The sequence below is a fragment of the Pezoporus flaviventris genome, unplaced genomic scaffold (genome assembly GCF_033815535.1).
Source record: "Pezoporus flaviventris isolate CSIRO_AGI_PZ_B2104156 unplaced genomic scaffold, CSIRO_AGI_Pfla_v1 ptg000002l, whole genome shotgun sequence".
Classification (NCBI taxonomy): domain Eukaryota; kingdom Metazoa; phylum Chordata; class Aves; order Psittaciformes; family Psittacidae; genus Pezoporus; species Pezoporus flaviventris.
Window position 1 is genome coordinate 79,564,885 of NW_026892550.1, and position 248,791 is coordinate 79,813,675.

The 248,791-nt window shown below is 38.4% G+C and overlaps 1 protein-coding gene and 1 long non-coding RNA gene across 2 annotated transcripts; one reads left to right on the forward strand and one right to left on the reverse strand.

Moving 5' to 3' along the window:
* Window positions 1-1,349: 1,349 nt before the first annotated feature.
* PIK3C2G (phosphatidylinositol-4-phosphate 3-kinase catalytic subunit type 2 gamma) lies at window positions 1,350-209,241 on the reverse strand. Its single transcript, XM_061444643.1, has 33 exons — window positions 208,551-209,241; window positions 203,750-203,832; window positions 199,768-199,925; window positions 196,457-196,568; window positions 189,760-189,862; window positions 182,298-182,368; window positions 174,755-174,818; window positions 171,712-171,765; window positions 169,704-169,826; window positions 162,904-162,937; window positions 154,940-155,135; window positions 152,009-152,131; window positions 148,670-148,801; window positions 141,136-141,250; window positions 139,227-139,357; window positions 134,590-134,778; window positions 121,130-121,223; window positions 119,863-119,957; window positions 90,991-91,171; window positions 89,542-89,649; window positions 87,196-87,288; window positions 84,987-85,116; window positions 82,891-83,027; window positions 80,943-81,112; window positions 66,074-66,230; window positions 61,450-61,559; window positions 52,754-52,946; window positions 52,063-52,184; window positions 46,226-46,334; window positions 37,907-37,982; window positions 24,691-24,785; window positions 7,784-7,909; window positions 1,350-2,243 (listed from the first exon to the last, which is right to left on the reverse strand). The coding sequence occupies exons 1-33, from the start codon at window positions 209,208-209,210 to the stop codon at window positions 2,091-2,093; spliced, it is 4,497 nt and encodes a 1,498-aa protein (XP_061300627.1). The 5' UTR covers window positions 209,211-209,241; the 3' UTR covers window positions 1,350-2,090.
* On the forward strand, window positions 176,565-181,499 carry LOC133275853 (uncharacterized). Its single transcript, XR_009745700.1, has 2 exons — window positions 176,565-176,680; window positions 180,882-181,499. It is a non-coding gene; the product is annotated as an uncharacterized LOC133275853 (long non-coding RNA).
* Window positions 209,242-248,791: the final 39,550 nt, after the last annotated feature.

Here is a 248,791-nt window from a genome sequence, read left to right on the forward strand (position 1 = left end):
GTGTAGATCTTACCCATAAGACACAATGTTCCCATCTTCCTTACAAAACTGAAGCCCTGTTGAGCTTCCACAGGAAAGTATCATCTATCCAGTTAACCACAGCTTTGTTACTCAAACATGTGGTGTTTTCTTTTAAAGGATGCTATTTTGATAGGTTTATTTCTTTAATACTGAAAAGTATTGCTGATGTTTGCAGACAGTTCTGATAAAATTACATTTTAATGCTCTTTTTATTTAATGCCATTTTAATGTTATTTTATGTAATGTTGCTCTAAGATGGAAAATCAGGTCACACAGTAAACAATGATTAGAAAATGTCACAGGAAATAAGACTATTAGAAAATTACATTATAGTTATAATAAGGAAACCAAGACAGTAGACTAAGAAGATACTAAAATCAATATTGAACTTTAAGGTCAGGTAATTTGATAACGTTTAATCTGGCCTCAATGTGTTTTCTGTGCTTGAGTGACAAGACACTTGATTCTTTACCCAAGAAAGCCTATAATCTAAAATGTTAGAATTACTGATCTTTGTAGTGATCATATTTGTATGCTAGCCAATATCCCTTTCATGTAGTAAATATTTTATATCTTTTTTTCAGCTCTGAAGAATATTAATAATATTAATATTCAAGAAAAGTTCCCCACAGCTCTCTTTATTGAGGAGTTTAATACAGCAGATTGCCTGGGGAAATTATTCTCAGATAAAAACTGACCAAGTGGCATAGTCAATTGGTTTGATGCTGAGAAAAACTCCAGCCTATTTAGCTTCCTAAATAACATTCTGAGTGCCATTTCAGGAGCTTTATACAACACTGCCTTCTGAAGACTGATTTGTGAGTATCTTTTGAGAGAAGAAGGCAAATATGTTCAGCTTCTGCCATTACTATCCCTCTTTGGTAGAAAAAATGTCAGACCTAGTCAGTATATGGAAACTTAAAATTTTACAGCAGATCAGATCTCAGATAAACATGTCTCCTGTGCCTTAAAAATGTGCCCTTGGTCCTGGAAAGGTATATATACATGGTCAGCTATGTATGTCTAAGAGGCTGGCAGTAATGGATAGTTCAATCTGGCTGCTCACATGCTAAATGTTTAAAGATGTGCTTAAGTGCTTCCTCAATTTAGGTAAAAATGCTTTGAAGAACAGAGTCCATAATTACCTCAGTGAGCTCAAAGGAACCACTCACATTCATTGTTTAATATGTATATGTACATTTTATAGCCCTGAGGTCAATGCATGTATTGACTTGATTCCCTTACGCAGCAGTAAGAATGCAATGCAGTAAGACTGGTGAACAAAGATTCCTTATAGTGTAATCTTTAACAAATACCACACTGAAAGCTCACATTCACTATGTTTTATTTGTGGTATTAGCTCCTGCCTTCTCCTTTATTCCCACAAATAGCCAGTTATATCTGCTTCTTGAATGACAGAATAAAATAAATAATGATATATCTTATTGACAAATTAATATCCTGAATTGAGTGGTACATTACATCAAAAGTTAAAAGTGCACCAACATATATTGCCCAAAATGTGTAAAGTGCAAAGTTTTTAAGTTCTTTCTTTTTTTCTTAAGTGTTGATTGTATAAGATGTAATGTAAAATTTGCCAGACATCTGAAATGTAGTGGCACCCAGGGAACCATCCCATGGTTCTCTGGTGAAATCATTATATGCAGTGGGGTCATAGAGGATGCTGACAAACTACACCATCATCAGCATTGTTTCAATAGTCAAATTAATGGGCAAAGAATTAGGCCCCACACTTCAATGTGTACAGATTTTAACATTCTTACCGTACTACTTAATACAAACAAAACAAAAACCTTTACTGCTGTCATAAGAACTTCCTGCATTCTGCTACAGGTTCCTAGCATGTGATTTCTTAAACTCACACTGACAGGAATCTGTTGCAGGAAGATGGTAGCGATTTTAAGATAATAGCCTTATGATTAGAAATGTTAAGGTATGTGATCAGCAGACGACTGCATATTCTCAAGGGCAACTGAGACAAAATGTGCCGTGGGAAATGGGATAAAGAAACATTAGTGGATAAATAATTGAATTATCTCAGACAACACTTAAATTACACTGTTTCCCAGTGGATACCACTTTTCTTCATTTAACTGGACACTGCTCAGTTGAATGTTAACAGCTCCCACAAATGTTCCTTTGCTTTTCACAACAAGCTTCAGTATACGGCCTTGGAGCTCTGTGACTTTGTCATACACAACCTGAAATAACATACAGTAAAATAAAAAAAACCCAAACAACAGTTATATGAATTTGTAAATCTATTTGTCAGGCAAAACAATTACTTTAGTACAGCATTCAGGATAACCAATACAACTTTGTGAGAATTGCTTTGAATTGCCGGCCATAATTATAAACTACTAACCATCAGCCAAGTTCCCTTAACTTAGTGAATTTACCTCAGAAATATATTTGACCATACGTAGTTTATATAAAAGAGATTCTGACAGTTTAGGCTTGTGAAATCTGATTACCAAGCATTTGTGAATAAATCTGAAACCTGTGTTGCACAACACTTGAAAAAAATAGGTGTGTATAATTTTCCCCATGAAAACTGAAACTCTAACTTAAGCAGAGTTTTGAATTCAAATGTGAATATCAGTTCCTTCATGAAGTTCACCAGAAAATGATAATATAGTTCATTTTCTGGAGAAGAGATTCAGATGGAAGGTTCTCATCATGGGCAGCTGCATGAAAACAAAAGATAGCTAATTCTGCAGAAGTGTAGATTACCTTTTCATAACAGATGCTTTGAGAAATGTTATTGCTCTTCTGCAAAAATCAGAAAAAAAACTGAGGAAAATAGTGCTGATGTCAATTTTTTTAACCTATGTATGTTGCATTAGTAGTACCTTAAATCAACTTTCTGTTGCATTGATAGTTCTTATAAAGGTGTATCACATCAATGCACAGTACCTCAGAATTTTTCCTCAGTACTGTGCTTGCGGTTAAACCTTGTGCTACATGCCAGAACTAAAAAAGATCAATCCAAAGCGAAACCATACTTCTTCTAAGCAAAACTTCCATAAAATTTCATAACTGTTCTAGATCAAAAAACCTCTATAAATTTTACTATTTCAATACAAATCACTTTATGCATGATTCTGGTTGCTAAACTGCATCCAAATGTGCCCATTATAAAAATGCTTGCGGTTTTTAATGGGGTTGTCAAATATTAAACATGACAGAAAGCTCATCCCACTCAGTTGAAGTTGTAGAATTCGAACACCTCTGGGTTTGCACCCAATTTAGCAAGTGGAATTTACTAAATTTAGATGTTTCGGTTACTCGACTAGTGCTGTTAATACTTCTCAAATTAAATGAGACAGCTTGCTTAGCATTTCTTTAGAAGATTACTAAATCCTATAGTTTTTAAAATATCCTTGAAATTACCTTAATACTATGAGAAGACACTGAGGTTAATTATGAAAGGTTAATGGTGTATTTCCTGAATTTAAAAAAACCAGTCTGGAGTGGTAGGCTAACAAGAACAAGCTGCATTCAGAACAGATTCCTACATTTCAGTCTCTGCATTAACCAAAAACTGCTGAGTGAACTGCATGTGGGTTGCTAAAATGTGAAAGAATGCTCTCAGCTAGTTTCAGGCCTGAAAGGTAAGCTTTGTTAAGGGAAGTACATTTAATCTAAAGTTTGTATGGCTGGAAATGATTTTCTATTTTAGTTGCAATGTAAAATGCTTTAAATTTTAATCTCCCTGTGCAGTTTAGAAAGCAAACACAGTGACATACTGTCACTTCAGGAGAATGGGAAAGTGAAACTGCCTAAAGGGTGTTTGCCAGTCAACCTGTTTGGATTTACTCTGCAGTTCGAATGCAGCTTGGGTTTCTACATTGGACTGCTGAGACCTCTGTGTACCTCCAATTATAGGAAGCAGAAATGGCCAAGGGAGATGTTCTGCAGACAGGCATAGAGTTGATAGAGGCTTCACATCAGCAATGCTCCTCTCACTGCCCGGCAACACAAAGGTGGCTTCTGAACTCAACAAGTGAACCATTATGGCCTTGGCTGCGCTCGTGGGACTACAGACCGATTCTGTCTGCACTGCAAGCTGCAGAGATGTTGCAGCGAGTGCCAGACTGAACAGGACATCAAGCTATTCTGGCAGCAAGCACAACGGACAGGATACTAAGCTACATGATGTAGGGGGATCATCAGTGCTGTGCAGATGAATACTGCCACAGGATGTGGGGGAGAAAAAAAACAGTCACACTCACTCTTTTTAACTGGCTTTTACTAGAGAGGTCTTACATTCCCTTTTCTATTTAGAAACCTTTGTAAAACATGATTTGGAATAGCTTCCATGAAAGTCACTCCCAGTGCTTTTTGGTTCTGATGGTTACCACATACCAAATTGTATGTGAATGAAAAATTCCAGTGGCACTGGATTCCCATATCTGTTCCCAGTGGCATCTCCCCATCAAAACCAAAGTGAAATGATGAACAAAAATTCAAAAAGCAAGGACAGGTATAAGATGCAATAATACAATTTAGAATAAATCTATGATTTGATTACTGAAGTGATACTAAGGTTACTGTAGAAAGATGCCTTAATATCTTTGCCAATAGAATAAAGATGTCATCTTCAGCTGTTGCTTGAAATCACAAAAAATGTACATGTAAGCTGTAAGAGTAAAGAAATCTTCAGTATAGTAAATTATAACAGGTGTGAACTGAGGAAATTAACAAATTTCAATGTTTGGACAAAAGGAAGCTTTAAACCTTGAGCCGTGACATACCTTACAGTGCAGGGCATGTAGTTTTCAAATGATCCCTAAAAACTTTCTAAAATGGTTTGCAAATTCAGCTGGAGTAAGGCATAAATCGTCAGGATGTAGGGACAGAAGAAAGGTCTCAAGATAGCTGAATTAGTATGTGGATAAAACAGGCACCAGCATTTCATAGTCAGAACAGTTAAGTACTGAAATGATTGTGTAGTAAGAATATTTGCATCCTATTTATATAGCCAAATCAAATGGAGGTGAGTTATATGTGGCCATGCAGCAAATCAGTGGGACAGTTAAGGCTGGAATTCAAGAATACCTGGCTCCAAAAAGAGAAGTACTATTGACCTACAGGAGTCTAATGACATTTTAATTGTAAATGCGGGACAGTTGCTTCTCCTTAGGTAGCCATGGCACAGTTCCTAGATTTGCTTTTAATTGCCCAAATTATCTCTGACACATGGTGCTGAGGGAGCAGCTGTGGCTCCTGGTGCAGTTCTCTCCTCCTCTTCCATCAAGCTTGCTGGGGCTATTCCGGGTGTTGCAGGCCAGCATCCCCCCTGCTCTGAGGGCAACTGCAATAGCACCAACACGCTGATGTGGCCCAGGTATATTTGCTCACATTTGGCCACAGCCCAAGGGCAGGACTGAGAGAGGTCTTTCTTGTTCTGACTTCTTTCTGACTTCATTCTGTCAATACACACTCTGCTTTGTCTTGGAGGTTTGCTTATTTTGTGGGTGTGTGTACAAACTGGGGATAACTGAGACCTTGAATCATGTCTCTGGGCAAATGCTACATATATGAGCAAGACCCACTGCTATTGGTTCTGGTCATTGCAGCCTTTCTTGGCAAGAGTTTAAGCTTAAATCTTTCAGATTTATCTTCAGGTTTTTTTTACTTTCTTTTACTACTCTGGAACCTCTTGAGTAACTCTTATTGATTCCTAATGTTGCTCTATAAACAAGTATATACTTTTTTTTCTCTTCACATTGCATTCCATTTTCCTCTTCTTCTCAACCATCATTTTTTAATGCAATGTTATACCAATGTGAATGCAACAAACTCCCAAATCCAAATAAAGGAACAAGAGAAATAAAGGAGTGCTTGTTCAAAGCAACACCAAAGCATTTGGCATAGTTCATCCTATTGTCATCCCTCCCGGACTTTCACATCTTTACTCTTACACACATGAGTAAAAATCAAAAATAAAATGTACTTTTGCAAGGCTCATAATTTGCTGTAGGCAGTCATGAGCAATAGAAGTACAAAACTGAAACCAAAAATACCCAAGAGAAGCACATTTCAGATTTTTTTTTCAGTCTCAAACACAGAAAGAAATTAATATACAGCTTCCTTCCAGCGATTTGGCTTTAATAAAAACTTATGAACTCATAAAAAAGGCTAGTACATTTCTGTACACAGCGTTTGGACAGTAACTAACTTAAAAGACAGCTGACTCATATTTTTAGTAGTTTTTCTTCCCTGGAGTGGCTTTTGCCTCAGTCTACCAGCCTTGGACAGAAAATGCATACAGAATTACATCACATATGGAAGAACAGAGCTGCTAACAGCACAAGCATCGGGTTTGAAATGTCCAAGTTCAACGGAACCATATGTCCCCACTGCGATTAGCAGTTCCTGGTGAAAAAGACTGAGCATCTGTGAAGAAGGCTGTGAATTTTGAGCAAAGGATATTAAAGTTTTCATGGAATTTCTCTTAACAGCATTGGAATGCCCCTCAACCACAATTAAATCTCCTCCCAGTGACTACTGTATTTTGGGATTTTCTTGCATTCAACTTGATCTGAAAATGATTAGCACAATAATTGACTTCCACCATTGCTGGCTGGTTCTTGTCTGTAGTACACTTGGGATACTTTACAATGAATGTTATATAATCATATTTCTTTGCTTTAAATACCCTTCAAATGTAAAGGAATTTCTTCAGACAGGTCAATTGGACTCATTCCACCATCTCTTTGATTGTAAAAAGAGGAAAGAACATAAGAAAAAAAAAAAAATCCTAGTTCTCTGTTATTCTACTGCAGTACCATAGAGGGGTACACCCTCTGATACCATCTGTCTTGGCTGTTAGCAGCAATATTACTCTTACAGAAGCACTGAAAGTCATTAGTAAGTAGTTAACTTTTGTAATCAAATAGATGTGGGAAAAGAAAAATATTAAAACCGCAGGACTGGGAAACGAGGAGATAAGGACTCAGTCTCAGCTAACTTACATCATACCTTATCTATGAAAAAGGGTGGAGTGGTAGTATTTTCCATGCCTTGCACTTTAAAACCTGTTCAAAGATGTCTGTAAATTTTTTTGAGGTCTTTAGGAGATTCGTTATATGCAACAATTATAATCTCCAATTTCACCTACTGTTTGAATCAAACCTGCCCTTACAAAAGAATATAGTTTATGCCACTTCCCATTCTGTTGTAAATGCTTCCCTATACAACTGTTTCTTTTCACCCCAGAGGCATGAGCATTTCAGTGGTGTGTGAAGTAATTATATACGGCTGTCAACTGCTAGCTTTTTTACATAAAAAGAACTTGGCTATTTATTATTGTATTATCATTTAGGACAGTGCCAACCAATTTGATTGTTGATTTTCAAATGTGAATATGAATAATAGCATCCATTCAATTAGTACTTTTTTATGTTATTGTAAAAATCTGCATTGAAAACAGCATAGGTTTTGCTGCAACAACTCTCGGTCTCATTTGGCTAGCATGTAACTGTGGTTATGGGGTAAGGTAAAGCAGTGAAATAATCCAACTGCTTTCCTGAAGAGAGACGCATAAGAGACTGTTTCATTTCTGAGCAAGATGGAAAGCAGAAGACTGTCCCTATTTGTGGTTCAGCTTATGATATGTTCCTCCTTTTTGATCTTACTCATTGCAACATCTCTAAATCCTGTATTGTTATTTTACTTCAAGAGTGGGCAAAGAAAATCAAGTGAGAAATGGTGCAAAAAAGTGACTGGTACTCACGATTTCGTTATAAGTAGGGTCAGAGCTTTTTGGAGCTGTTCTTGTTTTCCTTTGACTGACCTCATAGGGATCCGGCAGAAGATAAAATTCTGCATGTGCACTTGGGGCAGAACCATCTGGGAGGCGCTGAAAAACAAAGTGGTCATAAATATGAATGCCCATGTTCTAGCAAAGAAAACAAATAAAAAGTACCAAATTAAATGTGTACTTTAAGCAGACACAGAAACATGTTAGATTCTCAGTATTCTCTTGGCTAAACTGGAGTGCTAGTGGAGTAAACAACAGGTATTCTTAGAATTCAGCTTAACATTGAATCAGGAAAATAGAAATGAAATAATACAAGAACAAGATAAAATGGCCTATCTTTAATATTTTATGTTCTGATGGAAAACCGTTTAAGCCTCAGTCTACTTTAACTGTGCTTAATCTGATACAAAGTCTAGCCCTTCTATTTTCCAGAGCAATGCACAGAAACTGGATTCTAGCGAGCAAGCTCCTATTGATTTTAACCCTTACGTAACAGTGCTGATGCTGAGGAGAACTGATTATTAACTAAGGATATTTCATAAAGCATATTACTACAGAAAAGCCAGGAGTTTTTCCTGCAGCAATATGGGCAGAATAGAATTCTTACAATAACAGTCTTTCAGATCTCTTCCCCCACTCAGCTGTAATTTTCGAGTTCAGGATACTGAATGATATGCCATCTCCCTGGAAGTGTTCAAGGCCAGGCTGGATGGGGCTTTGAGCAACCTGGTCTAGTGGGAAGTGTCCCTGCCCGTGGCAGAGGGGTTGAAACTAGATGATCTTTAAGGTCCCTTCCAATTCTGTGATTCTATTATTCTATTCCAGATATTCCATTTTATGGCAGCTACTTGAAGGCAGAGCCAATCTATTAACCAGGCTCAGCTACAAGCTAATGCTGGTGTATGGGGAGTTTTTTCGATAACTTCTGAACAGCTGTAAGGTCATTCCTAAAGCAACATTACAATGACTCAGAAACCACACTGGTGGTAGGAGAGGCTTTAAAAGAACCCAGAAGAAACATAATAATGAAAAACTATGGAACATGTATTTTGCCAGCATATGTCACTTAGTGCTTAGCTTATAATTAACCAGAAACCTTTGTGTTGGTAACATAGTATACAATCAGAAAGCATAAAATAGGGCATATTAAATATCAGCAATTGGTATTGTATTATCAGCATTTTAGGCAACAAGTTTACCTGAGAAGTCACAGGCAATCCAGTGACAGGATGCAAATGCAAATACAGGCAAAAAGAAGTGATCTTAAAATGTTTGGAATTGATGAACTGTCCTGGGTTCAGCAGGCAGCATTACACAGCATTACACAGGCAGTTGCATTTATATTTCCCATTGTAATTTTACCTGGCTCAGAATAATTTCTTGGAGTTTGATTATTCACAGTATGTGTCTAGAAATATGTGGTTGTCTCCAGGCATTATCAACAACATACCCTTGTGACAGGAGAAACTGCTGGTGTCCTAGCAATAAATAACTTTTCTATGGGAAGAAAAACAGTGCTTGTGTGTGTGAACAATCAGTTCTTGCACAACAAATCTCTGGGTTTTGTTATCTGAAATGATCCTTCAAGGCAGATGATGTGGTCAACTGCTAAAGCTTATTACTTCTATTGTTAACACTATACAGCATCAAAGGATGCACTACTCAAATCATTACATACTGTCAGCGCCATGTGAACTATTGATGTTATCCATATTAAGCTCCCCAAAGTCCATCTGATTTAAAATGTACATGGGATTTAGATAGATGGCATTCAATGGTGAAAGTAAGAATGCCGTTAAATTGCAGTGAAACTAACAAATATTTTCCTAGGACAGAGTACGACACTGTTAACGCAAGATTTTTAATTTACATTGTCCATTTGAAAGTTCATCTCTGTTGATTGAGGAAAATACTAAAACTTCAACCAAGGATTATAAATAACAGTAAATTGCACACCCTTTTAAAAATCAGGAAGGAGAAATAAATGTAGCCTTAAATACCAGCCCAAGCATCCTCACTGTAATCAAGCTCTTCCCTGCTCAATGAATAGGTAAGTATCACCATAACTTGAAGGTCAACAGATTTTAGTTGTTTAAGACAAAAAAAAAGGAATGTGGTAAAAAAAAAAGGGGGGGGTGTGTGGATGTCATTGTTGAAGAAGACCTTATCAGCTCAACTGCTGTGGCCTAGTACAAGCATGGGAACAGAGTATAGGGAGAGTCTTGCAATATATCAGGCTTTATAAATCATCCCAGCAGTGCATTTCCCAACCAGACACTTTGTCAGAGCTAATTTTGAAAGCTGAGGTCAGCTGTAGCTGCAAAGGGCACAGGGATGAGGAGCCCATCTGATAAGTAATGGGCTTCAGAGGTAACAGGATGTCTGCATCCGTCTGGTTCTGCTCCCCTTTGAGCTGCCAGATAGGACAGGGCAAATCACAAGTGCTGTGCCCCACTGTGCACCTCAAGACAACAAAGGCAAAGATCAAGGCATCATTGTTTGCATCTGAAACAGGCTCAATCTGGCATTCACTTTCCAGGGAAAGAATTCAAGCTGATTGCCTTGTGATTGTTTAACAGGATGGGGTATCCAGAAGCACATGCGATGAATAGGAAAAAAACCCCAGATAAAATTGTCAGTATGAGTTGCGCCTTCTTCCCTGCTCGCAATGGTGGCATATTATCTAGCCTTCAGCTTACTAACCTTTCTCCATGAGCTGACTCCTCCCAAAACCTAAGAAGGCACTTTGCAGTGGTGCTGTGGCCATATGAAACACAGAGAGAAAACTACTTCTTCCTATCCCTTTGAATGTAGCTAAATACACAGAATCATAGAATCATAGAATAGTTATGGTTGGAAAGGACCTTAAGATCATCTATTTCCCACTCCCCTGCCATGGGCAGGGACACCTCACACTAGATCATGTCGCCTAAGGCTCTGTCCAACCTGGCCTTGAACACCACCAGGGATGGAGCATTCACAACTTCCCTGGGCAACCCAGTCCAGTGCCTCACCACCCTTACAGGAAAGAACTTCTTCCTTATATCCAAACTAAACTTCCCCTGTTTAAGTTTGAACCCGTTACCCCTTGTCCTGTCACTACAGTCCCTAATGAAGAGTCCCTCCGCAGCATCCCTATAGGCCCCCTTCAGATACTGGAAGGCTGCTATGAGGTCTCCACGCAGCCTTCTCTTCTCCAGGCTGAACAGCCCCAACTTTCTCAGCCTGTCTTCATATGGGAGGTGCTCCAGTCCCCTGATCATCCTTGTGGCCCTTCTCTGGACTTGTTCCAACAGTTCCATGTCCTTTTTATGTTGAGGACACCAGAACTGCACACAATACTCCAGGTGAGGTCTCACAAGAGCAGAGTAGAGGGGCAGGATCACCTCCTTCGACCTGCTGGTCACGCTCCTTTTGATGCAGCCCAGGATACGGTTGTTTTCTGGGCTGCAAGCGCACACTGAAGCCGGCTCATGTTCCATTTCTCATTGACCAACACCCGCAAGTCCTTTTCCACAGGGCTGCTCTGAATCTCTTCTCTGCCCAACCTGTAGCTGTGCCTGGGATTGCCCCAACCTGGGTGTAGGACCTTGCACTTGGCGTGGTTAAACTTCATGAGGTTGGCACCAGCCCACCTCACAAGAGTGTCAAGGTCCCTCTGGATGGCATTCCTTCCCTCCAGGGTATCAACCGAACCACACAGCTTGGTGTCATCGGCAAACTTGCTGAGGGCGCACTCAATCCCACTGTCCATGTCAGCAACAAAGATTTTGAAAGAGGTGAGTGGGAGGAGAGGGTCAAGACAGAAAATAAATAGATTATTTTAGTAAGTCAGAGAGAGAACTCAAAGCAGAGCAGTTGCTCTGGGATATTGCAGCACTAAAACAAAGAAACTTTTCACGAATAGTAGCAATCAGCAGCCAGACTGTTAGAGCCAATTTAAACTGCAGCCACCTGAATTCCAACTAGAGATCTTAGTTCTGGTTGCTGGGTTGTTTGGCCTTTATTCTCCCTTGCTTTACAGATAACATTTTTCCACTTCATCTTCCCTTGACAAGGAAAGGGAAACAGGCCACTCTAAATTCCACAACTGCCCCAAATCTCCATCTGCAGTCCCAGTGTTATGCCATCAAGCGATAAAAAGCTTCAGCTAAACACTCTTCAGGATAGATTGCATCTTCCACTTCTCAACTGCCCTTCCCTGATTCTTCGTATGACACAATATATCTAACGACAGTGTCTGTTAAAAAGGTTCTGTCCCACTACACACCATTCAGAACTATGAGAGCAGGTATAAATCAGCCATGGCTTTGCAAGAGCAGAGTGTGGATAGCTTGTATGATGAGTGTGCATGCCTTCTCTTCCGATTGGTACAATAAGTTTATCTTTTCTTGTGAAAAGCCTGCTTCACTGAAGGATCTCCTGAGATAAGACTTGCAATGGCTGTGAAAGGAGCTGTACTTTGCTAGACCCTACCTAGGAGGGACAAGGAGGGATCTTAGCAGTTTGACAATCATAGTGCAAAAACAAGGCTGGGATTAACATGGCAGAAGTTATCTTTTTAAATCTAAAGAAGGTGAAATTTGAAGTAAACTGTTTCATTAAGGCAGCTAAAAAGGCAGGCAAAAAATCCCAAGCTTCTGAACAAACTAGACCTTTCTCAGGCTTTCATATATGAGTTGAGCATTGAAATAAAGGAGAATGGAGGATAAAGGAGAATGGAGAAAACATAATTTCTTTTTGTTCTAAAGATTATGTCTTCTGTCATATTAGTGACACATTTAGTGAACAAAACCCTTGGATTATCTTTTGCTTCTAACCCAGTCTGCATTAGCACATTTGACGTGAAGAATACCTGACCTAAATGGCAGTCTCATTTGCACCAAAGAATATCTGTTCTGGTGCATCCATTATAAACATGGACTAAAGATTTTTAGTGGGCTTATGAGTAACTCTGAAATCCAGTAAAAACCTCCCTTGCTGTTATTAATGGCTCAGAAATTACTGATTTCTGTTCACAGTCCAGGCCAGAAGAAAATCAAAGGGTACCTTGGGAATGCCATTTTGCATTTTAACTGCTCTGCAAAACCTTTATAGCTTGAATGGACTTGTGATCAAGAAAACAGAAAAAACACAAAGTTTTAGATTGTATTTATTTATGTTTAATTCTGTAGTCATTTCATTAACACAAAAAATAAAGAATTTACTCCCAATTTAAATTACTGTCTTAAATCTTCAATTGCATATTCTTGTGAGTAAATTCAAGCTATAAAAATCTGTAAGGCTGAAAAGTTATAAAACCAAGTTCTCAACAGACATGCCATAGCTCTTCCTGTTTTGCCTATGGGGAAAAGAACCCATGCGATTTTGATCTGCCAATAAAAGACTTTGAGTTGAATTGAGAAGCTGACTCCTTGTGCTACTTCAAATACAAATAAGTCACAACTAAACAATTTCCTCATAGAATGACCTGCCTACTTGACCTTGATAATAACTAATGTTTTTAAGGAATTCGGTTGCTACTGCTTGTATAGATGTTTAAAAAAGCAGTTTATTTTTGAAATGTTTTTTTCCTCTAAAGTCAGGCAGAAGGTGATGAAAATATTTACGAATGAGGGGAAGTGAAGGAGAGGAAGTAATATTCTGGATTTACTTCTCTCCACATCTGTGATTCAGTACTGAAAAACTAATAGATACATACATCTGTTATGGCTGTGTTCCATTTTTCATTCCAAGTTTACTTTCCAAAACAAAAAAATATTGATATTTACTTACAGAAACCCACACAGATAGGTTGTGTCCTGTCTAATTTAATTTCAAATATACTAGCTGTAGCTGGGAATTAATGGCTGAAATTCAATTAATTTTTCCACAAGACTTATGTTATCCTAATGACTTTTCTCCCTTGATCATTATTAACCATCAACAACTCTCCTTAAGCATGGATTCTTTGTCAGCATTATGAAAGGCCTAACTATTTCAAAATTTGCCATATATTAAACATTGCAATTTAGCAGTTAATATGAATATTGGCCCTTAAATGAATTTTAAGAAAAGGTTTATGTTTTTTAAAAATGCACTTTAGGTATAATTTATCATAAAGCTTTTTAAAGCTCTCCTCTTCCTAAAAGACATCAAATATTTTTGGTGACTAATGCCTCAAATTTAAATCATGTCACCAGTTTCTCTCACTGTTAGACATGCAGATCACCTTTTGTCCTAGAGTGAAACAGATTGATGGCTCTTGAACATTTGACAGTTGCAGCTGCTGTTCTCTTTTTCCCATTTTTCTGTTTCAACCATCTTGACAAAAAGAAAAGATCAAAGGTAATTTTGGTAACTAATGTTACCTTTCCTGCTCTATAAACAACTTCCTTTCTTCCCCCCAGATTAATTTCCTGGACATTTTCAAATCCCAGTTGCTTTCTTCATCTTCTTCAATGAAAAAAAAAAAAAAAAAACACCAGGCTTTAGAAAGGCTCCATTTCCTCTAACTCTCATTTTTCCTTCCCTTTCCATGCACAACCATGAGAATTTATCTTCTACATAGTGAAAGGACTACAAAATATTCCTTAATGTTTAATACTGAGATATGCTTACATCTTTAAAAATCTTATCACTATAGCAAATGGTTAGATGAAACCTTCCTTTGCTTTTAACAAAGCAAAATGTTAATATAAAGTGTAGACATGAGGCAGATTTGATTATTATCCAATAAGAGAGGATTAGAAAAAAATCCACAGATGAAATCAGCCTCGCACCCTAGCAACCTGTGTAAATTACTAGCTGCCTCCTGACTAAATTAAAACTAGTATGAAACGTGGAAAAACCATCACAGCTGCTACATAGCCGTTCACTTTCTCTGAGTCCCTGTGTAACTTAGCAGAGAAAGGCTAAACCCTGTCTTTGTAGGCTGCAGCTTAATTAACAAATATAGCCTCTGCCTTAGAAAAAGATAACGTCCTCTGGGCTAATTCTAAATTTAAAGAGCTGAGAAAATAATCAGCAGTAAGACAATATTTCAGTAAGTATATTATAGCAGTAAGAAGATATTACAAAGCAAGAGGTTCCTTCAAAAACAGATTAATAAGATATATAAACCTTCAGGACAAACAGGATTGTTTTGTGAATGGGCGGTTGTGTTGTTATTTCCTAAATCCTACCATGGGACTGAAGACCTTTCCTTGTTTTCCCTTTGAGCTCTGCATATCCCAAAGCACTGAACACCTCCATTCTACTTTGCTACCAAGCCCTTAGCTCTCCTATCACAAAATATTTTCAAATTACTTAAAAAAAAAACAAAACAAAAAAACTCACATCTGCAGTAATTAAATAATAATTACAAAAGAAGATTATCCACTGTATCACTATGGTGCATTCTGCACTGTCTGCTACTGGTAAAACAAAACAGAAAAGCAACCAGCCAAAAGTGAGTGCACTAATAAGGTATTTTATGCCAAGAACTGCTTTTTTTTTCACCTAAAATTTGAAAACATTTAACTGCTTCTCTGCAAGATAAGTTTTATTTTATTGTATCTTCTGATCCTGATTTCCCTCCCTTCTTCTTTGTGAGCAAGTTGATTCCTATTCCTAACTTCTTTACTTCTGTATGCACTTGAGTGTATACATAAATATAGAAGACACACTGTGACAAAGGTCACTGACATGGAGGTCAATGGCAAAGCAACAAAAAAAGCAATGAAGGTTCTCTCAAGTTAATTCAGGGAAATAAAAAGATATAGCATTTTAGGGCAACACAGATTTTGTTTCAGGTAAGTTCAGGAAAGCATTTTTTGAGCAGGCATTTTATGCCTTTCAGAAATCCAGTAGGGTCAGTGGAGCAAGCCTCCAGATGACTGTGTCATTTACTATGACAAAAATACAAAGGTACTCTATCTATGTTATTGATTTGAATCTCCAAATATAGCGTATGCACTTTGTGCAGCCCAATACCTTCAATGCCCACATCAAACTGCCTGTTCTGCATGCAGCTTGTCAGTGCACCAAATGGGTCAACAGTGCCTAATGTGAGTACTGCTAATTCAAAGGAAACCAGTGTTTTTGTCACTGTAGTTCATTCCAGCCCTTTCTCTCCCAAGTGAAATAAGGCTTTTAGGCCAACACAAAGTGCAGGTTTACTGGTTTGGCTTTGTAGCAGAGTAGCAAGGACTTGTGCAGCCTAGCCGTTAATAAAAGATGGTATGCTGCATTCCTAGCATAGTACTACTAGATGATAAATAGCATCCCTAGCAGGGGGAACTATGCTGGCAAAAATAGGGTCTAGAGCTTTCCTGAATCCCAAAATCTCTCAAGAACTAACCAGCACTCTCCAAGGTCTCCTGGCTGTGAAATGGGTAAAACTAATAGTCACTGAGATGTAAGGGAAGCATCACAGCTAATGCCCTGCAATGGACACACCAGCTCTGGACAAAATCTCAAGGTGCTGACCTATCCTGGGGCATACATGAGGTAGGCATGTAAGTTCCCAGAAAAGTCTAAGCAGATCTTTATAATCCTGTCAAGTAGGGAGGCTAGAAAGAGATTTGGCTTATCCTACTGTGGATGTCTCCTGGCATGGCTTGGTTAAACTGCCCATACTTAGTGTCTGGCACCATTTGAGACATATAATATGCTTAAGATACCTGTATAAACTGTCAGACATGATACAGGCCTCTCCTGAGGCTTTCCTCTTCTGCAGTGGCAGTTGAAGGCCAGATGGGACGTGTTAAGTCATGTCTTACATGTTTAGGAAAATGAACCAGGACTTAAGTCTCCCGCAATCAAAATGAGAGTTTAGGCACCTAGACTAGAACCCAGTTTCTAAAATACTGCTGCTTCATGTCACTTCAGATGACAAAGGTGCTTGTGGAGTTGGAAATGCAACATAGGCTTTATAGAAAACTGGCACCATTCTAGAGTGGTCATCAGAAGTCAAGCAAGATACTTCATGGTATTCGAAATAGCCATGATTAGGTAACTGAATTCCATCACATCATATATGTATGTATCTTAGTTTCAAACTGAATCCCACTCCCATTAGGCCAAGGCACATAGACTGTGAGATTTTTGAAAAGAACATGTTAAATATTTAACAAAAACTGTTTTTTTTTTTCTTATAAAGACAAAGACAGTCGGGGAAGCATGCTGGATCCCAAAAGATTCAGAGCTTCCTAAGAACTGTGCAAAATGCTTCTGATCTGCTTCAGTCACTTCAGAGGAAAGGCCATCTAACTCTGTTTAAATGAAGGAAATAAAGTGAAAACTGGCCTGTGACACCCAAAAGGTCATAAAGGTTTCTCTGCTAAGCCTTTATTTCTATAGGGCTCTGAATCCGGAATTGAATGCTTTCAGAAAGGTGAAGAAAGGAAGTGAGATGTAGCTCTGATGCCCAGTTCAAGAGAATGATTTATTGTCTTGATGATCCAGAAAGAAATGGGGCAGTCTGTACAACCACATGGCTATAACTGTCAGGTAAAACAGCCTCTTGCTTTTTACTGGCCACTGGCAGTAGCAGACAAGGAAGGCTAGAGTTTAGCTCCAGCAAGTAATGATACAGATTTGTGTGCATTTACTACTGTTCCTGAATTAACAACGAAGATATCTTAGAACGGCTTGTGTCCCTACCCATCTCACTTAAAGCTTAAGTCTAGTTCATGAGCTCTTGTTACCCCTCTGATATTTCACTAAGACTAGACTACTGGGTGCTCCACATTGCACCATGTGGTACAAAAGTTATGAAGGCTGCAAAAATAATGTAAAAGAAGGAGACTGCAAAAATAATGTAAAAGAAGGAGACTGTATAACCAGAAGTATGAATGTATTGTATGTATAATTCCCAGTAAAAGATCTGAACAACACTGAAGACTTTTTCCAAAAGAGAAGGATGTGTTCTAGAATCCTGAACCACATGCTGTATTACTATCTTCAAGCCATTTAAACTCTCCTTTTTTGCATAGATGAAAGAAGTCAAGGTTCAGTCATGCTTTAAAATTGTATTATTTTACAGGTAAGTGATTTTTGTGCAGAGCATAGAATGCAGAGAGCAGATTTCATGAACAAGTCTCCGAAACTTTTATTCCAGAATTGACACCAAGCGTGTAAAAGGAGGTGAATTCCATTGCTCTCAACCCTGCTTTATCGTTGTGCTTGGAACACTTAATTTTCAGATAAATATTTAATCGCAGATTCTATGACACTGGCTGAGATAAGACTGATCTAGTTTGGGCCTTAAGAAACATAGATCCCAGAATTTCTTGTCTCTTGAACAAAGCACAGGGGAGAACAAAAACTTAAGACAAATCCCCATTTCGCTTTTCCTTTGAAATCACTCCAGATTAACACCATTGCTTGCTGGAGGGCATGAGAAAAAAATTAGCCTTTGTGAAAAGAAACATAAGCAAATGCTGTTGTTCTGTTTCTATCTTTCTGTCACATACATACACTTTTCTCTTCTTGCCTAGGCACAGATAGTAAGGGAATATAAAAACGCATAAAGAAATCGTGACACTATTATCAGTGTCTTCACCCTATTTTCCTTTTAAGTTTCTTAATTATTTAAGGAAATATATATATATGTCAGGTCCAGACTGTTTTAAATTTCTCAAACTGTACAGAGATTCCCTCCGCTTTCCTTTAGATTATTCTACAGCTTGCCATTTCCCTTTGTAAGAAAGAACTTCATTATACAATGCATGCAATTTCTGTTCCTTGATTACCTGCCATGATTTCTACTGACCCCATTGCTCGATGTTCTAAATAATTCCTCTTGAACCTTGCTGTCTTTTCCCTTAAATATCTGCACAATTGACTTGTGTTCTTGTTAGTCTGTTCTTAACTAAGTTTAGTAACAATAAATAACTCCTTAAGAATCAATCACTCCCAAGTCACCCTACTAAGAACTGTTCTTTGATTTTGTATTCTAGTTTAAAATAAAAATGTCCTGAGAGAAATATTTTACTGTCAAAGCCTTATAAAGATGAACTACTTTCTGCACCATGAAACCAGGATCTGGCCTGGCATCTCATTGGCATCTCTCATAGCAACCTCATGTCTCACCATTTGCTTGTTTTATCTTCACATTACCGTGAGATATAGATGTATATTTCCCTGAGGAAATACTTCTCATTTATCCAAGCTGGTTGAAGGCTTTTGGAAGTTACTTTTATTCTCTTGATCTTGCTCTGTCTACCCTATTTTTAATGTTTTCTTCATTTGCAACCAGTGGCAAATTTAATTTATGTTCACCTTCATCTACCAGATCACTCACATTATTAAACAGAACTCACTCTTGAGTTTTGTTTTTTTCCCCTTATTCAACATCTATCAGCTATGCAGGGAATTACTTATTTAAAAATTAGCAGTTAGAATTTAGGGCTGAGGCAGTATTATGACTGTGACAGATTAAAGGGTTTAACAAGAAATAATAACAACTTTTTGTACAACAGAAATTTGTCAAACACCTTTCATAACAAATATATTGGAATCCAACAGTAATCCCTCTGCCACAAGAAACAAACCTCATCCCTTTCTAATTTAAACTACTACTGAGTAGTAGTACACTTTGTTTACAGGTATATTTCAGTCCAAAAGAGGACATAGTCTATCTAAGCTAATTTCCATTAAATTTTAATGCAAAAGCATTTTCTATGAATATAAAATTAAATCCAGAGTCTATGATAAACTACTTAGCACAAGAGCTTTCTTTCCATAGTGTTTTACTCTATTTTTCTCTGCCAGTCTACAGAGAACTCCATCTGAATGTGTCATATCCCTCCATCAGCCAAGCTACTGATTTCATTCTGTCATTAATACTTTCTGAATAACTTTTGTTCAGCTCAGAGAGAATTTTTCCACTTGTTTTCCAACCCTGGATGACTGACCAGGTTTGGCTTACCTATGTAACTTCCTCCCAGTACTTGTTGGGTGATCCATGGGCCACAGTAAAGCAAAGCAGGATACACTCATAATATTCTGAAAGGATAATGTAGCTTTTATTTAATTGGCAGGCACTGCGTTGCTGGCAGGTAATATATTTTCCATTTTAACCTATATAATGATATTCATAAAGCATAAAAGATAGTGGACCAATGAAAGGAATAATGGGAACCAACTGAGACTGAACAAAAATCCCCATCCCTGACTGACCTCAAGCTAGAGACAAAACCCAGCAAAGGCAGTGAAGCATCAACCTGTACTGTACATGGGAACTTCCCTACAGCCCTTCACCTGCAGGCTTAGAAACAGATTTCATCTCCGTGGTTTAGGAAGAGCTTGGCTCTCACCTTTCTTCCCAACACATTTAAGCCATCATGTCTCACAACATTTTTGGAAGCCATTTGTACTCAGATGGTGTAGGACACAAAACGGAAAGAGGCTGGATGTCTGTGTAAGCCCAAAGCTGATTGCTAATCTGTCACCCACACATCAGCTAACCCAAAATCATTATTCACTGAGAGTACTACATGACAGCTTCGGAGCTTTTCTAAAAGGAAAGCTGGAAGTAGTTTTGGAAAGTACTGTAGGAGTCTATTTTTCTTGCAGAAAATTTTCCCCCTATAAAATTAGTTGCAAGTTCATCACCCACACATGCTTTCCTGAATTCTTGTAACATTTTACATTTATTGGCATGAAGTTCAGGATTAGTTGGCTTTATTTCTCCTCCCCACTACCCTGAGGAGTTATTCCATCCACAAGAAGTAATGGGCAAAGATGTTTAGCAGCGAGGATTGGAAGTTTAGCTGCTTATCTAGAAAAACAGGGCATGCCTGAAGTCATGGCAATGAAGTCAGCAGACAAAGGAGACTTCCTCCTGAGCCAGTACTGAACACTGTTCCCTTCTGGCTCTCTGTGAAGCAGAAAAAGAAATATATCAGCCAACCTTTTCTGAACTTGAGAAAGGGCTATTTCTTTTTCCTCTGGTGTCTTCTTGAGAAGATGAACAAGCCTAGCAGTGCAGCAGTAGATAGCCTGGCTGCTTCTGGCTGTGCAGTACTAAGCTAGTACATAGTCTGTTCTGTGTATGATTTGGCATGGTATTGATATCCCTCATTCTCTGTGCTGGTTAATACAGATGAATGGAACTAGTCTTGAGGATTGAGTTCAAAACCTATGTGTCTTTCGTTTTCATAAATCCACCTCCACAGATTTACACAGGTCCAGGAGTCTACATTTTTAAGGTAGACTCTCAGGCTTTCTTCCTAGCAATACCCCTGTGCTCTTACTCCTGCCTTTCTGGGTATTGTGCTGCCACAAACAGACTGTTTTTGTTCTTAGCTAACAAGTCCTTTTACACGCCAAAACAAACCTCCCCTGGTTCTCCTGTATCTTCCTCCTAAGACCACTTAGTGCACTTTGCCTGGTACTGTGATATTGTGTTTGTAGAAGCCTACTGTGTCTCATCCTCTCCAGCTGCCGCATCTTCTGTGACCTCAAACTCTCCTGGTCTCACCATATAACCCCTATGGCTTTCATCCCTACACAAAGGTTTTCTTCTAGCCCCCCTTCACTTTATCAAGGTAATATTGGCTGTACTGCCTATGCATGAAGTGCCCAGTGCTGTATTGTCTGCATTTGAGTGGAGCAAATAATGCCCGAAGAAGCTGATTTGAAATTATATAATATATATGTTTGGAAAATTGCATTTTATTAGCACTGTGGCTTTTGTATGTTCAAAAATTGGATTTAAAGGTGTTTTTTTCCTTAGCAATCTTGGTGATGCCATTCAAATCATAAGTGAAAGCAGTCTGATGTGAGTCACTTGACTTGCAGAATCACAGGATTCAAATAAAACTATGAATTGCTGAGGAAACTCTTGAGACTGAAGCATCGTTAGTATCTTATAAATGTCTATTAATAGAACCCGTCTTCATTGCGCACCCAATCTTAAACCGTAGACAAACATTCACAAGCAGTCTTAACACCTCTCTGCTCAAACAGTCTCTTTGGTGGCATTGCTGGTCTAGATGCAAGGATTTTCTCAGTGAAAAAATATAGCTTGTGCTTTACAGGAGGTTAGATTAGATTAATGGTCCTTTCCAGTCACAAAATCTATCAGGCTGTTCTTCTCTACTGTTGGTCTTTGAAGAATTTTTGATAGAGTTTTCTTCAAGTAGGACTGTCTTTTGTAACACCTGACTGGAATGTTGCAGTGGCAAGGGAGAGGATATTCTGAAGCAGATATAGGGATGAATGACCTGTTGATCTGCAAGAAAACTGGCTCATGTGGATGCATTAGATCAAAAGTGCTTGCACTGTGGAGTCCATCCATGCACTCACATCAGACAGACCTCTGGCTTGTCTGCACCAGACTAATACTCTCTCAACTGCTATAGCATTTTTTGTCTCTGACATCCCACATGAATGGGGTTACCTTTATGAAAACGTCCTGCAAAGTAATAGCATTGTACTCTTCTGATTTCCTCCTTTAAAAAACTTATGTGACACCTGACAATGGCAATGAACATCACTAATATAGGATTTGCACAGCAGGATGTAGATCTCCTATTAAACCCCTTAGAAGTAAATATACAAATACTAAATAAAATTTATTTTCATGAATCGAAAGTCTCTATCACAATTCTTGTCAGTTCTGTGAAGCTACATTTGGGATTAATTTGTTCCACTACAATTATTTTCACATCTGAACATATAAAATCCCTAAAAGAGATAAATTAAATGGGGAAGAGCAGCACAAAAATTATTTACTATAAATTATGAAATAAAACAAGATAGCAAAGTAATCTCCATGCAGATGAACCACTAAAATGTAATTAGTGAGACATTGCAGAAGACTGACTATACCTGAAATAGCTTTAACATATCTTGAATAAGATATGATCTTGGCATATTTATAAAATCCCTGTTCAGCTCAACCAAAAAAAGCAAAAAAAGGAAAGGGAAAGGGGAAAGAGGAAAAGGGGAAAGGGGAAAAGGGGAAAGGGAGGGAAAGGAAGAAAGGAAAGGGAAAAGGAAAGGAAGAAAGGAAAGGGAAAAGGAAAGGGAAAAGGAAAAGGAAGAAAAGGAAAAGGAAAGAAAAGGAAAAGGAAAAAGCACGCCAGAGAGATTGCTCTATGTGACTAGAAAAATGAGAAGATTACTAATGGGATAAAAAACCTTTTAAGTTACTAGTCTGAAGGCAGTCCAGTATCACAGCACCCCAAAGCACTACTATTTCATATTTCAGATCAGATGACAATATATGGATAGCCAGATGGAAAAAGGAATTGAAAGCCCAGGATTTAAAAACACGATTGCCTAAGTTAGGGTTCTAAAACAATGACCTTATTTTTGAGTCATGAATCATTGTTTGTCTTTCTGAATTGGACCTTACCACTTCTCTGAAAGTAAGATTTAAGTCACCTACTTTCAAGAGTGACACCATAACTTAAGGTTGTATTCTCCCTTTCCATAATGATTGCCTGGATTTTATGTTTGCTAAACATAGATACTATGCTGTAATTTATTTTCATTTAATTAAATGGATGGAACTTTCTAAGTTAAAGAACACAGTTAGGAACCTATAGGTTTTAAATGACAGAAAGAAGGGGAAAGACTATTTCTGACATCTGCGTCTCTGTTTGTATGCATCTCTACAGCACCTGCCTGGACTCACAGTGACATCATCAGCACGGCAATCATTTAAATATACCCCTCCCACCAACTAGAACTTTAACATATGTTTATCAAAGTCACTTACCTGTAAAATGCATAACAGGAAAAAAAAAAAAAGTGGGGTTTTATACTATATGCAGGAGATAAAGTTTGTATAAATTGGACCTGTCAGTAGAGGCTGATCTTACCTGTCAAGGTGGCACACATAACAAAAGACAGGTATCTCAGGACAGAGATGTATTGGATGTTATAGACCAAAACGAACACGCTTGAATTGCAAATCAGAAGCTGAAGCAGCCAATAGAGAACAGCTGGAGCTGTGTAAGCCTCATGTGTCTCATACAACTAATTAAACATTCAGCCTCATTTCATTACTGGCTGGTGCTCACATAAGCTCTTCAGTTTGGCCCCATTTTGGGAAAGCAATTGTAATCCAGTTTGGGATGGAGGTGGCATCAGTGTATGCAATGAGAACCCGCAACAGTTAATAAATGCTTTTAGCTCCTAGCTAGACAAAGGTAGAGAAGGATCTCTCCTCCACAGCCATTACTTGAGACCTGAGCCACTGGGAATTCAAGAGCACAACTAGGCGGCCAAACTCATTATGAAACAGCAGACGTGCTGCTTCAGCCGAGAGCTCACACACGGCACCAGCTACATCTCTCAAGACATCCTCATGAGCCAGTTTCACCTGTCTTGTGCTGCAGGACTGCTGCCAGCTTCCCCCTCTCATAGTCTGGCTTCAGGAACATGCAGCATTTACCACTTAGCCTCGTGACAGAGAGCATCTTACAAAGCTGAGCATCACCCCACCAAACTACATTGCTTCTTAAAGTACACCACCCTGGTGAGCTCTTCCCTGTTCATTGATGTCATGCTGGACTTGAGAGAAATGTATGGATATACAATCCATAATGCCAGACTGATAGCCTACAAAAAGTCATGCTACTGCACGATGCCTTTTTTCTGTCTGTTATCAAAATGCATCAGCTGAAAGGGCCAAAATAGTGATACAAAAAGGTTTTCTGTGTAGCCTGGAAAAGGCCATTACCAACCATTCAGGAAACCCAGTTTCTGTTATCTGTGCCATCCCTGTACTGAGCGAGCTCAAAGGAAGAAAACAAGTGTTAAATGATGACAGAACAGCACTGTCATTATTTTGAGTTAAAATTAAGTTACCCTACAAAGGATGTTTGAGGATTAATGTTTTCACAGTACTCTGCAAATGCACGGATTTATTATAAGTTACAGACTGTGATAAAAATACTCACAATATTCCTCATGTGTTTCAACATTATTGTCAGACGGGTGCTCTCATAGGATATGACTAATTGTACTCCAGGTTTATGATCAGTTGACTGAGGACCTAAAAAAGGCCATAGTTTCATTTTAGAGTTAACAGCTTAGCAGAAGTACATCTGTAAAATATTGCACTACACAGGAACTAATACATAAAAAGAACCTACTGTGTGCTTAAAGCAGGATTGAAATTAGAAAACATGGATAAAGAGTGTGGTGGAAGAAAGTGGTCTGACAGGAAGTGCTCAATTTTTATACAATGACAGTGAGGTTTTTTTTGTTTTCTAATTGCCATCAATCTGATTTTCAGTGGGAAATTTATGCTTGAGTAACAAATAATTGAAGGGGGAGGGTTGGCAATCATTCATGGCAGGAGGCAGTATTGTTGCAAGTCTTCTGTCTGGTTAAAAACATTGTCTTTTTTCTTTTATTCTTCTCCAACAGAAATTTAAAAAAAAAGGCAAAAGAGCAAAAAAGCAGGCTTCCAGACAAATTCCAAAACAACTGTTAATAGAAACAACTTTTATATCTGTCATATATAAATTCTCCCTTCTTCATTCTGTATTTTTTCTGTTCCAGGCTGCTTTTCATGCAACCCATTGCTTTCATACATTTTTCTACTAAGATGCATTTACAGAGTTTGATTATGTTCCCACTGAAAAAAAAAACCAACATTTTTCAGTTTCCAAGCCAGAAAGACCAGTCTCAGAATGTGGAAGAAATGACTAAGCATATCCTGTTCCTTCTTTCTGCTGGAGGCACTGAGCCAGCAGTCTTCACTGCCAAAAAGGTGTGTCCTTGAAGTTGGGCAAGTAATGTGAATTACCTGCCCCACAGAGACAGCAGTGGAAATACAGAAGGCTTTCACCACAGTATGCCAGGTAATGCAGAACTCAACAACCTCTCCTCAATATCTATCTGACCTTCTTACTTTGCAGTGTTAAGCAAGGAGGAGGGTGGACATAAGCCACTTTGTGCCAGTTTTGTGCCTGTCGTGGTTTAAACCCTAGCCAGACAGCTTGTTCACTCACTCCCAGTGAGTGGTCCCAGGCTGACAGCAATCGAGGGCCCCCCCCTCCCCCGCCCCCGGGGCTCTCCCCTTCCCCGCTCCTGGAGGAACGGGGAGGAAGATTGAAAGAGTGCAACTCCCACGGGTTGAGACAAGAACAGTCCAGCAACCAATGTACAACACAAATCACCACCGCTACTACCAATGACAACAATGATAAGGGAAAATAACAAGGGAAGAGAATACGATACCACCAGCCAAGAGACGAGTCCCACCCAGAAGCCTGTGTCCTTCCAGGTAACTCCCAGTTACTCCCCACCCCGGGCATGACGTGCTGTGGTATGGAATACCTCCCTGGCTAGCCTGGGTCAGGCGCCCCGTCTCTGCTTCCTCCCGGCTTCCCCTCCTCCCTGGCAGAGCATGAGCCTCACAAAGTCCTTGGTCAGGGTAAACATCACTTAGCAACAACCAAAAACATCGGTATCACCAGCACTGCTCCCAGGCTGGAAGTCAAAACACAGCACTGCACCAGCTACCACGAAGGAGACACATGACTGCTACTGCTGAACCCAGGACAGTGTCTCTCTCAGTTTGAGACCTAGGGTTATCCACATGTGAACCCAGGACATTATCCACCCCTTATTCCATACCATTCACATCATGCTCAGATCCCACATTTTCAATACACCATCGCTCTCCCACATATATACATCCATATACACACAGACCAAGAGAAAAAAAATCATTTTCTTAGCACATGGACCAATCCCTATAATGCTGCCGAGACCATTCGGTCCATGATGTCAGGTTCCATCTCTTGTAACAATCTTTCAGGGCAGGAAAAGCTGTGTGCAGTATTTGATCGTTGCCTGCTGATGCTGGTCGTTCCTTTACTGCGGAACTCATCCAGTTCTATCAAAGTTCATTCTCTGTTGGCATGATGGTTGGGGCTAGTCTCTGGTCACCTGGAGACATCTAGTTGATGGGCTATAAAAGTATTACAGCAGGCAACAGCATACAATTAAGTTCATTGGCTGTTTTCTCCTAAAATCAAATCCCCTTGAGGTATACATCGGACTTCCCCATCTTCCCGTATTACCCACCAAGTATATCCAGGTCCCTGAGCAAAAGCAATCCCACGAGTGGGTTTGCCTTTACCTGAAGCAGGAATAACCCAGACTGTCTTCCCCAGCAAATTCTTCATATGCACCACGGGAACTTTGTCCCCCTCTACAATATGTAAAAGTTATGACTGGGCTGGGCCAGCCCTGTTGGCAGATCCTCTGGTGTTGACCAACCAGGTGGCCTTTGGTAAGTGTGTATCCCAATGCTTGAAAGTTCCCCCACCCATTGCTCTCAGTGTAGTTTTTAACAGCCCATTGTACCGTTCGATTTTCCCAGAGGCTGGTGCATGGTAGGGGATGTGATACACCCACTCAATGCCATGCTCTTTGGCCCAAGTGTCTATAAGGTTATACCGGAAATGAGTCCCATTGTCTGACTCAATTCTCTCTGGGGTGCCGTGTTGCCACAAAATCTGTTTCTCAAGGCCTAGGATGGTGTTCCGGGCAGTGGTATGGGGCACAGTGTATGTTTCCAGCCACCCGGTGGTTGCTTCCACCATGGTAAGCACATGATGCTTGCCTTGGCGGGTTGGGGGCAGTGTGATACAGTCAATCTGCCAGGCCTCCCCATATTTATACTTCAACCATCGTCCTCCATACCAAAGAGGCTTTAACCGCTTGGCTTGTTTAATTGCAGCACATGTTTCACACTCATGAATAACCTGGGCAATAGTGTCCATTGTTAAGTCCACCCCACAATCACAGGCCCATCTGTATGTTGCATCTCTGCCCTGATGGCCTGAAGTGTCATGGGCCCACCGGGCCAAAAATAATTCACCTTTATGTTGCCATTCTAAGTCCATCTGAGCCACTTCAATCTTAGCCGCTTTATCCACTTGTTGGTTGTTCTGGTGTTCCTCAGTGGCCCGACTCTTGGGTACATGGGCATCTACATGACGTACCTTCACCACCAGGTTCTGCACCCTGGCAGCAATATCTTTCCACAGTGCAGCAGCCCAGATGGGTTTACCTCTGCCTTGCCAGTTGCTCTGCTTCCACTGCTTCAACCACCACCACAGGGCATTTGCCACCATCCATGAGTCAGTATAGAGGTAAAGTACTGGCCACTTTTCTCATTCAGCAATGTCCAGGGCCAGCTGGATGGCTTTCACCTCGGCAAACTGACTCGATTCACCCTCTCCGTCAGCAGTTTCTGCAACTTGTCGTCCAGGACTCCATACAGCTGCCTTCCATCTCTGATGCTTTCCCACAATACGGCAAGAGCCATCAGTAAACAAGGCATACTGCTTTTCACTTTCTGATAGTTTATTATATGGTGGGGCCTCTTCAGCGCGCACCACCTCCTCCTCTGGTGACATTCCGAAATCTTTGCCCTCTCTTGAGGTAGTCTATGCCGAGGATGCATGGAGCCTCTGGACCAGTCACAATAGGGTGCTTTTGCCAGTCCCTCCCAGTCAGGCTGATCTCAGCCTCCAGCACAGTCAACTCTTGGGATCCTCCTGTCACTCCAGAAATATAGATGGGTTCCGCCCCTTGACAGCTTGATGGCATCAGGGTACACTGTGCACCGCTATCTACTAGAGCCTTATACTTCTGTGGGACTGATGTGCCAGGCCATCTGATCCACACGGTCCAGTAAATCCGATTGTCCCCTACCTCCACCTGGCTGGAGGCAGGGCCCCTCTAATGGTCATCACAGCGTTGGACACTTAAGTAGTGGTAAAAGGGATTATTCTTCATTATCACAGGAGCTGGAGTAAAATCAGCTCTTCCACTCCATCTGGGAAACTGCTCACCAGAGACTGAAGCCGTAGCTCTCATGGGACTATCAGTCTTGGCCCTTGCTCCCCTCTTCAGTTCACTCACCCGTTCCTCCAAAGCTGAAGTAGGTTTTCCATCCCACTTTGTCATGTCTTCTCCATGATCCCGCAGGCAAAACCATAGGGTAGCCCATGGCGTATACCTCCTGTATCTCCTCTGTCGAACAATAGGACGCCTTTTGTTAATAGCTGAGACGTGTGTTGGTACACGTGAGGAGCTGGATAAATCAGATAGATCGTCCCTCAATTGTTTGAGGTCCTGGGACAGTTTTTTCCACAGCTGAGATGATGGAAGGGGTAAGATTGTCTTTGAACTCTCAGAGTTTATGAACCATTTCATCCACTATGTGGTACTATGTCATTCCAGGTTACTGTTGCCAATGAATGAGCATACGATGACTGCATTCCGTGTGAGTTTTCGCCACATGGGTCGTGTACATTCAACTTCATCTGGATCTATGGGTGTATCCCCGTTATTCGGCTTGATGTGATAGATCATCTCTACAATGGCTGATTCCCTCAGAGACTGGATGCCTTTGTCTATAGTAGTCCACTTGGCCGAACGACTCATAACATCGTCCTTGTACAGAAACCTTTCTTTCACAGCTGCCAAGACCTGCCTCCAAAGACTGAGGGACTTTTTCTCTCTTGCAATTGCTTTGTCAATTCCCCCTTCTCTAGCAAGTGATCCCAGCTGCTTGGCTTCTGTACTTTCTAGTTCGTGACCATCGGCCTCCTTGTCCCAGCATCAGAGTAACCAGGTGATGATGTGCTCCCCTGGTTGACGGGTAAAATCTTTTCGCATATTCCGCAGCTCAGTTGAGGTCCGAGGTCGAGAAGTTACGTCTTCTTCTTCTTCTTTGTCATGTGATGATGACTCCTGATCAGATGCTGGACCGGGTGGTGAATTCATTGTTTCTTCATCTTGCTTCACCCTTTTTTGCCTCTTTTTTGCTTGTTTTCTTGCGTACAGGGGCAACTGATATTGGTACGAATTGGTCCTCTGGTTTGGCTGCAGTGATTATCACTGTGGTTTTGAGTAGCGACTGTACTTGCTGCTGGGGGTGGTGTAGCTGCTGTGCTTGGAGCTGGGGTAACCACGCTGCCTGTTGCAGTCGAAGTCTGAGCAGCTGCTGTACTTGCCACTGGGGTAGCTGCGCAGTTCATTGCAGCCAAAGTTTGAGTAGCGACTGTACTTGTCGCTGGGGGTGGTGAAGCTGCTGTGCCTGGAGCTGGAGTAGCTGCGCTGAATGTTGCTTTGCCCTCAGATCTGCCGACATTCTTTTCCTTTTGAAGGTGCTGGATAGTGTTGAACAAGGCCCTGTAAGCATAGGCCAAGCCCCAGCACGTTGCCATGATTTGTCCATCTCTGGTATGGCCAGAATGACCACACACCTCAATTAAGAGTTTTACTAATTCTTCTGGATTTTGCAGTTGCTCGGTAGTGAAATTCCAAAGTACTGGAGGAGCCCACTGACCTAGATACTTGCCCATACTATCCCACACACCCTGCCACTCATGGCTGTCCAGCCTCAGGGAAAATCTCTTGGTCCTCCTACATCGTCGTTTGACCCCAGACAAGACCTAGTCCTGACTCTGCTTAACTCTTGAAATCAGTTGTGGGCAAAACACACTCTGTATGCGTGCTAGCATGGTGATTCCCATCACGATCAGCAAACAAGTCTCAACAGCATTAAAAGACCATTCAAAAACTTCAAAACTCTCAAATGTAAATGGTCTCGGGGGGAGGACTGGGAGGGTAAAAGGATGTCTCCTTCACAGGTTGAGCACCTGAGAAGGAGAAAAAAGATGTGTAATTGCTAAGCACTTCTATTATATACCTCCCAAAGTATAAAGGTGGTGACCAAACTGGGAACATAAGCCAGATCAGTTTCGTGATCAATGATTCTATTGTATTACAAGTCATTACCATAAAGTACAATGAGACAAAAACCTTAGCCCAAGCCCCACACTTGAAAAACACTAATACAGCAAATACTGGATGGAAGTAAGATATGATATACTGAAACTGTGAGATCAAGAGGAACAACCTTGAGAGCCAATAAATCAGCATTGTGACGAGTGACTATTAATCCGGTCAGATCTGTCATTATCTCAACCCCTCGTGCCCCACGTTGGGCGCCAAAAGAACTGTCGTGGTTTAAACCCTAGCCAGACAGCTTGTTCACTCACTCCCAGTGAGTGGTCCCGGGCTGACAGCAATCGAACCTCCCCCCCCCCCGGGGCTCTCCCCTTCCCCGCTCCCGGAGGAACGGGGAGGAAGATTGAAAGAGTGCAACTCCCACGGGTTGAGACAAGAACAGTCCAGCAACCAATGTACAACACAAATCACCACCACTACCACCAACGACAACAATGATAAGGGAAAATAACAAGGGAAGAGAATACGATACCACTGGCCAAGAAACGAGTCCCACCCGGAAACCTGCGTCCTTCCAGGTAACTCCCAGTTACCCCCCACCCCGGGCATGACGTGCTGTGGTATGGAATACCTCCCTGGCTAGCCTGGGTCAGGCGCCCCGTCTCTGCTTCCTCACGGCTTCCCCTCCTCCCTGGCAGAGCATGAGCCTCACAAAGTCCTTGGTCAGGGTAAACATCACTTAGCAACAACCGAAAACATCGGTATCACCAGCACTGTTCCCAGGCTGGAAGTCAAAACACAGCACTGCACCAGCTACCACAAAGGAAAAAACATGACTGCTACTGCTGAACCCAGGACAGTGTCTCTCTCAGTTTGAGACCTAGGGTTATCCACATGTGGTCATCATCAAAAACAGTCCATACACTGCTGTTTGAACTATACTGGTTTTACTTATGCAAACAGGGCTTCATTCAATTAGACCAAAGACGTGTTACAACTGTTATTATATATTCACCGTACTGAGAAATAAGAACTCCGTCCTGCTAACCTTATAATACAATAGTGATCTCATGAGCAGGGCTCTGTTCTGCCTGCTTCCCTGTTAAAGAAGTAGCTAACCTTGAGACCTCAGACAGAAAAGTCCTGCTCCTCTGCATGCACACTGGGATCTGCCACTGACACACCAGTCTTAAACCCTCTGCAGGGTGAAGTAATGACATGAGACAGAACAATATAGTCATTATTAATTCTTTAAATAGAAACATATCTTTTAAGGAGAGGAATGAATGAGAAAGGATGATAATGAAAGAGCTACCATCACAAGCAAGGGTTATGAACTAGCAAGAAGAGGCTTTTTAGAGAGTATCACTACTGTTCATCCTCAATAGCAAACAGGATTCCCATGTCTTCCTTTCAGCCTTAGCAGACACCTGTGAACTCTCTGTCGTGCTCTTGCTCTCTTTTCCACATGTACATTGCAGCTCTTACAGTCAGGGTTGTAAGAGCAAAAAATCACACTCCCTCTCCTCTGCCTTTACTCTGTTGTTCAGCAGAGGGGAAGTTATAATAAATAAGACATGTTGTCTGTATTTTTATGAAGTAACCAAATATCTAACTTCTGGCCTGAACAGAGGCTAAAATAACTTCTAAGCTGATAGAATTACAGTGGTGTCATGCACTATTGACAACCAGAGAGCTAGTGCAATTGTCATTTATCCTAAGGAAAGGAACTAAAATGAATTAAAAATAATGTAGTGTGTACATACAACTGCCATAATATAATTTTTCCAGGCAGCCTGGATATCAACACTTCCAAGTTTCTGATGTTTGAAGTGGATTTTTAGAATACAAATCCACCTCCAATTTCTTCCCTTTAGGGACTACAAAAATACATGTTTAATAACATCCTAATTAGAAAAGGGCCTGAAACAGACTCCTAAAGAATTGAAATCTTACGAAGAAATCACTAAGCTGGGACTTGGCAGACTGAGGTGCAGTTCTTCATTTGTCATTCTCCTCTAGGAACTTTGAAATATCACTTAGCCAGACTATACTTGAGTTCATTTCTTATTGTACACAAAGGAAGGGAGAGAAAAGGCATGAAAACTCCATGAACAAGACAATGCTGAGTAACAAAAAGCCCACAAAAATTGGTCATTCCTGCCATCATGCAAAGACATTTTACCATATGTGGGTTTTCTTTTTTTTTAAAGTTGTGAGTTTTTTTTTGCTTTAATTTGCAACAGAAAATGTAGGCTCCTAGGTCATCAAACACAGCGTAACACAGGGAAGTTGTGTTTTAACATATGGGCACAAAACATGTGCAGGGCTCTGTTAATTTTGTGAATTGCAGTGGGTCACCCTGAGTACTTTAGCAAGAGCAGTGGATTTCAGAGCTAAATTACATCATTAGAATTCAGCTGAACACTGTGCCTTTCCTCTCCCACCAGTAATACCAGTGTCTTTTTCTGCATTACTTAAGTTTTATAGTGCAAGTGCTCATATTCAGTCAAGGAATTTGGCATTTCTTTAGGAAAAAAAACAAATGTAAATAAGTTTCTGACCAGGCTGAAAATAATGAAAAACATGGGAGGGGAAAATGCATTTCTAATAGGGTGTGTAAAATGAAGTCTAAACCACACACTATGGGCATGACTATTATGAAAACATTTGCTCTTGCTATGTAATAAATTGAGTACTAATGGAAAAAATAAAACCAAAAATAAAAGGAAAGGAAAGAAAAAAAATAACAGAGTGCAGAGAATCTGAGAAATGGAAGAAACTTCTATTGCTTGTATTTATAATAAAAGACAGTTACTGGTAGCTATATCCAACTGTTACATTTTAGGTTTTCCCACATTCAGTGCTAAATCATTGCCTTTTTGAAGTCTAGATGATTTTAGCTTCAAATCATAACAAAGTACACATACAATAATTACTTCCCAGCTTGGGCAGATGGACTTCAGCTCAGACCCTGCGTTTTTAGGAACTGTCATGCTCTACTTGTACTCCATTATAGGCAAAGACCAAATGTTAGTCTGTTGTAGATAGAGGACAAAACTCTACTGACTTCAGCTGAAGCAAGATTTCCCTCACAGGGATTGATTCTTCGCTCATTGGTGTCAATGTAAAAGCTGTCAAATGCCAAATGAGGACCCTGGAGCACTCATAGCATTTTTCTATATGAATTGTGCCTGTGTGTCCCAGCACTCTGCAGTGGAAGTCAGCCAGAAAACTGCAGAAAAACTCAAACACTGTGCCAGTTTATAATCTCTTTTATCAAGGAACATAAACACTAGAAAACTGTGGGTTCTTTCTTCTTTTTGAATGGCAAAATTAAGACAACTATTGCTCAGATTTCTACTGTGGATCTTCAGAGTAGTCTAGGATCACAGAATCATATAACGGTTTGGAAGGGACCTTAAAGATCACCTAGTTCCAACCCCTCTGCTGTAGGCAGGTACACCTTCCACTAAACCAGGTTGTTCAATGCCTGCATCAAAGGATGAAGTTCTTCTCTTTATCTAGGTGGTCTTTTCTTACATGATGGAGAACTACGAGCTCTATAATCTATCTTTTGTGCAATGTTTTCATTAGTAGTGTTTTAAAATTAGATCTGCACTACACTTTGTGCAAAGCATAAGATGCGAAAAGTGAAGATGTTACACAGAAGACTGACAAAATCAACAGGAAAACTATTACTTAATAACACATTGCTCTTCACATGTGGACTGCAAAACAATGTTAAAATGCTAATTAAATACGCATAACAGCACTACCATTATGGGGTTAAGCTTTTCAATTTATTGTGGGCCCTCAGATTTTTCTTAGACCTTTCTTCTTAGTGGCAGCCTGTTTTGATGTCTGGCATCAAAGGGTACTGGACCTTTTTTTTGGTTTCCCAGGGCCAGGGTTGAATGCCCCAGGCTAACCATCTGCCCGCTTTAGATAGATACAGCTTGGGTTTATAAGCCTCCAAGGTACCTGACTTCAGTGGTAAATACATTAACTAACCATCTCAACAGTTTCATCCTCCAATCCAGCAAGAGGTGTTTATGGCCAGCAAAACAGCATAAATGGCACTTAAGTAGGATTGCAACTTGTGGCAAAAAACTTTACATCAAGAATAAGCAACTGCAACACTACGTAACACAAATAAAATAGCCAGTTCTGCTCAGGGACAGTCCATGAGGACCACCATTCTGCATGGAGAGGCACACCATATCTGTTTTCCTTTAAAAGGGCACAAAGCCAGTTTCTCTACTGCACTAAATGGACAGAAGCCATCTGAAATACATGGGGCCCTAATCAAACATGCCAGAACTGGACCTAGGTTGTGCACTGTTAAAACCAAGGGCAAAGACTTCATGATTTCATAACTTTGGCTAAACAGTCTGAATTACTAATATTTTCAGGAGATAGAATCTCAAGAGAAGAAAAATAAACAAGATTGATATAAAAATGGTTTTAATACATTTTCTTTCTTCCTTTTTCTAAAGGGCCTTTATAGAAGGCTATCTGTGAAATCATTCCTGATATCTGCTCTCACTCCCCTGTAGTGAGCTTGGTATAATGAAATGCTGATAATATTCAGTATAATTCAGAATTCACCCCACTGGGCGTACTGAATCAGTATTCTTGTCAAAGTAAATTTAGCACTGATTTTTAATCTCTTCATTGCTAGGAGCACAGTACAAATTCATAAATTTTAATTTTTATTTTACTTTAGTAAGTGTAATTACCTACAACATTTACAAATTTAACCAGTGTAAGAGAAAGATGCTGCCTGATCAAAATTCATAACCTGCTTCTAGTGGGCATTCATTTTATTTTATATTGATCTCCACTGAGAGTAAGACGATTTGCTTGCATAAAGGCTGAGAGACCAAAGAGACTCAGCCACAGTAACTCAACCCATCACTCGTGTTCTCTGTTTCTAGAGTCTAACTCATTAGTTCCTGGTTTGGACATTGTGTGCTACTGGTATTCTATCAATAATTGATAGAGATGAGTTTTCTAGGCCAAAGGGAGCATTTTAGGTTTTTATTTTTTGTTTGGTTGGTTGCTTTTTTCCTCTGTGTTAAACAAAGGTTTTGCCTCAGTCTAGAACTGAAGTGTCCAAATTTTAAGAGGCAGAGTTCCTGTGCAGGGAAAAAAAGACATCCCTCTGTAACCATATGTCTTGAGGACAGAGACACATTAATCTCCCTGACCAGGTTGTGACCTTGTCCTGGGTTCAGCAGTAGCAGTCATTTTTTTCCTTCGTAGTAGCTGGTGCAGCGCTGTGTTTTTGACTTTCGGCCTGGGAACAGTACTGATAACACCGATGTTTTTAGTTGCTGCTCAGTAATGTTTACTCTGACCAAGGACTTTCTGAGTCTCATGCTCTGTCAGGGAGGAGGGGAAGCCGGGAGGAAGCAGAGACAGGACACCTGACATGAACTAACCAAAAAGGTATTCCATACTACATCACATCATGCCCACTATATAAACTGGGGGCAGTTACCCGGAAGGGCTAGGTCACTGCTCGGGTTGGGATGGTTGTTGGTTGGTGGGTGGTGAGCAGCTGTATTCTCTTCCCTTGTTATTTCCCTTATCATTATTATTGATGGTAGCAGTAGTGGTTTTGTTACTAAACTGTTCTTATCTAAACCCATGGGAGTTACATTCTTTCAATTCTCCTCCCCATCCCTCAGGGAGCAGCGGAGGAAGAGGGGGGAGTGAGCTAATGGCTGCGTGGTATTGAAATTACTGACTGGACTTAAACCATGACAGACCTTCACCTCCACAAACTGTATAGTGAACAAGCAGATTGGGTTACCCGTCACACAGCTTTCATCAAATACCCACTAAACACATTCTTACCTCTATTTCTTTATCCTCTTCTCTGATTTTTATGTCATTGACAACAAAAAAGGTGTACCTTTCAGACTATATTGGCTCAGGACACCACAGTAGGAATTTAGGAGGCTGCAGTTCTCAACTTTATTAAAAATTCAGTTCATGCTTTTGCATAAGACTGTTACACACAGATTCTCTGTAATAATTAGGCACCTTAATATTAGTGAAATGTCAAAATCCTTCTGAAGATCTGGGACTTTAACTCCCTTATGCCTTGGCTCACTGTCACATGTCTGCATCTTTGGTTAAAGAATCTACAGAGAGAGGCAGTCTACAGACCCAGACTACATGTTACATTTGAACTCTGGTTTGGATTCTCTTTTACAAGATTTAGCCTTGTATATTCCTAACACCTAGGACATTTTTGCATTATCTCCTTGTTCCCTTGTAAAAGTTAGAGCAACCATTAGCAATTTCCAATAGTCATAATGGATTTAATATGATAATGGCATGCCCTAATCAAATAAACTCTACACAGGGGAATCATCCAAAGGCTTAGAAGCCAGAATGGGATTTATTTTGTTTTGAAGGATCAAAAAAATGGTCCCAGCAAAAGAGATAATGAAGCCCCTGTCTGCAGAGAGATTAAATTAACTTAATGGACATGCAAACTATATATGCACAAATACTTGCACTCCTTTCTGAAGTGTGGATCTTGGAAACTATCCTATCACTTGGAGCACATAACAACCAGCTGAGTTGCTGTGGTTCAGAGTGCAGCTGCAGGCTTCTTTATGAGATTTATTTTGCTTAAAAACTGACTACACAAGATTATTTTCAGTCCAGAACTACTGCAGTGAAAGACAATAAACATTCACAGTTTACATTTTATGGTTTACACTTTGGTTCTTAATGCTATAATGCCAAAGATTAGATTAAATTAGGTGCTGGACAGAAGAGGGAAATGGGTTAAGTATTTAGACAGTGTAAGGGAACAGTACAGAATCTCATTTAGTAAGAACTGAATTACCACTATCATTAATAATGTACACCTTGGCATTAACATAATGTTCTGCTATTTACCTGGTCCACTTATTGTAAAAATTACTTTAGAAGTCATCCCTTATTTTCTTCACTTGTCCAAGCATCCACTGGGCCTTATCATGACTCAGACACTTTCTTCCAGATTCTTCTCTGAAGATTTTGTTTTGTAAAACAAGAAACTTGCTGCAGTTTGTGTAAATAAATGTTCACTATGCTTATAGATATGTTTATTCTAAAAGAAATGAAGCAAGGCTGAGAAGAATATTGCGAAGTGAAGGAAAGCTACAGGTCATATTAGGAACACATTTTCAGAAACCCTGAGAAATCAGGAATTATTTTTGGTATCTTTAAAAAAAAAAAGGTCACCCGAACACTTTAGACTCACCTTGCGTTACTAAGTTTAGTATTTATTATTCGAATAATTTAGAAGTTTATATTTATGTTCTAATAATTTAGTATTATTCTAAGAAGTCCTTAGAAAACAGGTATGATTGGTAAGCCACATACCTAAGGTCACAGATGATGAATCTTCTGCCAAGGTGTTTTTGGACCAATTCAGGAAGAAGCCAAGTACAAGCTCATTCTGAAGGAAAATAAGAATACTTTAGGGAATATCGTATGTTGTGCTTTGTTCCTTAACGTATTTATCTCTGAGTAGATTTCTGGTAGGTTTCTAATGTATATATTAGCAATAAAGGGCAGCCTTTCCTCTCTGATCATGGGCAAGGATACCAGAGAATGATTTCTACTCATGCACTGGGAAGATATTAATGCCCCTTAGCACTGGCTCAGGGATGCAGCATTGGTGTCTATCTGGCCCCTTTTTTGTCAGCACACTTGCAAACAGCAGTGTGCCACATAGGCACATTTGTATTCCTGCTTTATCTCCAGTGTCTTGAGATATGCATTAGCAGCTACAACTACTTTTACAGAGCACCCCATCTGAAAGAAATGCAGGGGAATATCTTTACTGTGTAATGTGCAGTCAGCATGCAATTTGCCCTTGGCACAGAACCAACCCCAAGCATCTGACCTGACGTGTGCCTCCCTGAGGCTTAGATACTGTGAGTGCCTCCTTCACATGGAGGCTTAATGGACACTCAAACTGAAAAGCTCCACGGAGTGTTAACTCCTACCAGAAACCAACAGGGAATGAAAGGAATGATCATATTTCGCCATCCTCTTTAAAAGAGTAATCCACCTTATGTACTGCACTATAACTTTTCTTTTTATGTACTGACCTGTGCTTCTCTAGTGAACATATATAACAGGTAGTTACATTCAGCTGCAGAGAATTAAAACAATAAACCAAATCCCCAGATTTGAGTACTGTGCAAGGCAATAAAATTGTGAATTCTGAAATGGACTCTTATGATTCTGAATCAAAGGTGGACAGTAATTTTATTTTGTTAGCTTTCTTCATAAAGCCGTATTTCAGAATGGCCATTCTTTAAGACTGATAGAATTGCTATAGTCATACTGATGTTACTTGGACTGACACTGTAATGAATGGGTGGAACAAGAGACTTTTCAGATTCTAGCATTAAGACATCACATTGTGTTTTTTTTTCCAGGCCATGGAAAATAATGTGTCTCTTATCGGCAATCTGTACTTCATGTAGCATTTGTCTTGTTTCAGTTTGACAGGATGCGCCGTGATTTTGTGCAGGGAAAAAAGAAAAGGAAGAGTTTAGCGACAAATGCAGCTAGTGAGGAGTTAACATGGGGTTACAGCAGACAGAGGAACAAGATGTGTGTGTTAACCATAGAGATAAGGTTTACCAATCTGGATTTATTTTAGCAGTTACCTTTTATTTTTCATTCTGCTGTTTGGAGTTTTTCCTCCCACCCGATACTTTCTTTAAGAGAAAAAACGGGGAAAAAAAACCACCCCAAAATAAAAAGGGATAAACCAACAGAATTGTTTTCCTTGAACTGAATGACAAATCCTGAAGCTATTAGCAGTGGTCTGCCAATATACCTGTCTGTTCTGAGTATGACTAATTATTCTCTCATCTCATGCAGACAGCTTACAGGAGAACGCACATACACCTGCTTCAGCTTCCAGTAGCTTTAAACAGCTGAGTTATTCCCTGTGGGACCTGCATTTGCTCTTTCAGCACAAGTCCCAAGTGTAGGAATGCTCGAGGGTTGAAAGAGTGTATTTTGGCAGCTCAGTCTTTCTTTGACAGCACAAAAATAATCAGAGAAACTTTAGTAGCCCTTTGAGTTCAAACACCTTGAGAGAAGTGGGCAGGAGGTGGAAGGAAGGATACACTAACTGACTTGAAAGAGAAATAAAGTATTCCACACTGAGCAGCCTGGTGTTCTGCTTCCTCTCCACTTACTCTTTCAGCAATAAATGGAAATATATGAGCACAGATGTTTGTAAACAGGAGGTGCAAAGACTGTTTCAGGTGATAGTTCCGATTTCTAAAGGAGACAACCCTGGGAAAAAATGACACTTTTTTAAGTACGCAAGTGGAATTAATGAAGATCTTACATCAGGCATGAACACAACAGTGCTGCTGCCACAGTAATGATTTCAAAGCTTTCCCTGACTGTGTGTCCATTGTACTCAACAGGTAGTGAAGCATGTGGGGAAGCAGTAAGGCTAATGCTGACAAATGGAACACAAAAACATAACTGAACAGGTCATGCTACTGGGGCATGAGTAGCATCTATCCAAGGCAAAGTGCTTCAAAAACAATTGGGAAGATCTCCTACATGTTTGTGGCAATCAGCGTTTTGCACACTTTTATTCAAAACAGAGTAAATTCTTCCTGAACTGTGTTAATCTGCCTGCTGCAGGAGCCCACCTTTTAGGTTTCCACCATCAAAGTGTGCAAGTACCTTCTTAAGTTCACCCTTCGTGAACAGACCACCAAAGCACATGCTGAACTGTCAGGTGATTCCTAAATCAATGGGACTTCAATCAATTGGACCCCAGTCAATGGGACTGAAGCATGTGCTTAGAGTTAAGCGTGCATCTAATTACACTGCTAAATAGAAACAGGCACATCAGGGCTCTGAACAGACGAATGAGAAAAAGCATGCTGTATTCAGGTAGGTAAGAGTCCACTTCTAAACAAGCACTTGTTACAAAGATATGACCATAGGTGGAATCTTAGAGACCCCGTGACAGTCTTGGCAGATAGGCAGGCACTGAGGATGACCACAAGCACTCACCTGCCCTTTGAACCTCTGGAATTCTTACCTTTAAATCGGTAAATGGAAATTACCTAATATACTGCCCATTTAGGGATTTTTAGGAAAGTCTTCTTTCCATTCTTACCTAATAACATAACAGTCTTTAATATGCAATCTTGACATTTTTCCAGGTCACTCCATAACATCAGCCTGCTGGGGAGCAGCCAGGTATGTATGGGTGCATCAGTGCTGGTCTGGCTAGAGCTCATGCATGACCTGTTTTCAGCCATTAAACTTAAAAGGGATAAATTCCACCCTCACACTAGGATAGAATTGAAATAAGCAATTTCACTGGCATTGAGGGAGCTGGCACAGCCCTGCACCACTGTAGCCTGGTAAAATTTGTCTGCTGCTCTCCATCAGAGACTAACTAGAAAAGCGTTCTGCTGTTTGTGACACAGTGAGATTTCAAGCCAGATTTAATTTCATTAGAAAAAAAAAGCAGCTTCTTCTGTGCTTTCAGCTTTCTTTTCAGCTATGTTAGAGTAGATTTGGGGTCAAAGAACACCCATGCACCTGTTATACTTTAACAGGATGGAGAATCAGCAGGAAAGAAAGAAACCAGAAAAAGCTGACCTTGCTGGAGCTATTATAACTTCAGGAAAGGACAGTGGAAAAGACATGACTTTGAACCTTCCCCATTTTGGCTCTGCAGGATGCCTTACTGCAGGTGTACAGGAGCTGTGGGAGTTTAAGGGACCCGCATACCTCGGGTGCACTTTGTACCACTGTATTATGTGCCTCCATACAGGCACTGCAGGAGTTATTTTCTCATCTCTGCAAATCCCAAGTACTGCCAGTGAACGAAATACAAATGAAACATGGGAAGCTCTTATGAAACTTGATTACTTTTAGACTGCAAAACATTAGTCACTCTAGAACAATGCTGTGGTTCTGGTTTTCACTGTATGCTTGAAAATGAGTGAACATAATTTACAATCATTTCCATTTATATCCCCTCTTTAAAGCCCTTTTACACAGCCTATAAGTCACCATGAAGCAGTTTATAGAACCCATGCATAGCTGATACACTGTCACTGCTTACCTGCTCGCACTCTGGCCCCAAGTGCTTAGTTAATTTGGATACTTAGACAATTTTTGTATAGTCAAACCCCAATATGCCCAATTTCTTTTTTTACTGATTAGCCTACTGTGCACTATTGTGTTTGCCAGCTGCTCCTACCGTGATAAACAAACCTCCTCAAACATCCAAGCCCACTGAACTTGCACACAAAACCAATCTACGTGGAAGATGTGGGACTAACATCATGTATTTATTTAAGGCTATGAATTTTTGCAAGATCAGTATGAACATCTAGTCTCTGAGCTGTGTTATCAATAACAATATCCACAAATTCAATGCCACCTCTTTTAAATTATGAGAGATGAGAATTTGCTATAGAATGATATTAGCTGTCTGACAGTACTGAATGTGCACGTTTGCTATATAAAACATTGCTTTAGATTCAGTTTTAGATTTTTCTCTTGTAATGCCCAAGCCAGGTGCAAGCTGTCTTTTCAAGATAAACATGAAGATATTTAGCTTTGTGAGTGCTGCTGTTTGACACAAGGGCCAAGCGGAGGCTAAATTAATGGAGCTTTACCTTGCTTTTGTGTCCCAAGGGAGTGTGCAACCCTCCTAGAGTACAGCAGTAAAGTGACAAACCACCAGGGCAGCCCTAATTAATTTACATGATATGTTATGAGATTTGGGTTGCAATCTCCATTCAGCTCATCACTCAGCTAGAGTTAAGAGTGAAACAGAGAAAAATGTAAAAGTGGCCAGCAGCAGCTGCCTTTCCTCACAAATGTGATTTACACTTCGATAATGTGGTTTTTGTTCTCCTACATGTTACCAACCTTTAATTTATTTTTAGTTGATGTTTCACCTTTTATTGGTGGCATCACTTGGTTGTTCTGCCATTTATTTAATGAAGCAAAACTCCAGATGTCTAAGCACTGTTGAGCATATTGTCTTGCTGATCTAGAAGACCCAGGCACTTCAGCGCAGTCAGCAATGGTGCATCTGGCACAAAGCTAAATATTTCTTACAGTGTGATCATGTATATTGCCACTGTTTTCAGAGGAGTAGAATGAAACTAAAAAAGGTGCTGAAACCTGCTTTTGATCCTGTCCTAAATGACTCATTATGACAATGAAGGTGCATCAACTTTTGCATTTTAGTGACTGATGTGATAAACATAGCTTGTTGTTCAGGTGTATAATCTGGTGGTGTAGTTATTTATAACTGAGTGTTAACCCGAATTTAGGAAAAGCACTCCTGTTCCAGGTAACTCTTCAATAAATGTCTAAGGGGAAGTCAATGAATGAGGCATACGCATGATGTAAAACTGCTTTGCACAGGATGGGCATGAACATGTTTAAGCATTTAAAATGGCCCAACAGGAAATCAGCTGATATTTCTGCAATTACTAGATCTGATTTACTAAAAGTGAGAGATAGAGAAAGGTGGCTTGGGCCCTTTAAAGAAGGGTTTAAAGAAACATTTAATTACGTTTGAGCTACAGTGCAAATGAGAAGGCAGCTATTTTCCACTTCTCCTTCATTCAAACCCTTTAGCAGAAAAGGTCAATGACATCTAACCTATGCTTAATTATAACAAAATTTTCATAATCAGAACTTAGACTGGAGTAAAAAGCCATGCACTTAAGGCATGACTGGGGAAGGAATTTGGATATAATCCAATTTTCTCTTTATTTCTAAGATTTTCAATTACTTGATTGGTAGAACCAAGCATGTAGTCAGCCTTGTATGGACCAGACAAACCTTTTCAGAGCTGAAAACTGTGTAGTCAGTCAGGGTAATGTGTTTACAGTGATAGCAAGCATATTTTATAACGAAATGAAAGCTTTTCTTTCCATCTCAGACAAGACTCCAGCATACTGTACAGCTACAATACAGCTCGAAGACCCAACAGATATCATTCAGCAGAAAGGAATGACTGTGTCAAGAGAGTAAAGGGAACACTGTTGTACAGGCACCCGTTCTTACAGCATTTCTTCACAAATTTCTTACTTAATTATTTATTCCTACATAGTTTTACTACTTCATAGGAATGACGGTTTGGTAATGCTTGAGAACAGACATGGTTTCGGTCAGGCTCCCTAGCATTTTGAGGGAAAGGACAAATTTGACTGCAAAGTTGTCCAAGGCACAAAAAGAGACAAAATAAGTGTATTTATTTTTATCAAGAAAGCCTCCTCGCTTGGCCTTCTGCTCAGAGTAAAACCACGAGGACACCATGACACTTCTAATGGAGTCATACCAAAGAGAAAAGTAAAAAAGGAAGCCTTCAGTTTGGAACACAAAGGAAATTACCCACTGACTGTTCTTGTTCTAAGTGGGTCAGAACATGTCAGTATTTTCTAAATTTCTCTTATCTCCCTGCAGGAGAAGCATGTTGAAGTAAAAATAATGATTCAATGTTTGTCAAGTATCAATAACTTTAAAGGTTATCATCTAGAATTGCGGGTTAGCTGCATGGTGGTAAGCAAGATGATTTCCTGTATGCAATAACACTTTACAGATAGAAACAATCTACCTATTAATCCATTCATTATCGTCCCCTCCAAGTCCAGCACAGCAGCAGCTGTGCAACTGCACAAAATTGTTTTCATCTCCTCATGGTTCAGCACTATAGGCTGGACTGGAATGGTTTTCAGCAGCTGCTTAGTCCATCATGTTTGATTAGCCCCACTGGGCTGGTTGAGATCCACACCATCTTATGTCCCCAGTAAAACTGTCCACAGTTCCCTCTGAATACCCTATTTGTGGCTGCGCCCCAGTGTCCCTGCAGCAATGGGCTGGGAGAACTTACCCATCTGTGTGTGAGTGCATCCTGCAGGACCATAAAGGGAGGAGGAAAGCATTAGGAAGCCCATTGCAAAGCAGCATGTTCTGGCTGATTACTAGCCCATTCACAGACCATGGAGCAGGAGAAAGAGAGATTCTGTGCATGACTGGGAAACGTTTTTATTATTATCCCAGGGTTTTAAGCAGTCTAATTTTTCAGCTGTGGATTAGGTTTCTACACAGGAGTGCCTGGCCCAAATTGAAAATCCATGTACCTTACAGCAGCCCAGACACACAGCAGAAGATATAGAGCCCTTCATTTCTAGGTCACTGGCTTATATCAGTTTTTCCTCAGCTGTGACCAAAAGGCGCTAATGTAAAATAAACCCACAACCCTAATGTGAGTGACAGAAATTGCACAACAATTTACCCCAGCTCGTACAGTTTATCTGGCAAGATCAGTCAAGGGAGCCAAGCACCCAAGCCAGCTGTCCATACCAAATTAGTTATCACTCTGTGAGACAGATATTATCTATCCTCTTTGGAAATCTTAATTTCAACTCAGGGCACAGAATTTATATTCATATTAATAAAAACCCTCCTGTTTGTTTCACATATGGACAATTTGCTCTTTAATCTCCATTACACAGTCACAGCTGGGAAATTTATATAGTTAGGCAGTAAACATTTTTCTCTTCCTGCAAGATGTTTGAAATTTTGGAGAAAGACCATGCTGTCATACCCTCTTTTGGCATCCCGGACTGTTTACGCTATTAAACCAAACCAGCCCCAGTTTGTGCTATGGCCCTGAGGCCATGGGACATGACACGGGTCACCTGGCAGAGACCCAAGCTCTGCTAACATGCCAACAGTGACACAGCAGGGTCAATGCACGAGCTTTGTGACTTGGCTCCCTTGAACTTACCTGCCTCTGTGTAAGCCTAGGATGTAATGTAAAACACTGGTGGTATTTTTTCCTGCCTGTCTGACAGCTTTCCTGACAATGGCTGGTTGCTAGAAGATGCTCTTTTCTCTCAGATCCTCCTGTCATTCTCAGTAATTTCCAAAGTGATGCAGTGTAATGATTTAACATCCTCCTGGGTTGTATGGTGCCTGTTAGCTGCTCTCAGGCCTGGCTTTTATGATGCTGAGGTGCATAAAGCTTTGTCCTGGGCAGGAAATGAAGAGTCAGTGTTTGATAACCTTTCAACTTTCCATTTTGAAACAGGAGGAGTCCATCAAATCTCAGAAAACAATGAAGAATAAAAAAATCAGAAAACACCAATTTTAAGGGGACACAATGTATCATTCTAATAATATTGAAACATTCTGATTTTGGTCTTATGTCTGCAATGCAATTTCTTCTACATGTTAACTAAATTTTGAAAGGAAGGGTATTTCTGGGCTGAAGGAATGGAACTTTTCATTTTAAAACTGTCAAAATCAGACTTCTCAATATTTTAAAACTTACTCTTTTTTTAGACATTACATTCGCCAGAACCTACTCCTTTACTGTCAGAAATTCAGTGAATCACTACTTTTGAATGGCAGCAAAGGAAGAGAACTTTTTCTGAAAAATGCCCTGCCAGGTCTAATAAACAGTTTTTCAGTCACTCGTCTTTGTCTTAAGTTCTGATGAATGCTACAATGGCTCCATCTCAAAACAGCTGCATTAGAACATATGTCATTTATGTGATTTTTCACTTTTTTTCTTCAAATGAGGCCACTGGAAGCTTCCTGAATCTTTTGGTACAATGCTACTGAAAGTCATATGAAAATAAAATAAATACAGGAAGTACTCACATTAGCCAGTTTCCCAGATCCACTTAATAGCTGCTTCAGATAGAGATTCAAACCCTTCACTCTTTTATGTTCAAGATCTGTAAAAGGCAAATGCCACGAGTAGGGAAACCTGCAAAACAAGAATATTTTTAAGTATAACTCTTGTACTGTATTTGCTGTTAATATTTCCAGCTCTACTTAATAAATTAACAGTTTCTAAGAGATTTTGCAGGTAGGCCAGGGGACATGTACAGTGTCCAGAGGACTGTTTCCCCTCTGACTCTGGTTCTTCCAATAATTTGCTGATATTCTGTTTCATACTGTACCTCTTTTTCTGTCTAAATCATTAATTAAAAATATAAAGATTCAAAACCCCCAAAAGGCACTTATTTGCATTTCATGGCATTTACTACCTATAAATAATTGGCCTTTTATGATCCCAGGAAACCACTACCCTCCCCATTTTTTGCACCGTGAGCAGCACACGAGATCTCTAATGTCAGCCCAGGACTCATGCTATGCAAACCCTCACCATAGAATATTGTATACCAGAGCCTTACAGTAATAATGTGACATCTTATGAATATGTCATTGCTTGCTTTTTTACCTCATCTATTTAGAGCATGGATAAGTTTTTCAGAGCAGGTCCCTGATCTCATATGTAATTTCAGAAGCCAGCATAATAAAAACAATATATGAAAACAAATGATTTTCACAAAAAAAAAATCAATCCCAACAAAAGCAATAACAATAATAATAATAATAATAATGTTCCTGCTGAATTTTATTAAGAATAATTTCATTTCAGTATATTAAATAAACCACATAATCATAGAATGGCCTTATGTCAATTTTCAAAGGCTTTGGTGATTGACAATGCCAAAACCTCACTTTTTTTTTTTTTTTCCCACTTGAATCGTATTTTTGCATTTTACTTGCTGCTTGCTTCCATACAGAATCACAGAAATAAAATGGTCAGGGTTGGAAAGGACCTTAAGATCATCTGCTTACAACCCCCCTGCCATGGAGAGGGACACCTCACACTAAACCATCTCACCCAAGGCTCTGTCCAACCTGGACTTGAATACCACCAGGGATGGAGCATTCACAACCTCCCTGGGCAACCCAGTCCAGTGCCTCACCACCCTAACAGGAAAGAACTTCCTCCTTATACCCAACCTAAACTTCCCCTGTTTAAGTTTTAACCCGTTACCCCTTGTCCTGTCACTACAGTCCCTAATGAAGAGTCCCTCTCCAGCATCCCTATAGGCCCCCTTCAGATACTGGAAGGCTGTTATGAGGTCTCCACGCAGCCTTCTCTTCTCCAGGCTGAACAGCCCTGACTTTCTCAGCCTATCTTCATACAGGAGGTGCTCCAGTCCCCCGATCATTCTCATAGCCCTCCTCTGTACTTGTTCCAACAGTTCCATGTCCTTTTTATGTTGAGGACACCAGAACTGCAAACAATACTCCAGGTGAGGTCTCACAAGAGCAGAGTAGAGGGGGAGGATCACCTCCTTCGACCTGCTGGTCACGCTCCTTTTGATGCAGCCCAGGATACGGTTGGTTTCCAGGCTGCAAGCACACACTGAAGCCGGCTCATGTTCATTTTTCTCATTAACCAACACCCCCAAGTCCTTCTCCGCAGGGCTGCTCTGAATCTCTTCTCGGCCCAACCTGTAGCTGTGCCTGGGATTGCTCCGACCCAGGTGTAGGACCTTGCACTTGGCATGGTTAAACTTCATGAGGTTGGCATCAGCCCACCTCACAAGTGTGTCAAGGTCCCTCTGGATGTCATTCCTTCCCTCCAGCGTATCAACTGAACCACACAGCTTGGTGTCATCGGCAAACTTGCTGAAGGTGCACTCAATCCCACTGTCCATGTCAGCGACAAAGATGTTGAACAGTACTGGTCCCAGCACCAACCCCTGAGGGACACCACTCATTATTGTTTTCCACCTGGACATTGAGCCATTGACCACAGCTCTTTGTGTGCAGCCATCCAGCCAGTTCTTTATCCACTGAGTGGTCCATCCATCAAATTGATGTCTCTCCAATTTAGAGACAAGGATGTCGTGTGAGACAGTGTCGAACGCTTTGCACAAGTCCAGGTAGATGACATCAACTGCTCTACCCCTGTCCATCAGTTCTGTAGCCCCATCATACATCATAGAAGGTCACCAAATTGGTCAGGCAGGATTTGCCCTTAGTGAAGCCATGCTGGCTGTCACCAGCCACCTTGTTTTTTCCATGTGCCTTAGCATACTTTCCAGGAGAATCTGCTCCAAGATTTTGCCAGGCACAGGGGTGAGACTGACTGGTCTGTAGTTCCCTGGGTCTTCCATTTTCCCCTTCTTGAAAATGGGGGTTATATTTCCTTTTTCCCAGTTGTTTTTAGAGACAACACACATTAGATAAATCAAAAAGTTAGATTTTTAACAATACACATGGTCAAAATATATTAACCTTGCCCTGAAAAGAAGTATTTCTCTCAGGTTGAAGGACCATTAGAAAAGTTATCTGTGCTAAATTGCATGTAATGGGTTTTGTGATATGGACTGGTTATACTGGGGTTCATAACTAATATTATGCTTTATGTCCTCTACTCTTGTGTGAAATAGAAAGGTGGAAGTTTTGATCTAGGTGTATTTCATGTTACACCACTACTGTAAGTAGTTAACCATGTCTTGTTTACAACCTTGTTTATCCACTTGTTCTCAAGAGATCCCTGAAGGCTTCAGACAAATGACTAAAGAGCCTTGTAGCATGCAATATACTGAAAAGAGACACTCTGCCAGTCTTTTGAAAGGCAGCTGTGTAATACTGCGCAGAAGAATTGCAATGTAATTTACAACTAAAAAAGTAAGGGGGCAGGATGATAGCAGCATACTGTATGTATGCATGACCTCTCGATTATTTTTGCCTATATCACTGAAAGATCAGGGCACAGTGAGGCACTGTAAAAATGAATATTAAGAGGCAATTTTTGCCTAACAAAATTACAGTGGCAGGACACGTAATGGGGGTGGGGAAGTGATATGACCCAGGACCATGACATATAAGAGCTGCACAGATAAAAATAGAGCCCAGGTCATTTGGCACACATAGATAGCCTGTGAATGTTCTGGGTTCCTCTGCCTCTGGGGCACAAAAAGGACTTCTTTCAAGGGATGGAAGGGAGGATCTGTTTGGAAGCAGCTTAAAATTAATTAGGCTGTACAACACAAAGAGAGGACTCTGGCTGTAAAACGTAGGCCCTCAGAAGATGCAACCTTAGCACGGTGGCCAAACAGAGGGCAGCGAAACTGCGGACTGACAGCGCCAATAACTCTGCTGCAGTGAAGGACAATAGGAACCTTCTTTAAAAGGCCTTAATGCTTTTGCTGACTTGTGCCTTTGGCTGAAACTGACTTTGCACTTGTGAACAGACTTGTATCAGAAAAGGTTAACTTCCCAAGATGACTTTGAGCTTTGTATTTACCTTAAATAGATCAGAAAAGTATAAACTTGCACCATGCACAGTCATCCTGCATAGCGGATTCCATTTCCTAATTAGCAGCTTGAAGAACATCTTGTGTTCATCAAGCTAATAATTAAATTATGTCACTTAAATGCTTTGTTGGGTGAAAAGATTTTTGGCTTTAAAAAAAAAAAAATTGAACACAATTAATACTCTATCTGAAACAAATAGGAAGGTGGTAAAGTGCAAGGGCTTGCTTGGGGCAACTGTGCTTTGACTTATAAAAATGGGCTGAACGTTTCAGACACTGAGAACTCTGAGCTTTTGACATCAGTTTCTTGAGATATAGCCAGTCTTTAGTACTTGTATGAAGTAGACTTATATTGCATGATAATGAGATGTCTCCTCCTAATGAGACATGAAAAAATACAATTTCATGAATCAATACAAAGCAGTAACCAAATCATTTCTTTTAGCAGTTCTAATTACTCTAGTAATATCAGACATTTTCCTTTTAAATCATACATCTTCAAACTGCTGTTGTGGTTACATTATGGAACAAGGCTTTTTCCTTCCATTGAAGTATCTGGCATTGGCCAGAGCTGGAGCTTTGCAATACAGACAAATATTCTGATGTGGTATGGCAGTTTCAGTAATAACTTCCTATAAACTAATAATTTCTTTATTATTAGAATAAAAACTGGAATACATGAAAAGCCTCAATCTGACAAAGTTCTGCTAGAAAACAGATAAAAACTTTAAAATTAAAGAACATACATATAAAGAAACATCATAAAATTAATTACTTTAATGCAGTCTTAGGGAAAGATCACACAGTGACAGGTTACCGCTGGGACTGAATTATGGCAATAAAGCTCTGGAGCTCTTAGACACGGCTTTTGTATACTCAGATTAACCCTCTGTAAGTTCTGGAACTCTGTTTTGCAGTGAAAATGTCGTGAGGGATTTTATTAAATCTGAAAAATAGCAGGTACCAATTTTCAAATTCATTACAGGGTTTCTGAGGTTTATGTGCTTCTAAAAAGAAATATATTTTCCTTCAAAGGGCTTTCTCATCATAGGAAAAAAATCATAGTTACTTGTTAATCATTTTATTTTACAACTTAATAGTTAGCGTGCAAATATCTCCAAATCAAACTCATGATTCTAGCACTTCCAGTGTTTAGTGAAATTACAGTTCTCTCCAGCTGCTTCAAAACATTTCATGTGAGCCAGTCATAAGGAGTCAAACTGAAGACAATTAAAATCCCCCTTAGGCAGGAAAAAGATCCTCTAGAATTAACTAATCCTAAACCATTTATGTGGATGCCTCTCACAAGCTTGGGTGGATATCAAATTTGGTTCTGAATTTTGTGGACTTTTTTTTTAAGTCAAAACCATATTGCTTGTGGCTATGTACCTCAGTTCAAACCTCTAAGATCTTTCTATTTTTCAAGCCTATCACTTGAATCTCAGCTTGGTTCAAGTAAACTGCTTGTCCTCTTGGCCAGCTTTATGTTTTATTGTAGATTCAGCTTGAAGAGGGCCTTGTATCAGGTAAGACAGCATGATTGTTTGAGAGAGGACTACTTTGTTCTCAATGGTCTATGCAGTAAAATGTATATGATATTTGTAGAACACATAACTCCACTTGTATTACCAAAGCCATGGACAGTCATTACATAAGGCAAAGCTGTTTTACGTAAGACGGAAAGAAACTGTGGGACTCGCTGTCTCAGGAAACTGAAGAAATAAGTCTCAGAATATGAAAAGCAGGAATAGACATGCACATGGCTAAAATGCAACATTCAGAATTATTACAACTAATGATAGCATATTTTTCAAGAGATATTAAACTGAATGATGCAAGGCACAAAGTATCAGGGTTTGGGGCCAGGATAGTATTTAATAAGATTATTATGTATTTCTCAGCTGGGGAAGTATGTGCATCTTTTGATCACACCTGCCAGTGTCAGAGACTGGTTTGTCTCTGTTCCAACCCACTGTGAACATTCCTAAATTGCTTTAATAGATGGATTTTGCTATGTGTTTTGATCGGCATCATGCAGAAAATAAAAACTATTAGAAGCCCTACTGGCCTTTAATGAAGTCAATACCACTTACCCTTTTATTTCAGGAATAGCTGTGTCAGGAGCAAGCTGTTCCCCCCCCCCATCCCAATAAAAAAAAATAAAATATATAAAAGTTAGACTGTCACAATGGCCTACAATGGCCTATGATTCAGTTTCTTCTGGGACTGAATAGAAGGCTTGATAAAACATGTCACATTGCCTTTGTGTTTCTAAAAATATGCCTGCTGTACGTTTCTCACATTTTCATCTGTGCACAGAGAGAAGCACTAAATAGCAGAGTAACATCCCCTAATATGCTGCCTTACTCTGGGAGGGCATATGATGGAAATTGCTTCTGGAGATGGCTGTGAAGTTTGGAGAACTGGTCAAATGATTTTTCCACAAAAGTGACCACATTGCAGGTCTGTACCACCTGGACGAGGTATAGCTGTATTGGGGAAAAGGGAGAGACCGAAAAATGATCAGAGAGGCACATTAAAAAAAAAATCTACATGAGAAAATACAAGGTGATTTTAACAAAAAAAACCCTTTCTTTAATATAGTGCCAAGTTCCAGAGAACTCAGTTTGTAATTTATAGTCTTTGCTGCATAGAAAGAGAAACTTGCCTGGATAGCATACAATTCAAACACTGAAAGATCACTGCAGTGTGTGAAAACTAATAGTGCACCATTAAAGCGTCACATAACAGCCTCCTATTTCTATTAGGCTTCCTAATTTTGTGCCATGCTTTCCTTCCGGATGCTTTAATTAGCTCTTGATTTATTTTTCACTATAGGGCATGAACTGCTCTCCTTAATGGCTCCCTGCTAATAGCTAACTACTTGGTGTTCTTTTTCTCCTGTAGATCATTGCTTATAGAACTGCTGTTCATCCTGTGATCCCTTAAACATGGCACAAACACATCTTCTATAAAGGAGGAAGGGGAGTATATAAGCTCACAAAAGAGTCGTTAAAGACCAAGGCAAATGAGGGCAAGCAAAGAACATAATACATACCGGGTCAGACTTTTTGTTGAACCCCAAAATGGTGGCTCTTGCAATTGAATTCTCTGCATTCAACATCATCCACTCTTGGGGGATAGTCTCTGGAGCTGGAGGCTTTGCAGAGCCTGTCACTGACATCTGTACAAGCGTGTGGATCAAGTTATTGAGTTTAACAGGAAAGCACTCCAAACTTTCCTTTATTTTCCTGACGGACAAACAAACAAGAGGTATTATTTATAGATATTTTGTTTCCATTTCTTGATCCTTGGTTTCCTGGGATGCAAGAATCAAAAAAAAACCCCTAAATTCTGAAACCTACCTCGCACAAACATGTACCCCTGTACATGCTAGTCATTACTGTTTGCAGCAATACAGCATATCTGGCTTTTGAACTCAACTGCTTAAAGGAGTTCTCTTGCCATAGCCTGTCGCACTGCTTACGCTGGGGTAGTTATTCTTCATGAGCTGGATACCGTCAGCCTTCTTTCGGACAACAGATGCAGGCAGAACATTTCCATATGTGTTTTGAGGAGTTCCAGGACAGAACAATGTGTATTAACTTTGACAGGTAGGAGAGAGTTCTCTATCACTAACCTCACATGGACTTACACGTGCCTGCGCAAGGCTCTTGCATCCAATTTCTGATTTAGCTGTGCATGATGTGCTGCTAAATCCTCTACCCAGTTCTTAAATGCTCTATCCCTGCGGAGCTGCTTATGATGAAAAAAACAGAAGAGAGAAATATTCTCCCCATATCTATCCCCCATCTCACCCCAGTGCAAGGGGTGCAGAACACACTTCTCATTTCCTGGAGTTTTAAAATCCTTCATCAGAAAAGACACAATAGATAAAAATATAACTAGATATACATGTAGATATGTACTGCAGATGTGTTTTAACATCAAAGTGAACTTGAGAAATAGCAGTGGAAGATAATCACTGGTCTTTGAAGAGTAAGATGTAGTGCTCATTAGAAAACACTTGCCCTCCTGAATTCAGTTGCTAGTTAAGATCTGTTTAACTGCGATGCTAACTTTTTTTCTGTTTCCCTGCATATTTCTACAGATCTCAGAAGACGTTACGGATAGGTTCTGATGTTAAATAACAACAGCCCACTAGTTTCAGGCCATATGGCAGCAAACCTTTACCAAATTGCTACAGGTTTTTGTTTTTATTTTTTTTCTCTTCCAGTTTTGGACTGCATCTAACTAGCTTGCAAGGCTGACAACACCCTTAGCCACCTTCATCATCCCCTGTTCAAAGCTGAGCAAATGACTCACCTGTCATTTTAAATTAAATTCTTATTCATGGTTTTCTATGAGTGGGTTGGATTGCTTACTGCAATCAATCAAAATCAACTCCATCACATTAGCCTAATTTTCATGATTTCTGATGTTCTGGCTAAAGTCTGTAGCTTCATAGCTACATGAAACTGCACCTAAAAGAGCATCTTACCTGCAGATAGCTCCTCAGCCTGCCTCCCGCCTCTCCCCCTACTTGAGATCTCATTCAAAATACTGTGTGAATTTATCATACACCAATCAGGCATAACAAACTGAGGAAAGATGTATGTGCTTTTCTTAATGTAACAAGAGGAAAGGTATCTTCGAATTGATTCCGTTAATTATCTTAATTATTAATTACATTCTCCAGAAACACAAACACAGAGACTATTTAATAAATGACACAAATTAACACTCAAATGGAAAACAAGAAAACAAATCTCATTTCAAAATATTAGTACAGAATCAATTCAGTGCTGACTAATTAGGTTGCATCTGTGGTGAACTTTCTCCTACGTATTTAATTTCATGCTTAGTTTAAACACTTCCTAAGTCACTAAGACATAATTTAGGCTATAGAAACTGCAACTGGGTTGCATTATAGCAAAGCAGCTCGGGAATTTGCAAAATTACTATAAGGGCCATGTTAACTTTGTAGCTAAATACAGTGCATTTTAATTTGCATAAAGCAGGCCTCTGCTTATAAACTAGTACTAATTCAGATACCATCACTGTGCAGAGCAGCTGATATCAGAATACCACTATTTTTTCCATGGGTCCATTAAGATTCCAAAATACTTTTAACACCCAGATTGCTAATGACGTACTTTAAACCTAAACAGAGGCTTTTGTTGTCATTGTTGCAGGTTTTCCCTGTGAGTTAATTTAATCATTACATATAAAATGAAATAAAAACAGAAGTATACGTTGTTTTCTCCCTCTCTTGTTATTCAGTTTTCTCTGTATGTTGTCCTCTATGTTAGAATAGAAAACACTAAGCAATCCTTACATCATGTTATCAACAAAGAAATGAAAAGGCCTCTTTGCTATTCTGATGACATCTCAGAGCATGTCTTAACAGCGAGGTAGAACAACTCTATTACGGTTCTCTGCACTTACCTTTAAGGCAAACTGGCTTAAGGAAACCCTCTTTCCCACAGCCTCCAAAAAGCTGGTTGCTAACTATGTGTGGACCAGTGGGGTACATCAACCCCATATGTCTTTTCTTTTTAAATTTTGCAGTTCATTTCTGGCATGGATTAGTTCACTGACTCAGTTTATCACATTGTAGTACCTGATTACCCTTTCTGATAGCATTTTTAAAGTTCATCCGACGGATCAGTGGTGGAACTTTCCCCTTGAACTCTCCGAGATCCCCATACACCTACTTTTCTCTACAGCCACATTAACTTTAGCTATAGGAGAAGAAGCTGGTAAGGTCATGCGTATTTGTTGCTGAGATGCTCTTGCTCCCTAGGCCTTTACCATCCCAGTTTTTCAGTTATTTTAGAGCCTGCTAGCCCAAGTTGTTTAGAGAATTAGAGCTTAATGGTGGGAGATGGAAAACCTAAAGCGAGCTGTACAAAGGGCATCAAAACCACGGCTTAATCAGAGGGACGGAAAACTGCCATTAACTAAAGTAACATTGATTGTGAACAATAACATTGCTAAAACACAGTTTTCAGGCAGAAAAAAGTCTTTTTTGTTCACAAGACAGTATCTGTTTACTACGTAGATTGGTTCCTGACCTATTTCTCAGAACAGTGAGTTAAATATCTGGATTATTGAAAAGTAATGACTTTCCACTTTCCACCTGCTGAAGTGACTTTGAATTTCAGATTTGCCTCACAGTCTTTCTATAGGACTGTCAAATTACAGCATCAGGTAAAACACGCACAGACTGGCTGCTTGTGTAAACAGAGATGTATTAAAGAATTGGCTAGCATTTTCAAGAATGACTAGTGATAGCTGGTGCCTTGATTTTTAGGAATTAGACGTTCTTATGGGACAGGTATCCAGGGGGCTGGTGCTTAGAGCTTTTTGGACACACCAGCCTCTCTCCATAGCCTTTTAAGAACATATACACTCATTATTACTGGCTTATCTTACTCTTGGTATATATGTAAGAATAAATATTCACCCCAATTTTCTTTATTGTTCCTGATGGCATCAAACTAACTCTGATCCCATGGGCTGAGTACATCAGGTTCTCTCCTGCAGCGCATCTTCCAGTCCAGTTTCCCTACCAGTGCTCCTATGTGCCAGGACAGAAGACATTCCTTTCCCCTGAGATGGTGGCATGTGGGATTCGTACAATAGTATGAATGCCTCAAACAACATAAATTCAAGGAGGATGTCTGCCTTCTGTTCGAGGCACATATACTAATATCTTTATAAATCACTCAAATGTGACTGAAAGAAATTTTAATACTGTCGTTTTGCCTATGGCCTTTCAGAAGCCACTAGCTTTCACTGGTGGTTCAGCTGTTCCAGAGATCTGCAGCCACCTGAGAAACAGATATTGGCTGATCAGTTTGTGGGTAGCATCATGTTTTGAAAGGAGTTACTGTGAACTGTCCAGTTTTGCAACTGTGAGCATTTGTGATTTGCATTGTGGATACGCCTGACCTGGGCAATGACAGGTACCTACCAAATAGTTCTGTTAACAAATAGGTAAAAGCAGCAGCTGACCCACACAGCACTCCCCTCAATCAGGCTGCTGAACGCCATAGAATCACAGAATGGTTAGGGTTGGGAAGGGCCTTAAGATCACCTAGTTCCCAGCCTCCTGCCATGGGCAGGGACACCTGATATGCAACGGTGCTTCTCTAGTAATTGTCAGATCAACTGTGTATCTCTTATTCATAGGTTTCTATGAGTGTGTTAGATTGCATACTGCAATCAATTGAAATCAGCTCTATTCATTGCATTAGACTAATTTTAATCCCTTAAAAATAATTCCAAACATACATCCCTTTACAGGCACATTCAAAATATCAGCCAGCATGACACACCATGCTGACATTTGAAGACATCTGCAGAAAACAAAGAGGAAATTTATATCCAGAGGTAAGATGGGTTTCCAGTTTCTGGTGAAACTGTTGTCAGGGGAAGAGGAAGGGAGGGAGGGGAAAGGATCAAACTGAGTTTCAAGGATCAAACTGAGTTCAGGGCAGATGCTGGAGAGACAACAATCTTTCATTTGGCACTAGGTGCACAGAACTGACAAGCAAATACAGAAACTCTTGTTTAACTCTCAATTGGTGCATTGTTTATCTACGAACTGAGGGTACGACCTTACAGAAGGCTGTAAGCTGTGAGGCCTAACACTGCTGCTTGTCAGCTCATAACAGTGAACTGACCCTATGTGAGAAGAACACAGTATGCAAATGCGACCACAGATTGTTGAACATGCCTTAAATCAAGAATGAGAGTAAAGGAATTTGGTAAAACACAGAACACTCTACAACCCTGAAAGGGGCCAGTACGTTACAGTTTGAACTCCATTAGCATTATTCTGTTGGCTGAAAAGGTGAGGCAAAGAACAAATTAACGTTGTTTTGCCAGGAATATTTGTGACATTGTTCATCATTTCATGTTACTTTTAAACAACAGTAGAAGCAATGTCAGTATTATTGCTCAAACCAAACTCAGACAATTGCTAAAGGCAACCTATTCCTACAGAAACACAGAGAAATAATGTTCTTGTATTTCCAGTAGCCAAAGATTGGGGTTTATAGCAGATACAGCGCATGATTGAATCTGAAAGATTACAATAACTACCTTGTGCTTAGGACAAGAAATAACTTTCTGTTGGCAGTGTTTAACATTCCAATGGCCACACTCCTTGTCCAGAACATTTTAAAAACAATAAAGTGGTTTTGGAATTATGGAGAAAAAGGAGCTACAAATTGCAAAGGATTTGGGAGCTACTGGAAGTTATGCTAATAACCAGAAGTTTCAATCAGAAATTTCAATCTCCTTGGCTTTCTAAGGACAGCTTGAAAAGTAGGTGCAGGAATAAGCTACAGAGTGACCAAGCTACTGAGTGATCATGAGAAGTGTGTAACTGGATTTTTTCTCACCTCGACATCTTGTATAACAAGGAGGTACAGAATTTTTTTCTCTAAAGGATGGGAATAAAAATGATATAGGTAAAGTTCACAAAAATCTCAACATTTCTGGGTGCAAGTCAGAAAATGCTTTTACAGAGGGATAAGTTCTGCATGGATCCGGCTACCAGGCCTTCCCAAAGTCTTTATCATAGAATCAAAGAATGGTTTGGGTTGGAGAAGAACTTAAAGACCACTTGGTTCCAACCCATTGCCATGGGCAGGGACACGTTCCACTAGACCAGGTTTCTCAAAGCTCCGTTCAACCTGGCCTTGAACACTGCCAGAGATGGGACAGTCACAGTTTCTCTGGGCAACCTGTGCCAGTGTCTCATCACCCTCACAGTAAAGAACTTCCTAATATCTAACCTAAATCTACCCTTTTTCAGTTTAAAGCCATTCCCCCTTGTCCTATCACTACTTGCTCTTACAAAAAGTCCGTCACCAGCTTTTTAGTAGGCCCTCTTTAGGTACTGGCAGGAATTATTTTATTTATATCATACATATATTTATATTATATATTTTACAATTTTATTTTGAAAAGCACCTGGATACACTTTCCAGAAGTTAAAATAGTACTAAACATGAAGCCTGATGAGCTACCTATGTTTAAACATGTAGAAATGTTAGTTAATAAATGCAGTGAATTAACATAAATTATGTTCAAACATGAATAGACATTAGAAAAAAAAAAAAAAAGGCTCAAAAAGAAAGGAGATCCATGGAAATTCATGAGCTAATGATAAGAGACTTTTGCCTTGCAAATCAGCATATATAATACAAACATACATAGTATGACTATTAAAGAATAAAATATGAACATTAGCAATATCTGACTTTTCTATGGGATGTAATAATCTCTGTGGACAATAACAAATCTACACTTCAGCCTTTCAAAGGAAATTGGAACAATAGCTCTGGAGTTCACAAAAATAATTTTAGCAGAAAATACAGTTTCAAGTAACAACAGAGCCCACAGCACTGTACAGATCTGCACTATGATACTAGCTTTGTCAGTAAGCAGGACTTGAATGGCATTTCCACTCTGAAGATCTTCATTTCTTTAACACCAAGCCTAGCAAGATATCTAATGGGAAGAAGGACATACTGGCCTCTGAGTTCTACCTATAGTCAGTCTGGGCTGAACAGGATTTCCTAACCTTAACATGAACCTCTACCAGGCAACAAAGCACACCAACTCTTCCTACTTCCAAAACAGCACTGAGTGACATTTCCTTAATGCCAGGTGTTATTCCACACGTTTTGGCTGAGAAAGACTGCAGGCAAATTCCCACTCCGAATTCTCATGTCTCTCACTTCCTCCACCCTAACCCTCAAAATACCACAACCACCTTGCCCAACTAGCAGAAAGATCATGGAGCTAGAGCTCTGTCCTGAACCCAGCCTTCATCATTAGTCTTCCAGCTAAGCAAGACTGCAGTGATATTAAGCCTATCTATAACCTTAGTCCTACCCAACTGAAATACCTGAATAACTGAACTGATCCTTTCCACCTCCAGAATAGCACTGGGCCCTAGCTCTGAGCTTTGCATGACACTAATGCAATTTTCACTCTCAAGACTCACATTTCCCTGTCTGTTATGTATATCCTAGTCTTTTTTCACTAATTAAATGAATTGGGTTTTTTATCCATGAGAGACAGATACAACTATCTAAACTGTTTGACAGAATCAAGACTTTTACAGTTTAATTAGAAACTGCATGTTTCCAATTTGAAGTGGAAATATAAGTCTGTCATTTGGGAATATGTAAAATTTTAAAGGAAAGGATAAGGTAGGAGGTGAAAGTAAATGTGAAGCTGTAATTAAATTTTAAAATAAAACAATCTTGCTAAGGGGCAAGAGTGAAAGCATATGAAAAAACAAGTGTTAAAAGAGAAGGAACTTCTTGCTCTGCTGTGTGTAAAGTAATTGAACAACAGTTTTGTTTGAGAAATTCCTCTTTGTCTTCAAAGAGTCTTCCTTAAACTCTCTAGGCCTCTGTTCCAGCCTTCTCTGAACTTGCTGCCTTAGTTTCTGATTCTAATGCACAAAAAGGAAACATGCAAATAACACAATTCAAATCACCCAAAATCTTCATATAGGCCTCTGTAATAATAAGTAGACTGGCTCAGTTGCCAGTTCAAGCTTTCAACAGCTCAGCTGCTGTTCAAGCTTTCATCTCATTTATTCATTGCAATGTGTCCTCGGGCTGCATTGAAATGTAGGGGGATTGCTCTTGCCTCAGGGCAGTTTGCATGTACAAAGAACAGTGCTGTCTTATAGCAGGCTCCTTTAGGGCTCTGAGTTTGAAAGGAGGCCTTCACTCAAAAGTCCAGGGCTGTGAACTGGGTATGTGCCCTGCACTTGCACCAGAACTGAAGGTCGGAAGAGTCTGGCTTGCTTTGCCTGTGTGTCCAGCATGCATGAATTCATACACTGTCCGTGGGAAATGACGGTGCTGCGCAGGACAGGCTCTGATAAGGAGTTTTTTTTTTTCTTGTACTGTGTTTAGAATGGAAAAGCGAGTTTCCAAATCCAGACAGTCTCCACTGGCTCCATCTGGAGCATAATAACATCAACAGTTGAAATTATATGTAATGCATAGGCCTGGCCCAAGACTGATTTTATACACATCATCTGCAGCTTCTCATCAATAATCCACAGTTATTATCACAAACAAGTGAAAAGTTTCATTATCCTACACAAATCAAACTTTGATCATACTTATATTCACACAAGGTCTGTTTAGTGCTAAAAAGGAAGAATCAGTACCATTTTGCAGATGAAGAAACTATGGCTAACAGAAAAAGTAACTTGCCTGAGGCAACACAGGTCAAAAGAAGAACAGAAATGTGACTAACAGGCAGGAATTCCAGGTCTTCACTCAGACCACTAGCAAGTTGAACCCTTTTATGCAGTCCAAATATGTAGCTGCTGCTTTAAAAGCAGGGAGGAAAATTGACAAGCTATAAGTCAGGATGGTTCTAACATAAAAGCCAAAGAAATCTCTAGGTGCTAAATAAGCGACTTGTTAAAGATGCACCTCAAATGCACAACTGTTTCTTCCAGAAATTTGAGGAGATTGGTTATAATGTGCATAAGAAATGAACTTTTCAAAAGCAAACGTGAAGACCAATTACCCTTTTGTGTCATTTCACTGATTAGGACCTTTGAACATCATAACAGAAAAACTGTTGTGTTGTTTTTTCTGTTTGGGTTTTTTTTGTTTGATTGATTGGTTTAGATTTGTTTTGTTTTTTAATTTGACAGCTTTGCTTCATGCCTGAAGGACATAAGGTTTCTGGTTTTACCTTGTAAAGTAACTTGTTGCCTGGAGGTCTGAGTCCTGAGGACGGAGGTTATCATACACATACTTCAGATCCTGAATGCTGTTTAGCTCAGGCAGTCCTGCATGCAGCATCTTAAAGGAAAGAAATATCATTAGTCACTGGTCTATTGAAAAGAAGTTTAAATGAACTGAGCTAACTCATTTCAGAAATAAAAGTTTTACACCAAAAGGTCTTCTTGGAAAACACAAAGTTTTGCTGTCTTGAAAAGTGGTTCTGTTACAAAAGCAATGCCTTCAATACTAAGGTGAATATATGGCATAATAAACCTCCACATTGAGGTACCAGTACTGAGGCATGGTTTAAAATTACCAATCCGTTTTAGCTATTTATTTTCTCTTTGGATTTCATAATCTCAATGTGCGCATTGCTAAGCTTCCTTCATAGCCTTCTAATGGTGATAAAGGGAAGGCAACCAAATTCAGCAACCTGAACAATAGTAACCACATTTCTGTTATGCACACAGTGTTACCATACTCCTAATCCAATTTAGCGCAACATCACCTTCTCATTTGTAACTACTAATTCTATCATCACTGCTCTGGACTTCTCCTGCATAGGGGTCATAGATTCACTCCGTTTACAGTCAGTGGAGGAGAAAAGATCTTTGAGATGTTGATTCTTAGCAGGAGCCTTAATGTGGGCACTGAGAACTGCCCTCTGGAGAGGGTATCATTATCCATCAATGACGGATGGTGCTACTCTAGTTAGTTGGTCAAGTTAGGTTTGAAAGACAAATAATGCAAATATTTCCCTTGCAAAGTAGGGCACAAGTCCAACACAAGTAGGGTAGACAACTGAGTGCATCCAATTGCCCATACAGCTATCTCCAGGCATTTTTAAAATCTCAGCAACAAAAATAATTTTTACTTACTTCAAAACCTATTGATTTTTCTCAACAATCAGAGTAAGATGAGAGCGATGCTTTGTGTGTAATGGAGAAAAAATCACTCCACATTCCTCAGAAGGAAATTTATCTGAATTTGCAGTCACTGCTGTGCATTCTTCATTGATATTTATGTCTAGCTCAGACAGAAAGACCCACCAAGTTTTGCAAGTGACAGCAAAGAAAGAAGAAAGCACTGAAGCACTGCTTTTTTTTTTAAGGTTTGGTTGAGAGATAAATAGAGCGAGGGGAAAAGAGATGGGGGGGGGGGCATATTTTATTTATGCCTTCAAACCTTCTCAATATTTTTAAGTCAAGTTTCAATATTTTGTATATTGCCTTCTCGGCATTATGAGAAAAATCCTGCTTCATATCATCCCAAATCTGTATCACCATTGGACAGATTGCTGTCCCACAGAGGTCTGGCTAGCAAGGACCAGAGAGGCAGAAAGCTAAATGAGGTGGATTTAAGAGAGGTGAGAGCAAGGATAATAGCATTCAGCACTTAAGAATGCCATCTCTCTAAATGCCCTCAACCCATTTATAAAAGATAACAGCTCCTGCCCCTTTAAAAAAAAAAAAAAAAGAGTTGTTGCACAGGCAAATTGGCAAATTAAGCTTCTTGCCTTGCATTAGGAAAGGGAGCAATACTAGATATGAACAGGATCTAAATGATCTGCAGTGAAACTGAAAAACAAGGTATGGTATGGGTTTTAGGTTCTCTTCATTGTAAAAGGCAGAAAACTATTTGCTGAAGCAAAAAAACAAGGAGTCTTTGGCTGGGCTTATTATACTGCTTAATCCCTTTTATTCCATATAGCGTATGGTTCATGTTTCCAGTCCCCTGATGGAGGATGTTTCTGAACACTGTGGCTAGTGATACTAGATGCTAATTAGAGAAGACATGAAACAACTGTTGTGAAAACAACTACAGGTCTCCTAAGGCAACTCAAATGTCACTAATGCCTAAATTTAAGTGATTTCACTGCTTCCCTCATTTGGCCACACATGTCTTGACCTACCACACTTGGTTATCCCAGACTTTCTGACTCACTGAGTGAAGCTGCCTACATCCTCCTTGGGCCTGGATTCAGAGATGGTGTGTGACACCCAGCCCATCATCCCATGAAAAATTAATAGCAGTGGCATGTACTTTCCATGTGTTAGACCTCCAAAACTTGTGTTTCGGGATCCTCTTTTCCCAAATGGCATTCCTGAATTTAGAAGGGTGAAAAGACTAGTATGTTTCATAGGGGACACAGGATTCTCAACTCTTAGATGTGCTCTGTCTAGGTACTGTGTCCTGTTCTATACTATTAGGTGAACCTATTTCTTGTCACAACAGAGGCAAGTGGATCAACTACTTGCTGTCTAGTGTCATCTCTAAGCCGCTTTTAATAGTTTTCTATCTGTAACAATAATGGATTCTGCATTTCTTTAAATTAGTTACAATGTGTTTGTGTCATCCAATCACCCTCTTTATAACACTTCACATCAAATCTTTAAAGAGAGAAAAGCTGATGAACTACAGGTGTTTATATATAGCTGAACTCTGCCAGCAGACTCTTGGGTTTCCCACAGATGTTTCTGCTTTCAAAAGTGATGAAAACTTCATGGATTATTTCTTATTCCCAGCAGCAAATGTCAGTACAGCTCTAGAAACATGCTGCTCACTACCAAGAAAAATCATTTACTCCCAAACTGGGGCAAAACCCCCAAACTGTTCATAATCATGGTTTGCTAGAAGGCACTACCAGTTACCAACCATCCAGGGCACAGTTTACTATTCATTTCTGGAAATAGCCTTATTGCTTAGATTTTTTTAATCATGCTTTATAAACAGCATCTCAGAAAACAGAATGTGGGAGGGGGAAGGAAAGATGTAGACAGTAAGAGGAAACCTTAGGCTGTTGTTGTTACAAATAAGCAGTGGGTTAGTTTATCTTGCCCCTTCATGATGATATCTGATATTCTGCATGGAAATAAATTTAAAGTGCAATTTTTCACGCTCTATTTACTTTTCTAGAAATGAGCCATGGAACTAAAACATTTTGATACTTACACTTTCTGATCAACACCCCATTTCAAGTGCAGAGCCAGACTCATCCTTCCAAACTCTGGCAAAACTAAGGCAAACCTCTCTTGTTTGTTTAATTTCCCTTGATATGAAGTGCTCATCGATGGGGTGTAAGTACACTGCCAGTTATTTTTCAATTATGAAATGGAATACAATTGACCGAAGTGCAGCCTATTGACAAATACTAAAACCTATCTGTATGAGTTTTAGCTCAGCACTATTACCTCTCCTTAAAGATCAGCAGAAACAGAGGAAGATGCAGCATGTCCTGAATATAGACAAACCTGAATTATAGTCAGGCAGTGATAGCTAGTTATTTCAGTGCTCCTGCTGGGAACATTTTCCTAACAATCTCTATTATCTCAGAGTAATCTACATCATTATCTGTGCTGCTTGCACAAAAGAGACTGCACTGGGGACAAGAAGGTGGGCAGAAGATGTAGCTATATTTGCAGCTTGCAGTTTTAGGCAGCCTCTTCAGAAATGCAGGGATTACTGCTGTAGATGAGAAAGTAGGGATGCTCCTGAGTATTCCAGAGGCTATTTAAGTTTGACAGTACCTCATGCAACTGCACTCTGCACTGCTTTCAGTGCAAAACTATGCTTTATGATGGGAGTGCAGTTTTGCTGCATCTTCTGTGATTACTTAGAAGGAGGGTTAAGAGATTTGGGGCAATCTTTCCTGTTTCATATTGGGAAATCACTTACTCCTGCCACTGTATGAGAATCCATGGACAAGATAGGAAAAAGATGAGCAAATTCTCCCCACTGCAGAAGTTGGAAATGAAAAAATAGTATTTACAGAGCAACTTCTTGGCTGTACCCCAGCCTCAGCAAGGATTCTGTTTTTAAGGTTGTGTTGAGTTTTTCATGCACAGGCTAGTCACCCAGGCTTCGCATGGGGCCCTGGACATAAGTTTTGGATTAGTATCTTAGCCAAGTAACTTAGCAAATATTAGCTAATTTAATATTTTCATTCTACCCATTAGGCAGGGTAGAATTAACAGGGGCATAAAGCAGTTATGGAATCTGCCACAGCATGTGAATTGGTAGGAATACTCAAGAAACAAAAACTTCTAGAGATCTGAAAATCCTATACAAAAGGATTTTTAAACCTTTGTCAATACATGTAGTGATCTGTCTTTCCTGCGTTTGCCACCCTAAGAAGGGACCATGGAAATGTGCAAAAAAAACTTTCATATGGTGTCCTTGTTAGCTGCAAGGCTGCTAGGTACTGTCGTATCACCCACTCTGCAAAATATTTAGTTTACTTTGCCTTGCTGTAACTGTAAACAGGATTGGTAAATGGTTTCTTGAAGACCTAGAAAAAGGTCTGAGTGAAATTCCTGAATGTGAAACTTGTACCCAGCTTCTTTTGCAGTTTTCTACTGCTTTGTTAAGAAGTGGGCATTAATAAACGGAAAAAAACTCCCAAATAGCTTAGCTTTTCTTTTCTCAGAAATTAATACTGAAATTGCATAGTTTCTTTCCACAAGAAGTACCAGCACTAACATTTCCAGCAGTGCAGCTGATACCTCTTTAAATCACAGTGTTACTGGAGGCAGCAGAGAAGTGGTAAAAGGGAAGAGGAAATTGATTTTTGGTTTCATCCTCAAACTTCTTACCATCTCCAACAGGTTCAAGAGCAACTGGCTGTGTTTCCTGACTATATTATAAGCTCGACAACAAAGCTCCACAAACTCTTGAAAACGCTGTGGGTTTTTTCCACCTTCTGTGATGAAATACTCCATCTCTGATGTGAAGATGAAGGGAGCTCGGTCCCTGGAAAAGAGAACAATTACATGAGAAATTTCACCAAAAATAGCTAATCATGCAATACAGTTAATGTTTGTAGCTCATTCTTCACATTTCTTTTCCCAGTATTACCTTTCTTGTTATTTCATCCCTTCCTCAGTGTGGACAGCTCTATTGCTGTGCCTGGTGTCACTGACTAATTGGGGCAGAGACAGGTTTCACAGCAAGAGCTTCCTAGTGAGAAATACCACAACTGAACAAGTTTGGAGCTTACATGTTTTCTTCTGTCTCTTCTTTGCTTTTCTTTGTAAACTCTCATTGTGTTAATTTCTCGACTTCAGTCTGAAAGTAAATCTAGAAACAAGTTCTCAAAGAGGATGTGATATAAATACCAAGTCCCTACTAGGCAAGAAGTGAATTTAAGAAAAAATCCTACAACTCCACAGTGCAGACAAAAAAAAAATACAACATATGATGCTATCATTATGCACACTGAACGGATATTTCTGACCCAAGTTTTAACAGAATAAACTTAAAATACATTGTCTTGTTTTTTGTGCAGTTACTGTATTCATTCTACAATAAATGAGGCGCAGAATCTGACAGAATGTCTTGCCTTTTTTTCTTATCACTAGTACGGTTTGTGGTTATGGCATGCTATTGCAGAAGAAAACTGATTAGCCAGGTTTCTGCTAACAATCCTATCATTTGATAGCTTCAGAGAGGCCTGATATACTGCATCCTCACAGACAAAACTACTGCAGTGATTTACTTATTGCAACTGTGTATACAGAGGCATGTAAACAGATTAGAAGGCTATATTCCAAGGAAGTATACGCTGCATGTTAACCCTTAATTCTAAATGAACTTGAATAAATGAAATATTCTTAGGAAGCCTGAATACAGAAACAAATTTGAAGATCTCTCTTTCTTGTTAACACCTCAAACATGGGATGAGTCTGAACTTACTCTGCTTACTGATTCATTCAGAAATGAGACAGAGAAGTTTTCCTAGGAGTTCTCCTCATTTTCCCATAAAAACACCTGCCTTGCAATACAGATGGAAAGTCAAGTTGCTGTGAGATTCAAGGCTGCGGCTGGAAGTCTAAGTTACAAGAAATGTTCAGGTGGCCTTCACATTCTGTTTGGAAAATTTTCCTGATTCACACTGAAACTAACTTTGAAACCAATGAGCCAATGAGGAAAGGTGTGCTGCTGGACCTTATACTAAGAAATAAGGAAGGAATGGATGCTGATTTGAAAGTTGGGGGTAGCTTGGAACACAGTGACCATGAGATCATGGAGTTCAGTATCATTCAAGGAGGAAGCAGGGCAATAAGATTGCAACCATGGACTTTGTGATAGATAACTTTGGCCTCTTCAGGGACCTTTTTGGAAGAATTCCATGGGAATCGGCCCTAGAAGAAGACCCTGGGAACTACAGGCCAGTCAGTCTCACCTCAATCCTTGGAAAGGTGATGGAATGGCTCAACTTGGAGGCCATCTCCAAGTACACAGAAGACAAGAAAGATATCAGAAGTAGTCAGCATGGATTCATCAAAGGGAAATCATGCTTAACCAAACTGACTGCTGTCTACAATGGGACAACTGGCTGGATAGAGGAGGGGTGAGTGATGGGTGCTGTTTACCTGGATGTCAGCAAAGCTTTTGACACTGTCATAAAATCAGAATGGTTTGGGATGGAAAGGACCTTAAGATTATTTAGTTCCCCCCCCCCCCCCCCCCCTCCCCGGCCATGGGCAGGGACACCTCACACCAGACCATGTCACCCAAGGCTCTGTCCAACCTGGCATTGAACACTGCCAGGCTCTTTGGGCAACCTGTTCCAGTGCCTTGCAATCCTCACAGTAAAGAATTTCTTCCTTAGATCTAACATGAATTTACCCTGTTAAGTTTGAACCCATTATACCTTGTCCTGTCGCTACAGTTCCTAATGAAGAGTCCCTCTCCAGTATCCTTGTAGGCCCCGTCAGATACTGGAAGGCTGCTATGAGGTCTCCACGTAGCGTTCTCTTCTGCAGGGTGAACAGCCCCAGCTTTTTTAGCTTGTCTTTATACGGGAAGTGCTCCAGCCCCCTGATCATCTTGCCTCTCATGGCATCCTCATAGGCAAGCTCAGGAAGTGCATGCTGAACAAGTGTCCCCCAGGGGTCCATACTGGGTCCAATGTTGTTCAACTTGCTCATCAGTGACTTGGATGAAGGGATAGAATGCCTCCTCAGCAAGTGGTTGATACCCCAGAGTGCTGTGCTGTCGTTCAGAAGGATCTAGACAGGAATAATCCCACGTTTCAGCACAGGCTGAGGGCTGACTTGCTAGAAAGGAGTCCTGCAGAGCAGGAACTGAGGGTCCTGGTGGACAACAAGTTGTATGATTTCAGATAGGTAGAACTAGGAATGATGAAGTTATAGTAGTTCCACAATAGTAGTTCTTTCCTACCATGTTTTTCTATGTAAGTTCACAGTGTGACAGTTATGTTATAGCATGTTACATAGTAATTGTGTAGTTTTATGCTGTAGCTCTAAGAGAATTAAAAACTTGTGCCTATTACTGATTTCAGAGATCAAGATTTCCCCAGAATCTTCTTTCATTCATTCGTTAGCTTATCTTTTGTTTAGCAGTGGTATTTAAAATAGATATTCAGTATTAAATAAATTAATACAATTAGGGTCATGGAAGTGAAATTGTTGAAGAAAATAAGAAAGAGAGAGAGAAAATCAGCAATGTTAACATTTTCACTAAGCAGTGGCCAGAAGTCCAAACCAAATCCTGATTTGAAAGCATTTTATCATCTTGAGAATAAACAAACCCCAAATCTGTTTCTCACCTGCATTATGTTTTGGGGCTAAAATATTCCAAGTCAACACTACTGTTGTAAAGGTTCCATATTAGGCATTTTGTTCAAAATACCTATTTGGTTTCTGATGTCCAACTGCATCAAGAGAGACAATCACACTATAAAAACATAGCCTTTTCTGAGCTAGTCCATGTCTCCTGCATTAAGCCACTTGAGCTGAAAACAGATACTGCAATCAGAAATTCCTTTATGGGAAGAAATATGGTGTTAACATCGTTGGTTTGGGCTGTGGGCCAATTTCCACATAATGCAATGGCTGCAGTGCTAGTCAGTTCCCTTACTGTTGTTGCTAAAGTATCCATTTGAATGTATAACTGATATTTATATTACTTGCAGATTAATTTTATTTGTAAGATAATTTTAAGCAGTTTTACAAGGTTCTTAAATTTCTAAGGTCGTAGACCTGTCCTCCCTTATTAACCTGCAAAATAGGATGTAGAAGTTTGCTTTCCCTGGTTTTGCTCAAGGTCTTGTGATATCAGAGCCCCTCCTGCAAGGTAATCCCTGCAAGCAGTCAGATGCTGAAGCTCCATTCCTGCACATGTCTAAGCCAGCTGCTCATGAGGGGAACACTTTGCAATTGAAATTAAAAATGCATACAAAACCAATGTAGTATAGGAGAGAACACACACTAGAAGGAACAACACAGTCATTTCTCCTGATAATGTTAAAAAGCAGAGTTTCAGAGGGAGGAGATGCTTACTCACTGAAAAGTACCATAAAGGATTCTGAAAACCCAAGTGACAGGACTGAATGCCTGCATATAGATGCAAAATGTTCCTTGCAGCTTTCACAAACTCCTTCAGAATATAAAACCATAGAAGGGAATAATATCAAAACATAGAAGAAAATAGTCTAAAAATTACTCCAGCAAAATTACAAACAGCCAAGTCAAGCCACCATCCATGCTGAATGGGAAAATTTACATCAGCAGAGGATGTTTTAGCCTGTATAAGAAAAAAGGCAATGCATGCCCTGGTGATGCATGAGGATTCTAATATATCACACACACACATGGAAATGAACCATACCTTGGTGCACAGCCTGTATTTCTATATTTAAACTAGTACATCTCTAACTGACAGTCTTCTGCAGAATATAGCTGAGATCATATTATATGATGGCATTTATTCAGAAGATATGCAATGTGTCCAAAGGCCTGACAATAACTATGAAAGACGCCATTCACTTGAACATACATCTATTAAATAGCTTGCTCAGATGAAGTTATCTAAAAGATTTAAACATGAAATTAAAACATACCTTCAAGATCACAGCTAAGCCCTACAGTACTTTATATACATAGGCTGTTCAAAGACCAATTTGTAGTGGTATTACAGCCAAAGGGACAAAGAGCCCCTTGGCCTAAAATCTGCATCTATTACAGCGTTCTGCCTCCATCAGAGCATCATCCTTTGCTTTTATAACAGAAATCAGTCAAAAAGGCAGTATCCCTGTTTATGGCAGAGTCTCATTGCAGTCCTGGACCTTAAAGACTTCATGATGGCTGTGACAAAAGAGTTTACTCAAGCGATTTAGTGAGAAGCAAGTCTAGTTTTATGGTGGTTTTATGTTTTCTTATTGTGTACTGCTCTAGAGAATTAAGATTTTCATGGGAATGTGTTTTGCAGTTCCTCTGGAGATTAAGGATGTTTGGATGACATGTCATGAGAGGGAGGAAACAAAGGAAACCTCAGCAACTAAAAAGATCACCATGCAAAAACAAACTTAGTCTGGGGTGATGGGAACGTTTACTGAGGCTTCACTATGGACTAGAAATATGGTGCATTCCTAGAAGACCAGTAAGATAATCAGGATTTGTTATGAAACACTAGATGTAAACCGATTAACAAAGCTTGTATGGTCAGCAATGGTTTTAGTTTTTCCTACTATGAATCTCACAGTACCAAATATTAGAGAATGATACACTGACTTCCTTATATATTAAGAAAAGTGTATAAGATGATGAACAAAAAATGACCTTTAGTCTGAGCCAATCTAAACTTCCTAATTGTGTAGTTATGGAAAAGTTTAAGTCACACAGAGTAATACAATGAGATCAAAATAGTTGTAGTCCAAGTTGTCATATGGCCACAGAAGACTGTGCATGAGAAACCATACAGAACTGTTTGCAATTTAGAAATCAGCTGCTCAACAGCCTACGCCCCCACAGATTCCTTGACTGCTTTAAAACCATTTTGACTGAGTCAAGAGTGACTGATGATAGCATTCAGTATGACTACATGAAATTTGGATATATCCAGTAAAATAGGAAAGGCTTTTAGGGAGCATTTGAATGCTGACATCATTTGAATGCTGACATCCTTTGCCAAAGCTTACTGAAGAACACTCACAAAATAAATTAACACAAGTGCTTATTTCTCTAAGCCAAGTGAAAATATCTAATCATAGTAATCATATATATTTGTAGACACAGAAAAAAAACATGAGCAAGCATATTCCTCTCATACATGAAAGAATGAAACAGTGAACAACTGCAGAACATGATCCGTCCCCAGCAAGCACATAAAGGATCATTAAAAAATATGCCTGGAAAGGGGAACATGAGATACTCCCATCTTTCTGCTTACTAGGACAAAATCAACCATAAACATGCTTATTTAGCCTATTCTCAAAATTTTTAGTTCTTCTCTAAACTCCCTATCAGATTTCTGTTCCAGTATCTCCCCTTGCTGAGTTTTTTTCTTTAATGCCTAATTTAACCTTGCTTTATTTTCATCCTATTAATTCTTGTTCTTTCCTAAGGGAACACGAAGATCCCATCTTCTTTACAGCAGCCTCTAATGTATTTGCAGACTTATTATGTCTTTCCTCAATCTCTGTAGACAATTGTTTCAGCCTTTTCTCATAAGTCTTGTTTTCCAGATGTCTGATAATTTTAATTGCTTTTCTCTGGACTATGTAATTTCTCTAGACTCCTTATCCACATCTTTCTAAAAGTAAAATGTTGAAAATGCTCCAGCTGAAGTTTTACCAGTGTTGCGTGAAGTAAAAGGATTGCTTTGTATTTCTTGCTTCCCAATTCAATATTCTATCAACTCACTTTCAACTTGTCTGTAGTATTATACTGAAAAAATGCTAATTCCAACTTTCATCATAGTCAAAAACTTTTACAATAGGCCTCCACTAAAATATGAGCAAACATATTCTCTATCCTATCATACTGATTACTAATGAAAATATTGAAAGCTATCAGTCCCATCACAAAACTTACAGTCTGCCATTTGGTGTATCCTTTCATTTTGATACTGGAACACAGGTAGGTACCCTCCACAAATGGCTGAGTGTAACAGTTCTGTCTAGGCAGTGCCTTCTTAACTTATGCTAATATTATTTTTGAAAGTTACAGGAGCTGTGCTAAGGCTACATTAACTTGCATCAAGTTATATTATATGTGTTCTTTCTCCTCTATTTCACAAAACGATCCTCTCCTGGAAAAATAACCATTCAAGAAGATAAATGCTCCAGAAGAACTCTATAGTGCTTATTCTTCTGATCACTGTTACAGGAGATGATAGTCTCTTCAACAAGCCTAGAATCTAAATGATGTAAATGCATTTTAAGTGACCTCATAATAAAGCAGTAGTTCTGAGCTTTGCATAAAATATGAACACTTGCTGGACTTGATGGTTAAGTTTTCCAACTGACTTCAATAACATTTGCATTTTCACTGGCTTGTATTGCAAATTTATGTTCAGATATGTTTAGATAACTTTTCTGCTTTCTGTTTCTTGTAGTAAAGCCAAGAGTTTCATTGATAAGTCTGCTCCTGAAGCGTAAGCAGGCTCTAGCAGAGACTTTACTCCTCAAATCAGGCAGACCTGATACATATCCATCCACACCTAAATAACACGACAGTCTGAATTTCAATTGCCAAATAGCCATTACAATGCTATAAATAGGAACAGAAGAGAAACGTGAATTGGGAAATTTGAAACAGCTTTTAAAAACACCTAGAATAAGAGAGAAAATTGAAACAGCTGAGGTTTTGACTGGCCATAAGAAAAAAAACCCTTCACTGTAAGGATAGTTAGATATTGAAACAGGTTGCCTGGCAAGATTACCCTGGCAGGATATAGCTGGGCATAGCCCTGGGTAAACTGGTCTGAATTTAGTGTTGACCTTATTCCATTAATACTTAGACAGAAAGATGCCTGAATGCCCTGAGCAACCTTGCCTCAGATAAACTACATAGCCTGGCCATTCAAAACATGCCATCTAATATTTTTGACCTACATTTGCAAAAGATAACATGGTTTCAACTCTATTTTCTGCCCTTTATGCTGCTGTTTGAGATATCTACTGCATAAAAAGTTTTCTAACTATTAATTTGGAATCTAAATTCTGATTACAATTTTACACATATTATTTTTATATTAACATCTATATTTAAAGGAAGAAACAGTGACCTCGCTTGGAGTATTGTGTGCAGTTCTGGTGTCCTCAACATAAAAAGGACATGGAACTGTTGGAACAAGTCCAGAGGAGGGTCATGAGGATGATCAGGGGACTGGAGCACCTTCCGTATGAAGATAGGCTGAGAAAGTTGGGGTTGTTCAGCCTGGAGAAGAGAAGGCTGCGTGGAGATCTCATAGCAGCCTTCCAGTATCTGAAGGGGGGCTGTAGGGATGCTGGAGAGGGACTCTTCATTAGGGACTGTAGTGACAGGACAAGGGGTAACGGGTTAAAACTTAAACAGGGGAAGTTTAGATTGGATATAAGGAAGAAATTCTTTCCTGTTAGGGTGGTGAGGCACTGGAATGGGTTGCCCAGGGAGGTTGTGAATGCTCCATCCCTGGTGGTATTCAAGTCCAGGTTGGACAGAGCCTTGGGTGGCATGGTTTAGTGTGAGGTGTCCCTGCCCATGGCAGGGGGATTGGAACTAGATGATCTTAAGGTCCTTTCCAACCATAACTATTCTATGATTCTATGAAACTAAAAAGAATCTCCTGATTTCTTTAGGTTATTGGGGAGAGTTGTTAAACCATTATGGCCTTATTTATTCATTTAGCTCTTCTTATGTGTATATCAACTTTGCTATTATCATTAGTTTTCACTATAAGAGCCTTAATGTTATCTTTCCAGTAAAATCACAGTGTTGAACATACCTGCTATTTTGATCAGTAGTTAAAGAAATGTTTCACAGATTGGATGGACCTATTCTGAAAGATTCATCTGCTTCTGCCAGTAAATGAATTGGTTTCACTGAGATTTAATCATGCTTAGCAGATATGGTAGAAAACAAGCTATAACCCTCACTTAAGCTAAGGGCTCAGATTCATCATTCTGTTAACGTGTAGTTTTCTCATGTAAACTAAACCACAGTAACTATTATTCCCCTTTTGCAAAGTGCAAGGGAATGTGACTTCTTAAAATCCCTTTCACTGTGGGCCAACTGAAGTTAGTGAGTTTGTAAATCATGGAGATTTGATCACACCTGGTCCCACAGGATTACTATGATGACAGTACAGCTAACATAAACGTTGACAGGTGAGGTCAGAAATGTTTACAGACCCTAGTGCACACCTAGTATTTGCAGCGTGTATTGCCACAGGGACTCATCTGGAACCTTACCTTGTTAATAGGAAAATTGACGGGAAAGCAAAGAATTTGAGGTGTCTCTTGATGGTTTTCACTCTGGCTGCACTGACCCAGTCTCTGCAGCAATCACTAGTTATTCTGGGGTCCGACCACAGAATTTATTCATTTATGGTCACAGAATTTTAACCACTTCATACAGTCAGCTGAATGTATAGTTTTGAAAAGATCCTCCCTGAAAGAAGATGTACTCTGCTTTAAGAACATACATGTCTTCAATAGTTTCAAACACTATCTTATTGCAACCATGCACAACTTATGTTGACTGGTTAAAAAGCATCACTGTGTCCAGCTTATGCACCTTCTGAGCTGAGTTAGGATCCCCTGTTCAGACAGTCACACATTAGGCAGCTTGCATTCAGTCACCAGATATCAGACTGTTATTGCATATCAATTTTAAGGTGGATTTAAATCCTTTATATACTTCACGTTCAATACCTATATGTGAAAGTGCTCAGTACAGCATTCCTGATACCTTAGATCACTTTCTAAGCCTGTCAAATTTTCCAGATTTGTTAGGAGTTCACTACTAACCCTATTGACAAAACACTTGAGACTTAATTCAGAAGGACATTGAAGCAATTCTTCTTGTTAATAGAGATTGCTGGACATCTGCTTTTTTGTATTCTGACTGACCCTCACTAGTGGAAAAGATTTTAAAACTCAGACTTAAAAGTTGGCTTAAAATAAGTAGAACAAGCAGGGTTATATTCCATAGCTATCAAATATTCAGCTAACAGGTCTTTTCAGTATGAGACAGCTATTTGGAAAACACAGTAATGGTTGCAGGAGATTTGTATATCACCAAGCGAAGTAGAGAAATAAACCTGTGATGAAGAAATTGAACTGCACAGAAAGTCCCTAGGGCAGGGGGTAAAATTCTACATGAATTAAATCAGTATACTTCCCAGTAAAGGATGAAGGACAAAGGCACAGTGTGCAGAACAAGCAGAAAAAGAAACCAAGGATCAAGCAACAGAAATTATTTTAGAAGTGCTTGATGTATACCTGACTATGTGTCAGAACATAAAAAGGTATGTATAGAAAACTTTTGGAGAAAGAGGTAATACAATAAGATGCTTCTGATGGGAGCAGAAAAGAGAAAGTATTTGTCTCTGTAAACAGTTATACTTCAAAAAGGGTTACATATAAAATAATATAATCAAAATGGATAGTGAACATGATGTCTTTTTCCCCTTTTACTTCTCTTTTATTGTTAAACTTCCCTTCTCTAGAGTCACATTCTACAGAAAAATCACAGGGTGACTAATACAAAGAGAAGGAGGGAAGGGGTGAGGGCAGGAATAAAATCTCTGAAGCAGAAAGTTGATAGGGTACTTTCTGTGTGAGAAAAACAGCACCTCCCTTCACTGTATGGGTACTTTGAAAAAGATAACCAAAAAAATTAAGTGGACAGTGAACATAATTTACTCTCATTCCAAAAAGGTTTATTTGAATGCCCTCCAGAAGAGTCTATTATTGAAAACAAATAACCAGTGGTAAAGGGCAAACTACTATCCAGGCTTGATAATTAAAGAAAGCATCAGAATGGCAACAATAAACACATACTCTTTAAGACAGGCAAATATAACAGAAGTGCATCTGAAACTCATGACTGCAACTTGTGCTGCTCAGATGTTCTCAGACTTGACTTGTGCTTTTGGTGTTTAATTCAGGGCAATTACAGACACGTGACTTTCAGAAGTGATGGACTTCATGCCTCATGTATTCAAGCCCCTTTAGGCCTTGTCACCTTGAAGGTGACATTGTTTCCCCGTTAGGTCTTCATGCATATTTCACCTTCCAGTCTTTATGCAAAGATTTATGTATATGACTATCTTCAAACATCTGTATAATCCTATTAAGATCATTGAAGCTACTAAGGTTCTTTAATTTATGGAATTAAATCTTTCCAGGATTTCAGCTAGAGATTTTTGTAAAGTGGCATATAGGAAGTGATGAAAGTGGATCCTGGCAGATAATTAGGAGTTACCAGTTCACATAAAGTAGGAACTCCAGATCAATGATTTCAGAAAAATAAATCTGAACTGCAGAAAACAAATTAATAAATAGGCATAGCAAGAATTCCTAATGAAATCTCACAGCAGGTAATACAGGTTACTCCAACAGTTTCCATGTACAAATTTAGAAAATGAAAAGTGATTCTACTTTAAGTTTTTACTTCAGGTTTTAGTCAATTCTTTTGATAAGTACCCTAAATAAAATTTTTAATAGGCACAAAAAAAAAAAAAAAGTGAAATTCTCAAATTCCTATCTTCCTTCTTCCCCACTTTTTATAAAAAGGTAGAAAACACATGTAGATACAACGTAATTAAAGAATGTAGCTACAAGTTATTTTTCCCTATCTATTTGCCAACTTTTCTGGTTTAGAAAGAAAGACCTGAATTTTTTTTTTTTTTTAAATAAACACTTCCAGTGCAGCAGTAACAGTCATTTTAGGTTATTAACACTAAAAATAAAATAAGTTACTTTTAAAATAAAAAGTGTCACTTTATTTTTTTACATGCTCAGACATTGTTCAGTGTTTTTCAGTATAGGAAAACACATAGGAAGAAAGTGTGGGAAACATAATTTTCCCATATTTTAGAAGCTTCCTTCAAAAAACTGGAATTTCCCAATGGAATAGTTAGGCTGCCTCTATTAATTACCTTTGTAGAAGAAAACCAGTTTAGCAAATTTAACTTCTGGGAAAACCACACCAAGATGACGGACTAGTTTGGCAAAGAGACAAGAGTGTGTCTGTGATTCAGATCAGGGAAAATAAAGGCCAGTGAGTGTTGTAAATAATCAGGATGATTGGCATTAAAAAAAAAAAAAAAAGATACCTAGGTTATCAAAGTGTGAATTCACAGTGTGCCATGAGCTGGACTACTCTGTATCTTGCCATCAGGTTTCAGACTATACATCACTGACTGAAAAAATATGTATGACAGTGCTGGAAGTGATTGGTAGTGGAGCAGATGAGACTGATGAAGTCAGGATTAGTTCAATTAGCACAGGATTTAAATCTCTTATTTCTTAATTCACCAAAGAAGAAATTCTCAAAAGGCACTGGTCAGAACCAAAAAGAAGAAAACAAAAGAAAGGAAAGCACAGAGGCAAAACCATGAGCCAGACACCTTCTGTACCCTATGACAACTGACCTCCTAGTCCTGTATGATTACCTGGATAATATTACACCTGTTTGAGCTGGAATGGGTCTAAGATGATTCTCACAGAATACACGTTATATAACAAATGGGACAATTACATGAAATTAAATAAGAAGCATTTCCTCATACAGTTTGAAGTATATCTGTAGAATGCACTGATTTAGGAGACTTTAGGGTCAAATACAGGGTCTGGATAAGAGAATGAAAAAGAGTATTTTATTACCACTTACAGAATATTTCATCCAGTATAACTAAAAAAAAAAAAAAAAAGAAAGAAAAGAAATGTGGTTTAGTAAGAAAGTTCCCTATGGGACTTTGGGAATAATTCTCCTGCCAAGCTCTGTTATGCTATTGGTTGGATACAGCATACATCTCCCTCCACACTTCTGAAACACTAGTTCCTATACCCAAGTAAAGACAGTACTATTTAACATATTTGCCGCACTATGATTGTACACAAAAGTGGAAAAGACAGAGGGCAGGAATTAGAAAAGTTAACTAATCCCATGTTGTGGTGTTACACAGTCATGATTACAAAAGTGCTAATGACTGCATGAACCATACCAGCTTCAAAGGGTTCTCTGAAGACTCATACTGGATTTGATAGAAAGAACTGCAGACCATACATGACAGTGTGCCAGTCTCAAAACTGCCACGTATGCCTTTCACTTTACTTACATCAGCAGAAATATGCAGAATGCTGCAGAGGACTTATCCTCATGAAGCTGTATGAGGAGTAAGTCTGGTAATGGCAAAAAGAGCTCCTTGAGAACAGAAAAAGGGCAGCTGTGGCAAGCAGCTTCTTAAATTCTTGAAGGAATGACAAACAGTTCAGAAATGGACTCCTTTTCTATAAGCCCTCATTCATTTGCACAGATTTTATTCTACAAATAAAACCAAGTTTATTTGTGTGATGTGTGTAAAGACCAGTGGCATGTGTAGGGATTCGCATCAGATGACTTTCATTTTTTAAAGCCACCTACAGAACTTCACAATTCTATGTACAGTATCTACTGTACATAACCTCAAGGGTCAGCATTAATAACTCTAAAGATTTGAAAGCACTGTACTGCTGTTTTATTAATATTTCTTTAGACGTTCAATATTGTTGGGGGTGCAAAGAACTCAAATAAAAATCTAATAAGAACTCAAATAGAAATCCAATATAAAGAGCTGTTAAAATAACCAGAGGCTTAACCTGTTTCAGGACTTTTCTTGTGGGAATGAGTAGATACAAATAGCACTGAGGTTTTCAAATTTTGAGAAAGCCTGAAATTTATGGGACATAGAAATGTGATATCCCTGTGTTCCTGCATTACAACTAACATGTTACATTTCATGAAGGTGTGTACAGCTCATGAGAACGGTAGTCATTATCACCTGCATGTAGTATAAGAAAGACAACTATTGTCCCATGATGTTCACAACCTGCTGTTACATGTAAGTCTTAGTTTTACTATGGAACCATGAGGGCACTTCATGAATAGAGGTCCAGAAATGTATTATTTTAGCCTATAGCTTTAAAGTAATATACTGCATAAAGAAACTGGGGAAAAAATTGTGGTTGCTTATAGAAGTGACTATATTTTAAGTAATTTTCATAGACTTAATAAGAAGATGTAGTAAGATGTAGTTGTAAAACAGTAAAATTAATATTTTTATTATTGCTATTACATTATTTTTGTTTAAATTTGGTTGTTGTGTGTCCCCCTGTGTTTGCTTCATCCAGTTGTTCACTCAAACTAGATTCTTCACTCATGCAAAATTACTGCTCAAGGAAATTCCTATTAGGCTCCAGGACAAAATTTGCTGAAGTGAAGGATGCAGCACTTGACTCAGAATGTGCATGAGCATCTTATTTTTATTGCTCTGTTCTGCTTTATTCTTTTCACAGCAAATAAGGAGGATTAAGGGAGCATATCTTGAATGATTGATGATAATTCTGAGCACCACAACTAAATCTTTTGACTGCCTGACTTAGAAGTACTTATTATCCCCATCAGCTTCCCTGATATCAATACTCCCACACTGTTATTTCCGTCTAACACACTGAGATAGTCTAGAACAGTCAAAGGCCAGCTTACAATAATAAAAAATAAAAAGAAGAAAGAAAGGAAAAGTTAGCTCAAACTGAATTCTGGGACTTGTTCTGGAATTATTAGGAAACATGGAGGAAAGACAACTCCCCCCACACACATCACATTTTGTCAGTATTAGGGATCATTTATCTATCTATCTATCTATCTATCTATCTATCTATCTATCTATCTATCTATCTATCTATCATCTATCTATCTATCTATCTATCTATCATTAGGGTTCATCTCTACTCTGTTATAACAGCTTCTTTGTGTTTTGCACATACTGCCATTGTTTTATGTATTCTTATTCCATCCCAATTCATCTCTCCATAGTATGATCCCATCAGGAACTTGAATACATGATCACACTATTTTATCTTTATTACGGGAAAGTTACATCCCAGATTGAAACATAGAAAAACTACAGTCTTGTTTAGGTCAAATCATAGTTACGAAACAGCCCCTGAGCTCAGTGTGGTTGATATAAAACTTCAAAAGATAATGAAAAAGCTTGCAATTTTACCCACAGAGGAATAATGTAATTATTATCCATGTCTATGTGAAAATTATTTGATTTTCTATGAATATGGGAAGACAGTGGTCATTTAGATACATCTATGATTTTGGTTCCATTATAGGAACAATCTTCTGTTAGAAAAAAACAACAGACATGAGAATTATTTTGGCATAGACTATTATTCTGGTCGTTATTGAAATGCATCATTCCAATCTCTGACCAAACAAGGACTTATATTTATCTACTTTTTTTCTTTTTTTGACTGAAAGGGGATCTCCAACCTCTCTTAATTCCTCTTCTAGTCATTCCTATATTTTTTAGAGGTTTTGTGAACAACAAAAGGTGTTTTGGAAAATTAAGAAAAAAAAAAAGCGTGACCTCATTTGTAGTTTTTCCATGGGAGCAGATAAGGCTGTGACATTTCAGAACATTGCTTTGAAGTTTACTATGTGCGTTACTATAGATACTAACCTTTTTATGCTTCCAAATGTCTGCGCATGACCTAAAAATCTTCCAAAATCTATGTGGAACATGTGTCCGGCATTTGTCAGCATTATATTGTCATTGTGTCGATCACAGACTCCCAGAATGAAGGTAACAACACACCAGCCAGCGCAGGAAAAAAAGAAATTCCTTATTGCCTAGTTAGTAAAACAAAAGCACTTAATGGAAATATTCAGAATTACTTGTTTGGACTTCTACAAATGCTATGCATGTTGTAGGAATGGTACTCATACAAGTAATACACAAATTTCAAAGTTACGATACAAAAACAATTTTATGCCTGAGATTTTCACCTTGTGTATTATGGACACACTTGAATGCTATAGAAAATTTCTAAGGTGAAATGTATGCAAGAAAAACAAGCTTTTGGCAGGAAGCTGACATTTTCTGTTCAATAGCATGTATATTGTAAAAACCATTGTTTAGAAATTACTTGGAAATCCACAAATTTAACCATTTGTTTTGTAGTGAGAGTCAGTTATTTTATATCCACTGTACTGTTCAGTACCTGTAGATGTAGGGTGCCATCTGCAATGGCTGATACATTCCACAGCACTGTGGAAAACATAGGTCACAGCCCAAGAATTAGCTGAATTTTACGTCAGACCACTTATTCACGTTGAAGACCTTGGATAAAAAAAACTAAGCTTTCTGTGATTTTGCCCACCCAACTATAAAATAATGATATTAAAGGTTATTCTGAATTAGTTTTCTTGAGCACCTTAGATAGAGTATTGCATGAGCAAAAAATCATGAAGGAGTAAAAAAAGAGAAAGGTTCATTCACCAAAGAGTGCAAAGTGAATGCACAGTAGCAGTTTTATGCATGCCCCATGCAATCAGATCCAACTGCATTTTATGTTTAAAAAAACTGAAAGAAAATGGATAACTGGTTTTAGAATATTCTACATTAATGGGAGTTTTTAAAAACCACAGCAGCAGCAAGAAATCAGGTTTGTAATCAATAACTAATAGTAACTTTTCAATTGAAATGTTGGCTGCACTTCTACCATAACACTGTAAACTTACAAACTTAAAAAATAATCTCGACAGATTGTTCCTGTTTAATTGAATCAAGATGATACACCAGGAATTCAAGTGTACTTATGAAAATGAGGATGAACAAATGCCTGTGGAATAGCTACAAAATTATTAAAAGCTAACAAACTTATTTATGCTGTATATCGCCTGATAAACTGTTATAGAAACAATTTTCAGAGTGGTAAACACTCAAAGGTCCTCTTTAAATTCAAGATTTTGGCTACTAATCTACTGTGGGCACAGAGTAGGTTTCTAAGAATTGTCCAGCAACATAAACGTTAAGTTTTTCATGGGCCTCAGAACATGCTCAACCAACAAAGAATTAATAGGTTGGTTTGGGAAACATCTGCTTCTATAAATAAAATTGCTAATTTTTTGGCTCATGCATAATGCCTAGTTTCATAAAATCAGATGCATTACATAGGATCCCACAATGTGATATGAAAAGCATGATTTTATGTGTCATATGACTAGGTAGTTTTGATAAAGCAGCTTTCTAAAACTGTGTCTACTGACATGGGTTTTTCCAGCTACAGGAAATTCACTGAGACTTTGCGTGGTTTATATAAAATAAAGTATTTAGAGAGCTGACCTAAAAATAAATGCTTAGAGTTCAATACTTCATTTCTATTTCACTTTACTACTAAATTTCAAAAATCTCTATGACACATTTTTTGTAGGAAATGTATTGCAATGCACCTGATCCAGAGAAGTATCTCCTTAGAGAGTGGCATTCAAGTCAACTCCCTGACTTCTATGCACGTGACTTGCTTGTCTTGTGTCTGAGTCATTTGTTTTTGCTGCTTACTGGCATTTGTTTTTTTTTTCCCCATGGTAAAACATGAAATGTATAATAAGCTTCATTTTGATGTTACCTCTTGGTAACTTGATTCCAGAGGATGGTGATGGCGGAACCATTTTTTAATTGTGTTTTCTTTCAATGGTCCTATCAGTCCAGACTCCCTGTGGATCTTCGCTAGTGTGGTAGCATCTGGCACCATCTGTACCAACCCTAATCAGATAGAAAAGAGTTTGCATGAAAAACCTTTAATTTTAAAAAGATAAGAACATCAATACATATTGCCTATTGTTGGATCATTCCATGCAGAAAAAAATACGTGCAAAAAAGCTTAAAAAATAATGAATGCAATAGAAAATATGGATCAGAACTGGTTTTCTCTTTCTCCTTGGAAACAAAACACAAAGGACAGTAAAAAATGGCAGTTCTGTGAATCAGAAATAAAAAAAAACACAATAAAAATATTGTGGACATAACTGCCTAAGGTACAAATAAGGACAACAATTTAATGAGATTCAAAGTTGGTAAAATATGTACAAAATGAACAAAAATCTGTAAAAAATAGGATTAGCTATTTGCTGTGAAATATTTCATATGTGTTTACTGTCTAGAATGCTACATATATTTTTCTGCAGTATGTGATGCTAATCACAGCTGGGAGAAAGGATAGTAGATAATGCAGAAATTAGTCTGATCCAATATGACATAAACTGGGACTTTGAAGTGCAGAGAGAAGCCAAGCATTTTGCAATGCTTCACTTGAGTCCTCTCTGTCTCTATTGCATGCACGTAATCCCTTTTTTGGAACTGAGACCCTGCTTGCTGCCTTCTGTCCCTGTCCCCATGTGTGGTCCCCTGATGCATTTCTGTGAAAAGTAATTTCATTGTTCCCATGACTATGAAATTATCATCACCTACTTCCTTGCATGCAAAAGCTAGCCCATGGAGTAAGTCATTAGCCTACGACTGGGAAGACCTGGGTACACAAGTTTACTTAAGCACATATACTGTATGACCACAGGGAAGTCACTTGGTCCTTTTATCCCTAATCATTAAGTGTAAATCACTTATATTAGCACTTTTGTAGCTCATAAGAAAGACATTGTGTGGAAAACCTGTTGGACACCGAGAGGTTTTCTGCTGCTATGGTGCTGAAAGGAAGAGACTGTCAGGCAGAGAATACCTGCAGATGATCTCTGTATCTTACTTGCAAACATCAAATTAAGTGCTAGTATTTAGCAGAGACTATAATATGATCGGAAACAGTGTTCTTGTACTACGTGCATTTGAAGCAGAAGCCTTAAGTTTTGATTCACATCTCTACAAAGAAAGAAGGAGTCTTTCAGGTCACCTTAACACCCATCATGTGAACTCATCTAAACTTTCTCCTAGTTCCTTCAGATCATTCATCCTCTCTCATTTTCTCTTTGTAGCTCAGAAAGCAATGATTGTTTTTAATTTTTAATTTTAATAGTTTTGTACAGCAGGTAATCTGGATACATCAATCTTCTATTTGTGCAAGGATTATTTTCAGTAAAAGACTGGGAGAGTCAGTAAAAAATAGTAGGCTCATTGCTGTCAGTAAATTTGTTTAGCAAGCAATTGGTGTCCAGCTACAGATCTGCTGTAACAACCACAAAAGAGAGAAAAAAAAGAGCTTTCAGATGAGTCAGACCTGCCCTTAGCAGCATAAATTGCAATATTAGTGTTTCAAAATCAACACTGTGAAGCTGTCATCACTAGAGGTACTTTCTGTAGCCACATGCTACAGGTTCATTTAAGCACCTATGCAGGATCACACTGGGTTAAAACTTCAGCAGCTATGGCAAATACTCTCCAAAGCTCTCTTCTTGATGTGTGAAGTTACTTTTAAGAATCTGGCGCAAACCGATGGTGTTAAAGCTTTTGGAAAATTCTAGCCTAAGCTGCTACAAAATTCAATGAGTTTGGTTTCACTTCTTCTGGAGAGGCGGAATGAATAAATAAAATGAACATTAAAATTCAGGGCTGGAGTAACTGAAATTCTAAGCATTGTTTTGTTTTTTTTCTTAAAGGAGGAAGATAAATAAGACATCCATGAAAATAAAAGCTACAGGGAGGATTTTTGAATACTGTTGTTTACATGAAATATGAATAATGTAATACAGGTAACTTTTATAATCTAAAACTGACCTTGGCCTTTTCCTGTAGATAAACACCTATAAATGATCATTTGCATATCCAGTCCCTCTTGGAGCCAAATGCTGTCCATTACTCGAATAATTTGCAGAACCAGCATATCTTGACGTAGATCATCGCCTATCTGTGAAAATTGCACAAGAAGACCAAGCTTCTCCTCCAATACCAGATAGAAATAACTTCCTATTTCATTTAGACTTTTTCCCCCACCAAAATAGCTACATTCATTTTGCAGTAAATCCCTCTCGTTTTTCTTCAAAATTGCTACTTATCTTTCCATGTCGGAAGAGGACAGTGTAGATGGCGCACATAAGCAGAAACAGTTTTGACAGCCGCTGAGATGGTTACAAATGATCCCTGATTCACCGCAGCCCTGCTGCTTATTATTCCTATGTAATTATGAGAGTTTGAAAATTTAATCCGGAGGTAGGATCCTAATTTAGTTACATTCTGAAGTCTACCTAATGCTAGATCCCTTTTCATAAATGACAGTGTTTGGCTAATGTTAAGCTTCACAACTTGGTATTTGCAGCAGGCTGAAGGGGAATTTTATCATGAATTTGTATTTTATCCATTACATGATTCATATTCAGTTTCAAACACTGATGTGGTGTTGACTGCTCTCCCCATGGAGTCAGTCAAACAATAATCTTAGTGAAATGGGGCTTTAATTATAGGCACAAGAAGTAATGATGAGATTATTTTCAACCATGATTGAGTAAATGGGCTGTGAAAACATAAGCCCTGCTTTTTTTTGTTTCCCCTTTCCCACCCTATCTAAATACAAGTGATTTTTGCTGGTATTTTTAAGGGGCTTATTCTTTTATTACATCCTTTTTATACAAGCATTCCAATCTACAGACGTTCACTGCCATGAAATGAGTACTTGAGAACACATAATCTCATTTTAAAAAGAAAAAATCCAAATCTATTTTTCTTTTATTTAAAAGTAATCTTGACTCCAACTAACCCTTCATAGTACCTAAACCTATGAAAAATCTTATTCGCTCCACTTACCTTCTCTCCTTGTCTCACGCATGAAGTCAGTAGACAATGGAGCATGATATCAAGGCTTATCATTTTCCATACACATTAACCATAATGACTAAACAAAGAAACTATAGTACAAGATATATTACCACAATGGTTTGCTGACAGGAGATAGTGATGTCAGCTGCAATATTGCTAAAACTGCAACTGGACAGTTGTTTGTTTGTTGAATGTTACTGGGCAGGGAAGATACAGTCTAGGCAGAACCAGCACAAATGTTTAAATGCCCCATAAGCAGGCATTTACTTAGCTAAGTAGGAACCTATCTATTTAACATTGATTCTCAGATGAAATAGTACAAGAACCAGATCTCTGAATATTCAGGAAAACTTAACATTGCTAGCCTCCACTAACAGACTTCTGGTTCGAAAAACTATACTGCAAAAGGTCTAGGAATAATGTCTTTCGCAACACTGACCATATCATATTCATCAGCCATTTTACAAACTTCAGTATTCTCCTTTAAAAACAATATCCACTGTTATGTAAGATTTTTGCTCTTTTGAAGGGGAAGTAACTTTAAATTACATGTACTGTCTTCTGTGGATGGACACAGCACTGTCCTGATCTCTGAAGCTTTTCTAGGTTACAATAGGAGAATAAACCAGAGTTTATTTTCAGAGGTCAGTTCTTCCAAGTAACTCCAAGGAGACACCAGAGCTACCCTGCTGTCCCCTCCACCTTCCTCTTCCTCAGCCCATTCCCACGCGGTGGATGATAGGAGCAAATATAATTCTATGTAGCAAATGAACCCTCTAACACTCCAGTATTTTTATTTGTTAGAGCTATATGGAGAAGGCTAATGGATTCAGTTATTCAGAACTATCTCTTCTCTGAGACTTGTTCTCTGACTTCATTGTGGTAAATAAACTAGGTTTAAAATATAAGATTAATGTTTTAGCCTGGTTGTCACCATTAAGAAAAAGAAAAATTGCAGGGAGTTGTTTGATTCTCTCTTGATCAAAAAATTTGATACTTCAGTGCATTGCCTCAATTTATTCCATTATAAGTTGTATGTCAGAAATAATTGGGAAAAGCAAACAACAGAGCCAAATCAAACCTTCTCAAGCTCAAGGTTTAAAACATAAATTAGATGAACTTCAAATCAACATTTTCCATACAAAACGAACTGAGGATTAGAGGAATAACTTACCTTAAAAATAATATTGATGTTTTCACTTGGAGCATTTGCATTGACAAAGGAGATTTTTAATGGAAAAGCATTGGATGTAAAATATGAACATGACTTCAGGGAAAAAAAGATGAGAGAGAAGAACAACAGCGTCATATATACAAAACATCAGGATAATACAATTACTCAAAAAAAGGCACCATCTTTAAATACTACTTTTACATTATTGACTGTTTAATTGGATCAGGAAAATGAGAAATTCTTTTTCCCAGACAATTTATTTCACTCAATAATCAGATTATAGGAATGCGTAATTTTTTTCTGTACTAATTGTTTTTCATTTTTACACAGGCCTATTAACAACAAACTTTGGCTGGGACTAAGCAAATGAAGCACAGAAGACTGATCTAACAAGAACGTGTAAAGCACTGAAAAGCCTTTGGTCCTATTATTTTCTGGGGGGAAAAAGAAACAACAAAGCCCCAGTCATGCAACCTGCAAGTTGCAAGTAACCTGCTAATTTCATTGGTGACCTCATTCTGGCTGAGGATACAGGAAATTCTGAAAAATCCTCATCTATTTTATGTGGAATTTATCTTAATTACACATAAACTCTGACTTCTTATGCCCTACAGCTCCTTCCACCTGAAGACCTCAAAGGGCTTCAAAACAGATTAATGAGCCCAGCACTGCAAATCCTGTGTGAGTTAGAGTGGTATTATCATCATTAAAAAAAGGAGGGGGGGAACCCACCAAAAAAACAAGCAAAGACAAGGGTAAATTAATGACCTGGTTTCTAGAAATAATGAGTGCCCCACAGGAGCCACTGCTATCCTTACTGGGTGGAGTGCAATGGAGGCTAATTTGAACAAAAACACTACTAGACACAGCTGCTTCTTGCTTTGCATCCAAACACCTCAAAACATGGTACAAGCATGCATATATTGTCTTAGCCACATCATATCTCTGCAACATGCAACAGCTATCATTGATGATGAAATCCTGACCCCCTATGGAATTTTGCCAATTGAAATGTCTCATTAAGTGCTCAAAATGTTACTGTGAGATAATGCATTACTGATAGAGATGGGAGCAGTACTCGTAACTAGTAAAATCAATAGATGACACCAAAATGAATTAAATTTAGGTAATTATAAGCACTTAAAAATTCTAATTTGCATGATTATACTGACATATGGTTCAATCAAGAAGCTGCATATATTTATAGCAAGATAATGGCCTATAATGATATAAGAAAACCAAAAAAAAAACCCCAAAGTATTTCTCTTCAGATACTTTTATTTAAACATTTTGTATCTGTCCAGCCAAGCTGGTGCAGTATAAATAGCATGGCTGTATGGTGAAATACCTTCCCATTAGCCATTATTTCCAAAAAAGCCTGAAAGCAGTGAGAAGCAGCAGGCTTCAAATTCTTCTCACTTATATCATACATAATTGGCCCAAGCCTGCAGGGTGCTGGAAGACCTCCGTTCTCAGAGAGATCAAGGCTGAATAGCAATTACTGGAAGAATCATGGGTCAAAGGCAACTGAAGGGATCAGCACCTCTTAGAATCAGGTCCACTGTGGATAATGAGCCAGAGAACAAAAATAGAGCACAAATTGCTGTAATTAGGCAGCTGAAACTGGTAATATATATGGGTGTTCAGATTCGTTTTCTCTTTCTGCTGGATACCTTTGCTTTCTCCAGAGATGGAACACCTTATTCCTGGCATAGTATTGTTTATGAAAATATTTCTAAACAGTGAATAACTGAGCCTTAGTACTGTGCTCAAAATAAAGTTAAGTAACACTGAAGAGCACTGTTATTTCCTTTATTCTTCAGTCATTTTCAACAAAAGTCACAGACACAGGTAAGTTATTTTGAATATTTAATGTTTTAGCTATTCTCAGTCCTTTGCCTAGTCTTGCCTCAGCAAAAAAGGAGCTATCTCTAGACCTTTAGCTGCTCTCATACCTGACAAGGGAGTCATAGATGAGAAAAAAACCTGCCACCAAGAGCTGCCTGGGCAGGACGGTAACCTTGTCAATCCTGACACCACCACAGGGTAGCTGAGCTGGGAGCAGGCTGCTCAGAGTTTGAAATCTCTGCTGCCACTGCTTTGTAAGGTGATACGTGTATGCAACACCCACCCCACCAGTCCCCTTCACCTCTCCCTCAAACAAAGGCCCCCAGTTTAAAGTGGATTAGGCTAGGTGTCAAGTTTCCCAGATGACCCATCCTTTATACCAGTAAGAGTATTTCCTAGTCAATGCAGCCATTCACTCCCTCTCCCCCTTTATACTAAAAAAACCCAAATAAAAAGACCCAAATGAAAACCATAATTCATTGCATGAGCTAGACTTACGTCTGCCTTTATGCCTTGGACAACAAGCGCGGGATTCAAGGGAAGCCGACAAACCTTTACCTCCTGGAAGAACCGCTGAAGTCTGTTGAGTTCCATCTTTAACACCTCCTGCAACATGTGAATCGTTATGGCAACATGAAAGAACATAGCAGCAGCTTTTAAACCCTTGACTGTCTTTCTGTATTTTAAACAAGCAGTACAATTTCTGGAGCTAGCAGCATCCATGCAAGCTTATAACAGCTAATGAGGTCATGCTGAGGTGCAGCTATTAAAAATAAGAACTGTGATTTTACTTCGCATTCATGTTTTTTTCTGACTAGGTGCACTACCAGTTCACGCTGTTGTGTCAGTTCAGAATCAACACCCTTCATTAGAGGCTGATTAGCCTTGCACCTGCTTTGCTGCATCTCATATTGTTTTTGCCTTGATGGACAACTTCATAATTTGTTGCTTGTTGCCTCAACATTGTGATCTGCCTCGCCTAACTGTAGGTGCGTTAACTGCGAGGTTTAGGAGTTTCTCAGTATCACAGTAACTGCAGCTTTGAGACTAATTTCTAAAATCCCAATTATGCATAAATAGTGTATAATGTCTCACTATTTCTTTTTCTTTGCAAGGATTTTTTCCTTTGCATATCTTTTCCTCTATATACTCCCATTTTTGCTTTGCTGCTCTCAGTAGCAACAGTGAGAGTTTTCTGAAAACTCCTTTGAAAATCTTTGAATCCCTAATAAGGCAAAAAGAAATTATGGTAACTTTCATGATAACCAGCAGTGGCAGGCATATTTTTATTTGGCTTTCTGGTCTGTCTTGCTGAGCTCCCAGCAAGCAGCGGTTTTACACATCAGGTAAGTAACAACAGCTGTCTTGGAAAATTAACAGTTTTGAACTGGAAATGTACCTACGTAATGTAAAAGCTGTGCCTGCTGGAGAAGAGGACTATAAGCCTGCTGCTACCAATGCATTTCTGCAGATATGTGTGCAGCATTAATTGCTGAATGCTGTATTGAAGATATTAAGTACAGTCCACTCTGGTTGGCTTTGCTAAGAAATGAGGATGTTCAGCCTGTCAAGGACAACTCTTAGCAAGGTTTTCAAGAACAGCAGCTCTACAGGAGTCAAATATTTTGAGATGAGGTGCTGAATGTGAGCCTTACTTTCTGTAAAATGCTAACTGGTTTTGTTGCCATTATTTCTGACCACCTCCAAGTCTGGTTGAGGAACCATCAAAGAAGGAATTTAAATGGCTTAACAGATTTACTGACCTCAAATTAATAGTTATGAGAATTGTCCCATTAAATACAAATGTTTTACTTGTTTTCAGCCCATCACAAAATTTTACAAATTTCAGTCAGATCTTGTGGTTTATTTACGTAAAGGGCACTATAGGTAAGAGCTGTTACCTCAGAAAAAAAAACTTAGATGATAGAGGAGGTATTTTTAACAAACCTTTCTTTTTGCATCACTGGCAGCTTTCACTTTTTTGGCAATGTCTTCCAGAATTCCGGTAAGATTCTCCTCCTTAGAAAACTCATTGTTCAGGGTTTTTCCAGCACAGAACTGGAGAGCAGCCAGTACTTTCTGATACCAGATTTTGAAATGAACTTCATTCTGTGCATTCTTCAACAGCCTGAAGGAGGGAGGGGAAAAAAACATTTGTGTATCTTAAACTGACTTTTATTTTCCACCACCTCTAGCAGAAACAATAAATGGACTCCAGACTAATCTGTATTTGGTGACTTTGGGCAGCAGAGAATGAAAACAAAATGTGTATTCGCTGTCATCAAACAAGTCCCATTTGATAACTAATGAGATTCTGAGTGTCTTGAATCAATAGGAACCTGCCATTTCTATGCATTGTCAAACATAGTTCTGTGCCTGTATTGCTTCTTATTTCTGCAAGAAAATTTTACAAAATGAAAATAACTTGTATTTTTTGAAGTCCAGCCCTAAATATATATCCCCAAATCTATTATTCCTTCTCCCCCCCAAGCTCCTGCCAGTACACTTATATAACTAAGCATATCTTCCAGCTAGGAGATGCATTTAAAGACTATTTTAGATGCAGACATCATCATTCTAGAAACTTTCTCTATTTTAAGTTGAGGAGACATTTCTGAAATGGGCCATAGTTCTAAAAAGAGTGAAATGAGCCCATTTTATTCCTTTCTTTACTGGTAAGTGTTGGTCTAAAGCAAAAACTCAGCTCAGTTCTGCTGCAGTTTGTAAAAGCTTTGGAACAGGAGTTATTACTAACATAAAAGTCAAAAAGAAAAAGTCGGAAAGATACTTTTCCTTTTTTTTTTTTTCAGTCTTCTCTAATTACACATTCATTTAGGCCAGGAAAACTGTTGAGCTTAGGGAGGTTTCTTTAGTTATTTGAACTGATCACTGGGAAATCTTTTCTGTATGTGGGCCAGAGGTTTAGTACACATTTGATTTATTTTTATAAGTGTAGATGTAATCACCAGCTTTGTAGTGCTACTAACATCCTTCCCATTGCCTGGGATTTTCTTTTGCCTGAAGGACTGAAGAACGGCTCTTTGCTTTTGTCCAAACTTTCTTCCCCACAACTTCACCCTTAAGTATGTCTCAAACCTTAAATTCCTTGTACATGTCTAAATTTTAATGCAGTTTCCCTTACCCGAAGAGGTTATTCAAACCTAACAAATAATGCTAGTTTTCACAGGAAATCAGAGAAGCTGTTGACTTTAAAGGCACATCATATATGAATGTCACGCAAAAAAGCAAGAACAAGATATATATCAAGCACTGATATTTAAAGGAATTCCTATAAACACTTCAACTCCTTCAAATCTTACGTAAGTCACTACAGTATTGCTACAGCAGTCCATGCATCTATTGGTGATGATTGATTCTTGTCATCTTTTATAAGGCAATGTTCCTTGTAGGTCCTCTTTTCCTACATAATTCAATGAAGAATAATATTACCTACTGGCTTCTGAAAAGCCTTTCCAGTAACACAGAACCTCTGAACATCTAAGGGCTTATAAGTACTGAAAATCTTAATAGAATGTGTGGTGTTTCTATCAGAAATTCCCAGACATGAAAGGGAAGAGATATGAGAAGTTTATCACCACCACTCTCTGAAGGAGACTGTCAAAAATGACATCTTTTTTCCTGTACGCTAGTAAAAACAAATAATTACTTTTTTGATCTGAAGGAAATAGAAATTGTCATTGCAGTGCCTGGTGGAAGGCAAACCCCACCATATGGAGGCAGTTGTATTCTTATCCTCAACCCTCCCCAAACTGAAGAAGGCTGAGAGAACATGCGTGTATGGAGGTGGATAGACTAATTCTTCCAGATTTCAAGCAGAGTAAGTCCAAGATCCCACAGGATGGGATTAACTTGCTTAAATGTAGATGTCCTGTGCCATTTTAGATATCCCAGGAAATCCTATTCGGCCTCTGCCTTGGAAGGGCATGGGTCCACTAGAGGCAGTATCTCCTGTGTGATGCTCCCATGCAGATGTCTCAGATGCCCTATGCTGTCTAAAATAGCCTATGTTTAGGGTACTGAATCACACTTTGCAGGGGCCTTTTAAGTCAGCTGTAGGCAAACAAGGTGATTTAGAACGAAAACATACTCTGTTCACTTCAGCAGCAAGTCAGGAACAGGCTTGGTGATTATTTTTTAAACAAAAGCATTACTGACAGTCTAGACTGTCACATGGGCAGGAATTTTAGTCTACCAAAGCACAGCACAGCTCAGTTTTAGTCCATCTAAACAGTTTGCATTTCTCTTGGAGCACAGGAAGAATGAACTTATTCACTTCTTCCCTGCAAAGACATGTGAACCTAAGAAAAGACGACACCATTGTGATATCTCTTTTGAACTGGCCAGGTTATGCTGGTGCAGAATCTTCTGTCTGCACTTAGGCTTGCATCGGAATCATCTCCTGAGCATTCACTTACTCCATTTTTAACGGTACATATTTAGAATCCAGAAAATCCTTTTCATGTCTCTTTAATCCTTTCAGATATACAGAACATTAAACCAACTTTTTATTTTCCTAAAATGAAAGGCTTAGGATTTCACATACAGGAAGCAAAATAGTAAAACAAAAATGGTTTTCTATTTTAAATAGAGCTACTCCCTACATAAGGCAGATTTACTTAGAAGATACATTTTTTGATCATTCTTCTGGCTGAGTGCTCACAGAAAATAAGCTTATGTACATATACAATATAAAGATTTCTTTTCAACCTGAGAAAGGATTATGGGCCAGATTCAGATAGCTTATGCATAATTTGTTCATAAAGACAGAGGACATATAGAATCTGAATCCTCTCTCATGTGCTTCTCTCATGAGCCCAATCCACAGGGAAAGTTGAGGCAGTTATGATCTCACTGGTAAAATCCACTTCCATGCCAGCTGCAGCCCAGCACACACTCCACAGTCTGAACCCACGTGGAAGCTTTTGACAGTGCATGTGCTTCCCCAGCAACCCCATGAGGGGCTTTACACTCAAAATGCATCTAGTGACTGCGGTACAGGCTGCACAGCTTCCTTCTGGCGGCCCACTGGGGTAGGTAAGCTTTTAAAAGCCGGTGGACCTTAATTTGAAAAATGATTTGGATTAACTGGGTCTGACTTTCACATTCATTTTATAAAAGCAGTCCCTACGAGGATACAAATGATAGCTTTTAATGTGATGACTCATTGTAGGCTTTGCTGAAATGTTTATTCAACAACTGAACAAATACGCTGTTGTAATTCTGTCTTCCCAGTTTCCTGGCACACACATCTTCACCCTGCCACTGAGCGAACTCAGCGGAGATAGGAAAGTCTGCAACTTCTGAGGTTACAGGATGGAGAAATGCTCAAGACGCTAATGAAATTTTCAAGTTAGAACAGGATGCCTCGCTGTGACTGAGGAAGACAAAATTGGAAAGATTTAAAACTCATGGCTGCCAGTAAGAAAGTATTTGAAGGGTTTTGTGGCTTTTTTCCCTGACAATTTTCACAGGCTTCTGCAAGACAGAACTCAATATAAATGCCTGGCTTTATGCCAGGCCTAGATGGAGAATCTTGCTTCTAACAACAGGGAGACTTCCTCACTTCTCTGGGTTCTCTGATTTGGGACAAACGCCCTCGTTCTCAGCAAGATCAGGGGAATTTAGACACCATCCCAAGGTCACTTTCCCAAAATAGCACAACAGGGCTGGAAACAGAAGGATGCTGACCTGAAATTTAGCAAAGAAGCAAACTAGGCTGCCTCTGCTTAGCAGCAGTCTGAAGGTCCAAGTCAGATGCTGAGGCACCCTGAAAGATGCCCCCAACATCTGCAAGCACCTCATTCTCTTTCTTTCTGCATGCACCCACTCCATGCCTGCAAGGGGGCTCCAGCCCCTTTTTCTGGCACTCTCAGTTGCAGAAATGTGTGTGTTTTCCTGGGTAGAGAAACACAAGTGTTGTGGAAAGATTTTTGGTAGAGGCCAGAGGGAAGGTGGGATTGAATCAGGCTGAGTTGGCTGCTGTGTCAGAGGAGAAACAGGGCTAAAACCACCAGCTTTGGAGAAAAGGAATTTCTTTTTTTTTTTTTTTTTAAGTGTGGGAGAAAAAAAGAAGGAAGGAAAGGAATGAGATTAGATGGATCTTGGTACCAAAACAGGTGATCTGGCCTCATTATGCTTCTGTGGCACAGGGAGAGAGGGAAGTTGATGCTCAAAAGGCCTCGCTGCAGACACAGTCTGCTCTCTGAGTTGGATTTGGCAGCCAAGTGAAAGAGTGAGGCTGCTCAGACAGCTCTGCTGTTTGAACATCTGTTCCTTGTCTCCTTCAGAAAGGGGAGCAGGGTGGACCAGAGGACAGGTCTGACAGGACAGATTAGCTTGCAGGTTGCCTGTTAAACCACATTGTAGCAAAAAAATCCAAGAAACAGCCAAATCCCCAGTATTTTATTGTAGGTTTAATCCCACCTGCTATGAAAGAGCAAGGCACAGTTTGATGGGACTATCTATGTGTGATGTGAAAGTGGTGACCGTAGTAAATGCATTTCCAAGCAATGTCTGGTATTTATTAGACAAAGCTGTGCCTACCAGCACACACTGTATACTATTTGCTTAAGATGCTTTGAATTCAGAGAATTCAAATGAAAATGAGGTGCCTTAGGGTTTTAAGGTGAGTGCATAAGTACTTACTCTATTGGTCAATCTTTGGTAAACTTGAACAAGTCAATATGGTTTCTTGCTATACTTCATGCCTGTTTTCTATTTCACTAAGCAGGAGGCAGGAGGAGTCACAGAAGAACAGAACATTAGTACAAGACTGCTGCTTGCCATAACAATAATTGTGTTACTATTACTCTCCACAGCCCTTCATATTAAAGATTAGCACACAAACCCACTACCACTGCACAGCTTCCATGCCTGAGGTTGCCATCTGTCTTTGATTTTAATTAGCCATCCTGCAACACTTCTACACTGTCCCTTGTGCTTTACTGTGCCATGGAGCTATAGCACACACCTGAAGCATATGACCAATTTCATTTTCAACTCCTTGAAGAAACCATTTTACTGTTTGTATTCTTTAACAGGAGAATAAGTAACAGGAGTCTTTTGCCAGTGGGGTTGCATTTGGGCTTTCTGGCTTCTTAGGTCCCACTGCAAGTTATCTACAGACACAAGGATGAGACAGATGACCAAGATGTGTAGCTGAAAATTAATACTTCCACCTAGCCTGTGATGGGCCATAAGGATGAGTGGGCAACTGCTGCTATTAATTTCTCACTTGTAAGTAAAACTTTTCTTAATTTTTGTTTCGTTTTTTTGTTTTGATTTGTTTTTTAGTCTCCCCACACTGGACAAGGTTTTTTTTCCCTGCAAGTGACAATGGGAATAATCCCTTTGATAGAGATGCCCATACAATAAGTGCTGCACAGACACCGTGAACTCCAACGCTGAAGTTCACAGTCGTTCTTCACCCTCTAACAACAATCCCCATACTAACAAAGTACCTGTCATCCTTCATCCCCTACACCCACAACTCCCCTTACTTTTTCACTTGCTAGCTGGTCTGCTCAGGCATGGCCTCTTTAGACACAGCCAAACTCTCAGGCAGTAGGGTGCCAAGCTGGCAAATAGGACTGCGGCTTTTGTCTTTGCCAGTGCCTAGGATGGATGATTGAACTTGCTGAAACTTCTAGGAATGTGCCTGTAGGATGGCAGCTATTGCTTCCCAGAACAGAAAGAAACACTTGCGCTTGTTGCAATGTAATCTTTGTTCCTAGCCTGCTTCACAGCCGTGGTGAGATAAGCCTTCAGTGGACAGCAAAATTTAATTTCATTAACCTGGCTGGAAAGCCTTAAAGTAGCTCTTTTCTCATGTTCCTTTGTTACTCAAAAGAAACACGCTATCTCTGTCAACTTCTTTTAACAAATAGATACAGGACAATACCTCCCTTTTTAAACTAACCCCAAATTCTAGAAAGGTGTGACATATGTGCTACAAGTCAGAAAGGAAAACACAACAGCAGCACTGTTCTGTGTAGACCTATTGGAGCATCACAATCAACAAAGTAACTGACGTATAAACAAACAACTGGGAAGCACAGAACGCCTATTCTGCAGGGGGAAATGATAAGCAAAGTCAATTAGGCAGAAGAGTTAATGTACGACAAAGATGGAAGGGACACAGTGGTTCTCCCAGGTGACTGCAGTACTGAGCATTTTCCACAGTTTTTCTGAAACACTGTGTGAGGCCATCTACTTGACTGGAAGGACTAAGAATGAACTCCCTTTCCTTCACCAAGTACAAAGCCAGCAGAAAGGGAGAGGTACAACAGGGCTGGCAGAACTCTGCCTTGTCTGCTTATCTTTTCTTTCCTTCTGTTGTAGAACAAGAAGAGAATGAAGGTTTACATTTCTTGAGCAGAGAGAGTGAAGTGCGGTACAATATTTTCTCTGAATCTTTCTAACCAAGTAAGTCCCAGGATGTATGAGCAGCAGCTGTTTGGTAGCTTGCAGCACCTGTCCACTTTTGGCTCTTTACAGAGTCAGTTACTGCAGTCAGCTTCACATGCTGCTTCTCCTACAACAGAGCTGCTTTTACAGACTCATTTCTCAAAGCATTACCCTTGAAGAGGAAATACCTCTGCTTAAAGTGAAATTTTGTTTTAAAAGGACATGTGACACATTCGCTTTTGTTTTTCTGAGTCTTTCTTTATAACATAATTTAGAACAGATGTCTAAAACAATGGTCTTCCTTAAACAACAAAAAGTTGTTGCAGACTTTATATTATGAAATATGCTGGTTAAGCTTGAGAAACACAGCATTTCTACAGGAGCCAAAGGGCTAGTTGCCATTATTTGCTAACTTTCTTTCAAAGGTCTTTCCGAACAAACCCATACAATTTGCATCCAGAAAATAACAGTAGATTCAGTCAACCCAGTTCCCCCTACTCCCACTGAATGCCTTAGCTGTGGAATGAGTGTCCTGCTGACTCACAAAAAAACAGCAGATCAGTGAAAACAAAGGCTATGCTACGCTATGTAAGTAAGTTGCCAAACCCTGCTAAGGTTGCCTAGCAGAAAAATGTTCTATTTGATACATAACACAGTTAGTTGTGCACACTTACATATTAAGAAAATAAACCCCAGATCAAATCGTTTTGTCCGGAGAAGAAAGAGATTTACCTTGAAAATTAACTGTATTGAGAATTAATAGGAGAGGCACCACTCTCACAACCAGATAGTAGATGCTACCTGGTTTAAAGTCTAACAAAGAATTGATCAGCATCATAACATGGCTTCTCTAATTTGCTGAATGGACATGTTAACATCAGCATAAGTGCTACAAGCATCATTTAGTAAGAAGTGCTGTCACTGTCAGTCTCTTTCTGCTCAGTTTGCAAGAAAGAAAAGAAGAATAAAACTGTTAGCAAAGTCGGTCTATTTCCAGTCTGCTCCATTGGGTGGACTCTGTAAGAAGCAGGGGACCAAATTCATTAACAAACTATCATGAACACAAAAAATACCTGTAGCAGAACACCAACACAAGTGGTTGTTTCCAACAACATCTGTATACAACAGCACTGACCTTGGATAACTTCAAAATCTGTGGGTGAAGTTTCACAGTCCACCAAAGACCCCACTCTAACAAAGTGTTAATCCAAAGATACAGGAATGAAATGCCTTCATCCTAAAGTGACATTAATATCAAGTGACTCAAGCTCAGGCTTGCAACTATAGGCCCAACTGTTCTCAACTATTAATAGAAAAAAAAGTACCATTGTCTCAGTAAAGAGAATAAAAAAAGAATTATTAACTTTGCCCTCCAAAAGCAGTATTCTGAATTTAAAACAAAAAAGCTGCTTAACAAATGTATTGCATCTAATATCTGCATGAAGATTATCTATGGGGCAGTATTATTTTGCATTCAATGAGAAACATGGCATTCAAGTCTGGCATTAATTTTGAAAAGTCTGGTTCCATATTTGCCAGTGCTTCCTCCACATGCCAAGGTACATCCCTGTTCGTGCTTGTTTCAAAACTGTGGATTTTCTCCTCAGAACAATATTATATTGTTGTCAGAATTTCATGCAGTGTCTTACACCAGAATCGGCAAGCTTGAAAGCTACCAACCACCTATCTTTATAATAGCTTAGAGTAAATTTGTGGCATGGAAACTGAAATGTGCCATTCATTCCAGGCACAACAGAAATTGTTGTGTTCTTCCCAGTGGGTATGTGCATTGGAAGCTTGCAATGAATGGGATTAGACAGGATAATCACCGCTAAAATAAGCAGACCCAATGGCTTTAATGGGATGATGTCCAAATATGCCAGCAATTAATTGGATACAGGAGGTGACTAAGCTACTCTACTTTCAAACCATATAAATAAACTACAAAATTAATCCAGGTTCACTAGAGCCAATGGAGTTGCTAAACTTTATACCATATCACAATTTAGGCCACAGTTGTAGCAGCAATCCACTGAGAAGAAACTGAAAATGTTTTTCCTCATCTGACTATTGTTTAGGTAGTTCATGTCTACCAAAATAGCTTTGGATAGCTTCTGTAGCTTCCCATTAGCTTTACAGCTGGAACAAAAAAAATCCCTTGTGACACTACAAAACAAAACGTATGACACAGAAATAATTCTGTATGGTTCTGCATGCGCTGGGCAATTCAGATTTACACAAAACTGCAAAATTAGACCTGAGATACACTGCAATACTTCGATCAATTTCACTTTAAAATGTATGCACTTGGTGTTTTTTTTGTTGTTATGCTTGCTTGTTTTAACATACTAATACAGAAGTAGTTTCAGGAAGAAAATTAAAATTGTCTTTCTACAAGGTCCGCATGGCTACTCATATTAGGAGCAGTTCAAGTTTTCATTCATGTATTCTGAGCCAGATCTGTACTTTGTAACCCTAGAGTTTTCAGATTACCGTTCTTATGACTCACTCTGGGCTTTGGAAGGAAGTGGTTTAGTGTTTTGAGAAGGAATAGGATGAGAAAGTGACCTTGTTTTGCAAATATTATGCAATTCAAAAGAATTTACTCTGCAGACAGTACGTCTTGTGATGGGCTGTTAATTTTCCTATTAACACTGCTCTGAACTCAGTTTCAAGAATTCACTTTGTTTAACAATGTCTACAGCCAAAGCTGTTATCTTTCAAGTAGAGTCTCAGATTTTTTGACAAGGAGCTCAGATGTCAATTGAGGGACCAATGGGATTTGATACATTCCAAATATATGCAGATATAACCCTTCTTTTAAGGCAGCATCACTTCTACCTCTCTGGAAGAAACTATCTGTAGAACCATTATGTTTTAAGAGCAGGTAATACAGGTACTAGAACTAGGATCCTGATCCCACATTATTTCCCGATGTGTCAGTCTCTTCTGGATTTTCACTTTCATGTGGACATTTCTGCCCTAAATCAGTGTCTCTGCTTATCTTCTTTCCCCAATTTCTAATAAAGGAAACTTTTTTCAAATTACCAGAATTATACAGGAATAGGGAGGTATAATGAGCTTTCAGCAGGTACTGCTTTAGGTATTTCAGCAATGATGGTATCTCAGAGTAATTACAAGATTAAAAAACACTGTTTTCAGGAGACCTCTCGTATCTCATGTAGTTGTTTTCTGTAAGACGTTGAGTCTTCTTTTTCTGGTAATTTGCCATGTGGCATCTCATGCTGCACAACAAAGGATGCATGGATCAGATCACAGAAACTTGCTACTTGTGTGCATGTGTGTGACTTTATCAAAAGAATAACTTTGAGGGAATCTCCAGAGCTCGCATAAGGTGGCATCGTGAAGACATATGGTCCTTTACACTTCAAAAATAACTAGTGAAAACTCATTTGTTTTCAGGGAACAGAAGAGAGAATCAGACTTTTCAAGAGGGGATTCTGTAGAGTCCAAATAACGCTTTTTTATCTTTTTAAGATTCAGACTCTTCTGAGCGAGAGTTCTCTTCAGACTACAGTACTCCTTATGCATAAGGTCACTTTGCAGTCTCCTTCAAACAAGATGATACCTACCACGTTTTCATTTAATTAAAGCGGAGGAGACCATTAAAGATGGCTTTTCTCAGCTCATCCCTGTCAGTAGCAGAACAAACATTTACATTGTAAAGAAGATTGTTTCTGTTATCTTCATACCCATTCTTTCTAGGCCTGTTTTCTTTCTTCCTCTCTAGTTTTATTATTTTTCCCCTTTCCTTGGTCTCTCTTCATTTTCCACTCCCCACTACATATAGCAATGATATCTTTTGCAAAGGTAGGAGAGGAGAGCAGAGCTGAGAAGGAAGTATCTTTAGATTTCTTTTCTTTTTTAAATACTGGCCTGGTTCCGATCTTCCTTCCGTTTCACTGCTTCATCACCACCAAATATTGGCTTTGTAAAAAGAGATGTGGGAATTTGAAGCTAAGTTTATGTACCAGGGAAAGCTTGCTGTAAGATATTAGTAAGAGAAAACTTTTTTTTAGCTGGCCCTAGGGTATTTTCCTAGTTGGCAGCTGGCCTAGTTACCATGGAGGAAAGAAGAGCTGGAGGGCAGGCACACTAGGAAAGTGAGGCATAGACCTATGTGAAATTAAGTTGGCTTAATTTACAGAGGCTTGCTGAAATTAATCTCCCATTTAAGATAGCTTGTTGCTCTTTCATTGCTTTACATTGTTTTGTCTAAGTTTACAAGTCCATCTTAGGTTTGCTGAGACATGTTCAACTGTGGGACCAGGTCTGGATAAACTTTTGAATAAGCTAAATTCCCTTTTAATGAACCCCTATCCAAGAAGCTTACTTCTTAAGCTTTTATCAAGGAAATCTTACATGACTCTTTTCAGATCAAACCGTACAGTGCTGGGGTAAAAATTCATAGATTTTAATGTCAGAAGAATTTAAGGCAGATATAAGAATGCAAATCTGTCTTGAATTCCTGATTGTACTTGCTGGATGACCTTGGCAAATACTTTAACTTTTCTATGCTTTGGATTCCTTTGCAAAGGGGAAAGGATTATTTACCTTCCCATTAGATGCTGTATTTGTTTCTAAGCTGCTCTTATGTCACAGAGGCAAATGCCAAGGCAAATAGGTCTGTTAAATAACATTTTCACCTCCTTCCTATGTGTACTCTTATAGCCAGCATTTTTCTATCATATGGGACAAAATAGCAGCCCCAAGCAGTTTTTCACTTATGAGAAAAGCAGAATTAAGGTTTAGTTGTTGTGATGAAAAGTTCAGCTCTAGTTCCAAAATTTACAACTGCATTTGTGGAAGTATTATTGCAGTAAGCAGATGTCATATTTCCGTACATCCTGAGTCAGGTAAACAGTGGAGCATTCTCTCCAGGGGCAGTTACTGCACTGGCAGAGAAAATTCAGATCAGCCACCTGACACAAAATGCTGATGGGACTTTGAAGTGTACTGGCTCTGCTTAGCTATCTTTCCTGCACTCAGAGTGCTGTCCTTACGCTCAGTCCATGTGAAGGTACAGCTGGATAGTGGACTGAGTGGCAGAAATCATAACTTTTCTCCCTTCTCCCACCGTACACATGCTCAGTTAATTTTATTGCCTGAATAGCACTGAATTGACCACATTTCTCCTCAGATGTTTACTCTGCTAAGTGAGCAAAAATCTGTGTGTGCCAAAAATTGATATGGATAAGTGCCATATTATTTCTACTGGCAAAGTAGTGGCAGTACTCATGGATTGGCAGCCATGGGCAAGCCTTGCAGAGCAAGGTAAATTACTATTTAAACCTCCTTTAAATTCTGTTTAAAAAAACTGATGATAAAGCAGAGCAACAGCAGGAAACTGCGTCAGCTTTAAACAGATGCAAAAAAATGATATTAAAATGGGCTGTTTTCATACCATGACCGAGCAATGTACTTCTGAGTAACACACCGGCAATTGCAAGAATATTTGCCATGATGGCTGCTTAAATTCATTTCGACAAACTGCTCTATCAACAAAAACACATACATGAGATCTGGGGTTATGCGAGTCACTCAGAAGCTGGCTAAGCAGAGCCCATTAGAAAAGTTTAATTAATAGAAATGCTTTTCCTGCTAGAAATCATTGCACACAATGAAATGACATTGTGGAGGAGGCTAAGTAAAAGAATAAATACTGATTTCTAATACCAGACTCAACTACTCGGGTCAAAGCAGAAATTAGCTGAACTAGGTAAGCAGAGTTTTATCATCTGTCATTAAGCCAAGCCCTAAGAAGCACTGAAATGTTGTTTACTGTCCCTGCCCAGTGCTCACAGGATATTTGTTACAGGTAGTAATGCCCTATTTCACAGCCACAACTCCACTTCCTTTGTTGATGTACAAAAAAAGGTCTTCCCTCAGTTAAAAGTGCAGAATGTGTTACACCACTCACAGTGAGGGACTTTAAATTAATCCACACCCATGGATTAGGCTCTGGAAATCCCTGTTCAATCCCTTCCTTATTAGCCAAGGCAGCTGCCACACTAAAGCTAATGAGCCTGATTAATATCAATTCTGTATTATTTTTTTTACCAGACATCAGATAACTTTGTACTAATCCAGACATTTTTACCCATTTAATATCAGATGACATAATTTCTCATTTAGCACTAATTGAAAACTACTGTTTTCTTATTCCAAAGAGTATTTCCTGTCACTTAGAATGTATGGCTTTTTGTATGGCTATTTTTCAAATATCATCATCAAATTTTGTGTCTTCTGCCTAGCTGCAGAAATTTTATATCCAAGCATGTGAATGGTGACGTGGGTAGATTGGAACAATCAGGTAATTTCTCTAACAGGTTTCCATTTCAGCAATTTTTCTTTGCATTTTCCATTATCTATTTGTAAAACTTCTGATTGAGAAAAATGAATAAAAGTATAAAACCCAACTCTTTTAGTCCTTCTTTTTGTTTGTTTATTGTTGGGTTGTTTTCTTTTTTTTTCTGGGGGGGGAGGCTTGTTGTTGTTGTTTGGGGTTTTTGTTGTGGTTTTGTTTATTTGTTTGTTTATCAACTAAAGAATTCTGGGTTTGTTGAGCTTGCCCTTAAGCTTGGTTTCTTCAGCTGTTACAGAAGAAAGTGCACATCCCTACTGCTACCACATTTGCTCTTATTCTAATGCAAAAGATAAAATCCCTCACTGGCTACAACTGAATATCAATATTTATATATCAAGGAACTGACCAGAGGGAGGAGGAAATGTACTTCACTACAATCTGGGTGAAAGACACTATTAATATTTGTGTGATGAAGTGTTTGGAGTGACCCAACATTGTCATCACTGATGGCAAGCAGTTTCTTGGTGCCAAATAGATCATTTGATCATTCTTGCCTGTTTGGGATTCTATCTTGTGGTTTTCACCATGATACTATCTTTCAGCTGATGAAAACATAAAATTACTGTTGAAAGTCTCCATCCAACAAATGATACCTATTACCAAGTTGTTTATTTAGGAAACACTGATATTATTCTCAGTCCTTCCTAAAATGAGAGCACCCTTTCTACAATACATTATCTGAGGACCACCCATGGCTCAAGAATTGAAGGACTGAGGAAACTAAATCAGAAAACAAGCCAAGACAGTTACAGAATTCATTTGTAATCTACAGAAACATGTAAGAGCTGATGTCAGGAGGAACCTCAGGAGGTCCTCTGTTTTATTCCCTGTTCCCAAAAGCAGAGCTAGCTCTGATATTGGATCACGTTGTTCAGAGGGTTTGGCCTCAGCAGGAGGTTGGGAAAGTTGTGGAGATGGAAAGGAACAGTGGTGCAATCTGACCATATGATGATGGGTCCTTAGAACATGAGGCAGTTTCAAAAGATACAACGTAATGATAGGCAGGCCTTCAAGGATATGGTTGTTCACCTTAGGAGGACAAAATTCTGTTGACCATCATAACTTCTTTGGAAATAGTAACAAGAATAAGTGGGCAAAGAACTGCATTTCTAATAACTTAGAAATTCATGTCAGTGACATGTGAATGTCACTCTGGTCTGCTTTCAGTCTCAACAACTGCACTGCAACTGAAAAACAATCTCTTATAAGCACTTCTAGCTGCATCCCAACTGCTGTAGGAACAGCAAATACTCATTTAGATTAATTTTAGGGTATGAACAAAGATTCCACATTATTTGTTACACTCTCTAAATCACATCAGCCAGAACTATGCTTGGCTACAGAATAGAAGAGATTGGGGGTTTGCCTGTGCCACTGCCTGCATATAATTGTGTGTTTGCAATGCAAAAAATGTAAGAGCTTCCTTCTCTGAATGAACAGCTGACTACTTACCACTATTTGCCATACAGTCTTTCAGGTTCTTAAACAAGCTGTCAGGCATAGGAGGACAGTTCAGTCAGAGTCAGAATTTGTGTGAAATGATCAAGTATGAGTCTCCAGTGGCTCCTCTGAAAGGAAATGGCTGATGGCTGCCTGCTTTCTAGAATCAATAACATAGACTGAGATAGAAGCACAGAGCAGTTACACACCTAGACACAAGGGTCTCCAGAGGAACTCACGGCAACACAGGCAATCAAATCAAAATTACACTATATAGAGAAGGGAGAGTAATGGGGCAGGTTATACTTGGGAATAATGTTCTTTTGTGGAAGTGGTTCTAGATCTCCCAGTTGTCTCAGGAGCTCTTCAGCTGAATATGAACTTCACATCTGGCAAAAATGAACTCTTTGTTTCCTAGAGAACAGAGCAGAAGTATATCACTTTGTATATTACTTATCTCTGCTCTCCTCTTGCTTTTCTGCATCTTTCCTCCTACAGAGATATTTTGCTTTGTTATCCTTCTCAGTTCCACCAGTGACTACTTTCTACCCCTTAGCCTGCCTCTTTCTCATCACTTCATAGTTCTACACTTCTGTGCAGTCACTGAAAATATTGTGGCAATTCCCTCCTTTTCCAAACCAAACTTTATTGAGCAGTAAAGACTGCTCAGAATTCTGAGCTTGGGAAAGCTGGGATTGAAGCAGAAGAGACAGAAAAGTTTGCAGATCCAAGTGGAAGGAATTCCCAGTTTCATCCCTTTCAACTGCCAGAAGCATGCTGCTTTGCACATTACATCCTCTACCCATTTCCAAGTGAATCTTGAAGAAAACTTTCATTTCCAAACATGAAACACCAAGGATTAGATTATAAGGGCTGCATGCAGGAAAGCATGTGCACCAGTGTACATATACCTGTAAACATAAGAAGACAACTGCATACATGTGAGAAAGCATTGGTCTGGGAATGGACTAGAAGGAGGACTTGGAGGAACAGTTATTTTAATTTTACTGGATGACAGTCTGTGAACAATTGCTGGGGGAAGCTGAAGACAAAAACCAAGCACTAATGTAAGGGAAAAAAAAGATACATTTTTTTCTTTTTTTTTTCTTTTAATCTACTTGGATATAAGCCCTGCTACACAAGCTGAAAAAAAAAGAAGAGTAAGAAACATAGAAGAGGATTTTACTAAGAGATATGTTGAGGGCTGCTTTGTTGTTTATGCTGACATACTTAGGAGTTTTACGCCTAAGGATTTGAGCTCTCCAAACCATTTATTAGATGAGATGAGAAAGGAAATCTCAGTTTGTGAGAGACTAATGGTGCCAATTTGAAAACATCATCCACTTGTGTATGTCCTATTGCTTCTTTATTCAAGCGACCATTTAATTTTTGTTACTGAGTTTTATTATTGCAATAGCTCTTTCAGCGCTCTGCTCCTTTTTAATGGAGAGGGCTTTACTATTCCTCACTTTCCTAGTTTTATTAATAGGATGTTTCTCTTACTTGCTTATTCACTACAGTTTATCTAGATCCTTATAAGGGAAGCAAGAACAGTCAGCAGCAGAGAAATGCTTTATCTAGTTTGGGTCAGGCTATTTTTGAAAGCCATCTCCTAAAGCATCTTAAAATTGATCACCACTGCAATTCTTCTCATCATTAATAATACTAACAAAAAATGTTGGCTTTACTTCAATGTTTGTTCATCCACACAACAGAACATGCACCACTCTAGAGCTGCAAATGTTTCATGGCACTTTGCTTCTGTTGCTCAACTGTACCTTTGAAATTCAGACCTCTAATTTTTCCTCTGATAAGACACGGCCAGCATGTTGTTTTTCTGCTGTCTACTAAAATCAGAACTGAGTAGAAACAAAGTATGAATAGAAACAAATTTGTAGCTGCCTCTTAAAATTTTCAGTGGAGGTAATTTATATTAGCTCTTTGAAAGATAGACAAACAAAAACAGAATCCATTCCAGCACTGAAGCTTTGATCACATTTACAACCAAATAATTTCCTGTATACAAGCTGCCAGCAATTGATACTCTCTTAAACCCTACACTCCTCTTAATAACTTTTTTTCTTTTTAACATAAGCAAATAGGTTTTCCCTCAAGCAACAGCCATCAGTGAACAGTAGCCAGGTGACATACAGCACAGGTGAAATACCAATGGTATTTTACAAATCATTAAGTTTAAAAGATGATGTGTTTTCAAGCTAAGAAATAGACAATCCGTCAGTGGTTTATGATTGAGCAGATCAGATGAACACCAAAAGGAGATGTACCTGATACAACAACCTTTATATTTGGGATTGTCTTAAAGTACTCATTGCATTTCCCCTAAATTGAGTTGAAAAAATGCTGGGACTTGCTTTAGAATGAATGGGATAACTTTTAGCAATACATGGTGGGAGGTAAGATAAATAATTAAAATAGCTCAAGGTGACACTCACAGGGTTAGCTCAGTCCCAAGTCTCTACTTTCAGATCTTCAGTGACTAAGTATTAAGAATCTTTTTTAAACTTCATTTGGCACTTCATATACCATCTGAATGTTTGCATCTGAGCTCAATGCTTCTGTCAAAAGCTCTGATTTTGATAAATATTCTTAAAAAAAAATCAAAGATTTGTAACTGCTATTAAGGTTTAATCTTTCAGCCACCTGTTATTAATATAATATTGTGATAACACATCTCTGAATATCTTTATACAGGCATAATGGGACTTTTCAAGGAGAAAAGTAAATTCTTGTAGCCTGAATTTCTGTCTGAAACAAAGAAATAATGCCATGAACTTTACCAAACAGAATTCTGTGTATTTGATAGACACGACAGTGAAAGCTAAAGAACAGTTCAGCTGTCTCTTGACTGAGATGTCTACCACTTGTATGAACTACTGGGTAGAATTTTACAGGCTTCAGATTTGGAACAAATATTAATTCTTTTAGATTCACTGGTCACTGTCTTATTTAATTCAAGGGTTCAACATACATCAGTTTCAACCAAGTAGGCTCTTTGCCAAGGAAACACTGAATGAGACAATGTGACACATGGTCTGTCGCATAATTCTCTTGCTTAAAAGGAGGTTATTACAACATGTTAGCAGTGTTCAAGCAAAAGAGCCATGCAAAGACAACTCATCTGACAATCCCTTCTTTCCTTTCTCAGCTTATTTTTAATTTGGGCCCTGTCCAAATGACAACATTGTGATTACAGACTAATATAGCATTTAATATGGGTGAGCATTCAGAAAGCAATTAATGCTTAATATTTTCAAATGGGTTTTATGAATTTAATACTGAAATAGTCATCATGTGTAAATAACTAGAAATATTGAATTATAATATTTCTTCACAGCTGACCTAGCAGGACCTTTTATCTCCTCACTGGAAATACTGCCTTTTATTCTATTTATTTATTCATTTATTTAAAAAACTGTTAATATTATATTTGGGTTTACATTAGGGAATCTTTTCCTCAGAAACATTCCCATTGGTCACAAAGTAATGTCCTATTAAAACATGTACTGATGGATCATATTCAACAAAGTCTAATCCATGATTCTCCTTTTTCTGGTCCAAGGCCCAGCTTTTATTCTGGTGGAGAATGATCATTAAACCTTGAAATATCAACCACGAAAATACACAACTGACAGCAACATTAAGATGACCACTAATTCATCACACTGAATGTCCTGTTTCCACTTGAAGCCTCTCTTTGTTTATTCATAATTTCCCTAAAAGGTGTCAAGTGAAAGTGATCAGAAATGGGAATGATGTACTAAACTCGATCCTGCCAGACAGGGCCGTGATCAACTGCATGATAACTATAAATGAGGATCCCCAACACATCAACCCAAGAAATTCAGCCTGCACTACCCTTATTCAAGTCATTCAGTAAGAACCATGCAACACACATTCAAAGAAAAGTTGATTGAAAACAACTCTCTAGGGTAGCTCAAGACAAATTTTGCCAAAGATTGGTTCAAACAGTCATAATTAAAACAAAAAAGCTTGCTAAGCTGCAAAGAGAAAAGACCGATAACAGAGCCAGACTTATAAAATGTTTTACATAATCTGATGCAATTTTGAAACATCTGCAGATTCATTTTGCATACAATAATTGCCATTTATAGAAAAAGCCCTATACAAATGAGATCACAATGAAATAGTTTCCAAACAATCACAAAAGTTAAAAGCTGAAAGTGCAAGCATGAAACATGAAGAAAATAAACTTTATGTTATATATGACAAATTTAGAGTGAGGCATCCTCTCCTAGTATTTCACCTCAGCAATCAGAACCAGGTACAGAGGCCTTGTAGCAGAGAAACAGCCTGCTGGAGTATCCCTCTCAACTGCAGGATTGCTCTTGGGTGAACAAGGCAACATTTAACTGGTTAAACACACCACCAGCTGCTCAGGTGAGAACCACAGGAGGTTCTCCATGCTGTTTACTTTCCCACTGAGGATTGTACTCTTCAAAATAATTACAGCCTGATTTGGGAAATTTGCATAATCTTTAAATTGCAGCTACTGCTGTTATAGTATCACAGTATCACAGTATGCTAGAGATTGGAAGGGACCTCAAAAGATCATCTAGTCCAATCCCCCTGCCGGAGCAGGAACAGCTAGATAATGTTACACAGGAATGTGTCCAGGCGGGTTTTGAATGTCTCCAGGGAAGGAGACTCCACAACCTCCCTGGGCAGCCTGTTCCAGTGTTCTGTCACCCTCACTGAGAAGAAGTTTCTTCTCAAGTTTAAGTGGAACCTCTTGTGTTCCAGTTTGTACCCATTACCCCTTGTCCTATCATTGTTTGCCACTGAGTAGAGCCTGGCTCCATCCTCGTGACACTCCCCCTTTATATATTTATAGACACTAATAAGGTCACCCCTCAGTCTCCTCGTCTCTAAACTATAGAGACCCAGCTCCCTCAGTCTTTCCTCATAAGGGAGATGCTCCACTCCCCTAATCATCTTAGTTGTCCTGCGCTGGACTCTCTCCAGCAGCTCCCTGTCCTTCTTGAACTGAGGGGCCCAGAACTGCACACAATATTCCAGATGTGGTCTCACCAGGGCAGAGTAGAGAGGAAGGAGGACCTCTCTCGACCTACTAACCATCCCCCTTCTAATACACCCCAGGATGCCATTGGCCTTCTTGGCCACAAGGGCACAGTGTTGGCTCATGGTCATCCTGTGGTCCACTAGGACCCCCAGGTCCCTCTCCCCTACACTGCTTTCTAACAGGTCGTTCCCCAACCTATACTGGAACCTGGGGTTGTTCCTGCCCAGATGCAGGACTCTACACTTTCCCTTGTTATATTTCATCAAGTTATTCCCTGCCCAACTCTCCAGCCTGTCCAGGTCTCGCTGGATGGCAGCACAGCCTTCTGGCGTGTCAACCACTCCTCCCAGCTTAGTGTCATCGCAAACTTGCTGATAGTACACTCAATTCCCTCATCTAAATCATTGATGAATATATTAAATAATACCGGTCCCAGTACTGACCCTTGAGGCACTCCACTAGTTACAGGCCTCCTACTAGACTCTGCCCCATAGACTACAACTCTCTGGCTTCTCTCCTTCAGTCAGTTCACAGTCCACCTCACTACCTGATCATCCAGACCACACTTCCTCAGTTTAGCTGTGAGGATGCTGTGGGCAACTGTGTCAAATGCTTTGCTGAAGTCAAGGTAGACCACATCCACCGCTCTGCCATCATCCATCCACCGTGTTATTTCCTCATAAAAGGCTAAGAGATTGGTCAAACATGATTTCCCCCTGGTGAAGCCATGTTGACTGCCCCTCATAACCCTCTTATCCTTGATATGCCTTAAGATGGCACCAAGGATAAGGTGTTCCATCACTTTCCCAGGGATGGAGGTGAGGCTGACCGGTCTATAGTTACTCGGGTCTTCCTTCTTGCCCTTTTTGAAGACTGGAGTGACATTTGCTTTCCTTCAGTCCTCAGGCACCTCTCCCATTTCCCAAGACTTGGTAAAGATGATGGAGAGTGGTCTAGCAATGACTTCCGCCAGTTCCCTCAGCACCCGTGGGTGCATCCCATCTGGACCCATGGATTTATGGATGTCCAGATTGCTCAACTGGTCTCTAACTCATTCCTCATCGACTAAGGCAAACCGCTCCGTTGACCTGACTTCATCTGAGGTCTCAGGGGTACAGGGCTCCTCAGGACTGCCTGCAGCAGAGTAGACAGAGACAAAGAAGGCATTCAGTAGCTCTGCCATCTCTGTATCTTCTGCCACCAGGGCACCCATCCCGTTCATCAGTGGGCCTACATTGCCTCTGGTGTTAGTTTTATCTGCCATGTATTTGAAAAAGCTCTTTTTGCTGTCCTTGACCCTTCTCGCCTAAGGAGGCCTTAGTCATCCTAGCTGCCTTCCTACATCCTCCAGCAGCAGCCTTATATTCCTCCCAAGTGGCCAGCCCCTCCTTCCATGACCTGTAAACTCTCCTCTTCCACTTGAGCATAACCAGCAATTCCCTATTTAGCCACGCAGGTCTCCTGGCCCTCTTCCTTTACTTCCTACATGTCAGGGTGCTCTGATCTTCAGCTCGGAAAAAGCAATCCTTGAATGCCAACCAAAATTAATTGTGTCTTGGACATTTCAGGTTATTAAAATTGGTTACTCTTCATATATTGGCTGAGCTTAATGAATACCTAAAGAAAATTTCAGGTTAAAGACATAAATGCATGGACTTCTTTCAGTCATCTTTTCCCAGTAGTCCACCATAGTGTAAAAACCAAAACAACTTCTCCGTATCTATCAAATTCATGACTGAAAATTATCCATTTGAAGTGACAGAACTAGAATGTTTTGTCAAAAGCTTTCCTGATTTATTGCCACTCTGGTTTACATCCCCAAATGTTCCTCTGGGACAAGCAGAGATTATGTGAGGTATCCATCAGGAAAGATTTTGGTGCTCTGTTTTGGTTTTGAGGGAAGCAACAATAAAACATTCTTAATGGAAAAAAAGATGAAAGGCACAGATGAAAGCCTAGTGTGACATCTGCACAGAGCCCTGCTCTGAATCTCTCCCTCAGCAACACCCACTCCACTTCCTCAGTCCTGTCCAACTCCACAAGCAGGTTATTATGATCCATCAAATGCTAGCATAAGCGACACTGTAACAGACCACCAAAATGGCTTGTTCAATCCTTTCTACAGTGGATATCCTAAAGACAACACCCATCTTTCATATTCAGTTACAGCATTGGAGGGGTTATGGCAGATATGACTTGAAGCTACTAGGGAGTTTTCCAGCATAACTGAAGAATTAGATTTGTCAGCTTCAACATTTTTAAATGTAAAAGGAGCCAAAACAAAAATAAATCAGACAAGCAGTGTTTGGAAAAACAATGTACTGAAAAACGTTTTCCTCAGTGCTACATTATAAATCATGAAACAGCTAAAAGAATTAAGGCCAGTTGCTCCTTTTTAAATTTCTTTTTCAGAAATCTTTTCTCTTTTTTAGTTTATCTTTTCAACGGCAAGTAGGTTCACTTGTACAGATACAAAGTGGTGTTTTTTTCCATTAGAGTAACATGCACTGATAACTTTGGCATTTACAGACTTCTTTATGTTGCACTTGACAATGTTAATCCTCTTCAAGTATGATTTTTGGCATGGAATATCCCCTGTTCCAAAGGAGACACACGTACACATTTATCTCTATGTTCAGTAACTTAACTGCAACTGAATAATTTTTCTGAACAAATACAATCAATGATGTGACCTGTCATGCTTCACTCTATTCTTACCCCAATATATGATCACAGTGGTGCCTTACCTCTTTCTTTTCATGCTTGTACCCAATTTGAAAAAACACACAGCATTCCTAGATTTCTAAATATTCAAGAACACATTCATTCTCCTAAGAATCATTAAAATAATTAAAATCAGACACATCTGTTGTTTATGCCCTTTGTCAAGGATTCACCAGATTATATCATATCCACTAAATTACAAAAAGGCATAGCTTTGATTGCTTTGTTAGTGGTTACATGGATTTCTTTTTTTTAAAGTGGTATTTTTTTAGAAGGGTGGGAAAACTAACTCCCTCTTTATATTTAAAACCTTAAAATGCTGTGTTCAGGTTGTTAACCTTTCCCAGTAGTGTTTGCAATTATGTTTATTATTTTAGTCAGAATATTTAAATTTAGAAAGCAAAATCATAGCATCTGCAACATCTTTGCTCTTTGGTAAACAAATGTTAAGTGCAAAGCCGTTTAAATTAAATAAGTGAAGTTAGTTCTAGCAAAACATATCACACTCTTAGTCCCAGAGAATAAATGCCTCATTAAAAGGGCACTAAAGCCAACAGAAAAAGTCCCATAAACTGCAAAGAGGTATGGATTCAGACTTCTCTTCTTTGTACATGGAACAGTATAGACAACAACTTTACAGATATTTCAAATATGCCTGCAAATTTGCCTGTAGCTTTGCCTGAGTGTATTATTTCTAGCATGCAATCCAGGCCTTTCAATTATCCTAGTCATAGTCAGCCTGTGCTTTAGGGTGCACTTACACAACTAAATAAGAGACTCATGGAGCACTTGCTGGACCTGGAGCCAAACGGCATAGATGTAGTGCATTTGCAGCCCTCAGAATGAATCTTCACTGTCCATCACTGGACCTTGGATCTTCCTCATGCTCTGTGGACTACACCCTGTGGTCATGACCAATGAGATACAATTCTCCGTGTGTGCATTTGAGCCCATAGCGTCAGAAGTGCTGTGAAGTTATGTTATGGTGCATGAATAGTAGAGATACTAAAAGAGACTGAAGGTCAGCATCATCTACCTCAGATGGCTCACATGAGCATCCAAGTATGCGTAGAGCTGTGTTCTAGGACACAGTATGTCAAGGCTAGTGAGCTTTTGCCCATCTTGTCTTTTATAGGGGTGGTTCCGGGAGTGAACTACTCACAAACTGTGTTCAAGATCTATCTTGGAGAAAGCAGCTGAAAATAGTGCAGGACAGAAAGGCAGCAGTTACAAATTTTGGCAGACTAAAGGTCTAGCAGTTGGTCTTGCTCCTCAGTCCTTTTGTACAGAGCAGTATTGACAGACCAAGGGTAGGTAGACACTGACAGCAGCTAGTACCTCCTTTTATCAACTCCAGCTGCGGTCACAGCCAGTTTACTCCTCTTTCTTTAGAGTCAGAAGAAAGTAAGTCTAAAATAGCACTTTTTCTTAAAATCTAGAATATTTGAATTAAATGTAAGACATGGATTTGTTGATTTAAATGTACCATTTGCCCACTCAGTCTGTAAATAATAAAAGTCAAAGCCAACAAAGAGCTATGCTACTTCTTTGTGCTTCTTCACAAAAAAATTTCTTTGTCTCATTTGACACCATCTTATTCTAAAACTGGAGTCTGACAAAATTTAAAGTCTGTATATTGGGAAACAAAACAATTATCTGCCTGTTTTCCAAGGCAATAAGCCAAGTCCCACAAGGCTAATAATGAAGCACTAAGCATAGTAGATGGTTGAGTCATTATCTCACAAAAATAATGTTCTAATGGTGTTATTTACTATGAACATAAATAACTAGAGAAAAAAAAGGTCTCCAAATTATTGGCATTTCATAAGTAAGGATTATGATTTCAGAACTAAAATCCCTGAATGTGAATCCCCTCTATGGTTGAGGTTCTCTGCAGTCCAAACCACAATGATGATCACATAAAGTACTCTAAATTTAGATGAAATTTATAATCACCTCTTGGTTGAATGACACATTACCATCAGAACGTTTGTAACATTGAGCAACTCCAGACTCAAATCCTAATGTAGGGTAGCAAAACAACTGATCAAGGTGGCTATTCACAGTTACCTGTATGATTAAATGATCTTTTGATTCTGATCAGTAAAAGGACTGAATTAACACAAAACAAAAGAGACACCTTTTGTATTTACATTAATGTTATTTTAATGGGTTGGGCTTTTCAGCCTGCTCTACACAGTTATTTAGGAAGTTCAATAATAATTAACAGACTTGATAACTTCTGACTGTGGGAGAAAGACAACATAATGTCCTTCAGAAAGAGCTGGAGGATGGCTGCCTGTTTAATGTTCAGATAATTAGGAGTGTCTGACAGACGAGTATCTGCTTTATTTATTTGTTCTTTTGAAGTCTTCAATTAAATTATGGTTAATGCAGACCAGTTTGACACTGAAAAATATAATTCCTTTCAGAAAATATGAAACAATAATCTACTGCTCCAATGTTGGGGTGCTGAATGAAACTAAGCAATAACAATTTTTGAAAACATAGTGTTGAGAGACAAAGCTCCCAGTACTAGAGAATTTAACTAGGGTCTTTTTACACTTTTACACATTGTTTATGTTCTTTTTGCTTCTTACAGTTCTTTTTTATATCGAAAATGAAATTAAAATATTATGTTCCAGTCTTGAAATCAACAGTCTAATCACATGGTTTTCAGTGTGCTGGGTTTCACTAGCAATTCCTTTTTAATCTCTATTCTTACTTATCCTACAAGACATGTACTGGCAAAGATAGGAGACTACTCCCTTCTTTCTTGGTTGTCAGTTAAAATACAGTTGAGAAATGCAATAAACTAGTAAAGTTCTATAAAGATTTAGTGACTTAGAAGAGAAGCTACAAAAGGACATTTTGGCTTCAGCAAGGACTTCGCCTCAGATTTGGGTTTGTTTTCTTGAGCTAAGCATACCAGATTCTCATGCTCCACCAAGATTTACAAACACCTGCATTCTTCCAGGACAATTAAACCTTTCTTAGCACCACCTTCAAGCAGCTGCCACAGATCCTAGAGGACACTATACTTTTCCCTATTACTCTAATCCTCCTGTGGAAGGCTACCATCTGAGAGACACACTCCTGGCCTGCTGCTGCCCGAGCCAGATGTTCCAGTTGTATGCTGCAGCTGCCACCTGTGAAAGAGCTGAAACTAGCAAAAACACTCAAGCAAGTGGTAAACCAATTGGCAGGCTAACAGAGACAGACATAGAGGGGTGGCTTAAAACCCTAGCACAGAAGCTGACCAAAAAAAATCAACCCTCGTGTGTATGAAATGCAGTAGCAAGAAGATAAACAGAGACTTTAAGCAAACAGGAGGGCCTACAGGGGCTCAAGCAGGTTTCTTTCCCTGCAAGCAACTTTTCTGCTTTGCTAGAATCAGTTTAATAACTTCTCTTCTTACCATAGCTCCACGGAATGGGAAACTTGTTCAAAACTAGAATTAGAGCGAATTTCTAAAAGGTAGTGGTGCAGGGTCAGTGTTCCCCCTGCCTCATGGGCATTAGGAAATCTTCTGAAGTGAGACTAAAATGGGTTTTAAGTGGCACAAGGATCCTGTGCTGGCAGCGTATGCATGAGCAATTTTTAGTCGCCTTGAGAAGGGGAGTGCATTCAAAAGTACCAGTGCAGAACTGAAACACTGATGGAAGCAGATGGCCCAAATTCCTCAAGAGAGGGGAAATGTTACACATGATAAGAAAAAAAAAACACCCACACACAGAGGGTGTAAGATCAATTACCTTTTCACTCTACTTAGCATAATTAATGGAAAAAATCTGCAGCAAATGGAAGCAAAGAACAGACAAAAGCTATACTAATTTACAACAGCTGAAAAGGTACCCCAAAACTGAATATTCTATCTTTTCTGTCCCCCTTTGCCTATTATTGTCCCATATTTTTTAAATAAAATCTTCAGACAAATTTATCACTGCTTGATGGAAAGGAGCTGACAATTTACCACCCAACATTAATAATAAAAAGGTGATGAGCTGGTATATCATTGTTGGGTAGCTGCTTATCTCTGATGTGCAGGGAAATTGAGTAAATTTTAAATCACAGAGATATTATTATATTTGTCATTAAAATAAGTTAATGTTGTCAGTCAACACCATTTCTGGTAACTAGTTTCTGCATTCACAGTACTGTTGTAAAACATGGAAGTTAAAATCAGTTGACTTTTCCCCTGTGGTTCTGAAATCACATCACCATTTTTCTGAATTACATTAGAGTCTTCTTTCCATGTTTTATTTTGGGCGGTCACACTGTGCAGAATATTGTACCATTTAATAGTGGAATAGTAATGTCATTCACTAGAACTAAGAATAAGTATGAACTTTTTACTAAAGTTTGGTTGTCCCAGTCCATGCTTCTTGATTGCTAATTTGGTAATGAAACAAAATGTAACACATGAGAATAACTGCGTTTCTTAAAAGTTCTTAATCTTACATGATTGTACATGCACACCTGTTCCCCACATTATTAGATCATTGAAGTTCTTTTAAAATCTATTTAGAAATAAATAGAAAAAAAACCCTCTGTTTTCCATAACTTTTATGAAGACTGGAATTCAATTTGTGAAAGAAAACCTTAATTAAGGCTTTATTAGTAAGAACTATGAAATTACTCTTAAATTTTGTTAGTAGAATTTATGACTTGAGAAATTGTCTTTTATAATACTGGAACAGGAATATTAATAATTACATTAAATGAAATGTTAGGCAGAAAACAGTTTTCTACTGAAGAACAGAGTAACCAAAGGAAAAAAAAAAAGTGTATAGAAGCAAAGATTTTAAGAGAAAATTTTAGCAAAAAAAAGCAAAATTTTAAGAGAAATTTTAAGAAAAAAAAAAAAAAGCAAAATTATAAGAGATGTGTGCCATATTAAAGTTTTCAGTTTAGACTGAAATATTTGAACAAAAAACCTAAAAAGAGGTACCTAGCATGAACAGGGCTACTATCAGCTGAAAGGCAGAGAATACAGTGAACAGTTAGAAGTATTCTATTTTATGCTTGTATGAATAGTTGTGCAATATATTAAGCTGTATATAAAATAAATATATTTTGCCACATTAAACTGTACCGTGGCAGATAAGGACATCTATTATTAAGGATAGAATATCTGCTCTGTATTACACAAGATTACAGTATCAGACAGATTGAGCAAAATTAGGGAAAGAAATGGGGACCTACAAAGACCTGTGCTGCAAAGTAAAGAGGAAGATGACCACAGATACTTAGCCATTTTAGTTCCAAGAAGAAGAGAGGTGTTAAAGAAGACAGAAAAAAAATATTTCCACTGTCCACTGAAATCTCAAAATAATTTCTAATTGCACAGGAAAACTACTAAATCTTTGGGCACATTTAAGAACTCTAGACTGGACATTTTACATCCAGTATAACTAAGTTTAATATAAGATAGTAGAAACCGTCTTAGGCCTATTTCAGGCACTGCCAGCAAAATGACTTGTTAAATGTGTTTCTTCTTTGTTTGACAGATACGCTCCTTTATTGTTATCCTACTAATTTCAGTGAAACAAACACATTAATAACTCTGTTTTCTCCCCACTAACACTTCCAGAGATCATGCAGGTATGAAAGTATGACCTCTGCTCTTTTCGACCTCACACTTCATCAACCAAATAATTACATTTCAAGTTCTTGTCTTTCCTGTGCAGGGAGGAAAGCTTTTGCTTTAAGGGGTCTAAACCAGTTGAACTGTAAATGAAAGCTCAGTTCATCCATCATTATTAAACATGGAAAAAAACTCCAAAACACCAAGAGCTTGATTTTCACATCATAGGGCAGCTGCTCAGATGGCAGAAAGCCACATTCCTATTCAGAGAGCCTTGACATAACAGCACAGCAAACCAGAATAACCACTGCATGCAATAATACATTTAGAGAGGTCATTACATTGTAGAAGTATGGTGAACAGCACTTACTGTCAGGAGTAGTAGATCTTCACAGTCATGAAAAGGACCTATTGGAAACTCTACCATCACAAGTCAGACTGAGAGACACTTTGACACATAAGAAGTCTGACAACTTCAGGAGAGTTCAGTGAAATCAAAAAAGCAGGATCCTTTATAAGTAAGCCAATGCTGCTTGGAACTTGCAAAGTTTGAGGAAGATTATTTTTGGCTCAAACCAGAAAATGCAAAAAAATACAAATGATATCTTACTTAAGTGAATGGAACTTCCCCCCTTCTTCCTGCCAGGGTGTTATGAAATGAGTGGTTTATGGTCGTTCAAAGAACGACCACTGGAGGTATTAGCAAGAGCAATTTTAATATGATTTATAAAGGCATGACTAAACAGAATTCAATGGAGGGTTCACTCTATTACTCACTAGGTGGATGAAGCATACAGAGGAAAACTGAGGTAAAATTGAGCTAAAGATGGTTGATACAGAGATCAAAGGCACAAAGGGCAAAGGAGACCCTCCTGTTGAATCATGATGTTCAAAATAGACCTCCTTGCTTTCTAAACTCCTGATGGAACCTAGGTGCAGCTGGATCTCCTCTTTGTCTTAGACTTAGATTTGGTCAATAGTACTCATCTAAAGGGTGATGCATCACCACACAGGGGCAGGATGAAGGTAGAGACACGTAGGTGTTTTATGCAATTTACCAATACCCAGTACTGAAAAGGGAATGAAAAGGAGCAAAAGCATAGGTTTTCTGTTTGTTTTAAACAAAAAGAATCATGGATAAAGTTCTCTGTAACAGAAAATTACTACGGTAGTAATGGTAAATGATCTTACCAGTAAAGCTGATGGGCCACTTGGATGCTCTGAAGAGAACGATTCAGCAGGAGTTGCACTAAAGGGCTTTCAAGACTCCACTCAAACTTGAGCACCTAGCAGATTAATTAACAATAACAATCACCTGTATGTTGGCTTTATTGTCTCCCCTTTATCACAAAATTAATCAGAAAGTCCTTAGTTTGAATGAAGTAATCCAATATATAGAGAACTCCCTAGTAATGCAAAGAGAAAGAAACATCAGGCACAAGTGTCTGCCACTGACCTGTAAGATAGACAGATATCATCCTGATTCTGTGTTAGCATATTTGTAAATACGTAGCTTTTCTTCCCCCACTTAAAACTATCAATGCTATATTTAAATTTATATCAGATTACCTGGTTTGCCAAATAAACTTATTTGTGAAACAGAAGCTGTGGAAAGTGAAAGGTCGCATAAGTGTGCCAGTTTGTGAAAGTTATAAAGCTGTACAGATTCCACTGCTTCACAGTAATGGATTAGTGGATTACATATATATATTAGCACATGTATACATATACACCTATGTACAGATACATGTACATCTACACAGATATGTGTATATATGTGTAATTTATATAAATATACATTTTAAAATATATAAAACCCCCTGAGAAACTCTGGAACATAAAATAGTAAGCAATCCATGCACACAGTGTTACAAAGTAAGAGGATAAAAGTTTCAATAGTTTCTCCTTAACTGCAACACAACTACTCAACCACAAGGTGATTGCTTTGGAAGCAGTGGGCCCATAACTTGTAAAACATTAAAGTCTATTGAAATACAATGTACATCTACAAAGAGGCAATTCCATACCGAAATTTCCCTGGTTACTCTCTGTTGACAAGGATTTTCCACTTATATGTGATATTAAGAAAACTGTGATTTATTGAAACACCATTTGCTTCCTTGACTGCAACAAAGCCCTGCGACCACCAGCCCCTGGTTTAGTGGTCATAGAAATATTTCTCTTGTTCAGATACTGTTTTTTTTTGTTTTTATTACTTGAAAATACCTCCTTTTAGTATACAGAAAAGCTCAATGAACATGCCAATACACTCACATTCTCTTGAGTGAAAAACAAGTCTATATCTCAGCCTTGTTGTTAATTCAATCATTGCATCAGCTGACCAACATTTTTTTTTATTCCTCTTACAATGTGTCAATCAAACAGAAAGAATAAGAAGTATTTAATGAAGTTATTGATCCAGACAGAAGAATTCTTTGGCTATCAATTTCTTCCTTACCTGAACCAGCTGTGGAAGGTATTCCAACAATTCGTCATTTGACATATTTTCTATTTGTTGGACTGCTGTTCTGCGAATATCTTTATCTGTAAAACTAGAGCAAAATAAATAGGTATCATTAAGAGCTACTGAACTACTGCAACTCTCCTGAGCTCTCAGTGATATAAAATGTTAGAAAACAAGCTTTTTTTCTCAAAATGAAGTAAGAAAAAAAATCAATTCACTTGCTTTACTGTAGCAAGAGTCAAGAAACACATAGCGGATGACTTAATTGGATTGACTGTTACAGTGGGAAAAAAAAACAACCTTGATCTGCAAATACCTTTTTTAATTTGAGCTATCATGTATTACAATTTTCTGAGATATGAAGCAAATTATGGATCTTTTTTTGCTGCTCATACTTACCTGAAATAGAAAATTTCTGTGCCATGAGAACTTTTTAACAGTCACTTGAGGACTTCTTTTTTTTTTGAGCAGCAACATAAAAGCTTGAAATTTCCAACATAAAAATGGTTCATTCTTGATAATTTATTCCAATGTCAGCTTTTCTGGTTCATATCATAATACATTAAAAAATATTTTTTAAACAGAAGTGATTTTGAAATGGAAAACGTGTTTGCTTTTTAGCTTTCCTAAAGGAAAATTCAGTGAAAAATCAACACCTTCCCCCACAAACACAAAAAGTCAGTGAAAAAGCTGTTTCTGATGGGAAAATGATTGAGCATTCAGCATAAGCTGTATTCTTAACAAATTCTGGTTGAAGCCAGAGTAGCTGTAGCCTAATATAGATTTTGTGATGGAGCTCTAACCACAAAAATGATAAAAGAGGAAAACACAGTGTAGCAGCAATGATTAAAAAAGGGACAGCAGGCTGGATAATATAGCTGGTCAAAACATTGTCTTTAAATAAGAAAAAGAATGAAACCTTTATGTAACCTGACTGATCAAAACTGACTCTTAACAGAACATTTGTTCTCATTTCAGAAAAAAGACAAAGAGTATACAGTGTTTTTGTACACATTTCTGAAAAATAATCTTTTAAGGACTTTTTCAGAAACAAAAGTACAAAAACAATTGCCACCTTTTAAATGTGTTGCATTCGTGACATTAATCGTGATAAAGGGAGAATTTCATGTACACAGAAGTTGCCTCCATTGGTTCACAGTTATCTGTTCTGCTACTGTCCCACTTTCACAAGGAAAGAAACACGTGCTCTTCTGTGTATGTCTGCTATGTGCTGTCACCCTTAACTATGTGTTAGCACTTGAAGCTTATCCAATCTTTTCTGTCTTCTCCTGAGCAGTCTGGAAATGTTTACTCAGACCTTTAAGTTACCAGAGTCGTAAGAATGGTCATCTCTGTCTAAGAGGCAAAAATGTCTTCAAACAGCACTACAATCAATTAGATGTTTGAAAGAGCTGCTGTGCTTTGATCCAGTTCTCTGAGGGCAAGTACCTGCCCCACAAAAAGCAGTGAATACCTTGCCTCTGAACTGATATGGCTATTAAGCTCTTTTGAAACTCTCTGATTTGGCAGTCTAGGAATACATAATAATGACAGCTGAAGGACAGAGATTACCCTGTCAATTTATGTTGGAGAAACTCCTTTGAAATCAGAACCATCATGTATGGCAGCAGGTGTAAGGCAGCCACCAGAATTACTGCTTTATGAACTCAACACTAAACCAGACTTTTCTCTTCCAGGCTTCCCAACCAGCCCCTCTTGACAACAACATACCCACTAGAAAAATAAATCAGAAGTGAAACATGGGAGAGAGTACCACGTTTGCAGCAATGACTGCTCATTGCTATCAAGAGAGAAAGAGAAGAAATTATAAAGGTAAGTGCTCAGACGTATAATGGCACCTGCAGCTCTGAACTTGAGCTTTTAAGTTCAATAAAACAAGCTGAAGCAGAACAATACACACACTTGATCATCAGATTAACTATAGGCTGTCAAAAGAAGTGGATATTTGGAAAAAAAACAGCTAACAGTTGGACTTGCTTGAAAGGCTTCGCTTTCAGTGCTGAAATCAGCTGCTACCTCTAGCACTTTGCAACCCCCTTTTAACCATGCAGCTCAGGTCTAACTTTATTATTTTGTTTGTCTCTTGTGGTGCATATTTGATTATGTTTTTAATACAGTTCATAATTGTTTGTATAATGCTAAGAGGGCCTTGATGGGGATAGAGGGAATACATTATAAATAAATTATCATGATAGCCCCAAATTAGCCTATCTTGCCAGGATTATTTATTTATTTATTCGAGGCAACCTATTAGGAACATGAAACTGTTACTTGAATATTCACATGGCTATTTAGAACAAAACATATTTGAAGGAGGACTGCATACTAAAAGAAAAAAATCCCTTTCATATCATCCTATCTTCTAATTACGCGATTGCTCTACAGGTTTGTGTGCCAAGCATGTATAGATAATATGGTCTTTCCTTTTCCCTTCTCACCTAGTTCAACAGGTTACTGAACAGAAAATTATGCCCTATACAGGCACCAAGTCAAGCAGAAAAATACTACTTAGTTACTGTTTGTCTTTACTAGTACCCAACATTTGAATATATGCAATGCTATTATGAAAAGCCTACATTTTTACAACTTAAAAAAGAACAATAAAATTATTTTGATACCAACCTTTCCAGAAAATTCAACCATTAATATTTGGTTTAGAATTAATTTGCTCTAAGTCAAAACTGGGGCTACACCTAAGCTAGCAGAAGTATCTCTAGATGTGATTAGAATAATGATGAGCTCAAATGCATAGGCACTGCGATGAAACACCTACAGGTTAGTTTCCTTTGGGAAACATGCCTCTTGTCACTCTTCTTGAATGAGATTTTCATAGAATCATAGACTGAACTAGGTTTGAAAAGATCTTTAAGATGATCAAGTCCAACCATTACCCTAGGACTGCCAAGACCACCACTAAACCATGTCACTAAGCATCTCATCTAGACAGTTTTTGAACACCTCCGGAAACAGTGATTCCACCACTTCCCTGGGCAGCCTGCTCCAATGCCTGAGCAACCCCTCAGTGAAGAAATTTTTCCTAATACCTAACCTAAACCTCCCCTGGGGCAGCTTGAGGCCATTAACTCTTGTCCTATCACTTGTTACTCAGGAGAAGAGACTGACCCCCACCTCACTACAACCTCCTTTCAGATAAGGTCCCCGAGCCTTCTCTTGTCCAGACTAAACACTTCCAGTTCTCTCAGCCGCTCCTCATCACACTTGTGCTCCAGACCCTTCACCAGCTCCACTGCATTTTCTGGACCCGTTCCAGTACCTCAATGTCTTTCTTGTAGTGAGGGGCCCAGAATCAAACACAATGTTTGAGTTGCAGCCTAACCACTGCCGAGTACAGGGGGATGATCACTGCCCTGGCCCTGCTGTTAGAGGCTGGGATGCCATTGGCCTTCTTGACTGCCTGGGCAAGAGCTGGCTTATGTTCAGCTCTGTCAGTCAGTATCCCCAGGTATCGTGAGCAGCTTTCCAGCCACCCTTCCCCAAGCCTGGAGCATTGCATGGGGTTGTTGTGGCCCAAGTGCAAGATCTGGCACTTTGCTTTGTTAAGCCTCATACCATTTGACACAGCCCATTGATCCAGCCTGTCCAGACCCCTCTGCAGAGCCTTCTTATCCTCCAGCAGATCAGCACTCCCTCTCAACTTGGTGCTGTCTGCAAATTTACTGAGTGTTTGATAACTTGTTGGTCATGATTACTAAACTGCTTCTTTCAGCTTGTAACTACTGAGGTCAGCTTTGAATATTTGTGAAAGAATGGGTAGTTAACGCATTCTTTTAACTACCTGACAATTTGTTAAGCCCCAGATGCAGTATCCACTCTTGTCTTGAATTTCAGCGTTGGAAAGGGCCACAGGTACAATATTTTGTTTGGTTTACCCCTTACATTTGAATTTGAGCAAACATTTAACATGATCAGGAACACCAGAACTACAGCAAATACTTATAACTCAATTTTTATTTCACGATGCTTATGCTATTCATGCTTATATACATCAGTTTATTTGCTAAAACTCAGTAACAGGGTAAGGTCTAGAAGCAGATCTGAGTAAAAAATCCTACACTTCACTTGCCTGGAAACGACACCATCTTGTAGTCTGGTAATTAATTAGGGCTAGAGGGTTTAATTTCTGTGAATAATCTCTCAAACTTCTGAGCACTGTATCAAATCTAATTTTAGTAATCCATAAATGAGTCACAATTATAGGATGCAATTAATTGATTTTTTGGCTCTCTGACTCAATGCAAGAGAAATCACTTTAGGCTTGAGAAAAACACCTCCATTTGGTGGACATTTTCATTTCATTTTAGAGGACAGCTGATTTCCAGGGCTTGCTACAATGAATACGTAACTATTTACACATAATGAAAACTCTAGAAGCAGAGAAGCAAGATGACTGTATTACAACAAATTCAATATTCCACTCTTTAAGGGTATTCTTCTAAGAAAGAGGAGCTCATCTGTATCACAGCTCATCTGTATCAGATCAATTTTGCAAAGGATTTGAACCATGGATTTATCAGGTTCCTGACATGTGGCTGCTGATAATGGCTTCAGAGAGGCAGGAGATTAAGGCACTCCTCTTCCCTAGCTGTTTTATGGTTGCTACCAAAATATCTGATAATTTAGCTAGGAAAAAAAGCAACTTAAGCCAAAAACCTTTAACAATGCTTATATGTTTCACTCTTTATGGGAGCTTTCATCCAAGTTTCCACTTACTTCCAGCTGTATTTTTTTTTTTCCTTGAAAAAAACCCAAACCTACTGGTCAATAAATAAGTAAATAGAGCTACAGCTACCCTCATTTACTTGCTTGTCTGCATTGTAATATACTGTAGCTTTCTCCTTTTGGCCAATTTTATTTGTTCTCTCTTCAGGTAATGAGTACTCCACAACAAAGACCATGGCTTCTTACAAGTTTTTTCCAGGTTTACACACTCAGGGACACTACTGAAAAATAAACAATATGCAAACAATAGCTGCAGAGTCCAGTTCTTAGCAATAGGTCACACTATGCATGACTTCAAATTTCCCCTTAGTAGATTGTTAGGTCTGCCTTGAAACTTTAAGATGGTTTCTGTAAATTCAGTTTTGAGCTGGATTAGCATAGATTACAATATGCTTTAGAGGTAGCAACAACTTTAATTCTTTTCATATAGGTAGCCAGTAGGGAGCTATTTGTCTAGATGTACTTTTCAGCTAAATCAGATTCAAACAGAAAACTAAGTGCTGTTGAGGCATCTTGTGGATTAGTGAAATTCTCCTGAGACTTTAGCATCTGCCAGTGGTGACTTGATTGTAAATGAGAAATAGATGTGCATTTCATTTTTAACAGCTTTATTGTCCTGATTTTATTGCACTATCTCAACCTCAGGCTGGAAAATATTTGTCAGGTAAATGGAACTGTACAGCTCACTATATTTTCTCACATATGAGGATCTCTGTAGAGAACAGCATGGCTTTTCATGACCCGTCTTTTAAGTTAGAGGCTTATAACATACCACAAATTTCTGCAATTCCCTTTACATTTTAAGTTCTGTTGCATTTTCAAAAAAAAAGACTCTAGTCCCACAAAATGCATGCTATTAAGACTGGCAGAAACAAGGGAGTTTGAGCTAGTAAACCTTCCGGTATGAAGATACTATCATCTAAAAAAAAAAACCAACAAAAAAAACAAACCCACTCTCGATTTAGTAAAGGCTCAAATCATTGATGGGTGCAACTGGTCCAAGAAAGAAAGCCAGAGAAGGGGAAGGGCATGAGATACTTCTGGGGGTCTTAAGAGAGCTAGTGGATGTAGTTGCCAAGCCATTACCTACCAAATTTGAGAAGTCATGGCAGCCTGATGAAGCTCCCGCTGACTGGAAAAAAGTCCCCATTTTTACAAAGGGAAAAAGAAAGATCTGGGGAACTACAGGCCAGTCAGTCTCACCTTGGTGCCTGGTAAGATCATGGAGGAAATCCACCTGGCAACTACGCTACAGCACGTGGACAATAAGGAGGTGATTGGTGACAGCCAACATGGCTTCACTAAGGCAAATCATGCCTCAGAAATTTGGTGGCATTCTGCGACAGGATGACAGCGTTGGTGGATAAAGAAAGAGCGACTAATATCATCTACCTGGACTTGTGCAAAGCATTTGACACTGTCCTACACAACATCATTGCCTCTACACTGGAGAGGCATGGATTTCACAGAGAGACCACTCAGTGGATAAGGAATTGGATGGATGTTTGCTTTCACAGAGTTGTGGTCAATGGCTCGATGTCCAAGTGGAAAAAAGTGATGAGCGGTGCTCACCAGGAGTCAGTATTGGGACTGGTGCTGTTTAACATCTTTGTTGGTGACATGGACAGTGGGATTGAGCACACCCTTTAGCAAGTTCGCTGATGACACCAAAGTATGTGGTGCAGTTGATGTGCTGGAGGAAAGGGATGCCACCCAGAGGGACCTTTACAGGCTTACGAGGTGGGTCTGTGCAAACCTCATGAAGTTCTACCAGGCCTACAAGAAATCTGGACAGGTACTTTTCATAAGAGCAAGCAGTTACAGGACAACGGGTAATAGCTTTAAAATGAAAGAGAGTAGATTTAGAGTAGTTACTAGGAAGTTAGTTATTATTATTAGTTATTACTGTGAAGATGGTGAGACACAGGAATAGGTTGCCCCGAGAAGCTGTGGATGTCCCATCCCTGGAAGCGTTCAAGGCCAGGCTGGATGGACCTTTGAACAACTCACTCTAGTGGAAGGTATCTCTGCCCATAGCAAGACGGTTGGAACTAGATGATTGTTAAGATCCCTTCCAATCCAAACCATTCTACAATTCTACGAACTGTTTAAAAGAATAGACAGGTAAGTTTTGGTTGGCCATTTAACTATTTTAAAACTAATTAGACTGGAAGAGAGAAGAAACTTATAGAAAATGATTAAGGAATTCCTTTAGTTTTAGCACACATTAGCAGGGCTTATTAGCTTTCTGTTGGTGATTGTTTTCATTCCTTTGACGGCTTCTAAAGCAAACACTGTGTGAGTGTATGATGATTAGAAAATGGCAAGGACTAAAATAAAGTACAGAAAGATAACAAATACTGTCAGTAAAAGGGACACTGGATTTTCAAAATTTCAGGTAAAAAAGAGCAATATTTTCATTCCTCATAAGACGCAAACGCACCCCGTCCCCACACATTGCAAAGTTTATGGTCAGATACATTAGGTATTGCCTTGGCTGACTGATGGCAAGCTCAATCTGTAGAATTTACTCACAGAAAATACTTTTAAGTAATGCTTACATAGATTTTCTATAAGAAGTCATGACTAAAACAACTAGCAGTAAGATGTCATGGAGACCATATGGTGAACCATACCCTATGAGAGAACAAGAGTAGGAAGAAATTAACAGAAAGCAGTTTTGCATTTGAAACCTGTATGATTTAGTGGGTTCTTCCCACCCAAGACACAAAGTTTGCTCCCTGTTACATTAAAACTAAAGAAGAAAAAAAGAAAATTTGATTATTTAGAGGCTTAGCCTTTTGATTAGATTGTACGTTTATGTATAGAAAGCATGCCATATCCTACATAGCTGTCCATTGTTAGTTGTCCTGCTATAGCTGTCTGCTATAGTAACTTCATATTTATTGCCAATAAAGCTAGAAATGGTTAAAGGCAGGGGGGGGAAGAAGGAAATAATTACATTTTGGTGCTTAAATGAACATGTGCATACATCCCCACAGAAGTTATCACTAAATTTCATGTACGTTACTACAAAGCAGTGTTAAAGCTTTATCAGTACTGTGTTCTGTACATCACATTAATTATAGACCGCTGCTTTGTTCTATCTTATTTCTTAGCATAAGCCTGTGTTGCTGTCCCCACTGATATACAACTACAGCCTTTTACACCAAGTAAGATGCAAACAGGCAAGATATACCCCAGCTGTGTCTGCTTGATAAATATTCTATTGGGCATTCCATTGTAGATGCTCAGGGAACAGTTTAAATTCTGCTTCTATTAAGACAATGACAATCTGATTCAAAAATTCTAAATCAATTTGGTTTTCAAAGGTGTAATAACAAAATCTGGCTTCAAGCTATCACACTTTATTGTAATTATTAGAAAGTGAGTTTCACATATATCGGTACATATCCTAACTACTGAAACTCAATAGCTATTCTGCTTCATAACATGAAAAATCAACAATAATACTGTGAGAACCAAAGGCTGAGGGATGCTATAAGCAAAAGAGTATCTTCTCTGGTCAAGGAGAGGTAGGAGGAGTCATATTTTCATCTACTCTGCCTATTCCATACAGGGGATTAAGTGAGGTAGTACAAAACCCCTTTGACATTAATGTCTGATCTCAAAATCCTCTGGTTTGGCACACGGCTTTAAAGGCATGTCCATTCCTGTGCACCTGCTGTGACAGAGAAGTTAGCAGGAAGTTTCGAGGAAAAAATTAAGCCTACCACGAGGTTATGTCTTCACCTCCACTGTCTACATCAAAAAATTCTCTCTTCAGAATGTTTGCAGCCATGCACAAAGCTGGAAAATTACATACCTTCTTCAGTGACTGCTTACAGATTCTAGCATGATTTCCTGATTCCTAGCCATAATATCTCACAGGGCTGCAAATGTACTTTAGATGTGCCAGAAAAACAAGGTTAGAGAAAACATTCTGCTATTTGGGTTAATGAATACATTCAGGCTTTCATTTTTTATAATTTGAATAGCAAGATAACCTGACACAAAATTGTAAGAACAGTTGTCCTATACATATACAAAATATTAGCATTAGTAGCACATCATAGAATCATAGAATAGTTAGAGTTGGAAAGGACCTCAAGATCATCTAGTTCCAATCCCCCTGCCATGGGCAGGGACACCTCACACTAAACCATGGCACCCAAGACTCTGTCCAACCTGGCCTAGAACACCGCCAGGGATGGAGCATTCACAGCTTCCCTGGGCAACCCAGTCCAGTGCCTCACCACCCTTACAGTAAAGAACTTCCTCCTTATATCCAATCTAAACTTCCCCTGTTTAAGTTTTAACCCATTACCCCTTGTCCTGTCACTACAGTCCCTAGTGAAGAGTCCCTCCCCAGCGTCCTTGTAGGCCCCCTTCAGATACTGGAAGGCTGCTATGAGGTCTCCACGCAGCCTTCTCTTCTCCAGGCTGAACAGCCCCAACTTCCTCAGCCTATCTTCATCTGGGAGGTGCTCCAGTTCCCCGATCATCCTCATGGCCCTCCTCTGTACTTGTTCCAACAGTTCCATGTCCTTTTTATGTTGAGGACACCAGAACTGCACACAATACTCCAGGTGAGGTCTCACAAGAGCAGAGTAGAGGGGCAGGATCACCTTCTTCGACCTGCTGGTCACACTCCTTTTGATGCAGCCCAGGATACAGTTGGCTTTGTGGGCTGCAAGCGCATACTGCTGGCCCATGTTCATTTTCTCATTGACCAGCACCCCCAAGTCCTTCTCCACAGGGCTGCTCTGAATCTCTTCTCTGCCCAACCTGTACCTGTGCCTGGGGTTGCTCCGACCCTTGCACTTCTCATGGTTAAACTTCATGAGGTTGGCATCAGCCCACCTCACAAGCGTGTCAAGATCCCTCTGGATGGCATTCCTTCCCTCCAGGGTATCAACCGAACCACACAGCTTGGTGTCATCGGCAAACTTGCTGAGGGCGCACTCAATCCCACTGTCCATGTCAGCTGCAAAGATGTTAAACAAGACCGGTCCCAACACCGATCCCTGAGGGACATCACTCGTAAAGGTCTCCTGCCTTTGGTTTCTTTTTGTCATCAAGAAATTGCACTGAATAAACAAGTGCACTGGTGTTACTTCCCTGGTTACTGTGCCATGCAATGTAAATACAGCTAGAGAAAGCTCTAGCTCCACTAAAGCTTGGCTTTTTACCAAACTCAGTAAGTAAAGTCAATGACAAAATGCACAGGGCACTAATAAGCAGTGCTGAGTAGGAGGAACCAGCTTAATAACTTCTGCCTTAGGGAAAATTCTATTTTTTTAGGTAATGGCTTATGATCATCCTTCCCTGAAATTACAGGTAAAACAGACTGTAAAATCTTCTTCCACATATCCCCCTGCCATCCTCTCCATCTTGTATTTATTGATTAAAGAAACTTTCATTGTTTTTTAAATTGTTTTTTTAATTGTTGGCTTCTGAAGTTTTAAGAATCAATGCACTTATTCCAAGTACTGGATGCAAGGTTGCTACTGAACTTATCTGTGAAATGCACCATGATTGTATTTCTAATTTATGAAAGCTCTTTCTTTCCACTGCATAAATATGCTATCATTTGGCTGCATTACAATGTGCTTGTAAAGTGTGAGAGAAACATGCTCAAAGAACAAGAAACACCTATTAAACTGTACATTTAACTGTGTAGTGAACAAAACAATTCAGAAGTTTCAGAAAGTTGCAAAGAGCTTTCTAACACAGATGCATGACAACGGGGCTTGATTTGATGGGCCATGATATCTCCCCCTAAGCTCTGTGATGCAGTCTTCTAACCCACGCAATGAGCAAATACCTCCAGTGATTTTCATTTCTTTATCCCTGTAAATATAAGCCTGAGCTTAATCATGGGGACAGATGCTGCTTTCTGGCTCTGAGGAAAAGGATAATTTAGTCTCCAGTCCAAGGCTTGCAAAAGGAACTAGTGGTTTTGAGTACCCTCTCTAAACTGTATAAAGAGTAAGCTGATGCCTGCAGAAGAAATTCAGGTTTCTTTAAGGCACTGCAAACTGAACTTTTCGCAGCGGAAGCGTGCAAAACTCAGAGTGATTGGAAACTCTTGGTCTCTTGTATAGTATTGTTAACAATGTGGCAAACTGTGACACATAGAAATGATACAACACAGAGCTGAACCCTGGATCTTCTCGGCAAAGGGTGTTCTGAAAGCTATTTATGTGGAATCAATTTTGTTTTTTGAAAAAAATCACAGAAGAAAAACACAAGAGGGCTCTTAAAAAATCTGTCTCAGGAATTTCTTGAGCTGTAGTCTACTGGAAGATGGGAGAGCAGCACCATGTCTTTATGGCCCATTCTCATTGTCTTCCCTACATAACTGTTGCTAGCCATCACTGGAGACAGGATGCACTAGGATGACTTTTGGGCTGATTTGTGCAGCTGCTCCTGCATTCTTGCATTATGTTAACAATAGATGTAGGCAGAGATCAGCTCTAATTTATTATACTTACCTATGACTTGATACTGATGGTAACACAAGTCCTTAAAATAGACATGAATATATAACAAGCATTTCTTTTACATTCTACTCATGTTTTATACGAACTTGGATCTTTCAGCTGTGTCTCAGTAATCACAAGAAATCAGAGAGCTCTTTTGTGGATGACAGAAGTGAGGAACTGAATTGACGAATTGTCAGTGCCAAACATAACACAGGAGAGAGATGAATGAACCTTCAAAACCAGCTTGTTATGGAGCCCAAAATCCAAAGTCAGTGAAGGTAACGGTGAAGGAAAGCTGGACCCTATCCAGTGCTACTTTACTTTTCAAAATGATTGAAATCTGAGAAAAAGAGAACCAAGAGAAGAAACCTCAGAAATACATTTATACGGAAGTACTCTCCTTCAAACCACTCTATTTGCATATACATCTCTCAGTAGTTAAGTCATGTGATCCAGACATCTCTGAAACTAGACATCCTTAAGGAAATGTAGCTCCTCTGTTTCCAAAGGTTAGCTTCCCAGCTGTTCTTGCACCTACAAAATATTGTGGATACATGAAGGGCAGCATTTATTATTTTTTTTTTTAAGAAGATTTGCACTCTGATACAGAACTTCTTTCTGTAGTGTTAGCATGAAGCAAAAAAACTGGACTGATGTTATCTTTTGTAAGAAAGAAATTAAAGGGACAAACCAGCTAAGATCCTGATCAGAAGTACTTACTCTTTGGCAAGACTGCAGGTGCCAGCCACTCCCAGTGATGGCACCAGGAGAGAAAAAGTGCTGACATCTTCCCATCTTTTCATGCCAGCAATCTCTGCTGTAGCCAGAAGGAAGTGTGTGTACTCTATCTACTACACACTGAGAAGCTCTGTGTCAGGCTGAGTCATATTAAATATCCTGTGAAGCACCTGACAGGACTGATATTCTGCACCACACCCTGATGCAGAGCTGCATCTTCAAAGAACAATCCAGTTCTTCACTTGCAAAAATGCCACTCATACACAGAAACAAAAAATGACAAAAGGTCTAATCTGAAAGCCTGGCATGCTCTGACAAACAAACTCAAAATCTCTTGCTGTTCCGTGCTGTGTAAGAAAATACACAGCCCATATACTCCTTTCTATGTCTCTTTTGCCTATTAGAAATGGATTACAATACTTTAGTAACGGTAAATAAGGAACAGTAATATGCTCCAGAGCCTGATCTTTCAGGACCTTCACTTCCATCATTCCCGCAAAACATAAAAAAAGACATGTATACAAATGTGAAACTGCTAACAGTTCAGATATAAACCAGGTATTCTTAGGAAATCACTTCTAGAGGGAAATGACAGCCTATAGTCAGTTTTATACTATTAAATAACTCCTTTTTAATAACATGGAAGTGAGTATATATAGTCTTTTCTCAAGTAAAGCTTTAGGTGAGGTGCTCTTCTAAATGCATAACACAGAACTGAGATTGCAAAGCCGGTGCAGCTTGTGCTTACCCAGACAAGCAAGGGCTTGATAGACCAAATTTGCTCAACCTTTTCATCTGCATGTTTAATATTTTCAGAGGTAGATCACTAAATGTACAATACTTCCCAAGTATTCTCCTCCTTCTAGAGGAAAAGTAACTGCTGACACAGATTCTGTCCCCTGACATCTCCTGTTACATCACAGGTAAGACTATTTTCAGCATCAAGAAAGCCTTCCAATAATCAACTCTGAGTGTAAGAAGTCAAGGTAGAATAAGGTATCACAACAGAATTTACTCCAAGTGTGGAGAACTGACTTCAAAGTTTTATCCTATCTGCTTCAGAAAGGCTACAGGTGGGACTGTATGTATTTACACAGTGTCATAATCTAGAAGCAAATTCAGTCCTCCTTATCTCCCATTAGTCACTTCATGCCTGTACAGTTGTTTGAAGATACAGAGCGCTATGTAAGTGCTAAGTGATCTCTTGTTACCAAAACTGACTGAATCTGCTAGAGAGAATGAAATACCCTTCATTATCCTGAGGGACAGAAAACCTTCTCAGCCAGGAAGGCATTGCTGGCATATTCAGTTCAAGGTCATCACAAGAGTTGCAACTATAACTTCACTTTGACACAGGGACAGAATTGAAAGCAGAGTCAGTGAACCACAGCATGACGTGATGATGAATTAATCAGCATGTGATTATTTGTTTATTGCTATTTTCCTACTTGGTTAATTTTCGTTTACCTGAAGGTCAGAAGCCCAAGTGCCTCCAGGGGGTTAGAAAATTTCCACCTCCTCAACACGGCATACATTTCTGACACAGTCATTCGATCCCAACTGGGTGCACTGCCCAGTACCAGAGGAAGGGAGCAATTTTGATTATTGCAGTAGTAACGATAAAACCATAAGATTCTTTTCTGTTGCTCTGAGAGTCTGGAAGAGAAGATTAGAAATTCAGTTTGAAATTAAAACCACCTGGAGCTTTGTGTAGCAACAGTTATTGTACAGAGGGGCCAAGTCATACAGTACACTGCTTTTCGTGCGAGTACGTGTTTTCCTTGGGGTAGGGTATCATTTTCTGCAGACCAGCTTTTATAAGAAAAGTGATACTTATACTCTGGATCTTTCAGCCTTAGGTCATATAAAAATGAAAAAGACACACATATATGGTTATTTCACTTTCTAAGCACTCTCATTTTTCTTCTCTACTGTCTCTGTTGTTGGTCTTGTTTGTTTGTTTTTACTGGGGTTTTCTGACAGAGACAAAGAAAAGATCAGTTATCACCAGATAAATTATTGTTACATCCATCTGCTACACATCATCTCTAATAAACCACCGTAACAACTAGACACACAACACTGAAAGCCATAGCTTTAACTCCTGCCCTTGTTTCGACTGTTCAGTGCAGGTGTGTCTATTTTTAGCGCATTCACATTTAAAATAAGGTTTAGGCACATCCATGCACATACACAAGAACATGAACCCATGCGTACACACACAGTGATTATCCCTAGCACAGATACAAGTTTGCAAAAGTGAAAGAAAGCTCCCTGCAATTTGTGTGTCTGATTGCAAGGCCTAGCATACCAAGCTTCGCTGTACTTACTTACAAAGAAGAATTCAATACCAAATTCCTCCTAGAGATATTAGATATCTAAATGACATTGATAAAATGGCCAGTCCTCACACCATATTTCAACATAGTAAGAAATGCCTCAGAATAATTTATGCTATATATCCTCTGATTTGTCAACAATTCAGATATCTGCCTCATGCATATTAAATTATAAGGCTGATTCTCCTTAATTTGGTATCAGAGCCTTCAACAGCAAGCTTGGAGATTGCAAACTAATCTCCAGTTCATGCAAATCATTATTGAAACCAAGAGAAACATTAGTTTTCTTGGTCATACTTCACCGGACTGGTCATCCATCTACTTAAGTACATGACTAAATGGACCTAGATATTTCAGAGCAAGGTGTGAGAAACCTTGTTGAAGGCAGTAAGTAAACAGCTTTTTTTTCGTCAAGCATTTCATTATCCAGATGTGTAAGCAGGGCTCAAAATCCAAGTGCTCACATTCTTTTCAAGGTCATCTTTTTATTTACAATGTTTTGGGATATTCTTAGCCAAAAAATATCTTACCCCTGCTCTGTTGAGATTGTGACTTTCACAGCTCATAGCAATGAGTTGTTCCTTTGGCTCTGCATGCACTAGAGAACTTTTCTTCTCTGTAATTCTGAACTGCCAAGCATTTAGAAATTGAGAATACTGGTACAAAGACAGACATGTTTTTTACTGCCACAAGAGGGAATGTTTATTTCATTCCTTTAGGAGAATAAGCTCATAAACGTATGCAGAAGATGAACCTAACTGTGATACAAATTCTGTCATGGCTTTCAGTAATCATTTCAAGGAAAGTGCCATTTTGGTAACCATTTCAAGTAACAGCTTCAGAATTCACAGCATGTCTATTGTGACAATAGATGTCTTTGTGTGAAGAAGTCACACACAGTAAAAAGAGATAAAAGTAGGTCTGAGACTTTATTGCCTGTCTGGCAATCTTATGCATTTGGATGATATTCTGCAAGACAGTTCAGCTAAACGACCCCTTTTATATGTTGACTTTAAACAGAAATTTAAGCTTTCAAACAGCATCCTCCAAACTAGACAATCTGTTGTTCAGATTAAAGCAGCTAAAGCCTCTACTCAGCTTGCAAAGGGAGATAAGAAATCAGTCCTTGTATCAGGTTTTCTAAATAACAGATTTCTCTGTCCGACTTCACTCCAGAGGCAATGCCATTTTCTCTTTCCATGTTTTAAACATCAGAGATGGTAGGGTGTGGGGTTTTTTAGTTTTGGATATTAAGCTTCTTAGTTGTAACACACATAACAGGACATTTAAGATCAATGGTATAAGTACTTTGCATATGTACAGCATCTGAAGATTGTTACGTTAATAAGGACATTTCTTTGGCTCAATAGGGATAAGATGTTTATGAAGCCTCTATTGATAAAAAAGCAGTTTGTTTTTTTAGGTAAAGTTTTATCTAGGTTTCCCTCCATGTAACAGCTATATTAAAATATATAGCTCCCTTCTCAACACAAATAAAAACAAAGTTTCAAAACTTAAATAACTCAGCAGTTTTCAGTTTAAAAGTTTTAATTAATTCGTTTAGCTAAATGAAGAAAACAGCTTCTATGAAAGCTTTGTTAGCTGGTTTTAATTATTTCTTTTGTGGGGCGAAATGGCAAATTTGAATTTAAATGTTTCTGGGCTGGTTTTGTTGTTCATATTCAATACTAAATCAGAACAAGTCAAAAGGCAAAAAGAGGAAAAAGCAGCAAAGCTAGCAAATGGAAATTTCTGTCTCTCAGCACTGATTCTCACTTGCAAGTTTCTCTCCTGTGAGCAGACTAGCAAAGTGTGCAGCATCTCTGCAATTTTTTAGGCCTGTTTCACTCGTTCCCCTTCATAAGTAGCATTTCTAATCACAATTCACAGCAACAGTGTACTCATGACTGCTGGTAGGCAAACTACATTCTGATCAGCTAAGTGACAAAAAGGAAAACAAAAACAAAACAAAAACAAAATCAAAAAGCTGAAAGAGCAGTAAATGGTAGAAGAAAAACAATGACCAAAGAAAAGAAAGATGGCAGAAACGAGACTGTCATCTTCCTGACTTCAAACCAGTCTCTGATCCTTACTCTGGGAGCCACAGCTCACAAGCAGGATGTATCACATTCTAAGAGCAGCCATGATATCAGATGGCTAGTTTTCTGGTCTTTATATTTCAAATGCAGTAATCCTAAAAGGAATCAAAGGCTCACATCTGGAATGTTTCCAGAAGTCAGCCAAGAAGGCAGTAATAAATGAATTCTCTTGGTCTTGGTTCCCCCAGTCTTGCCTGGTTTGGTGACGTTAGCAAAGATCATAAAGCAGCATACAGTGTAGGTCTGCGAGGAGCACAAGAGCCATATGGTGAAGTTAATTTCCTTCAGTCCCATTGATCTTTTCACTAATCGACAGCCAAAAGATGTTGGCTGATCATGGTGGCCAGTGATCTGAGCCAACTACCAAAGACAGGGGTCTGACAGTCAGCTACTGGGAAGGCCATATATCTGGACCAGCTACTGGAGAAATAGATGTCTGTGTAATAGGAAGAGGGCCAAGTACCAGCAACTAAAGCGAGTGATTGTGAACGTTGGGGGCTTGCATGTCTGGGTTCCAGCAGCTGGGGGAATAGGGAGATCTGGGGCCAGCTACTGGACAGACTTTCTGAGCACAAATACTGGAGCATTCACTATTGTGACACTATATATAAAACCATATATATTTATGTATATGTATATTATATGTATATATTCCACCAGCAGATGCTGATTGTGATCAGACAGACAGGAGGAACAGAATCAGGCTGTGCATGTTCATTTTGTGTCAGTGCTGCACGTTTGTATGTGTGCTGGTAAGGTACTGCTTTCTTCCTGTGCTGATTTCTTGATATTCCTATCAGGAATACACAGCCCACCTCCTTAATGGCTGAATCAGGATTCATAACGCTACTGGATTCAACAGCCTTTTGGTCAACCATGCAGCTGTCTGTTTTTAATCTATACCATAGAAACCAACATAGAAATCAGCACAGAAAAGTCTTCTTAACAAATAACATCATACCACACTGGGATGGCTGATGTAGCTTTAAGTTATTTAGTTATTGCACAACTACTGTACCTTTTGGCCTTTGATGGAGGATTAACCCACACAATGAACTGTGACTGGTACAATGGCTCTCTAATCACCTGCGCTCCCAATTCCACTCTGTTTATATCCAAAGTTATTACACGCAGTACACAATCCTAATTGATATTATAACATAGATATAGCTGAGCATACTAATTTGCCTTGGTATATAGTGTGGTTTGTTTCACTCTATCTTTATCCACTTTCTGTGAAAGCTAAAATTTCCATACTTCTTTCCTTGCTTGTAACTTGACACAGATTGTTTTAATGATCATATACCATTTAAGTAAAATATCTGAAGTACAAATATACTGTTACTAAAGGATGCCGATTTTCACAGAACCCAAAAATTTCTTGCTTATGCTGATATAGACTTAATGACATCACCTGAAAATCTTATCCTTTGAATCAAAAATTAGTTTATTTTGTAAACTGGTAAAATACAATGTCACTTCCAGGGCCTTATTTAGGCTTTGCTGCAATCTGTTCTCCCATTTAGAGGTGCTACCACTCAAATCAATCAAGCTAAACTCTCTCAGAGGAAAATTTTGGTTTCATAGAATTGGATACATTTAATTGTGATCAATAGGCTAAGTACAGCAAGCCAAGAATCAGCAGGGGTGGCTGGGTACAACTTACAGCAAGACAGAGCATATCTGCGAAAGTCTCGCAATATGCTTCAGGCAGTCTTCGGTTGGCTCTTCAAGATCATCTCTTCTTTCTTCAGGTTCAGGTTTAATGAACTCCAAATTAGTTTCTGGACAGTCAATCTTTATTTAAAAACAGAACAAAAACAAGTCAGAAGTCCTTTTAGCCACCTTTATTCACAGATACAACTGTCAAAAAATGATCTGTTGTATTTGTACAGGAAGCATACAGAATATGAGGGAAAGAAGAGGGGTTAACTCTTTGAGGCTGTTCACTGTTATGTAATATATTACTTAAATATGTTGGTGATAAACTCAGCCCATGAAAATCACTGGGAGCTTTGCCACTAACTTTCCTGGGAGAATTTCATCCACTGTATTTCAATTTTATCCAAACTCTAAGAACTTACAGCTGACATAATTTTTTCCTTTTTTTCTTTTTTTTCCTCCTATCTTCATTTTAAATGAGATGGTTCTTAAATGGAAATCTTTCATTAATGTAGATTCTTTTTTTATTTTGCTTTTTTTTTTCCATAAAAGTAGGCATAATTCTGATCTAGTTTGCCAGCATAAGAGATGGAAATTAGATTCCTGATTTCACTTCTGGATGTTAAGTTTTATATATATTCTATGGCATCTACTAATTTTTCATTTCTTACACTTGGGTATAGCTGTCAGAAATTTAAGAAAATGTTTTTAAGATAAATAGAAAGAAAACACTGAGCTGGAATTAAAAAGCTTGAGGTGATTGATAATCTAAGTATAAACTTTGCTAAAAATTCAGGTTGTTCTTCCAAGTTCAGCTCAGTTTGCACCTCCTGGTTTGCTGTTTTTTTTTAATGCACATCATAATCATCTGTATCTTTTTTTTTCAATATACATATTAGAACTGCATTACTTTTCTAAAGGTTAACAAAGTTATTCCATACAAAATGTGTCTTCTCAGTCACAACAGAAAAGCTCTCTTTATGACATTTCCAACATGTTCACAGATTATGATACTATCACATGTATGGGAATAACTGAAAGTGAAGAGGAGAGAATGAGAGATCCTCCTGTTCTGTTTCTTTCAGTAGAGAGAGATTACAAATTAATAGCCATTTATTGTCACAACTGCCCTTCATTATTAACAGGGGGAGATATTTTAAGGCACCATCTTTGACTGAAGTTCTCAGACTAGAAAATCCCCATTTGCTCCTCTATTAAAAATAGGCTATTTTTAGGACAGCCTCATTTATCTGTATTATCTGCTTTTACATGTCATTTCTGAATAGTCATTTGGCTTTTTAATATAGGAAACAATTGGCTTTGCTCTTGAAGTTTCCAGTTGCTAATTCAAACTGGAAAGGTGACAAAACTACCATGCAGATCTAATGCATTTTCAATACTGCGAGCACATTCTGCCCAGAATGAGTGGGTGCTCAGCATGTAGTCATAAAGAGAGAGCTATACTGATGCTTATTGACAACTGCTTGTAGCCAGTTCCTTTACAAATCCTTTATGCTACTCAGTCTAATTGCAAGCTGTATATTTATAATGGCATGCAATTCAATAGAACTCAGAAAAAAAGCTCAGATTTGAAAAGGCAGTTATAAGTCAGGTACCAAAGTTACTATTTTGTGCCAAAAGTATTTTTGGAACCAAGATTATACCAACAAAAATGACCCTTTAAAAACATTCTTTGGCCCTCAGAGGTGGTATTTGATATGGAAAGTATCATACATATTTGCCACTGTGCAGAATTACAGACTTCCATCCACTAAAATTAACATGCTGTCTCAGAGCAGCTATAATGGAAATAGGATTTGTAATTTGTGAGGTCTTGATGAGCTGTGGGAACAGCCCTTTTTCTTGAATTTTGTTAGAAAACAACCTTTTCCTTTGCTTTCTCACTTTCTTACCTGCAGTGTTACTGAGGTTGGTGTATCAGTACTGCAGATGCCTGGGGTAATCATCGTTGTTGTAAGCTTGCTGTACAATGTCATGCTGAGTAGCACAGTTCCATGAATAAGCCGCCTGCAACACACACGGACTACTGCATTGGGTACTGGAGACAATTTGAACAGGGTTTACTGAAATTACATCAAAGAACATGGAACTGGATAGCTTAAAAAACAAGGGAAAGGAAAACAAACCTTTTATCTTTATGTGTTTAATAAAAAACTGGCCTAGATAAGTAGAGGTTGCATACTGATGGCCTCACTGCTCTAGTCATATCTGTGCAGCTGCAGGGATCATGACACAAATCATGCTGCCAAGACATTCTAGGTCAGCTCTGCACTTTACCACTGACTTCTTGTGTGACAGGACTTGACATTTAAGTTAGGTGTGAAAGAAGGATAATACCGTATTTCTACTTCAAGATTTAATTTTGAGGACAAATATATCAAAGATTGCAAAGTGTCAACACACTGTATAAGGTGGAGAGTGGTATGAACTTATTCCACAAAAAGAACAAACTCATGGTAACCTACTGCAACCTTGAAGGATCTTTGCTGATTTTATGTGTAGATGGCAGGGAAAAGGGAATATGGTATCAGAGTCTCCAAATAGCTGAAAGGAGTTTGAGTGGGGTAGTTTGTCCATATGTACTGCATACAGGGTTTTGGACAGATGAAGGATTATGGCCTGAAGTACCAGTCTGAGCGCTGAGCGCTACAAGTACAAGAGTCTTATCAGAAACAGGCATGCATGTGGTCTGCAGATAAGAAAACCAGCATGATTTGGTAGGTCAATAAAATTCAGTCTAGAGAACTTGAATAAAATTAGAAAATTCAGGTAAACTCTAATCATAACTAATCCACTCAAAGTAAGAAAATAGTACCTGAATATAGGAAGATACAGTATACTGGACTTACCCTGCAATTTGTCCATATCTTTATGCTTAGTGAGGTCAGAAATTTTATTATGTTCAACACTCTTTTTTTTATTTTTATTTTTTTATATTTATTTTTATTGCGATCGTTCCAAGCACTGCTCAGTCAAAACAACCAAGGAAATGAGCCAAGATTCTCTGCTGCCCACTGCAGCAGAAACAGCCAGCCACATAGATGAGATTTGAGTGTGCAGCTTTTACCTGAGATGAGGATGTTAGGTGTACAAGAGAACCCAGATGGACTTTTTGATCCCAGCATGAATTTGCAATATTGCTGTAAGAAAGCAGCTTTGAATTGCAAACCGAAATAAACTGTTGCTAAATCATCTGAAGAAGAAATAAGAAATTCCTGCAAAGTCATTTTTATAGACAACACTCTGTAAAACAAATTCAGAGGTAATTTTTCTATTTTGCTATTCATTTCTATTCATGTTGTTAGTGCAAATATTTTATGTTATCGTGAAAACACAGCTTAGGGGGATTACTGACAGCCATTTTCTGAAGTTTCTTTTGCAGCTGCAGGTACGTTTCCTGGGGAATGGAGGTAGAAAAAGGAACTGTGATGTGAAAAAGATAGTACTTGGGGGAAAGCAGTTGTCTAATTTGAAGTCTTTCACAATTAGGTCACTAATGTGAATGGTGAATTAATCAGTGGTGATACAAAGTTGTTTTTCTGTGCTTGTCCTCAGATGACCTTTAATAAATGAGTCAAATCTCTTGAACCACTCTTTTGTTGACAGAGATTTACAACATAACTGGAACTAATTGGTACTTCTATTAAAAGGGAGTGGAGTAGCTGAAAACTGAATGGACACAAATACTAAGTTACCCTTTTGAGCTCTCATTACTACTAATCACTTTCATAGTGTGCTCTAAAACTATAGTGGGCTTTAAGAAAAATAATGCATATAGTGAATATTTGTCCTGGGAAACCTCTATAGACAGATACAAGAAGTACCACAGACGTCAGAGGCACTGTACATATGTGTTTAATTGAGGCATTTCCTGAGCTTATTATTTCAACTAATTTGCACCCAGTACAGCTGAGGCCAAAGACCTTCCAGGAGGATAAGGAAGAATAAGATAAGGTAGGTTCTCAGAGTCCTAACTGGAGAAACAGCAAATAAAGCCAGTCTTTGCTGGACTGAGAAGACTTCAAATGTTAAAGCAAATGACAGGACTGTGAGTAAAACCAAGGACATTAAACTACTTTGATAGTACAGATTTGTTTCTTAGAACTAGATACATATTTATGCCTTGTAAATAGAGTAGCCTAATTTATACACTATAAATAAGTGAACAACTTATGTATCTTCAATCAGTAAATCAGTCTTTGGACTAAGCCTAGTCTGTAAACACAGGAAGCATGTTTTAACAGTTGTGAAGAAGCACTGACAACTGTGACATACAGTGTGTGTTTTTGCAGCACAGTTTTCCCTAGCAATCTCTGGGACACTGTGCTAACATTCTTCAGGACTGGGTCTGCTTCTGAAACACACAAATGTAACAATAACAGTGGCCACACAGGTGAATGAAACAGTAAAAAGATGCGTCATCGTTTTTAGAAAAAGAGAAAGAAAGAGGAGAACATGCGGGATCCATTCGTAAAAGGAAGGAGGTAGCCTCACGAATGTGATAACCATAACCTTTATAGAACAGACAAATTCCTCTGTGTTACCTGGTTCTGTTGATGAGCTCAGGCAGCTCACTCCTTGTTCTGCCTGCCAGTTTTCCCATCTGTAAGGTGAAGGTAGTGATACTGTCCTTTGTAAAGACTGTATGACAATCACGCCATAGACAAAGCCTTCCATGTAACAATTTCAGCATCAAGCACATCAGAAGGTGAATAAACAACTGCTGTTCTGTGCCTACTGCCATTTATTTATTTATATGCTCATGTAGAATCAGGACAGATGGAAAGCCCTGGAATTACACAGATTCGTGGCTCTCATTTTTTACCGCAACCAAAATAAGCTCCACACCTTATTACAGAAGAGAACACTGCTATTTAAGGACAGCTCAAGTTTTATCCTAAATTAACAAAATCAACCTGTGTCCTGAAGTCATGTAGAACACATCCCTCCCCATACCCAGCAAGAGGAAATTTTTGTTGCTTGCTCTGCCTGATTTGGAAATACCAGTTCAAAATAAATGGTGGTGTCAGAGTCTGCCAAGTCGGAGCAATGGGCAATGTGGGGGACATTACAACTCCCAGGCTGCCCAGGTGATGGATTTCTGATTTGTTAATTAGCTCTGCATCACTAAACTGTTCAGCAGTTTTCTGATGTGAGGGAATGCAAAGTTGGTACACCGGCTTTCAAATGTTTTTCAAATTGCCTCTTCTGTCTAATAAGACTTCTTGATACAGTTGCACCATCAAGGGCTTTATTGGCATTGATTTAGGCCCACTGAAGTCAGCTACCTGATAACGATGAAAAATGTGGATATAGAGGTTCACCTACTGGTCAAGTAGGCAGCTACAATAGTTAATACTGTGTTAATTCCCAAAAATACATAACATTAGAGGGACTGTTTAGATCATACATAACAGGAAAATGAGGACAAAATATAGTGTAAAAATAATGTAATTATCACAAAACCTGACATTATAAGTCTCATAAATTCAGAGTTGTTTTTAAATTTAAAGGAAATTCAAAGCTTCTAAGCTATTAAAACCCCCATATCTTATGGACCAAGAAGTCTTAACTCTGCACTGGAATGATATTGTGACATAACTACTTTATTCTAATTATAAATACTACAGAATTCTAGAAAATTTGAATTAGAGATACAATTTTCAGCTGCAAAGGAATGCTAAATGTTCTACAGACATTTATAAGGACCACATCTTTCATCCCCAGAGTTTCTAGTTTAGGTAATTTCCATAAATTTGAAGGTGCTAAATACAGCAAATACAAAACTATCAGATTATTCCAGATTTTCAGAACAAATTTCCAGTTATGTTCCTTATTCTTTCCTAATTTTGCCCCCAAACATAAAGCTAAAAAATAAGTTTACAAGCAATAATTTTAAGGTAAACAACTATACTTAGGCAAAGATTGGAGAATATCTGCAGGGACTCAGTTTTGTAAAGACTGAGACTATTTGCACAGAAAGATGCAAAACTGATAAGCAGCAATCTCAATTGCATTTGATACTGAGTGTAGTGGCTGCCCTGTATATCCATCAAATAGTCATAAGTCAGCACACTCACGAGACAACCGCCGGAACAGTGAGAGATAATACTGGAATTCAGAAAATTTAGCAAATTTGAAATTTACTAAATATTTGTTTACTGACAAGTTGTTAACAACAACAACCACCAAAATTAAACAGGCCAGATTCTTGGGAACATTTTTTAGTATTTTGTCATTTCAGCATGGGCCAGGTATGGAGAAGAGATTGCAAATATGAAATTCTAAATAGTAAGCAATATGCTTTATTTAAACAGCTGTGATTTGATTCTATTTTATTATATATTTCTCATATACTGTGCTTAGCCAGTATTTTTTTTAGAGAACTGGAGAATTAAAATCTCAAAAAACGGCTACAGCCTTGGCAAGGGACTTTGACATGGTCTTGCCCAAAAGCATGAGAAACACTTCACACTTCTTGAAACACATGAAAGGAATTTGTATACTTTGTATGTTAAAATAAGTTGGTTTTCCCTCATCTTCAGTTCAAAGTAAAACAAGGAATAGGAGTGTAAAGGAGAGAAGCAGCCATACAATGACAATAAGCATTTTGGAAGAGAACGTAGATATCAAATTTAAAGAGAGAAGTCCTTTAAAATAAAATGTTCTATTGCCATAGGGCAGTCAAAGATCAAGATTCCTAAGTAATATCTGGGAATAACCCAAAACATCTGAATAGAGAAAAAGAGGCCATGCTCTGTACTCATATTTGCTGACCCTGAGAAGAATGGCTCAGTGACCAAATGGGACAACAACTTGAACAAGGATGTTTGATGACCCAGGCAAATACCTCAGGGTTACTGGCTTCTTCAAAGAGATTATTTCTGTCCTTTCTCCTGTAAATTAAATCTTAGACTTGAGAATGTTAAGACTTTTTAGAACTCAAATTCAACCCTAAGGAAAGTTTTCTTTAGAGAAAGTGTTATTTTTCAAGTTAGAAATGTTTTGTCAAAGATTTTCTGGTGAGATTTCTTTAATCTCTTTACACACATTTACAAAGTTTGTTCATTTAGGGACCCTAATACCATAATCTCTGCAATAATATAAGGTATTCTTGACACATTAGCATGACATTATAGGTACAAATCTGTTCTTGCTACATACTTTCAAGTTAAGAAACACTCTATTGAAATAAGTCTCCAGGTTTAGTTCCATTCCAGCTGCAAGGGTAGTGAAGCTGGGTTCACTTCAAACAGTTTATGCTTTCCACAAAATTTGTGAATCAAATAAAAACCTTTATCAACTTGCATTTTTTGTGGAGCAGGAAAAGGCCTCTCAAAGTCCTACTGTTGCTTCTCAATTACTTCAACTGATAGCATTACCTTTTAAAAATTACCTGTCAGGTTAAATCCTGCTGCCGCCTAAGTAGATAACTCTGAGAGCTAGTTTACCAAAAAAAAAATCATCTTCCAAAGAAAAGGAAAAGCAGGCTGGGTGAATGTTCAGATATTTTCAAATTTCACATTTCAGAAATTTTCAGGGCTATCCTTATTTTTAAACCAGTCAGACTATCAATTGTAATCATGGTTAATGATTAATTCTGTGGAGCTGTGGCTGCCTGAAAGAGGAAAAAGCATTTAGGCTTCTTTGTGTTAGTAATTACTGTAATTGTAAATGACACAGCTATCATATTAAGGGGTGTTGGACATGCTGTTCCTAAATCATTCCTCCCCAACAACTGAACTTTTATTTCTCCTTTGAAGGGTCATTTCAGCAATGAGCTCTACAATTATACAGCAGATGAAAGAGAAGTTACCCTCTATCCCCTTCATTGTGCTGATTGTGTGTACCAGGAAAGAATGGAGCCATTTTTCAGTAAAATTTTCAAATCACTTGGTGATTTATCTAATGAAAATCAACATGCTTGTTCCAATGGCATATATTAAATATATATATATGTATACTACAAGCTGCTGAAGGCTTTCAGGTCTTCTAAAAATCATTCCCTTGGGATTTGAATTATAGAAAGCCTCTAGTACAACAGAGTTCCTCAAGGACAGTATTCTTGTGTATTCCAGTTACCTGCAAAGGTCCCCAAGTGTTCCCCAATTAAGTTATTGTAATGCTCTGCTTCTGACTATACTCAGAACACGTCAGCTTGCTGGGGATGAGGACATCTTAACACTTCACCTCAAGTTAGATTCTCAGACAAGATTTTCTCTCTATTTTACCCTAAGACCAGGATGATAGAAATACTCAAAATAAATATAATGCACTTTTTGTTTATAAAGACACACACAATGGAAGAGTGATGTGCTCTACTTCAGACTAACTGCGTAAGAAAAGTTAGGAATAAATTGCCCAAGCGATCCTTGGAGCATAGATTTGATACATGTTTCTTTCCTTCCTTCAAGCTAAGTCCTATAATCATCAAGACACAGAAGAATGCTCTCTTTTTCTAAACAGAGTAATCTTCAATTTTCTTCTGAAAGGATGGAAAAAGCCTCTAGCCAAGTCCAACCTATTTTTTAGTGTTTCAAGCCTCTCAGCTTTAAAGTTCAGTGGAACCCAAGGTCTTTCAAACATAGTAATTCATACACGCAATCAGATTTTTTCAGTTTGTTTTGTTTTAAATAGTGATTGCCACCATATGGGGAAGTGGATGAAGATGTCTCAGATGAGGAAAGATTTACAGCTTAAAGATGCATGCTAATGCATAAACTTTCAGAGCTTCGATGTATCCATCTATTGACCAGAGGGCATGCAGGGCTAGGGTGTCTAAATAAAAATTCCGTATCATTGTAAAGGCTTGTTTTAAATTCAGATGTCTCAGTCCTACTGAAGTATATTTAGAGCACTGCAGAAAATTTACCTTAGATCTCTGTTTATGCATCACTGCAGAGACACTCAAGGCTACCGGCATTGCTAAACCACTGTTACATTTTGTGTTGTATAGAAAGAAAAGGTTAAAAAAGAGGAGAAAGCTTCTAAAGTGGTGTGTAAAGGGAAAGGTGCCCATTGCGGCATTCACTAACTGTCTCACTTTCAGCAGAATGAATGGGTGAGAGATCGGAAAGCAGACTGAAAAAAAAACCAATCATTGTGACCAAGAAGCTACGCTGAGAAGGATTTTGCAAAGCTACAGGAATAGGTACAGCAAGGCCTTTCAACAGGCCCAGGGAACTTTATTGTTAAGCGTTAAACAATTACATAAGCCAGGTTTAAAAACAATGTATTGGAAAGAAAGAAAAACTTATGGATGGGACTTTTACTGACACATCAAGAGCAGTTTATTGTGACTGTCTCAGTCTTATTACAGGAAGGTCCTGAAATTAGTATTTCTGTCTTTGTATATTTCGCCCAAATTGAGTGCAACACTATTCAAGAATGGTCTCTTCTTAAACTATAATACAAAACTGAACTTACTCTTTTGGATACAATGGGGAGCATGTCCAAGCAAGCACTTCTGTATTTTTAGAGGCACTGTTAACTCCAAGTAGTTTTATTGTCAACATAGTTTCCCTTGGAAGAGCCTTTATTTGTAGAGGAAAGTTGATTCTAAAAGCAAATGAGAAAACAGAAAAATAAAAGTTTTTTAAAAGTGAGCACCGTTATCGTAAAGTGAGTTCTACTTCTTTTTTAGATGCCTTAACACAGATATCAAGCTATAAATTACAAGAATTGCACTCTGAAGGAAATACAACTGACAGATGCCCTCAATACATTGATGAACACTGCTAACCATTAACTTGGGTCATAGTACTTGAGAAGGGGCATATAAAAAGTCATTTACTTCAGTGGCAACAACTAGATTTGACAAAGGCAGGAAAAGCTTTGTTGAACTTCTGCTTTAGAATTACCTTGTCAATGAGGGAATATTTCAGAATAAGCATTCCCTAAGGGTAAATTATAAACCAATAGTTATTTGCTTTCCTGTGTCTTCAGAGGAAAACAGAAGATCTGCATAAACCTGAGATTAAGAAAACAAACTACAGGATAAATTAAATTATGTAGAAACCATTTAAATTTCAGATATTTAGTCTAGACTGGCAGAACAATGTGACTCTTGGCATTTAAAAAGATGTAGTCATACTCAAGCAGTAATCAAATGTAGAAATTTGTATTTAATAATTACAGTAGCATAAAAAACACAAGGGTTATTTGGTAGCAGAAATAAGAGAAGGTAATAGCATAAGGGAAAATTAGTGTAAGATTTCACTCCTAGTCCCAAATCTGTTGAAATTCTATTGGCTTCAGGAAAGTTTCCTTGGATACACTGAGGAGCCACTTAAAGAAGAAGGTAGAAGGTTTCTAGCTGAAATACTCAAGTACTCCAAATTAGCATTAGTGTAAAAATTTTAGATGATCAGTTCTAAACATTTAGAAATTATTCAAACTTGCATACCTCTTTCTCTTAATAACAAAGCAAGACAGCAATTTCCCACTCTTTCTGGTTAACATGAATAGAATTGAGAAGCAATTCTCAACTGTCTTCCCACATGTTCCTATTTATAACTTTCAGCTCTGCTTTCCCTTTCTCATGCCCTCTACCTCACTCATAACTAGTCAGAAGCAATTATTGGGAAACTGAACTGTTATACATGCTATATAGGTAGCTTGTTCTGTCTTTTTCACTTACAGGCACATAACTCTGTCTGTGTTACATTAAACTGTTCAACAAGGAGTTATACTTAACTTTAAAGCATTGTTAAATCTGTGAAGAGACAAAAATAAAAAATTGAGACATGCATTTTGTAATACTGACAATTGTTAACACTCTGAACTTGGAGCAATGAAAAAACCTCATAGGACCCTCACTGCAGAAATCAAATGCTTGCCAGTGGTTTCCTAGAACACAATATATAGTATTTCCAGATGTACACCAATAGGAGAAGAACCTGGAAACTTTTACAAGAGTTATATATCCCAAGAGTTAAAGTATGGGCCAAGGATGTCCAACATTTCCCTTCCAGTGACATGTGATACACAGAGAAGGGGAATAGCTGTATTGATTTTTAAAATTTTGATTAATGCTCATATAAGATTACCCAGTTGGCATAATCCTTTCTGACCACATGAGGCTGCATCAAATGGATGACTAAGAAGAAGAAAGGGGAAATGGAACAGTGGCCAGAAATGACACCCTGTGCACATACAATTTCAACAGTAGTTGAGAAGAACAGAGAAGCTACTCACTGTGCTATTCACGGATGTTAGATAAAGTTACACAGCTGGTTTAAAAGGCCAAGGGCCTAATATCATAAAAGCACTCAAGACAGAAGAGTTCCAGGGCAACCCGGGCTTTGCCCTGAGAAAGTATAAACAAAATAAGACAGGCCAAACAAAATATGGAGAAGAGGGAAACACAATGCCAAGAAAGTATCTGAGGCGATAAATGGTAAGCTTAATGTTAATTCCATATTTCAAGTCTGTAGGTTTAACATAAATTACACAGGATGGAAAAAGAGCAAATGGTGGAATACATTCAGAACAAACAGCTAAGGCAAAAGAAATAAAATAATCAAGAGATCTCAGCCCCTGAAAAATGAAACTGATGAGAACATAATTCAAAAGAAGCCAAAAATGCTCATAAGCAATAAAATCTTTCCCCTACACTTCAATTATATCTGCCCATACGTACCAGAAGATAGCACTTAACCAAATTCTTGGACAAGGTGAAAATTCATACAGCACAAATGGGAAAGATCCTGTTCATTTTTTAACACAAGGATAACAGTTCCCAATTATATGAAAGATTGAGGGTTCAACACTCAAACTACCTACTCAACTGAGGCATCAAAGTACGTAATTGGACTAATCTGGATGCTTAGCAGAAATTACCCATTTTGTTTCTTAATCATAGGGCAGACATACTATGCTTCCCATATCTTTTCAGGAGTGCTGTGTAAGAAAGCTATGCAAAATATCCAATAATGTAGAGGTGTAACAGGTTTGACATAAAAAGGTCTTCCATCTGATCAACCTCAAATTGTTTTGTGGCTTAGGTAAAGGCAAACAGAAGTTCTGAATTGCACTCTGTATTCAATTATAGTGTAAGAAAACCCTTTCAGATTACTTGTAGCCTTTGTTCAACTATAATGTAATCAAGATGTTTGCAGATTTGGAATATAATTAACAGTGAAGTAAAACACCAAAAATTTCAAAGACTGTAAATATAAACACATCATGCCCAGGAAGCTGGAAGAATACAGTATTACCACCAAATCATTAAAAATTGTGTACTTATTCTCTCTCATGTATCACAAATATGCTTTTTGTCATCCCATTGCCTTAAGTTAATGCAATTTGAGTGTATGCTTTGCTTTTCAATGGAATTATTTTCCTCAAAACAGACAAGCAGGTGACAGGCTGTTGGTAGCCTTTATTCTAAAATTCCATTCTCAAACTAAGGTCCTCATTTTAAATCTGCAGATCTTTCTTATTAAAAAAACCCTCACCGCAACAGCCTGTTTCCTCTAAAAAGAGGACCAAGCCTTAAAGAAACATTACATTACTACTAGAGGTGGATCCAAAGGGCGGAAGATCTCAAAAAAGAAAGAAATACAGCCTTAGGTTGCATCTCCTTTTATTTCCAGTATTCCTCTACAATGCTTCCACTGAATGAAACCTATTCTCTTCCTCTGGCTATCCCACCCTTTTCTCACTCCCATCTCCCCATGTATCTGCAGAACACTCTGAATTATATGTATCTAATTTGCTCAGAAGATCCATAATTCTAATTTGCTCAGAAGATCCAAAACTTACTTCTCGTTCCAGTCAATCAGGAAAAAGAAAGATCTTTTAACTGGTATATTTTTGCGTATCTTCACTTGACATATTGTCTTTCCAGCATAAGTTAGTGAACAAGAAAAAGAGAAAACTTTGTAGCTACAAAAAAGAAAAAGGAAAGGAAAAAAAGATCAGTTGCAATGTACCATGTAAATGCAATGCACAATAAATTTGGAGCTAAATATTTGGAACCTTGGGAAGATCTATCCTTACATGAAAAGGGAATTAAAGTAATAAATCCCATATTAATGGGGGTCTGCATGTGTTTACTTTGGCTTGAATGTTTTTTTTTTTCTATTCAGAGTTCAAGAAAAGAACTGAAGACACCTAGATTCTGTTCCATGTTTTTGTAGTTAAGACTAATTTGTTTTTCATTATTATAGTCAAAGGATGTTTGGACATAAGTTTTGAAGTGTTACAACTTGCTCATCATACAACTTGAGTCAACAGTTAATTTATTTATACTTAACTTTTCTGATCTGTAAAAAAGAGGTTAGTACTCAAGGGATCCTATATATTCATTGCAGCAGAAGTACTAAAGCCTTCTGTGTTGTCATTCTTCAAATACTTTACTAATTTCATTCACATGCATACTTAACCGACTACCTTCATAGTGTAATTTGGGTCTGGAATGATCTGTTAGTTTCATATTGTCATGGTTTAAACCCTAGCCAGACAGCTTGTTCACTCACTCCCAGTGAGTGGTGCCAGGCTGACAGCAATCGAGGGCCTCCCCCCCAAGGGCTCTCCACTTCCCCGCTCCCGGAGGAACGCGGAGGAGGATCAAAAGAGTGCAACTCCCATGGGTTGAGACAAGAACAGTCCAGCAACCAATGTACAACACAAATCACCACCAACGACAACAATGATAAGAGAAAATAATAAGGGAAGAGAATACAATACCACTGGCCAAGAAACGAGTCCCACCCGGAAGCCTGTGTCCTTCTGGGTAACTCCCAGTTACTCCCCACCCCGGGCATGACGTGCTGTGGTATGGAATACCTCTTTGGCTAGCCTGGGTCAGGCGCCCCGTCTCTGCTTCCTCCCGGTTTCCCCTCCTCCCTGGCAGAGCATGAGCCTCACAAAGTCCTTGGTCAGGGTAAACATTACTTAGCAACAACCGAAAACATCAGTATCACCAGCACTCTTCCCAGGCTGGAAGTCAAAACACAGCACTGCACCAGCTACCACGAAGGAGACACATGACTGCTACTGCTGAACCCAGGACACATATTCTTCTTATTGGAATATTATAAAATTTTAGACAAATAGAGGAATAGGATATGATTAAACCAATGTTCTTAATTAGTCTTGCAACTTCCAGATCTTCCTGCCACTCTCAGCTTTAGACCACTTTGTATACAGGAATGATGAACAGAATCAAATTTGAACAGGAAATTTTAAGCACTTGCAGACTGAAGGTGTCTAGCTTTGTCTTAGTTACACAAATGATGTTTGATCTCTTCCAGAAGAGATCTCTTAAATATAGCCTCTTTCTTCAAGAGTATAAACATTACAAACAGTTGGAGGATAGTGCAGGAAATAATAGCTTTTAACACAATCAAATGATTAATCATTGGTGTTTAAACAGAAGTATTAATACACAATATACAGACATTACTTGTATATATCCTGACTTATACAATGCTTCAGTTGCCTGAAGTCAAAAAGGTTGTTAAGAGCACATGTGCTTCAACCTATTTTAGGTTTTGTAGAGCATTTTGTATAGGTAGTCTCCCTGTGAATTCAAAAGCATGACGCTATAGTCTTGTCCCCAGAATCACTTCTTACCACCCAGATGAAGATAGGAATCTGCTTTTGGGGGGCTATAGAAAAAAGTACAGCCAAACACCAAGCTAGCAACATCATGCAATTGGCAGCAAATTAGGCACATGTGCTTGGGATTTAAATTAGATAAACCAATAAACTGATAAAAGAAACAAGAACGAATAAAATACAATAAACAAAGAAAAGTAATCAGTTTTGCAAAATTATTCTCCACTTGTAATATCTGTACCTATCTTTCTCACAAGGACAGTAAGACAGGAGTAAGAAATTGAGAGCATAAACATGAAAACTGACAAAAAGCCAATCCACAAAGGTGAACTTGAGATGGATTTGACAGGACACCAGCATGACTCTGTAAAATGTATGACAATGCACTCTCCCGTGCCCCAAATGATTAAAAGAAAGCCATTTATCACATAATGGTATGTGTAGAAAAAAAAACAATGGGGCAGACAGTGAGGGATGTCAAAATTCTAACACTCATAATACATATATATATATGCAGGAATATATATTACAAATATATATTATGAATAGCACCAAGATCATGAAACATGACCTTCAGGAAAGGGAAAATGAGAGCCATGACACAGCCAGCATGAATTCATGCAGTGCAGTAATAAGAACAGGGAGCATGCATGTGAGCGAGGCTAGTAGAGTATTTGAGGAAAGCAGGTGCCCAAACAGCAGTCCATGTTAAGCTATGAATATTGGAATGACTGGAAAGGGAAATTAAGGAGGAAGACAGATTCTTATTTCTACATACTTGAACACAGCATTCAAGTAATCAGTGGCCCTTAGGCCATATGTAATTTCACATTTTTCTGGTAAAACATAAAATGCAGTGGGAATGGTATAACCATCTGAAAATCAGCATAGTGATCACAGCCCTGCATTTATTATCTTAAGTAATGAAAATTCTCTCAGATTTTTATTAAACTGATAGTTACATCTAATGATGTACACTCTCTTGCTCACTAACTAATACACCCACTTTCTCAGCCTCTAACATTAATATAGGAGTATCACCAAAGCAACAGATGTAGTCTAGTATATGAAAAATATGTGATCTAAGAGACAACACCTCTTCTTGTGAACACCTGCTGGATCTCCTCCTACCTGTTCACCCAGGCTTCTGGGATGTTATGGGCAGCATATACAGTGAAGCTGAGCTGGGAATCAAGGCTGACGTCTGCACATGAAGGGCTTTTAGGTATGCTGGAAAGCTGGAAATTTGCATCAAAGCTGCTGCTGTAAATGTGGATGAGACAAGAGATTGCTGTGGAGAGCTCAGTCAATGCAGCCTTTATTAATGCTGAGAGGAGAGAAAGAAATAAAGGTTAGCAATAGGTCATTTATAAAGAATCATATTTATCTTAAACCATCAGTTACAGCTCTGAAATGCTTCCTAATAAAATTCAATTAAAATGACATAACCTACCAACTGAAGCCAATTAGCCACCTGTGCTTCTCAAACCAGCCTTAGTTCACTTCTGGTGTATCATTAAGAGTCTTTCACCACAGTGCTTTCAAATTAAGGCATTTTCAAAGTAAGCATTTTAAACTACAGCAAATTAGTGTGTGCCTCAGATACACCATTTTAGTGTGTTAAATTTTGTTCTGGAATTTTTTGTTATATAGGTATTTTGTAATTTCAGCAGCTAAGTAGCTACTTAGGTCAAGGGAACTGGCAATGACGCAGTAGAACAGAGAAAAGGCACTGGTTAAATTTTAAGACTATAAAGCTGTTGCAACTGTACTCAAGTCATAAAATATATACAGTAGCATTCACAATCAGACATAGCAGTCAGATGGTCACAGACTGGTGATAACATTATGCAACAATGAACACTGAAATACATATCTGTATGGATATATGTGAAATGCAGCGTGTACCCTCATTTATATCACACTTTTATTTGTTTCCTCTGGTTTCAGCTCTGCAGTGCTCTTTTTCTGTAATTACTGGCTTTTATCCATCTTGCCTCTCTGTGCTTTTGGAGCAGCTAGGGATTGCCTGGTCGCCAGCTTAAATTAAAATCCCCAGCCCTGGCAGCCTCCATCAAGCAAAGAAAGCTTGTACAAACACTCATTTCTCAGGCAAGGGACAAATTGAGAGAGTGTCAGAGTACATTGTATCATTCTAGGATCAGGATGATTTGTCTTCAAAGAGGACTACCCCAAATTCTCCTTTTCCCACACCTCTAACTCACAGATTTCACTATGATCAAGAACATACTCTCTTCCTGTTATAGTTCCTGACGCACTCTCTAAGCTTGTCCGGCCACTGTATTACATAGCCATCTACCATCAATCTAATAGTGTCTACTGGAAAAAAAAAAAAAAATAAAATCAATTCCCAGGAACAGGAAGCCTGAGACTTACATTAGCTCTTTATATTCAGGATAGGTGCAGGACATCAGTTACAGATACCACAATTCACTGGACTTAGCTGTGCCAGTTTCCTGACAGATCTGTCTCCAAAAAAACCCGTATCCTAGGTCTGGAATTTTATTTCCCTGCTTTGATACCTTCTGCCTTAAAACTCAGAACTACTGAGTCACAAAACGTACTGCAAACAGTGCAAAGGAATTATTTCAGTCTTTGATTTATAATAGACAAATTTTAACTATGTAACAATGGAGATATACATAACATCAAAACCGTCTGACGTATATTAGGGTTTGCTACTGGAAATACTGACAGCAAATTATTACACCCATGAGAGACTGGCTACAACCTTATAGTGTTGTAATCTTCTTCCACATTTCTTCCCTGTGAGGGTGGTGAGGTGCTGGCACAGGTTGCCCAGAGAAGCTGTGGATGCCCCATTCCTGGAAGTGTTCAAGGCCAGGCTGGACGAGGCTTTGAGCAACCTGGTCAAGTGGAAGGTGTCCCTGCCTATGGCAGCAGCTTGGAACTAGGTGGCCTTTAAGGTCCCTTCCAACCCAAACCATTCTATGAGTCTATAACATGAAAACTGAATCATTTTAGAGACTTAGCAGGGTTAAGAAAACTCAATCCTGTTACTCTTTGTGCCTACTTTGCTGTCTAGAACTTAATCATCTTTTTATCTATTCTCTTTAGTATTTTCTCCATTCATTATCCTCTACCATAATTGTTTTGAATAAGCCTTTTTCTAATTTCTCCCCCAGAATACCATTCTATTCTCACACCCAGTTCTCTTGGACATGTAATAACTCAGAACCTTCCAAACAAAATGCTTAATTTGCACCGAATTCTTTCATATTGCAAGGAATTACCTGTGGTCATATACACAAACCCTTCTTAAGAGGTCCAGAAGAGCACATTAATGGACTATTATTTGAACCAGTATTTCTACTTTATCTGAAAAGTACTATGCTATTTACATGAAGGAAAAACAGCTACTTAGCAGACTTCCTGGCTCCAATTTGTTCAAAGTGGCAGACAGGTAGATGTAGTGTAATAGCAAATCCCTTATTTATGCAAATTGGCCTACTGAATCCAATGATTGCTGAGTGGAACCTGCTCAGCATTTTCTCCAAAAGAGATTGAAATGTAGTTCAGAATCTGTGTAAACTTCCCGCTGTGTGCTGAAACATGCACTTCGGCCACAAGCACCTTTTACACAATCTGTGCTCTAGGCTGCAAGGTAATGTTTCAAATTTTGGCTCCAAAACAAGAGGAAATATATTATAGTTCAGATAAGCCACAGAAAGGAATCCCACAGATTCTGCCTCAATTATTTATAACATGCTTCAGTGTACCAGTGGTGAGGTGAAAAAAGTTTCCTGGGTGTCAGGGACCTGCACACCCCACAAGATATATGTGGCTAGATGAGGCAAGGTTAAGTCTTCACTTGGTTGTAAGACAAGGTCCATGAGACTCTCTGCTGAAGGAAGCCTGGAAATGTTTGTTTTTTTTTTCCTCTACCTCTTAAATTTCAACCTTTTCCTTGTGGGCTTGCAGGGTCTGTGCCTGCCTGCAGAAATGGAGATAGTTTGGAAGCAGGGCCTGGGAGAATACAAGCTGCTCCTTTCATTACAATGGCAGGGATGAAGACAGCAGTGGAGCAATCAGTTCAGCTGCCAGAAAAGGGAGACAAATGAAACTTCAGCATTATTTATCAAACTATTAGGAGGTTCAGAATGAATGTATTCTCAGGAACAGAGCTTCTCAGGTGTAAGCAAACATCTGAGTATGACTGGACTGCAGCTGCAGGATTTTTCACTATGTTTATTTTCTTAACTTGTCAGCTCTCATTTTAGAAACACTCTTTGGTTTCTGTGCCAGTGAGCCCTTCCCCATCCTTCCACCCCCCCCTTCACTAATTAAGCCCAGTAGCAATTAACTAAATTAGAGACAAACATCTTGGGTAGTCTGTAAATGTCCATTACTCACAAAAGTTGGTCAGCATCTTTTCACTGCATTTTTATGAGCTGCTGAATAGGATTTGGCATGCTGAAATTATATTGCCCATTCATGAAGCCAGTGAACTTTACTGCTTTTTATGATGTTTATGTTTAATAAATCTTAGATGAGAAAGGACTACAGTGTTTCACTGATTTACATAACACAGGCTTCCTACAGCAGATTCACATCTTCAGCTATGCCAGAGTTTATTTTCTAGAAAGGTGTCCCAGGCATAGCCAATATCTAGGAGACAATGAATACACCATAAAGTGAATTGTGACCAAGTTTAACGATCTCACAACTCAAACCTCCTGATTTATTTCTGGTGTGAAATTATTTGGTATCACCTTTTCACCAAAGGTGAGAAGAAATGAGACTTGAAGAAATTACATGAGACCAAGGGAAGTGAACTTTAACCACAGCTGCCAGATACGCTTATTTCTGACACATGTTCCTTGTACACGAAGTCTGAAGGAATAAATTTCACCCCTGGTGAGAAATAGAACAATCTGCACCATTCCTGAAAGAGTCAATGAATACACCTGCAGGTACCTTCCAGATTTAGTAAGGAACATATTATCGTATCCCTTATAGAAAAACATTTATTTTATTTTTCTCAGTCCAGTATTACAATTCATATATCATTTTAGTGCAAGACCTTCCAACAGAGTAGGTACTTTGCTGTTATTGCACTTGCAGATGATGCAAATTCAATATTTGCTGAACATGCCCTCTCTGACTATGTATACACGTTTTCTCTGGGTAAAACATGACAAATATCTGGTTGAACAGAATTTGGAATGAAATCTTAAGACCATTTTGACAACTGTTTGGGAGAACAGGAGCCTTACATTGTTCTTTCTCACTTTTTTCCAGGGAGAGGAAAACCAGCACAATCCTAAATACAGTTTAGGTTATAAATACACACCCCCCCCCCCCCAAAAAAAAAAACCCTTGAGATTTAGTTAAGGTGCTAAGCAGCACCTTATAAGAAGACACTATTATAAGAAGGAAAAGGCAAAACATGACAAGGTTGTAATGCAAATGCTGATCAGATGTGGTTTCCAAGACCAATATTTATCATATTGTTTCTTCCTACTAATGAAAGAATCCTATGAATTATCCCTTCAAGGACTTTTAAAAATCTCCTGCTGTCCTAGTATCAAAAATGTCTCTGCTGCTGTATGCTTTACGAGACCTTGATAACTTCTAACATTTCTTTTTTGAGAACTACTGAGGTTGCAGTTATTTAAAAATTGGTCTTGGTTAAAAAATGCCACTGGCTTTCAGAACGTTACAGGATGTGACACAGCAACAACTTAGAGGTAAAAAGCCATGCTCAGATGTGAAAGCAATGTAGAAGACATGGTGAAATGCCGTCTCTAAAAACCTCTTCACATTTTTCCATACTCTGAAACAAAAACTTTTTTTCCAAAACAAAACCATAATGGCTTTGTGCTAGGAAAAGAAGTAAGTGGAGTTTTCAATTTTATATACAAAAGCCTTCAAAAAGCCTACCATTATTTCCCCTTCCTTTTTTTTTTTTCTTTTTTTTTTTAAACTCTCTGGGGTGGATCTTTTTATGATCAGGTCTAGAAGCAACTACCAAATTGCAAGCATAATTAGTGAACCTTTAGAGCCTTAAATCTAATGCCGACTTCATTAAATGTATCATCTTTAAGGTATTGGATTTCTGTATTCACTCAAAATATAGTAAGTCCAGCAATTCAGCTAGACCAGGCTGCTGGTTCATTAACATCAGCTTGTGCTGCATTCTAGACTTTCTGGGATGGGTCCCAGAGAATTATGGATCAAATTCCAGAAGCTGATTATGTCTGATTCAGTGAAAACCCTGCCTGAAGTAGCAAGGTTGTAGACATTGTATAACCATTAATTCATCAGCTTTTGAGAAACACGCATGGACTCGGTTTTGTAACTGTTTGCAGCCTGTCTTTTCACACCCTGGCTTGAAGCAGATTCCAAGGCTAACTCTCTATTAACGTGAATAATCTTATTCTTTATTTTCTGAGAACGCTTGATGATGCAGGAAGGTGCTAATGTCTAGAAATGCCCACTGTTCCTCACATCTAAAAAAAACCATCCTTTGAGTACTACAACATTAGTATAATCTTCTAAGGACTTCATACAGAGGAAAAGTACATGATCCAGATTTAGCCATAAATGGATAAGCACTGTTCTATTTGCAGCAATGGAATAGTTTGGTCTACAGAGGTAAAACTTAACAGAGACAGTTACTGCAACACTAAATCAAGGCTAGATATTTTGAATACAGTCTTTGACTTGCTTAGTCCATGGTGAATGACTAATATTAAACCTCTGATAATCTCTTATTAAAAAGAAAGATCAAGGCAGCTTCCAAACAGTAAGGCTTTAATTTTAATAGCATTCTTTTTCTCTTTTATGCTAGAGAAGCTACAATGAAGAAAATCAAAACTCTTTTATGATACTTAAGGTAATAGCTATCACCTGGGGGAGGAAGAAGAGAGGAAAAATAAATTATTAGTTGGAGTAACTGATTGCTGTTCTTGCTGTTCAAATTCTATCCTGTTTTCTTCAAGATAAACACAAGAGACAGAAAAGAACAGTACAAAAGGGAAATACAGTCTGTCTCCTCCTCGGCTGTCAATGATGACTTTATTTGCAACCGTGCTGCTAGAAAAACCAAAGCACACGGTTTTTAGCTTCCCAGAGACCTGGAAAAAATTACCAGCACTGAGCTAAGGTAGTGATTTTACTTTACTTTTTGAGTCTTTGGCCTGCAAAGTTTTGTATGCCTGCAATTATAGTCAGCTAACCATACTGAAGTACACCTCTTGAGGGTAAGGCCTAGGTTCCAGCAGATCAGATTTAGTCATTACTCTCATGCTTTTATTTTATCAGACATGCCCTTAACACCAGCTTTGATATGATAGCTAGACTTATTATCCTAACTTTAAATATTTTGTTTGCTTTTAGAAGCTTAATAGGTGCAAATATAAGGAATGGAGTATGTTAAAACACACATGAAATGTATCATCAATGCACGTGAGAGGTCAAATTGGATTTTGGTTACCTTGGACAACTTTGAATGTAGGCTTCCTCACAGAAACACTAATGGCCTGGCAAGTTCTGACTTGCAGTCAATAAGTTGAAGAGTCTAACATTACATTACCAAAAGCATTCTGCAATTGTTATGAAATTAGGGTGTGCCAAGAACGAACAGAAGCATCACACTACACAGCTGAAGTTTTCCTGTCATAAATAAATAGGTAAAGAGAAGTAGAGAGGTAAAACATCAGATTGCTTTATTGTTATTCAACAACATAGATATTCATTGAGGAAACTGCTGATACAATCAAGTCCAAATCTGGAAATCTCTTTAAGTAGAGGAATGTTTTATATCCTTTCCAGACAGGTTATCTGAACACTGTGCAGGGGAACATGTTTCTAAGGTAGATGTTGATTAGTAACTATTAATTCTTTTCATCTTCAACAACTAGTTGTCCTTAAGAGTGTTAAAAAAAATTCATGGGATAAATTACTATATACAAGGGAGAAGAATCCTACAAACTGTATTTACTTTCTCCTCCCTTCTGCACCTGCATGTTCTCCCCCAACTCCCCCCAGCCTTCCAGCTGCTTAGCTTTTCCTGGCAGCTTACAAATATAATTGCTGCTTCCCTGTTTGCTGTTCATGAAGTTGAATAATGGTGAAACAACAAGGCTGGCATTTGGAATTCTGCATTTCAACCACCTCTGCGTTTGAGACTACTGCAGTCTTTGTGGTTGGTTCACCTTTTTGCCTCCCTGAGCACACTGCACTCAACAAAAGAAGACAAATAAAAAAGAGGGGGGAAGAAAAGCATCTGAGAGGCCACTTTTTTCCTCAAACAAAACTGAGAGAGACCACCTTTCCACAGCACACCCCAGCCACCCCAATGTTCAGATGGAAGGCCCTTTGAAAACGTCTGCATACCACCCCCAGCTGCCTGTCACAAGCCAGCCACAGAGTAGTAGAGAAAGACCCATGCACCAGCGTGGCCATCCCCGGCTGGAACCCAACACAGGCATCCACGACAGAACAATCTCCTGCACACCCATCAGCCTGTGAGGTGCGCTGCAGTAATGCTAACAGTACTGGATATCAACCAATGAGTCTAAGCCAATTTTAACTGAGGAATTAAGTACAGCAGCATTTATTATTTTGTCCATTACTGTTAAACTACTTATGACAGTGTATCACTTAAAACACTATTTATACAAAAGAAGCAAAGAACTAAAGATTAAGGAGGGAGGAATGAAAGTTATTGGAGCTGAGTAGAAAAGCCATACACAAAAATAATTTCTTTAGGCTTTCATGAAGTTCCTTATTTTCCCTTTTCTCTGCCGAAAAAGTTGTTATTGAGAACCATTGCTATGACCACCACTAACTGCAATCAGTTCTTTCACTTTACTACTTGTTCTCCGTATTTGAACCTCCAGAATTGTTTTAGGAAATGCTATGTTTCATTTACATTTTTAGGTCACTTAAAATTGAACTTGTCCTAATTACCTTATAATACAACTAAATATGTAAACATCTACAATATGTCAACTATAGCAATTCACTAATACAAACAAACAACACAAACAAAATGTGTTTTCTGATGGTACAGCTTGAATTAATATATTTTAAAAATAACACTTTACCTTTTTCTGTTTTATCCACACTTTGAAGTGAATCCTACAAAGACAAAACCCAAGGGGAAAAGCAATCAGTTACTTCAGAAAAGAGCGAATAGCAGTTACATCAGTTTTAGTGGTATTCATGGAAAATAAGGTGACAAAGGGGAAGGATATAACCTTATGTTATGATTACAGAAGACATCGCTGGGATTCAGAACACCAGGACCTGCTTTTTCTAGCTTTTCCAGCTGCTTCCTCTACCATCTCAGACAAGTCACTCAGGACCCAATTTCTGATATTTAGGCATGTCAAGATACAAAGAAGCACTTTTCAACATCTGAGGTGCATACATGTTTTCAGCCTTTCATTGGTATAACAGAGATGAGAATACCCTCTCCATCCCTTTACATACCTTCCATATTCAGACACAACCACACTGAGCAGGCAGAGCTCCAGCATCCTTTCAAAGCTGAAGTGGCCTATATTTCACCTACGCTCCTGTGCCAAATCAGCAAAAATAGCTATGCTCTATAAAAACCTTTGAGCAGGCAGTTAACTAGAGATGGCTACAGGAAATATTAGGTGCAGGGATTTAGAAGGTGTTCATACCTTGGTGCCTAAACACACCTCTTTATGCCTAACATCAATTCAGCATCTGGATTCCCACTTCATATCCCACTGCTGTCAGCAAGAACTGTTGGGTTCTTATGACTGCTGAAAGGTCAGGCCAGTTGCTTAAACTGAACTGACCAGCCTAATTAAACTTCTTTTTTAAAAAGCTGCCATGTTAAATCCCCAAGTACAATAACTGCCATCAATCAGACCTTGCTCCAGGCTTCTCAGACACTGGGCAAATTTACATATTGCTACACTGCCTGTGCCTCCCCATCCACACAAGAAAGAACATCATCTAGGTAGCTTGGAGCATCTACTGGCAGGATGGGTGGCACCTGCATCCCTGGGGCAGAGGTGGGACCCAGCCTCTGTAAAAAGGGCAAAAGCGGGCAATCAGCTTCCCTGGCTGCTCAGGCTGCCCTGTCTTTGCCTGGCTCTGAAATCACACTCACATGTGCCAAGGTGACATAAATAAGTTACTGAGGTGCAAATCTTGACCAGAGAGACTGTCAAGTTAATTCCGGGTTTCAGTATCTCCTGTGGCTTGCACTGATTGAGCCACTGTCCCTGTAAGGTTTGTTATCCTTTACAGTCACTAATCCCCTTGCAGCAGGTTGAGAATGCTTCATGAGACTACATAGGTATTCAGCAAGATGCTTCTTAAAATTACAGTGCACACAGAGGTGACATAAGAAGTACAATGCTAGATGTACATCTTCCCTCCAGTACCCAGCTTGGAGCTGCCAACATTTGTCTGGTAAACATAAAGAAAAGTCAAATGCCTACTTGAGGGAGAAAAAGCAACATCCATACCGAGAAATGTGTTTTCACAATCCTTATAATGCTGTGAGACAAATGGGAACAGAGACCTTTGTTCAATTCTCTCAAATTTTGGAAAGTAAACAACCTTTTGGAACAGTGCTTATAATTTCAACATAGTGTAGCCCATTTAATATATAGTGGATTAGTGCCTGTTCTGGCAGGATTTGATCTCCTAGGACTTTCTGTGAGCTGCTGTAAGAAAGGAAGGGATTAAAAAAAAAGAAAGAAAGAAATGAAAAACATTGTGCAAGCAGGCCCAGAGTTTCCCCTGAACAGATTTTAAAATCCCAGGGCTATCTTGGTTAGAGTCTGAATGAATCACATTTATAAAGAGATGCAATCAATTAAGAAGACAGTATCACTGGTGCCCAGTTTCTTTCATCATCTTCTAACCATGTTACAGGAATGTACAGTACTGGCACTGAAAAGGAAGTAAGGAGGTAATAGGTACAGTTTAATTAAACACAGAAGATTGGAAGTAAGTTTCTCTGGTCTTCTTTTTTTTTTTCTTTCCTCATAAAAGCAGAATTAAATAGAAACACATTGAGATTTTTTAAATTATGTGAGCATACAGGTACAGATATGTATACACAAACATATTCTGGCACCCTATGCAATTTACATTGGATGGATAAGCAGTAGTTTCCTTAAGGCATTATGTGCACATGGAGCTTGCCAAATAGATGCATTAAAAGGTATTCCACACAAAACCACACCACACAGTACACTAAAGCATCAGGAAACCATGGTAAAAAAGCAATCAGAACTTTTTTTTTCTGGCATTTTTCTCGTACCTGATGCATAACGCTGCAGGCACTTGAGATGTAATGTAGCCTCATACAATTCATTCACTTGGGGTGCAAGTTACCTGCTTGAATGAAAAAAGTCTCTCTTCTGCCTAACAAAAAGTCTTGGGGTACTATGCTGTTGAACATAACTGAAACAATTCAAGCAGAATGATAAAATACGCTAATATTGTGGGATTTAATAATTTTGTCAGTATCCAGAATTCACATAAAATTCCCCTACACTTCAAGTATGAGTTGAACTCAAAAAAGGTCTGGAGAAGTTGGTACTCCATCAAACATTCGACTGCAGAGTACTAATTTTGGCTACATATGTTGATACAGACAGGAGAGTTTGTCTTTGTATAAATATTGATAAATGAAATCTGATTTGCTGTATTTATATACTATTCTGTAGTTAAGGCAGTTACATATAATGTTTAACCTCTATTTTCATAAAATGAAACAGTACTTGAGTTACAGAACTTGAAGAAATATATTTTCCTTCTTTTATGTTATGGCTTAGTTGCTGCTGAGAAATATGAAGCTGTTTTTAAAATCATACCTGACTTTCTTCTAGATTGCTGAAGTCTAATCAACTGTCCTAGCACTTGTTTCTCAAAGAAGTAAAAACCAAGAAGCAGCAGCCACAGGGTTTGCTAATGCAGGAACAGTTGGAATTTTTATTTTTTTTTTTAATATATATATATATATCAAAAAAAGGGAGAAATATATTAAAAAAACGGAAAAATATATTTAAAAAAGGGGAAAAAAGTGTGTGTGTATATACACACACACACATACACACACACACTTTTTTTTCCTTTCTCCATTTGTTTGAAGTCAGCTGTTAGTTAGGTGTGATTCACCAAGCAGAGAGTAAGGGGGATAGGAGTGTCACCCAAGGTCACAGACAGCCTTTAGTGGAAGGCTTCAAGGGACAGACAACCAGTTCAGCTAACAAAGCCTGAAAAGAAATGTTAATAGAAAATTTCAATGCCTCAATAACTTAAAAACTCTGAAAAATAAGTAACAATCCAGTCAGTCAGTAGTCTCCAAGAGAAATGTGGAGCAGCTTCTTATGTGAATATTAGGACAGAAAAATATTTTAAGACTAGTGATAAAATATGCAATCGGGGCAGACACTTTTTAACATTCAGAAGAGGATACTCAAGAACAGTATCATTTTGCTCATTACAGATGAGCAAACACCATCATTATCATCACCACTTATATTTTCAGCCTCTAAAGATTACAGCCAGGACAGGCACTCTACTGTGCTGGAGACTGTACATACAGATAAGGAGATGCATTCCTTGCTCTGCAGGGCTGATAATTTAAATAAGTAAAACAGGAAAAGAAAAGTGTACTTCCTCTGTGCAAGGAAGTACGTGGAAGTTGGTTCAGCAAAACGTGTATATACTGGAGACTATACAGTGGAGTTGGAAATTGGACACATGCTGAAGAATAAGCAATGGAAAGCTGGAAAAACTTAGGGAAGAGCTTTTTGCTCCTGTTGTTTTTACAACAGGATACATGGATCAGTTCATAATTCAATTTTTTGCTTAGTACCAATCATTTCATATCTAAAATAAAAACAGTACTTGCATAACAGTGACTCGGAACAAGCAGAAGCAAATGTGAACATCAACAGAAAGCTTAGACTCAAAAAAGGTGACCTGTACTCTTCGGATTTTATCCCATTATCTTATTCTTCATGGCATGACATGGGGTTTTTCGATTGCTCAGGGTAGGCCACACTAATAGGAACGAATCTGTTTCTCTGCTGGAATTCAGAGATGATGCACCTGAAAATGGACTCTCCCTTATGAGGAAAGACTGAGGGAGCTGGGTCTCTATAGTTTAGAGGCGAGGAGACTGAGGGGTGACCTTATTAGTGTCTATAAATATATAAAGGGGGAGTGTCACGAGGATGGAGCCAGGCTCTACTCAGTGGCAAACAGTGATAGGACAAGGGGTAATGGGTACAAACTGGAACACAAGAGGTTCCACTTAAACTTGAGAAGAAACTTCTTCTCAGTGAGGGTGACGGAACACTGGAACAGGCTGCCCAGGGAGGTTGTGGAGTCTCCTTCCCTGGAGACATTCAAAACTCTCCTGGACACATTCCTGTGTAACATTATCTAGGTGCTCCTGCTCCGGCAGGGGGATTGGACTAGATGATCTTTTGAGGTCTCTTCCAATCTCTAGCATACTGTGATACTGTGATATTCAGCAATTATAAGTCAGCCATAGGAGGCAGTTTACATGTTGGGTTCAGAGAACTGACAGGAACACTCAAAGAGAAAATACACGAAATTTTTCTGAACTCCAAAGAAATCTTCTAACAAAATAATACCAACATATTTCTTTTGCTCTAATTCCTTCCTAAAGGAGAAGATGTTCTGTTACTGTCTTCTGTATATTTTTACTAGATCAAGCTCTGTTTATCTCTTAAGAAAGATTCTGGGTTGACAAAATACTTTTCTCAAGGGGACAATACTGATCTGCCTAATGCCTCTCAGGACAGCCTGGGGTTTAACTGAAAAGCAGATCATGTGAATCCTTTGTTACTTCTTTTATCTCTTTCTCTACAGTATGTGCCCTCTAATATACAGGAATAACTTTTCTTAAATGGAGATATTTCCATTTAAATCAACAACATGCCAGATAAAATGCATGCGCTCACAGACTCATTTCTGCTGGAATTTACCCAGAACAGTGACTTACAATAATTGATGCTGAAGTGGACAAGAAAAGATTGAGGATACTATAGCAACAAGATATACAGTGAGTCATGACCTAGAAGGGAAGCAAGAGAAGGCATTTATGTGAATCAGCTGGTCAGCTCTGAGCAACAATAACAACAAAACCTTACAGCTATGTTGTTTCTTGCATCTTGGTCCTTAACAATACTTGCCAAAATTCAGACAGACAGCACCCATATAAATAATTACAGAAGGTCACAGCTGGTTCTGCCTAGGGCCATGCAGCAATGTCTGCTCCGTGATCTCTAGTGCCCTCTGTTCCAGAAACATGGTGCACGGTTTTACTTACAGAGACTTGCAGAGACCTACACTGATGTTCTAGAGCTTATCTGCTTGGCCCCTGTACTTTACTTAAGCTGGAAACTATTACCCTAACCCTCTCACCTGAAAGAGGAATAAACAGAGACTAAGAATGCAAAGATTTAAGAAAAGAAGTTTTCTGAGCACCACTGCAGCCTCTTCAACTAACATACTTTCTGGGTTTTTTGTGAGTCTTTTCACCTCTCAGAAATAATTTTGCCCCTGTAAGATGAGTATTTGAGGGTTTGAACCCTTCAAGAGTAAGTGTATATGGATGACAATATGTAAGTAGTTTGCCATATATCACTCCTACAACACAAGAAAAGTTACAAAAAGAATTATGCTAGCTTTCCTCAGTCTTACATTTGGGACCTCAAACAGCGTATCAGGCAAAACAAAATAAATCCCACTTATCTAGCTAGACATGTTTCTAACCAGCACTCACTAGTTACCTCAGTTAACACTAATTATCCCATTGTTTACTTTCCTGTCAGAAGTGTTCTTACACATATTAAAGCAAACAGCTAAAAAAAACCAATAAACAACCCAAAACCCAACAACCTAACAAAACAACTCAATAAAGAGAAAGAATACAAGTTTTATAAGTAGGTAACTGTCTGAGAAAGCAACCACCTTACCCAGTTTGGCATGCTTTTCTAAACAATATTTGGTGTGAGAGAATGAAAAGACAGAGGCCGTATAAGAAATGAAAAAAAAAAAATCCTTAGTAACTTATTGAACTTTTTAGAAAAGTATGGAGAGAATTTCATTAGGATGAAGAAGAATTAGCATGAGTTAAGGTTACACCAGAGTAAATGCAAGTGATTAATGGCTTGATTTTCGAATTTGCTGAGCACCTGTATTTCCGAGATGCTGATTTCAGAAGAATTTTTGGGTGTTCAGAACCTCTGTAAATCAGGTCAGAGTGACTTGTCCAAGGTCATACCAAAGTGGCTGATGACAAAACTAAGAACAGATACTGCCCTCAAAGTGACAGTTCATGACTATACAGAAACCCCTGAAAAATCCACCTCCGTGTTTTAAGAGTGAGTATTCCAGCTAAAATAAGGTTTATATGATGCTGGTCCTTCTTTACATAAATAATAGAGCATTTCTATCTGAAAAAAATTGTAATTTATATGATATTTATAGAAGCTTTTTTTTTATTGTTAACAACATATGCTAAATTTATGAATAGAATACTTTGAAATTGCATGATTTAGTAAACAGGTGCTGTGGCAAAGCAGAGATTTGTGTGTTTTGTGGGAATAAAAAAGGACAACCAAAGGAGCATTTCACTTACACTTAAACACAGCACAAGTCCTCTATTGCTCCTCTGTCACACATCTTTTTTGATAGGGCCTTTACCTAATGCTTGTCAGAGGGGAAATAAATGCGTGCATACAGTAAGAAGTAAGAAGGAAAATTCACACAGTAAGACAGCAGAATGGCTTTGATCAACCATAAAATTAGTGATACCCATTTCAGCTCCAGTTTTAAACAGAAAAATAGGACATCAGCTTGCGTCTTTTACCTGTGTTTTCACCAACGGCACTGCACGAAGTTTCTTGACTGCATCAGTAATGTCTTTGGTTTCCACAAAACAGAGGACACTGCAGATAGCTTTAGCTACTTCAATCACATTATCAACTTTATGCTGCTGATTACAAACAAAAGTGGGGGGGGGAGTGGGAGAAGGCACACAGTAGACATATACCATTTATCAGAAACACCTTAGTGTAAATTTCATGCCAGTGAGTACGCAGAAAACTGTATCTGCTCATCCAAAATTCAAACACACCAGGCATTAGTCTGGCTACACTGAAATCTCTAGTGACATAAGGATAGCATAGTTTTCATTAAAGTCCAATTATCTGCCACAAAATGCGCCTTGTTGAAAACTGACAAATTTGATATTTAAAACTGATTTTGAGGCAAAACTTCAATTTGTCCTAACTTCATGAGCGTAGAAGCCCTGAAAAAGCAAACTTCTGAGGACACATGAACCTAAATGATTCACAGACTGACTGTGGTTTTTATGATACTGTGCTGTGAATTTATCCCCAATATTGTCTCCTACCCGTCTCTGTGAGAGCTGGCAAACAGCCATGTTCCTCCTAAAAATAGTGACTATGTGGGAGGCTGCATAATCTGACACCTGTGGACTGAGTACTTCTGCAACTAGCTTTTCTGCAAAATGTATATATAGTTCAAATTATTAAATCTTATTGATAATAAATTTAGATATTTAAATATTACCATATGAAAAAACCCCTCTAGATGAATAATCTCAGAAATACTTTGGAGGATTCAAAAAGAAAAATTTGGATCCCAAAGGAAGGAAAGTGCAATCTTTAAATATCAAGTACTCTATGTTCAGAAAAATTAATAAATAAATTAAAATTCATATGTTTCCTGCATAGTTATATCACTTCATTAAACCTTAAAATATTCTCTGAACACGTAGAAACTCTTCTATAAATATTTTCCATGTTTCTGTACTGATAAATGTTCATTTTAGCATGTTACAGCATGTCTACTGATAAAACCATTTCTGTAACTTATCTATATCATGCCTGAAAAAGAAAAGCTGCACCAAGATGAGCTTTCTATTTTCAAGCTTAAGGTCTATATGCAGGCTGTACTGAGAAGGTTACAACCTATCATTAATACAAATAAATACAAAAATAGATTGAGGTTACTAATTCCACATTATCTGCCTTGAGCAGAACTAAAGTGGGAATGAATTACATAAAATATTCTGAAATATTTTAAATATAGGTTGTTGGGGTTTTGTTAGTAATTAAAGACAGCAACACTTTTTCATACTGGAAATTCTAAAGAGAAAAAGGCTCTGGTTGACTGTAATCTCTTGAGAACTTCAGAACTTGCTCTGAAGTTGATTCACCATTCTGACAGTTTACAAGGAGTCCATTTCCTTTTTTTCCTATTTCTTTCCTTCCACATAAGATTTTTAAATTGAACTCCTGCTGGATTTATTCTCTATACACACACACATTGCCAGGAGAAGTAGAAACCTGCAAAAATGGCATGGCTTTTCTTACCATGTATAACACTGACAAAACCAAAGCATTATACATGCTGTTTTATTGTTCAGTTGTTGAAAAAATGCATATATATGCAATATACCTACATAATTTTTTAATTACTGTATATAGTTTGTAATTATAAATTAAGTATATGATATATATTTATTGAATTATAAATTAAGTATAATTCTAAATTAGCATTTTTTGCCTTCACAAGTAGCTATGTTTATTAAACCAATGGATTTTATGTCTATAAAGACATGTTCATGTAGACAAATTTCTGAGCAGCACATGAAGCAATAGACATACACAGGAGTAATTCTTAAGTAGAGAAACAGCTCTACTGCCAGACAGGAAAAACAAAAAAACAAACCAACCCCAGAACAACCAACCAACCAAAACCTCCCAAAACCAACCAACCAAACCCAACCAACCTAACCCAAACACAAACCAAAAAACCCCTCCCAGCAGTTTATATACTCTCGTACTTACGTATATGTGTTGTTCTCCAAAGACAGTTGGATACCTTGAGGAATGTATTTCTTTCTGTAAAATATACTATTCCATTTAGAGTTAAATTACCAAGGTACTTAATATTTTATAGAAGCTACTATACCATAGATTTGGTTTATATGGCAGCTGCTTCTAAGGAGAACACTGCAGATCAAGAAGAGTAAGCATGCAAAAAAAAAAAAGTGTAATAGTGTGTACTACGAAAGATGACCTCTTTCTCACTATTTCTCTTTTTGGATATTATCATATAAAGAGTTTTCCACATGTAGACATATGACATTGATTTTTTTGATTTTTGCCCCAAAGAAGGAAAGACAGACATTCATTTCTAACAGAAGTTTTACATTTCTGAAAGTACCAAAGAATTATAGTCAACATTTTGTATATGTTTTTTTTCCCTCCACATACTTAAATACCAACAGAACCTTTGAAGGATATTTTGGTGTTTAAATTATTTAGATGATTAAAAAATGCTATTTCATTCTAGAACTTCTGCACTCTGTATTAAAAATTTACAAAGTTTTCTCTCTACATTAATAGTACATTCTGAACAGAGTCAAAATGAAGTGCATGCCAACTGATTATCAGGGCAATCAAAATGGCTAGTTCTCTGTCTGCACACATTCCCTGGGAACACTCTCTACATTTAACTCCAGCAACACCAATCCCACCCCCACCGTGTGCCAAACAGCCTGATTTTTTTGTTTTTAATTTTCATTTTATAGAGGCATTATCCATCATAAAATGATTTTTACATTTAGTGATCATTACTAATGATAGTGGGCTTGTCACATAAGTCAGAAGAACTGGTTTCTCCAAGGATTTTCAACAGACATCCTTGAACAAGTAAATTTGGAAGTGGGTAGATAAATGGGCAAAAAAAAATATTGATTTTTTTTTTTTTTTAAACAGAGAATCTCAAGGTCTGTCTAACTACAACTGAAGTTCTATCTGAGTACAGAACTCAAGCAGATATATGCGCATTTAACATAGTATATGTGAGTAACTCCCAGTGGCTTAAAGTTCAGAGTGTGCTAAGTGTCAACTGTGGTGAGTCAGACAGGTAACAACCCTTACAGTGATGTGAGTGCTGTCTTTGCAAATCAACATAATTATTCCTGTGTAACCCTGGAACAATTATAAAGACCTCAAATTTAACCTGTCTAAAGGAATCTAATGAAACATTAGAGAAAATACGTAAACAAAGATTCAAATAACAAATCAAGGATTCTCAACTTTTGCTTTCTTTAGGCATGTATTTATGACCAAAATGCATTACATTAGAGCTTCTGTTGTTTTTTCAAGCCACTTATTAAGGGAAAGCACTAACACTAGTTTTAATTATTACAGGTTTGAAAAAGCTCCATTAATTGTGACGCCTCTGAAAACATCTGCATGGTGATCTGATCTACGTCGTTAATTTGCAATCCTACTCTTTAAAGCAGTTCACACAAACTTATACTGAGTTTGCCTGAGAAGACACTGTTGAAAAAAAACCCAAACTACTGAGAAACTTAGCTCTAGAGTAACACACGCATATTTGTTGCATAGCACGAATATTTGAAAAATGTCCTGTCTTTCCTTTATAAAAACTTAATGATCTCAAGTAATTGCTTACTCAAGGTAAAAATCTTTAGCAAAATCAAATTTAAGAGGGCTTCATTATAGGTCTGAGGAATATCTACAAAGCATCATTTACAGAAGGTGGGTTGTAATGCCTCATTAATGTTGAGATTATAGCTTTCTTTGAATTTGGAATCTTCTTACTTTAGGCCCTAAAGTTTCAAGTGAATGTGAGTAACTACACTGAGGGGTGTACTTCAGTAAAGAAATATATATGCGCATTTGAGCTCGGGGACCTCAGTTTTCCAAATGGTTATGACTGCATTACATGCTACACATTAAATAGTCCTCTTTGAGAAGTTGCTTACAAATGAAAACGCCAGTGAATACCTGCACAGTAGGTAGGCACAGCTCAACAGCTTTTAAATTTGTATGCATTTTGCAGAAGAAAAGTGCCAAAGATTTATATGAAAATGTAGAGAATTTTTATCTACATATATTTATTTACGTAGGTATTCATATATATTTATGTATTTGTGTATGTACATTATGTACAAATCTGTTTATGTGTGTATGTATACATACTTGTATGTACGTGTATTTTTTCTGAGCATTCAAAATCGAATAGAACAAGAATAGCCAGAAAGATTAAAATCTGGACTTGAATTCATGTGACAGATTTCTGAAACAAAGTAAGAAATGTATGTCTTAACTTATATTACAAAGAAATACATTTTTCAGCATAGTAAGTTATAACTCCGGAAGGGAAACACTGGAATATCTCCAAACTACATCAGTATTCTTTGCTTTTACTAATGTCCTTCATTTTCTTTCCAGTTCCAAACCCTAGAAAGTCAGTTAGCATGACAATCTGAAACTCAGATCAAATAGCCATTTGGTTTCTTCCAAGCTGTCGTTCAAATACTCATTTGTCCTTTAAGACATTTGTTCTTAAAACATTACTTAGCAGAGATGATTTTCTAAGAGATTTTTCCTTCAATAATGTAACATTCAATTAGCAGCTCACTACATTAAAATAAAAGTCTTATGAGCTTTGCTGCCAAAACCTAATCCTGCAGACTACTGCATTCTTCAGTATATATCCAAAATATGTAAACACTTGGCTTGTGGTTTTGTAAAATCAGGGACAAATTTTGCAGATGCAGATACCATCTTATACCTCCACTAAATCCAAATATTATACTGCCAACCCAAAAATCTTGTTTTATTTACAGGTTCCGTGACACTTAGAAACAATCACCTTTGAGATTTTAAATTTGTAGCACCTTCTTCTTAATCTCAATACAAGTTTGACTAAGAGAATTTATATCCTTTCAAAGTCAGGTGAAACAACCTTAATTAAAAGTCTTCCTTAATTGCATTTGAGACAGATTAATAATTAGACACCTTTAATGTAGAAGTTTATGCTTTTCTGGTATAACAAACTAAGAAGAAATACCTCATCTTGCAATAGACATCCCACTTGACCATTATATTTCATAATAACTGATAGAAGGTTCTGTCTGGAAATCAGAAAAAGAAACCAACATCAACTTAATAACAACTGGATAAAGAGACCAGATTTCTCCCCCACCCCTCACCATATATTTGGAACACTTTGATTTTATGTTGGCATAAAATGCAGACAAGTGCTTATGTGAACGTCAAGTAATTGAGCCTGGATCTCCATGGTTTTTTTGGTAGACATTTGCTACAAAGGACAGATGTAAAAACTTTCTACTCATACCTGGAGGATACAAGTTTCCCAGGTAAAAGTACTCCAGTATGTGATCTTCTATTTCAGTGTCTATTGAACTCCACATCCCATCTATTTTACTCTTCAAGGTTAAGCAAGTGCTTAAATATTACTTTGAAGAAGGATGAACTTAAGTACATGCTACAATGCCTTTTTTCTCAATCACTTCACAAACTAAAGCTGCAGGGAATCAAGCAAACCATCTGGAAAACATCTGGGAAAACTACATTTCAAGAGCCCATACTGTCACAATTATAAAACTGTGTATTCTAAACAGGGAAACCAATGCTTCGTAATTTATTAAACTTAATTTGCTTACATTTCACAAGTTTACATGTGCACACTGTCTTAATAACTGCTTTTTCTGCAGTATTAGCTAAGCTGTGAATCTGTTTTAGTTCTGTAGACAGGCGTACATGACTCCATAGTCCCATGCTTTGTTATGCTACAGAAGCTACCATAAAGTCTGCACAGGCAAATTACTGTGCCCTAGCAAAGGTTAAATTAATTAGGATGATGAACTAGAGCATACACCTCACTACACTGAACTCCTGGACTGATGCTTCAGCTGTAAACCTCATCATTTTAGCACTGCAAGCTCCAAGTGCTATCCCCAACAGATAAGCAGAATCAGAGTTTTGCTTTTAAGAAGCATTTGTGTAATTTTCTATGTTTCAAGTACAGTGAAATTCTAGCTGTTGTTTGTCAGCTGGAACAAATAGGTGCCTACGAGACCATGGCTAAGGTTGTTACACACAGGAATACACCTTCCTTTTCCTTTGACAGCCTTCTCTGCAAGGTCAAATCTTCAGGAAGGGGCAGAGAAACCTTAATTCCCACTTCCACACCCTTCCTAGCCTACTGATTTGTAAAATGGACATACTATTGCCTTGACGGTCCTTGGTGGTAGTCAGGATTCCTGTGTGCGTTTTATGAAAAAGTGGAAATCGCTATTTACACCCTTTCTGCAGAGTTTGTTTATTTTACTCTATCACTTTATTCTTGACATTTTTTCCCCTCTTCTATTTCACACTGACCCTTTCTATTAGGGATCTTTCTTTGGAAGACTTAGAAGGAATTTTTCTCCCCCTCCTTGCAGTCTGGTAGGTGAAAGTCACCTTTGCTTCAGAGGAAATGGACTATTGTTTACAGAGAAATTGTATCTTAGTTTGACTAACTGAGCAACCAAACATTAAATTTGCAACTACAGTCCAAAGTGCAGTTTTTATGGTACATGGTTAGACTCTGATTATATATATTGTATGGAAAGAAGAGGAAAGAGTCATTGCACTGAAATCATAATACAGAATAAAGAAATGTTAGGTGGCCTTTCTTGTGCTAATACTAGAGTGCATTTCCCCATAAATGCCTACTATTCACCTCCTCCTACACATGGTTTTGCCTTTACAGCTTTTTAGTTCAAATCTGAACTAGCCTTATCTAGCCAGGCAGTTTATGTGTTGAGTAGCTGCCTGGCAATTCCTCCTGTAATCCTGTTAAATCACAGCTAATACAAGCTGCTTCTCTGCTTTGACCAAGACTTCATGCATAACATCTTTTTCATAGCATTACCCAGCTCAAAAGTAGTTCTGGACATATGAGCTTGCTTTGCTACCTTGATGCATACAGGTAAGTATGTTTATTAGCATGCTTGGTCTAAATGCAGGCTTCAGAATAAAGTTATAGAATCATAGAATAGTTAGGGCTGGAAAGGACCTTAAGATCATCAAGTTCCAACTGCCCTTCCCTGGGCAGGGACACCTCACTCTAAACCATGTCACCCAAGGCTTCGTCCAGCCTGGCCTTGAACACTGCCAGGGATGGAGCATTTACCACTTTTTTGGGCAACCTCACCACCCTTAAAGAACTTCCTCTTTATAGCCAATCTAAACTTCCCCTGTTTAAGTTTTAACCCATTACCCCTTGTCCTATCACTACAGTCCCTAATGAAGAGTCCCTCCCCAGCGTCCTTGTAGGCCCCCTTCAGATACTGGAAGGCTGCTATGAGGTCTCCACGCAGCCTTCTCTTCTCCAGGCTGAACAGCCCCAACTTTCTCAGCCTATCTTCGTATGGGAGGTGCTCCAGTCCCCTGATCATCCTCATGGCCCTTCTCTGGACTTGTTCTAACAGTTCCATGTCCTTTTTAAGTTGAGGACACCAGAACTGCACACAATACTCCAAGTGAGGTCAATATAATAATATAATACTAGGTTAAAAAAAATTGTGTATTTTCCATCAGTTTATTCTACCCTAAAGAATTCTGTGAATAAAGTAGCCATAATTTTACATAATTAATAGGAAACAAATCCAGCATCTTATAACAATGATCAAAATACCTCTACTAATGCTATCCTCAATCTTTGACTACTAGATAATTAACAATATCCATATGTTATCACACGGGCATACATCATACTTCTACAGCTTTAATAGCTTTGTATAAACATGGCAATGCTAACCAGCCCATGAACATTCAGGATTTCTTTGACATTGAGGAAAGTTTTGAATCTTTTAGTGTGGCAATATGTTACAATTATTTTGAAAAGAAAAAAAAGTATAAACAACTTGAAACAGTCACTCTTAGAACCCAGCTGGTCTATATAGGAGGAAGATCATATATATAGCAAATCCTTACAGCATTCATTTTTCAGTTTCCTGGCAGTAGCACCTACCACAGAGCAATGTCAGTTTTCCTTTCTAAAATGCTGTTCATCACCATGTTGCCTAAAGCCGTGCCTAACTGCAGAGATCAGGCTAGTCATCATGTTATAGTTCTGGCACCTCAGTGTCAGAGATTATGGGCCAATGGACTGTAGCTCTGATGCAGTCATTGATTTACACTGTGTTTGGTTTTCAAGCTATGAAATCAGTGCATCAAGAAATATAGGGGCTGCTGGTTTTACTTTTTCACATTAGAATGTGAGAGCAAACCCGATTATACCAGAGGTAAGGTTCCACTTCATTCTTTTTACTTCATCTCAAGCCAGCTCAAACAGCTCGTTTCCTTTCTGCTAGATATAAGCAAACTGAGCATCTCAATCAATACATTTTCTAAAACACAAAAGTTTGTGTGCTATGATCAGAAATATAACTACAGTACCTGCAGGCAACCCTGAGCATTATTTTATTTAGCTAATCTAAATACTCACAGCTGTGACGACACAACAATATGTGAAAGTAATCTGCTGGCCTTCCTAGGCACCAGGCAGGTTTGCACAGGCTGTTTCTGTTCTGTTTCCATTCTACTGCATCGTCATACCACTGCATCCATCTACTCCACCTCTATTACAACCCTAGCCAGATCTAGAATTGAGGAATTATGTTGGAAAGATATATGCCAGTGCAGAATAAACAGAACAATGTTGTTGAATGTTATATTAGAAAGAGCTGTTATGACTAGGTATAATATTGACTGGCCTACTCACAAAAAAGTACTACAAGGTGTCATGCTTAGAAGAATAAGGGCTTTTCTTCACTGTATGGTTCATCTTATAGTTTTGGTGGTGCTTCAAAGCCTTGCCAACATAATTGTGTCAGTAGTTTCAACTGAAACTAGTTGCCTCTAAAGGGGAAAAAGAACATGTGAACACTGCTGAAGAAGTTTGCTCTAAGGAGTAGGTTTTTGATCCCTAAGTTAAGGACTGCGTGAAGGCTTGTGTTCACAACACTTGAAGTAGCCACAGCTAGAATCAGCTGTGCACCCTGTGTGGTACCAAGCCAGGTTCCCTGGTGCCCTCCAGGCTCCCTACGACTGTGACTAAGACATGTAGGTTATTTATTCATTAGAAAGGAGGGGGTCAGTTCAAAACGCCCAACATAACATAAGGCAGTCCACCATGGTGGTATTTTCATACCATAACATGGAAAGTATGTATTGCACTTTCTGGAGCAAGCCTTAAGCACAACCCTAGAAGACTTCATATGCGTGCAAGGAGTCTAGTGTGGTGCCCACTCATGAACATGGCCTACGGGGAGCAGTCCCTGGAATAAACTAGGAAATGGATGAGGATGAGGCTAGAGAATACTTAAACTGGACCTACTTAAGTCTGTGTTCTCTGATGGAATGCACCCACAAATGCTGAGGGAGCTGTCATTGTGAGGCCCCTCTTGATAATCTTTGGACAAACATGAAGATTGGAAGAACGGCTGAAGAATGGAGGAAGGCAAATGTGACTCCCATCTTCAAGAAGAAAGACCCAGAGAGCTACTGGCTAATTAGCTTCATCTTGAACCGCAGGAGGCTGATGGAGTACTAATCCTGAGAACCGTTTCCAGGCATGTGAACTATAAGAAGGTGATACAGAGTAGTCAGAATGGATTCACCAAGGGAAAGTTGTGCTTGACCTTCCATTATGATAATCATAGATTTTGACATTGTCACTTATAACAGCCTCATGCAGAAGCCAATAACCTATGGGCTGAATGAACAGACAGTGAGGTAGATTTGAAAACTTTCTGAATGGCCAGACCCAGAAGGTAGTGATGGGTGACACAAATTCTAGTTGGAGGCTGGTAGCTAGTGGTGTACCTCAAGGTTCAGTCCTAGATCCCTTACTGTTCAACATCTTAATGATTTGGATGGCTCAGTAGAGTCTACCCTCAGCAAGTCTGCTGACGATATAAAACTGGAAAGAGTATCTGATACACCAATGGTTTGTACTGATATTTCAGAGAGACCTTGACAGTCGGGAGAAATGGACTAACAGGAACCTCATGAAGTTCAGCAAAAGGAAATGCAAAGTCCTGCACCTGGGGAGTAATAACCCCATGCACCTGTACGTGCTGGGGACTGACTATCCAGAAAGCAGCTTTGCAGAAAAGGACCTGGCAGTCCTCTTGGACAGAAAGCTGAACATGAACCAGCAATGTGACCTTGCAGCAAAAAAGACTAAAGATGGCTACAGGTATCCTGGGCTGCATCAAAAGTGTTATCAGCAGATTGAGGGAGATGACCCTTCTCCTCCTACTAAACACTGGTGAGCCACATCTGGAGTGCTATGTCCAGTTTCAGGCTCCTCAGTACAAGACAGACATGGACGTACCAGAGAGAGCCCAACAAATGTCCACTAAGATGATTAAGGGACTGGAGTGGCTCTTCTATAGTGAAAGACTGAGACCTGGGACTGTTTATTTTAGAGAAGAGAAAGGCGTGGGGGTTATTATTGATGTATATAAACACCTGAAGGGAGGGTGCAAAGACAATGAAACCAGGCTCTCCTCAGTTGCCAGGTGACAGGACAAGAGTCAATGGGGCACAAACTTTAACACAAGAGGTATTGAGGATGACTGAGCACTTAGCACAAGTTGCCCAGGGAGGTTGTGAAGTACCCCTCCTTGGACATATTCAGAAATCATCTGGACACAGTCCTGGGCAAGCCAGGCTGTGTCCAGACATTACTTAATTAGGTCTTATACAAAGCAATACCTACTCTTGTCTGTTTTGAATCTGCTGCTTTCATTCATGCTCCCTTTATCCTGCCCAGTAAAATACAATAAATGATACTTTTCTGCAGACATTCTCTGTGTTCCTCGATTTCATAGACTTGTCATCTATAAAATTACCCATCTTCTATTATCCCTTCATCAGGATGAAGAATATTGTTATTTATTTGTTTCTCATATGGAAGGCATTTCATTACTCAAGAGCATCCTTGCTGCCCTTCACTTTTTCAAGTTCTATTACATCATATTTGAAATGGTGGAAGCAGAACTGTCGGCCATATTCAAGATAAATGAACACCCTACACTGATACTGTGGCCTAATATTTTTTTTTTCATTTTTCATTTTTTTCATAATAATTTCCAACATTTGTTTTATCTTTTTTGCAGCTGCTGTGCACCAAGCTGACACTCAGAACTATTTATTATAACCCCAAGAACTCACTCCTGGTCGTGAAAGGCAACTCAGAGCCTATGATTTCATCTGTGAATTTAAGGCTGTTTCCTCCCATCTACAGATTTATCTTCTCAAAATTTCATCTGCCACTTTATCACACACTCAACTCAGCACTGTAAAATCCTTCTGCAAGTCATCACAAGCAGCTCCAGTGCACATTATGGCTAGCAAAATTTTGTCACCTAGCTATTTCCCTGTTTTTCTTCAGATAAGTTAGAAATACAATTGAGAACACAGGGTTCGATCACTGATTTTTCTGGGTCATCTCTGCTGGAAAATGTTTTCTCCTACCTGTCAATGATCCATGGAACAAGCAGGAAACAATAATCAAATAGAGTTCAAGCTTTTACTTTTTCAATATTTACTGAACTTGTGGTTGAACAGAGAAAGTATTTATTGCCCTACAGCATCAGAGGAAATTTTGTGGACCACAGTCAATTTCCAGCTCATCTTTTATTACATATCCCCTTTGAAGACTCTCTTTGCAGTGGAAAAGGCCACAAGCTTTACATTGCAAGAAATAAAACAGTCAATAAGAAATGTGTGCATAGGTTGTACGATTGGTTTAATCTCTTTATAGCAAGATCAAAATGGAAATTTGAGCCATGCTCCTAGGAAACCAGATGGGTCCTCAGTAAGGACCAGATATTCACCTTGAACAAGTCACCACCTCTCTGTTTTCCTCCATCTGCTAAATGACAGGTGTGGCATTGACCGTTCTTGGCAAGGCACTATATAATACTGATGAAAAACATCACAAAAACCTGTTAACAGCTTCTTTAGCTAAGTGCATGAAATGGAGCATAATGAAAGTTGAATGAGGAATCTATCTCATTTAGTGCTTGTCCATGGTAGGTTAGCTTTAGAGTCAGATGCACTTTGAGTGCTAAGTTAAAAGCTTGTCATAACTAGACAAAAAAGTAAACCAAATATTAAAAAAGTAAACCAAAATAAAATATCACTCAACTGTGAAAACCAGGAATAATGAAGAGCAAACCTGTTATTTTTACAGTATTTACTCTTAAAAGTTCTCTAAGGGCAATGCACATGTGAAAATGATGAGTCCTTCAATCCTTGGAATCTTTAGGAAACATGAAAACTCTAATAAAACCTTCTACGACATCAAAAGGAAGAGAACAGGGAAAAACTACACAGATCTATAAATTATTATTGATTTTTGCTAAGCAATTAGAAGGTCTGGAAATAAGAGTCTAAAACATTTACACCGATTTTCTTTCTCTTTGGTGCCATTTCTGTTACCAGCAGGTCTTGGAATTGTCCTCTGGGACCAGGAGGCTCACTACAAACAGGAACCATTACAAATAGAAATTAAATACCAGTGTTCTTACCGAGTCAGTCTCCAGGCACAGGTAGCTTCTAACAGCTGATTTACACCGAACTGTCTTTGGTCATCCTCATGCTGTAGAACAGAGGAATATAGCGAGATAAACTAAGTATACTGAATGGTAGAATGTAAGTTGGACAGATTTGCTTGCTATTTTCAAGTCAGCATGTTCTTTAGGAACTCTAAGAGTGTTTAGAATGTTTTGGTCTGAAATTTTAATTGATGAATCTCTAATCTTACACTAGGTTGTAGGAGGCAAAGCCAAATCGCCACCATAGTTCCTTCCTGCTTCACATCAACTAAGACTATAGCAGGCCTCAGAAAGCCCTCTGCAATGGCAATACACACTAGTCATGAAGCAGAAATCAGTTTGTATCCACCACCTCTCTGCTGCTTCCTTTACTAAAAGAACAGAATGGAAAACATCTGTACCATCCTCTGACACTTTCTGAAGGGACTTCATCTCTGTGACGCTTCACTGAGAGATCAAAGCACTAAAGCATGTTTTATATGAGGAGAGACTGAGCTGGGACAGCTCAGTCTGGAGAAAGAAAAGCTCAGGGGGAATCTTATCAATGTGTACACGTATCTTATGGGAAATAATGAAGACAAGGGAATCAGAATGTTCTCAGTGCTCACTGACAGGACATGAGGCAGACAGCACAAATTAACATGCGTTAAATTCCACCTTAACACAAGAAAAAAAAGAAGTACAGTGAAGGCAGTCAGACACAGGCAGAGGTTGCCTTGGAAGGTTGTGGAGTAGGTTTGAATATCTGCCAAGATATTCAAAACTTGACCAGACTCTGTCCTGTGCAGCTTGCTCCAGCTGACTCTGCTTGAGCAGGGGTATTGGACAAATGATCCAATGAGGACCCTTCCAACCTAATGATTCTGTGATCTTGCCTTATTTGACACATTCTGCTGATTAACCTGTTCCCATTCAAACACAGCCCTTTCTCCAGACCCATGGATTTGTTGCCCTTAATGCCTCCTCCTGCCCCATGGAGGTAGCTCAGCCCATGCTAGGCATTATTTTTCTTAGTATCCCTAGAAATGCAAATGATGGCTGGGTTGGGCACAGGTTAGGAAACCAGGCTACAGCTTGTTTGATTACATGTATACTGATCTAAAATATTTGGTTGCTCAAAGGTGAACCAGAGGACAGAAATGATATCTGGCCAAGGATACAGAAAAATCAGAAAGGTGACTCCATTTTAGGCTGGACTAAACTAATGAAACTTTCAGGTCCTTTGTGAAGGGAAGACAAAATGGTTTCACATTAAGCGCAACGCATCCATGAGAAAAAAAAAAACAAAACTGTTAATCTTTTCCTGATAAAACTTTCATACAATAAACAAAAAAAAAGAGAACAGTATAATCCAACAGTGATGAATTACGATTCCTTATTCTCTCTTCCCCAACAGAATTTGAAAGAAAATTTGTGTTTTCCAAAAAATCCAAACACACAAAAAGCCACCAAACCCCATTCTTTTATTTGCTTGGGTAAAGAAACCTTCTCCTAATATTTTGAATGTTAGTGAATTCAAATATTGAAAGCTTGTTCACAAAAAGGTGATCACACTAGCAATTTTTTCTAGTTACCTGTAGTACAGTTCTGGCCTAAAGCTAACATTCCTGAGCAACTTGTGTCGATAAAATGGTTGGATTCAATTTAAATATGTAAATTGACATGTGAATTAATTCACACTAATTCTGCTTTAGATTGCTATAAAGAGATGTAGCAATAGCACCATTTGAGGAGCAGGATCTTGCTGAGCTAGATACATTACAGATGTTCTGCAATAATCCCATCTGGAGTGCTACTATCTCTTTTATCACATAGTCGCAATAAGTGAAAGATGAATTAGATGAATGAAACGGAAGGGGTAATTTAAGTAAAACATCCTCATGCATTAAGCCTTTGAAGTATGCCTCTTACACCTAAGCACTGACCTCCACTGTATCTGGGCACTGTGTAAGGAACACAAACACCTGTGTTCCTTACCTCAGTGTATTAATGTGACTGTTATACGTAGAGAAGAAAACCAAATAAGTATCTGGGGATTAGGGGATGAGTTTGAGAGTAGGTGATTTCAGATTATGCCTCTGAACCCAACTGCGTTGCTCCTACAAAAATGACTATGAGACATAACCTGTTACAAAACCAGTTTACGGTTGCCAGTTTCCTGAGTGCAGCACTAATTGTGCCACATATGGCTCTGTCTGCTGGTTTTGCTCACAACTGAAGTCTTCTGCCCATACTATACTCTGAGGATTGGAGCTCCTGACCTCTGACAGCTATCATGCTGCTTCAATGCATGCTAGAGGACTTGTATAATATCTCAAGCCTTGAGAATATTTTATAGTGTTACCATAATGAGAAGTGTGCATTTAATGAAGGAAATAGCACACAGCACTCCATTGTGACTTGCTATAATATCGTGCTTTGAATTTGCTACTTCTAGACAGAGTCACAATCATATTCATCTTGACTCTCAGCAGATCATACCCTTTTTTAAACCCCAACTAACATTACAGTTGAGTAGTGTATACGTTCTACCCTGCATTTTTATTACAAAAAAGTTGCTGCATGCTTAGCTGTCACACTGCCACTTTGGGAGACTTTACAAATAGTAGAGCACATTCAAACTAAACAATCACAGGGACAAGGCTTGAGCTACAGAGCAAGACTGGTAAATGACATACTTCGTTTTCCATCTCATACACTGACAGCACTAAAAGGACAGGGAGGGATGTATTTGGAAACTGTGACACAGGTGGAAGGAGAAAGCCCTGAAGCTTAGAGAGAAATTAGGTATGTGTGACTGACAGGAATCTAGAAGCTTGAGGTGACCTGATGGACTAGGGCAAAAGTGAGTGTATGTGAATTATTTAGCACCTGAACACATATGGTTGATTACTATATATCTGGGCTGTCAAGATATTCTGTGACATTAGCTAAACTACAGCCTCAGAGGAGATTTCTAGAAAATAACATATTCCAAAGTTCAAAATTCAAAAGGATCCAGTAGATCACAAGTCTAATTCTCCCCAATAGTAAGCACAGATTAACTCACAAGAATAAAGAGTAGCTGCATATGTGCTTGACTGTCTGAGACAGCTGAAGAATCTTAAAAGTCTGTGCTATAAACAAAAAAAAAAAAGGCAGCACACTATTTTTATATCTTTTTACATGAATTCTGAGAGAAGGAAATTTATTTTCCATAAACTGGTTCTAAGTCTGTGACTTTCAAATAAGTTTTCTGACCAAAGCCACAAGTTTCAGAGAACATTAACAACAAAACTGATTGTGAGCTCAGTGCAGACTACCTCAGGTCCTTGAATTCAGTGTTGCTGGTGCAGGTTTCAGTAGACCAAAAGAACTGGGTCCAAAGTGAAAGGCAACACTGCAGCTTTCAGCGCACCACAGTCTTTGTCCCCTCTGTTAGGTTTTGTGTGCTCACAGACTTGCCTGTGAGCAGAACTTCCCCTTCCTAATATAAGTACTCTGTCACAAGCATATCCTGGAGCAGGAGGAAATCTCTGGATCTACGACTTGTGCGAGCTCAAGAGCTGTTCATGTTCTTTGCTATTATTAGAAACCTGAAGTAACTGCATGGCCTGAAGCTTTCAGAGATATGTCAGTTACCCTAAAGAGGTGATCAATAATTCACTTTAAGATATCTTAAAATGTCACCCTTCCTGGTTAAACCCTGTTGTAGATTATTATAGTTCTCTGAGACAATAGATGTTTTCTAATGGCCTGAACACTGATAATTTGTCACCCAAGGTTGTCAGTTACCCATTTGTTTGTTTGCAATCATTCTACCTGGTAATTGTAACCATTTCCAAAACATGAAACATCAAGAGATGCTCCGTCTCTCCTCCACAGTGCACTGCAGAGTATTAAACCTCATTTAGTCCTGTAAACTGTAACAGTTAAAGGAGACTTTGCACATATTAATACAACATCAAGCATTTTACAGTAGCACAATTTCAAGGGCTACTTAAACACAAGAAAAGGCCCCCTTCTACGTGAGATACTACACGCATCCCTCTAAAAAGTCACAAATGTTTTAATAATGGAAAAAAGCCCCACCTTCTTATGACGGACCACTGGCTCTTTTCATCTGTGATTATGCTCAGAATGTGAACACTTAAATCATTATGTCTGGTAAAATATGAATACTGGTATATATGAAAATAAAAATGCTTCTGAACTTTCAGGAAATAACACCTGCTGGCTGCTTTAGTCCAAAAATCCTTTTCTGGGGGCAAGTGAAACTCTTGTTAGAAAATCATAGAGTACTCTTTGCTGCCTCTCCACTGCAAAGTTCATTCTTTCCCCAGATAACCAGTATGTGGGGACAGCTCTGAAAATATGGGTCTCTCAGACAGGCACAGCACTCCCTGGAAATGGCATCCAGACAAGGGTTTCTCCTTCCATGCTGTTTCACTGTGCCTTGCTTCCAAAACAGAGCTAGCCACTAAGAATTTAACACTTCTGACTCACTACAACTCCCGGAGTTCATGTTTAAATGTTGTCCCTTAGAGACCACACTGGGTAAGTACACAGTAGGATAGGTGTGTAGTTAAAACAAATATAGCAATTGTTACTCATTATTATTGTAACCTCTGTACATTGGGACACCATTTGACAAAAGGACCATTTGATTTTTTCCACTTTCATTGTCATTCTCAAGATTTCTATGTGTGGAGAAAAATCTGCAATGAGCAGAATTCCCACTCCAGAAGTTCTGTCTTGCTAGATGGTATAAAACTGAGCTTCAATACGTTTCTATACTATGAAGATAACTTTATATTCCGTGAATAAGATGAAATTATAAGTTTAGAGGAATCTAGCACCTCAAAAATTCCGTTCTTAAAGACTTCTGTTCCAGAGTGTTAAGGCTGATCAATCTGTCTCAAAAACCCAAAACCAAAATAAAGGTCACCCACTGCCTGAAAGGCCTGTGATTCCATGTTAAGCCCCAGGCCATATTTCTTGCTTGCAACTGCTCAGCTAAAACCAATTTCCTCTTTATGACCACTTCATATCAGTAGGCCAATTTCCTACAAAAGGAAAGGAAGCAATTATTCACCTTAAAACAACAAAAAAAATTACATCTTTCAGCTGAATTCACTGAAGAAATGTGAACGTTTAGTTATTGGCAAAGTTAATAAGATGTCTGGCTTTAAAAAAATAAATTAGTTGCACATTACTTTGAAGTATCCACTTATAGTGGTTATTAAGCATAATAGTAAAATAATAGTAATTTGCAGGTACAGACAGATATTTTTAATTATGCATCCTGATTTCAACAGTGTTATGTAAGGCAAGCAAGAATCATGAGGGCGTTCTCCAGATGGCACTGGTATAGGTTTTGCTTCCTTAGCACACAAAGAAGTTCAAGGCTTCAGAAGAGATCCTGAATATATCATTTGGTTCCAAAACAAATAATTTTGAAGACCTATAGTAATAGCAGTTCTATACACGGCAAAAAGGTAATTTGGTCCATATTTTAGTTTTCCTGTTTGAAGGCAGAGTAAGTTGCAGAGAATCAGTTGCTGGCTTGGAAGATTGAAGAGAAGATCAGCAAAAAGCTGTCTGAGGCTCCCTCTTTTCAATATACACATGTAAAAAAAGCCTTCACCATATGCTATATGCATAATGCATTTGTACCAAACTTCTAATTTATGTTACTGATTTCTCAGGACAGAAAATGTTGGAAAACTGCAACTGGCCAGCAGAAGGGTCAATAACACATTATTCTATTTTAAAAATAGAGATGCTGACCTAAAAAAGGTAAATAATTTTTCCACCATTACACATTTACAGACATCCATAATTATATCACATAACCAACACTCCGATCTTCTCAAGCGCTCCTTTGACAGCATTAAATGGAAAAATTAAGTTTCCCATCTTCTGTCACAGGATCTGTGATCCAACACCAGAAAACACTATGATGACTATCTAATCTCTGTTTAATGCAGAGAATGGAAATCACACGATGATTCCTGATTCAGAGAATGGACATCACATGATGATTCCTGCTTCAATCTCAACAACTTGCACTTAAATGACAATGAGGTACCACAGATACTTTCCCAAAAAAACCTTATTCCAGTGGTCACTGGACTTGTTCTTATTGCTGCTGTGTAATGCAGATGGGGTGAGAAAGGACACAAGATGGACACTTGCTCATCCATCCTGAAGGTATATTCAAGCATCAACCTATTTTCTCTACAGTGAGATCAAGCACTCGGTAATTCATTGATCTGAATAATTTTTGAAGAAGTAAGCTGGTGATGAAAGCTTCCAAGTTTCCTAATTCGCTTTATTTGGGATGATGCTATACCAAGAAGAATCGATAGATTATAAAAATTAAATAAATTAATAATATTGGCAGTGAAAAATGCCAATAATATAAGCTAGGATTATACGTATCAGCGCTATACTGTTCTGCTTTTGTCTATAACCTGGTTAAAATATTATATATATGTGTGTGTGTATATATTTGGCCTCATTATAGACCTTTTTAATGCATTGTATTGAACTTAATGTTTCACATGGTGTCACACACTGTAAAACACCTGCCCTTTTTTGTTAGAAATCTGTCACCTGACCCACATATTGACAGACCCAGGCTGAGAGCAGACTTGTGCAAAACTGGTAATTGGTACATTCTGTGAACAGAATCAACGCACTGCCAGTGAACACAGCCCAGAACAAAGCTTCTGTGGTACTGCAAACTTTGTGTTGAAAGTAATTCAAGGTTGTCCACTGAGAATAAAACTCACATTTAGTAGCACAGGTCAGCATCATTAAAGCTCAGTAATGCACTGCAAGGCTGCTTAAACCCAAATAATCTGAATAGGAATCTCCCTGGATTTAAGATGATGATAAAGCAATGTTTTCTTAAGGACTGCATGTCCTTATGGACAACATTTCTACATGCCTATAACAAGCACATGCACCCACAAGTATGCATCACACATGCACAAACACACCAACCGCGATTCTGACTTTTATCACCCTACTCTGGTTTTCAGTGATAATAACAATAATCCAGATCTAATTAGTTTTTCACAGTTCTTTGCTTGGGTTTACCATAGAAAGGAAAAAAAGAAAAATAAAAAGAATACTGACCACCTCAAATAAATTGCATTAAGTTCTGAAAAAAATGATCTTTTTTTAATTTTTTTTTTTTCTGGAAAGGTAACCTGTGGTCTTTTTCAGCTGTGTGTTCTCTATGGTAATTCACTATATTTAAGTACAAGAGCAAAGCAGAGATGTTTCCCAGTAAGTTTCAACTGGAGTTCAGAGATAATATATGCATTCTCAGGAAAGCAAATAACCTCTCTTTGATTATTACTGCAGGTTGCTACATAAAAGGATAGGTGGGATTTTGTTCCTTCAGGGATGCTGAAAGAAAATGAAGGAAAAGAAGTCGACATACCGTTCGAGCCAAACTTTGCTTCAAATTACTAGTGTTGTGTAGTCGAAGCTGAATGCAGGTGGTTGCCTTGCGAAGACTTTCATGGCTGCCCAAAGTGTGATTACTGCAGTTTGGGGGGAAACAAACAAACAAACCACAAACAAATGGTTATCTCTGCTTGCCACTTTTTTTTTTTTTCTCCTCTCTCCTTCTCCTACAAGCACCAATGGTCTAAATTCTAAGTACAAAGAAGACTGAATAATATAAATCCTATACTTGGCACCTAGGACCATGAAAACTGATGGGCTTAGTTCAGGCAAATTTTCTGGTGAAACAATTTTAGAATAAGTGCTCAGTTACATCTTTGACCATTAAGTTCTGTAACAGAACAACAAAAACACAGAGAAAGAATACCCTAAAAAAACTGCATGTGCTCCCAAACCTAGAGATTATTCATGCATATTCTTCAAAACCAAATCAGCGCAATTTATTCAGAGTATCTTGGTTATGAATGCACCACTGCAGAATGAGTTTCAGTGCTTGATACTCAAGTTGAAAAAAATCAAATATTAATTATAAGTTTGAAAATCGCCTACATGAAGAGAGGTGGCCTTTGATTCTCAAAAGAAATTAAAGTTCTTATCCTGTGCAGCTCACAGAGAGGTGGTCAAAGAAGCTGTGAGCCAGTCTTCCTCCTTCTCAAATCACATGCCAGCTAAGACCAAATGCAGAGCTCTACTCACCCAGCTGGAGTGGTTCCTATAAGCTACGCTGATGGTCAAGTATGCTAGTATGCTGTAGCAACCCATGACAGAGAAATTCCTCATTCTTATTTAGCTTCTAGTCCACTTATCACTCTTGGCAATTTCTTCCAAGTTATAATACAGCCTTAGTTTATAACTCTTAAAATTACTTGGAACAAAAATAATTTCACTGTTTCCCTTCCACTTTGTTTTAATCAGGTGAAATAATGTAAAAATTATTTCAGAGTTAGGGCAAACATATTTTTACATTTTTTAAAAATCCTGTGGGGTTAATAGGTAGGAAGCATTACACTGATTTTTGCAAAGGCAAATTCATCACCAAAACAAGTTAACATGCTTCACTGGTTACAACTCAAGTGAATTTCTAATTAGATTCATGTTGCCTTTTTCAAGCCTCCAGCCACACAAGTGCTAAAAGCGATATTCCATATTTATATAGATCTACAGCGCATATGTTATTTCAGAACTCTCTGGGCCAGGAAAGAAAGACAATTCTTCTCTGGTTTGCCAAGCGCCATAGAAAACTCAGAATTCAAGTATAAACTATGTTTCTTCCACCTAAGAGGGATTTTGATGGAATACCTTAAAACTGGCTCGATTTGGTTCAAAAAAACCACTAACCTGATGAATAAATCATGGAAAGCTTGACTTATATCTCACATGGCAGCAGAGGTCCCCAGCACAAATAAATGGTTAACCTTAAATTAATGTACTGTACATAAGTTCTGTTCAGTACAACTGCAGGGAATTTATATATCTTTTAGATATTCTGCACCTACACTACAATGTAGTTAAATAAAATACATACTTTTCATTAGAGGTCACAGAAAGTGTAGATATAGGAATTTTTAAAAACAAACACATTAAAGGTCACAGACCTTTCCATGATAACATAGCAAACACCTAAAGCAATGTCCTTCTATAGTGCTTCTATATATTTGTAAAATTCTCTGATTTGAAGAGCATAAAGCACAGATGCAAAAGTGAGAGAGGTTAACACCAATGCAGTGAAGTACCTATACTGGTGGGAAGTGTATCGCTCTTATGCCTTAACCTTCTCAAATCCCCTTACAAGCACAAGCCCAAGCGGCTGGCTCCTGGGACTGTACCAATGCATAGATTGTCTTCTGTTGCTCCTCAGCACATAGCTATGCTGTGCCTACCCATGGCTTTCCTGAAACTTCTTTCTCTCCTCATTTTACCAAATCACATCTCCTTGCGACTAATGATGAACTTTCCCATAATCCTTGTAACATTTAGAACTGCCTCATACCTTTTTTTTCACCTTTTACCCAACTATTATTCCCGATCTTTCCATTCTCCCTTAACTTCACCCTTAGGAAAGGTGATATAGCTATACTCTCCTCTGTACTTACAATTTTGTACCAGAAATGTACAAACCCCATATTTTCCAAGTATAACTATTCCATGTCATCATGTTTCCAAGTGAAACAAGATACACTAACAGAAGTTTGTGGTTATAACTACGTTTACACTAGTGGTTTATGTTAGTTTTGTGTCAGGCAGGTACTACACATCATCATATCCTTTAGTGACGTATCTGTGCTGCCTGAAACACTGCAGTCAGAAGTACTGGGATACAGTTGACTCCATGAGTGGATTTTATTTGTACAAAAGAGAAAAACTGTGACAGGAATTGTGACACAGGAGACTAGACAAAATTAATTAATGACTCATAAATGTGGAAACCTGCTCTAGATGAAAGGTGAACTACAAGAAACAGAGATACAGCTTTGCCATAGATTGACAGACTACCTTTTAGCCATACCCCAGGCTGTAACACACTATGTGGATCTGCTACTATAGCTGTACTACTAAGATAAAAGTAATATAGCCCCTTTGGAGAATAGCAGGATTATTAGTAACTTGTTTACATTGCTCCAAGCTTTGTAAAGGAAACACAAATAAAAATGCTACAACATTATTAACAGTTTGCCCATATTTTTTGCTGGAATTACTATGTGGAGAATACAGCTTTCATGAGAATGCCATGATAAAAGACAAAGTAAAAGGCAGTGTTTGTCTTTAAGAGCCATGCTAATGAACTAGTCAAAGTAAAGTGACTTGCCTGTGGTCCCACAATACATCAGAAGAAGAGCAATGGAAAATCTGTCAGTCTCTGAAGACTCCCTCACCACTAGATGATTTTGCTTCCCCTCAGCAATGTTCTCTGATGTGCTATAAGCTCCAAATCCTAATACAGTTCAATCAGACTTTTTTTTTAAGGACTCAGCTGAGCAGTGTTTCTGAATGAGAAACTTAATATGCAGTGACAAGAGAAAATGAAGTTTATTTTTTACAAAGAACATATTCATCCAGAAGGTGCTTGCTTCTTACAATCCAAGTCTGCATGAACAGAACCCTGCCCAGCCTATAATTAATAGCTTAAACTTCACTTTGAGTGAAAACAAGTTTTTACTTAGGTCTCAATTCTCAGAGAATAGAATTAGTAAGGCAAAAACGTGTCATCAGTAAGCATGTGAGCAGAAATAATAAGCATTCAGACTCTTCTGTTCTATACCCCTGCTTACCGTGTTGGCTAAACTGCAAAGCAGTAAGGTAACTGCACAAATTACAATATGATAGAGCATGGATGGAATTACAACCACATAGCACAAAAGATCATTTACAATATCTGATGCCTTATTAAAAAAAAAAAAGAAAGAAAGGATGTTTAGAAGAAAACTTATAAATATCCTCGGACTTCATTACTTTGCTGGTTCTGCATTACTGGAACCTTTTGCAAACAAATTAATAAAACAATAAATAATAAAAAAAAAAAATAGACTGCCCTGTATCCTTATAATACACCCATGTACCTTGTTTTATTATGTGTTTCAGGATGCCCCGAGTCTGTGGTCTGTAGTTCTAAAGGCAAAAAATGTCTAAATGGATTGATTCATTGTTGTCACATGAGATGGGTTGGTTTTGTCTTGCTGCTGGCATTGAGAGCTAGGAGTTATTTGACACAAGCTGCTTAAACTCAATTTAATTTATTTGCATATAACATCTTTCATTAAGAGGCATCATTTTTAGGAGCATCTATTCTAAATTTTACAAAAGACAGGAAAGTGTGAGAGCAGGATTATCAAGGTAGATGCAGAAGGTCTGGATGATGGGATGATAAAGCAAAGAATTTTTAGAAACAGCAGATGGCCCTCCAAGAAATAAAAGATTATCATGAACAGCACAAGGATAAGACAGTGGAGAGTATACCCACAGCTGGGAAACCCAGAGAAGGAGAGTTTAGGGATGCACATGAAAATCAGAAAATTCTATGAATAGTGGTAAAAATTGATGACACAAATATGGGGTTTACTCCTCTTTTCCTTCAAGGAGTCTCTGTCTTTCAGACAGGGTTCTGCCTCTATGTGCACTTACACTGAAATCTAAAAAACAAACTGCAGCAACTAACTGGGGTAGTTAGTAACGTATGCCTTACAATAGAAGAAGGGGAAGGGACAAGGTGGCAATGAATCCTGATAGCTTCTACAGGTACTGCAAGAAAACCCTGAAGGAAAAGGAAGCATAAGAAGAAAAAAGAAACTTGCAGATAGAAGCAAGGCCAGGATTTCTGATCAGTGAACAAAATAAACTTAAAACCAGAAACCAAATGAGATTATAAATCAGAATTTCACAGATGGCTCTATTAGCTAGGACTGACCTGCAGTCTACATGCAGCCTTCTGTTTTGTTAAAATTTGGATATTTGGAAACTGATACTCTTCTTGTGAGTCAGACAGGACGTAAACTCAAGGATATCTCCATAAGAAGGGAATAACGGATGGTGAAATCTTGTGGTGCTGAGTGTAATGGTCCTTAGTATACAAGTATTTTTTTCCCCAATCTAATTCAAAGCTAAATGGATTCCAGTCTTTCAGGTGCTGCTGCAGGAGGCAGGATGAAGTGCTCATTAATATAGTCAACATAAGAGTAAAAGAAAGATTTTGACAGATCTTCACAAAGTAGTCTGGTTCACTAAAACACTCTGGTGAGAACAATTCATCATATCACCATTTTGGCTTCACTTTAGTTTTTTCTGGATTATAATAAAGCAGAAGCGACAACATATTTATTCCCTTTGCTGTCGCATAATTAGGGGAACTTCTGCAGGTTTTCATCACTGAACGATTTCCAAATACTCTTCTGGGGAAGAATCCTGCACAAGTACCTCAAATCATTCTGTTAGAAACATCTTTAGGAAAGCAATTTGCAGTAAAAGATAGCCCAAACACAGGAAAAATCTCACCCTGAGGCTACTCCAAAGGCTGGGTTAAGCTACCCAAGGGATCATTATGGTCTGGAGCTTCAAATTTGATACAGGACTCTGATGAGGACACAGAAGAAAGAGAGCTGGAATCACTGCGCAGCACAGAATTACAAACTGCTAAGGCCAGAAGTGCAGCTCATTGCTTTCTGCATGACAGTGCAGGAGCAAAGCAAAAAAAGTGAAGAACATTACTGACTTGTTTCACTGCTAATGAGACGTGCAGAGATTCTGCAAGTGCCAGAATTTAAACAGTCCACTATTGATGTGTTCTCCCCAACAGTGAAAATATAACTGTTTACAACACACTGTATACTGTACTGAAACACACTGAGCTCACCGTCAATTCAGTGACTCATTATTCCCATTTTCTTCAGTAATTAGTTTGAAACGAGAAGAAAGTCTTGAAAACAACAACAACAATTAAAAAAAAAAACAAAAAAAACCCTGGCCTTTTATATAATTAGGAGATCTGTGTATGACCTGATTCTCTGCTCAGTGGTTCTAGTGCTGTAAATGCTTCACATAGTGCTCTGCTGTACCAGCTCCTGCTTTATGGAGATTTGAACAAGTGAAGAGCAAGCTTAGAAATATTGAAGTTCCCATCTTTAGTTGCAAAGCATAATTCATCACAAACATCTGAACATTTGGCCTGTGTAAGAGTACAAGTGTCCAAGCTGGGTATAGAACAAAGTTAATTTACAGTGTGACACTTGCTTCTCACAACTGCATTAGTTTCATTAATCAAGCTGACTTTCTTTGGGCTAGTTTAGGTAACCTTTACACTATACTGCAAATACGACTGCTTCTGAAGATTCCCCTTTCCATTACAGATGTACACTATTTTATCTAACGCTTTTTATGTCTCTAACAGATGAGCTGTGACTCCTGCAGTGCCAGCGTAACATGTTACACAGAGAACTGCCAACTTCTCCCCTTCTGCTGAAAGTCACCAGTGCTACAGCACAGCTGACAAGAGCCTGCACTTCAGCTGTTTCAACACAAAATCTGCTCACTTTTGCTGACAGCTGAATTTAAGCTGCCAGAGGGCAAGAAACAACTACCTGAGTCCAGTAGTGCTTTTACCACAAGATTTTGCTTGAATTAATGCAAACCAGAGCATTTACTTCCTTTCTTGTAGACTACATACATTCAGCAAGACCTGTTTGTATGTATAATGTGTTTTTAGTCAACTTGTAGTCAGCACCGAAGTGCTGACTTCATTTGCTTTACTACTGTTGAAACTGGGTATGAAGAAAAATCACCTGCTGTGCATCTGTATAATACTGTTTCTCCTCTCTTTGGTGATTTCTCCCTTTGAGGATATGCATACCCCCCTCATGCTTATAACCCTCCTGTGAGATACTGGAAGTCGCAGCATCCTCCTATTATAGATGTGAAAGACCAGAAGGGCAACAGAGTGAAACAAATTATTCAAGGCTGCATGAATCTTATATAAGGAGCCAGGATTTGAATCCTCGCACTAGAGCACGCCATCCTCTTTGTAAAACTCAAGTATTGTGTGTTCTGGGAGTTTCAGAAACTATGCATTGTTTGGTACATAAAAGCCTAAATCTCCCTACGGTTGTGTTTACATGGCACGTAAGCAGAGCACAGCTTATATTACACAATACATACTCAATACCAACTCTTAATAAGATACTTACTTTTGTAAGAATTCATCAGACCCACAAACACCTAGAAGGTATTCCTCCTGGACTGGGTATCGATTAGTGCATTGGAGGATCTCTACAATTAAGGCACGAGTGATACAACCAGCTATAAATAAAGATAGCAAGAAAAATTAATAATAGCTTGTTAGAGAATTCCAGGATAGATACTTGAGCAAAGAATTTATTTACAATTCCTGACTACTGCTGCAGACTAGCTCCATCAAGAGGAATTAGATCAAGCCACACCTGATTTTTTTCTTCGAATACTTTACAGCACGTTACAGAAGCTACGTCCATTTTTGTCCATTTAGAAGAAATGACACATTTGCTACCTAATACACTGCTAAACAGAAAGGAAGAGAAAAATGGCTTTTTTTTTTTTTTTATTTTTTTTTTCTGATTAATATCTTGGTACAATTCCCATGTGGGTTGATGCAAAAGTTGACGCTGTTCATGAAACAAGAAGGCTCTAGAATTTTACTTGCTATTGTTTCTACTGTGCCACCTTTTTAGCCATAACCAAGAAATAAATGCTCAGGTGCATTTTATATATACAATATAGTATGAGTGTTATTTAATATTATGTATAGGCATAACTATGTAGAAATATCTCAATTACATATTATTACATATTATATATATAAAGAAGTGTTATGTCAGTTTGCACAATCTGCTGTTCAAAAATATTCTAGAATTTTGAGAATTATTTTAAGCACTACTTGAGCTTTTAAGTCATTTTCCAACCTTACCAAATACACCTCCTCTCTGTCCATTTTAGGAGAATGGAAACAGCTTAAAAATGGAAAAGAATAGCTGCATAATCTGGCAGTCAAATTGCAAACATGTCTAAGTTTGGTCTTTAGAGCAATGTAGAGTGTATTGCACAAGCACTGATGCTGCAAGTCCGAGATGCCTTTCTCTAGCAGAAAAAAGAACTGGCTCTTCAGGTGATGTACCGAGATGGTTTTACAACACAAAATAAAGTCTGGACTCCCTCCACAGTTCTTAGGCAATCTCATTGTCTGTAGCTGGTAACAGTAAAGCCAGAGTATTTTTTCCTTTCATTTATTCAATTCATGGTAATTCTTCATTGCTTCATAATTACCGGCTGCAAGAGCTCTTACTAGTAGCTTTAAGTGAACTTTTTCATATAAAAATGGAAGCTACCTACACATACTCAGAAACTAAACACATAACACAGATTTGTGTGTTGACTAATTTACACTGCTCCAGGTTTAGACAACTAGTTTAAACTGAGCCTAACCAACCAGTTTCATGACTTTTAATGGTGTCTTGAATTACCCAGTTGCCTACAGCAAATCTGGTTCAGAGTTGCTATTATTTTAGAACAAAACCAAAAAATGCAAAACTGTTTTTGTCTGGAAATTTTGTGGATGTGATCCTGAAAACAGCTTCAGACAACAGTTGACATTTCTAGAGGAGGGGACTGTGACAAAACCAAAGCTGAATTAAACCAGAGTTGGTTACCACGGCTAGCTTGGTTTTTGCTTTGGTCTGCTCTTCCCCAGGGAAAAGCAAATGCATCAATGGATTCAAAAGTTCCCTCAGAAAAATCTAATTTTCTTTGCAAACCCATTTTTCTTTTGCCTTGAAAGCCAATTCAATTAAACATTTTTTACCAGTTCAAACATCTAGCATGTGACAACTCTCTGTTTTAAGTGACTCGTCACGGGAGGTTTGACATGTAAACTGCAGTGACTATTTGCTAAATTTATACACACTCAAAGAAGAAAATGGCACAGAATCTTGAATTAAAATTTTAACATGCACCTTTCTCAAGTCACTCATTGGACAAAACCTGAAACTAGTATTATTAATTTTCACCCATAAACATATTTTTCTCTCCTTACTCTGCCAATTGTTTTTGCATCACTGAACAATTCTTTGTATTATATGGGGCAAAAGAGTGCACTTCCTCCCCCACTTCAACTATATGTAATTGTTTAGATTGTCTGTAAACAAGTTTAGATAGGGAGCGTTTCTTATACGCCCTTCAGTTTTAGATGTGCCTTCTAAAGCACTTCTGTGAATAAGTTAAGCAGACTGAAAATTGAACGATCTGTAGTGTAAATGACACCTATATGGTAAAACATATGCATTACAGGGAACTTCAGTGTAGATCCCTTGCCTAGCTGACATAAGTGATGGGAATACTGCCTTCTGGACCAATTGTCCAAGATCTTTGGTCCTTTTCTCCATAGTATCCACAAAATGTTAGTTTAAGATGATACAGCCTACTATTTTCCAGGCTTTCCAGTAACTGTGTTTCCAGTAAGCGCCAAATCAAGCAACTAAACTTGTATGAATAAACAGATATTTACGAAAATACTTAAAAGATGCATATATATATATGTTGACTGACATTCTGTAAATCTCTGGATTTTCAGCTTTGAACCTGTCAAACTAACACTTAGCCTGCTAACAGCCAAATAATTTCTTGACAAGTGAAAAAATTATTCATAAGCAGAAAAAAAAAAAAAAAAGACCATCCCTTAATGAAGCAGCACAAGAAGAGAGGGGGAAGAGGATTTAATTCACTTCATTTTGTATATCTGCCTTGAAAAGTGAAAATTACCAGAGCTGGAATCAAAGATTCTCCCATTCAGCATAATACATAATGCACAGGAGCACTGGCAGCTTCCCACAGTCACTAGTGACAGAATAATTTAGGTTTGAAAGACCTCACACAGCCAGTGTCCTCCCCAAAGGAAGGTCAACACTGAATTCAGACCAGCTTGTTCAGGGTTTTGTCCTGTAAGACATTAAAAACCTCCAATGATGGTGAGTCCACCACCAATTTTTAATTATTTTCTTCTCACAGAGTTGGAATTTCTCCTTTCATATTTTGACCAGCATGTACTTTCCCTGACCTGTATATAACCCTGGGTGCAGAGGAGTCTTAGCAACTATAGACTCTAAGTCTTGGATTCAGAAATAGAGTCAAAGCTGTAAAAAGTTCTGCAACTACATGGGGACTACTCCTACACTTTAAATTAGGCAAAAGCTCAAATTCCTTCTGGATCCAAGCCTGAAAGATGGCCTGTTTGAGACTGCCAGAATTGATCCCAGTTCTGATTAAAGAGAGATCTACACATTAACAAAGCTTGATATTTAACAGGATTTTAATTTTACAGCAAATATAGTGACCATATTTGACAAAGTACGTACTCAAGGCTCACATAAGGCTTGCTCTCCAAGCATATTTCCAGATAACAAATGATTTTTTTTTTTATCATCTCCATGAAACTGAATAGTGGAAGGACATGAACACCTCAATCACTTACCACGTGGTGTAAGAAGCAGAGGATGTGGTGAAGAACCTGTCCAAATGCTGATTCTGAATTTTGATTCACCAAGGATATGGTTGGGGAACTTTGTTGCAACACTCCAGATTTTCCCAGTGTTTGTCTTCAAGTCAAAAGCAGGATTGGCATTCCTTATTCTGAAAAGAACATGTGATAAAATGATGTCTAAATAAGTGCGCATTTCAGAACTCTCCTAAGAACAAAACAAGAAATCTACAAGATACCATTGACACACAGTACATAGAGAGCTGTCAGGAATAAAATTTTGCGCAAAAGGAGGGTAAAATGGTAGCAATTCAAACTTAGTGAGATAACTGCAGATCAGATAGAATCCATATAACTACATCCTACTAATGTGGGAAAACCATCAGCAAAATCTTCATGAACTTGACCTCAGTGAAGTCAAAAGGAGTTTAAACACAGACTTCAGTGTCCACTGAGCACAGTAGAAATAAGACAGCTCAAATATGTACTTGGAGAGTTTTGACATAAAACTAACCAAGAGCATGTACGGAGACAGCTGAGACTAGGACAGCTGGTCAAAATGAATACAGGCACACGCTTTCTATGCAAGAAGTCCCTATTTTCACAGTGCTCTAGAATCCAATCTGAAATCCTCATTACTAAAACCCTGGGTATTTATGTAAATGCCTGTAGAGAGCAATAACTATTACAGTCATTGAGTCCCTCTGATATACCATTACCTATAAAATATATTGCCCCTCCTTCTTCCAATTACCGAAGACCTGCAGAAACTAATTCCTCCTGGGGTACCATTTTCTAATGAACATTCGTTGCAGGTATTATGCCTGTCATCTGAGATTAAACTTGCTTTTTAAGCAAATACACTTTACAGCTGCAGGTATGGGTACATATTGGTCCAGATGAAGCTTTACATTTCACTAACTGGCCTGAATATTTTAGCAGCTAACTCAAACATCCTGTACTAAACATACTGCATTCTTTATTTGTTTGTTAGTTCAAGCAGCATTTTGCAGCTTCTGAGTTGGCAGCACTTTATATCATCTCTGATTACAGTGTATTTTGAGCTATAGTTCTCTTGCATAAAGTTCTTCATCACTATGTTACCTTCTGCCTCAGGGCTGCTGCCCAACTCTCTTGAACAACGGTATGAACTACTGTTTTATGTCATGTATTTCTACAGCATGAGAAGGAAAAAAAAAGCCTAGGCTTCCAAAATTAATAATCTAATGAAGCAGCCCATTTCTTATATTGAAAAGCCAGGGGGCATGGTGTTTCAGTGGGGTAGAAGGAAATGAGGCTTGACAATACCTTCAGTATGAGATAGATTTATACTTACAGTAAAAAATCATTATATTACAGAGGCTACTTTGGTGACCTATGTAGCCGTTGTCAGTCTATTTTCTTTGCGAGCAAGATACACATAAAGCTTTCCCTTATCACAAAATTCACTCTTGTAACTTGTTTCTGTAAGAAGGCCAAGGACTGAATAAGACTGGAAACTTCACTACTCTTTCTCCAGCATCAGATTAATGGGCTACATACACACACAGGGCACTAATCACCTCCTGAACTTTCTGGCAATCATTCCAAAACTAAGCAAACCTCATCCCCTTCCCTGCCCACACACTGTATTTTAGAATAATGTGCATAAAGAAATTTGTTTTTTACGCATTTCAAATAAAGATGCATTCAGTTTCAGAAAGTGTTGCTCATTTTGACCATCTGTTGGTTTTAAGTGATTAAAGGGCACCTGGCCTGAGCAGGTGAGTGAAACGTGTCCATCACAACATTCTGAAAGGTTAGGTCTTTCATGGCATAACTGAAGTACTACACAATTATTTCATTAAGAAAATCTTGTGCTGCTTCCTTTCTGTGCTGCAACAACTCAGTGTATGAGGAAAGTACTAACATTTAGAGAGATTTGTTATTTCACAGCATTTCACAATTTCTCTGCAGTGCAAAGCACACCCCTGGAGTCAGTAGGAGGTGGAGGAAACTGTATTTTGCAGCACTGAACCCTAAGGCTACCAACTTGGCATCTTCTGTTATCAAACTCACTTTAGAAAGCTACCCGTGGATGAACGTTCACTATAGGCTATGTCCATGGTTGCAGAAGTAACCTGATAAACAGCCAGTTATTGGGATTCTTTGTGACTCAAAGGATGATCATTTGGCAAGACTGAATACGTTATTTACAAATCTATGACTTTTGCTGTCTTTTGCTTGCTTGTGACATTTTGTCCTAGGAATGTTTTCAAATTTATATGATAGAAGAAAAGCAAAAGTTGCTCTTATTTTCTGTTTAAGAACATTTGCTAGTGATACTCACTAGTTATTGCAAAACAGGAATGACTTAATTCTATTATTTTTTTGCTATAATCAGAGTGAAAAGTTAAATGTATCATATTGAACATTAAAATAAAGTGAATATCCCATTATGTGGAATGCGCCTTCATGCATCTGATGTTAGTAGAATTGGGTTAGAGTTCAGTCTGATGAACTGTGAGGAAAAAAAGGAAACTGAGATGTATGTGAATAAGTATGTTTTAGAAGCTGACCATCCATCCACCCCATATGAATATATAATAGAGTCACTGTTAATTTCAGGGTAACTTCAAACTTGATTTTTCTTTCAGTTCCATTAAGAAATACACAAAGAAAGTAAGTAAAAAACAAAAACAAAAACCCAAACAACCCAGCATTCCATTTTCCAAACACTTTGCTGGGGTAAAAAGTATGCATTTGTGCTAACAACTTCATAGTGTGACTGCTGAATACCTAACCAAAAAAAAAAGGAATCTGCACAGATGGTCTAAAACCCTGCATGTTTAAGCATTCTTGGATTTCAACACAATTGCTTTTTCCAAAGAAGATTAAGTAAAAAAAGTTCTATCCCATTAAGCTATGCTATTACCTGTAATGGTAAACAATAATTAAAGGACTTTCTGCCCCTTGTTAAGTCTGATTTGTCATCATGACAGCATGTAGTAATTCTGTTCCCTGCCAGTCAGTCCCTCCAATGATTTCTTCCTGCTCTGAGCTATACAGGCACTAATATTGTCCAAGACAATGGCAGGTAATTGAACTTAAGTTTCACACACTATAAACCATCAACACTGAAGAGTTAAGTGTACTTGTCACTGATAAAAGGAACTGGTAAGGGAGAAAATATTTTTTGGAATTAACATTACCTTGTGAATTTTAATTTTTAAACCAAAATTAGGAGCATTTCATTTTTAAGTAGGTACTAGAATTATGGCTCTGTTCCAGAATGCATGGTGTGGTGGGTTGAATTGGCTGGACACCAGGTGTCCATCATGACACTCCCATTCAACTCCTCAAAAGGATGAAGAAAAGGGGAAAGGGGGAATAAGACCAAGAAAACCAAAAGCAAAGACCATGCAGAGAAGCAAAAGAAAACAAAAGATTTATTCTCTACTTCCCATCAGCAGGGGATGTTGGGTGACATGGTTTAGTGTGTGGTGTCCCTGCCTATCGCAGGGAGGTTGGAACTAGATGATCTTAAGGCCCTTTCCAACCCCTAACTATTCTATGATTTTGTGTCCAGCCCACTTTCTGCAAAGTAGGGCTTCAGTACATGCAGCAGCTGTTCCAGAAGAAAATCTTCGTAATAGCAACTTACTGTGCCACCATCTACCCCCACTCCCTGAGCTTTTATTGCTGAGCAGACATCATATAGTTTGGAATATCCCTTTGGTCAGTTTGAGCTAGCAGTGCTGGCCCTGTCCCTTACCAAGATCTCACCCACCCACAGCCTACTGGTGAAGAGGAATTAATGGAAAGAAAGTTTGATGCACTGCTGCAAGGCTCAGATGTAGCCAAAACACCGGTGTGTTACCAACACCTTTCCAGCTATACAGTACACCAGTACAAATCACTGCACTCGGAGAGCTGTTAGGGGGAAAATTAGCTCCACCTCAGACGGACACAACATACAGTTTTTTTCATTACTTACTTCTCCACTGCATTGCAAAAAGCAACTGTGTTTTCATTACTTCCTTGATTTGTTTCAGCCAGCTGGATGGACCAACCTGTAGCCTAAAAATACCAGAAAGACACCAGAAGGAACAGAGCTAAGTTATTTAGATCATAACAGAAGCTGAAGCAGCATAAAACTAACATTGCATTTGCCTCCATGAGAACTTTCATACCTTATTATCCTTCCCCTGACTTGATGGAGCTCCAAAATAAGCACAAATAGCTTTTGACTATTGACCATTTTGACTGCACTCTAAATGCTTTCAGCAAAAAAACACAAAGTCACAAAGAATCAACTACCCTGGGTTTAATGATTTTTTATCCTCCCCCCCCCCGTGCAGAATGTAAGGAAGGGCAGACAAAGCTTTCAAAATTCACCTGTGTCTGCACTCTAAATGCAGAAGATGCATGCCTAGTTTACAAAAGGGAGAAGGGACTAAATGAAGCTTATGGTGCAGTGAGTTTTAATCCTTATTTTCACATTTTCTGCTCTGGAAGGAATCTCAGGATCCCTTCAAACTCCATCAACCTGCCAGGTAAGTCCCTAAACCAGGTAACAGGAAACCACTGTATTCTGTTGAACATGAAAAATCCCTAGATAATTTCTCTAAACTTGGAGAGCACAGGTCTGAGCCACTATTTTGGGTCAAAGTACTCCCTTGTCTGTTTGCCATAGTACCCTTTAGTCACAACATTAGCTCCAGGAAAGAGCTTAATACCATTGCATCTGAAAGAAAGCCCATTCTATTCTTGTACAAAGAGACATGTACAATGTTCCCCTGAGACACCAACTTTTAAACCCCTTCAGAGAGAGAAGGGGTTTAAAATGTCATGAATGTCACTGAAGAAATAAATGAAAATGTCATGACATGTCACTGAAGAGGAAACTGAGATGTTGTGGAAAGGTTTATCATTTTAATAATAATGTATATACAAGTATGTAAATTTATAAAAAAAAATAACAAACTAAATTCGAGATTTTTTCCCTGAACAAGGAAGTACAATAGGCATAAGAAAATGTAGGCTGAGAAATTTGAGTTACAGTTTAAAAGATAGGATGACTATAAAAGATGAAAGGTCTGTTGGGAGTTGGCTAGGGGTGAGATAGCAATGCCAGAACAGAAACCTCGAAAACTACAAACCATTTATAGATACCATCAGTCTGGGGTTTCATCATATGTAGTACTTTCATTAACCACAACAGCAGAAGCCTTAGGAGAATGCTTATGAAATGTAAAGATAATAAGGGGTCATCATCAGTGGAAGGAAAAATTGAAATGTCTGGTAGGAAAAACAATGAATAAGCCTGAGGGCTGAAATAAGAGAGTGAAATTAAATTTAGCAATACAAATCAGTGGTCTGTCATCCCTGATTCTACGGACAGCTGAAAAAGCTCTTTTAGGAGTCACTGAAAACATAGCACCTCCACTGGCTCATTTCATTCCACCTTGGTTAGACATCTGCTTTACAATTCACTTCAGCAGACAGTAATAAGGTTCACTATTTAGAAATTATTTATATTACAGTAATGGCCTCCCCAGATTATGATGTCATGAAAAGCCCCACTACGCAAAAAAAAAACCAAACCAATAACAAAAAATCCCATTCCTGATCACACTTACACAGGGTAGATAGTTTTACAAAAAGATACATTGACAAAGCTCTAGAAAGTTTGCACCTGGGGTGCTATGTACCCCTATGTTCCAGATGGAAGAATTTAAGCCCATGTCTCTGGCTGCATGGCTTGCCTGGCGCCTCTCCCTGGGGCTGGGGATGTCAGGGGCCTCGCTGGTGGGAGCTGTGCTCTGGCTGCAGTGAAGGAGATGCAGAAGTTGAACAGCCAAAAGGAGCCACACAATATTGACAAGGGCTCTACAGAACTAAGGATCACTGAAGCCCTATGCTGCAAAGGAAAGACAATTTACCCTACAGGAGCAGTGGTGGAGACTCCCACAGGAGGGAAGGCCGGAAACCTGCAGCTTTCAGCAACAAAAAAAGGTTCCTTTCCCACCTGCAGCTCTGTCATTACAGAGCAAGCACAGTGCCCTGGAAAAGGGCATGGAGAAAGAGAGAGAGGGGATAAATAAAAAGCTGAGAAAACCAGACCACAGGTGAGAAAAGGTGAAGCTGGGACACAGCATTGATTGGGACTGAAGATATCAAAAGATCCAAAACCACTGTTAGGAACTAAAAAAAACCCAAGGAACAGATTGTAATTAAGCAAGGAGATGGCCAATACAGGTAAAGGCTAATTGGCCATGAGGACATGAGTATGGATCCTCAAATTCATGGCTTAAAGATGAATGTGATGAAATAATTACTAAAGGATGGCAAAAAGGAGCTCTGTATGGAGAGGACTGATGACAACAGTGATAAACTAAGACAGTGCATCCCTGGATGACTGGAATCTATCTTTTCACTTCCATAGATTTCTCACATTATGCTACTGATCAAGTCACCTGAACCATCCTTCCCAAATATAAATACTAATTGTTTATTTATTATTTCTGAAGCACATAAACTGAAATCATGAAGTTTGGTCTGATGATTGGGTTTGGGTGAAGAAGTGAATTTTGCTAGTTATTCTGAAAAAAATGAGATTCCAAATATCGTAGATGGAGCAGCCAAATATATTTGATACTTTATAGGTTGTTTTTCAGTTTTCTTTCTAATATGGAGAAAATAAATCTCTTTTTACAGGGATGTTATGAAGACAGTTTCTTTATTATTTTGGAACATCTAACTTGGTGATGAAAAGGCAGGAGAAAATTAATGTTACCTTTATTGCAGTGGACATATTTTGATTAGCACAAATTAAATAAAGCCTACGGCCATACAACTGCATCCAAGAGCTACGGATCAGAATGACAATATGATTTCAGCTATCTGAGCATTTCATTTTGCATACCTATGACCAATCTCGATGTTAATTTCCATGTTGCAGCATCCTTTGAATTTCGCTCTGTCTGCAGTCTTGGTTCTCACCTCCCACTACCCAGATGCATCATTTACACATCCTGGACCTCATCAATCCAATCTTTGCTAATTTTCTTTCTTTTTCTGTGGTGCTCCACTTTTCCAGCTGTCCTGACAGTCTTACTCTGCATTAGCCCTGTCATCTCACAGCCCTTCTTATCTTCTCCAGAACTTCCAGCTCAGTAGCAATGAGTTACTTCTTCACAGGCTTTTTTTACCTTTCCCTATCTCACCTTTCTTTCACTCTCATTTTCCCTTTCTTACTATCTTAAGGTTCAGTTGCTAGCCCCTTGCCTTGGCTCTCTATCCTGACTTGCCTGTTTCTCCCTGAAGGAATTCCTGTGACCACACTGTTTTTTCTGGTACAAATCAATTCTTTCCTCTCTCCCATATCTTCCTCTTCTACCTAAACTGCTCAAATACTTGCCTGACTTAATCAAATCCTTCCACACATTCGACTGTAGTCACCCTTGAATCACTCATCTCTTCCCTTACCTCCCTATAATTACCTCCTCTGTCAAAGAAGCATTTGTGCCTGTTCTTCTGTGTCTGCTTCCTCCAGCACCTCTTCTTCCCATACCACAATTTAATCTCCTCCTGCTCATTTGTATCCTACTATTTTCTACTTTTCTTATGAGAAGGCTTGTTCACCATGATGCTTTAGTTTTCTTATGCTTTAGTTTTCCTGTCATAAGCAAAAAACAACACCACTCTTTTGTCTCACCACCTATTCATCCCCTTCTCTTTTGTATTCATTGCTGAACTTCCAAAATGTGGTGCCCAGGACTAGTCTTAAGAGTTCCTGTCCTCAGATATATTTACCCTCCTGCCTCCCCATCTGTCTGGGTCTGCATATGTTTACTTCTGTAGTTCTCCCTATTCACAGACATAAACACAAGTCATTCAAGTGTCTCTTCCTTTTTACGTTATGATACTATGATCACTGGGGGTTAAAAGCAGAAAGTGAACCTAAACTGTCACTTAATATTCATGGTGCAGATGCAGAGATATCCTGTAGGCTATTTCAGGATTCCTGTAATGATTCAGAATGCTAACAAGGATTAGAGAAAAGGGGGGATTTATAATTTTCCCTCCTCTATGTCAGGATTGTGAAAGAAAGAAAATGAGGAGAGATATAACATCAGAGTGCCATGGGAGCCCCATAAGACATCATTATTAAAAACTGCAAAACCATGAATGGAGCTAAGAACACTTGATGGAAGGAGGAATAAAAGGTAGAGCATTTGTTTCACAAAGACAGCTGATGACAGTCTGCGTTATAGGATCCAGCTTCTGCAGTTACAGTAAATTTGTCTATTTTTAGAAAATAATTATATATGCAGAACATGAAGGCAGGACACAGTATTTTTCTCTCTCAGGATCAGGATATGTCAACCAAACTAGACACAGAGACAATAGTCTGGCTCAACAGAAAAACAGATTCAGGATAATGCACTGTTATTTTGAATCTCAGGTCTCATATCAGACCGTAAGATTTGTTATCTTCTCTCGTTCAAACACATCTTACTCTACATTTCTGTACTTAGCTCTCTGTGGCAGTTTCATGGTTCAATGTGACACAAAATGAGCCCATTGGAGGATTCTAGACCATAATCTAGATTCTCTTTTAGTGTAAAATGCTTTTGCTTCCACACAAGGCCTAAATGTTTTATTTTTCATAGTGTCTTTAAATCAAGTGCTTCTAATCCATGTTGCATCAGCCTGAGCAAATACAAAAAGTGCAAGGACACAGACAAGAACCAAGAACTTTAGGCACTGTTAATATGAGAAAATTTAAATACCTCTCTGTCATGTCCAGAGCTGCTGGGCCAGGTAGGCTCTATGTCACATCTTCTGGAAGTGTTAGTTAAACAAACTTCTCCATTTCCACTTTCATCTTTCAGTTCTTGTCCAAATGGATAGCTGTCTAAGAAAAAGGGACTTCGAGCATCTATGTTATCAAAGCCTGTCTGAAAATTCAGATTTGTGTTGCCTCTTTCCACATTTGAATCAAACACATTTGTGACTGGTCTTAAATTATTCCCTCCATAGAATTCTCTCTTTTGACTGTAGGGGTAGGGATCCACTAGAGAGAAGTTTTCATAATCAGACAGTAAATAAGACCTGAAGCCAACTGCTGGTGACACTGTGCCTTGCTGCCAGTGAGAGACAGGATTTCTAGGGTAAAGCTCACCATTAGCAACCAGAGGCTGACCACAAAACTGCTGGTCAGGCACATTCAGACCAAAGACATCTGATGGGAAAAAAATTTCTTCATGATGATGTGAATGTGATGAACCATAAAAAAAATATTCATTGCTGACTTCATCAATTATTCGATCAAATCCTAGGCTGACCTCTCCAGCAGAACCAGAATGGTATAATGGGTAAGACGCTTGGTTCCCAGGATGTCCTTCATCAAATTCATTGTATGAGAAAGGCAGCCTCCCAGAGTATGCCATGCCTGATTCTTCTCTCAGTCTTATTACTCCTCAGGTCTTACAATAGTTCCAAGGTCAAGGGTAATGTTCAGAACAGGAGCTACATACCCACTGAAATGAAGCACAGAATAAAAGTTAAACTCCAAAATATCTAGTATAATGAAAGCAATACATTTCTTTAGTCTTTTCTTGCTTTAGAACTTTCTCCACATGGTGGAAATGCTTTTTTAATCTGGAGCTTGAAAAGTCTTTTGCCTGATCCTCATTCAAGTACATATTTATGATTATCATCAAATAATAATAAAAAATTCTTATTATGGACTCCTAAATAGCAGCAACAGAATATCTGAAATAACTGATCTAAATATAAGATATTAATTCTAACAAATATTGTAGCAAATCTCAGTATTATCAATAATTTTACATTTGTATAGCACACAATGCAGGCATCTAAAACAAGCTGGTAGGAAAGCTTTGTATTATCACTTTAGTGGCAGTTTCATTTACATCTTCCTCTTCTTTTGTGCCTTTAATGTCTTCATATTCTACCACTTTTTATCCTAATGTAATCATTTAAATCAAAGAATATTTAAGATATAGCTCTCCACCTAATATTTGAAACACTACATCCCAAATGCTTGGATATAGCATATGTAAAGAAAACCAAATATAAATAAATGAACTACAGACTTTTTTTTAGTTTTATTTTTCAAAACAGACATATTTTCAAAGCCTGTATCTTTTTTAGTAAATTAACAGGCAAGGGCATGCATGAGCTTCTGCAGAAACTCATCATCACTCATGCTGTTACTAGCAAACTTCTTGATATGATTTTGGTATGTGCCAAGAAGTCCTGTGGTTCAGATGGACAGCACGCACTGGAGACTTCTGTCAGTAGGCATGAGGCTATCTTTTATAGGAAGAGAGTTTAGTTCTAAACCCAAAATCTATTCTGGGCTACTTGCCCTCAAGGCCTTGGCCTGTTTCATTTACTGATACAGATGTGGCCTGAAACACAAAATGTACTACAAAAAGTACACAGTTGTGTTGGGTACCTTATCCCACAAAAAAAAACAAAACAAAACCAAAAACAAACATCTCACTTAATGTTGCAAAAAAAAGAAAATTCCCTAACAGGAAAAGCCCAAACCAACCAGCTATTGAGATAAATGTGCACTTAGAAATTGCTAAAGCTACACTCCAAAACCAGCTTTTCCAATATGTCCCCAAGATCTATATTGTACTATTTTAGGTAATAGCTCCTTGCAATGAAAATCTATATTACAACAGAAGGTATTCATCATAACTTTATTTTCGGTTCATTTGAAGTCAAACTCTAGGTGACATAGGCTTCTGTCACCCACAGTGAGGAATGAGAAGAGAAATGGAAAGTTAAATAGGATTAAATGAAATCTCCAAGAGGCTGAACTACTTTTTCAAGGGCTCAACTTAGCAATTCCATGTGTTGTGTGCTTAGGTTACCTTTAACCATTCTGGGAAAAAAAAAAAAAAAACAAAACACAACAAAAAAAACAACACATGTATGAAATAACACTAATCCAGATAACCAGATAACCAAAATGATGCACATCACTTTGAATGCTGAGCTAAGCATGACTCTCAAAGTCTCAGCACCTTTCTCTCAGAGTGACCTCCTGTTATCTTAATTATGATTAAGATGACACCCTTTTTTGGAGGAAAAAAAATGATAAGCATTGCAGTAAGATTATTTTTTTTTTAATGAAATTATCCTTATTTACAACTTCTTCTGGTTCTCATTTCTTAAGCAGTCCGGGATCGGTGCTGGGACTAGTCTTGTTTAACATCTTTGTTGCTGACATGGACAATGGGATTGAGTGCGCCCTCAGCAAGTTTGCCGATGACACCAAGCTGTGTGGTTCGGTTGATACCCTGGAGGGAAGGAATGCCAACCAGAGGGATCTTGACACGCTTGTGAGGTGGGCTGATGCCAACCTCATGAAGTTTAACCATGAGAAGTGCAAGGGTCGGAGCAACCCCAGGCACAGCTACAGGTTGGGCAGAGAAGAGATTCAGAGCAGCCCTGTGGAGAAGGACTTGGGGGTGCTGGTCAATGAGAAAATGAACATGGGCCAGCAGTATGCGCTTGCAGCCCAGAAAGCCAACTGTATCCTGGGCTGCATCAAAAGGAGCGTGACCAGCAGGTCGAAGAAGGTGATCCTGCCCCTCTACTCTGCTCTTGTGAGACCTCACCTGGAGTATTGTGTGCAGTTCTGGTGTCCTCAACATAAAAAGGACATGAAACTGTTGGAACAAGTACAGAGGAGGGCCATGAGGATGATCGGGGAACTGGAGCACCTCCTGTATGAAGACAGGCTGAGAAAGCTGGGGCTGTTCAGCCTGGAGAAGAGAAGGCTGCATGGAGACCTCATAGCAGCCTTCCAGTATCTGAAGGGGGCCTATAGGGATGCTGGGGAGGGACTCTTCATTAGGGACTGTAGTGATAGGACAAGGGGTAACAGGTTAAAACTTAAACAGGGGAAGTTTAGATTGGATGTAAGGAAGAAGTTCTTTCCTGTTAGGGTGGCGAGGCACGGGAATGGGTTGCCCAGGGAGGTTGTGAATGCTCCATCCCTGTCAGTGTTCAAGGCCACATTGGATGAGGCCTTGGGTGAGATGGTTTAGAGCGAGGTGTCCCTGCCCATGGCAGGAGGGTTGGAACTTGATGATCTTAAGGTCCTTTCCAACCCTAACTATTCTATGATTCTATGAAAGAAAAGGATATATCCATTAAATCAAGAAAGATAACATCTCTTATTCCCTCCACCTATCTTGAAGTTTTGAATATTTCAGGAAAACTCAGAGATAAAAGAATATTTCCATACAGCCTCATCTTCATTAATGAAGTTTGGCTACCTGGAAAATCAGGCAAAGAAAACAAAGCTTTTACACCCTTTCAATTATTTTTAAAATATTTTCTTTTCATTTCCAACAAATTCTGTTTATGATGATACATTAAAGTCTAACAGCTAACCTTGCTCATTCACCGTTAAGACTTCTATGTGTAGCATCCCATATTTCTCCAACAGACAAATATTCACGCACACACAGAGCCTACCTCCATTCATTGGTATATGAATGCTTATCTCCTTCACTTCACATAGTTGTCTGCAGAAGCATTGCTTTCCTAGTGTTTTTTAAAAGCATGGCGTTTAGCTATTATGCCAAAAGCTAGTCAGTACATTCAGCTCCCCTGTTCTCCTTAGTGGCCTGGGAAGTCCACATGAGTAACAAGAAGTCTGCATGATGCAGCGGAATTCTTCTCTCAGTGCAGATCAAGGCAGAGAGGGGGCCTTGCAGGTAGCAGACGTTTGTAGCGCTGTCTCTCTTTCACACAGGCTTGCGTTTAAAACTAACCATTTACACTGGAAACTCAGCATGCCATGTTGTAATTCACTGTGGTTTAAGTCTTACCCGGTAGTTTGGTTAGTAAGACTAGTCCCCATATTTGGGCCAACTCCCGATCCTTTTCAAAACAGCACAGTTCAGGAAAGTTCAGGAAAGTATTTGGCTCTTTGCCAGCCACTATTATTCCATCTGAATTGTACAAAGTGCATCGATACCACTGAATTTTCAAAAATCACCAATGAGGAAAATATAATGCATTAAAAAAAAAAGAAAAAGTTAAGCTTCCAGGTTCATTCTGTCTTGTGGTTTCTGAATTTATATATTGGAGGGTTTGGCTTTTTTCTTCTACAAATAAAAAGCTCTCCTTTTCCTTTTAAATGACAGCTGTGTTTTCACACAATCATGTGGTTCTGGGGTCAGTGATTCTAAGAGAGAATCCCAACAAATTATGTAAAATATTTACTAAAAATCAAGAGATTTGACAGCACAACACAGTGCTCACAACATTGTAGCTGCTGAGTTCTTCCCTTACTTCATCATGCACATACATTCTAGTATAAAAGATTGAAATGCCATGGGCTTGGTTTCCCCTTTTTCACCAGAACCCAGGAGATGACAACTGGGCAACTTGCTAAGCAGTAAGAATATTTGTTGCAACCTCTTACCTGAAACACATAATTTGTTAGAAGAATACAGTCTCCTACGTCTTCCTGCTCATAGACACATTCCGATGACCTATGTGCTTTCAGTATCAAGGGGGTGTAACTTTTTCATCAGAAGCTTTCCTTCCTGTCTAACCGGTTTACTGTGGCAATGATTCTTTCCCATGTCTTCCTTGAGGGAAATTCCAAACAGCAGTAAATTAAAAGGTAACACCTTATCTGCTCTCTTTCTCAATTTGGGAACTCAACCTTTCTTTTTTTTCTTTCCCCTAAATGGTGGTAGATGATCTCAGACTTTCAGTACAAGTATCAAACATGCTTAAAATAACACAACAACTTGTCTAAAGGAAAGACTTGCCTCTTCGAAAGACTTGTGCACCAGAACAGGATTCAGAAATTTTACTCCATCTTCATTCAACTTCCATCTGTCTGCACTGGTGGTGCATGCTCTGAAAAGAACTCCTAGGTCTGCTCAAGGAAGAAGGGGATGGTACAAATCCTGCAGGGCAGAGGCCTGCTGGCTTTGGCCCCTCAGTACGCAGAGCCAAAACAGTCTAATGGAAGAAGAACCTCTCTATGCTGGGGCATTTCTCAAAGACTGGTGAAGCCCTACCCCTCTGCAAAAGGCCTGCTGGGGAGCTGGAGTAAATACAGCACTGTTCACAAACATCTTCCCAGACCTTAAGGAGCCCAAGACCCTCCATAAAAGGGAGCAACAAAGTGTGCTCCAGGCACAAGGCAAAGAGGATTCCCTCAGGGACCATCTGCTTTCCCATTTCATACCATTCCTTAAAAAGGTATAAACTGCTCCACTGAGCTATTCAGAATTTACACAAAATCCCAATCCTGGTCTACTCCAAGGTTGTTACAGAGAAGAAAAAAATATCCTCAAAAATAGCAAAGGAGTCAGTATTAACAAAACAATATTTCAGATATAAAAAGCCACGCAGTAAAACTGAACAGATTAGGATAAAGCATTTCAAGTTAATAATTAATCTCAGATATATCTGATAAACTAAATGAAGCAATAAGTTGACAAAGCATTACCAGGAAAACTCTGCCCTTCAAAGTACAGCAAAAAGCTGTCAGTGATGTCATTGTGATTTAAAAGCAGTTAGCCAAGGACAAAATTTATTTCAATTGATGAAGGGTGATGCATTTTTTCCCATCTATTCTCTAACCCTCAAAATATCAACTTGCTCCACAAACTCTTTGGTGGCATTTGTGCTGAACTGTAGTTGTTACCAGTGATTATTGTGAAGCAATCCTGAGAGAAAGGAACACATCAATTTTAGGAGCTGTCATTTCAGAGTTTATGGCAGTGTGATATTGTTTCATCTCACAGAGACTGGACACAGTAAAGGAGGAAGATCAAGAAAATAGAGGAAATATGAGTGGGAAGAGCTCGTATTCCCAAGCAAACAAACAAGGCTATATTCCTAATATGAACTGTGCTAGGACATGGTTATGAAGGTTTTTCTTGGGAAACTGAACATTTTCAGAATTTTATTAGGCTTTTAAGATGCCCACTATTTTTCTGTTTCCCACCGAAGTAGTAGGTAGGGAACTGCTGAGTCACTTTCTACTCTAATTCCTCCTAGAACTACCAAGAATTGTCTCCTCCTCTTTTGCTGGCATGTGGGACAAAATCTCTGGAGACAAAGGAAACTGGATACTCTCTGAGATACCTCCTTTCCTTCTGTTAGATACTCTCACTGCTCCACCAACTGTCAGAAGCCTACATCTCACTCAGATTAAATAAGAATCATATATTCAATTTAACCATATGTGAGTGTGCTCATACAAGCTAGGTCTGATAATTCTGTCCCCTTGGATTACTATTTTGCTAGCTCTTTACATCCAGCTTTTTATCAGACCTACCTTGTACAAGGTCAGATACAAAGCTGCATGTAAAGAGCTATCAAAATAGTCACTCTAACACACCCCAAGATGAAACACAGCATCTTCAGCAGGTTTTTGCTCTCAGCGTCGCTTCACTCGCTGTCTGGATCTTTCCCAAATCACGCCCTTGCACTCGAAGCCTTGAGGCTTCGGGTAATAACAGGCTTGCAAAGGAAATGCAACAGTGTTTCAGCAATCCGTGGGGCCAGGAAACTAGCTAAACGGGGAGCTAGTGAGGAAACTGCTCCATTTCGTAACAGATCCAGCCGTCTGTGATACTATTCCTCCAGTGCCACCTACTGTCATTTCCCCAGAACTGTCAGGAAAGGACTAGCACATCGGAAATTAATAAACTTTATGTTCGGCTGCAGGGAACGTCATCGTATCTATCATCATCACTAACAAACACCGCTGTCAAAGGCGCTCTTGATGGGAGTGATTGATGATTGTTGAGATCCTGCTTGAAAACTCTGTGATACTACCACTCTCACATCAGCGCTCCGAAGTACTGCTGCACCAAGGCAGTAACAAGGTATCAGGAAAATTACATAGGTACAACAGGGTGTTTACATGTGCTGGTAAAGACAAATGTTGCGATTTTGTTGCACTTAAGAATCAGATGAACACGAATTCTGGTTTAAAAAAAAAAAGTTCAGATCTGTTGTGGGGTTTTGTTTTTTTTTTTCTGTTCAGGGTTTTTTTGGTTGGTGGTTTCTTTGTGTCATTTTGTTTCGTTTTGCTTTGTTTTGGGCGCATTGGTTATTTTGTCGTTTTGTGTTTTTTTTTTTTCTGTATTACAGCTCCTTATTTTTTTCTCACTTAGAATCTTCATCAAGCAGGGACTGTGTCCTCTTACCAGTTTAGTAAAACTCAGCAGATTAGATGCTGCCTGGCAAAGAAACTAAAAGTTGCAACAAACACAATACAGTAGTTGAGTCATTGTCAAATGATTCATCAGTAAAGATGACATTTGTTCTAAAGGGCAAGAAGTACTTTTCAACCCTAAAAACAGTCCTAACCCACTGTTTACTCACACAGAACAAGTCAGGGAAAGGACAAAGAGAGAAGAAGGAAGGCGGGGGGGGGGGGGAGGGGAGAAGCAAAGTTACAGTTTTCTAAGAAAAAGACAAAAGGAAATATTTTGGTTAACTTCAAAAACATTTTCACAGGCTCTGCTTACACCTACATGTAATATACATTACTAACTTACCAACACCCTCCTGAGGCTTGAAATATGTTATTGTGAAAGAGCAACCTCCACAGCCTGCATGCACTGACTGCAAAGCTAGCCATGACTAAATGCAGACTATGGATTTTAATCTCTCCTTTTATTTGAACATCTTTTGTACTTTGATCCTCTGAAGGGAACAGCACACTTTAGCAGTTGTTTCTGGAAGAAACAATCCAGCTTTAAAAAAATCAAATTGCTGAGAAAATTAAGTGTTGAAATGAAGCAACTATCACAACTACCTTAAAATCTAGAATTAAATAAGACAGGTGGATTTTTATTTGTATATATATACATACACTCTGATATATGTAGGCTTACATATAAATATATGTATGTAAACATACATGTATGTGCATACATGCATATATATGTTTATAATTGTATGTTTATAAAGAGCTCTCTATAAAAGCCTAATATGTGTATACATATGTATAAATGCTTAATAAACACTAAGTGACCCAAGAAAAGAGCTTAAACACCTCAGAAAAGAAGTCAAGCCACAAGTTTCAGCTGAGTCAAACATCCCAAAGCTGAAAAGTACTTCAAGGCAAACCTTTTGTTCACAAGGCTTTGTACATTTCAATTTGCACTGGTTTATTCCATTTCTCTTACCTTCTGTGATTTTCTCCACTGTTTTCTTATGCTACTCTTTGTCTCCCCAGTCCAGTGTGCCCGCTGAATGGCTTTCTGTGAAATTCAGCTTTGTCATTCCAGTGTATTCAATAGGGTTTGTTGACTTTCCAGAAATTGTTCATATCACAGACTGTACAAATATAAAAACACAGCCTTGTGATACTAGCACACTGTTAAGACAAACTGCCCAGCCAACTACAGTAGGCTTTTTCCCATGGAAAATTTAATCATGGTAACCACCATTCCTAAGACCCTCCTTCCACTGCAGCTCATAGTGCATAGGGCTCTACAGGATTGCTAGAGCAAAAACAGAGAAGAGAACACCCGAAAGCACTGAGCTCAACCACTCCAGCAGAACTCATCTGGGGTGCCAGAGCCAGGGTGACTTCACTATATTAGCCTGGCCATGCTGTCTCAAGGAGCTGAGCTGTTAATACTATGATTGCCTTGATGAGAACCCAACTTAAATATTACTTTTATTTCAACTCCTAAGTGACCTATACAATAAGGCAGTAGAAATAGTAATAAAAGACCCACTGCACTCCTTGTAGGGTTCTGCTGTGAGCGGACCTTTAATTCACATAACATGCCAGCTCAGTGGTTGTTTAGTATTCACATGAACTAATAGAACTGAGTCCTTTCTTTCCTCTTATTGATGCCACAGGTACCTTCAGTGAAATTCTAAAACTTTATACCAGGTTTATACTCTAAACCAATACATATGATACTATAACCTAGTATGAACTGTAAACCTGTTACAACATCTGAATCAGTTCTACCGTCTTTATCAAAGAAAACAAATTAATAACTGCTTAAGCATAAAAATGTAGGCATCTAAAGCCAAAACAGTAGCTTGCTTACACAGAATTAATCTTGTCTCCATTTGCCCTTCCACAAGAATGTTCTGCTTACATTTTCAAGTGTACATATTGTAGTGCTAGATCTCAAATAATGCAATGTCTTGATTTTTTCCTGGCTTCCTGAACATGAGTAGGTTCTTACATCTTTCTTCAGACTTGAATTTTAGTGTCATAATTGCTCACAGTACAACTGAAACATTTGTTTATTAAAAAAAAAAACAAAAAATTTTATGACAAAAATATATTCCATTGGTGTATGAAGACAGCCTGAAAAAGTTGGGGCTGTTCAGACTGGAGAAGAGAAGGCTGCATGGAGACCTCATAGCAGCCTTCCAGTATCTGAAGGGGGCCTACAGGGATGCTGGGGAGGGACTCTTCATTAGGGACTGTAGTGACAGGACAAGGGGTAACGGGTTCAAACTTAAACAGGGGAAGTTTAGATTGGATATAAGGAGGAAGTTCTTTACTGTAAGGGTGGTGAAGCACTGGACTGGGTTGCCCAGGGAAGTTGTGAATGCTCCATCCCTGGCAGTGCTCAAGGCCAGGTTGGATGAAGCCTTGGGTGCCATGGTTTAGTGTGAGGTGTCCCTGCTCATGGCAAGAGGGTTGGAACTGGATGATCTTAAGGTCCTTTCCAAACCTAACTATTCTATGATTGTATATATACATATTTTTTTAAACCAAGAGTACAGCATTCCTTATACGCAATCCAGGATATAAAGCATCTGCTTATATAGCTAATTTGGCTGCATACTTAGGTTGCTTATACATGGCAGGAAAGCATTCAGTACTGTCTTCATTAAAACTTTAACTGCAGCATGAAAGCCAAGAATAATCTACTTGAGTTTTCACATAAACAATTCAAAGGGACTGCTTACCTGCAATAAAACATATTTCTGCAAACTGCTATGTGGAAATTAAGTTCACAGCAATCCTCCACCATGACTAGACTTGACCATGAATGAATGGCTGGCAAAGAGATACTTGGAGCCCTGAGAATCCAGCTTCATCTATCACCCCAAAGTACCTTCCCCATCAATGGTACCAACACAGATTATTCTTGCAATAGCAACTGGTCTCTGCTGCTTCAGGTCCTACAATAACCTGCTAGGTTTGCTAATGATGTTTTTGTATTTATGAACAATGGGACCAACAGGGAAGACCCTGTTCACTGGACCTGTAGATTAAATGGGTGAGATGCACCTACTGGGGCTGGGCTGAATAATCACATTGCAGCACTTCTACAGTAATAAAAGTACACTCTACTCATCCATTGCAGTAGCTATGATTTTGATTTCTGTTTTGCCTTACATTATTTTGGGCAGCCCAGACAACCCTTATTGTTTCTGATCCTCTGGCCTTTCCACTTTGCTCTGTCTTCCTCTCACATGCAGGAATAAATTGATCCCAAGAAAGGAGTCAGCAGCAAATGGCTTCACATCACAGATGAACCGCTGCACATGTACAACTGGGGAGGAACTGCAAGGACGAGGCGTGGAGGGCATGAGAAAATTGTCCTGAAGTAGGGATACTTCAAGGTAAGATGGAGGAGAAGGAGTTTGTATCCATGCACAATAAACCTCTACAGGTAGCTGCCACCTTCAAGGGACAAGCACTGGGTTAGGAAGAGAGGGAAGCAAGAGAGTCCTCTACTCATCTCCACCCACTCACCAACCCATGAAAACCCCTCATTCAAGAAGTTCGATAGTCTCTACATGGACAGTAATTTCCTGGTACTTTTGGGAGGGGGTTGGAGGATAACTCCTATAAAAAAAACATGTAGTGCCATCCATCACCATGGCCTACAAGATGGCCAAAACCACCATGAACTGATGACATGAATACACATAGGGAGAGACACACTTTTTACCACAGTTGCTGGGGAAAGTGAAAAAAAACCCAAACAAACCAGGAAGCTTTGGGGTTAGGTACATTCCCTACATTCAGCAGTGATGTCCTGTCACCCTTCCCTACCAGTCTATGTCTAGCTTACTTTGCTCTCCTTTGAAGTTCATGCAAAATAAGAAACCTCAGCTTAGAAGTTTCAGACTGATGGTGGTGACAAAGAGATACATCACAAGCAGCACAATCATCTCCCTTCTTTCCCAAGGATGTGCTGAACTTACCAGCTTCATCTGAACACCAGACTGCTCCTTCCAGTTCTAGCAGCATTAGTGTGGGAACTGTTCTGATGAAAGCTCCAAGCCTGGACACCTGACTGCAGACCTGCAGCATTTAGGTCAAACACGAGCCTCAGGTATGCCTAAAAGCAAATGAATACAGAACTCACTGTCATTTCAGTTTTAATTAAGGGCTGGTTGGGGTTTTTTTTGGAGGAGGAGGGGACAGGGGTTTCAGAAAGTAAGACAGAGCAACTTGACCCTACAGGTTGTGAGCCTAAAAAAAGAAAACCAAGAAAATTTAAATACACCTGACATTCAGGTGCTGAGGTGTCGTCTCAGAAGGCTGTACTGCAGGCCTCCAGGATATGGTCTAAAATAAGATATCACGTTGAGCCGCAGTAACATGCCCTTCCTTTGAGGCCTATAGTCACAGCATGTTACAATCAGTGGATATGAAAAAAGCCTCTATATTGGAATTTGAGAACATAAACATGGTTTATATTAAAATAAACCTTATCCACATAACTCCTTGAACATCTGCGCTTACTTCTGACTGCCTTAATTAACCATGTCATGCCTACATTATAGCAGCAAGTCCAGAAAAATTCCAGACATCCTATAGTGAATCTGAAACCCACCCAATACATTGTCCATGTCTGCTGCAGACTAGAAATATTTATCTCATTCTTCGCTTGGTTGATCTACTTTTATATCCTTGATTCAAATGAAGTTATGCAAACTTATGTTTGCTATCAGGCTATGAAGAAGCCTATTGTAACTAGGATATGGTTTTCTTAGATGTAAATGCACATGCAAAATAGAAAGAGCTTTGATATTGAGATTTTTTTCCCCTGAGGTTCAAGTATTTTATCATTTTAATAATATTCCATTTTTTTATTGCACTCATTTTTAAAACATCTTTTTTATTAGCTCCGAGTATTATAATTCCTTCAAAATTCCTCTGGAGGGCACTATTACCATAACTATACAATTAGCTACAGATGGCTGTAATAGAGATAAACACTAAATAGCCTTGTTGGCAGGAGGCAGAGTATCTTTTAACCAAGAGGGCTTCTTTACTGCTGCCTGGGTATTTAGTCTGCTTTAGAAAACATGTAAAATCTTAGCTGCAAAGAGAAAGTAGAAATTATTACTGTAGAGGTTTGTCTTGCAAAAAGGTGGTGTGGGTGTTTGGTTGTTTTTTTCAGTCATCATCTTTGTTAGCAAGTACTAGAATATGACATATCCTCCAAAGGTTTTGCAAAAGTGATATTCCCAAGGCACAGCATGGTTTGTGACAATTCAGGTGGGAAGGGATGGAGCCTCTCAAACATAAAGAGAGGGAAGGATACTATTTTGGAGCTAGGGAAGAGATTGTGACATTCCAGGGTTTCCTTAGTAGCTGTGCAGGTTTTTTTTCAGAACTGAGAAGGAAACTAGAAGTGATTCTCACAGTTCACAGGAACTTTTTTAAAAACAGGATAAACTCATGAAAACTTGAAAAGCTTAACTTGAAAGCCAATTTGCAAAAATAAATTCGTCGCCCCCTTGTGATCATGCAAGTATATAGCAAGATCATTTTATCTGAGTTCTGTGTAATTTTGTAAGGCAAACAACGGGTGAACTGCAATCCTCAGAGTCCAGGTTTTGGGATTGTTGTTTTCCCCACACTCCCCTGCATCTTCCTGTAAACATCACAATTATGTAAAAAAAGTATTTTCCTTACTTTGATTTTACCATTTCCTTGTTTTTTCTCATTTTATGACTTGCACATGTAGTTGTTCCATCTATTTTCCAATTAGACTAGGAATTATTTGAATAAGTGCAATACTTGTGTGAGATTTCTATAGCAAGTAGCATAGCAATATACAAAAAAAGATGATACTGATATAATGTGGTTTTTATTTCAGCCATCAGGCAAAGAAAATAAGAGGGATGGGTATATTTCAGTTATGACAAATCATAGATAAACTGATATTACTGAGAAAGAATTGGCACATACAACTATAATAAAAACTATCAGAATAAAAATAAATGAAGGTTTTGAATTAACTTACTGTGAACTTCAATTTGGATCTGCATTCGTATTTTCATTACTAAAGATTATCCTTGCTCCTTTTCATTGATCTTTTTACCATTTCAACCTGAATTCTCTGTTACTAACTATCACCTAATTCAAAGGTAATTCAGACACTTGTGTTTTATTTCAGGATTTTTCCTTCTTCTTAACATCTATATCACTACACCGAACCTCTCACAAGCGCTCCTCCTAATCACTGGCCTTCAATAGCAATTGAAGCATCTTGGTATAGATGAAAAGATTTAAAAAAAAAAAACATAAAAACAAATGACATGAACTTTTCAAATAGATGTAAGAGGGAGGAAAAAAAAAATGACAGGTCAGATTTTGGGTATACCAACCTTGACATTGTCCTTTTAAAGTACTCCCCAGGCAGCTTTAACTTTAGCAATGAGCACTCAAGCAGCCGCTCACCCTAGGGCCCAGTCAGCTTGGCAGGATGACAGAGGTCAGCATTTCACATGAATGAACAATTTCTCCAACATATAAGGCAAGTATTCAGCTCCCTTGTTCTCTTTTCACCTGTCCTTTAAAGTTTAAATCAAGACTATTGTAAAGTCCTGTGCTCAATGCAATGAAAATCCCTATTAATCCTTTGAACCCTTATGATTAGAAGTGATAACCTTACAATTTTAAACTAAACTTTAAACTCAATCATATGAAATGAATATGAAAAAGTCTTGCTGTCCTTGCAGTGTTCAAAGTTTGTGGACATGATGGGGGCAAGTGGGAGCAGTACTTTAACCAAATTCACTTTTTTGATTAATATATTTCTTTCTGCTTTGAACGTGACTGGCACTTACATGCAAAGTATTATTTATTGGGTGGGAGAGGGAACCATACAGGGTTCAGGAAAATGCTATACCGAACTTGCTGTGAGGCCAAATAAAAAGGACTACAGTAAAACAAAGCCTTTTTAGTGAGTCCTAATCAAAGCAGTAGGCAATACACATGTATTTTAGTAAACAGAGAGGGGTCAGGATTAAAGTGATCACAAATCTACAAGCTATAATCAAACATTTAAATCTTCAGTCTAAAAACCAAAAGAACGCACCTTTCTTGTTATTAGTTGGGTGGCTTGAACAGGCATGGAAGCTCAGTCATCCACCCAGGTTCTGACAATTCTGAGAATGCACCTGTGTGACTTTGGTTCAAGCACACTGTCAAAGGAAATTGGGATGGAGAAAGCAGATGTAAGCCTAGATAAGGAAACCTGAATTGGCTTTGCTGTACTGTTAGATAGCCAGCTAACTTCTGTGTTCAGATTGGATTTCTCTGGGTTAGGCTGGAATTCTGCTTTAAACTGGTGGATGATTTTTATGAAAATAAGCCCATCAGAAACAAGTCTCTGGGCAGCTATAAAACATAAAATAACTATTTAGCAAGATTTGATTAAGACACATTAGATAGATTAAGGCAGCTGAAAAAATAGTAAGAGTGAAGTTTGAAATTTATTAACTACTTTACAGCATTTAGGATGGCCATAAGATAATTTTGTGGGCCCTGGAGCCATATGTTGATGTGAGGCATCCCAAATTTCTGCATGTAAGAGCAGCACCCAGGGGACTATTAACACAGTAGAAACAATTCTGGCTGCAAAATAAACCCATACCTCCTGAGTTCCAAATTGTTTTAAGAGCAATTATGGTCACTGCTTTTGTACGCAAAAGCAGCTTTAAGCAGAGAAAATCATGGAAGGGCCATGAGACTTGAATTTATGACAGGAAAGAGTTAAGAAATTCTGAGTGTCTGACCATCCAAGTTGACTCAACCTCAGCATCTAGAAGATCATGTAAAAAGTTAAGATGCATGCAGTTAATCATAAAGCCTGCACTTTCATTGCAGAAAGCACCACTTTGCCTTTTCCAGTCAGAGTAGACTACAGGCAATCACTGGATACACATTTATGTAGACATTTATACCAAAGTAAGAAACATGGAGTTATGGATAGTGCCCCTTTTAACTTACGAGAGAGAAGCTTAAGCCATCCTGCTACTGACAACGTACAGAGGTACCAGAGAACGAAGAAAACTCTGCATTGTATTTTTGTAGTTCAAGCATTTTTTATTTCTTTTAGTTGCTCTTTACCTCACATCTGAAACTATAAGCTGAAAAGAACTGCTGAAGTTCAGTTACTAATCTTTATCAGTCCCATATTGTTGAACCCTTTTGTTGCATCACTGAAACATTTGGATGAGTCAAGAGATACCCTCTTTCAGCGAGACACAGCTTGTTGAAAGAGAACTGGCATGCTCAAAACAAGGATCCCTTATAGAAACACTCTGGTTTGCTTTGAGTTTTTTTCTGAATAATATTTTTTAGAAAGTTTGCAGGAAGAATACTGGGTTTTCCAGGTCCCCCTTGTTCGTCCATTTGTCAAAAGCAAAAGCTTATGATCCATCCACATCTCTAAAGGCTGAATTGCAGCTAGAATTCCCTGGAGCCTGGCCTGAAGGGGATGTTGCTTCAGTGAATTCAATTTTCCAGAGTATTAAGAACTGAGAAAGTAAAATAGATGACAGGCACTGAGGGTGGAATTCTAGCTCCACCGGAGGTTAATGGGGCTTTCTGCCACCAACTTCAGGTAGGCCACTGCTTTGCGGAAAAGCAGAAAAATATTTTACAAGATTTAAACATTTATTGTAGAAGGTTGAGTCTGGTAGTAAAATGTGAACAAGGATACTGACTTTGCTTGTAAAATTCTTCAAAAGGTATGGAAGGAATGCACTACCTAAGACTGTGGTAATAGGGATATTCCACTGCAAGACTGAAAGAAATTAAGACTGTTTCTAAAAGTTGCTATTTTAAGGATATTAAGTCTTTGAAGAAGTTACCCCTAAAGCTACATTCTCCACTCAAATCTATTATGGAGGGGAAAAATGAGTCTTCTGACCAAAGTACAGATTTTTATATTCCTTTTGAGGCAGAAAGCACTTCAGCAACACAAAACAGTCGTAATCCTTGACATAATAAATACATGTTTTCCTCAGTAAAGGAACAGCACCACAGCAGAAAAAAAAAACAAACAAAAAAGCCAACAGTTTTGTATAATGTAATGGAGCAGCCTCACCACGAAGACCTTCCACAGCTGAACAGACAAAAAGCCACTGGAGCTGGTGACTAAAACTCAGTCTTTCTTTGCTCTGACATGGTCAGGGCTCCCATTGTAAATCCATTTCTGTCTCTGGACTTCCTGATGGCTCACCTCACCAGGGGAAGACTTTTAATAAACATTTGGCTCTAAAAATCTCTAAAAACGTGTCTTTAGACCTATCTTATATACTTGATCTTGTACCCAAGGGGATACATCTTACTGTGATTCTTGTCTCTGCTTCAGGGATGGGCTTTACAGGCGTCACAGTTAATGGTGCTCTCAAACTTCACTGTAGATTTTAGGATGCTCATGTAACACATAAAAAACCCCCAACAACCTGATGTAGCTTGAGATCAATCACAAATTTATTGGAAACACATTTGGTCAGGAATTATCAACTGCTAAAACTCATTTTGACAACTAGAAAAACAGTTTTGACATACAAGAGGTTTTTGATCCTCTGTCTTATCCTCAGAGAAGAAAAAGAGGAAAAATGCAGAAGAAGTCTGCCTTTAATTCCAACCCACATATAATTTCATTGGTCTGAATATTTTACCTTGATCCCATTAAGATATAGGTTGTCTTAATACTACCAGATGTAACAAAGAAAGGAAATTAAGAAAGAAAAAGGGCCATAAAGCAGGCAAAGTTGTATAGCAATGGATCAAAAAATCAGGAGCAAAGGAAAGAACAGCAAATAAGGAGTGGAGCAAAAGAGATAAAGTCATCAGAGAGGGCAGCAGAGGATGGAAAAAGAAATAAGCAGAGGAAGGAAGGTATTAGCTAAAGCAGAAGTGCAGATGAGGCAAAAAAATATTTAAGCGGAGGAGAGAGACGTCACAGAAACAGAAAACAAAGTTGTAGAGAGCAAACTGATAATTTATGAAAACAGGATACGAAAAGGAATAAGGAAAGAAAAGGAGCTGAAGCACAGAAAGAAAACAAGAAAAGACACCACTTCACCTCCAGAGGTGAATTTAATTCCAGTCAGGAAGTGAACTGAGGCCTATATTGAGCTGACCAAATTCCCAGGAAATTAAGGAAAAAAATTAAAAATATTAACCTAACACCTTCCCAATCCTGTTAACTGCCATAGGTTCTGGATAACACCATCATTACAAGCTGCCTTTCAATGCTTTTAGGCTGTCTCTGGGCAAGCTAGATTTCTCTCTTCTGTCTTTTTGCTCCAACATTTTTGCCAACCTTTTACTTTACCTCCCTAGCTGCTTCCTGCATCCTTCTCCCATTACACTTTTTTTGCTTGCTTTTTTTCACCTTGATTTAAAAGGACAACTATAGTGAATACTTGTTTCTAACTAACAGTAGCTGACTGAAAGATGACAGCATATCCACAAAACCTATAAAACAATTGTAAGGAAAAGAAAATGTATCAAGAATAAACAAGAAGCCAAGAAGTCAGTGCAATTCAGTATTTTCTCTTTTATACTGCCAACTCTGGGTAAACATACGCATCCACGCATCAAGTATTACAAGTTTCTCATGGGCAAAAATGTTAAAAACACTTCAAAGTATGCAGATAAACAGCCCTGATAAATTAAACTAAAACCGATTTGAGGGCTTAGCAATGCTGCCCCAGCTATGCTTGTTTAGCCCCTCAAAAGCCAATTAGCAACCAGGAAACAGCTTCCAACTCCACTAGCAGGTTTGCAAAACTGGGTCCCATTTCAACATTAAAATACTTGGCCAGAATGTAAAAATCTTACAGCCATGACTGCAACGCTTTCAAAAGCGTTGGATTTGACTCTATTGTTCCAATACTATTTAATCTGAACTTCAGCATTTCATAACAACAACAAAAAAGAAGAAAGAGGTTCAGCAAACTAAGCTGTTTTGGCAAAGCAGGCCCTTGGCAATCTTGCTGTGAAGAATGGAAAGCAAAACCAGACTCAGACCACTAATGAAGCACTTCAAGAATTAATGGTATGCAAGTGAACATGGTGCTGTTAAATGTTATTCATGGGAATAACATTTCCCTGATGAACAGCCATCTTGCTGGAAAAAGGGGCAGGACCATGACACTTGCAGTTTGGGATTTTGATCTAAGCAGTACTATACCAACTGATACACTGTACTAATGTAACTTTATCACACTGTATTTAGTGTATGATGGGGGATGTAAGGGGCAGGAGAATAGCTAATTATAGAATCAGAGAATCAGCTAGGTTGGAAAAGAACTTTAAGATCATTAAGTCCAACCTTTAACCCAGGACTGCCAAGTCCACCACTAAACCATGCCACTAAGGGCCCCATCATTTCAAACACTGCCTTGCCCCATCCTTCACAGGCAGCAAGAAGAGGCCCTGCCTCTCAGAAACTTTCTTCCCAGAGTAGCACACAACATGGGCGACACTCCCTGTTTCAGTGATATCTGTTATGCATTAGTACAGCTAAAACTGATGTCTTCCTATGTGAAAGCAGCTTTATAAGTGCCTGTTTCATTCCCATCATTCTCAAGGTGAACATCTCTGAATGAGATAACTATGAATTTTTCAACCCAATTGCTGTTCCTAATCTTTCAAAACCAAAACCTTTTCTGAGAATATGTAACTTGCTAAATTACTTTTTTCCACCAGAAAAATTCTAAGCTCTATGATGGTTTCCTAGTCAAAACCAGAGAAAGCACACCAGGGGATGATCATGCTGAGACAGAGTGGTAATCAGCACTGCAGGCTTTTGTTCTAGGAGACTTTAAAAAGCAAATAAGAAAACAAGAGCATTTCAGCTTAGTATAGAAAAATACTTTTGAAGATTTTCAGATGAAGCAAGCATTTTCTGAAAAGGAAACAAAAAAAAGGCTTGCAGCCCTGATCACTGAACTGAGGGTTAAACAGGAGAAAACTCAGGCAAGTGAAAAATTACAAGCATGATCCGTAAAATATTCTGACAGCCGGGCACAAAGTAAGCCTCGCTACTCAAAGTCCAAGAGGAGAGTCCAACTGTGCAACCAGAGCTGCTCAAATCACCTGGCAGGGATGATTCAGTAACCAAGTTTTCCCACAGAGAAAACAGGCATGCAGCACCCACTCATACTCATTTCTGTTAGTGCTGCTGAAGTGCAGCTGACCCACATGTGGCCTCTGATCTAACACTTCTTCAAAAGTAAGCTTTAAAAATATTACAGTTTTCTAGTTATACCATACCAGTGAACCATCAAAGCAATGGACAAAGGGAACTGCCGAGTATGAAAACCAATCATTGCTAAAAACTTCAATTAACTTAGAGCAATGGAGGGGTCCTTAAATGCCAGGGGTTACAGATTTTAAACTCAAGTAAACAAGATTGTTCGTAACTCCTTAATAACTACCACAACTTTATAGTCTATGATCCCCACATCATATGAAAGGAGTATCATCTCAGTATAAGCTGTGTTAATCCAACCTACTGTAAACTGCTCTCAGTGATTATCAGTAGAAACAAGTATCATCTGTGCAGCTGAGCACCACAAAAGGTACTCCCTTTTCTGCCAGGTTCACCTAAGGAAGTTTCTGCTTGTACATCCATATTCATAAGCAAGTAAATTCAAAATTACTACTTTCCAAGTTTGCACAAGCATGAAAACTACAAACCAAGACGTGCTCTGTAAAGTGAAAGCTATTGTGTTAGAGCAATTCTTTTGTGCATGGAAGTCTCACTGATCTCTAACAATAAGCGTGTTTACACGTATTTAAAGTGCATGTAGGTTAGATCTGGCATAGTTTTTAAAAACCCTGGTAAAAAAGAACCCATTTGAAACCAATTGTCCTCTTGTTAATAGTGTTTTAAGGTTTTGTAAAACTTAATTCTTATGAGAATTGTAATGGGAAGCAAACTCGCCAAAGCCCAGCACTATAGAATGAAACTGATCCCCAAAAATTGCTTGCTATGGTAGAAGGAATCATCATGCTTGATAAACAAAGAGGGTACAAGTTCAGTAAAGCATTATCAGGGCACACCACCCCTGCAGCAAACACTAAGGTCAACAGCTTGGACACTTTCCTAAAAGTATGGACATTACTCAGATCTCTGCTGAACAGGGATGAGCTGGTCCCCAATCCAGCAATCCACTACAATAGCAAAGTAGCTCTTAGTATGCCCCGTAACACATCTGACAACAGCAAGTGTTGAGTTGCTGCCAAATTCTGTCTAAGTAAGATAAAATCAGATCCAGGAGGCTAATAAGATAAGGATCAGTGCTCTGTGTACATCCATTCATCAGAGCACCGATTTAAGTACAAAAAAATAGAGGGTATATGGAAAAAGTAAAGGAGGAAAAGATATTTATGTTTCAGAAATTTTGTGAGAACACTGAGCAGTTACTGTCTTTATCAATATTATTTTTCTGAAGGTGTTGACTAGCATAAGGAAGAAGCTGTAAAGCCAAACTATTAATTGCCTTTTATTCAAGTCCCATTCTTCAAAAGAGTGCTTTCACAATAGCTGCAAGAGGCAAATTTATAATTGTAAACAAGACATTCTCATTCACATATTCTACATATCCTACTGTAAATTCCTTACGGCAGAGACTATTATTAATGTTAAATATATTAAAATTCATATCAAATGTCAGAAAGAAAAATAATCAGGAAGTTAATTAAACTTGTAACCAACACTGCTTTGGAAAACATTGCAAATACCTCTAAGGAAAATTCAGAGTAAAGAAGAACCTAAAGAAATTGATCAGTTGAGCAAAGAAGTTTTCAACTTGGAAATAATACTATATCCAATTTATAAGTATGAAATAATGGACTCACTGGAAAATAAAAACAACTATTTGCAAGGGACTCTGGCTTGGTTTTTACCTCTGTCTGAACCACCAAGCTCCTAGGAAGCATACTGCCAGAGCTTCTCAGTTCTTCGCCTAAGGTAACTGAAATCATGATTGGATGTAAGCTAGCATAGGTCTTTGCCCTTTCCATCTCTGCTAGGCCTTCTCCTCCTGTTTGTTGCTAGCTGACTCCCAACTCTAGTCTCTACCTCCCGCCTGGAGCATTAGGTATGCACGCACTCTGGGGAAACAGATGCCACCACGTGAATGACTACAAGGACTTCCACACCTTCAGAGTGGGAATTAAGAGACCTTTGTGCACACAGGAATAATCTACAAAATCACATTTGTGAGAGAAATACAGGCTCACACTGAAACACACAACACAGATTCTTCTTACATTGGTACCTTATTAAATATACTCTGAAGAAAAAAGTCCCTATTACCAGGATAAACTGAAGCCACGATAAACTAAAAAGTCTGTCCTGTTGGCTGGCTCAAAATACACCTTTAGACACAGTTTTCATAACTGGAATTTTTTATGAAATTTGACCATATCTATTTGTCAGTTAAGATATGTATATGCTTCAGGCAGGTTTTGAAAGCCTATTCCTATCACTAGGATTCTCGTACGTCCAGATTTTATTAAAGAAATCAGTGCATATCTCATGTTACTGCTGACACTATTAAAAGCAACAGACAAGCACAGTGATGATCGTAGCATGAACACTCTCCTGCAAACAGTCAGAACGAAAGCTTTGAAGTTGAGTTAACAGGAATCTTCACAGTTGTGGCATCTAGCTAATTAGTTGTGCCTAATTCATTATCTAGAGATAGCAACTTTCTCAAAAATAACAAACATCAGTAATTTTCGTTTTCTTTGTTAGTTTCAATACAGCTAGAGATTTCAGGATTTTCACAGCTAGTGAAATTATAAATTGGCCTTGGCCTTAGAAGAAAAAAAAAAAACACGTATATTTTAGGAAGACAGCAAGAAGATTCTTTGAAGCAAATTCATTTTCATTCTAAATAATGAAAAGTTGGTATAAAAACTGTTTAAAATTTTTCTTACTTAACAGTACTTTGTGAAAAATAAGCCAGGTTGGCAAGCCAAGAGCTTGAAGTGCTTTCAACCCACTGAAAACGCTTGGTATGGATAATATACCCATATATCAATATATTTTTAATATTGACAATAAAACTCATCCCAGTGCTGTGGAGAATCTCTTTTTTAAAAGACAGTAGTTGTCTTTACTACTTTTTCAGTCTTTGTCATCTCTTTACTGAGATGCCATTTCCAACATACTTCTAACACAACTAAACCCCAACAAACTGTATGAAAAGGACTAAGACTACGGAATCATTTTATTTAGGCTAAACAAACTCCTGGCAACAAAGCGTCATTTTACCTTCAGAGAAAGGCAAATTACATAAGCTCGACTTGTGAAATTCTAAAGACCACCTAAAAGTTGGCATAAGTGATGGACACTAGACAGAGCCTCAAGAGATCAGGGATCTAGTCTGTGAACTTAAGTCACTTTTTCTGTGCTTCAATTCCTCCATTTGTTTGTTCCTAGAGATTGTTGATAGTGTAAACAGTTAAAATTAGAACATACATATGGGAGGCTTGGGAGAGAAAAAGAGAAGTGAGGACTTTGAGGACTTGCCTAGAAAATTCAATCACAGTTCATCAGTAACATGTAAGTGATCAAACACAAACCAAATGGTACTGGAGAGTGTACCACTCACCCACGGTAAAGAAACATTGGAGATTCTTTACTAGTAAGAAGATTTTTCAAGAGATGAGCCTAGACACTATGCCCCATATTCATTATTGCCATTAACTATTTATAATGTAGAAGATGAAATGAAATGTCCATATTCTTTATTCTGTACACATCTTAGTTATTATCCTTACTTTACATGCATTTACTGCTTGTCCGTTCCACACACCCAAAGAATTTATCTCTAGAACTTCTTCCTATCACTGACATGTTCTTTGCCATTTATCATCTCTAATGTTTTCAGCTCCTGTTCACTTTCTTCTGAGAAATCTGGCAGTGGTGCTTTTAGGCTTTTTTTTTTTCTTCCACTCCCCTGCATCACTTGGGTAAGCCTGCATGCTCATGAAGTGAAATAGATTATGTCAAAAAAACCTCACGTGAAGATGAAAGTTTAGGTTAAAGCACTTCTAGTTTTAATAAAAACATTACACAAACATTGTACTAGCTTCCATGTCCAGTTATACTCTGATCTCTATATGAAAAGGGATATATGTATGTTTGGATGGCATCTTTATCAATGGAGATGCGACATTACACACATTCATCAGCCTTATCTGCTTCTGCTTGGGTTCCACACATTTTGGAAAAAGATCAGAAATTGCACACACATTTGCAGAGTCTTTATGAAAATATAACATTATAGAAGTCTTTACTGGCAAGGGATGCTTTTGAGAGAAGGCTCTAACCATATTCCTCTAACAAAGAGCTTTATAATTTTAGATACTCATAGATTTAAGTTAGGAAGATGGTGAAAGTGAAAGTTTGACAATTTAACAATCAAAATACAAGAAGCCTGTACTGGCAAGAAACTGTTTTAAGATGCAGACTGTACTCCCCCAAATGAGTTTATATGAGGATAAAATATATTTCTTCCTTATGCAGTAACAGTGATTTTCTTGTCATGTAATTTTCATTTACATCAGTGCTTCTTTATTCCCTTCTGAAGAAATGAGTTGCACTAAAAACTTCACCGTCAAATATATTTAACAATGCAAAAAATGCTTTGAGGAACACAGTAAAACTCTGTGCTTCATCAACTGCAGCTGAAACACAGAGATCAAGCAATTCCTACATCATGTCTTTAGTTATATCCAGTTCTTCGTTTTAATTTGATTTGTATAACTTCCATTTTCCCGTGATGTCCCAGGCTACCCTTTACCAACGCTACAGATAAATGGATAACCCTTTCAGCGCTCTCATTTAGAGGATTATAATTCTGATTCAGAGCTTGCAATTCATTTCCAAAGGTTGATATTTGATCCTCCAACTCTGGCACAAGAAGCTCCTATGCCTGATATTTCTCATTAATCCCTCCTCCTAATTCTCTCATCATCTCAAATGCCACATGAGATGGAACCTTGGAGGATAAATTCACTGCTAACATTCCTGCCTGCTCGTGACTCATCACAAGTTAGAGACTAAGAAACTAGTTGAAAAATGCTTCCTGCAAGTTCTTCCCCTGAAACATTTTGCCTGGTCAACAAAGGATGCTCGAGGGATTTCTGTTTACTCAACATCATCTTACATGCCAGAAATAAAAGACTGTTGAATAAAAAAGTTGAGGTAAAGCCTATTTTAAGAAAAAAACAAGCAGCACAGAAATTCCTATGAAAGCAAACTCTTGTTTCTCAAGCTATCAGAGTTTAATTCTTCTTACATTTCTACATTCTACAGTGCCACCTAGATGTCTCACTTGAAACACCTGTTGCATGAAAACATGGTGGAAAAACCAGTCCCTGCTCTTAAAAGTTTAAAATCTATATAACCCAATACAATAGAAAGTCCTCAGTTTTCTTGCCCTTAGTTTACTCAGTATAGTTGAGGTCCTTTCATGACGAAGCTCAAGACCACGACCACCCCTTTTGCACAAGTCAGGAAGGAAACTAACATCAAAAGAAGATGCAAAGATTGCATTAGAAGTGACACTCAAATCAGGAGCAAGGTGACAGTTAAAACAAAGACCTCACCAATTCCCTAGTATCCCTCTTCCCCAAGGATTCGCCTACCTTTGCTCAGAACAAATGAGGTTGCACTTTGCCAGCGCAAAGCTGATTTATATAGTGCTGCTAACACAAGGCACTATTGAGCAGTGGTGTAACGATGTAAGAATCTGTTCAGCCTGTGTTGTCACACAGCTGTTGCTGTTCTGAGCCTCATCCTTCTCTGTTGTCCTGAGCATTGATATTCATTCAAACTTTTGATAAAATACCAGCACTGAGGCATGAGTGATTTGTCATTTTTATATGCTGTAAATGCAGCATAAAAATAAGTTAGACTGATTGAGATTACACTGTTGAGGCAAAACAAAATACGGATCAAATCCAAACTGACAGCTACATCAATTTTATTAGTTTGAAGAGAAAAATGTATGAAAAAACTCTAATCCAAAAACCAATAAAGCACTTTGCCAAATATGATGTTATCCGAGACTCATCATATTAAAAAAAGTTCCATTAAATCCCCCACTTTCAAGTTCAGCATCAAAAACACTCAGTTTAAATGATATTTCTGTCATTCTTTTCTTAACCCTCATGAAAAATTTACTATACCATGCTTAGAATTACTTGAATAATACATATCTTGTTTTAAATTCAAGTTATTACATGCGCTCGTAAAATGCTATTTGATTTGATTTTTTCCTCCCACACCTTAAGCAAAGTATGTGACTTTTTTTTTTTCTCTTGGGTAGCATGTACACGAGCTAACCCGTTCCTATGGGATTTTCAGTTGCTAGCTAACCCAAAGCTATTTCTTTTAGAATCGCATGCAATGCAATTAATGGATTCAAGGGGCTTCACCCACACACACCCCCCCTCCAGAGTGTGTTTGGACTTTTTTTTCATCTGAATGGGGTTTTGTTTTGTTTTTTTTGTTTGTTTTTGTTTTCTTTTTTTTTTTGGGGGGGGGGGGTGGGTGGGTGGTGGTTTTGGGGTATTTTAATTAATATTTTATTTTATTTTTATTAAAACATCTATAACTTACTTTCTCTTTTTTAGACCTCACACAGACAAAAAAAATAAAATTAGAAAATCACAGCAGCATGACTAGCAACCTCCAATACCATGAGGGTTCTGGTCTTGCTGATCTCTGTTCTTTTCCATATTTACTGTTAAATCCAAAGAAAATAATCTCACAATTACATATGCATCACTGATACTTTGCTCTTCCCACAAGCTCACTCCTCTCCTTTTCTCATATGGACTTCTCAGAAGAAAGTTCACCTTATCTTTGTTTCTTCCAAGAATTTTACATCTCATTTTCCCAAACTAGAACCTGGAAGTGGTTCTGGTTCTGATATGCCTGACTCGGTGGGTTTTTGAGAAATAATGGAGTTTTCATTCCTGTATTGGAGAGCTGACAGCAGAGACAGCCCTGGTTCTAAACAGCAAAGTAGATTTTATCCTTTTCATGCCCAAAATATCAGGTCAAAATGATCTAGTGATCTAGGCAAAAGGAAGGGGGAGTCTCTCATGTCTACTTGAAGCAGTTATGTTCAACTCCTTAACTCTCACTGAACCCCACAGAAAAATGTGAGCACACAAATGTGTTCTGACTGATTAAAAAGAGAGTATCCCAAGAGCAGCTAATTTAATATTAGATCAAGTGAAATAGAGTTGAAATTACCATGTTTTTGTTGACTATTTTAAATATTCAGGGAAGGCATAGGGATCTTTACGTATTTCTGAGTCTCTTTGTAGTACCATTCTTCATACATTACACCAGTCAGTGTGGAATACGTGGATTTGAAGGAATGGGGGGAAAGCAGCTGTGGAGTGGGTTACTGATGTACCCCAGAGAAGTTTATTAAAGTGATAAAATAAAAAATCTTATCATAATTAATTTTCTTTTTTTTTTTCTCCACTGTTAAAATATGCAGGCCTTTAACAATAAAGCTATCTGAAAGACTTGTTTTCATAAGAATTAGTACCAAGTTGTCAGAGAAGACACAGTGCTCTTCCACCTCCTCATTCCCTATGTGATCTCCAATTAAAATCTTGTTCAAGACATCCAGGAATAAATCCTGTCTAATTCCTCACAAATGAAGAAATCATTACCAAAAAATGCAACTCTGCTTTTCAGCGTAGCACAGATTTTTCTTTCAGCGTAGCAGCAGTGCTTCCTCTCATTAGTTAGGCCCACAGGTTGTTTTCTTTTACAGCAAGATGGAAGACATCAGGAACTATTTTATTAAAAATTTGACAGTCAACAGCACTTGGGGTGTACTTTAATGGTACTGAGCCACTCCAGTTAATTTCAACAACCTTATTTCCAGTACAGGTTTTGGGCATCTCATCTAGTGTCTACGGCTTTTGACATAAGCTAGAAATGTGTGGGTTCAGTTTAATTCTGGCTGGAACACAACCATTTCACAGGAGGCTATTCTCATTTCTCCTATATCTCTTCCTAAATTGAAAAACTAAACTCTTCTCCATTTTAGTGAGAAAAAAATGCCCTAAATCCATGGAAGGTTTTTTTTTTTACCCTCCTTTTTAAACCAATGAGATAGAACTAGGAATCAAGGGAGCTCTGGAAGAACTTCTTTCTCTCATGCCTTTTATCTCCATAAGGAGGAAGCAATAATTATGGATTGATTATTAATTATGCTCAAGATGACAGAGGAAAGAATCCAATATAGTAAGCATTCAAGGGAAAGTGAACTAAGAATGAAGGCAAATATTTCATAAAAGGAGATAGCAAGAGACAGTCACACAAAGCATCCAGACTGAAAAGCCTGGGGCATGTGGAGCGCTTACTGGGTCAACGACTAACTGATTTCTGGATGAAGCAGCCCAGATGGGTCAATGTTACAATTTAGTAAGATACACAGAGCATCAGGCATACAAACAAAGGGTTATTTTCAATTCCTGCCATCCTCCTGTTTGCTGACAGCAAAGTGGCAAGCAGAACATATTGGACACAGTGCGCCTGCCAGGCTTAGTAGACTATCTTGACTACAATCATCAACCAGACTGTAGAGCTGTAAACTCCATCCTTTGAAATACGAATATGTTTAAACAGTAAAAGGCAAGAAAAATCTTGAAATATAAGAAATCAAGAATATCACTGCTTGCAAGGGAGCAGGAAAAGCACAAAAAACCCCACTCACAATCAGAGAATATATTTGGAAATAATTCAGAACATTTTCAAGGGGTCTATGGAAAATAAGAAATGAGTTTCATTCAACGACTATATTGACTATATCTTAGCAAGTGTCTTGCAGGTAAATCACTATTTTGAAAAAGCTGAATTAAGCTGCAAGAAAAAAAAAGCTTAAACAAGGGATAATGGTGTAACACAGCCACTGGAAAAAGATGTGATGATGATTTCCGAACCAGGCAGGTCACTAGATTACATACAGATTTCCAGAGAATAAGTGTGATCTCATTCCCCCAGAGGTACAGTTAAAGACCTAACGAATTATTAGAACAACTGTGGAAATCTGAGTTTACTATGGCATTTGCACTAGATGGTTCTGGTACATTCAATAATGATATCTAGTAATGCAGCTATCGCCAAAGAAAATCTTTTACATGCTATGAATGCTCTGAATTCAGTACAAACTATTACTTACACAGGGAATATAACATCACTGATCAGTTGAAATGCTCATCAACCCACAAAGAACATGCAGCTCAAAATACAAAATATCATGATTTCCAAAGAACGATAGGGAGATCACAAATATTCCCTAAGTAACAGCAGCAATACTGCAATAAAAAACAAATCAAAACAGGGATGATTGCAATCCCAGACAAGAATGCAGCTAGGATTTTGATGAATTAAGTCTAGACTATGACTGGATAAAGCTTCTGAGAGATAATGTGTAAGCCTGATTGCTGTAATCAGTAGCAGACAGAAAACTGAAACTATGAATGTGAATATTACATTTGGGCAGTTGTTACAGGCTCTGGTTCCCTTGTTTAGAAATGATAGAGCTACTTATAAAAATTATCAAAAGCAGACTAGGAAGGCAGAGGAAGAAAGAAGAGATTGGTAGAGATCTCACAGACTTCACCTGGCCAGGAAAGCACCATGTCCACAACTAGTGATCAGAGAACTTAACAGAGCTGTTCAATTATTATGGTTAACAGTTACCAGCAGGGAAAGCCCATGCAGACAGAGAACCACCAAGAGTTTCTTACACTATATTCTAACAATACATCTGACTATGGTGAGAGAAGTCATGAAGAAGTTACACTCCTGACTACAGACAGAATACAAGGTGAGTGGAGGAGAAAAAAGCTCCAAGGTACATTCTACTGGTATCCATTTTAAATCAGTGAGGCATTTTGTCACATTGCTTGGCTAAATCAAATTATTATTAATGACAGGCTATTGAGGTGGGTGCCTCAGCCTATACAAACTTTCTTTTTTAATAGATTGTTATTAAGAGATAATGCTTTTCCAAACTTTACAAAAACCTCCTTGTTTGGAGGTTGAACCCTCCTTCTTTTCCTCCTTTTGCCAAGGTTGGAGCATGATGAATTTAAAACACTGCAGTAGGGGCAATGGCACACTGCTGCTCTCTAGAGAACAAAACTTAGGTCATAGCAAGTATAAATAACCCTACATAGTCTCTTTAAGAAAACAACTCTCCTGTTTTGTGGCAATAAATAAGTGTACTAACAGGTTAAAAGATGAAATACAGCAAGTGTCAAAATGGTAACATTCAGTATTGAACAAAGCCAAAAAATCACCACAGTGTTACCATTAAAACACACCCATTTTGACTCTAGTGGGACTTACCTGTTTCTTTAGGTTTTATGGCATTCAAGAAGCAGTTATGCTAAATTCAGTTGTAAAGGTGTAATTCATTAGGCTTCTTAATGGGAGATTGAATGTGTTTAGCTCTTTCGAATAGCAAGGCACACAGTCCACAAATGGCAGTATGATTTGGGATTCTTTTGGATAGAAAGGCAACGCCTAGACCCAGTGCGCTCAACTGTCCCAAAATAGGCAAGATCACTTTGAACATAAAGGATTATAACAGGATGCACACTGTGAAAAATGTATTCTCTAGTGTAACTACACTAAGGCAAGAGTTACATCAGGGATTAATTTGGCATTTACTCTTCAGCTGTTTTTTCTGTGCTTGCAGCTATTACTGTTCTTCTGGCATAAACCCAGATTAGCCATTAGTGTGTGGATTGCCACTACTCTGCCAAGCTTTTAGAACATAAACAAAAAATAAAAGCCACTTTGCTAAGATGACAATAAACATTTAAAGCCCAATAATATCTTCTTGTAACTCTGGAAACAGTAGAAATATGGAGCCAGCTTTCATGTACAAACATGGTAAATGGGCTAAAATCATTAAGCCATTAGAGACTTTACATAATTAAAATTGTCATTTTATATTTGCTGCAATAAAAGTAGCTATTTTACTTAGAGTAATTGCCATCAGTGATTAGTGTAATTGTATATGATTATTAAAATGTTTATTTCTGTGAAGAGAAGATTAATTGAGAAATGGCACAAGAAATCTAAGGATAAAGAACAGGGCTTCAGCAATATTTTACATCATGAGACACCAAAAGGGAGCCTTATCCTATTTTTAATTTGATTCCTTGAGAAGTATCTTAATCTAAACTGTGGGTGCCTTGCTTATCTTTGATTTAATTAGCCTGAAGAAGTATTAAGATTTTCCATTTTATCTTACGTTTTGTGGTGGAACAACCCAAATCTTATTGCTATCTTCACGTGGATCAGGCAACTCTATTTAATACAGAGTATTACAACTAAAATAATAAATAAAAAAAAAAAAACACACCTCAAAACCAGTTAATTTTCTAATCATAGAGTCATAGAATAGTTAGGGTTGGAAAGGACCTTAAAATCATCTGGTTCCAAACCCCCTGCCATGGGCAGGGATACCCTACATGAAACTATGCTGCCCAAGGCTCTTGTCCCACCTGGCCTTGAACACAGCCAGGGATGGAGCATTCACAACTTCTTTGGGCAACCCATTCCAGTGCCTCACCACCCTCACAGTAAAGAACTTCTTCCAGTGTTTCAAAAGCCAGAATCTTAGGCAGGTGTGAAGGAGGAAAGGAATAATTATTTTCAGTATGCGTGAATACTTACTTTCCTTAAATAAAGCCACTTACAGCAGAAAATGACTAAGGTAATTTGTGGCTCACTGGTGGTCATAGTAGGTTGGATGTGAATACTATATTAATATTGCGGGAATGGGGGGGGGGGGGAGAGAAATCCCTGTGATTTCAGGCAAGACAGACAGCTTATTTGCTAATGACATGATAGGTTTAACCTCCCTTTCTCCCACACCCAAACCCAAGGCCATTTCAATGTTACCAGTATTTCAACCTGCGTAATAACTTCAGTAGCAGCGATGTTTCATATTTTAGGGGCCCATTACCAGAACTACCTTTCTCAAATTCTGTTTTACTGGACTGAAAAAACAGAGCTCTTCCAGTTTCCAACTGTCCCGTGTCTATGGAAATAATTGCCTCCATTTCAGTTTGTATTTTCCTGTCCCAAAGACACCCCACAGTGGTGGTAGCTCAGAAGTACTCTATGAATGTCCCCTCCACCCAAGTTATTCCATCTCTGCTTTCTCTAAAAGTAGCAGTCCGAACTTTGTAACAGAAAGTTATGGTTTTAATGCTTAAAAAAAAAAAATGATGTAAGAGTTTGTACTGCTGAACCTCAATTCATTTTTATTATTTCAAGGTCATTAACTTCCTTTTATAAAATATTCTGCATCTCAGCTTTCATTCCCTCTCTCCCTTGTTCTCTCCTGTCTTTGAGCCCACACTCAACCTAATCATCCTTACAGATTCTGAAGCATGTTATTTATTTTGCCATTTTTACTCTTTATCTTATCCCATCCTACAACCTAGAAGGCTTTTCTTTCTTTAGTCTTTTTTCTATGCATATTGCTGAAAAACCTTTTCCTATTTGCTTTGACTTCTTTCACAAGTTCTAAGACAGCTTGACTTTTATAAAATCTTATCTGTACACAGCCTAAGCCCTAGCATTTTGCCTCCTGTGCTGTTCAGTGCTTCTTTCAACCTCCAAAGGCTTTTTCCTCTTGGAGCTTATTTTTTGTCATGCTGGATTTGCAATTCTTCTGTATCTGTGTTTTTTCCTTCTTAGTATTCTGGTTTCTGATGTCTCTTGTATCTCTGATGAAGAGAAGTGTGAAACCCCTGCATATTCAAGTCTCTGAGCTTATCAGTGCAGGTGATTTCTCTTACCACATCTTTTTGTGTTATCCTGAGTTTCCCCTTTTGAAGTAACAACTATAGCAACAAGAGACTCTTTCTTCTATTCTTATGGCCACTATATTCAGTTTTTCTATGAAACAACACAGAATTGTAGAATCAGCTAGGTTGCAAAGGACCCTTAAGATCATCAAGTTCAACCATTACACCAGGACTGCCAAGACCACCACTAAACCATGTCACTAAGGGCCTCATCTACACAGTTTACACTTATTTTTCCAATTCACCTCAACTTAATTTCACTAGTTAGTAGTGAAAGGAGGTTGAAGGGTGAAGGAACAGCAGGAATGGGAAACAAATTATGAGTGCTGCAGACTACAGACATAACTATTTACCAGTGTAGGTCATCATCTGGCAAAGCTTTTGTCCTACTCTGTTAAGGATACGTAAACAGGTAAAATTAAAAAATCAGGGAGAAAAAGTTCCCGCAACAATACTACTTTGTGTACTGTACCCAAGTTAGCTTTACATAAATAGCTTTTCCAACACCACCAGTTACAGAACTGCAGAAACAAACACAAGGTGGGTTAGACAATCCACCTCAAAAACTCTGTGGTATATTGGCTCCACAAACAGTTGCACCTAGCCCTAGGATGATAAAATAATGCCATTACAGCGTGGCTATTGCCCAAGCATCTCACAGGACTGGGCTGCTGACCTTTGAGGAAACAATTTAGTGCAACACAGTACTGTTGAGATGTCTGGATGGTTTGAGAACCAGAAATACACCTAAGCCATAGTATCAATATGATTTACAGCTTAATAACTTTCTGTTTCCAGAAATAAAGCAAAGTTGTTATTTAATGGCTGAAATATTGCCATTTTCTCCAAATGCCAGTAATAATTTAAATTCATGACTTCTGTATTATTCATATGGTCCAACTTAATACAAACAGTATTTCTGGTGCTCAGTGTTTATGAAGAGTGTCTCTTTAGGGTATACCTTACTTTATGACAAACAGTTGCTAGAAATAACTACCTGGTGTTCTGTTGCAGTGAACTGGGGATTAAAAATAGGGCTCAGTTTTCTAACCTGAACAGGAAAAAACATAAGGAACTTTTCTTGACAAGATGCTAGGGCAAGGTTGCTTTTTTTTTTTCCTACTTCTCCTTCCTCTCTCCTATTTTCTCTCTTCAGAAAAAAAAAAAAAAGAGTTGCTACTAACCATGATTTATGGACTCAAAAAACCCTCTGCATATTTTATTTTTTTATGTGCTACACCATACATCAGTCCTCACAAGCTTCAAAGATAAAAAAACAACTATTTCAGCTACAGTAAAGGAGATCAGAGGCAGAGAGACAACTAGGCCAAGACACCCTTTTCCTCTTCTGAGAACACATCTGTAAATGCAGTGCTACGGACCAGGTACTGCTGATGACAGCAGTCAGGATAAGCCAGAAGGTGACCTCCAAATCTAGTAACTTTGAATGAGGCTTGCATAAGAAACCCAATGAAAATACCTATTTATTATTTATAAAACTAGTCACCACTTGAAAACTAAAGAAATCACAAAATCAACCTGAAAAGATTGTGATTCTTTCACTTCTCTGATGCTTTTCACTTGAACAAAGTACTTTGGGATCATTTTCATTCCTGTATTTTCCCCTGGAATACTAAAAGGAATAGTTATTACATTCTCAGTTACCTGGCAGAAGTCACTAACGGGAATAAGTACTTTTTAAAAACAGTGCAGGACAGTCAATAGGGCAGTGAGCAGCAATTCAAGCTACTTTGCTCTGCCTTCTTGAAACATCTCAATGTCATCTTGGAAGGCACAGTACAGACTCAGGAGATCTCACTTTGTCCTGCTACCAGCACCTAGTGCCATGCAACACTCACTTTGTGAATTAACTAATAAAAGTTGTTTATGAGGATGCTGCATGCAACGCTTCAATTTTACGTGAAGTAGTTCAGCGATAATATAATTAGAAAATGGGTTCTTCATTCTTCAATTAATAATTTCAGCAGACAAATTATTTTATCTTAAAATTTTCTCTAATCTTAACTACATTTATTATCAATACTGAAAGTCTGGAATCATTCTTCTATTACAGTAAGTACAATACATGTATTTCAGTTCTGCAGATAATAGCTACTAGACACATGCTCTGTTAGCAATGCATCTCATTCTAACTTCATGGGATAGACTCTGGTGGTGTTAACTGCTTAAGTCTTGTAGTCCTGTCCTGGGTTCAGCAGTAGCAGTCATTTTTTCTCCTTTTTAGTAACTGGTGCAGCGCTGTGTTTTTGGCCTTTGGCCTGGGAACAGCACTGGTAACACCGATGTTTATAATTACTGCTCAAATGTTTAGTCTGACCAAGTACTTTCTGAGTCTCATGCTCTGCCAGGGAGCAGGGGAAGCCGGGAGGAAGCAGAGACAGGACACCTGACCCAAACTAGCCAAAGAGGTATTCCATACCACAGCACATCATGCCCAGTATATAAACTGGGGGCAGTTACCCAGAAGGGCTAGGTCACTGCTCAGTCCGGCTGGGTATCGACGGCTTGTATTGTATTCTCTTCCTTTGTTATTTCCCTTATCATTATTATTATTGGTGGCAGTAGCAGTGGTTTGTGTTATACCTTAGTTACTGGACTGTTCTTATCTCAACCCGTGGGAGTTACATTCTTTTGATTCTCCTCCATCCCTCCAGGAGCAGGGGGAGGGGGGAGAAAGTCGGGGAGTGAGGGAGCGGGCCGAGTGGGTTACTGACTGCACTTAAACCATGACAAGCCCACATAACACAACTTATATTTAGAAAAGAGAACCACAGGCTAATTTCAAAATGTTTCTTTACATTATTTATACTATCAGCCATCATATGAAGCAATTGTTGTTATTCTCCCACTATGAAAATCTATAAATTTGTTTCTCCCTGATTTGGTTACCACCTATAAGCATAACTCATGTTAAAGGTTGTTGTTCTGTTTTCTGTTGATCAGATTTTCAGAGCTACAAACAATAGCTTGATTTAGTATTACCTGTAATAGTAAGCACCAATTACTATACAAATAGTGTGGCCAAAGAGGGACTCGATATGAACACATTTATGTCATCCATATTAATGTAGTAGGTCATGCTTTCCTGGTATGTGATGGTATTGCACAACTGTGTAACCATAACTGTCAACTACAGGTAACGTTAATCTTCGTGAGCACATCCATTGTGAGCAAAGTGTTGGACCGGTTTGTGTAACAGGCTGGTGGCGTATACCTCAAACATGTTAGAGACAACTGTATACGTTTTAACTTCAGAAGACCAGTTCACTACAGATACAGCAATGAGAAGCATCAGTATGTGTTTTTAACTGTAACACTCGTAATTTTTGAATTATTTATAATTTGACTGAAGTATAGGATCAGTGTTAGTGAGGGACCCTGTACAATGAAGCTGATTATAACACAAAAGTTAAAACAGAATAAAGCAAAATCCAAAACTGCCTATTACAAACAACCTTACCACAACAGGATCACAGACCACTGCATATTGCTTTCCAGTCTTTATTTCTTATTAAGTTAATTCTACTTCTACATATTATTTAAAGAGAAGCTTACTGAAAACACAAATGGGGAAACAGTTTCTCAATTTGCCTAGGACCAAAACCAGAGTAGTAGTTCATTAACCTGCTTTGAATTGTGCAGACAAAACAGTCTTGAACAATTTACTTTAGGGACAATCCAAAATTAATTTTAGATAGTGTATACATGTATTAGGGAAAACCTCAAATCCACAGACAACCTACAAATTGACAGTGCTTCACGAAAATCCATTAATGTATGTTTGGACCAAGAATCAATAAAGATAATCTGAGCATTACCTATATTACATAGAATTTCATAATTATATTTATACTTCAATACTACCAGGTACTGCAAGCTTCTCCCCATCCACTCCCAAATTAGGAATCTAGGCAGTTCATCAAGAAGGATGGAACTTAAACAAGCAAACCAACCAACCAAACAAAAAACCCTACACACCAAACAAACAACAAATGACCCCATAAAACCACACCGCACACTCACAACCCCAACCCACACCCAGTGTTTGGTTTTTTTTCCTGGCATTAAGGACAGATTATATTTTCATTCACTGCAGCACCACGAGGAGGATCCAAATTCCTTTCCTGTGGTAAGCTTAAAAAACGACAAAGATAAGGAAGTTAAATAAGGTCAGAATTATTATTATCATGTATTTAATAAGAACACTAGAAATCAAGGCAACTTCCATCCTTATATATAGACAGGTTTACATAAAAACAGGTATGCAGATAATTCTATGTGATAATATGAACAAAACAGTGATACAAAAGGTGAGCTATATGATGATACTGTATCTGTGTTAATAAGGAAGTCTTGTACCCATAGCTATGAAAATAAATAAAGAATATGCATTTAGTTACAGTGACAAAGTGTGATCTGATACTTTTCATGGTATAAAAAGTTTGACCTTATTCTTAACATCTTTGGATAAGTCATCATTCTCTTCTGTCTCTTTCAGGATATTGTTACACTATACATGAAAATTTTTCTCAGCTCTCTGCTCTTCTGACCAAGAAGCCTTTCTTCCCACCCCAAAAAATTATGAATTAAAAAGTCCTTATCACTCAGTTGAGCTATTTCTACAGTAAAATACTTAACAGCTTTTATCAGAACCATGTTTCAACTTAATCAAAAAGAGAAATTAGCAGACTGAAGTTGAAGTGGGTCTGATGCGTGAACAAAGAAAGACCCTATTAGGAATGAAATAGGAAAATATTTCTGGTTGCCACGTAGTTCTTATCAGCGTTTCTTTAACCATATTTTCATTGCATTGAAAAAAAAAAAAAAAGTTCCTAATTCCTAAGGAATCTACAGCACAAACTTGTGCATCTATGTCAGAAGTTTTTTTATCATGAACCACTACAGCCTCTTGCCTAGGAGCTATCTGTAGTTACACAATAGGGAAATATAAAAATGCCTTCCTCAAACTTTGTTGTGAATTACAGCATCTATCCATTGAATAATGGTATTAATTATTGAAGAACAGCAGGGCAAGATCTACTTATTTACTGAGGATCTTAGAAACTTAGGGGAGAAAGAAGTCAGCCAAATCTAGATGTAGCATAAACTCAGAGTATTTGTTTACCATGTTCCCTATACATGCTCTAGCTGAATATTCAATTGAGATTATAACTTTGGTTAAATCAATGGAAACAGATTACAGTATGGACAATTTTCTCCCAAATCACAAATAACAGAATTCAGCTCCTCTTAAATTGACTATAAACAGAAAAAGCTGTAACCAAAATAAACCACTGTCTAAACTCAAGTAAGCATCCCCCCAGGAGCCTGTTTGTCTGATGTTTAACAACATCAATTTAGTTAGATGGTATCAGTGGCACATGCCCCTGGGGCAAAAGCACTAAATGTTGCCTTATGCTGTTGAATCATTTCACACGCTCCTGTTATTCACAATAAAGCACATTAGGAAACATCTTGTTTAATTTAGTTTATTGCAATGATGAATATTGCTCAATTGCTTTTCTTGTTTGACAGTGGAAAATTAACGATCCATACATCACTAATTGTTTACCATGGTGTCATGTACTTCATACCTTTTTTCTTTGAAACATGGGAATGCAACACATAACAGAAACAGTTTTTTCCAAAATATTTGGATATCTGAGATATAATTAGTCTATACTTCAACTACTTACTGTTGAAAACTATTTTCCACCCTTGCCTCTATAACACTGTGTTCGTAAAGTGTTGTTTACAGTTGAGAAGTATCAATTTTATATGAAATACAGGTTTTGGACTAGCTGATGTGGTAAAATTACATAAGTTGTAGAAAGACTGCCTCATCAAGAATATCTTTAAACCACAGTGAAGTATTTTGAAGATACAATATCCAGTTTTCTAAAACTGATGCTTACATTTGACACAACTGTGTATCTAGACACTCAAACTGGCAGGGGGCAACTACATTTTAGTGTAAAGTGAAACTGAGTGTTAGTACCCCACCATGAAGAGCTGGCTTCTGCTGCTCAAAGGCTCCCACTGCTAAGGTTGCTCAGTTCTTTTAGAATAAAACTAGCTGGTATGCTCCATAATGCAACATTGATTACTAAACTTATGCTGAGCTAATCTGTATTTAGAAAAAAAATTAATCCTATACTAAAAATTGAAAGTCCTTAACAGGGCTCAAGGGAGGAAGATCTCACAGACTTCAAAGCAAAACTATTTGCTGTTCAAATGTCCAGTCTATGAACAAACATAGTCCACTGGAAATAAAGAAATCTTTTGGAGTACTTTAAAGACCTCCAGCATGGAGGAGCAAGCATACCCATTAGACTGCAAAACTGGTATTTAGCCTGGTAATAGGCAGGCTCCCACATGGGACCAGCAAAGAACTTCAAAGGTACTAAGTCGATGGAGCAGGATTCACCAGCTCCTCTCTCTGACTCAACCATTAGAAAAACTGAAGAAGGTTGAACTTATCAAATACTCCTGTGCCTTTCAGTCTCAAATTCACAAGAGTTTTTAACATAAATTAGAAACTTCGGGTTGTTCACAGCATAATATGGCTCTGAACATTAGTAATAAGATGAACTGATTGGGAGTTAGGGGTTTTGAACAGAAATTAGTTACCAGGTGTGTTTTTTTTTTCTTTGTAAAGATGTAAATGTCAAATAAAAATCCCATTATACCTAAATAATGAAGGGAAAAAAGGCACAAATTCTGTACTGTGATAAACTGATATAATTACATAGTTGAATAAAACTGCAATCAGGAGGAACTGGATAAAAATAGGGTCCATATTCCCTCTGCCATACTCTAAGCAAATTAAATCAGTGTTTAACTTCTACTGGGTCTTGTTACATTCCAGCGGACTTCAAAACAGTCACGGTATAGATCTGAGAAACTATCTGTGGTGGGCCAGCAGGGAAACAAATGTCAAACTCAAATGGCAAACAAAACTTTCAACAAAGACTTCATTTCCCTGAACAACACACTTTTAGTCAGCTTTCTTGTTTTAACCAGAAGTTCATTCATCTCAGTGATGAGCAATGCTGAAAATAACATTAGAAAATGTGAAATGTTTACCTTTCATATACTCAATATATTACCTTGAATTTCAAAAATACAGCAAAAAATATAGTCTAAAATTGCACAAGAAGTTTAATTCTAATCAACTAAGTTTTGGAGCTTTTAGAGTGCGGAATATTTCAGCTCACACATTTTAAACATAATGGTAGGAAATGGTATCAGTGAGGACAGAAGACAGCTATTAGACAGGAATTAGCAACTTACAGTAATACAATTAAAATTGTTTTTCCTCTGCACATCAGGGTCTTGGCCATAATCAAGCATGCTGCTGGCTTTTTTACAAATATACATGCACAACATTTATGAAATAATTTTTAACATTTACTGACCTGCTTGCATAAAGCAAAGATGTCAAATAACTATGTCTTTATATGAAGAAGACAACTTAGCATGGTGCTTGGGTACTACATCAAAATCAGAAGTCTTGTAGCACTACCATCTTTGCAGCAAGAGCAAGAGCACTTCTTATAGAGAAATAACACCTTTTCCTTAAAAGTAGTAGAAATTTTTATTTGCCTTATGAATGACAGGCAGTTGAACTTAGCTGTAAAAAAAGACGTGCAAAAGAAACCTAAGCAACCTCAAATTAAACTATTAGTAACACAAGAGTTTAAACTTTTAAACTAAACTTCAGTGTCCCATAAACTTTAACCAATTTCCAATGAGAAACATGAAGGGTATATTTTTAGCAACATCAGTTTATATGAATAAAATACTACCTTGAAGAAATTACTACTCATGTAT

Excerpts from the sequence above, each read along its gene's own strand:
- PIK3C2G (XM_061444643.1), bottom strand. The coding sequence starts at position 209,210 with ATGGCATACTCTGGGAGGCTGCCTTTCTCATACAATGAATTTGATGAA. Across the intron at positions 148,802-152,008 it reads CTGATTGACTGGAACGAGAA|AATCAACTTTCCTCTACAAA; the intron begins GTAAGTTTTGGA and ends ATTTGCTTTTAG. Across the intron at positions 81,113-82,890 it reads TGGAATCAAGTTACCAAGAG|GCAATAAGGAATTTCTTTTT; the intron begins GTAACATCAAAA and ends TTTACTAACTAG.